The sequence below is a fragment of the Phocoena sinus genome, chromosome 6 (genome assembly GCF_008692025.1).
Source record: "Phocoena sinus isolate mPhoSin1 chromosome 6, mPhoSin1.pri, whole genome shotgun sequence".
In the NCBI taxonomy this organism is placed as follows: domain Eukaryota; kingdom Metazoa; phylum Chordata; class Mammalia; order Artiodactyla; family Phocoenidae; genus Phocoena; species Phocoena sinus.
The window spans coordinates 28146012-28434369 of NC_045768.1; the positions used below are offsets into that span (position 1 = coordinate 28146012).

Below are 288358 nucleotides of genomic sequence, written 5' to 3' on the forward strand. Positions count from 1 at the left end.
CTGGAAAAGTCTTATTCCAATAGTGCCTGCCTGCTGTCACAGAGTAGTGGGTCTATGACTCATATTCTTGTGGGAAACCAAAGATACCATTTGCACTGCACCGTTCTTAGCTCATGTGACAACAAGGTCTTTGCTTTCTTAGACTAATTCTGGGAGTAAACTTCCTAGATCTTATAAGGGCTGCATCTTTTGCACTCTCTTGTGGGATGCCTCTTGCATCTTTGGTTAAACCATAAAAAGGTTTATTGGTTTGAGTCGCTATTTCAGATTAATATAAGATCCTACTCATCAATGGCCAGGTAATGGATCCTTTGAATTGGCTATATTTTAAAGAAGAAAATAATGTTTTAGAGACCTCCCATCCTAAACAATTTTCTTATTGATATAACAGCTAGCCTTAGGGACATCCTTAATAAGGTAGAAGGACAGAAATTAGAACAAAAATAAATGTTTACTTAAACCCCTTCAGATTTGCCTTCAGATATTTGCAGATACTGTGAAAAATCAGAACATTGGAATTACAATTGTCCTGTACTTAAGAAAAAGGAGTAAAAAGAACAAGAGGAACTATTTGGAAATTTGGGCAAATAAAAATAATTTTAAACGTCTAAGAATTATGGTTTTAGAAGCTATAAATATCTACCAAAAGAAAAAAAAAAAAAGATGACCAGACAAAAATGTGTGTTCCACCCCATTTGCAGCTAGATATAGATGAAGATAAAATGTGGGTTAAACCCCAGTTGTAACTAGGGCCCTACCAAACTGCAGCCAGCCCTCAAGGAAATTACAACCTAGAATTATAATGGCCATTATGAGGAACATTCCAATTAGATAAGATTATTTAAAGGGTTCACTTAAAAGCAAGGGCTCCCAAATCAGACAAAGAGAATGGGATACATATTTTAATTGGTATGCAGGAAACTTCAAAAGGCTTCTAACTTCCAAAATAGCTTTGTTGAAAGATTTGTTATAACAGGCAGAAAATAAGCTAGAAGTCCACTGGTCTGACTGAACTCATGACAATAGCTGATATTCAGAGCTAATAAAAAAAATTTAGGCCTCATCCCCTGAGTTAAATGCACCCAGAGAGAAAGAAGAATATTCCAACATAAGTTGCTAGATATGTCAGTCCTTTGATAAGCAACTCACCTCACAGATTTGTCTCAAAAGACTTATAAGTATTCTGGTTTTAGGAAACCAAATTCTTTCTTGGAGGAACTTGCATTCCTTCCCTGTGCCTCTGAGATGTAAACATTCTACAAACTTCAGGGAGGTAATTCTTATGAGAAGAAAAACAAAAGGGGGGAAATTGTCATTTGAAAAATTAAATGAATGAAAATTCATATGTCTTCTTCACCAATATTAGTAGTAAAAAGTTTTAGCCATCTGAGCAGGTAAACTTAGCTTTTTCCAGTTGCCAAAACAAAATTTGCATCCAACTGTTCTTTTGTAAACCAGTAAGTTTTGTACTGTTGTGCCTGTCTCATGATTAAAATTCTTTTTAAACAAAATCTATAAGATCTATGTTTGTGTCTATCTATATGTTTATGTATGTGTCTATATATGTATGTTTTAGAGGTGTGATAGTTTTCTAACTCTGGATGGTATTACTAAAATTAATTTGTAAAAGAGCTCTTTTAATTTGTTTAAACAAACAAGTGCTCATAAAAAACTCTGAAAAATGTAATGAAAACTAACCCAAATGTTTTTCAAGTTCATGTGATCTAGGATTAATCTTTAGAAGATAAAAGTAAGTTTAAATTTATTGGTTTCATTAAAACAAGCATGTCTTTAGCATTATCAGCATTAAGTATGTTATTTTTATTCTACCTAGTTTTGCTAAAAGGCAAATAAGCTACGTTATCTCTATCACAAAATTTGTCAGCCAGGAAAAAAAAAAAAAAGAAGCTTGAGTTGATGGTTGACTTTGTTTTAATGTCTCATGAAGTTTTATTTTTCCATAGGTAATCTAAACATAATTGTTTAGAATAAATAAAATTAAATAGATGTAAGTAGGATCAATGTTTTTAGGTAAATTTTAAACAATAATCATGTGTTATGGTATATATACTTAAAAACAGCTTCCAGGGGCTTCCCTGGTGGCGCAGTGGTTGAGAGTCCACCTGCCAAGGCAGGGGACCCGGGTTCGTGCCCCAGTCCGGGAAGATCCCACATGCTGTGGAGCGGCTAGGCCCGTGAGCCATGGCCGCTGAGCCTGCGCGTCTGGAGCCTGTGCTCCACAATGGGAGAGGCCACAACAGTGAGAGGCCCACGTACCACACACACACAAAAAAGAAACAGCTTCCAAAATCTTTTTGGTTACTAGAAACCTTAGTGTTCTGCTAAGTTGAGTTAAATGATGAGTTAAGTTAAATTCCTTGAATATCTAAATCACTTCCAAATAAGATAAAATAATGAAACATTAATTGCTAAACAAGTCTAACTTTACCTACTTTTGACCTCTTATTAAAGAGGAACTAAAGATGTTTGTAAACCTGTTTTGTGCCAAATTGAAAAAATTGTGTTATGAGGAAGCATATGTTTCTAGAAACTATTAAATGTATTCATACATTTGTCAATCAAAAGAATGCTGGTATAACAGTTCACAGTTGCTTACTTCTTAGTTTTCACTAGAAACTAAAGTTTCTAAGGGTTAAGTATTCTAATTAATATACATGATTAAAGCTACTAGAAATAATAAGGGAAACAATTTTGCATGCAAGGAAAGTAGAATATATTTTGGGATAAGAAAAGGTGTGAGGTATGGAGATACTTTCTTTGTTGAGGGAAATGCAAGCGATTTTGTCCTAAAACGGATTATTTCCAAATTGGAAAGAAAACAAGGGACAAACTAAAATGGCCATGTAGAAAGTTGTAGAAGGTTTGTGGAAAAAGGAATATCTGGAAAGAAATTGTATGTGTGATCAGGTCTGGCTAAGATTGGAATGAATTTACTTAAGTAAATGAGATTTAATATCAAAAGTAATCTGTTACAAAATTAGAATTTGGTTTTTTCTGTTAAAAGAACAGTTTTATTGGACTATTGGTCTACTCTTGATAAGAAATTGTAAAAGGCTTTTCTTTATTTTTTAAAATAACCTGCCTAGAAAACAAGGATTCTATGTTTTGTCAAAATAATTTCCTGTGTTTTTTGTCTTCATCAGGTCTTTGATTACTTAAGTAAACCAAATCTTCCTAATATTAAAAGAGTGAAATTTTGCTCAGAACTATGTAACTTTCTATATTTGCCTATTAAATCTTTGTCACTATGGTTAAGTGGATAACTAACATTTTTCACAGTGATCTGTGATCCTATTTGACCAACTGTTTTAAAACCTTTTGATATTCTTTTTTTTTTTTTTTTTCTTTTGATATTCTTGACAAACTTTCCAAAACCAAATTCTAAATGAAGTCTTTTTGACCTCAAACTAACTTTGAAATTTTCCAGAGGGTCCCTGGAATATTTCAAAAGATGTGTTCTCTCTCCTTATAAAAAGGGACATGTTAAACTAATTAGTCTTATTTGGTATGTTAAACCATTGTCAAATAAGAAGCAGTACTAAGCCTTCTGTATGTTTTGTCTCTATGAGTATACGTTATGTGTTCCAGAAATTATGTGAAATTCCTAAAAATCTGATATGTCCTGGTATAATGTTGTCATCATAATTTCAGGTATCTTATAACGTTGTACATCACAAAAATAATGACACTTCCTTATCAAATGAACTCTAACAATAGGCATTTTAAGTCTTTTATTATTTATAGGCAGTTATTATTTTACTCTGTCTTGCAAATATGTTTCATCTTCAAAGAGATTCAAATATGTTTCATCTTCAAAGAGATTCATGGAAGGGACTCTTAACACATATTCCAGAATACAAGTTTCTGATGAACTTTCAGATTGTATCACTGAACTGGGTAAGAATTTACAGAACCCTAATGGAAAAACTGACAGCTTCATAAAACTGCTAACAAAAGATCAAGATCAACAAGAATTAATTACATGGGACTGAAGGAACTGATGAGGATGATTATAATTTTTTTTGTGATTTCTTTTTGTTTGAAATATTGCTGATTTTTTAAAATATTTTGTTTTCCAGATATAAGGAAGCCTTCCCTCTTAAGCTAACTATGACTTAGATCAGTTTGGTAAATTATATCTTTATAAGTAGAATTGAGACATTTATCTTTTTCTCCCTACCTGATTCCTCCAGAATTCAGAAATTCTCCATGAGTATTCTTATTTTCATGGCAATGTAGTTATTTGCATAAGTTCAGTAAGAATCTGTTCTTCTTGAAACAGGACACAGTTGGAAACATTGGTTATATTACCAGGACGTTGACTGGAATGTCATATTTGAGAGAGCATTCATAGACTCAGATATGACCACACAGCTTTAAGGAACTAAGGTTGACTTTATGGAGCTAATAAAGCCCCTTGAAAAAATAGCCTAGTACCTTGCTTAGGGTTCCCAGCAGTCTTACCAGGTGAGTAAGGAAGGTTACTCCCTGGCAGGTGAAGGAACCTCAAGCTATTTTGGGGACCTCAAGAAGAGAGTAATTCAGCCAAATCTATAGGTATTGCAGGCAAGTCTAGTGGTGAATTCTTGGTTTGGCTTCCTGGCCTCAAGAGGCATTTAAAAGTGCAAAGTGAAATTCCTTATGAAAAGTTCCAGCAAAGCAGATATAAAAGAGTCTATATGATCAATTACTATTCTTGCTGCACTTTTGTAAATGACCAGGTCAAGTTTACTGAAACTAGACCTATTTTTGCCAACAAATTAGTCTTAATTTGGCTGTCTTTGGTTAAAAATAAGGGTGATTTTAGAGAGAAAAATTAAGTTTCAGTGGTACGCTTGTAGATATTAGATTCTAATATTGTCTATCGTCTTTGAGGTTCGTTTTCTACACATAAGCTGTTCTAGATCCTGAATTCTTCTAGTTGCCTCATATCTGGCTACAGCCCTCTCAGCTAACATTTCCAATTTCTCCTGTCCTTTTAACTTGAAATCATTGAGAACTAAAGCTGCCCTTTTTTCTGAAGTCCTGCAAACTGAAGCTAGATGATGATAAAAACTTTGGAGAAATCATCCCAACACTTCATGTTTAGACAATCTTCTTCATGCCTGTCGCTGTGTGGGCCAGTCAGAAAGTTTACCAGTACACTTGATGACATCATCAGAGACACTCAATCTATAAACCAGGAAAATCTGATTGCCACTGCCTGCCCTCATTCCATCTAAAATGCTTCAAGCTGGACATTTAGAAATCTTCTCAACTGGCTTCCTTCAGAAGTCTGAAAATGGGATTATGGTCTGCTCCAATCACTAACCATTGTTTTTCTTTTGTTTCCATGGAAATGCCTCTAATTAACCTGATTGCTTCTACCATAGACCTAACTTGGGGAGCCTCACTACATCAATGTCTCCTGAAATGAGTTTAACTGAACTAATCTATTGTCAGAACTAAGAGACTGATTCAGTAAGATGAAACAATCTACCAATTCAACTTTTGGACTGTGAAACTTCTTGGGGAACTTTCAGTGGTGGGACTGTAGGGGAACAAAATATCCCCCCCGCCCCCAAGATGTGTCTCCTTGGCAGGAGGATTATTTTAGGCTGGTTGTTTTAAGAAACAGAAGACTTGAAAAGTCTTTCTCTTTTTTTTTTTTTTTGTGGTAGGCAGGCCTCTCACTGTTGTGGCCTCTCCCGTTGAGGAGCCCAGGCTCTGGACGCGCAGGCTCTGCAGCCATGGCTCACGGGCCCAGCCGCTCTGCGGCATGTGGAATCTTCCCGGACCGGGGCACGAACCCGTGTCCCCTGCATCGGCAGGCGGACTCCCAACCACTGCGCCACCAGGGAAGCCCGAAAAGTCTTTCTTTTTACCTCCCCCTTAACTGCCTAAAAGAATTTAGATAAAGGGCCTGGTCCAGGAAGGGCATTATCAATAGAGATATCTACAGAGAATATGGGCTCAGTATGGCAGGGGGACCTTGGCAGGGCCTGGAGATCAAAGTCCTCTCTGTGTCCTATTGTCTCTGCATGGCATAGCAAACATTTGTTCACCAAACATTTGTTTTTCCCATCTTCCTGTAAATCGTTTTCCTTCCCTTAGAAGCCCTAAACCCCGAACCCCTTCTCCTTCTCTCAGATGACATGTAAGTCCCAATTGCCTAACTTGTCCTTGGGCCTTATATTCTTAAGGAGTCCCTGTGCATACATAAATTCGGGTTTTCTCCTGTTAATTTGTCTTGTGTCAATTTAATTATTAGGTCAGCCAGAGGAACCTAGAAGGGTGGAGGGAAAATACTCCTCTTCAACAATAGTGAGTGCCCCCCTTAAATTTTGCACCCTGGCTGCCTTTTTCACTCCTCCCTGGTCCTGGCTCTGATTCTGAGGCAAGTTCCTTGCAGTTTCTGAGAGGATTTCCAGCAGAACTGAGCCCCAGTAGCTCACAGTTAATAACCTACTTATTAACATACCTTTTACTGATTTTTCTCTTTTCCTTGTCACAGTTTCCCTACTGTCTCACTGGTGCATCCTGGGATTGCCTTTCAAACCAGTACCTCCACCCATTTCCTTTTCAGCTCCCACTCCTGAAGGAACTTAAAGTAAGGCAGGCATTGCTTAGAAATGGTGTTTCCTCTCCCCACCCCCACCCCACATACGATTTATTTAAGCTTATGATCAGCTTATGATATGATTCCATTAGCTGTAAAGGTTTGTCTTCTCTGAGTCAGATCTGGGGCTCAGATGTCCTGGTGCTCAGGGTTAGACAGTTACATCCTTCCAAAGACTTCTTTGTACACGTTCAAACACATACACGTGGGCACTTTTTGTTTGGGGTGATTTGAGGAAAGAGGTGCTGGATGTTGTTGCTCCTGTTTTGTTGTGTTTTGTTTTGTTTTGTTTTTGGTGGAGAGGCATTTGGGGAGGTGTGAGGGAAGATACAAACCATGGAAGGATAGAAAGGCAAGAATTGGTTGGATAATTTTCTCAGACTTTCCCTTCACTTGGGCCTATGGCTAAGGGCCTGGCTGCGAGCCCCTGTGGGAATGGTGCCAGGGCAAGTAACAGAGTCTGTGTTCAGACAGACTGGGAAGGTTGGAGTACACACAGTCCTGCTTCAGGACAAAGGTGGCCAAAGGCAGCACACAATGAGCAACACATGCCCTGTGCCCTCCTTTCCCATCTCAGCCCCAGCCCTGGTCCCCAGACCACAGTACTTGTTCTGGCTCAGAGACCAGCCTGCAGAAATGCACAGAACTTGGTGGAGCATCAGGGAAGACCCAGGGCAGGACATGGCAGCTGGACTAACAGAGAGTCCGCATCTCCCATAAGGGGCTGGTGGGCTGCAGCCTGTCTCTGAGCAGGACAAAGCACAGGACCCTGGGTAGGGAAGCCTTTGGGAGGGGGATAAGTTCCTGAACGAGCAGGTAGAGGCACAAGACAGACAAAGTTTAGGAGACTTCAGCCATGAGACCTAGTTTGTACTCACAGGTAGGTGAAACCTGGGCTATTTAGCTAAGTGATGTTTGCTCTAAACTTGCTGGCATCCATGTGATTTAATCAAACTGTCCAGTAAAACGCCTGGGAGTCAATTATCCTGGGCTCTAGCTCTGTCACTAATAATAATCTTGGGCATGTCACTTGACTTCTCTGTGCTTCAGTTTCCTTCATCTTATAATGACCTCATTGGGCAAGATGAATGCTTAGGTTCTTTTTGAATATTAAGATAACCAGAGTTCTTTCTCCAGAAATTGCTGTTGGACACACGGAGTCCTAGAGAATGTCCCACCATGTGGCTCCTGCCTTGGAGTTCAGAAGTGGCCCGTGGGCTTGGGATCCTCTTTCTCTTACAGTGCTCTTGGGTAAAATGTCAGGTTATGGCCAGACACAGTGGAATTGAAAAGGAGTGTCAGCTGCAGCTTCTGTGAATGTCTACTTTGGAACTTTATCTTAAATGTTTGAGAGACAACTCTTTTTTTTTTTTTTAATTTTATTTTATTTATTGTTTTATACAGCAGGTTCTTATTAGTCATCAGTTTTATACACATCAGTGTATACATGTCAATCCCAATCACCCAATTCATCACACCACCATACCCACCCCACCACCGCTTTCCCCCCTTGGTGTCCATACGTTTGTTCTCTACGTCTGTGGAGAGACAACTCTTAAATCGATGTTTTATTGTCCTTGAGACACCATACCTTTGTTGAGTTCATTGTAAATCATAAATTTGAGCATGAAACATAGGTTACCAAACTGGCAACTAACTGTACCCATTTGTGTTTAGTTTGGAAAACTTGAAAATGCCATTATTGATACTATGTATCAATTGATACTATGTATCAATAATGTATAAAATAGATAACTAATGAGAACCTACTGTGTAGCACAGGGAACTCTACTCAATGCTCTGTGGTAACCTAAATGGGAAGGAAATCCAAAAAAGGGGATATATGTATACATATTGCTGATTCACTTTGCTGTACAGTAGAAACTAACATAATATTGTAAAGCAATATACTCCAACAAAAATAAATAAATAAATAGATAGATAGATAGGTAAATAAATAGAAAATGCCTCTTGCAGCTGTCTGCTTATTCCCTGTCCAGCCTCTAATGGATTTCTGCCCCATGCTTATGTGACACCTTTTTATTATGTTTACTCCGCACAGAGTTGGCCGGTTGTTGTTTCAGAAAGTTAAATGGCATGCCTCCAGGGGAGGTGTGACGTCATGGCGTCCCTGCTTCCGAGAGCGGAGAGTCCACCTCCACAGTGCCATTCTGGGGGCCCTAGGCTGAGACTTCTCCAGGTGAGCTGCCTCGCCTGGCCCAGGTTGTGATCTGGTGGCACGGCTGGACTGACTGTGAACTGTCCATTTATTTCTGATTGGCAGCCGGGCTGGACAGTGATCAAACAGGACCATTCTGACAATACAACATGCTGCTCTGTTTCAGAAGTATTTTTAAGGAAGGATGTTGTCCTGGGGGTGCCCTGCGGGGCCGTTGAAAGCAAACAGAAATCACACGTGGTCTAATCAGAGGGTCAGTGAGTGGGAAAGTATACTTTTAAAAGTATACTACTAATTTCTGAATATGCCAATACAATCTAATAACAATACTCTCTAATATTTATTGAATGCTGCGTATCAGCTATGTTCTGAGTATTTCTACATATATTAACTCACTGATCCTTACCACAAACCGGGGCAGGTCCTATTGTTATCCTCACTCTATAAATGACAAAACCAAGGCACAGAGATGTTAAATGACCACACAGCTACTGAAGAGTCAAGACCTGAATCTGAAACCAGACCATTTAGTTTCAGTGTTCACACTTAATTGCTCTACTTTTTTAAGAGTAAGGATGTTTTCATCTATGTGGCAAATATAGAAAGGAATGTTGTTAATTATATTTCAGGCCAAATTAGAAGTGGAGGAGACATAAGGAACAAAACATGTTTTTTCTTTTTTTGTATTTATATGAGATGATGGCAGTAAACTAAACTTATTGTGATAATCATTTCACAATACATGTAAGTCAAGTCTTTATGTTGTACACCTTAAACTTAATGCTATATGTCAATTATATTTCAGTAAGACTGAAAGAAAAAAGCAAAAAAAATAAGAGAAAGAGAGGCCACAGTGAATCGAAGCCCTCTGATATGGCTTCTCAGCCCTCATGAGCTAGCCTTGGCCAGCCTCTGCACCTTGTATGCTGCCACCCCAACTGGGTGACTTTCCTGGGCCCCAGCCACAATAGGACACTTTGCACCTATCTTGATTTGTTCAACTCCTTGTGCTTTTATGCTTTTACGCAACCTTCCTGGAAAGCTCTTCTTCCAAGTCTGGAGAAATCTTCAGCTTTTTAGACTCGACTCAAATGTTAACTCCTCCGTGAAACTTTCTCAGACTTTTCATGCTGGGTTTTTGCTTGTTTGTGCTTTCTCAACACCTGGCTTATCCCTTTGCCATAGCTTGTTAAAAAACAAAAATTCAACCAAGTAAATGTGAAAATCTAATTGGCTTTATTGGGCAATTCATGAGCGGGGCAACATCCTATCTAGCAAGTAGATGGATGCCCTGAGGGGTTGTACAAAACGGAAGGTTTTTATAAGAAGAAGGGTGGGATGAGGGAGCTATTAGCAAAAGAAAAGAAAGAATTGTTTTTAGGCCAGGACATCTTTTTGGGGGTGGGAGGGAACAGCAAGTGTTTTATCATGCAGACTGATTCTCCTTCCTCTTGGGTGTGGAGAGGGCCGAAGTGGTAGATTACTTCATTGGTGCTGAATAGAAAATTCCAGACCAGTTGATTACATTTCTGGTGTAACTTGAGACTGCAATTACGTTAGGTGTGAAATCTAGTTTTGGTATCATGGGCTTTAGCACAAGGGATGCCATTTTGGGCCTGAGTTTTTTGTTTTAATTTTTTCATTAACAGCTTGCTTCAGGTAATATTGAAACTGTTTTCTCTCTCCTCACTAAGCTGTGAGCTCCTTCAAAGCGTGGTAGCATCTAGCAGAGTGTGTGCTTCATAAATGCTTCTTGAAAAAACTGCGTAAAGCAAGTATTCCTGTAAACAGATAGAGTAGGGGATCCCTGGAGAAAGAGAATCAGCCATGGCTTTCTTTACATAAGAGAAGCCATTTTTGGCCTAAGCTATTTTGTGATCTAAGCCTGGCCACAGTGCTTGTCCTTGAACAGGTCTCAGTAATGAATGATAGTAAAGGAAGTGAGGGAAAGCAGGGACAAAGGAAAAACAGTAAAGAAACCAGAGTTCAGCAGTAAGACAGAGTCCTAGTTCCTCCTCAAGGTATACACATCATAATCTGATACAGATCTTTGAGTTCTGCAGGAACTAAGGCGCCCAAGGAGATGGAGAATGGTAACTACATGCTGAGATCCGACACTGGTCAGAACCTAAGGAATAATGATGTTGACCTTTTCTGACCCTCCTGACTTCAGTCAACTAAAGCTTGGACTCTGTCAACCTTTGCCCCAATTCTATGCTGAATTCTCCTCTGCTCCAGCCCCTTCATGAATGTGCATGTACCCTTAGTTTAAAACTTAGCCAATTTTGCTATTCAGAGACATACTGCTTTGGGAAAGATCCCTGGTGTTCTTACTTGCTGCAAGTAATAAATCCATCCTTCTCCCTATCTTTGGCTTGACACCCACCAAGAGGTGAACCCACTTTTTGGGTAACATTCCCATCATTAGGTAATAATGGGCACTCAGAGATTCTGTCTTCAGGCTTATGTAAAGAACTTTATTTTGGGCTCTAATTATCCTGATAATTTTTCAATCCTTTCACTTATTTTGCCTTGTTTGCATAAATTGTTGACTTTATAAACACTTAACTCTTTGATAATGAGAGTATACTAACGTATGAATTAAGCAACCACTCTGATGATGGTGATGATGATAAAGTATATATATATACATGTGTTTATATGTATATATATACACATAAGTAACACCCTTATTTTCAGGGCCAACTGTGACACCCTCCCTTTTCATTCTACCAGGTAGGCATGTAGTCAGGTAGAAACTGTTGGAAGATATGTTGTTCCTATCCTGGACATGACAGGAGTTTGGAATTTTTGACGCAACTAATGAGAACTGGAGGTTCTAAAACAGAGTCTTTCAAAGTGGGATTTGTTTGAGAATAATTTATAAAATATAGAGAAATCACTACTTGATTTTACTAAAGAGTGAAAATCACAACTGATTATAATTTCTGCCTTTGCTGAAAGTATAGCTCTGCTTCTTCCCTAAACGGTCGCTGACCTGGTCAAGGACGCCTGGATCCTTGTGGCTCAGGTCCCTCAACTTCTTTTATCTTTCCTCCTCCTTCATCATAGAGCTTACCATCTCCTGCTGCAACGCTTTCATATTCGGTCATTTGTTTTGCTGCAGATCCTTCCAGACTCCTTCCTTTTCCACTCGTAGTTTTTCTTTATTATGTTCTTTTCCCTTGTTCAGTTTACTCTCTTGCATATTAATTTTTTTCCCTTCTGTTGCTTGTTTCCTTGATTCTCCCCAACACTGGACCCCCAGCATTGGAGCCCTCTTCCTCTATGGTTATCCTTCAGATCATCTTTAAGGCCATCTCTGCTTAGCTCAGTGTAATCCTATTTACTCACTAAAACTGTTCTTTGGGATGTGCGGCATCTAAATCAGGACTTCTAGTAATTAACTCTTGATTTTTAGAAAGGTCATTTTCTTGCTCTCTGGGCTTGGGTGAGAAGGGGAAGAGATGGAATTTTTAGCAAAGTTTCACGAGGGAGAGCCTCTCTCCACACTCATGTCTATCCTTCCCCAATCAGAACAATCTCTTTAGCCATGAAATATCTTGGCCGTTTTATTTTAACTCTCAGCAGAACATTTTACATAATGTTTTGATGTGGTTGTAGAAAACTGATTCCTGTTGATAGAGAAACACTTTGAAAAAAAGTTTTAATTTTCAAACAATGAGTGTAAGCTGGCTGCTCTTACCCTTACCCCACTTCTGAGACTCTCCCCGTGGGCTGGGGTGAAGGCGACTGGTAAAAATAAAATTGAATGTTTACTAATGTATGCAAGTGTTTGAAGAAATTTTTTTGCACATTTCTATAATCTTGAAATGGAGAAGGAATCTGTAAACATCAAAGCCAGAAACCCTAAAGGAAAAGACTTATAGATTTAACAAAGTAAAAAAAAAAAAAATGATGGCAATCTGGGGAAAATATTTGCAACATATGTAACATTTGAGGAGTTAAAACACTTGGTTTACAAGAGTTTAACGAAGAAAAAGCTGAACACTTGGATTAAAAAGGTCAATAGACGTATGAAAAGATGTTCAATCCTACTAGTAATCAAAGAAAATATAAATGAAAACAATAGTAAGTTAGATTGGACATAATTTTAACACTGATAAGAATATTGATAGAAAGATGAAAAACTAGACATATTCATACCAATATACACCTATTAGAAAGGCTAAAGTAATGCTGACAATACCTAGTGCTGACAAAGATATGCAGCAGTTGGAATCCTCATACACTGATGGTGAGAATGCAGAATAGAACAGCCACCATGGAAAACAATTTGGAAGTTTCCTGTAAAGTTAAACATACACCTACCTTATGACCTAGTACTCTCACTCCTGGTTATTTATGCTAGAGAAATGAAAACTTATATTCAAACAAAAAAACTGTATAGCAGTTTTATCCACAACTGCCAAAACCTGGGAAGCAATGTCCTTCAGTGGCTGAATGAATGAGCAAACTGTGGTATATCCATGTAATGAAATACTACTTAGCAATAAACCACCACCACCCCCAGAACAATGAATGGAATCATCTTTGGATGAATCTCCAAAGCATTACACTGAGTGAAAGAAGCCAGTCTCAAGATGTTTTAGATGATTCCATCTGTATGACATTCTTGAAAAGACAAAAAATTGTAGGGACAGAGACTAGATCAGTGGTGCCAAGGGTTTAGATGTAGGGGAGGGGAGTGTGCCTATAAAGAAACAGGACAAGGGAGTTTTTGGGGAGATGAAACATTTTTGTGTCCTGATTATGGTGGTGGTAACACAAATCTGTATATGTGTTAAGATTTGTAGAACTGTGTACCAAAAGAAAGAAATGTAAATGTTACTCTATGATAATTGAAAAAAAAAAATGTAGGCATTCTCACACCCTGTTCATGAGAGTGCATTGTACCAACTTTATGGAGGATAATTTAGCTATATATATCAAAATATAAAATATGTCTATTCTATTACTTAGCAATCCCACTTTTGCTGAAATATTCTAAGGAAAAGTGCAGCCATGAACATTCTTGTCTTTGCACACAGGCATTTTTTATGACTGCAAAAAAGAGATACAAACTATAAGTCTATCTCTGGGGATTTGATTTCAAGTTATAATAATACATACGGTGGACTATCACACATTTAAAATGGTATAATCTATACTTGTTTACATGGGAAAACGTCTATAACATATCATGTAGTGAAAATAATTTACAAATTATTAGTGATATGCAAATATGTGTGTTTATGTAAAGTATGTTTATGCAAATATGTAAAAACGTAAAAATAGTTTACAAATAATGTGTATGGCATGAACTTGTTTGTTATCTTTTATTATTTTATTTTTTTGCGGTACGTGGGCCTCTCACTGTTGTGGCCTCTCCTGTTGCGGAGCACAGGCTCCGGACGCGCAGGCCCAGTGGTTATGGCTCACGGGCCCAGCCACTCGGGATCTTCGCGGACCGGGGCAGGAACCCGCGTCCCCTGCATCGGCAGGCGGACTCCCAACCACTGCGCCACCGGGGGAGCCCTGAACTTGTTTTTTAAAATGAAAAGTATATGTCCAAATTTATTCACTGAAAAAAAATCTGGAAGAATGTGCACCAGACACATTGACAGAAGTCATCTCTGGGTAGTGGGCTTATAGTGATTCTCACTTTCCTCTTTGTACCTTTTTCATAGTCTTTTTACCTTTATACTTTTGTTATAGTCTGAACGTTTGACTAGGAGCATGTATTACCTATGCATTTTTAACATTTATTTTGATTTTTACAAAAACCCATGTAAAGTTTGAAGGTTTGCGTTTCAGACCATGCTAAAAATTTCCCAAGTCAAAACAGATGTATTCAAACATTATGTACTCCACAAAAATATCCTGCCCAAATCTACTATAAAAGAGAGCATTTAGCTGTTTATTGCTAGGACTGAAGACACCAGCAATATTATTTCCACTGTTGAACTTTTCACCCGCCAATATGTGTGGGCTACTAACACACTTCCTCATTTTTTGGGATTTGTCTTTGATATTTAAAATGTAATTCTTGGACTCAAGGAACATAACCTCAAGGTATTTATATGGTTAAAAATCAAATAATGCACCTTGTTTAGTATAAAGTATGATCCTATGCATATGGTGATTGGGAGGATAAAATGGAAAGGTTATCTATTACTAAATTTAGAAATTATGTCCTGATTGATGGTTGATTTAAATATAACTTCTTTTCAACCATCTGTTTTTAGAATCAAATTACTATGACTCTACAGTTTCCTTGAAGTCTCAGAGTCTCAAATTTCTGTTTGCCTTTGTATGGTTTTAAGAAAATGAAGAGTGTGAAACTGCAAATTTAGTTTTCATTGTATCATATTTTATATGACACACTGGTCATTTCATAGAAATATAAGGTGGCAAACAAATTGTCTGCAGAAGAAATCATTGTCATTATCTCACTGAATCCCAAGTCATTCAAAACCATCTCCCACACACTGAAGATTCATTTGAGAATGCTTTTGTCTCCCCAGCTGCCCACATGTCTTTCTGATCCACCTCTTCTCCAACTTTGCCTTATTGACCACCCCCAGTGGAATGCTGACTGTTTTTTCATCTTGCTTCCTTTGTTTATCTCTAGGATTTAATTCAATAAACAAAGTGGCTTGGATCAAACTTTGGGCTCTTATGGGTTTGGATGTGTTCTTTGGTCTCAGTTTTAGTTACCAGAAGGGAGTGTTGCTTCTGACCTCTTTGACTCTTCCCTGCTGATTTTACTAGGCCTTTGATACTAGTAAAGGGTGAGATTTTTGAGGAAGTGGTCTTGCTTTTGTTAGAGGTGGTAATGCCTTTTGTTGCTTTGTGAATCAAGTTGCATTCAGTTACAATCACAAAGATGTGCCTTAAAAAAATCAAATTCGGGCTTCCCTGGTGGTGCAGTGGTTGAGAGTCCGCCTGCCGATGAAGGGGACACGGGTTCGTGCCCCGGTCCGGGAAGATCCCACATGCCGCGGAATGGCTGGGCCCGTGAGCCATGGCTGCTGAGCCTGCGCGTCCGGAGCCTGTGCTCCGCAACGGGAGAGGCCACAACAGTGACAGGCCCGCGTACCGCAAAAAAAAAAAAAAAAAAAATCAAATTCAAACTAGCAGAAGTAGAAACCCAGGGTTTTGATCTTGGAGGAACAATGTGACTCTTATTATTGATGCAAAAATAGCAAATAAGAACCCTCATCTAGGTTCAATTTCGCAAGATTTAGGTAATTCATTGCCTACTACACTCACACTCTCAGCCACTTCTCCCAGCACATTCTCAGGATGTATAATGGACTAGTGTGTCCACTCCCCCACACTCCTCCAAGAACTTCCAGGCCAAGGGCCCACAAACTCAGAAGTCTTTACAGGCAAGTGGAACAGAAGAGTAAATCAGGCTGTTTAAGAAAAACGGATTAGTGGGGACTTGGCCAAGGTAGAGACAGCATGTTCCACCAAGAGAGAGCCTCTTTCCAGCATCGGCCAATTGTTGCTCTGTGGGAATGGGCCTCGGGTGGTCAGAGCTTCCACCCTTCCAATAGAAGCAAGAAATAAAGATTTTTGTTGTGACATTTCCAATCTCATCAACTATTTCCAATGAAATACCAACACACTTTAGCCCAAACCACGTGTCAGAGAGCTGGATGTGGCTATGGGCCGCCAGTGTGCAACTTCTGATTAAAAACTAAAGTGCAGGGGCTTCCCTGGTGGCGCAGTGGTTGAGAGTCCGCCTGCCGATGCAGGGGACATGGGTTCGTGCCCCGGTCCGGGAGGATCCCACATGCCGCGGAGCGGCTGGGCCCGTGAGCCATGGCAGCTGAGCCTGCGCATCCCGAGCCTGTGCTCTGCAACGGAAGAGGCCACAACAGTGAGAGGCCCGCGTACCGCAAGAAAACAAAAACAAAAACAAAAAACTGAAGTGCATAAATTTTGGGAGTCCAAAAGCAGGGTGCTGATGGAGGCTGTTCCGGGGTCAGGACCAGCATGGACACAATCCCAGCAGTAAACAAGGGTATGTGGGACTTTGAGGCACCAATCAGTGGTACTGCTGTGTGCTAGTGACAGGGCAATTGGCTGCTGAAAATTAGAGGCTGACTGGCTTCTCTAGATCTCTGTGGAAGCCCCCAGGGCTCTTAGGCAGTTCAGGGAGAGGGAGGGGAGGAAGGAAATCTCAAGAAAGAGATATGGGATTTCCTGCTAATAGGTAGGCAAGTGGGGATTTGAGTAATTAAATAAAAGATGAAAAAGAGATATGACCGTATTTGAACTCTAGGCTGGCAAAGTAGTTTATACTGGTTAATCTAATTGAAAATATCAATTTAAAAATCCACAGATTGGAATTTTGGAAAAAAGTCATATTAATTCAGTTATTGGACATTGAGGAAAGGTTATATTGTTGTTTGGGATAATAGTATAGTAACATAATAAACGGCATTAATAATAACAACAGCAGTCTTTTATTTATTAATTTATTTTGGCCACGCCTCAGGGCATGCGGGATTGGACCCGTGTCCCCTACAGTGGAAGCACGGAGTCCTAACCACTGGACCGCCAGGGAATTCCCAACAACAGCTGTCTTTTTTTTTTTTTTTGCGGTACACGCGGACCTCTCACTGTTGTGGCTTCTCCCGTTGCGGAGCACAGGCTCCGGACGCACAGGCTCAGCGGCCATGGCTCACGGGCCCAGCCGCTCCGCGGCATGTGGGATCCTCCCGGACCGGGGCACGAACCCATGTCCCCTGCATCAGCAGGCAGACTCTCAACCACTGCGCCACCAGGGAAGCCCCAACAGCTGTCTTTTATTGAGCACTTACCACATGCCAGGCACAGTACAAGCACTTCACATGTACTAGCTCATTTAATACCCATAGATACCCTATAAGGTAGTTTCTACTATTACTTCCATTTGATAGATGAGTAAACTGAGGCACAGAGAGGTGAAGTAACATGCCCAAGGACCCACAGACATGTTGTACAAATAAGGAGTTTTCACTTAGCAATGGCCTCCTAGGATTGGTTTTAAATCCTCTCACTTTTTTAAAAAATTTATAAACCTACTCACCAAAAAGTTCTAGCTGTCTTAACAATTTCATCTCTCCATATTCTCTTCTGTTCTTTGTTACTGTGTATGCATTCTTCTAAAATATGTCAGGTTTTACTGTTTCCATGTGGTGATTTATGGTTTGCCTTTCTGCAGTTGTGAACTATCCCCTCTCACTACTAATCTACAAACTCTCTTCTTAATGCCATTTTTCTTAGGTAAAAAGTACCATATGCTTATCCTAGAAATTTTGTAAAATACAGACATGTATGAAAAAATTAATCCTAATCCCACCATCCACAGAAAATAGCTGTTAACTTTTAGGTGGCATTCTTTCCATTCTTTTCTATACACATATAGTCAATGAAAAAGACTACAAATACACGGCTAACTATTTTTACGGAATATAAATCATATATACACATAGCTATAGCTTTGCTTTTTTCAGTTAACATTTATCATGAGTTGTTTCCCATATCACCACCTTTGACAACATTATTTTTAATGACTATACATAGAATTCAATCATATGAGTTTACCAGAATTTATTTTAGAATCTTAGATGATTAATAACCATTAACCATTAGATGATTTACTATTTTAAAAATGTTCACTCCTGGAGATAACATAGTACAAACATTTTGAATATAAGTCTTTGACCATAGTTTTGGATATTTCCCTAGGGTAAATTCCTCCAAGTAAAATTAGTGGGTCAGTAGTTCTTAACACATGTTGCTACGTTGCCTGTCAGAATGTTGGGGCCATTCACACGCCACTAACACCCTCAGTTTTTTGTTTTTTTTTTTTTGCGGTACACGGGCCTCTCACTGTTGTGGCCTCTCCTGTTGCGGAGCACAGGCTCCGGACGCGCAGGCTCAGCGGCCATGGCTCACGGGCCCAGCCGCTCCACGGCACGCGGGATCCTCCCGGACCGGGGCACGAACCCGTCTCCCCTGCATCGGCAGGCGGACTCTCAACCACTGCGCCACCAGGGAAGCCCCACCCTCAGTATTTATGATCTTCACTTTTACATCACTCTCCGTTTTCCTTAACCTCTCAGTTTATTTCCTTATATGTCAGGACTGGGCCCTCCATTGAGCTGTCTTTTCTCATTCTAGTAGTGTGTTGAGGGCCTCCCATCCCCAGCAGTAAGCAGCCAGATGTGGGGACTTCCTGCTGAGCTTTGTTGGGTAACGGAGCTAATCCAGAGGAACCAGCTTTAGGGTCAGCTAAACTGACCTGTGGGAAGCCCCAGGCCTCTGGGAATGGTGCCCATCCCCACTAATTTACATACCGTGGATGATTCTTCACGGGTAGGTTTCCAGGACAAGTAACCAAGCTAAGAAATTGCTCAGATTTCACTGGACAGCATCAGTCACTGGAAGCATGGCAATGAAGAAGGGAAATGAAGGTCTGCTTCCATGGCCTGGTCACAGCACAACAGCTAGACAGTGTTGTCTTTGAGGGGGCACAAACATTCGTTCTAGAAGCTATGAAGGGCACTGGTGCAGGGACGAGTCAAACCAACATCAGAACACCAAGGGGACAACAACAAAGGGAAGACCATGCACTAGAGAAGGAATCATCTCCAAAATTCTGAAGAGGAAAAAGAAAGGCTTGCCTCTCTAGCGGCCCAAAAGAAAAGGGAAATCTGGAACATTTCCTAGGCTTTCTTTGTTTTTTAATGACTTATCCTCTTATTAATATGTCAGAGAGAAGGAAAGCTCCTGGCTAAGAAATAACAGTCCCTCATCCCAGAAATCACAGCCAGGAATATGGATTCTTAACAAGTGTCGAAAAAGCACTCTGAGTAAGGAGAGAAAAATGCAGATACATCACTTCTGTTATAATAAATGCTTGATTTCTTTTAATCCCGAGTCCAATTATTTTCTTTTCAAACTTAAGGGTACTGTCTGCCCTATTAATTAAGGGTATTTGCCTATTAATTTGAGTACTTAAAAAATATCTGCCTATAATATTTCTCTCTCTCTCATCTACCCTCTACCCCATTTCTTTTTATCTAATGAATTCTAATCCTCTCTCTTCTCTGTCCCTCCTGCTTCTTGAATAATAGCACAGCAGAGTTAGTCATTTAATCCCATCCCTCTCCTTCAATAATCTTACACAGGAGGACAGGGGTGGAGATGAGAAGGATTTCCAAGTAGGGAAACTACATGAGCAGAGATGCAGAAAGTTTGTGGAAGGGGGAGTGGGTAGATAGGGATGGGGGGATGGAAGAGGCTTCAAAGGCCTTTTGTGTCACGTTTGCAAAGGTCTTTGTAGGTTTTCTTAACGGACTTTGAGGGATTGTTTCTTTGCAAGCAATGGAGAACCATAGGAAGTTTTGAAGGGGAGAAAGATATGATTAGATACTTTTTGTTTTTGTGTTGGCTTGCTTAGCTTTTTTCCCTTCAAGCAAAAATCACTCCATTGTGGTAGGAAAGATAAATAGGAAGAGGAAGAAACTAAAGGCAGGAATAGCAATTTGGAGGTTTCCCAGTCCTTTGGCTTGGATTTAGACAAGTGGGGATGGAGAGTAAGGGACAGATTTAAGAGATATTTAGGAGATTCAATTGGCCTGACTTGGGTGCTTTTTAGGATGAGAAGAGAAAGATGAGGTCAGAGAGATGAAAAGTCAAACAAGTATGACTCTGATTTCCCACAATGTGTGGATGAGGATGTCATTAAATGAAATTGAATCATAAGATGCATATGGAGGATGGAGATTTAAAGGGAAGATAAAAAAAATAAGTATGGGGTTTAGTTGCAGAATGTCCTATTCAGTGTTGTGGTGGTAAATGTTAAAATTGGCTTTCCAAAAGAAGAGAAAGAAAGAGAGAGAGAGAGAGAGAGAGAGAGAGAGAGAGAGAAAGAGAAAGAAGAGAAAAGAAAGAGAGAGAAAGAAAAGAAAGGAAGAAAGAAAGGAAGGAAGAAAGGAAAGAAGGAAGGAAGAAAGGAAGAAAGAAAGAAAGAAAGTATAAAATAAAAGGAAGAAAAGAAAGCCCTGACTGTATCAGATTTCAATGGTGTTAATATTCCAAACCATGGGCTGATTTTAAGCTCACCCTGTGGAAGTCACTTGGTGCAGAATTGGGGAGAGATATACATACACAGTCAGCAGTTCTGAGCTGGAGCGAGCACACCACTGGTCCCACTGAATGCCCCACCATGTATGGGGGGGGCGTACCATCCCGGAGCCCAGCAAGGAGATGAGAGCTGGCGACACAGGGTTTATGTGAAGCCAAGGGGAGTGGATCATGTAAAAATAAAAAGAGAAAACCAGTATTAGGAGACATTATACAAGGACAGAGGAGTCAGGAAAAGTCGTTAAAGAGGCAGGAGGGTCAGAAGAGAACCAGATTCAGGAAATAAAAGAGATGAACTTGTTTCAGGAAGGAAGGTGTGGTGGGTAGTGTCAAATATCAGAGATCAGGTAGCCCAGGGACTTAAAGGAGGTCATCAGCGTTACCCATTCAGCAGTCTTTCTGCACTTGAGGTATTTTTCTGTTTTTCTACATGAAAATGTTTTATAATGATAAGAAAGAAAGCACATATACCCCTCTCTCTCTCTTTTTAAGGAGGTCATTAATGAATCTGGAGAGTGGTGGGGGCCAGAGTTTGCCTGAAATGGGCTGGAGAGCAAATAAAAGGGAGGGATAACAGATGAAATCTTTTCAGCAGTTTGGCAGTTAAAGGCAGGAGAGCTTGAAGGGAGGCAGGTTGGATGGCTGGCTTTTAAAAAGAATTATAGCTCATTGATCAACTAGTAATTCAGGGGAATATGTCTGTCTATAATCCAGACTAACTTGCTGATCCCAATGAGAAGCAGAACAAACATCCTACTCAAGTCCAGAAGCAGTAATGTTTTTGAATGTTGCTACATGTCAATAGGAGTCACATTAATAAAGAAGGGGATTGCATTGGTCCAATTATATTGAATTTGTAGGTACTGAAAGCCTATGCAATACATGGTTTACTCCACAAATAATGGTGATTCCTTGTATGTTTTGTTTGTTTGTTTGAATATCTATAGCTTGAGAATTTGTTTCTAACCATGAATTGGAATTAAACTGACTCAGATATGAACTGTAGGTCCTTTTATTCCATTTTACATGAAAGAAGGATTACCTATTTTTTTTTCTTTAATTTTGAGGTGGCTGTCATTCTCCAGGAATTCTCAAAAAGTCCAGCTATTAGGTCTTAATTGTAACAAATTCTGCTTGAGAAGTTATTTTTAGAATATTTTCTGTTTTATTCTTCATTGACTTCCTGTAATACTCTATTTTTTTCAGAGTTTCCAGGAATCAAACAGTATGCTATGCACGTGTGATGAAAATCACTTATATTTAAATAATGTGTGCATGTACATTTATGTAGACAAGTTAACAGATATTATATATCAAAGCAATTTCCAAGCAAAACCTTTTAGGTAATCCCTAATTTAAAAGTCTCAACAGAATGAAAATCTGTAGCTTCATGACCTCTAGCAGGGTCTCCGAGGCCACAGCTGCCTGAATTCTGTAGTTAAAAGATTCCAGGGTCATCTCAGAATAGAACTTCAAGACACCCAGGCTACATTGACAGAATCAGCTTCTCCGGAGCCACAGCAACAAAGAAGGGCCATTCCACTTGTTTGGAAAGGGTCACCTAGGGTGGGGACCTAGAGTGTTGGTGTTAGGAATTGAAGGACTTGGAGGAAAGCTCGCTGAAGCATACTCTGGAACAAATCGACCTGTGACATTCAAGGGAGAGAATTCATGCTTTTACGCTTTCTCAAGGGACACATTCTCTTAACCTCTAACTTTTGGAATTCAGTATTTTTGTCATGTGAACCTGTCGTACTTGCAAAGTTGTGGGCTTGGTGTCAGCAGACTCAGGTCCTTGTGTCCCTTGGCCAAATCACTTAGACTTTTTGGGGATTTGGGCTCTTTTACTGGTAGAAATCAACACGACTAATAAGCATATTTCAAACATTATGGTGTGTTCATGTATTCATTGCAGAGGTGAGCAGATTCTTGATACCATAGGTTGTTCTTAGTTAAAAATGATCACATTTGGCGTTGGGGCCATAGACCTGTGTATTCAGAATCAATGGCTGTCCTCTCTGGGGCTTTCATCTCCTTCTTGGCCTCATCTCCTTTCTCCAACAGTCTATCTTTGTCTCATTTGCACAGAAGTTACTGTCACCCATTCCCCAAGAGAACAATCTGAGGGATTACTTTAGTAGGGGGTGATCTTGGGAACTATAGCCTTCAGTTCCAGAAAGAATGCTTTTGGTGGTGGGATTTCAAGCACTGTGATAGGTGGATGGTGGGGTGGGTGGGCAGGGAGTGGAGAGTCAGATAGACATAAGCACTTCCATAAGTCACACTTGGAATGGTAACACCTCCTCCAGGAGCTTTCCTCTATATCCAGAGGGTCAGAACGATTACTTTGAGCTCTTGGCTAGATCTGGAGTTTTAAAATTTTGGCATGGGACAATCTTTATAGGCCATTTTCTGGTACCAGAAAATGACATCAATAGTCAGCTACCAACACCCTCTTTGTTTATATTGCCATTCTTCCCAGGAGCTCAAATGAACAAAATGCACTTTCGGAAAACCCCTGTGAGGCAGGGAGAGCATATATGTTCTGTTTTATGGACAAAGAAATGGAGGCAGAAAGTTGTGGATCATGTGGTTCAGTCAAATTTGACCCCAGAACCCATTCTCTTGACCAGGGTTGTCCTTTGACCCAGGCAAGAGGGACTCCTCTCGTGGGCCCTGGGCTGCAGAAGGCTTGGCTGTGGCCCGCCTCAAACCTCATCCCTTCCTAAGTGTGAAGAGTCCACAGGACCTAGGGGCCAGGCCACCACAGTTATGAGTTGCCTGGACCCCAGAATTCCTTGCAGTAAGGCCCCTAAGTGCACTTCCAGGGCTTGCATGGGCCCCCTCCCTGGATCTGTCCTGAGTGTTGACAGAACCACTGACATGTGGACCTGGGTTCAAATCATAGCCTGGACTGTATCATGGAGGGGCTTGTGCAGCTAGGGGCCCACATGCACACCTGGAGGTTCTTCTGGAATATGATGGAGCTGGGGGTGGGAAGAGAAGTTGGCTGGGGGCCAGCTCTCCCACTCCACCACTTTCTTGACAAAACTTAAGTCAAAGGGTGAGGAGTCTGAATGTGAATCCTCCCTTCCAGTTTGCGCCAAAGTTATCTTTGTCAGGTAGGAGAAACTTGTTTTACGTTGGTTGGCTTGATTTATGAGTTAAATATTTGCACTTAAAGTATGTGGGCCTCCATTTGTACTCTTGCTTCTGTTCCTCAAATGTTATGGGCCATCTTGCTCCTGATTGTCAAAGCCAAAGCCAGAGGAAGAAGGTGGAGAACTGGAATGGTTATGTAATTTTACAAGACTGTGATTCTCTAGCTGCACTTTGCGAATCTGTAGAAACCTAAATACAAGCCATGTGTATCTATCACTGGGACGCTGACTAATATGATGAAAATAAAAAGGGGGCTGGTCCACATTGCTCGGTTTTTTGTGGCCTTTCTCCTCCACCCAGTTTGCTAAGAGAAGGAGCAAGACGCTTTTCAGGGGTCCTCCCGGGGATCTGGGAGGCCCAGGCTGGGAACCCCAAAGGCAGTAAGTCGCCTCTTGAATTCCAAAGTCAGGGTTTGTCGTGGAAAACAACACCAGCCAATTGTCCAGAGGACTATCCACCCTCTCCCACACCCTGCGCACTTGAAAGGCAAAAAAAGACTAAAGGGTTGGCATCCCGAGGGGTTGCAGCCTCGCGGTCTCTTCCCCTTCCTCCTCCTCCCTCCGCCCCCTAAGTCCCTCTGACTGAGTAAATGAACAAAGGAAACAAAAATTGCTGAAAGCAAGAGTTTAGAGGAAGCGATGTCCACTTGTGCTGTTGGCTGCCCTGAACCTTGATAAGAGTCTCTGTTAGGCGCAGGCCCAAGCCCTGCGTTTGCCGCTGGTCCTGGGCTGGCCGTCCCGGAAGGGGCGAGGGACGCGGACCCCCACCAGCACCCTCCGCCCCCAACCCCGCGCGCTGCAGGACGTCGCCCGTTTAAGGGGCGGGGCGCGGCTCCACGTGCTTTCTGCTGAGTGACTGAACTACATAAACAGAGGCCGGGAAAGGGGGCGGGGAAGGAGGGAGAGAACAGGCTTTGACCGATAGTAACCCCTGCGCTCAGCGCAGCGGAATCTATAAAAGGAACTAGTCGCGGCAAAACCACGGTAATTCTGAGGAAGAGTGAGTGCGGCCGGGGCCGGAGGAGCGGCGCCGACACCTCTCTCCGCGGGCGCAGGTGGGCATAACAGGGGGCGCCGCGTGACCAGCGCCGCCACAGCCCATTTCTGGCGGCGCTTTGCTCCCTTTCCCCCACTTCTTTCCCAGAAGGGTTTTTCAAGGGGTGGGGGAAAGAGCCGGAAACAAAAAGTGGCAAACAGGTAAGAGGCTCTCCAGAAACTTGGGCTGGGGTTATTGTTTTGTTTCAGGGCCGAGGAGACTTTGGGAAGCGCTGGGTTTCGGGGACTTTAGTCCGAACCCCCCCACGTCCCCACCTCCTGCAGCGCAAATGGGGGGGGCGTAAATGGGGGGGGACGTCCTAGGACGAGCTCTGGCAACCTAAAGACGCGGCGCCGCTGTGCTCAGGGTTCGCCCGGCGGTGGAGCCCGGGGAGCATCTTTGAGCGCGGAGACCCGAGCGCAGTACCTGGGGCGCAGTGGAATCGGGGGTTCCTGGTGGTGCTGGGGGCGCTGCAGCCGGAGTGGGGAGAGTGGCAGGTCTGGCACTGAGCTCTTCCCTTTGTTTGGAAGCGCCTGAGCCGGCTGGAATCCTCTCTGGCTGCGGGTCGGCCGGCGCCCACCCGGACAAATGCTAGTCCTCAGTCTCCACTCCGTTCTTGCTAGTTGGACTCTGGTCTGAGGATCGGTCCCCTGCGCCCCCGGACTGGAGCGGCGCGTTCTTGTTCTCCAAGAACGCGACTGGGAGGTGCACCAAACCGGGTCCCTAGCGCTAGTGCTCATTTGAGGCCTCGGGGGCTTTGTTTGGGTCCTTTCTACGGTCTCCGTACGCTCCCCGGAGCTGTTTCCTGACGCAGCTGGGGCGACGAGAGTTCTGTTTCTTTAAAAAACGTTAGACTTAGAAGGAGGGCCTGAGGAAACCTGGAGCTGAGGTGCCCATTCCCCTGTCTCCCATCTTCCTGCCCTTTGCTGCTTGTCTCTTGGGGCAGCCTCAGGCCGGGCACGGATGGGGAAGCTGGGGCGAGATGGTGTAGCGGAATGACCGAGAGTAACCCCGGCGGGCGGTGCAGAGCTCGCAGCTCCGCTGGCGGGCTGCGCTCCGCGGTGGGGGGAGGGATGGCTGGGCGCCGGCTACGGGTGGCCACGGGGGGACTGATCCACAGCGCCTCCTGGCCGGGTGGCCTGGGAATCGGCTCCTTGGCCGGAGTGAGGCCGGGCTGTACGAGGCGTTGTCGATCGAGGGTTCCTGACCGAGATGCAGTGAAGACGGGTGTTTGCATACTGGGAGGAAACCTGGGGAACAGGCGAAAGCGCGTCTGGTTCTGTTTTGTTACAATGGTTCCCAACTCCCAGAGCGTTGCTAAATGGAAGGTTCTTGGGGTGTGGGCCAGTGCCAGGGTTGTGTGTAGGTGCCTCTTTTTCAACACTTATCAAAAAGAAGGGAATACACAAGATAAAAGAAAATAAGGAGAGAGAAAGAAAAAGGGAGAGAGAAAGAAATGCAGCACTACAAAAGCGATACCATCAGCTTTTGAAACCAACACTTTTCAGTGACACAACAAACTGAGCGAGTAGTATATACATTAATATAATAGAGGACAAATTTGATATTTAAAAAAATTCTTTGGTGATGAAAATCAGCAAGTCACTTTCTAAGGCCCGGTCCCCACCTCCCCACAGAGAACACCTCACAAAATTTTGCAAGTTCAAAAGCAGAGTTTTTCTGGTTCTTTTAACAATAGTTTGGGACTCAAACCCAAGTTTTGATCTGCTTTTCAGACAAAATTTAAATCCCAACTAAAAAAGTACTTAGTTTCTCATTTCCCCTTTTATTAATATTTCTGCCCATCTTCCTCATACCTACCACAAATTAACGGAGGCTTTCTTTTGTTCATATCCTTCTCTTGAGGCATTTCTCCCAAATGCAAGAAAGTGTGAAAGCATGGAGAAGTTTCTGGAGTAGAACCTCTTCTGATGGTATAATAATTTTCAAGTACAAAGTTTTCATTGTCAGCTTGTTCCCCAAGTGCTCCTTTTATAGGAGCTTTAATGCTTTATGCAGTAATTTATGATAGAGTTTTGGGAAAACACTGGATACACAGAACACATTAGTATTTACTTGAGAAAAAGCAGTAGAATCAGAGTGACCAGGCTTCGATGACCACAGTTCATTTAAGGGGTAAGAATTTCTACTGTACTCAGAGTAATTCATTAGCCGCCTTGCAGGGACCAGCCTAGTGTTCAGAATGACATATCTGATTGTGAAGGGAATACCTGTGATATGTGTCTCCCCTCCAGATGAGCATTTGAAATCTCAACCCTCAGTTTACATCTAAATAGAGGCCTGTAAGGGACCCTGGACACCTTTTGACTTAGAGAATATTTACAGTTCATGTGAGACAGTGTAAGACAGTAGCTTAGGATTGGAAAAGGGTGATTAAGGATTGGTTGTTTTCAACCTCTGCTCTAGGAAACCTTAATGCTTACGTTATTAAAAATGAATGAAACCGAATGAAACTCAGCAACACAGCTTTTTATTATCTTCTGTAGTATTTACCTTATATGGAGAGCAGTTGGAATATTTTTCCATCAAAAATTTTTTTAGGGGATCTTCCTTCCCATAAACCAAGTTGCTTATGCTGTATTCAGAGTGATTGTAAATATCTTTGCTATTTTAATTTTTAGCCCCTAAGATAAATGGACATTATCTTAGACTCCTTAATTATGAACTTTTTTTAGAATCTAGAAAACACCAATATATGTGATTTTTACATTTCTAAAATACTCTCGAATCCAAATACATTTTTATTTACTATCTGGATGTTAAAGGAATAATGAAAGTATAATGCTCCTTACGGTCAATTACCTCAGTATCAAATTTTAAAGATCTTGCTGAAAATTTGTTTTAATTTAACTATTCTGGGAGAGGGGCTTCACTGCCCCTCATATTTGCATGTGGAACTAATCATAAGTGCCAAAGTTATTGCAATATTTATTTAATAGACACTGTTAAATAGCACCAGGTGCCAAGTACTGATACAAATGTTTTTCAAATACTATTTTAATTTTTACAACAAATCCACTTATTATCCCTATTTTGCAGACTGAGAAACAGAGAGGGTAACTAACATGTCCCCAGCCACACAGCTTGCAAGTGGCAAAGCTAAGTTTTGAACCCAGCCAGTGAGCCCCAGATTTCTTTGACTCCCACACTAAGCAGTGAGGTGGTACAATTTCAGTTGCCATGGGCAGAGCACTTTGTGAGGATGCTTGCTGAGTTCCGGTATATTCATCTGCTCTAGCCTTTATCAGAATCTGCAGCCTGTGTTATATTTCCCTTGTTGCTATGAGTGGGCCAGACAAGTTCTTTTCAGCTTGTTGGGACATTGGTTGTGTAGGGATTGCAACACCATGGAAAGGATAGACAATAAAATTTGCTCAACTCTAATTCTTTACTTGGTTTAAAATGAAAAATTTACTCTCGTTTTAGTCAAGTATTTGTGAGTAGGTCTACGATGATCTCGAAATCTTTTCCTGTGTGATGCATAGAAAATGGATAGACAGAGGATTTGGCTGTAAAAGGATAAGGAACAAAAGAAAAAGGGAAGGGATTTCCCTGTGGCCCACTGGCTAAAACTCCGAGCTCCCAATGCAGGCGGCCCGGGTTTGATCCCCTGTCAGGGAACTAGATCCCATATGCCACAATTAAAGATCCCACATGCTGCAACTAAGACCCGGCACAGCCAAATAAATAAATAAAATAAATAAATAAATAAAAGGGGAGAAAAAGGGAAGAGAACTATTAGTTAGCTGTCAATCTTAATTTTGGTGAATTTTTAAAATTGGTTATTGTACAATATGACTTCTGCTTGTTTTACCCCTAATTATGTCTTGGACCTTCTGAAATAAACCGTTTTTCTGTTACTGCCATTACAGTCTAGGAATCAAATTTAGCCTTTTCTTAAGGCATCTTTCTCTGAAAGTACATACAGTTTCAAAGTCAGCTTAATAAAAGTGAAATAGGTTGGGAAACTCTTTTTTCTTATTAAGTTGGTGTAGCACCTTAGAAATAAACTCTTAGGAAAGATTTCTTCTTGATAAAAAGTTACATTATTGTTGATTTACCTTATGCTGGGTGTTGTTTCAAGCATTTCACATGTAATAATTTAGTTCATTCTCATGAGAACCACATGAGGTGGGTTCTGTTACTATCTTCATTTTACAGATGGGGAAACTGAAGTATAGACAGGGTAAGTAGCCTGATCATGGAGTTTGTAAGTAAGTAGTGGAGCTGAGGCTGCATCCCAGGCAGTCTGGTTTCCATGAATTTACTAATAGCAGGGTAAGGACTTCATTAAAATATCAGAGTTTTGACAAATGAAATACTAGCAAAAGGCAAATAATGAGTCTCACTTTTCGTATGGATATTTCCAGCTGCAAATAGTTCCCTGGGTAGGTAACCAGCATAGGTGCTGTTAAAGACGCACATTTTTGAAATATCTGAAGCCAGCGGAAGAAAATCTCACATGTAAAATTGCTTTCAGGTAGTGCCTTTGGTTGTTCTGCATTCTGTTGAGATGATAAGCTGTATTAAAGCAAAGATCATTTACTCTGAGGAGCATCAGACTTGGTTCCTAAAACAAAGGAAAATTTGAAATCCTGTCTTTTTCCATTTTGAAAATCTACTCTAAGACCTGATTTAAATGCCATCCTTCTCATAAGCTCTCCTGAATTCACACCTTCCTGCCAACACAGAGTTAAAATTAATTATCCCCTTCTTTTTTGCTCCCATAGGATTGGATCACAGCACTATTCATGTCATGGGTTTAATTGTGTTTTTGTTGTTGTTTTCGTTGTTGTTGTTATAGTTCACATTTATTTGTCGTCTTCTTGAGCGTATGCTTCTCCAGGAGGGCTTTGATTCATTCTCCTAGTCCTTAATTCACCCTCCTTGATATGGAAGGGGATTCAATAAATGCTGACTTAAACAAGTCAGAGAGAATGGGGAACTAATGTTGGTTTTCTATATTCTAAAGATGAATTGAAATGTTGGGATAATCACAGAAAAGCTAGGAGTTCATTCTTTCCTTAGTGGAGTAAAGTGGAATGAACCTGATGAAACATGGGACAGCAAAACTGTGGATTATTTTGCTTCAAGAGTAAGTAATAAAACAGTTTCTTGTGAGTTTTTGAAAAAGCATGAACAGAAATTGGAAGTAAATATAATTTGTGATGAAAAATGTGTCATTAATGAACTATTTAAATGGAGAGCATGTTCGAAACTACAGAAACAGTACTGCAAATGCCTAAGGTCTCTCAAAAGGTGAGCCCTATTGATAAAGAAATGAAGAAAGGACGACCAAATGGTATGAAAGTTCTATGCTCCTTCAACCATCCTACCAACAGCTGGTTAATAAATATTCCTTTTGAAGAGTTAAAACCTGGACAACTTGAAAAGGCTGAAATACTTTATGTTTCAAAATGTGGGACATTTTATGTGAAGTTATCTAAAACTAAAAAGATTTTATCAGATTTAACAGTATTAATTACTAAAGAAGTAAAAAAAACCTCTTTTTTGTCAATGGAAAATATTGAAAAAGGCTTAGAATGCTTGGTAAAATCTAAAAAACTTTGAAGTGGTATTGATCCAAAGTAGAAAAAAGTGTGTTGATGAGAAAGTGCTTGTTTTTTTAGTAGATCATAGTAGGTATGAAATAGTGCCTTTATGTAATACCAAGGTGCTTACTAAGGAAATCAGAAATATGCCAAGACAAGCTGTGCCTTGTAAATGGATTTGGTTTGAAAATTTTAGGAACATGCCATTTGAGTCCATTGTGTGTTTAGTTGCTCATTTGGAAATAAAGATTCTTTTTCTGAAAAAACAAAAAACATTTTATAAAATGTTTTAAATTCATGTAGTCTAGAAATAGAATTATATGAGGAAAAACTCTAGTTAAGTTTAGGTTTATGACAGACTGAGAAATATTAGTATGTACCTAGGCCAGTTTACTTGTAGAGCAAACAATTCTGACTCCATTCAGCTTCATTTCTCTTCTTGAGGCAGCTGTGATTTGAGAAAGTGCTGTAGTTTGTGACATTTCACATTAAACTACTTCTATTTGCACATTATTTTTTAAAAATAAGAATGAGATAATTCACTAAGTAGTTTAGAATTTAATTACTTAAAAATAGCATTTAGTTTAAAAAAAAAACCCAAAATAACCTTTTATGTATAGGATCTTTTCTTTTATTCTTTTTGTGTGTGTGTGTGTATTTGTTTAGAACTGCAACATTTTCTATGCCAAATCCAACTTCTAAGAAGCATTTGGAAGTCAGAACATTTTATTTGGCTAGTCTTGAAGTCAAGATGTTTTATGATAACTGGTGTTTAGTCCGGGACACTTCCTAGGAAGAATTTTGTATATAAAAAACTAATCAGGGGCTTCCCTGGTGGCACAGTGGTTGAGAGTCCGCCTGCTGATGCAGGGGACACGGGTTCGTGCCCCGGTCCGGGAAGATCCTACATACCGCGGAGCGGCTGGGCCTGTGAGCCATGGCCGCTGAGCCTGTGTGTCCGGAGCCTGTGCTCCGCAACGGGAGAGGCCACAACGGTGAGAGGCCCGCCTACTGAAAAAAAAAAAAAAAAAAAAAACTAATCAGTGGCTATCAATTATTGGGAGAGGATTTTTGACTACATAGAGAATATGATGAAAGCTGTGATTCTCTCCAAAGAAAAAATATACACAGGCATGTACACTCCAAATTTTACATATAATTACATACAATTTGACGTAATTATATTCCACATGTAATTTGAGAAACAGACTAAGGAGTCATGTGACCCTGGGCAAGTCATTTTACTTTTCTGAGATATAGTTTCTTGGTTGATGAGATGAAAGAGGCTGAGTACATGACTTTTAAAGAGCTATTCAAGTTTTTACGTCCTCTAACTCTATGTCTGTAGTCAGGAAAAAGGATGATTCTTTGATTGGAGCTGCCCAGAGAAATGTCCTGAGGGACAGGCTTAGCATTAGAGTAACAGATCGTGTGGGTTTTGAGAGGTGGAGTGGAAATACCCAGGGGAATGCCTAAAGAGTGTTTTTGTTTGTTTTGTTCTGTTTCTGGTTTTTTTTTTTATGAGTGTTTTGATGAGAGTGATGATGGAAGAAAAGAAGATGGTAGGAGGAGAGGAAGGTAGAAGCCTGAGGATGTTGGAATTGTCTATTTACCCTGCATTAGGTGGATGAAGACTTGAATCATGGAACCAAAAGGGGAGTTTCATCCAAAATGCAAGGGAAGGAGGGGTTGGTTGATCTCAATAAATTTCAGTGGAACAAACATGATGTAGTGAGACACAGTGAGACGTTTGTCTCATTTCTGACTCAGCATCTGGAGAATCTCTCTGAAAGAAAATGTTCATTTGGACTCTCCATTCTGGACATCTCCATTTTGAGTGTAGGTTTTGCTTCTTACATTGCAGTCTTGTTAAGCCAATACATGATAGGAAAAAAAAAAGCTGACTTTTAAGACTCATTCATCCTCCAAGAAAGGATGAGAATTGGACTAACCTTATGAAAATATTTCTAAATATCTCAGAAGATTTTCTGGGGGTAGATGGGCAAGACACAAAGTTTTCTAAAGCATTGCTCTGAATTAGTTGTTTCATAGATCATAGTAGATTAGGACTAGAAGGAAGAAGAAGGGGAAACAAAAGAAGCAAGAGTTTTCAGGATTGGGGCAGGCATGGGAGGAGGGAAGGAACTGCTAAGAAGTTGTTTGGGTTTCATATCCCTATTTACACTTGCTTTGCAAAATTTCTGTGGGATGCCAGGTTGGGAATAGTTTTTGCCAAGAGTCAAGCCAAGCTTGTTTTCTTGAAGAAGCAAGTCCCCAAGGGGATGACAGCTTGAATTCAGTTGGATCTGGTGTTTAGATGATCCAAGTTTGACATAAAAGGTAGCATTGATGGAAGCAGCAGCTTCCCTGGGAAAGGCAGAGAGAATGTAAAGGCCCAGACTGATGGCTTTATTTAAAAAAAAAAAAAAAAATCTCTTTATCTATCTCTATTTATTTATTTTGGCTGTGCCAGGTCTTAGTTGTGGCATGTGGGATCTTTTAGTTGCAGCATGTGGATTCAGTTGCAGCATGCACGCAGGATCTGCAGAGTCTTACCAACTGGACCACCGAGGAAGTCCCACAGACTGATGGCTTTAGATTGATCTGTAGACTCTTCTCCACTCCCAGATGCAGGGTCTTGGGATGGAAGTGGCAGTTTACCTTAGCTGGGGTGAGGTGTGATTTCTGGTACTGGACGAAGGAAGGAAGAGGACGACATAATATTTTAAAAATGTGTGTGTGTGTGTGTATCTGTCTATGGCTAATGTACAAAAAATACCATTAAACTGAAATTCATTTCTTCAGCAAATATTTTTCAAACACCATGTAAATACTAGGTGCCGAACAAATGTCAAAAGACTTTAAGGATCTGCCACCATGACAATCTTTAGCTTGGCGTTCAAGGTTCTTCGACATAAGACTGACCATTTTGACGGCTTTGTCCTGGACTTTAAGAGGCATCCACTGCTCTGGATTTTCTCACCAGTGATGAGCATGTAGTCTGACTCAGTAACTATCTGTTAACTGACTCTCCCTCTATGGGTTTTCCTCTTTTCTCTGATTTCTACTTTAAGAACCCCTTCCTGCTATTTTTTGGCTTCTCATCGTTCTGGAATCTCACAGCCATGTTTCGTGGTCGGCTTTTGTTTGCACTGTACCCTCTACTCTGATTCCTCACTGACAGAAATTTTGCCCCTCGACCGTGGGTAGATGAGCTCGGCGTGGGCTAGGCCTTGCCCCGCATTACCATATTTTCTCCTCACTGGATCCTGCGGTAGGCAGCGTGTAAGCCCTCAAATTATTTCAGTGGACTCACACTTTTGTAATCATCAATACATATATTTTTTAAAGTTAACTTTATATTGGTTCTCTAAATTGAAAACTGATATCAGTTGTCTCAAATAAAAGGTAATTTTTAAAATAATTAGAATGAAAGCAAATTATTTCTTAAACAGTCTGTCTATAAAATAAACTTGCTTTCTAAAGGCACTGACTCTGAGACTTGCTCTCACTTTGTTAAAAAAGGGAAATTAAGCACGTGTTAAAGAGACATTGAAGAGAAGATCAAACAGAAACTTTCTCCTTAATGTAATACAGTTTTTACAAAGGCTAAAGAAGTGCTGAAAAGAATGTTTTCTCATTGTGTGATTGAGTGTTTAATACTGTGCCTGTCCATCCCCTAAAATCCTCTACGTGGAATTTAAGTACTGCTTAAATTCATCTTGTGTAGCTTTCCTGCATTTGGGGAAATATTGAGGTTGCCCCACTTTTCACATGGTGCACCTGATACAGAGACTAGTTAAATAATTGGTTCCTGGTTCACATGCTTCGATCATGGCACAGCCGGGGGTTCAAACTCGTGTCTGAAACCCAAGCTCCAGGCAGTTTTCTTAGACTCAGAAGATCTTCTACTCCACTCTATTTATCATAAAAGCTTGTTTTCTGTTCTGTGGCTCAGAGTGGTAGAATGTCTTACCTAAATTGACTCCCCAGCAGTCAGTAACTGGAACTTAAAATCTTAGCTTCTTGCCTCTTTAATCCAGGCTTCTCGCTACTGTACCAGAATTTAGGGTAGTATTTACGGTGTCCTTTTAGGAGAGAAAAAAGAAATTGGGTCTATAAGTCTGTCCTTTCAGCTTACAATGGGCACTGAATCTTTGAATATTGAACTGACCTCATTTATTCTGTCTGTTGGTCCAATTTGAATCTTAATAGGTTTTTCAACTGGATTTTTTTTTCTCACTCTCTTAAATAAACATTGCTCTTTGCTTGTAATTTCCTTCTGATTTTCTTTCAAATCAGAAGGAAACTCCACAGAAGTCCTAAAGGTTGAGTCTTTCCTGGGGACCGTTTCCTTTATGCAAAAGTACAAAAACCCTATGCTAATTTTGGCCATTTAGGATTAATTGTGATTAAAGGCAGTTTATCAGGTCTTTTTTCTTTATTTTTAACTTTAATGATTGTGTTAATTATAGTAAGGACCTTGAGTTCACGGTAAAGAAAGCCTTTGGTCAAGTGGTGTTTATTCAGTTGTCAGTCCTGTTGCCGGATTTGCAAATTTAGTGGAATTAGTGCCATTTTCCAGTTTCCAACTCCAATCACATTTCACATGATCACAGTGTGGCTTTCTCCTTGGCTGTCTGATGCTAGGTTCCAGTGGCCTCCGTTGAGGGGAGTGGATATGCCCCTGGAGGCTGCAGAGACCAGCAAGGCACTCTGTCCTCAGGTGGAGCTCCACTGGGGACTCCGTGCTCACCTGATGTAGACACTTAGCACACGGTCGCTTGGGAGATGAGAATGTGTGCATTTTTAAATGCCAGTGTCAACCGCAGTTGAAAAAAGAGGCTAGCAGGAGTTCCACTCAATAGTTTAGTTTCATCTTTCCTTAAGCACTTTTTTATCTGGCACGTAAAATATTTGATTTGTGAAGATCTTAATGACAGTAGCACTTTCTAGAAGGAATACTCAAAATTATGATAATATTGGAATAATAGAGATCATTTTCCTCTGGGATCATCCTCCCGGACCTCAAATAATGGAGTTCATGTTGCCATTATTTGTTTTTAAAAGGATAACATCCCTCATTTTTTGTTTGTCAGAATCACAGGTAGGTGAGTTTAAACTTGTGATCTTATTCCTCTTTAATTCAGCGAGGCAGCCAGCAAAGTGGTTTGTTTTGGTTGTTATAGAGAAGAAGTTCATTTATGAAGCTGGAAGGGCAGGGCTTAGACCCTGTACCTCTGTGCCTGCCGTGGAGTCCTGACTACATCCTCACCTACCTGGTCAGCTGGTCCCCACTGGGCTGCAGGGACAGAGGCATCTCGGACACATGACCTGTGCCTGCACTGTCTCCAGAGCTGGCTGGTGAAAGAGGAGGTTCTGGAGAAGGTTGCTGGGTTTGGTCACATACTCTACGAGCTAGAACTGGAAAAGAGCCTGGAGATAAGATAACTTGTTTTGGCAAGAGTAAAAGGAATAAAGTGTTGAGGTGGAAAAATTATATCCAGGTGTTGATATGCTTCACTGAGTGAGTTCTTGACTTGAGCCTCTGGGTTTAGAGTTCAAGGCACCTGAACAATGCTGACAGTCCTGTATTAGTGGCTGAGCCCCTAGGGGAGGTACTCTTGTTAGCTGGCATGTTTACTTGTTTGCTGCCACGTTTACAGGGGTTCTAGCGCCTCAGTCTGGCAAATTACAGATTCTCCTTTGCTCACATGAAGTCCATGAAAATGAATGTCCTTCTCAACAAATTAGAGTGGCTTTGGGGAAAACCAAACTAAATGTACTCCTATTTAACCTGTGTTTCTTTGAACACAGCTGGAAATTTTGTCATGGTTTTGGGCTACCTGAACCTGTATTTCAATGACATTTCTGACATGTTAGTGTGGTGAACCTGCTTTAACTAATTTTTCTCATCCCTGAGGTCTGACTTCAGAGGCTTTCAAATTCCCCAAGTGTTTCCGAGCACCAAGTGGTCCTGGGCTCTGGGCTCAGTGTGGCAGAGGATGGTAAGATGTTGAGACACCGTAGCTTGCTGCACATGGCTTGCAGTTTAGCAGGGACCACCTGAGAAGTTGGTACACTGGAGGACGTGGTAGGGAGAGCTGAAGAGATGGAGGAATTAGAAGGCCCAGATTGCAAATAGGTAATTGACCTGGAGGCTGGAGGAAGTGGGCTGGAGAAGAAAACTGTGCTGGGTGCTAAAGATGTGGAGGACGGCGGCCTTCATGGAACAGAGGAGCTGACTGCCCCCAGAGTGGGAGAATAGTGTAACTGGGTGGTGGGGTCCCCAAACAGGGGTTTATGGTACAACAATGGCAGAAGTGGCATGAGGATACCAGCGTAACCCTTTCACATCTCCCACTGAGCTGGGCACTGCAGAGAGTTCCAGTGTGTTCTGGAAAAGCCCTTGGGGGAAATCGTGCCATCTGTGGACAAAGAAGGGAGAAGAGATTCCTTTAATAAACTGCCCGTTTTGTGCCCCATCCTTGATGAATGCTTTACGCTGTGAAGTCAGCAGCACTAATCATTGTAAATAGCTGCTGTTGGCTGGATACTTGCTTTGTTCCAGGAACTGGCTAAATATTTTATATACATTATTTGTTCTATTTAATGGAGAGGATACAGGGACTCAGAATCCCTAGGGTCCCAGAGCAGGTGAGGAGCAGAGTCAGGATTCAAAACCTGCTTTCTCTGACTCCAAAACCTCCCTTCTGTCTACCGGGCCAGTTAATTCAAGAAAATAAGAGTTAAGGACGTGTGGGGAAGTTTGCTGCACTGCAGGAAGTAGAAGGCGGTGAAGGGATTTGGGTTTGTCTGTCCCCAAGTCCTTTGAGCACTGTTACGGGAGATTGGGACTGACATATATATACCAATATGTATAAAATAGATATAACTAATAAGAACCTGCTGTATAAAAAAATAAATAAAATCAAATTCAAAAATTCAAAAAAAAAAAACTTTTTAGCCTGGGAGAAGGTTGAACATCTGAAGATGTTGACCCTTCCGAGATGTAAACCAAACAAAGTGGTTGTTTTGTTGATACAGTCACCAAGCCTTTTATCATAAAATTCTCTTGGAAAATCCTCCTCCAACAACAGGGAATATTATCCCGTCAAGTTTTTCCGCAAATAAAGGATTGCTCATGGAGGTGGGCTTGCTTGTGTTTCTGTATCACTCAGGGTGTTTGTGACTTTGACAGTTCCTTCCCTGCAGGGCCCTCTTGCTTTGGCATTATGATTATAGTTGAGAAAATTTTTCTTTCTATGACATGTAATGTAGACAGGTATTTCATTTCTAGGAGAAAGGTTCATTTTTCCTATATGCTACACATCCCCAACCAGGGAAAAAGCAAATAGTTGTATTGTTTGCTGAAGTCTTCCTTTGAAGGTTGCTCTGTGTTTGTTTAGTGGAAATCAGCAGGGGAAGAAGGGTTATCTCTAACATTTTGTCAGAATTCCTCCATAATTCTACAACAATGAAACAAGAACTTGGGGACAGGACAGATTTGCTTTCAGAAACCCTGGATCTTGTCAGTTTTAGAAGTCCTGAGATGGTTTAGCTGGTAACAACTGGACTGTTGAGAGTGATAAATAGGATCTTTGGTTGTCCAAATATCAGTGACATGATAGAAATAGATTTACCCTTATTTTCTTTTTGAATTGAAATTCAAAAAGAATCTCCTTTAAAATAGAATTGTTGACAGCATGAGGAATTATGCTTCTCAAAGGCTCGTTACAGATTTGTACAGTATTCATGTATCTCTTCTAGCTGTACGTTTTTATGTATTCATGTCATAACTCTCATTTTGAAAATTAGCTATTAGCAAATACTTTTGTCCAGGAAATTGAATATATATTTCAGGGTGAAACAAGAATGTACAGTTATCTATAAACTTATTGTTACTAATAATCAAGTAAGTATGATACATTTGGTACTTAAAAAAATATCCCCTTGAGTTACAGATTGTTAGAATTGATAAAATTCATTGGATCTGTATTTTTTAAACAGGTATTGTGATAGCAGAGCCTCTTCTAGAATGACAGGAATCTTCGAGAATGATAGAATGGCTTCCTTTTATCCTTGACTTTTATCTTGGAGGATTTCTTACATCTTTCTTTCTCCTTAAATTTGAGTATTAAAATGTTATGGTTTAAGTAGGAACACAGTTTCAGGGGTCACTGAGTACCAGCCCACGGCCTTTCTGCAGGCCTTTAAGGGTCTAGTGGCAACTAAGGACAGTTTCACTGAGTTTGTGGGTCTGCAATATGGTTGGGGAATGCGAGGGGGTAGAATTTCAGGATTAGCATGAACGACCTTACAGGTAGAGAGCTCACTGGCAACTGGAGACCAGGAAAGAAACTGAGGCAGTCAAATTAACTTCAGCCTTAATAAAACTGATGGCTCAGCCTGGGAGAGATCACGGGGGGACTCCATGGGGCGACTCCCCTCCTTCCACCACGGCAGCCATGTCCTGTCTTCAGTCATGGGTGCAATGAGCCTGTTCCAGCCTGGTTTTCTGACTGTCAGTAACCTCACTAGCCTTTTCCCTGAATGTGGCTACTGTTCCAGAGACATATACTCAGAGAGGCAATTAAAGAACAGACCTTTTCCAAGCAAGCATGCTCTGGTGGGCTTACAGATTTCATATCTTCATTCTTCAGGACCCTCTACATCTCTCTGGAGACGAGATGCAGCAACACCTGTGATCCTTGCATTTGCATCAGCATCTCATGAAGAGGCCATTCGTTGAGCTTTACCGCCAACACGTTTACTACAATTCATATGTGATATAGTTAAATCCTGCCGTAAATCCACCTCCTGCTTTTGTTAACGGCTAGTTATTTATTGAGATAAGACATCTAGAAACAGTTTTGTCAGGAGAGATGCTGATCGCTGTTGTCACAGATTTCAACTTCTATCTCACTTCTGGTGACTGTGGGGAAATTTGTCTAACAAAGAAGAACACACACACACATTTATTTATTTATTTATCTATCTATTTATTTATTTGCTTAAAATTTAGAGAAATAGCTGTCATAAAACCACTGGTTTTAGAAGACGAAAATTAGTTGCTGACTGCATATTTGCGGTGTATGAACTCTTTGGGTAGAACTGATAGGAAAAATGTGTTCAGAAGAAGAAGCAGAATTGTAGGAGGAATATAGTAGTGGGAAAGTGGGAACAGTTGTTGACAAGTTATTTCTTGAGAAACCTGGGGGCCAGCTCTAACTCTAGGGGGTGAACCTGGGCAGGCCACTTGCTTTTGGGGGCCTTGGCTTCTCTATAAGATTGGGGTGTGGTGGAAGCTGGTCTCCAAAGCCACAGTGAGCTCTTTCTATCAGCTGGGGGTTGGCCTTGCACAAGGTTGTCCTCTTCTGCCTTGTGGAGCCGACTTTTCTGCTCCAGTGAGAAACGGTGGCTGTGTGGTCCCCACTGGAGACCGTCCTGTCCTGGAGCAAGCAGGCTAGAGGGTGGTTCCCACCCTTTGACAGAAACTCAGTCTCACGTGCTCACAGCGTTCTTGCAGGGAGGAAAAAGACCAACCAACCCTTGGTAACTGCACAAACTAAGAGTTTCAGGTAGCAGCGTACGCACGTGCAGTTTTTTTTTCCTTACTACGTGTCTGTAGACAGATTTAATGCTCCAGGAGGGTAGAAGGCAGTCACGGGATGCAGTTCCTGTTTTCCATTTGATTTCACTAAGTGGGAAAAAACCCTCCCACCTTGTCTTTCTAGCATGTCTGCCTCTTCCTCTTTCCTCCTTTCTTCTTTATATTTCTCATGCTCTTTGAAACTTACATGTGAAGTTCAAAAGGGCCAAATGTTTTGGTGAGGAAGGGGGTTGGGGGAGCAGTACAGTAGGTGCTGACTGGGGTCATCATTTCCCCCATGGCACCAGGCAGGCTTCCTGTGAACCTATATTTTTTCTTTCGCCAGCATCACTGAGTCTGTCTGACATTTCAGGTTTTGGTTTAGGGAAAAGTTAAAAGATTCACGATCCCAGCTGTCACTTGGTGACCCTTTTGCCAGTAGCATATGGCATACTCTCATTTCACTAAAGAAAGGAGTTACCCACCCCTCGTTACTTTCTGCCTGCTTACTCTGCTTTATTTTTCTTCATTACTCCTATCACCCACTGCCTTAACAACACACTGTTATTTGTCTGTTTTATACGTCCTTGCTAGAATAGAAGGTCCATGAGAGCAGGAACTTTGCCACTTTTGTTCACTGCTGAATCTCCAGTGTCTGGAACAGCACCTGCACATATAGACATTCAGTAAATGTTTGCTGTGGCTAATGGCAGCCTTGCAGAGTTAAGGCTGCAGTTGTTTGTGGAATGAACAGGGGGTGAAGATTTTATTCACTATTTACCTTCCTAGGGAATCACACAATAGTCAGGCTTTACACTATGCAGTACTTAGGTCTTCCAAGGCATGATTTGACTTGTGGACTATGTTAATTATTGTCATAGAACACAAGTGTTTTGGGGGGAGGGAGATCAAATTATTGACATATAATTTACATACAGTTACATTTCGCCTTTTTGCACGTACAGTTAGATGAGTTTTGATAAATGTATATAGTATATGTATAACCACTACCACAGTCATGGTATAGAATATTTCCATCACTCAATATTCTTTGAGGTCTGTCCTCTCCCCCACCCCCTGGCAACCACTGATAGGATTTCTGTCCCCATTGTTTCACCTTTCCAGGAAGTCATACAGATAGACTCATACGGTATGTAGTCTGTTATGTCTGGCTTTTTTCTCTCAGCATAAGGCTTTTGAGATTCACCCATGCTGTCGCATGTATTCGTAATGTAGCCCTTTTTTATTGCTGAGTAGTACTCCATTTTAATTTATTCACTAATTGATGGACATTTGCATTGTTTCCAGTTCTGGCTATTCTATATAAGACTTCTGTGGATGTTCACATACAGGTCTTTGTGTGAACATATGCTCTCATTTCTTTTGGGTAAATACCTGGGATGGGATGGCCGGGTTATAAGTCTGTGTATGACTTTACAAGAAACTACCAGAGTATTTTATGAAGTGCCTGTTCCGTTTTTCTTTTCCACAAGCCATGTAGGCGAGCGCCAGTTGCTCCACATACTAACACTTTGCAATTTTAAAAATTGCAGTAGTTCTAGTGGGTATGCAGTGGTATCTCATTGTGGTTTTAGTTTGCATTTCTCTGCAACTAATGATCTTCGCTTATTTGAGAAGGTCATGGTTCAGCAGGCTGTGGTATTCTCTAGGTATTAATAATTTTAGAAGATTAGTGGCACTTGAAGTGAAATTTTTTTTTTAAAAATTGGCCAAAGATTTGAACAGTGGCTTCCTCAAGGTCGTGCTGTACAAAAAAGGTTAGAGTATGGAACTATGTTGAATTTTGGCAAAGCGTGATCCACCTGGGTGACTGATGCAAAGACCTAGAGAGGGAGCACCTAGGACTTGGCATGAAGGTGGGGAGAAAGCAGATTCATGGTTCCTCTGGCCTTGGGAGGGCCTTAGCTAAACCTGTTAGTGGGAAGCCTAGCTAGATTGAGTTACACTTTCCCAGATGTCCCAGGAGTCACCTGGGAAGCTCAGCAGTCCTTGTGGCCGTCACAAGTGTGTGGTGAACATAGAGCCCCCTCCCTGGGGACAATTTGCCTGAATCAGTTTATCAAGCTTGAGAAACCAGTTATCACGGGCCCAGGAATGCCACCACCCTTCCATCCTGAATCCCTATTTCTCATGCCCATCTTGTAGCTAATTAATTGAGCAAATATTCCCTGAGGGCTTACTCTATGCCTGATACTGTCTTGCATGCTGGGGAAAACTGCTATGAAGAAAGAGGTCCTGTGGACTCAGAAAGTGGCAGAAACGATGCAAGCGAAAACAGAGGCTGCCCTGGGTGCACCTAGGAGGGGCTCCTAACCGAGTGTGGTCAGGACAGGATCCTAAAGTTGAGGAGCTGGCCAGGCTGACAGTGCTGGGAGCAGCAGCTTCAGGACCGGGAGCGCACAGGAGTCCCCGTGGTAGGAGAGAGGGCCGTCCATTTGGTGCCGTGGGTAGTTTTGCGGGACCTGGTTTAGGAGGTGGGGAGTGGTGAGAGAGGAGGCTGGAGTCATCGGGGAGACCAGCTAAACCAAGGTGAGGACTGGACTTTATCCTCAGGGCGGTGGGGTGCTGGCAGAGGTTTTAAGTGGTCGAGTGGCATACCTGGAACTTGGGTTTAGTGGAATAACTTTGGTTGCTCTGTGATAAATGGATGGAGGGGGCAAGACCGGAGGCAGGGAACCCAGGGAAGTGGCTGTTTTGGTCACGCGGGAGCCAGAAGAGGGTGCCCTATTGACTGGCCGTGATTGTGAAGTAGGACCCTTTCCAGCCAGTAACTGGAAATGTGCATAAGGGCAGAAGCGAGTGTGCTACTAGCTTTGAAACATTGAGAAATCTAGTACATAGTACGGCCTTCTTTTTGGTTTTGGTTTGTTTGTTTGCTTCCTTGGAAAACTGATGTAGAAATGTCCCTTGGGCTTCAGTTACCTGAGCAGAGGAATTCAGGCATTGCCAAACCCTCCTCTTTGGGCAAAATCGCTCCCAGCAGTGGTCACCATGTCCTGAGGTGGGAGGAGGGGATTATGCAGGAGGCCGAGGGCTGTGTCAAGGTGGGCAGGGGAAGTGGGGCAAGAAGCCTGCCTGTTGGTACCCAGCGAAGCCAGAGCAGGACCTTCTACTGCTGCTCCAGGCTACTTCTCGCTGACTTCTCTGCGTGTCTCCTGGAGGGTCTCTGAGGCCGGAATCCATGTCTGGAGACCCAGAAACTCTGCTTTAGGAAAATATTCTCCAAAAAACCTCCTCCTGGCCGTTCTCTTCTCGTGAACATTCTATAGAGGCGTGTCTTCTTTTCCTCTGAGATTCTCCACTCAGATTGAGGGGATTCTGTGTCCTGGTTTGGGCCTGGGGGTCTCTAACACTAGGCCATTCTGATTTCATCCTTCCTACTTTGCCGGAAACCCACATTGGACTTGCTAGAAATAATGGAGTAGAAAAGGTTGTTTAGACAGGATATAACCATTTCTCTGTTAGAGGGTACTGATAGACCAGAGAAAGAAAAGTGGGGAGAAGGGAACTCATTTCTTTGGCACTTACAGTGTGCCATGTACTTTGTTGGGGACATACTTATATTGTCTCATTGAATCCACTGAATAGCATGCAAGGTAGGTGTTGTCATCCCCATTCTATAATGAGGAAATTGATGCTCAGAGAGCGTAAAGATTTGGCCAAGGGCACATAGTTGGGAAGCCGGACCTAATTCCTGTCTAGGCTCTCTTTCTGCTAAGTTAATTTTCCTTTTTAAATTACAAACGTGTGTTTCAACCTCCTCATTGTTACCTTGGGGATCTGAAAAGATTCTTGTAGCTTCTAAATTAACTAAGTGATTCCTGGAGAGCAGCTTTTGCATGAGAAAAATCTAGCTAATTATTTATTTCTGTGTTTCTGGAATGCAAGCCTTGTCCTAGGCCACTTTCAAAATAATTTGGGATTGCAAGCACGCAGCTCACAATCGAATTCTGGTTCTCAGCGCTTGGAGGCCAGTTGCCATCTTTAAACAACAAATTGTGGATGGACACAGTGCTGATTTAACTCTTCTTTTTGGAGTGAGAATTTTTTTCGGGGGGGGTGGCATCTGTGTCCATTTAGAGTTTTGCTGAGCAAACAATAAAGAAAAGAAATAGGGGGACTTCTCTGGTGGCGCAGTGGTTAAGACTCCGCGCTCCCAATGCAGGGGGCCCAGGTTTAATCCCTGGTCAGGGAACTAGATCCCACAGGCATGCCACAACTAAGAGTTCACATGCCACAACTAGGGAGCCGGTGAGTTGCGAGTAAGGAGCCTCCAAGCCGCAATGAAGGAGCCCGCCTGCTGCAACTAAGGAGCCCACGTGCCAAAACTAAGGAGCCCAAGAGCCACAACTAAGGAGCCCACCTGCTGCAACTAAGACCCAGTGCAACCAAACAAATAAATACATCAATAAATAAAAAGAAAAAAGAAGTAGGTCCTAAGACTTGACGATTTCAGAGGAATCCCTGATTCGTTGGCTTGTCAATGAATGAATTAAAATACGTAATAGTAGAGTCAATCCTTCTTCTCAGACACTGCAGACTCCTTCCATTCCCTCTTCTTTTGTAGAAGTTTTTAATCCAGGTCCTTGTGGGGTGGGGACCAAGACAGTAAAATCCTGCTGTAGATGACCCTTTGCATTGAGGTCTGTTTGGACCCACAGACGTTTAGTGCAATACTTGGTTTTGTATGCACAAGTGCACCACATTCTTAGCTGTTTTTGCTGTTTGTTCCTCAGGCCTAATATCCCACCTCTGCTCCACCAGAGGCCACAATGATTAAATGAGCCATTTTAGAGGTAAAGCTGGTTTCTGATTTCTGCTAAGGGTTCATGACTGTGAAGTAGCATCAGGGCCTAACTTTGACTTGTGCATCCCTCCCTTCTTCCAGTTTTCATTTTTCACCCTTTCCCCAACTTTAATTTTAGTGTGACTACCTGGGATTATTCCAGTATTAAATGAATACCATTGTTGAGGGGGCAGCAGGGACACACAGAAGGTTGTATCCCCTGTTTATGAGAACCACCCCCCACCCCAGGATGGCAAAACAGTCCTCCAAGGAGGCACTTGTGACAACTGACAAGGAGTAGGCGGGCCCTGTGTACAGGTGCAGGTGTAGCAAGGCCAGAAGTGTGCATATGTCCGGACAATGGGAGCTTGTCAGTTTCACAGGTGATGCTCTCCATCTGCCTTGGCTGCCTTGTTTTTCTCAATGAGATATTGTTGTCTTTCCACACACACACAGCACTGGCGTGGTCCTCATCACCTGGGAGCCAGGTGTCCGTGGCATTTCCTTGGTGTTTACTCACACCATCTAAGACATCGTCACATCTAAGACACGCTGTGACTTTTTCCAGATTAGGAAACTGCTTTATCGATGGTGCCATTTATCACCAGAAGGACTCAACTTTGGAACTAGATGAAAACGTAGTTTGCAGCAAATTTCAGGGAATAGCATAAGTCACTCCAGGTTCAAGGCAAAATTTATAAATGCTGCTGACATTTTCTGAGAGGGGAGGCATTTTCTTAGAGAAGGGAGGCAGGTCTCTGGGATTCCAATATGCCCTTTGCAATCTCAGGGTTTTGGCCACCTAAGGTTGCTCACATAGGTCTGCCTTCATAAGTGCATTTTTCATTCCCAAATGATCACACCCGTGGAGCTCAATTGATTGGGATAATAATGGCTCACTCCCAGGCTACTGCCAGAAAGCCTGCAGAATCCCTGTTTACCAGAGACCCCAAGGCTAGAAGTTGGGGACTCATGCCTTATGCAGAAGTAGTCATGAGGCAGAGCTGGGTTTGAGGGCTCAGGTGAGAGGGCTGGTGCAACAGCCCTCACTGGCGTATAGCTTTGCAGCAAAAACTGACGGCGCTCTCCCCTCTTGCTTTATCTTTCAGTTAATGACCAGCCACAGCGTCCCCACTGTGAGCTCCGGCCACTTCCTCCACGGGCTCCCGAGCCTCACGCAGGCTCTGTGGTGTCGGCTGAGGTAACATGGCTTGTTGGCCTCAGCTGAGGTTGCTGCTGTGGAAGAACCTCACTTTCAGAAGAAGACAAACAGTAAGCCTGGGTTTCTCTGGGGGTCCTTCCATGCTTTTCTTCCTGATTTTGAGTTGGGAGGGGAAGAGGGGGGAAAGGGAGTCTTCTTCGTTTTCTCAAAGTGATTGAATGGATCTGGCCCCGGTGGACACGGGACTGTGTGTAGGGTCCGGATCGAGCCCTGTCGCTTATCATAGGGGGCAGATTGGCAACCAGGCAGAAATGATAGCTTTGCTTTGTGCTAGTACCCAGGCCTGAGTTCTGACCTCCGGAATCTGGCACAGAATTGCCCCTTTGCCATCTTCCTCTTAACTTTTGCTGCAGCCCTGGGGGCCACCTGGCTCTCCAAGAGCATCTAATAGTTTCTGGGCAGTGGAAATGAAGTGAGTTCGTGGCCCAGCTCTTAGAGATCAAAGGCTGGATCTGTTAGTGTCAGTGTGGACTCTTTCCTGTCAGCTTTGACTGCAAGCCTGGAGGAATATAAAACTGAGATTTGTTTTATGTCTGTGGAGGGTTCTAAGCCATTCACTTCTGGATGGGACGGTGATCCTTTCAGTAATCCCGAGAAGGCCATCTTTAACTCTCAGGTGAATGGTGTTTTTCCGTGAGAAGATAAAGGCTATAAGGCCCAGTGATCTCTCTGAAGTTCCGACATCAGCTCTTGGCTTCTCCCTCTCTGAACACTCCTAGAGATCCCGTCCAGTCTCCTGGGTTTAGCTGCACCTCTCTGTAGTAGGCTTCTAAATGTCTGTTTCCTTCCCTGCCTTTTTTCCTGAATTCTAAACCTACATCCCCATTTGGCTGTCCTCATGAAGCTTAACACATCTGCAGCTGAAATGCTCATCTTTCTTAGACTCAAAGAGCTATGAGGGATCTTGGATATAACTTAATTCAGTGTTTCTGAAACTAGACTAATGCTTGGCCGGCCCTTCTTTAAAAGAACAAAAATGTCAAGGTCCTCCTCTGTTCACTAAATTTATTTTTTTATTATAATGTTACTTAAATATGAACGTATAATGTTACTTAAATATGAACTTAAATATGAATGTGAAACTAGATATAAACCCCTTATTCTTACAGGCCATAAGACCCATACAAACTTAAAAATTAAATGCAAACAAAATTGCAAAACCAGTACTGTTAATGTAGTAAGGCAGCTGACACTGTTTAGATGAAGCCGTATTATAGGTAACAATGTGACTATGGTAGTGAATGCTTATTTGTTTGAGTTTGGACAGTCTATATTACTATGTGCTAATGATTCAATTTTCCAATCATTTTTTCCAGTGACCTTCATTTGATATCATTTGGCTTTCATTTGGTCCAATCTCATCATTCACAAGTTGCGTTTGCATCTGTGCCTTTCTTATTGGTCTGCTACAAATATAGGTGCTAACACAGTCACAAACACAAATATAAACTTAGGCTTGAAATCTTGTGCCAGAACTTGGTTATAAAGTAGGCATTCAGAAAAATCCAGATATGTTTATTCACATTTGCTTAGATGAACATTGAAATGAAAACAAAAATTTTAAATCCTGACATAGAACTCATATATAATCCCTCATGGATATGTGTGTATATGTGTGACTCTAGAGTCGGTTCTCTAAACCACTATGTCAGATTGCTCTTCAGTGGTATTATTAGTTTTTCTATCTTCAGTCTTGAAGTTTCTAACCTCTTTCTTCCTTTGCCCCTGCCTCCCATGGCTCTGCCCAGGTCCTGGTGTTCCAAAGACCTATATGTTCACCTCCTAATCTCATTTCTTAGCTACTGGGTGGTCCAGGTCCCCTGCCTCTTCTCATCATGGTGGCAGCAGCCCACGTGATGGGCAACTGTCTCTGCTGTGCTGTGTCCATTAGCCGGTGAGTAGGGGAAAGAACTATATCATCTTACTGATGCAAGGTCTCGAGGGCAGTCCAACCCAAACCTGTCATTTTACAGATAAGAACACTGAGGCACAAAGCAGGGAAGGGATTTCCTCAAGGTCAACCAAGAATCCGGAGCACAGTGTCCTGGAACAGGATTTGGGATTGGGCCATCCAGGCGGGGCCAGTCTCTACTAGTCTTGCTGCTTCTTGCTCAATATTGCTTATCAGTTTAAAAAGCATTACGAGTAGAGAGATAGGCGGGCTTAGTCAAAGGCAATTTTTGGCCTTGCGGCGGAGTTCTTGTTGAAAGAGTAAGAAGGAGACAGTATCCTGACACAAAAGGGCTTTTCTAGGTGTTACACCTACTGCCTGTTAGCTTGTCCTCCCTTCCTGATTTCGACAGGAAATCTATTTTGCCAAACCAGAAACAAAGGGTGGTTTATTTCAGGTTGCACATGCTTAGGTTGTCACAGCTGGAAAGATCTGACCTGCTTCTTGTACAGCTGATGGGATTGGGGTTTGGGGTAGGGGACAGGGGTCCAGAGTGGGTGGGTCATGGAAGTAGCACCAGAACCAATTTCCTGGTGGCCCTACAGGCACAGGCCCCTTTTTTTTAGCAGGCTTTGACTTATCTGCATGAAAGATTTAATGCCCATGGATCTCAAGTGCTGGCTGTAGCCACTTCCCAATCCACCTGGCTTGGATCTCTAGATATATTGTTCTATAGACAGTGGAACCTGTTTAGGGTTTTGGTACCACTTTGTTAGCTCACATAGTTAGAACAAGCTCTGCCCAGTAGGCAGGGGAAGAAGTTAGCAGCTCCAAATTGTTCTTGCCCACAGTGTATGGAAAACCATTGCTTGATTTCCTCCTTCTGAGATCCTGGATGTATACACTTGGCCCCAGAACCTGGCACCGGGGATATGCTTAATAAGTATTTGCTGAACAGTGGGTAAATGCATTAAATGGGCCATTAGTTTACAGGTCTCAAAGAGGCTCCCCTGCTATAGGGGCCTTGTGTGCAGGGAGATGGGAAGAAAGATGTAAAAGCTGGGTGCTGAACAGTAAACCCCGAGCAACCTTCCTGAAAGACGGCCGTTTGCCCTTTCACTCTGTGTCCTTGTTTGCTAACGAATCCTGGGGACCTCTCTCTTGTGCTCCCATTATGCAGACTTATGGGGACCATCAGCCAGGGGTAGATTTCCGCTGTTCCTGTTGGGCAAAGAATACATTGAAATTGAGTTGCATAAGTTGGGTGCAAAGCTCAGTTTGGGTCCAAAGTAACGGTTAACTTGTGTGGGTGGCAGTCACTGAGCACAAACAGGGCTTGGGACAGGAAGGGCGAGGGGCTTCAGAGTTCTCCGGGTCCTCATCTGGTTTTAGGCTGAGCCAGAGGCCAAGGTCCCCATTGGAACAGATGGGACAGATTACGGCCATATGGCCTCTCCTTTTTGCCTTTGCCATTAATTTTCTCATTTAGATCTGTTTAGCTGTGTGTCTGGGAAAATAGATAATTCTAATTTCTGCATATATCAATATTAAGAGTATCAATATTTGGGGATTGTTTAATGACAAGGAATAAGCTATCAAATAAATAAAAATTAAGACTCCTCATTTAAGAGCCGCTAGAGAATTTTATAGCATAGACGCAAACTTTCTGCACCTCCTCCCGGCTTCCAATTTCACCTGATACATTTCTTTCCTGTCCTTAGTCCTGGCCTGGCGTTGCTGGTTCAAATCCAGATAAGAATTCTAATTATTATCTAATTCTAATTCAATTCTAATTCCAGCTTGGCCACTATATGTCTCAATGGCTCAGGGAAACTCATTTTTCCTGAGTTTTGGTTTCCACTTCTTTGGAATGAGGAAAGTTAGAACAAATAGCCATTTATTGTTTCCTTTGGATAGATATTTATTGAACATCTACTGCACGTAAGATAGTGTGCTGGGTATACAGGCAGGATCCCTGCCCTCATAGAGCTTACAGTTCAGTGAGGGAAGCAGATATGAAGCACATTATCACATAAGTAGAAATCTCATAACAAACTGTGATAAGTGCTATGAAGGAAAAAAACCAAACTGTCCTACTGTGTTAGGTACTACCAGGCTGAGGATAGGGAGTTAACTTAGAATAGAAGGTCATGACATTTAAGCTGAGAGCCTTGAAGTTCGAGCAGCAGTTAGCCAGGGGAAAATCGGGAGCTCAGCCGTCAGGCCACTGGATTCCAGGCAGAGAGACAGAGGGTGTGAAGGCCACGGGCCTAACGCACGTCCTGGAGTCAAAGAACAGGAAAGCCAGTGGCACTGAAGGAAGACTGGCTGGGGGTGAGTTGGGAGTCAGCAGGGGCAGATCATGCAGCCATGGAGCTGAGCAAGGGCAGCTGAATTTTATTTTATGTGCAGAAGGAGTCCCTGAGGTAGATAGCTCATGATGACGAGGGTCAGATGGTGTGGTCCTTGGCACTGAGGGGACTTGAAGGACGATAGCCCAAGGAGACAATTATAATCATTACATACATACATACCATTTTGTGCTCTGTTTTCCTCTTTCATTTAACATCATTTGGCATATATGTTTCCAAATAATTTACGTATTTATAATAATGATTCTTGATGTGTAGGCTGTGTTTTGTACTTTTGAAAGTTCTTTTGTATCCGTTATCTTCTTGATTTTCACAGCAATTCTGAGAGGTATGCATTACAATTTCTGTTGCACAGGTGAAGAAAGTGTTATAAGTTAGTAAATTAGTAAGAGGAGGGGCTGGATCTTTTGGGCCCAAATCTGCCATGGGATAATGCTGCTGACATTCCTGGTAGCGTTACAGTAATCCATCAATGCAGTTTTTATTTTGTAACTTCACACCCTATTGCCAACATTCAGATGTTTCCCGTGTTTGCTGTTATACATAAACTACTATAAAGACTTTATACATACAGCCTTTTCTTATTTTTATATTATTTCCTTAGGCCAAAATCTCAGAAGTACGATTCCTAGGTCCAAGGAAATGGCCCTTGACATATATGATCAGATGTCCTTCCGAAGGATCAAACCAATTTAAAAATCCACCATCACCACATGAGGCTTTACAGTTCTGGGAGGGCAGGCGTGGTTTTCAGATTTCTTTTTCCCTCCAGCATTTCTCTGATTTGATCTTTAAGATTTCACTTTAATTTTTCCAGATTTAATTGAGGTATATATCGATAAGTATTTTTCATCGTGATGCTGATATAGCCTAGAGTGTGCTATTGCTTTGATGAACATCCTGTTAACTGGGAAAATTCATTGTCTCCCATTTTACTTTTTTAACCTCTCAGACTAGTCTCTCATATTTTCGTCTATTTCTTTTCCCCATTGAATCGTATTACCTTATCAAGTTCTAAAAGTAGCCTAGCACTATTTTAATGTCCCAAGGACACTGGGTAATGTCTAGAGATATTGTTTGGCAGGTACAGTCCTGGCCAGGGGTGGTTGGTACTGTTGGTTCTGGCGGGCGGAGGCCAGGGATGGGGGAAACATTCTTCCATTCACAGGAGGGCTCCTTACAACGCTTATCTGGCCCCAAATGTCAATAGTGCTGTTGAGAGAAACCCTGCTCTAGAAACACTCGCTCATATGATCCCCATGTTGTTGCTGAGGAATAACGAGGTGGAAAGTCCCCAGAGCAGCTCAGTGTAGCAATTTACTGAAACATCAGAATTTTTGTTTTAATACCCAACCTAAAAGAAGGCTTCTGAGTTTCTAACTTTGGTAAGAAGCATCTTTTGAACACGGTGTTCCTCTCCATCTCCTCTGCCTCGTGGTGGGGGCAGGTGTGGAGGGAGGTGGGTAGGTATCCTCAGACTAAGATTTAGAAGAGTTTTCTAGTTTTCTATAGGAGTGTGTAGCAGTAAAGCATCAGTCTTATTTCCAAGCTATTGGGTTGGCCAAAAAGTTCGTTTGGGTTTTCCATCTGGTATGGAAGACCCAAACGAACTTTTTGGCCAACCCAAATATTTATGAGGGCCTATTCTGAACGAAAAGTGCTAAGCTGAGAGATGGGGGAGAAATCTGATTTTGACAATGAGTGGAGCCAGAATGGCATTCCTGGCAGAAGTCAAATTGGGTTTCTAGAGGGAGGCTATTAGGAAAAGAAGTACCTAGAACAGCCCCCTGAGTTTGGAAGGCAAATTCTATGTTCAATGACAGAAATAATTTTAGAGGTTCAGAGTAAAAGTGCACGGAGAGAATTGTGTGTCACGAGTTCTCTGGTTTGAGTGCTGGCTCTTGGAGATGGTCTCTTCATTCAGTCATACATGTTAGTATCTCAGCTCAGCATGGCTTATAAAGATCAAGATCTAGATACTCCGGTAATGGGGCAGGGGGTAAGGAGACTGGGGTGCATAGTGGCTAAGAACACACCCTTGAGTTGGACTGGCTTTGAATTCTGGCTCTGCCGTTTACCAGGCTTGTATCTTTGGGCAATTTATTTACTCTTTCAGCCTCAGTTCCCTCATCTGTGAACTGGGTATTATAATAGTGCTAATGGGGTTATTTGAAGATTAAATGAGTTCATCTATGTTAAGTACTTAGAACACTGATACATGGTAAGACCTATTTAAGTGTTAGCTGTCATTATGGTTGTCAATCTTTTCCTTACCTCTTTCCCTAATCTGCTTACACGCACTGGCTTCAGTTGCTAAAAATGAGTTGTAAGATTTTCTTCATGCTCTTTGCTATCAATGCCATGGGAAAGATCCATTCTTTTTTTTTTTTCAATCAATCAACATATTTCGAGCATCTGCTCCCCTATTGGATCCTAGATGTGGGGCTACAGAGATGTCCAGGAACGTAAACTTTGATTCATTGGGTCAGATCAGTGCCCTGGAGGGCTGGTGAGTGCCAGACTCCTCTTAAGTGGCCATCTTGTAAGGTATATATCTCAAACATGGCTCTGTGAGAGGCAGGATGATTGTTGCAAAAGCACGTCAGGGTCAGTAGATCTGGGTTCAAACGCTCGCGCACTCTTTTACCAGGCTATGTATGGCTCATAACCTGCCCCAATCTTACTTTCTTCACTATCTAATGATACCAGCTACCTCACAAAGTTCTTGTGAAAATATTAGAGGTGAGTTATATAAATCCCTGGTACACAGTAGGTGCTCAGGATTGGCTGTAACTATCATAAACCTATAGACCATGAGCTCATTTTACCTCTGTGGAACCTGTTGGTATTTTTTGACTGTGCCACCTAGTGGGGTCATTTCCTCCCTGGGCCACATGAGTTGGGCAAAACTAGCTGCTAATCTCAACCCTGCCACTGACTTTCTCTGTGACTTACCCTTCCTTGAGCTTTAGCCTTGCCACATATAAAATACAGACAATAATGGTTCCTACATCTTAGGGTTGTTTGCAGGCTTAAATGAAATAATCCATATATAATGTGCCTGCTACACACTTGACTCTAAAAAAGTAAATGGTAGCTACTATTTATCGCAAAAGTACACATAGTAGCTTCAGAGCTTCAAGGTTGATGGCTATCTTACTCATACTCTTCATTAATTTTGGTTTTGTTGGTTTTTTTTTTTTTACTTCATTATTCTTTTCTGAATTTATTCACAGTTAAACCGTTTTTTGGAAGTTTTACTCCCGTCTGTTAATATTTGTGAGTGATTTTATTTAGCTGTAAGCTTGGAATGCATACAATTTTGTGTTCCACTTTTTCCACTTAATATTATATGGTTAACAGTGTCTGTGTTTCATAAACCCTGTTGTAGTGACTGCATAATGTATTGTTGAGTAGATGTGCCATATTTCATTATTTCTCTATTGCTGTACAATTAAGTTGTTTGCAATATTTTGCAATTACAGTGTTTGAATGAATGAGTAACAGTGTATAGAGCTTTTTGACATTTTAAACTTAGTTCTGTGGGATGAATTTCTAGGAATATTGTTTGGTCAAGGGGAATAAACATATCTTTTGAATACATATGGCCAAGTTGCTTTCCCAAAGGGCTCAACTGACTTACGTTTCCATCTTTATTATTTTGTAAACTTCAGTTCATTCTCTCACTCAACACACATTCTTAAAGCCCTTATCATGCGGCAGGCTCAGTGAGAAGAAAGGGACACTGGAGGAGGAGCCCCTGCTATGCCCAGTGCTGGTAGAGGCTCAGGGTACTTGGGGAGCCCAAGGAGGGACTTGCAGCTCAGCTGGTAGAGGAGGCTGAATGTCATTTGAAAGCTTGGAGATTTCACTGTGTGTTGCCTCTTTGGGATTATTTACAGAAATATTTAGCAAGACCAGCCCCGTCTTTGGTCTCGGAGACCCCATTGACAGCATGCTTTCTTCCAAAGGACCCATTTGTCTTTTTTTTTTCCTGGTGTGCTATCTAGAGCAAACTGTTCTTCATAGTTATATGGTAACAGTGGTTTTTTGTTTGTTTGTTCTACTAGAGAAGTAATACATGCTCATTATGGAAAATTTAGAAAACACAGGAAGGTGTTTAAAAAAAATCACCCATGTTCTTATCATCCAAGGACATCCACTGTCCTCATCCATGTATTTCCTTCTAAAAAGAAGATTTAAAAAAGAGTTTAATGTGGAACCATATCAAAGGTCTTCGGAATGTAAAATACCAGAAATCCAATGACAAATAATAAACAAAAGCTAAAACCAATCTGAAGCAGGAAGGTTAAATTAATTATGATCTATTCACAGCATGGAGTATCAAGTGGCCATTACAATCCATATTTTAAGAGAGTATTTTGTCATGGAAAACACTCCCAGTATGATGTTCAATGAAAAAGCAAAATACAAAATTATATATGCTGTATAATCTCAATTTTGTAGAGAAAAATTTATTATTTATGTATGAATAGGAAAAAAAGACAAAAAATATTAATGGAGAACCATTGTTAGCTTAATTTACTAGGGATTATCTCCAGGAAGTAGGATTAATGGTGATTTATGTTTATTTTTTCTACTTTTCTGTATATATTTTTTAATTTCAAAATTTCTACAATAAAAATATATGGACTTGGGGATCAAAAAAAATTCTGTTTAAATAAAAGGAGGCATTTCATATCAGTGTTCTCTTGGCTCTGAAGCCACAGTTGTAGTTACTCTCAACCACAAGGGCCCGTGACTATTCAGAGCTCTTTGGTGTTCATCCTAATTAGAACATCTGAGTCCAGAACTGAAAGGAATGAAAGAGGTGAGGCTTCAGGCCGTGGAACTAGTTGTCCAAACACCATAGGTTCAGTTAGATTATGTCTCATGATTTCCATCCTGTCCTTGTGCTTATTTATCCCCTGGTAACTCACTGAGACAGGTTTTTCCTTTAGAGAAACCCCATTGCTTTAACTGGTGGATCACAGTTACATATGTTTAATGATCTTCTAACCCACTGGAGAAGATGGTGACCAGATCTTGATGGATGGGGAAGGACTTTGCACTCTTCCCAGATCTTTCCAGTCCTGGGGGCACACAGGTCACTATGGAACTGCATGTGAATTTCCATTGTCCTTTGGAGCCCTATTCTCAGCCCTGCAGAGGGCAACTTTGTGTGTTCCTTTAGAGCCAAGGTGGTGTGTATTTAGCACAGCAGGTTGCCCTGGCCCTCTTCTTTTAACAAATGGTCATAACATACCTGACACTATGCTAAGGCTGGAGATGCAAAGATGACTTGATCCAGTGCTTGCCTTCAGGGTACTCATATTGTAGTGAGGAAGCCAGTGATAAAAACATGATTTCAGGGGCTCAGGGAAACTGTTATGGGAGGAGGATGCATGGGTTACTCTGGGAGCACAGCAGAAGGGCTTCCAGCTCAGACTGAGATTTTAGTAAAGGAAATTGTGCCTGGTTGAATCTTGAAGGATGAGTGGAAGTGAGCCAGATGAAGCAGGGTGGGAAGCATCTTCCCTTTTGTAGGGAAAACACAGAGGTATGGAATAGTAAGTTAGAAGGTAAGAACTGCAAACAATTCAGTATTATCAAAGCTTAGAGAGTGGTAAGAGAGGCTGGAGAAGTTGATCAATTGTTTATTTATTTATTTGTTTATTTATTTTTATGGCTGCGTTGGGTCTTTGTTGCTGGGCGCGGGCTTTCTCCAGTTGTGGCGAGCGGGGGCTGCTGTTCGTTGCGGTGCACGGGCTTCTCATTGCGGTGGCTTCTCTTGTTGTGGAGCACGGGCTCTAGGTGCACGGGCTTCAGTAGTTGTGGGCTTCAGTAGTTGTGGCTCATGGGCTCTAGAGCACAGGATCAGTAGTTGTGGTGCATGGGCTTAGTTGCTCTGCGGCATGTGGGATCTCCCCGGACCAGGGCTCGAACCCATGCCCCCTGCATTGGCAGGTGGATTCTTAACCACTGTGCCACCAGGGAAGCTCTGATCAATTGTTTAATTAACTTTTTTTGTGGATTTCCCAAAGCTCAATAGCATTAGGCTTCCATGTTGTTTTGTTTGTTTAATTCACAGTGCTCTGTCTTATTTCCCACTCAGTGTCAGCTGTTGCTGGAAGTGGCCTGGCCTCTGTTTATCTTCCTGATCCTGATCTCCGTGAGGCTGAGCTACCCACCCTATGAACAACATGAATGTGAGTATATGAGCATCCCGCCTGAGACTTACTGCTGGCAAGTGGAATCCAGGCAATGGGCATGGGCTAAATGTGACCTCTCCCAAGATGCTATCTTTAGGAAACAGTGCAAATGGCTTGGAACAGAAAAGCTAGGCTTCCAATTGTTTGATAAGGCATGAGCTCAGGAAACCATTTTCAGTCCTAGTAGATGGTGATAATAGTAATTATAATAATAGCCAACATCTGTTTCATGCATTTTCAATCATGAAAGTAAAATAACCTTACTGATAGCTCAGAAAGGGGTAATTAAAAGAGCCCGCCTGCGCGTCTGGAGCCTGTGCTCTGCAACAAGAGAGGCCACGATAGTGAGAGGCCCACGCACCACGATGAAGAGTGGCCCCCGCTCGCCGCAACTAGAGAAAGCCCTCGCACAGAAACGAAGACCCAACACAGCCAAAAATAAATAATAAAAAAAAAAGCCCCCTAAGGCAATACCTTAATACCACTATCATCTGGTACCTGCCAGGCTTTTTCATATGCATTATGTCTTTATCACACAGTTGCAAATCATGGAACATACAATTTTAAGTAGCATTTGTGTAGAACATCTCAGATTGACTAATATTATTTCATTTGATTCTTATAACAACCTTGTATAATGGACTTTATAATTGCTATCATTTGCTTTAATTTCTTGATAAGTAAATTGGGGCTCAGAGAAGTGCAGGGAATTGCCCGAGGTCACATATGTATCAAGTGACAGTGATGAAATAAAGCTCAGGTCATCTGACTCCCAATCATGTGTTTGGATGACGGCCTTTTCAGTGAGCATAGAGAATACAGTAGTGGCTGAGAACACAAGCTCTAGGTGTCAGGTTACCTAGGTTTGAATCCCGGCTTCAACACAGGTATGTCACCTTGGGGCAAATGGCTTGGCTTCTCTGTACCTGGGTTTCCTCATCTCTATAAAAAGGGAATGATAAGACCTACCCCATATGGTTGTTGTGTTATCCCACAGTCACGGTCTTTCTCTCCTGGCTGGGCTTGCTGGATGGATTAATACTGCAAAAATGTCCCGGTCTAAAAGATCAGCATTTGTGGGGGAAGTTTGGCTGGGACCTCTTTTCCACGGCTCCAGTGACTTTTCCTGTCATTAACCAGCTCCACCCACATCCCACCAGCCCTATAGGTGCACAGGATACAGTTCTTCAGGGAAGAGGTAGGGCTGGGGTCACCTTTGAAAGGTGTTCTCGGTCTGGTTCCATGTCTCTCAGGGCACGTAGTGGCAGTTGTTTACCTGCTAATTTGCTAGTACACATTATGCATATTCAAGTTTTTAAAAACCCCACGAAACCTCAAAACATTCTACCAGATGTGATTTTCTGATTTCACCAAAAAGAAAAAGAGCTTACAATGAAATAATACACACTCAGTTTGTGGGCCTGGAAGGTAACACTGCTTTCTTGTTTGGAACCTCAAAGATCGATGAACAAGTGTGTGTTGGATTTTGTATAAGCATTACCCTAAGCCCCACTGAAGTACACATTTTAGGGAAAACTCAGCTTTTTCATCTGATAAGCTATTCTTTCTCAGGAATTATCACAAGCCGACGAGACAGTGTAAGGGAAGTAGTGCAGGCCTTGGTATCAGACAGACGGGTTTGTTTGGATCCTGGCTCTGCCACTTGCTGAGGTTGTGATCTTGTGCAAGTTGTTGAATTTTGACCCAAATCTCTCTGAATCCAGACCATCAATTCTCAGAAATGTTGTGAAATTCCTATACCTATGGAAGATAGATAAGACTATCTATGTACTTACTGCAACCTTACTTCCTGTTCTCACCGCCTTCTAGGGACCTAGCTAGAAGGGCAGAGAGTTAAGGTGAGGCCTACAGAGGTGTCTTGTCTCTAGGAACAAAGGATTGGTATATAATTCTTCCGCATAAATCTTTCCCAGTTTGACCCAGACCCATCAAGGTCCTAATCACTTCCCTGGGTCATGAGACTCCCTTAAGCTACTGGATTGTCATCCTGTGCACCAATGCCAAGTCCTTACCCTGCTTTTATTTGCAAATCAGGTGGGACACGACACACGAGAGAGGGTCTTTGCTTCACTCACCAAGGTTTAGACTGAAGCACGTTGTTGGTGTGCCGGACCAACATCACCCTGCCTTTGGTGCCAGTATTTCCTGGAGGTTAAAGGGGAGAATCCCTTGGTCCTTTGAGTATTTGGTTGGTTTACATAAATCTCCCCTGAATGAGGAGCAGCTGACTTAGGCAAGGGACCTTGTTTGGTTTTCCTTGAACTATTAACAGGGAGATAAGGGGATTAACTGAGTAAACGTTCAACAGGCCAGAGTCCCTGCAGAGGGTGGCCACAGGGTCCAGATCTTGGTTCATCCTTGCTTTGGATGTTGCCTCTCTGGTTGGAATGTGGATAGAAGAAAAAGAAAGATAGAAGGACCCCAATATTGAAATGCAAAGTGTAGCAAGTCCTGGCTGTGGGTGAACTTCTGGGGAGACTCTGTTAGCCCATTTGCATGAAAATAGTAAGCTGAATAAAACTGGGTTTCTGCCTGGGGGAGGGGGGGACTGTGTGATGGAAGGAGTGTTGCTGGCTGAGAGAGAGCCAAGGAAGTACTGTTGTAGGCTGGCCACCACAGCGCCTCAGTAACCCTAACGGGCCCATCTACTGAGCCTTAATCTCTGCCAGGCACTTTGCGGCATGCTTTGCTTGTAAAATCTCACTACAGCTCTGCGAAATCGATTGTACTGTTACCACCATTTTATAGATGAGGGAACTGAGGGTTAAGGGGTCCGTGACTTGGCCAAAGTCACTGCTTAGCAAGTTGCAGAGACTGGATGTAAATCCCAGTTGGTTTTGACCCTAAAGCCTGTGAAACTATATGGCTCTCCACTACTCAGAGCCATGGTTCTTAATGGTTGTTAACTCTTTTGGGGTCACAGATAACCCTGAGAATAGGATGAGCGTGGAGCCTCAGCCTTTCTGTCACAGGAATCCACACGTGCTTGGTCTCAGGTTAAGAGCCCCTGGTTCCAGGGCACATTTATCTTGATCCCCGTAAGCAGCCCCATGGCCTTTGACGCAGCACGCCAGCCCCTGTACACACAGTCCTGCTGTCTGCAAGACGGTCCTCTGTAATGAAGGGAAGGGGACAGAGAGGGGATGGCCTGTTGGATGGGGCTCGGTGCTCTGACGGGAGGAGAAGCAGCAACAGCAACTAGCATAGCTTCAGAGATGGCATCTGACCCCAAGTCAGCACGTTCATTAGGTGCCTTTGAGGAGCTTGGGAGCTAGTGGAGAAAGTGAACAGAGGTCACAGAGGACAGTACCAGGGGGACTGAGGAAAGCCAGCAGATAAAGGAGGCCACAGGTGGAAGGGAAGGAGCATGACTGGGATCACAGGAATGTGGGTTCTATCCCCGGTCCTGCCCACTGACTCCCTGAGTGTTCATCATCCACTTTATCTTGCTGTGGTTTCCTCCTTCAAGTGTGAAGGAATTGGATTAGGTCCTCGCCAGGGCCCCTCTGTGTCTCTGAAAGGCGAGGTGAATGGTAGAAGATGAAGGAATGAGGAGCCAGTACTTGCTGCCCTCCAGGCACCTTCTGTATATGGCCTAATTAACCCCTCTGGTCACTTCCCCAAGGCTGCTGTCATGAATCCCACTCAACAGACTATAGTAAGTAGATTAAGAACCGCTATCCGATGCCACATTTCCAGCTCAGGGTCAGATTAGTCCAGGGTGGCAGGTCTCAGGGATGTGGGGAATGGGACAGACAGATTTGGGATGGAGCAATGTTTGGTGGAACCAAAAGAGATAAAGGTTCCTATCAAGTCCCAAATCCTTCAAAGAATTAATGTTTCTCCTTCTGTTTTTCTCCTCCTCTATTTCAACAGGCCACTTTCCAAACAAAGCCATGCCCTCTGCAGGAACACTTCCTTGGGTTCAGGGGATTATCTGTAATGCCAATAACCCCTGTTTCCGTTATCCGACTCCTGGTGAGGCACCCGGGGTTGTTGGAAACTTTAACAAGTCCATGTAAGTACCGGATCAGGTTTTCATTCCCAAACTTGTCAGTTAATACTTTTCCTTTCCCTTCTCAATGTCCGGGGAATTTTGAATGGTTGGGTTTGAGTGAAGCTTCTTTTGTGACGGTTTGGGTGATAAAGTCCAAAGAATGAGACCAGAGAGAGCTGCCGTCAGGATTTAAGACTGTGTGACCTCACTTTGGTGCATTTTAGGAGTAACGTTATGTGGATGAAAGTCCTGTGGTTGGGGGGCTTTTCCTCCAAAAACTAGTTGGTAAGTAGAGAAGGGAGATATAGCACATCAGCTTCATCCGTTAATGAGCAAACATTCAGTTAGCAAACACTTATTGTGCGTGGGAAACGGCTGGTCCAGGAGCTGGGGATACAGAGCTGTGCAGAGGGAGGGACCTGTCCTCAAGGAGCTCACAGCCAAGGCTGGGAGAGTTTGGTCCTCTCTGCTCTCAGATCACCTCTCTGCCTCCAGTGCTGCCCTATCACACTGCATCGGTCTTTCATCTGCAAGTCTTTCTCAGCCCCGGGTGTGAGCTCCCTGAGGGCCAGGATACTGCTTTCTTCACTTTTGTATTCCTGGCTCCTGGCTTCAACAACAGACATTAGGGCTGAGTAAGTGTTTCCCAAATGAGCCGTTGAAGATTCTTGGAAGGCACAGAACCATGGCATGCGTTAGAAAGGACTAAGAACTGCAGGAGATGGAGCAGGACAGTTTAGAGGAAGCTGCCGCCAGACAGTCAGGGCCACGTTATAATGTTCATGGACCTTAGGCTTTGTGGCTTTCATGAACCCCTTCTTCCTTGCAACAATATTAAAATTTTTATTTTATAACTGTGTTGGTATAAAGATGAGTATAATCCAGGCTGGATTCATTATTATATGCATTCATTCTGAATTTCTGAATTTTTTTTTTCTGATTTTAAAAGAAATTTAAACATTTTGTGGACCCATAAGAGTATCCTGGGCCCTAGGCACTGTGTCTGCTGTGTCTTTTGGATAAATTGGTCCTGGGGACCTGTGTGCATGTGTGTGTGTGAGAGAGAGAGAGAGAGAGCTTCCTGGAGAGGCGGCAACATGGGCTGGCCCTTGATGGCTGGTAAGATTTGGTTGTATGGACACATGAGGACGAGCATTTGGGGCAGGGTTGCTGGCTGGGTGGCTGTGAGCATAGGGTCTCAGTGAAGTTGGAGGAGGGGGCAGCAGGAGTGGGTCAGGGTCGGCCCACGGAGGACCCTGCAGCCAGGCTGGGTCTTCCTGGCAGGTACTTTGTTCAAGCTGGAGAGACAGCTGGCCTAACCAGGGCTTTTCTACTTTTCTTGCACCCCCTGCAGTGTGTCTCGCCTGTTCTCAGATGCTCGGCGACTTCTTTTGTACAGCCACAGAGACACCAGCATGAAGAACATACGCCAAGTTCTAAGGACATTATACCAGATCGAGCGTTCCAGCTCAGGTAAGCAAAAGCCTTCTGTGAATTGGTTCGTAATTGGAAGTTAACCTGCACCAGGGAGAGACAGCAGCCCGGGCGGCCTGGCGCTTGTTCCTTTTAGCTCTTCCCTACGGGGTTTTCCTCCTCAGTGGCTGGGCTGTAAGGCCTCTCTGCAGGATGTATTTGAGAAGAAACTAGGGACTCAGTGAGTGTGCTGGCCTCTTCTGGGGACACAGAAGAAAACCTCCCAGAGAGGAATGGCACCAGCCTGGCGCTAGGACCGTTAGGGGGGCGGCAGGTTGCTGCCAACCTCATTTTTTTGGAGTTGGCCATATGGTTGCCATGAATAAGAAGATTTACAGACGGGATACTTCCGTGCATGTAAGAGCAGTTAAAGTTGCAACTTGATTTGGAGAAGTGAAAGTTAAGCATTCATTTCTAAAAGGAAAATGCAATTCATCTTCCTCCAGGTCATTTGATTTAGTCTGGTGGGTACTTGAACTCTGAGCTTTAAAAAGTGACACCTTTATCTCTGATCCGGGGTGTGCCCCGGGCAGTTTACTGCATGCCATCTAGGAAGCAGCTGAGAGCAGGCAGCTTGCTGGCTGAGGCACTGGTTGCAGAAGTCACCACGGAGCAGCCTCCCGGGCCGTGGCCTACCACGGGGGGCAGGGGGCGGTGGGAGCAGACCCCTGGGTGCAGGCCGTGATGACCTGCGTGGTCTGTAGAGACTTTAAAAGCAATAACGAAGCTGACTGAGAGTCAGTCTGCTTTTTATCATCTCCATGCACTGGCGGTTCTAAACAGCATGAGTGATAAATTGTAGCCATCAGGAGTTAGCTGCTGCCACTGCTCCAGGAAAGTACTTTTTTTCTCAGTTTGGTGTTTGGGAGGAATGGGGTGGGCCAGCGTTTGCTGAGAGGACTCCCAAGAGGACTCGCCATCCTCTTGGCGAAAGAAGAAATGGTGTAAAGTCCTGGAGTTTAAACCAGGCTTGGATTGGAGCTTTCTCTTGGGAAGCCAGACTGTGCTTTCCCTGGGCAGGAAAAGAGGCAGTGAGCAGGGTGGGATCTGCCAACAAAGGGAGGCCAAGCAGTGTGGGGTGGTACGGGGGAGGTGTCATTTCACATCAGAGACAGGTGTGACTGTGCTTGGGCTCCTGGGTCAGCTTCGAGGAGCTCCCAGCTGGACCACTCCTGGATGCACAGTCAGGCCGGATGCTGTTTTCTTGACCTATAGGCCCCCATCCTGCACACCTGTCTGTCTCAGCACAGGACACAGAGGGGTAGCAATCACCAATCAAGGCATTAGTCCTTCCTTATCGGCTGGGGGCCCCCTGCCTGGTGGACCAGAGACAGAGTCACGGTTATTTCTTCCACTGCAGAGACAGTGTGACCAAGAGGAAAGAGTGCTACGATGTATTACTTTGTAGCTTGGTGACTTTGTGAATAAGTCCTTTAGACCCCTCTGGGGCCACTCTTCTCATCTGTAAAATGGAGACAATAGGAGAACCTAGCTCATAGGATTGTTCTGAGGAGTAAAGGAGATGAACCATTTAATTGCTGAAAGACCACATCTGGCACATAGGAAGCACTTAGTGAACATGAGCTATGACTGTTTCGGAGTGGTGCCATCTTGGCCAAGCCATTTAACCTCTCTGAGCCTTAATTTCTTCAGCTGTAAATAATAAGTAACCTGCAATGTGAAATGTAAACCCTAACACAGTTTCTGGCACATAGTAGGTGGTCAGTAAATGGGAGCCAATATTACTCCTGTGTGTCAGTGATGCATTTCTGAGAACCTGGGCTTGCTCTTCTGCCTCTGCACTGCATGGCCAGAGAAACAGACTATGGATGGGGGCAGGTGTTGTTTCAGATCTCAGTGGGTGCTTCCTTAGACGCAGAGCAACTAGAGACATGAGTCAGGGTAGAGAAGAGAAAACAAACCTGCATTCAAACAACTTTCTCTGCACAGCTCTGAAGAGAGATCTCTGAGTATGATTGTCTCCCATCAAGGCTTATCTCTCCATTCACCCAGTATGGTCTCTTATCTGCCCTGCAGCTACTTCTTAAGTGCTTCCACCTTTCTTTGCCTGTCTTGCAGCACTGAGCCGGGCCTCAGTCCAGAGGGAAGTGCAGCAGAAATGGTGCTTCTTCCGAGGTGAAATCAGTAACTTTTTGCTGAATTTGAATAGCACTCTAGATTTCAGAGAGCATCTGAGGCTGGGGTATGTTGGTGTAGATCCTGACTTGGAGACCTCTGTTTCTCTGCCCTGACACCCCTACTTACAGCATGATGGGCTCAGCTCTCTTGCACTGTCACTCTGTGGATGGGAGGGATCCTTGGTTCAGAGTCCTGCCCTCATCAACCTTCTCTACCTAGCTGAGGAGGGAGCCTGCCTCTCCCACAGCAGCTCATTTCAGGTATTGGCAGGATACCCAATATTAGAATACTGGTATTCTAATTATCAGAATCTATTCACTGGTCTGCTTATCTCCCAGAGAAAGAGGCTAATCTATTTCTCTTGAAGTGTTAAAAGACAGCTCTTTTTTTCCCCCCCCCCTCTTCCTGAAATCTTTTGTTTTTTCTAGGCTAAATGGCCTCCATTCCTCTTCTGGAATGTCACCCCCCCCACCCCCAATTTCTGCCTCTTCTCTGGTAGGTTGTGTTTCAGTGTGTCTGCGTCTTTGTTGAAGTTTATCAGAAATTACAGCAGTCTTCCAACACAGAGTAGAAAGAGCTTTGTCTCCTTTGCTCTGAGCACCATATTTCTGTTAATGCAGTGAGCTTCTTGGCATCCACGTCACACTGCTGACTCATATTCCATGCGCAGTCGACCCAAACCACAGAGCCTTTTAAACATTCAGTATTGAAAGTCACTTGTTCTCCGTTTCTGAATTGTGCTGTTGGCTTCTTGAACCTAAAGGGAGAATATCTATCTCTTCTAGTTTACATTTTTAGATTCCCTGTGTCATCTCCTCCTACCCAAACCGTTTTAGATTTTGGTTTTGCCATATGTTCTATTTGCTGCTGCTGCTTGTTGCCTGTCATGTAGGAATTTGATAAATAGCTCTCTTTGTTCTCATCCAAGTCATTGGTGACTGTGGGACCAGGGCTGGAGGCTTGGATCAGTCCAAGGCTGGAGACTGACAGCCCCTTTGGACAGTGCCATTCAGGCTTTTATAGACCTACCAACCCATGTTGTCATCTGTGCTGGGCTACCGGGCTCCTGTGATCTGGTTAGAGGACTCACCTTGTTTTTTCCTTCCACTTCACCTGCTAAATCCATTGGCCTATCCACTGATAATCTCTGGATAGGGGAGTGTCTGCTCAAATACTCTTTTCTAGTCCCATGGTTTTCTGGGCTAGGGCATTGTTTTATTTCCACTTTTTGGATGAGACCTTAGAGGCCAGTTAGTTCATTTATAGACAAATGGGTTCATTGATTCAAACGTTCAGCCAGTATTTATTGAACATGTAATATGTCCCAACCACTGTTCTAGGTGCTGGGACACAGAGGTGTACAAAACAAATATGGCCTCTGTCCATACGGAACTTCTGTTCTAGAAAAGACTCTGATCCAGCAGCGGGGAGGGACTTTCCCAAGTTTGCACAGCCACCAGAGGGATATTCTGGGAACGGAACACAGCTAAACCTCTGCTGCCCCGTGCAGTGCTCTTTCTACAGAGGTCTCTTGTGCTGTTCTATTAATCTCCCAACTGGGAAGACCACCAGTTTTAAGAGTTAAGTCATAGACAAGTCTAATTATCCTTGAAGCCATCCTCATAAGAAATGCATGTAGGAAGCTTTACAGAGGGGCCCCTCACTCAGTTTTCTCATCACTGGAACTTTTTGGACACTTTATTATCTTCTTCCTAAACCGACAACCACCCAGTTGAGTAGGGGTTAAATTAATGTTTGGGAGTCCAGGTGAGGAGCGTTGCTTCTTCTTAAGTCCCTGTCATGACTACAGTCCAATGGAAGTGTACAAAAAGTTGCACAAATTCTCAAAAACTCCAGAAAAAGTGACAGGTCTAGATTCTGTCTCTGTGAGATGCAGTCTGGGAAGAAGGAGTGTTTCTCTGAGTGAGTCTTGTGTGGTATCTGAGATGATTTTGATCAGTACACAGATGAAAACTTTTCATTTTAACCCATCTCAAATTGCAGTTTCATGGGTATTATTGCTTAGGAGGCTGTTAAATAGGAAAAAATTACTTGGAGTTAATTTAAAGAAGGCATCGTTTATGTGGATGCGGTGAAACTTGTGCGAGTAGTTTGTAAATGCTGGAAGAGGGCTTCCCTGGTGGCGCAGTGGTTGAGAGTCCGCCTGCCGAGGCAGGGGACATGGGTTCCTGCCCCGGGTCCAGGAAGATCCCACATGCTGCGGAGCAGCTGGGCCCATGAGCCATGTCCGCTGAGCCTGCGCGACCGGAGCCTGTGCTCCGCAACGGGAGAGGCCACAACAGTGAGAGGCCCGCGTACCGAAAAGTGCTGGAAGATTGGAAAATGCTGCTGTAAGAGAAAGTGTTTGGGGCTTTGTATTAAGATTTGTTTTGGGGGAGTGATGTCACCAAGATGGTGAAATAGGTCTTTGCTGACTTTGCTCCCCCCTCACAAGAAGATTCCTTTGGAGAACAAGTTCAGGCTCTGTCCCTCGTTAAGTGTGAACCTTGGGCATGTTTTGATTCTTTCCGACCCTCAGTTTACCTGAAAAGTGGAGATTAGCTGCTCTGTGGGTTGTTGAGCATTAAATCAGATGACATTGTAGATGACTGATAGCGAGGTCACAGCACATAGTTGACACGCAGTTAATCTGAGTTAGTTTACCTCCCCGTCTGCTCCTGGCTGCCTTTTGGCTTTGCCAATTTGTTCAGCCTCTCTGGGCCTCAGCTTTCCTTGCCTCGAAATTGGGACTTTGGCAAAACAGCCTGAACAGTTTCGTCTTGGAAACTTGGTCGGTACTTGGGCGGAGGGATCACCTGGGACTGACTGGTGATGTGGGCCGTCCCCTGCCTGTAGCTCCTGGAGGGCAGGGCTGGGCCTTGCTTGTGGCTCTGTCACAAGCATCAGCATGATAGCAGTACAATCAGGCACATGGTAAGCAACCAGTGAATCTTTGTGGAATGAAGGTTAGAGATAATAACCTGCCCTTTCTCCTTCACAGTGTATTCTGAGGGCCAAATGAAAGCACCTTGAAAAGTATAAAATCCCAGCACATGTCATTTTCAAGTTGATCCACTGTGTGAACCCAAGTCACCAGGGGGTCTCAATTACTAATAATGACAAAAGTTCTTAAGCACAGCCTTGGCTTTCTTTCGTCTACAAGGTTTACCTTCCAGAACTTTACTGGAAGGGCTGCCATGAACCCAGAGGCTTGAAGTGGATTTACTGAGAAGCTAAAGAAGTTTCACTTTCATAGCCCCCTTCCAAGACGCTGGTAGGGATCTCAGCCATCAAAAAATTGCCAAAGTAGGATGTTAAAAAAAATATTCTTTTTCTTAAAGAGAGTCCTCCAAACTGTGTCAGCCTCAGGCCTCACACAGCTGCATCTGCCCCTGCCAGAGGCTTGGGGGGACAGGAAGGACTGCCTACTTGCTTGGCCTCCTCTTCCACCCGGGCCTCCAGGTTTGCTCACCACTCCAGCCCACTGCATCCTCTTTGGGGAATCTGGCATTTTCCAGTGGGGTGACCAGCAGGCTGGCCAGAGCTAAGGCCTTCCCAGGAGGGCTGGTGCTGCTCAGATCAGGACGGGGCTAGGGAAGGAGGTATCCCTTTGCTTTCTTACTGTTTATTTCCTGTAGAGCTACTTAAACGTGTTGTTTAGTGATACCTAATGGGCTCATTAGCCTGCTTCCTGCTGGACATTTCAGCTCAAACATCCTCTCTGCCCCAGTGCCTTGCTCCTTCCCCAAATCCTGGAATCCAGACTACAGCTCTCCTTCATCTCTAGGTGGCGTCATGGGCCCAGGCCCCTCTTGAGTTTGTATCATGTGTAGTGGTTGAAGACATCCCACATCACTGAGGTCACAGGTTGGAAGGGGAAGGACTGGAGGAGAGATCTGGGGCAGCGGTGCCTGCATCCTGACACCCTGACTTGGGTCTTGAGTTTTTCCATCCCTGTGACATTTTTGAGTGTCAGTGGAATGGCTGTCATTTTCTATATATTCATGGTACAAATCTGGCTCGTTTGACCTCTTTGATGTGGCTCTGACCAAGACTTTTATGAAATAAGTCCCAAGGGTTATGCTGGACTTTACTTAGGGAAAGGGATCATAACTTTCTGGCTGTTGGGTTTACTGGTAATACTGAGAACTCACTGCATGGACCTTTGATTCTGCTTTGATCTTTCAAAGTCAGAAAGACCTGATCCCCTCAGGGCAGGGCAGGCTTTGGAGACTGGCTGTGGCAGGGAGTTGAGGGAAAGGGTTGTAAAGTTAGCATCTTGTAAACATCCACTGGGGCAGTACAGTTTAGTATTAGGCATACCTGGCAGCCAGACTGCCTTGGTTCAGATCTTGGCTCTGCTGCTTACCGGCTGTGTGACCTTAGATAATTCTGGAGCATCTTTGTGTGTCAGTTTCCTCAAAATGGGGATAACAGTCCTCTCTTAGGGCTGTTGTGGGGAATCATGAGATAAGCATAAAGCATTTAGTACAGTATCTGGCACATCAGGAATACCAGGCTTAGACTTTACTTCATTGCAGGACCATCATGTGAGGTAGGGAATTTTGTTCCTTTTTGTGCACGCGAAGGAGCTGAAGTTCAGAGAGGTTAAGTAACTTGCCTAAGGAAGCACAGCTGGCAAAGGGGAGGAATAGGACTAGAACTTCAGACTTCCATACTCTGCTAGTATGTTATTATAGCCTCAAGAGAGCAGCCCAGGCTAGCCAGAAAAGTTCCCAGGTCACAAGATACTGGGCATGGTTGGACTGGCATCAGAGCAGAGACAAGAGGGCTTCTGAGGGAAATGCCAGGCTTCCTCCACGTCCCGGCTTTGTGGTAACAGACATGGGCGGAACATTCCCCAAAGCCCATGTACAAAGAACATCCTGTGACTCACAGCCACTTCTTCCCTGCCTAAACCCCTTCCTTCCATTTGCGCAGCTGCTGAAGTTGAGGCTGCAGCCTCGAAATTTGTTTTCTGTCCTTGTGGGGCCCCCGGAGGTCATCTTGGGCGATCAGTTGACCTATGTGTCAACATTATGTCATCAAACTGGAAATTCCTTGAAATCTTTGGATGATTACAATTCACGTCCGTATGCACTTATCAAAAGTTCTAATTTGAAGCCTTAGAGTTTCATAGTTTGAAAGTTTCCCAGACCTGTCAAAACCAGGCAGCGTCTCAGAGCCTAGGCTGTTGGTTTCCATCCAGGGTAGGGCTTGGCCACAGCTTGGTCTGCCATCAGGGGGATTCAGTGCTGCACTGCTGTGTTGAAGTATTGCTTGAACTAAAGCAAAATCAAAGGTCAGCTTTACCCAGACAAGAATAGAAAACACAGTTGTACTTGATTCCAGGAAGGCATGTGCCACATAATATCAGACTGCCTTTAAAGAGTTTGGGTTGTTAACCTCAACAGCAGTGTTTCATGTCTCTTGCTTTTCCAGTATGAGATTTATTTACCTTGTGGGTGGCAAAGAGCAGTTTGGAAGTCCAGTTTGTTTCTCCTTAAAATCTTCGCATCTCTAGCCCTCACATCGCTGTTGCATTGAGGCACAGAAAGGCAATCTTAGAGTGACACTTTGTCCAACAGACTAAGCTGTACCAGGTTATGACGCCGTTTTACATTTAAATATGTTGTGACATTCAATCTTAAAACAGCACCAGCGTGCTGTTATCATCCCCATTTTATTGATGAGGAAACTGAGGCTCACAGGGTTACATCTTTTGCCCACGGTCACAGAGTAAGGCTGTGAATTTAATCAGGGTCTGTCTGACCTCAAGGCTCAGCATCTTCGCACCATCCCATGCTGCCACTTTGCCTTATTCCAGTACCAGGACGCATGTGTGGAGTCAGCAGCTTTTGATGCCAAAATCATTATGAAGCATTTTAAAAGAATAAAATGATTCATTTAATTCCTATAGAGGGAAAAGAGCCAAAACTTTGTAAGCCAGAGCTCATTGGGTTCAGATTTACCACTTGCTTGCTCTGTGACCTTGAGCAGGATCTTAACATCTCTGGGTCTGTTTCCTCATTTGAAAAATGGGAAAAAGAATACCTTTCTCATAAGCTTGTTTTAAGGATTGTAGACAATAATAGTCCAGTGGTTAAGACTCCGGGCAACCAATGCAGGGGTCATGGGTTTGATCCCTGGTCACGCAACTAAGATCCCACATGCCGCACGGCACGGCCAAATAAAATACAATGGCTGTGTATTAAAAAAGAAAGAAAGAAAGAAAATAATACATATAATGTATCTGGTGCTCGGTACATGTTAATCCCCTTCCTCTGCTGACAAAGCACTACCATGTCCCTTAATATACATTTTATTAATTTTAAAAGTAAGAAAAACTGAAGTAATTTATACCTTATATATATGAACAATTCTTCCTTTCCAACCCTGGAAAGAACCCCTCCTCAGCCCCTAATTGATAAATTCATCTTCCCTTCCTTTCCCATGTTCCTGGGCTTCTCAGGGCCCTGCATGCTGATTCTAATCCCGAACTTGTTGTGTTAGGAGCCTCTGCCAATGCTACCTCCCCAGTGTTATCTTTCTTTTCCATCTGGGCTTCCCAAGCCAGCCCGACTGTGTCCACCACCTGCATTGTATTAGCAGAGCTCCTGGCCAGTGTGAACAGGTCACCTCACCCTCTGGGGCCACGGACTCCACTGGCTCTTTGGGGGCCTGGTTACCATTCAGCTTCTTATCAGCTGATGTCAGTCCTCATTCCAGGGGCTCCTGACCACCTCTCCCACCTTGCCCACTTCTCAGTAAGACACAGGTATGCTGTTGCCTTAGCAGATGGATCTGGGAAAGATGTGTCGTGTCTCTTCCCATCCCCCGATTTCAAGGTTGACTGATTCTGGAGTGGCAGAGTGGGCTGGAGGCTCACGGCTCTGCTCACCTGACCCTCTGTCCACCTTCTCTTGGAAGGCAAGGGCAGGGATCCTGTCTTTATACAGCATCTCTTTTATTACAGGCTCCTGCCTTCAAGGAGCGCCAAGAAATATTGCTACTTGGAACCATAGCTCTAGTGTTTTGGGTTCAGTAGCCATTTAGAAGTTTGTTGAACTTATGCAAGTTCCATTCTATGTAGAATAAGGAATATGTGGTTGCTGAAGTTGTGATACTCCCATTGGTCTCAGGGGAAGACTCTGGCTTTCCCGGGACTTGCCACAAAGGGTTCAGGAAGCGTGACCCTAAATATTCTGGTTTCTCTGTGGAACCCTTCACATAAGTGTCATCCAAGACTTTATCAACATTTGTTTTGAACTTGTTTAATTTTTCAGCTTGTATTTTCTCTTGCAGTGTGTGTGAGTCAGTATTCACTCAGTGTCGTTAGTGTTTACTTAACCCACCCCCTAGTATGGCCGATCTCCATTTATAGAAAAATGCAGGTTCAGAGAGTCTAAGTGACTTCTCCAAGGCCACATAACTGGAAAATTCTGGAACTGAGATATGAACCAGGTTAGCCAGACTCCAAAACCTGGGATCTTTCAGGGGTGTCTTGGTGTCCGTCAGCAAGCCCTCACTGTAGAGAAGGAAACTTCTCCTGGGTAGGGAACCCTGGGCCCAGATGACCAGCAGGGAGGTCCTGAGGCTGTGTGTACCCCCGGCTCTCGGCCTCCTCTCACGAGCCCTAAGGAGTCACCCTAGGAAGCAGCCAGGTTATCCTGCCTTACCCCCCTCTCCAGAGCCCTGAACTTCCCAGAGAAGCCCTGGTTTTCACGGGGAGGGTCCAGCCGTCTCAGTGAAGCAGGCGGGAGCTATCCCTGAAGAAGAAAGTAGAGCCCTAGCATCAGGAAAACAAACCAAAACAACAAAAAAATACCCCAGAAGACACCTGAGTATGTTTGTTCCCAGCCCTTTTCTGGCAGAGAAATGTTTCGCAGTTCTGTTTAGAAGGCCTGGCTTAGGCTGAGTCAAGCCAGGAGCGAGAATCTGGCCGTGGCCCCTCCAGGCCATTGACAGGGTCAGGGCTGGGAGACCCTCCTGGGGTCCTTTTAAGAAGAGTATTTGGGCCTGGGAAGCTGATGTGATCTCTTTCTCGACTTCTTTTTTTTTTTCATTTGCCTCCTCCACCCACTTCTCAAGCAGCTGATCCTGTGGTTTCTTTTCATGTTGAACAAAAGAGACTACAGCGATCTTGAAACCGGAGCTGGGGACTGGAGGGCACTGACCGGGAGTAACCCCGCCGCCAGCTCTGCTGAGGGCTTCCCTCCTCCGCCTTCCGGGCCGCTGCCCTCCCTCTTCCCTGCTCCCCTCCTTCTCCACGGCACGCAGGCAGGCTGGGAAGAAGCAGAAGGAACACTACGTGGCCGTGAAGGCATCCCCCCCACGCCCCACGGTGCAGTGCCCCTCCCCTCCACACCCCTCTCTCTCCTGCCGTGGAAGCGTTTCCTTAGCCTGCCTGGCCCAGAGGACTGGCAAGGAACTGAGGATTCTGTCCTGTTTGTCCTCAGCCCACAAACACACACTTCACTTGTTTTGTTCTTTGGACTCCAAGCTCCTGAATTGTTTTGTTTTGTTTTTCTCCTTTTCTTTGCCCTACCTCCCTGCACCCAAAGCAAAGCTCTCTGGAAAAGGACAGGCCTCCCTCCGCTGGCTCCTCAAGTATTTTGGTCCGTATCAGAGACACGGCAGCAGGAAGGCAGCAGGAAAGCTCTAGGCGCCTTTTGCTGGATGGGGACTTTTGGTCTTCTCTGCAGGCAGCAAGCACTCATGTTTAGTTTAGTGACCCATCCAGCTCCCTGATGACCATATTCTGTGACAGCATTTATATCCTCTCAGTTACCCTTGTAAACTCTTGAGGCCCTTTCCCTCCAAAGAGTACTTTCACTTTCTTGATCTTGGTGTTCACAGCAAGCTGTGAATATTATTAACCCTTCTTACGTCTAAGGAAACTGAGGCCCAGAGAGATTCAGAAAAGTGAGATTCACGATTACACAGTTAGGAAACAGCTGAACTGGGACCTGAATTCACATTTTCTGATGCCATGTCCAGTGCTGATTTAGTTTTACCCCAAGTGTACCTTTCAGTACCAACTTTAAGAAGACCTCTGAGATCATCTTCTACAACTTACACATTACAGATAAGAAAATCAAGGCCATGTCAGCTCACGTGGGCAAAGTTATATGGCCAAGTAAGTGACTGTCTCTTCCATTGTGTTTTCTGTCTTGTTTCCAATGACTGGTTTTTCTTACTGGTCATCTTCCATCTGTGCCCATCCTGGCAGTGATCCTGTAGAGGCGATCATCTCCATTGATTCTCTGCAAAATGCTAGATTTGTTTATTCTTTTCTAAAGCTTTGAATAGGCAAATTGGTTAGCTTCAACCTTTTCTTCACCTTATAGACAGTGTCAGCAGGAAGAATTCAATAGTTCTGTCTGACTCAGGAGCTCAGCCAGGCAAATACATAACACACACATACACACACACACGTGCATATACCTTAGATCATAAATTCAGTATTGACTTAGTTGGCAAGTCTTATCTATTCTGAATAGATAGTGTGTTCTTATCTATTCTGAAAGCATATGCTTTAGAATCAAACTAGTACTGAAGCTAATGAGGTGTCTTTCCTGAAAGTGATGATGGTATTAGCCGTCCTTGTTGAGAGCTTTTCTTGGTTTCAGGCATTATGCTGGGACTTCAGGTGCATTTTCTCATTTAACCCCCAGCTCAGTGCAGTGACGTAGATGCTGCTGTCATCCCCATTTATCCTGTTATTGACACTTCCAACACTCTGCTTCCAGCTCCCACTCACCTGACTGTCTTCCTGACCTGGGCTGACGCAGCTGAGGGGGCTTAGAGAAACTCTAACGCTATCTTGACCTGGTTTGTTTCGCACTCAGGTCCTGTTTCACCCTTCCCTATCTGCAGCAATCACCTCAGTTCATTACTTGATTCACTCATTTGTGTTCATCCGTTCCTCCATCATCCACCATTGCCAGGGTGCCTTCTCTGTGCCAGACACTGCTGTGCTTTCGAGTTCCAAAGTCCTGGCCCTCAGGCACTTCTGTTCTTCTGGGGAAAAAGATGTGGTCTCAGACAACTGCAGATTGGGGGAAGCACACTTAGGAGGCTGTTAGGGCACAGAGGATGGCCACCTGACCCAGCTTGAGGGCGGAACGTCAGGGCAGGCTTCCTGGAGGAGATGACTTATGGCCCAAGTCATAAAGAAGGGTAGGAGTTAGCTAGGCCAAGAGGAGAAGGGCCATTTCAGACATCAGGCTTTCTCGATATTCTTGGCCTCTCCACTCATTTTCCTGCCAACAACAAAATGGAGAAAACTGAGACCAGAGGTACGAAGCCACCCAACTCTGGCCTCATACTATACCTCGTCCTCTTCCTTCTCCCATTCTACTCCCCAAATCTTAGGTTTTGAGGAATCTCCTCTAATCTCCTTTATCTGCTTGTACATTTATTTATTCTTTCAGAAACATTGAGAACCTGGTGTACACAGCACTATGACTACAGGGTATCCTGGTCCCTGCTATCACGGGAGGCCTTCCTTACCCTCTCCTCACCAGCCACAGCCTCTGGAGACTTCTGGCTCTCTGTCCTTTTCCACAATTCAGCTTCAGCCTGTTCAGCCTGACTACCCCCTTGGAACACTTGCAGATAATAAGCCTCACCTGGGTCAAATGCTTCCATGAGCTGCCTTCCTCTGGCTCTCTCATCCCTTCTGCTTTCTCTGTTGATTTGCTTCTTCATCTCCCTTATCATCCTTGGAAGTTCCTTGAGGGCAGTGCCTGTGTCCTTACCTTTTCTCTACACTTCATGGTGGTACACTAGTAAAGGTGAGTGAAATAAACCCTTCTCAATAATCACAAAATTATCATCATTTTTTGAGCACCTACAATGAGCCTGTTGCTTACTATTCTTGCATTACACGTAAATATCTCTAATCCTCATACCTTCAAAAAGTGGGTACTGTTACCCTTACCTCTTAGGTAAGAAATCTTGGGCTCAGGAAGGCAAAATGAACTTCTCAAAGCCTCACAGTTCATAAACAGCAGAGTCCAGCATCCAAGCTAGGTTATTCTGGTCCCACACCCCTGATCTTTTCACTGCACTATTGTTTCCCAAACTTGGCTGGAATCACCCTGGGGAGTGTTAGAAAATTCTGATGCCTGGGTCTCAGCCGCAGAAGTTCTGATTGCGTCTCCCAGGAGCCAAGGTTGAGAACCAGTGCGCCCCACGGCGCTGCTTTCCTGCGCGCACACTGGCTGCAGCTTGCTGGTGGTGGTGTGTGGATCTGCGTCCACGTGTGTGGTATCCATGTGACCAGAATTCAAGTTCTCTGTAGCCAGGGATCTTTGGCCCGCCCTGCTGCCTTGCCGCATGGCGGCCTCGCCACCACGTGCGTGTGCACTGTCGACTGTTTTAATCAGCCTCTCGGTTCTTCTTTCTCATTTGGAGGATTCACTGAGAGGCAGTAGGAGTTTGACCACATCCAGCTGTTCTCATCCGCAGAGCCAGTTGACTTACCAGAAACGTCTTGTAAATGCACTGCGCATGCTCCCTGGTCTCAAGAGTGTTGCTCGTGACCTAGACCCATCGCAAGTGCAGCGGGGTCGGCCTCCCACGCTTCAGCAGCCCTGCTCCGGAGGGGGAGGCTCTTCTGGACTTGGCTCAGCCCAGTGTCGAGTGCTGTTCCGGCTTTTCACTCTCAGGAGGGGTGTGTGACCCGCCTGGTCACAGAGGCTCAGCTTGTGTGTATATTCTGTTCTGTCTGGAGCTCGGAGAGCTTTCTTCGTCCCTCACTTGACAGGTGAGGCAGTGGAGACGCAGCTAGGTGAAATAATCTGGCAAATAAATGGATACAGAGCCCAGGTTTTCTGACCCCCATTGTTCCACAGTGGTTAGTGTCAGGCTTTCCATGCCAGACCTCAGTTGAAGCCACCAGCTTTCCTACCTTCTTCCCACTTACATTAGGGATACCGGGACACTCAGGATGTCACTTTGCGTCTCTGGGAATATAGTTCTAGTGACTAGGAGTCCTGCTTACTGTTGGGGTGCAGCCTGGGGATCATCCTAATACCTCTGGGCCCTTCTCGGACCTGTAGAGCTGAAAGGAAATCTCCTGTGATGTTGCTCAGTTACTTCCGGAATCTTCCCAGCCCTGATCCCATCTCCTAGTATTTATTATCCAGCCATCATTCACTGATCAGTAATTCTTTGCTTGATCTGAATCACCCTGATACAAGGATAAAAGACACAGTCTGTGTCCCAGAGGCATAGTCTGGTGGACAGAATATGCAAATAAAACAACATTCCTAAAAGGATGGTCCCCAGACTCCCTGCATTAGAAATACGAGATGATTATTAAAATGTAGATTCTTAGGCCCCACTCTAGAGCCACTGTTTCAGAATCTCTGGGAATTGGGCCCAAGAAACTGCATTTTAGCATGTCCCTAAGTGAATCTTAGATGCTCTGAGGTTTGGCAGCTATAGCAGTGAACACGATGGTGAGAACGCAGTATCATATGTGTTAGGGAGAACCAGGCAGGTGGCAGCCTGCAGGAGCACCTGTTCTCACAAGGGGTGCTGACTGGGCCAGGACCAGCTTCTTGAATGTGTCCTGAGGAATAACTAGGAGTTAGTCAAATAAGGTGTAGCCAGAGAATCATTTCTCTAGAGATGCGAATCATGCTTAGTGTATCCCTTCTATAACTCTGTATTATTAAAGTTTGCTTTAGCAGAACATGGCTGGATCAGGAAGCACTGATGCGAGTCTGGTTGGATTCTGAGCCCTCCTTCTACTTTATCTCTGCACATCACCCCCATAGCTCCCAGGATTAATTCCTGTCCTCTTTAAGCCTCACCTCACAGCCCCATTTTCAGGTCAAACATCTGTTTCTCATCAGTTAAGTGATTTAAGTTTGCTAGGTTTGCCCCCCGAGAGGTGGGTTCGTTCCTGGACCTGTGGGCTAGTCTCTCAGTGATGTCTGCCTGGTCATGAGGTCATGATGAGCTGGTTTTCTCTTTATTGAAAGAAGTTGGGTTATTAAGAGGGAGGGGCAGAAGGAGAAGTGGACACTCAAATAAAATATGGCAGGGAAAATGAGAGCATTTCAGTAAGGGGGAGGGCCTGCCGAGCATCTGGCCAGAAACCTCATGTTTTGGGATGAAGAAGCTGAAATTCAGAAAGATGTGAAATACCCAAGCGATGCCACTAGGCACAGCCTCCAACTCTGGGGACTAAAATTGGATTTCTGGCTAGTGCTTTTTCTGCTTCACTGCACTGGATTGGAACCTTTTCTAAATGTACCTGAAGGGCTAATTATTTAAAGAGAGTCTGTATGACACCCTGCAGCAATCCAATCATTTGGTAGCGTTGATTTTTAAAAATATCTGCATATGTGTTTTCTTAAAGGACGGCAGACCTGGGTGTTGGAGGTCTGTATCACGTGTTCCACGTTTAGAACTGAAATGAAACCAAGTCTGTGAAAGCGCTTTGATATGCATAATGCTCTACCTCCTTGGTTCTCAAAGGGTGGGCCCCAGACCAGCCACATCAGCACCGCCTGGCAGCTTGTTAGAAATGCAGATTCTCCAGCCTCATCCCAGGCCGATGAATCAGAAACTCTGGGGGTAGGGGACCAGTCTGTTTTCACAAGTCCTGCAGGTGATTCTAATGCCTGCTCAAGTTTGAGAACCACTGCTCTGCATCAAGAGGAAACCAGCCCCCGAGGCTTGTGGGAATAAAGGCTTTAAATATCTCTGAGTTTAGCTGTCTGAGATGGCACTGGGGAGACGGGAGCTGTGGGGTCAGGGTCACAAATCTCAGGTGGGTTGATTTTTTTCTTTGAAAAGCAAGGAAAAGCTGTGTGTGTGTGTGTGTGTGTGTGTGTGTGTGTGTGTGTGTGTGTGTGTGTGTACAGCAGTGCCGCATTCCACGGCTTCAGAAAGCAGTCTTTTCTTGTCTCTGCTGTTAAGGCGAAGCTCCCTGAACTTTTGTTTCTCTGTGTGCTTAAGCCAGAGGCCTGTGGTTGTCAATTGGTTTACAACAAGGCAGTCAATATTATGGTAGTTTGCTCCGTCGTGCTTTTTATTTATTTATTTTTTGACTTACGTATGAAGTGAAAATAAAACGCTATTTCTCCAGCAGGCTTGAAGTTTCAGGACTTCCTGGTAGACAATGAAACCTTCTCTGGATTTCTGCATCACAACCTTTCTCTGCCAAGGCCAACTGTGGACAAGATACTGGGGGCTGGTGTCAGTCTCCGCAAGGTAAGCTGCGACCGTCACTTTCCCTGGTGGGGCTGATGGCAGTGACGTTGTTGGAGAGCGCCTGGAGGGAAGTGAATAAAATCCTGTCTGTAATGGCGCTGAAGGAGGTTGTTGGCTCCAATGCAGCTTCACCTGTCTTTACCTCCCTGCTCAGGCTGGCGTTGCCAAACCATCCAGAGAGTGGAATGTACAACCTGGCGTCACGGACCTGCAGGTTGAAATAAAACTGATTTCCTGCCCATCAGTTGGCATTTGTTGATAATGACTCCCTAAAGGGGAGATGAATTTAAGATGAATTAAACATTTTCTTTAAAATTTCACAGTTCTGAAACAATAACCAGGGTTGAGGATTATTACCTAGAGTATCTCTGTCTATAAAATCCAAGACAGGGGCTTCCCTGGTGGCGCAGTGGTTGGGAGTCCGCCTGTCGATGCAGGGGACACGGGTTCGCGCCCCGGTCTAGGAAGATCCCACATGCCGCGGAGCGACTGGGCCCGTGAGCCATGGCTGCTGAGCCTGCGCGTCTGGAGCCTGTGCTCCGCAACGGGAGAGGCCACAACAGTGAGAGGCCCGCGAACCGCAAAAAAAAAAAAAAAAAAAAGAAAATCCAAGACAGGAGATTTTCAAAATGTAATGCTTCCTTTAAAGATAGACGAGAAAGATATATAAGGAGAAAATGCTTAATTTTTTTCCTTAAAATTATAAAACCAGGAAGTAATGTTAGTGTTTATGTAGAATTTTAACCTTAGATTTTCAGAAACTTCCATGGGCATCATTAGATAATCACACTGCTCTTGTGCGGTGGACAGCAGGCCCAGATTGCACAGTTACTGTTTTTCAGAGAAGTGTCTCAAATTTATTCTCTGGCAGAAAGGGGAACTGCTTCCTTACTGTGTCTCATGTCTACATACCAGCTTGTCTTTGCAGTAAGCAGAAGTAGTGGAAATGTTTATGACTGAAAAGATCTTTGCTTCACATGATCTAGAATTTTAAAAATTCGAAAAATGTGCTTGCTGCTTGCCCTTATGAAACTGGGAAAATATGCCTTGAGTTTACCAATTGTGTGGTTGGGAGATGGGCCAAAGGCAGCAGGCTTATGAAAATCGTTAGCATGATTTCCATTGCCCTCTACCAATTTCTTATCTGTCACATCCGATCGGTTTAAAGTAAGGGACATCCTAAGTATGGAGGTGGTCCTTGCATGGTAATTAGTCTCTGTGTAGTCAGTGTTCTTAAACCAAATACTAAAGGTAGGCTGGCAGCAAGGGCTAGTTAGAGAAAGGAGGAAAAGTGAAGTGTACTTGAGTATCTGGCAGTAGGTGGAAACTTACTTAATGGAAGCCATGGCCAAGCAAGTGCTCTGCAGGGTTAGAAAGCTGCATGGGTCTTGAAAGGCTTTTGGTCCATCACTCCCACTAGGTTGTACTACAAGCAGGTCAGGTTGCACTAATTGAAACAGAGGAAATAGTAACAGAGTAATAAAGAGTCTGAATCATCCATTCATTCATTCAGCAAATATTTACTGTCCATATGTTCCAGCACTGTGGACACAAAGAGAGCAAGAAAAACAAAGATGCTCGTCTTACTGAACTTATTGTCTAATGGACAGTAAGGACCATATATGAAGAAGTGCAGTTTATTTAGGTCCAGTAAAACTAATTAAATAAGATATGGCCAAGGAAAGGTTCTTTGCTGAAATGAATAGATAAGAATGACTTAGGGAAAATTGGTTCAAGATGGCGGAGTAGACGGACATGCTCTCACTCCCTCTTTCGAGAATACCGGAATCACAACTAACTGCTGAACAATCATCTACAGGAAAACACTGGAACTCCTCAGAAAAGATACCCCACATCCAAAGACAAGGAGAAGCCGCAATGAGGTGGTAGGAGGGGCGCTATCATGATAAAATCAAACCCCATAACTGCTGGGTGGGTGACTCACAGACTGGAGAACACTTATACCACAGAAGTCCACCCACTGGAGTGAAGGTTCTGAGCCCCATATCAGGCTTCCCAACCTGGGGGTCTGGCAATGGGAGGAGGAATTCCTATACAATCAGACATTGAAGGTCAGCAGGATTTGGATTTGATTGCAGGACTTCAGCAGGACTGGGGGAAACAGAGACTCCACTCTTGGAGGGCACACACAAAGTAGTGTGTGCATTGGGACCCAGGGGAAGGAGCAGTGACGACATAGGAGACTGAACCAGACCTACCTGCTTGTGTTGGAGGGTCCCTGCAGAGGCGGGAGGCAGCTGTGGCTCACCAAGGGACAAGGGCACTGGCAGCAGAAGTTCTGGGAAGTACTCCTTGGCGTGAGCCCGCCCAGAGTCTGCCATTAGCCCCACCAAAGAGCCCAGGTAGGCTCCAGTATTGGGTTGCCTCAGGCCAAACAACCAACAGGGAGGGAACCCAGCCCCACCCATCAGCAGACAAGTGGGTTAAAGTTTTACTGACCTCTGCCCACCAGGGCAACAGCCAGCTCTACCCTCCACCAGTCCCTCCCATCAGGAAACTTCCACAAGCCTCTTAGATAGACTCATCCACCAGAGGGCAGACAGCAGAAGCAAGAAGAACTACAGTCCTGCAGCCTGTGGAACAAAAACCACATTCACAGAAATATAGACAAGGTGAAAAGGCAGAGGGCTATGTACCAGATGAAGGAACAAGATAAAACCCCAGAAAAACAACTAAATGAAATGGAGATAGGCAACCTTACAGAAAAAGAATTCAGAATAATGATAGTGAAGATGATCCAGGACCTTGGAAAAAGAATGGAGGCAAAGATTGAGAAGATGCAAGAAATGTTTAACAAAGATCTAGAAGAATTAAAGAACAAACAGAGATGAACAATACAATAACTGAAATGAAAACTACACTACAAGGAATCAATAGCAGAATAACTGAGGCAGAAGAATGGATAAGTGACCTGGAAGACAGAAGGGTGGAATTCACTGCTATGGAACAGAATAAAGAAAAAAGAATGAAAAGAAATGAAGACAGCCTAAGAGACCTCTGGGACAACATTAAATGCAACAACATTCACATTATAGGGGTCCCAGAAGGAGAAGAGAGAGAAAGGACCCCGGAAAATATTTTAAGAGATGATAGTCGAAAACTTCCCTAACATGGGAAAGGAAATAGCCACTCAAGTACAGGAAGTGCAGAGAGTCCCATACAGGATAAACCCAAGGAGAAACACACAGAGACACATAGTAATGAAATTGGCAAAAATTAAAGACAAAGAAAAATTATTGAAAGCAGCAAGGGAAAAATGACAAATAACATACAAGGGAACTCCCATGAGGTTAACAGCTGATTTCTCAGCAGAAACTCGACAAGCCAGAAGGGAGTGGCATGATATATTTAAACTGATGAAAGGGAAGAACCTACAATCAAGATTACTCTACCCAGCAAGGATCTCATTCAGATTTGATGGAGAAATCAAAAGCTTTACAGACAAGCAAAAGCTAAGAGAATTCAGCACCACCAAACCAGCTCTACAGCAAATGCTAAAGGAACTTCTCTAAGTGGGAAACACAAGAGAAGAAAAGGACCTACAAAAACAAACCCCCCAAAATTAAGAAAATGGTAATAGGAACATACATATCGATAATTCCCTTAAATATGAATGGATTAAATGCTCCAACCAAAAGACACAGGCTTGCTGAATGGGTACAAAAACAAGACCCATATATATGCTGTCTACAAGAGACCCACTTTAGACCTAGGGACACATACAGACTGAAAGTGAGGGGAAGGAAAAAGATATTCGATGCAAATGGAAATAAGAAGAAAGCTGGAGTAGCAATACTGATATCAGATAAAATGCACTTTAAAGTAAAGAATGTTACAAGAGATAAGGAAGGACACTGAAAAATGATCAAGGGATCAATCCAAGAAGAAGATAGAACAATTATAAATATATGTGCACCCAACACAGGAGCACCTTAATACATAAGGCAACTGCTAACAGCCATAAAAGAGGAAATTGACAGTAACACAATACTAGTGTTATTGTTATATGATAATAATAACACCTCACACCAATGGACAGATCATCCAGACAGAAAATTAATAAGGAAACACGAGCTTTAAATGACACAATAGACCAGATAGATTTAACTGATATTTATAGGACATTCCATCCAAAAACAGCAGATTACACTTTCTTCTCAAGTGCGCACAGAACATTCTCCAGGATAGATCACATCTTCGGTCACAAATCAAGCCTCAGTAAATTTAAGAAAATTGAAATCATATCAAGAATCTTTTCTGACCACAATGCTGTGAGATTAGAAATGAATTACAGGGAAAAAAAGCGTAAAAGACACAAACACATGGAGGCTAAACACGTTACTAAATAACAAAGAGATCACTAAAGAAATCAAAGAGGAAATCAAAAAATACCTAGAGACAAATGACAATGAAAACACGACGATCCAAAACCTATGGGATGCAGCAAAAGCAGTTCTAAGAGGGAAGTTTATAGCTATACAAACCTACCTCAAGAAACAAGAAAAATTTCAAAACAATCTAACCTTACACCTAAAGGAACTAGAGAAAGAAGAACAAACAAAACCCAAAGTTAGTAGAAGGAATGAAATCGTAAAGATCAGAGCAGAAATAAATGAAATAGAAACAAAGAAAACAATAACAAAGATCAATACAACTAAAAGCTGGTTCTTTGAGAAGATAAACAAAATTGATGAACCATTAGCCAGACTCTTCAAGAAAAAGAGGGAGAGGACTCAAATCAATAGAATTAGAAATGAAAAAGGAGAAGTTACAACAGACATCACAGAAATACAAAGCATCCTAAGAGACTACTACAAGCAACTCTATGCCAATAAAATGGACAAATTCTTAGAAAGGTATAATCTTCCAAGACTGAAACAAGAAGAAATAGAATATATGAACAGACCAATCACAAGTAATGAAATTGAAACTGTGATTAAAAATCTTCCAGTGAGGGCTTCCCTGGTTGCGCAGTGGTTGAGAGTCCGCCTGCTGATGGTCCGGGAAGATCCCACATGCCGCGGAGCAGCTAGGCCCGTGAGCCATGGCCGCTGAGCCTCTGTGTCCGGAGCCTGTGCTCCACAACGGGAGAGGCCAGAACAGTGAGAGGCCCGTGTTTCACAAAAAAACCCCCAAAAAACCCCAAAAAACTTGAAGCGAACAAAAGTCCAGGACCAGATGGCTTCACAGGTGAATTCTATCAAACATTTAGAGAAGAGCTAACACCCATCCTTCTCAAGCTCTTCCAAAAAATTGCAGAGGAAGAAAAACTCTGAAGCTCATTCTATGAGGCTGCCATCACCCTGATACCAAAACCAGACAAAGATACTACAAAAAAAGAAAATTACAGACCAATACCACTGATGAATATAGATGCAAAAATCCTCAACAAAATTCTAGCAAACAGAATCCAACAACACATTAAAAGGATCATACACCATGATCAAGTGGGATTTATCCCAGAGATGAAAGGATTCTTCAATATACTCAATCAGTGAGATACACCATATTAACAAATTGAAGAATAAAAACCATATGATCATCTCAATAGATGCAGAAAAAGCTTTTGACAAAATTCAACACCATTTATGATAAAAACTCTCCAGAAAGTGGGCATAGAGGGAACCTACTTCAACATAATAAAGGCCGTATATGACAAACCCACAGCAAACATCATTCTCAATGGTGAAAAACAGAAAGCTTTTCCTCTAAGATCAGGAATGAGACAAGTATGTCCACTCTCACTACTTTTATTCAACATATTTTTGGAAGTCCTAGCCATGGCAATCAGAGAAGAAAAAGAGATAAAAGGAATACAAACTGGAAAAGAAGTAAAACTGTCCCTGTTTGCAGATGACATGATACTATACATAGAATGCCACTAGAAAACTGCTGGAGCTAATCAATGAATTTGGTAAAGTTGCAGGATACAAAATGAATGCACAGAGGGGCTTCCCTGGTGGCGCAGTGATTGAGAGTCCGCCTGCCGATGCAGGGGACACGGGTTCGTGCCCCGGTCTGGGAAGATCCCACATGCTACGGAGCGGCTAGGCCCATGAGCCATGGCCGCTGAGCCTGCGCGTCTGGAGCCTGTGCTCCACAACGGGAGAGGACACAACAGTGAGGGGCCCGCGTACTGCCAAAAAAAAAAAAAAAAAGCAGCACAGAAATCTGCATTCTTATACACTAATGATGAAAAATCTGAAAGAGAAACTAAGGAAACACTCCCATTTACCATTGCAACCAAAAGAATTAAATACCTAGGAATAAATCTACCTAGGGAGACGAAAGACCTGTATGCAGAAAACTATAAGACACTGATGAAAGAAATTAAAGATGATACCAACAGATGGAGAGATATACCATGTTCTTGGATCGGAAGAATCAATATTGTGAAAATGATTATACTACCGAAAGCAATCTACAGGTTCAGTGCAATCCCTATCAAATTACCAATGGCATTTTTTACGGAACTAGAACAGAAAATCTTAAAATTTGTATGGAGACACAAAAGACCCCGAATAACCAAAGCAGTCTTGAAGGGAAAAAACGGAGCTGGAGGAATCAGACTCCCTGACTTCAGACTATACTATAAAGCTACAGTCATCAAGACAATATGGTACTGGCACAAAAACAGAAACATCGATCAATGGAACAAGATAGAAAGCCCAGAGATAAACCCATGCACATATGGTCAACTAATCTATGACAAAGGAGGCAAGGATATACAATGCAGAAAAGACAGTCTCTTCAAAAAGTGGTGCTGGGAAAACTGGACAGCTACATGTAAAAGAATGAAATTAGAACATTCCCTAACACCATACACAAAAATAAACTCAAAATGGATTAGAGACCAAATGTAAGGCCAGACACTATAAAACTCTTAGAGGAAAACATAGGAAGAACACTCTTTGTCATAAATCACAGCAAGATCTTTTTCGATCCACCTCCTAGAGTAATGGAAATAAAAAGAAAAATAAACAAATGGGATCTAATGAAACTCTAAAGCTTTTGCATAGTAAGGGAAACCATAAAGAAGAGGAAAAGACAGCCCTCAGAATGGGAGAAAATTTTTGCAAATGAATCATCGGACAAACGATTAATCTCCAAAATATATAAACAGCTCATGCAGCTCAATATGAAAAAAACAACCCAATCCAAAAATGGGCAGGAGACCTAAATAGACATTTCTTCAAAGAAGACATAAGAAGCATATGAAAAGCTGCTCAACATCACTAATTATTAGAGAAATGCAAATCAAAGATACAGTGATGTATCACCTCACACCAATTAGAATGGGCATCATCAGAAAATCTATAAACAACAAATGCTGGGAGGGTGTGGAGAAAAGGGAACCCTCTTGCACTGTTGGTGGGAATGTCAATTGATACAGCCACTATGGAGAACAGTATGGAGGTTCCTTAAAAAACTAAGGATAGAACTATCATATGACCCAGCAATCCCACTACTGGGCATATACCCTGAGAAAACCATAATTCAACAAGAGTATGTACCACAATGTTCATTGCAGCACTATTTACAATAGCCAAGACATGGAAGCAACCTAAATGCCCATCGACAGACGAATGGATAAAGAAGATGTGGTACATATATATATAATGGAATATTACTCAGCCATAAAAAGGAATGAAATTGGGTCATTTGTAGAGATGTGGATGCATCTAGAGACTGTCATATAGAGTGAAGTAAGTCAGAAAGAGAATAACAAATATCATATATTAATGCGTATATGTGGAACCTAGAAAATGGTACAGATGAATTGGTTTGCAGAGCAGAGATTGAGACACAGAGTAGAGAACAAACGTATGGACCCCAAGGGGGGAAAGCGGCATGGGGTGGTGGTTGTGGTGTGATGAACTGGCAGAGTGGGATTGACATGTATACACTGATGTGTATAAAATGGATGACTAATAAGAAAATAAATAAATAAAGATTTTAAAAAAACCAAAAAGAGTTAGAACTGGCCTATCAGTGAGGTAAGGGCCTTGACTTTCTAGTACTGTGCTCTGATACAAGTAAAAGGAAGAGTTCCACATTCTGAAATTGTTTGAACATAGTTCTTTGCATCAGCTAAATATCTGTATCTACAAATAAATAGTATAAATGCCTTTTTTCATAATTCAGCCCAACCCCAGGTTAAGATATCATGCATTCCAAAATAATGAGAATTTTCTATTTTCTTTAATAAAAGTGGTTTTAGGAGTTCAGACTCTAGATTCCTACTGGGTGAATCACGTGTCCCACTTTTGAGAAAAAGAGTTGGACTCAGGATTTCCCCTCACAAGGACAAGAGTGTGGAGGTGATAAGTCAAATGCCACATTCCGGTTTTAGTGTCCTGTAGGATCATGCCTTGACGCATCCTAAAGTTCAGTAGAGACCCTGTGCACTGGATAGAGTCCAGCAGTGTCCATTCTTCAAAGCTGTATTGATGTGAAGTCCCCCAAAAGGCTTCAAGGACTCTGCTTCCCATCTTTGTAATCCAGTTTTGCTTCTCTCTCTTTGCATAAATGCTTCCAGGTATTTTTGCAAGGCTACCAGTTACATTTGACCAATCTGTGCAATGGATCAAAATTAGGAGAGCTGATTCAACTTGGTGACCAAGAAGTCTCCATGCTTTGCAGCCTGCCAAAGGAGAAACTGGATGCAGCAGAGCAAATACTTCATTCCAACCTGGACATTCTGAAGCCGATCTTGGTGAGTAGGATTGCTGTGTGGAGAAGCTTCAAGCACTAATACTTTTGGAATGTGACATTTTTCCTTGGGCAACGTGACTTTGTTTTTGTAGAAATATAGTGCTGGCTGGGAGTTGGAGACATAATTTGGCTCAGTGGTATTCTAACTGTCCTTTCAAACTTTTGGGCCACTTCTCCAAGAGTAAATGGGGGAAGAGTAAGTAGGGTGTGGCTCTGAGTCCAAGTCTAAGGTCCCTTGTGCCTGTTTCAATCAGAGAAAACCTCCTTTTTTATGGTTTTTAATATTGAAAGGTTCATGTGAAGAAGGAACTCCACAGATTTTTTAAAAAAATTCTCAAAACCATTGATGGGAAGATGGATATCTATTCATTTTTAAAAGCCTATCAGAAAGGAGACATTGAGATGTCTCAGTGGGAAAACCCTGGAATTGGATGGGAGCACACTCAATAATTAGCTTACTCAATGACAAAATTGCATTCACAGAAAAAAATAATCCCAAGAAAGCCCAGTCCATCAGCTGGGAATCACTAGTTCAGAGAAGCAGTCCATGAGAATACATCCAACTATAGGGATGAGTCTGAGCATTCTGGTCGCCTATGTGTTATGTCTTGTTCCAGAACAGGTGTCTTTCTTTGGGTTTCCCTGGAGCTCTGGTGAAATGCCCCTTGAACAACATCCTTTAGCATTCAGTGTTCAGGTTTCCTACTCACCACAGAACTCTCTGATATGTCAGTAGTTTCTTTTAAAACCAGGGACAAAGCCCTGGAAGAAGGATGTGCCTGGAAAGAGATGTTCCTCATTATAATAGAAAGAAATTGGAATCCTCTGAGACTTTGCACACCATGATTTCTCTAGAGAAAGATGAGCCCTCCTGGGGAACTAAGAAGGTTCTGTTTCTGGACCCTGTACCTGGATGATACCCTAGAATATTCCTTAGAAACACATGCCAGGGTTTTACACTCTTGACTGACCATCAGGGAGTCCTTGTGTCCAGCTTGACGCTCTGATGCTGTAGCTTCTGCCTGAGGTGAAGGTCGTAGTCAGACTCTGACTTTTGGATGCTTCTGTGGCAGGGTTGATGGTAATCCCGTCAGTGTGAAGGGCTTAGGCCTAATGCTTAAGATCTGTTTTTGTTTTATTCCAGAAATAGTATTTTCTGTTTCAGTGGTTGAAAATGTACTGAGTTATTTTCATTGCTCTGTGATTCCACTGGTAATATTTCTAGAGTATAATTTTAGTAAGATATGTTTCTGTATGGAGATGTCTGCAGCCCCAGATAACTGGTTTAAATAACCAGATAAGCTCATCTGTGAAGACACTTGCAGCCTGTTGGCACTTTTTTCATCGCGAGACAGAGGGTCAAAGGTTGTTACAAATGGTAGACCATTTCCTTGGACTGTTTTGGCTGTTTTACTTTATTTCACAACAAGATCGAAATGTTCATCCTTTCAGCTGGGATGATTCAAGACTTTGGAAAGATGGGTGCTTTTAGAAGACATAGTAATTTATTCTGGTGCCCATTCATTGTTTCACTTCTGTTTACTCATTAAACACCTATTGTGTGCACAACCCAGTAAAATCCCTCTAATTATATAATGTCTGAATTATGCTCTAAGTAGAATGATAGTACAGCCTTCATAATCTGACAATCAGCAGCTTAGGGTTCAACTTGAAAATCTCTCCCTAGTTGGGAAAATTAGCGTGATCGAGGACATGGAAATGCACTGTCAAAACTGTCAGCTACATCACAGCCCATCCTGTCGTGCTGTGTTTGTGCCTTGTAGACCAGTTGGTTCGCGGCGGGTGTTGATTAGGGTAGCTGCCATATGCTTCCTGCCCATCTCTCGGGCATAGGAGCATCTCAGGTTCTGCTCCTGCCTGTCAGCTGTTGCTGTGAGATCTTCCTAAAATCAGAAAATGGGGCTCTCGAATTAGAGCATAATGAGTGGCCAGGATGGCTCTGTGTAAAGATGTTTTAGGGGATACCTCTGGGATGAAGTGACTTCCAAACATTTTGAAATGTGACTCTTACAGCGGTGCCTTAATTGGAGCACTGGGGTTGATACTTGATTGACATTAAGCAGCCTTTTGCTTCTGCCACTTGGGTGGAATTTTGACATGGGTGATGGTAGATGGATGTTCCGTGACACCTCGTTGCACATGGGCAGTTAATTGCGCCAAGATATACAACAGGAGCAGCAACCAGCATTGCGGGGGAGGGGAGAGAAACTGTTCTATCCGCACGTGTTTCTGTACTAAAAGTGGGTGTTGAGGAGAGACATGTTTTGAAACATTTCTCCTCTCTTTCTTTCTTTCTTTTTTTTTTTTTTGATGTGGCTATTTCTCCCTTTTTCAGCCAAAGTATTCTGACACTTTCTCCTGGGTCTCCTTCAGTTCCCTGATGACCACTTGGACCTCAGTATTTTGACAGAAGTGGGGAAGTGTGGCAGAGTAGAAAGGGTGTAGGCCTGGGGTCATCTGCATCTGGGTTTAAATTCTGCCTCAGCATTTTACCAGCTGTGGGACCTTGGATACATTAGATTCTGTAAGCCTCAGATAATGAGGCTTTTACCTACAGATAACATAGTTTACCCTTGGTTGTGACTATTGCTCAGGTATATGAAGAGCCTGGCATAAGGCCTGGCACACATTAGATGCTCAATAAATAGAAGTTAATAATTTAATTGATATGAGTAATATAAATTATATGCTGAAAGCAGTGGCTGGTAAGGTAGAAATTTTCTTTTATAACTCAGTGTTAGAAATCAGTCATACCAAGCAAAGTAATCCTGAAGAATATTTCAATGAAAAATTGCATTCTTTGCTTAGGTATTGCCAAGGCTTCTTATCCTGTAGATTATTTGTTTATGCCTTGGTTATACCTTGCATAAAATGAAGGTATGAATTTTGCATATCAAGGTGTTCACAGGGCTGTATTCCTTTTTGGAGGCTCTGAACATGAATCTGTTTCTGAGCTCATTCGGATTGGTAGCTGATTTCAGTTCCTTGAAGTTGTAGGACTGAGGTCCCTGTTTTCTTCCTGGATGTCAGCTGGGGGCTGGTCTTTACTCATAGAGGCTGCCAGCATTCCTTCTCGTGCTTTTCATATTGTCCCTCCCCAGCCACAGTGGTTTGAGCCCCTCTCATGCTTTAAATCTGATTTTTCCTTCTGCTACATCTCTCTGCTTCCAGCTTGAAAGTTTTTTGCTTTCAAGGGCTCATGTGATTAGACTGAACCCATCCAGATAATCTAGGATAATCTCTCTATTTTAACATTCATTACTTTTTACATCTGTAAAGTACTTTTTACCAGGTGAAGTAACTGATTGACAGGTTCCAGAGATTAGGGTGTGGACTGCTTTGGGGAGGGCATTCGCTCTGCCATAACTGCCTTTGGATTGGAACATATATTGGAACAATATTTCACTCTGTCTTTGAAGTGTTTCTCCAGTGCCCTTGGCTTTTTTTTATTAGTCCCGTTTCAGCCCTGTGTACTTTTTTGCTCATATTCTGAGAGTGATTCTAAAGTACAGTAGACACTACTCATTAACGTTTGTACTGCACAAACCAAAGAGCAATGACTTTGGGAAGCAGAACATCTCTGAACAAGGCATGAGACATTCATCAACAGAACCAATGCATATGTACTGTCTGTCTACTTTGTACCAGGTACTGTTCTAAGGCGCTGAAGGTTCAGCCATGAACAACGCAGACAAGGTCCATGTGGAGCTTTCATTCCATTGGGCACTGAGAACCAGCTTTAAGGCTGAGACTGGAAACTTGAGGAATTCTTCCTAAGTTCTGGGTTCTGTAAAGTGAGGGCTGCCCTTCCAGCAGCTGCCTGACAACAGTCTTGTCTCCTATGGGACACTGTGAGCCCTAGTGAAAGTCTGTGTGGTTAAGTAGGCTTGGGCTCTAGTCCTGTCTGTGATGTGAAGATGGTGTCTGGTTTTTTTTGTTTGTTTTGTTTTTTTGCGGTACGCGGGCCTCTCACCATTGTGGCCTCTCCCGTTGTGGAGCACAGGCTCCGGAAGCGCAGGCTCGGTGGCCATGGATCACGGGCCCAGCCGCTCTGTGGCATGTGGGATCTTCCTGGACTGGGGCATGAATCCATGTCCCCTGCATCGGCAGGTGGACTCTCAACCACTGCGCCACCAGGGAAACCCGGTGTCTGGTTTTTGAGGTGAGGAAAATGGTGTCTGATTCGAGTTAGCAAGGACAGGCATGCAGATTGACCTCCATCTTGCTAACATCTTAGACACTGCACGACTGTGTGGCTAGACTGCCTTGACTTATACTTTCATTCAAAAAGGAGAAGTTCTATCTCCATGGAGCAAAGTGTTCTGTTCCTGTGTCTTCCGATGTGTGTAACACATTCTTACAGAGGCGGAACTCAGTTCATAGGGCAAAGGAGTTAAGGTGAGTGGTGCTCTGAGGTGCCCAGAGGACTAGTGGGCTCACAGCTGGACTGCACAAAGATCGAAGGAGCAGGTGGAGGAGGAGGAGTGAAGAGTTATCCTTGTCTTGAAGGGTCTTTGACTTGATGAGGTGAATATGTAACAGAGTATATCTGAATTTGAATGACCTTTGAAGCAGCACTCACACCAGTCCATCCCCCACCCTCCTAATGTGCTCTTCTCTTTGCTTTTCATTTTTCTTCCATATTTATTGGACACCTAGTTATTATGTGCCAGGAACTGTGCTGGACACTGAGTTGAAATAAAACACCAGCTCAGAAATTAAAGTCAAATTGACTTTGCTAGGTTATTGCATTTTTTATTTTAAGTTTCAGTCTATGACAACTTAGTTAAACTAAGTTTTTGGTGCGGCAAATGCTGCAGCATATATAGAAATATAATGTGTATTATAGAATGTAGGAATATAATGTTGTACATATGAAATTTATATAATATTATAAACCATTGTTACCTCAATTTAAAAAAGAAAAAAATAAAATTCATGTGGAAGGAAAAACCTAGTGAGGATAGAAAGAATATAATGAAGTCATTTATTAGGCCCAGAAAAGATGGCACAGTAGACTTGATCATTCTCAGGCCAGTGCCCCAGACTGTCATGCTTTTAGGAAATGTTTCAATGTTGTGATTAACACATTTTGCAGAAATGGGTAGGAGCTTTTGAGTAATACTCATTTGTCTATTCTTCCCTTGATGATAGCACAGTATCTAGTTGTGATCTAAAAATATTGAATAATACATGAATTCCTGTTAGCTTAACACAGAACATACAGTCTTCACCAAAGGTTTTATTTTCCCTCTTTTTCTCCATTTGCCTTCATACAAGAAAATCTTGCCCCCTGTGGTCAATGGGGACCTGTATGAATTCATAGCCAAGGGAATGTTTTTGGTTAAGAAAAATAGTAGGAGGAATTCCAAACTGTGAATGGCTTACCAGAACTCTTTGGAAATACTATTGGCAAGTTTTTTCTGCCTTTGTCAAGTAAGTATGAGCCGGAGACCTCAGTTAACAGTAGGTGCAGGCCCATGGTTCTCAGACTTCATCGTGTGGCCTCATTTTAAGGCATATTGGCTGGGGTTAATTTTGTTCAAGGAAGTTAGACATCTTTCAGATCTGATAAGTACTCAAGCCAACTTATATTCTTACCCTTCCTTCATTCCTGCCAATCTCCTTTCCTCCTCCCTCTCTCTCTTATCTTTCATCGAATTAAAAAGAAAATTATGAAATAGTTCAAATATATAAAAAGGTACAGAAATAACATAAAGAACACTCATGTACCAACATGCATCATTTTATTATGCCTGCTTTAGATTCTTTTCAAGAAAGAAAACACTACAGATACAGTTTATGTCACCTGTGTATCCCCCTCTTTCCTCAAAGATAACCGTTATCCTGGAGTGGCATATTTTTATGCAACCATATATATATTTGCATTCTGTTAATAACAGTGTAGGGTATTGGTTTGCATGTGTTCATATTGTATAGGTGTGCATGTTGATTTGCAACTTGTCTTTTTCACTCAACGTTATGTTCTTGAGATTTATCAATGTTGATAAATGTGGCATCTGGTTCGTTTTAACTGCTGCATGGTATTCCATTTTTATTCTAAAAAAATTTTTTTTAATTTCTTCTTCCAGTCTTTGGCTTGTTTTTTCCCATTGCTGATGGTATCTTTTTGCGCATAGTTTTTACTTTCAGAAGTTGAAGTCGTTAGTTCCCATTTTTGGTTTGGACTTCTGTATTTTAAGAAGGCCTTCCCTACCTTAGGTTCATAAGTACATTTTCTCCTCTATATCTTTTAAACTTTCATTTTTAGTTTTAGCTTTTCAATATACCAAGAATTTAATTTTGTATAGTGGTATGAGATGAAAAAATTACTGTCTTTTTTTTTTAACATCTTTATTGGAGTATAATTACTTTACAGTGTTGTTAGTTTCTGCTCTATAACAAAGTGAATTAACTATATGTATATATATATCCCCATATCCCCTCCCTCTTGCATCTCCCTCCCCCCTTGCTATCCCAAGCTGATCTCCCTGTGCTATGTGGCTGCTTCCCACTAGCTCTCTGTTTTACATTTGGTAGTATATATATGTCAGTGCTACTCTCTCACTTCATCCCAGTTTACCCTTCCCCCTCCCCCTGTCCTCAAGTCCATTCTCTATGTCTGCATCTTTATTCCTGTACTGCCCCTAGGTTCATCAGAACCATTTTTTTTTTTTCAGATTCCATATATATGTGTTAGTATACGGTATTTGTTTTTCTCTTTCTGACTTACTTCACTCTGTATGACAGACTCTAGGTCCATCCGACTCACTACAAATAACTCAATTTTGTTTCTTTTTATGGCTAATATTCCATTGTATATATGTGCCACATCTTCTTTATCCATTCTTCTGTTGATGGACACTTAGGTTGCTTCCATTTCCTGGCTATTGTAAATAGTGCTACAGTGAACGTTGTGGTTCATATTTCTTTTTGAATTATGGTTTTCTCAGGGTATATGCCCTGTAGTGGGATTGCTGGGTCATATGGTAGTTCTATTTTTAGTTTTTGAAGGAAACAGCATACTGTTCTCCATAGTGGCTGATCTGATCTTTATGATTTCTTTCCTTCTGCTAACTTTGGGTTTTTTTGTTCTTCTTTCTCTAATTGCTTTAGGTGTAAGGTTAGGTTGTTTATTTGAGATTTTTCTTGTTTCTTGAGGTAGGATTGTATTGCTATAAAATTCCCTCTTAGAACTGCTTTTGCTGCATCCTATAGGTTTTGGGTCATCATGTTTTCATTGTCATTCATTTCTAGGTATTTTTTGATTTCCTTTTGATTTCTTCAGTAATCTCTTGGTTATTTAGTAGCATATTGTTTAGCCTCCATGTGTTTGTGTTTTTTACGGTTTTTTTCCTGTAATTGATATCTAGTCTCATAGCGTTGTTGTCAGAAAAGATACTTGATACGATTTCAATTTTCTTAAATTTACCGAGGCTTGATTTGTAATCCAAGATACGATCTATCCTGGAGAATGCTCCATGTGCACTTGAGAAGAAAGTGTATTCTGTTGTTTTTGGATGGAATGTCCTAAAAATATCAGTTAAGTCTATCTGGTCTCATGTGTCATTTAAAGCTTGTGTTTCCTTATTTATTTTCATTTTGGGTGATCTGTCCATTGGTGAAAGTGGGGTGTTAAAGTCCCCTACTATGATTGTGTTAGTGTTGATTTCCCCTTTTATGGCTGTTAGCATTTGCCTTATGTATTGAGGTGCTCCTATGTTGGGTGCATAAATGTTTACAATTGTTGTATCTTCTTCTTGGATTGATCCCTTGATCATTATGTAGTGTCCTTCTTTGTCTTTTGTAATAGTCTTTGTTTTAAAAATCTATTTTGTCTGATTTGAGAATTGCTACTGCAGCTTTCTTTTGATTTCCATTTGCATGGAATATCTTTTTCCATCCCCTCACTTTCAGTCTGTATGTGTCCCTAGGTCTGAAGTGGGTCTCTTGTAGACAGCATATATATGGGTCTTGTTTTTGTATCCAATCAGCCAGACTTTGTCTTTTGCTTGGAACATTTAATCCATTTACATTTAAGGTAGGTGATTATCGATATGTATGTTCCTACTACCGTTTTCTTAATTGTTTTGCATTTGTTTTTGTAGGTCTTTTCCTTCCCTTGTGTTTCCTGCCTAGAGAAGTTCCTTTAGCATTTGTTGTAAAGCTTGTTTGGTGGTGCTGAATTCTTAGCTTTTGCTTGTCTGTAAAGGTTTTGATTTCTCCATCAAATCTGAATGAGATCCTTGCTGTGTAGAGTAATCTTGGTTGTAGGTTTTCCCCTTTCATCACTTTAAATATGTCCTGCCACTCCCTTCTGGCTTGCAGAGTTTCTGCTGAAAGATCAGCTGTTAACCTTATGGGGATTCCCTTATATGTTATTTGTTGCTTTTCCCTTGCTGCTTTTAATATTTTTTCTTTGTATTTAATTTTTGATAGTTTGATTAATATGTGTCTTGGCATGTTTCCTCTTGGATTTATCCTGTATGGGACTCTTTGTGCTTCCTGGGCTTGATTGACTGTTTCCTTTCCCATGTTAGGGAAGTTTTCAACTATAATCTCTTCAAATATTTTCTCAGTCCTTTTTTTCTCTTCTTCTTCTGGGACCCCTATAATTCGAATGTTGGTGTGTTTAATGTTGTCTCAGAGGTCTCTGAGACTGTCCTCAATTCCTTTCATTCTTTATTCTGTTCTGTGGCAGTTATTTCCACTATTTTATCTTCCAGGTCACTTATCTGTTCTTCTGTCTCAGTTATTCTACTATTGATTCCTTCTAGAGAATTTTAAAATTTCATTTATTGTGTTTTTTATCATTGTTTGTTTGCTCTTCAGTTCTTCTAGGTCCTTGTTAAATGTTTCTTGTATTTTCTCCATTCTATTTCCAAGATTTTGGATCATCTTTACTATCATTACTCTGAATTCTTTTTCAGGTAGACTGCCTATTTCCTCTTCATTTGTTTGGTCTGGTGGGTTTTTACCTTGCTCCTTCATCTGTTGTGTATTTCTCTGTCCTCTCATTTTGTTTAACTTACTGTGTTTGGGGTCTCTTTTTTGCAGGCTGCAGGTTCATAGTTCCTGTTATTTTTGGTGTCTGCCTCCAGTGGGTGAGGTTGGTTCAGTGGCTTGTGGAGGGGACTGGTGCCTGTGCTCTGGTGGGTGGTGCTGGATCTTGTCTTTATGGTGGGCAGGGCCGCATTTGGTGGTGTGTTTTGGGGTGTCCGTGAACTTAGTATGACTTTAGGCAGCTTCTCTGCTAATGGGTGGAGTTGTGTTCCTGTCTTTCTAGTTGTTTGGCATGGGGCGTCTAGCACTGGAGTTTGCTGGCCATTGGGTGGAGCTGGGTCTTAGTGTTAAGATGGAGATCTCTGGGAGAGCGCTCATTGATTGATATTACATGGAGCTGGGAGGTCTCTGTTCCAGTGTCCTGGACTCAGCCCTCCCACCTCGGAGGCTCAGGCCCGACACCCGGCTGGAGCACCAAGACCCTGCCAGCCGCACGGCTAGGAAGAAAAGGAAGAAAAAAAAAAAAAAAAGAACAGCTAGAACCCCAAGCCAAATGGTAAAAGCAAAACTAAACAGAGAAAATCACACAAAGAAACATACATACTCACAAAAAGAGAAAAAAGGATAAAACAAAATAAAAAAATAATAAAAATAGAAAAAATAATAAAAAAGATAAAAAATTTTTAAAAGTAAAAAAAATGAAGAGAGCAATCAAACCAATAAACAAATCCACTAATGATAACAAGCACTAAAAAGTAAACTAAGATAAACATAAAACCAAAAACCAATCAGACAGAGAAAGCAAACCCCAAGTCTACAGTTGCTCCCAAACTCCGCTGCCTCTATTTTGGGAGCCTTCATTGTCTTTTCAGGTATTACAGAGATGCAGGTTTATCAAGTTGATTGGGGGGATTTAATCCGCTGCTCCTGAGGCTGCACGGAGAAATTCCCCTTTCTCTTTTTTGTTCGCGCAGCTCCTGGGGTTCAGCTTTGGTTTTGGCCCTGCCTTTGCGTATAGGCCACCCTCAGGCGTCTGTTCTCTGCCCAGACAGGAGGGGATTAAAGCAGCAGCTGATTAGGGTTCTCTTGCTCACTCAGGCCAGGGAAAGGGAGGGGTACGGTAGTCATAATTGGAATGGAGGGCAAGCCTGTGGCAGCAGAGGCCGACGTGATGTTGCAGCAGCCTGAGGTGCGCCATGTGTTCTCCCGGGGAGGTTGTCCCTGGGTCACGGGATCCTGGCAGTGGTGTGCTGCACAGGCTCCTGGGGGGGTGTGGGTAGTGACCTGCGCTTGCACACAGGATTCTGACTGGCAGTGGCGGCAGCGTTAGCGGTTCATGCCCATCTCTGGGGTCTGAGCTGATAGCCGTGGCTTGTGCCTGTCTCTGGAGCTCGCTTAGGTGGTGCCCTGCCTTCTGTGGGCACACGGAGCAGGAATCCCCTCTCCTCACACACCTGGAAACAATGCTGTGTTGCCTCTCCAGCAGGTCCAGACTTTTCCCCAGACTCCCTCCTGGCTATCTGTGGCACACTAGCCCCCTTCAGGCTGTCTTCACACAGCCAACCTCAGTCCTCTCCCTGGGGTCTGACCTCCAAAGCCTGAGCCTCAGCTCCCAGCCCCTACCCGCCCCAGGGGGTGAGCAAACCAAAAAATTACTATCTTATATGACTAACTACTTGTCTCAGCAGCACTGGTTGAATAGCCCATCCTTTTCCCATTAATTTGTAATATTAAATCTGATTTATGTCAGTCTCCTCTCTGTATTTTATAGTGTCCAAGCACAAAAAAGTGAAATGAAGTCTTGAGCAAAATACCTGGATAATGTAAGATTTAAACTTGATGTTGAATTTGAATTGTGTGTGTTTTTAACCCTGTGATGTCAACCCACACCTATATGTGTAACTCCAATCAGCACTCCTTTGAAAATGGAAATTAGTTTGTACTGATTACAGGTTGCCAATACTTATGTTAATGAATTCTGAGCGTTTAATCTCAAACAATGATTAGTATAAAAAGGATCCAAAAAAAATGGAATTGACTATTCTAGTTATGACTTATGGATGGGTTTGGCCAGTGTTTTTCTCTTTGAGACCAAAACCTGAATCAGTCAATTAAACAAACAAACCAAAGTTCAGTCTATTGACAACAAGTTCGTGTAGTAAGATACGGTATTGTGTGGAGTTTGAATATCTAAAGGTCTGAAATCCACAGTAAATGTAATGAGGTCTTTATGTTTATGTCCATGGTTAACTATATTCATGGGTGAGACAGCCATTGCAGTAAGGCCTGCTGTGTGTGTGGAGTTTTGCTGAATTGTGTAGCTTCTAAAACAAGAAGAATAAGCTTGCTCCAAAGTTAAGACGCTTAAATGGAAAAACCCGAAGGAAAAATCATTACCCAATGAAGATTTAAATTCATTCAGATGGGGAAGACATATTCTCAAAACAACATGAACTGCTCATTGATTTGTCTCCTTCAGGGGAATGCTTGCTAGTGGGGACAACCGGCCAGTGTTGGGTCTGGGGGTTTAGAGAGCTAGCCTTTTGCACTTGGTGACTTGTGTAAACAATTGGTGTGACGTACCTGGCCGCAGATGCGTTTGGCACTATCTTGGATCCCACGCAAGGCCAGGTAAACTGATTGGCTTCTTGTCACTGCTTCACAATCTGAAGTAGACAGCATCGTGTGGACCAGATATAGAATGCACAAACAGCCACACTCGTGCAAAGAGTACTGTGAAAAAGAGGTGTGAAAAAAAAATTGTCCAGGTGCTGTGCCTCAGTGGTTCTCAAACTTCAGCGTGCAAAAAATTTCCTAAGGATTTGTGGGTCTTACGTCTAGCTTTTCACTCAGGTCTCGGGGGCTGGGCATCAGCACACCTGACAAGCACCTGAGAGTTCCTGAAACAACACTGTGTTGGTGAAACCTGGTTATTCTCAATCCTCTGTCATGATTTAGGTTGTATTCAAGTGCAATTGGTTTTTAATTTAATATTTTCTTTTAATCAACTCATTTGTTTTGTATAAAGAAAAGGAAACTGAATTACTCCTATAAAAGTAAAATCGGTATCACTTACTGTACATAGAGGGTACACATGAATATACATTAAGATAAATGTGTGTGTATGTGTATATATATACATAATCATAGGTAATGATTTTGCTTTAGGTTTTTCCATTTAAATGTCAAGTTTGGGGAAAGTTTCTGTGTATATGGTATAAATATATACCAATATAAGTATATCTGTCATCCACTTAATATTATCTTTTGTTTCTCAGTTTGGCAAACACTAAGAAAAAGGGTTATAGGGGAGAGAGAAGCATTTGCCCCAGGCCGTCAGGAATTAAGGATGAGGATGTCTTGGTTTTGTGCTGAGGACCATTTATAATTTTAGAAATAGCACACTGGAGTGTGGCTGGTATTCTTGCCTTGAGCTGACAACTCTAGCTGTCTGCCCCGTGGAGAAGGGCACCTCGACAAGAGGAAAAGTTCACCCAGAGACAGACAGAAGGGAGGGTGCACGTCCCTTCAAGAACTGGAAGACCCTGTGTGCAGAGGACTAGCCCTTCTGTTTTGGTAGTGAACTTTGGAGGAAGGGAAGAGAAAGGCAAGGATGGAACTGTTGGTGTGCCAGGCACTGTGCAGGGGCTTGCACATGGCCTCTGGTTTAATGTTTTGAAGGCGCTGTGACACGTGCACATTACCGTTTATTCTGCTGTGGAGTTGAGGAAGTGGAGGCATGGGGAGTTGAAGCCACTTGCCCAGGGTTCTGTAGTCACTCCAGGTCACCCTAGAGTGATACGAATCTTATTTCAATGCAGACTTGAAAAAGAAATGCATTAACTACCACATTTTAAGTTTTAAATGTTTACATTAATGTAATTTAGCGTTTTTTGTTTTGCTGTGCAATCCTGAACACGTATCCTCTTGTGAGTCTCATGGTAAGCACAGAAACAGTTTTTACCCCCTATGTCTTCCAATTATGACCTCTCGTTATGTAAAAACTTTTCCTTATCAAGGTCTCTGTAAGTTCAACTTTTAGTGTGGTAGCCTTCAGGTGGTAATGTGAACCTGAAGAGAGAAAGAAAAAGCAAACAAAAAGCCCCCCACCTGTTTTCGCTCATAATTACTTCATGGAAGGAATGGTCATTAACACAGCCTGCGAGTTGTGTCACAGAGACCTACCTGAGTGTAGCATTTCAAGGAAAACATGGGCCCATCAGAGGACTGGGAGTCTGGGAAGGCTGGTCTCTGGGGAGTGAGCCATTCTAGAAGAGCTCATGAATCAGGCTGGATGAAATCTTCCAGAGAACCTTTAGACAGATTTTATCAGAAATGTACATTTGGGATTATGCTAGGATATTATGATGAGATCATGATACTAACTTAGCCTTCTGCATTTGGAGTTCTTTTTAAAGGGAAACATCCCAGGCTGCTGTTTCCCAGAGATAATGATGAGCTCCGTCTACTTTCAGCCATCTTCCATGCAGGCTGCCTTATGATTTCACAGCAATCTCTGATATATGACAATATCAAAATGGTTCAGCCTTCTCTAGATTTCTGAGGGTCTGATATTGAATAAAATGATGCCCGTAGAAGCAATAAGGAAAGATGGGTTTTCCCCTGGAGATTTTTTCCCCACTATTTCACAAATAGGAGTGATGAAACTGACCCTGTGTCTTTTTTTCTTTGGAAGCATGAAAACTCAGAAGCAGTTCTGGCCTCAGAGCCTGTGCATCATTGCTCTATTTCTTCTCTAGCTTAGGCTTTCTGCCCTAACCTAGCTTTTCCCTGGGCTTCAATTATTTGCTTAGATTTGCCATGCAGCTAGGCGGCATATTATGATTTGACTCAAACTAGACATAAAAACAAGTATTTTAAATTAATTTTAATATATTAAAAATAAGTAAATTTCCAGTGTTAGAAACAGTGCTGACTTGAGTGGAATGAAAGAGAATTCGTTCTTTCCATGCTTTTGGCAACTTTATACTGTCTTCGTTTTTTGTGAGCCATCACACAGTTGTTTCTCAAGGCCATTCCCATGTTGTCTTTCTTGCAGAATCATAGACAGAGTCGGGAATTTATGGTCAACTTTGCCTTGGTCACACACACACACACACACACACACACACACACACACACGAGATATTTTTATCTCTTGCATATCAACTAGTTTAAAATACCCTTTAAAAGCATCCATCAAAGAATTAGTAATTCTTATCTGAGATGAACAACCTGCAAACATACAGTTAGAATAATTTTAGTGTCTTATTTTGATTAGGAGTGGGTTTCTTGTGTTTTAAACTCAAGATTGTGAATAGTTTTAATTAACTAGATTTCAGGTTTACATTGAGTTTAGAAACAAATGATTTTTTTTTCTCATTGCAGACAGAACTAAACTCCACATCTCCCTTCCCCATCAAGGAGCTGGCTGAAGCCACAAAAGCTTTGCTGGATAGTCTTGGGATTGTGGCTCAAGAGGTAAGTCATTTCTTTTTCAGCCCCAGAAGGCAGATCATCCACTATCACTTTTTTCCACCCTGAGTTTGGCTCAGAGGGTCTTTCTGATTTGAAAATCATAGGAAATGTAAAATCAGCTTTATATCCGTGATCTTAAAATTACCTGATTTGATCTCCTTACTTTAGAGATGAAGAAACCAAGACTCATAGATGTCTCAAGGTTAATTAGCTAGGGGCTGAAGGCCTGATATCTAGCCTAGAACTTTCTCTCATAATTACTCTTGGCCCCTAGTTAATGACCCATTTGTAAAGAGGATGATTCCTCCTCATCTTCCGTGTACTGTATATGTCTTACCAGCAACTTCTCCGTATTTTTTAAAATAAATTTATGTATTTATTTGTGGCTGAGTTGGGTCTTCGTTGCTGTGTGTAGGCTTTCTCTAGTTGCGGCGAGCGGGGGCTACTCTCCATTGCAGCGCGTGGGCTTCTCATTGCACTGGCTTCTCTTGTTGCGGAGCACGGGCTCCCCATTGCGGTGGCTTCTCTTGTTGCGGAGCACAGACTCGGCATGCGGGCCTCAGCAATTGTGGTTTGCGGGCTCTAGAGTGCAGGCTCAGTAGTTGTGGCTCACGGGCTCAGTTGCTCTGTGGCATGTGGGATCTTCCCGGACCAGGGCTCAAACCTGTGACCCCTGCATTGGCAGGCGGACTCTCAACCACTGCACCATCAGGAAAGCCCATCCTTATTTCTTTTTCAGTAGCAAAGCAAGACAGTCTTTTTACCAAAACATTTGTTTGCTGTCTGAAGGGAAGAACATGGTACCCCTAATTCAGATCTTTCCCTTGTCAATATCTGGGCCCTGAGTTCAACTATGGGAAGGAATATAGTCTCCTGATAAAAGTTGAGCTTACCTTTCAGGTCCACGTGTTTACAAGCGTATTAGAATAACCTTTGTCACAGGATCAGGGGGCCTAACTTACAAAAAGCAATTAGCCATTCCTCTGCCTCCCAGTCAGCATGTGCTCACCTTTCTGACACCCAGCCTTGTTTCACATTAGACTTGGAAAGGGGGAACCATTTGGAGCCAGGTGTGTAAAGAGCTAAGCTTGGGGGATGGTGGTCAGAAGCCATGCAGGCCTTAGTATTTAAGACACTGGGTAGGAATAATTCATGGTGAAATTCTCTCAGACTTGGTCCAGTCTTATTATGAGTTGCTTCTCTAAGTCATTTTTTGGGGTTTGTATCATTTTTCTCAAATATCAAAGCTCACTTTATGTCTCCTAAGAATAAAGGCTTGCATGGTCACTATGGGAAATGCAAAACGTTTGGAGAATAGAGAAAACACCGAGATTCAATGCTGTTGATTTATTAGTGTTTTGCTTTGGGGTCTGTTCTGTTTTTCAATTCTGCTCATGTGCGTCTGACTGGAGAGGCGTGGCTTTTGGGTCACTTTCAGGAGGAGAAGCCCTGTTCCAGGCTGCCATCTGTTCTTCCGGTTATGAACGCTGGTGACCGCTCTGTAGGTGGAGAAGCTGGGTCTCCCAGGGTTCTTCCAGGAGGCAGAATGAGAAACAGAACCTGCCCTGCAAGTCATTTCTCCTGGGCCCCGTTAGCTGACACTGATATGCCCCGTACTGCTCTGCAGGTCCCTGCCAGCCTTAGGGAAAGCAAAGCAGGGACTCTAACGTGGGAGGCTGCCTCTAAGCTCACGGTCTGGTTGCAGCTGTTTCCTCTTACGTCACTGGCCTGCCTTTTGTCTGGGGTAAAAAGAAAAATGGAAAGCATGTGATGCTCATGTGGTAGAACCTCTCCAACTGAACAATATACATTTTTTCTGGCAGCTGCTTCCTTGTGCCCTGCTTGTTCCCTGGTCCTGGACGGCAAGGGCCACCCGCTCCTCTCAATGGAACACTAAGTCAAGTCACTTTTGCCACAAGTGACTCATTATCTAACTTGCCATTTCCCTGGGACAAATGGGAGGAGATAAATAAATAAGTGCACTTGTTGATCTGCTCCATGTTTGGAAAGAAAGTTGGTTGTTTGACCAAAGCACAACCCTTAAAAAAGGGAAGCTAAGGGAAAAGGGAGCTAAGCTGCCCTGGTTCATGCAGTTTCACCCAATTTCCCTGTGTAATCCACATGACAGATGTGAGTGGGTCCTACTGTGCCCATTTTACAGGTGACACTGAGGCTCAGAAGAGCTAGACAACTTGCCCACAGTCACCTAGTAAGTTAATTGGCAAAACTGGGATTCGAACCCAGGACCGTTGGCCTCGAAAGCCCATGTTCTTGCTACTTAAGCCCACTTTTTGTCTGAACCCTGATGGTAACTGGAATAAATAAAATAATAGATAAATAAATAGATAATAAATAAATAAATAAATAGAATAAAAAGGAGACTCTTCAAAGAAAGAAAATGTGGATTAACAGGGCCGGCAGTTGGCTGAGAACGGGGACTTTTGGAGCCAGATGAGTGAGAGCGGACATGAGCATCACATCTCAGTGACGGGAAGGTGAGCCTGGGGAGGCAGGGCAGGAAACAGTGTGTCCGTTATCTGCCCAGCACCCACCAGGTGCCTGCCACAGCCGGGTGCTGGGGACTCAGCAGCGAGTGCACTAACTTCCCTGTTCTCGTGGGACTGACATGGGGCGAGAGACAGGAATAAACAGGTCTGTATATCATGTGACAGCAGGGATGCCTGCCATGAAGAAAAATAAAGCCGGGTAAGAGGCTGGAGGGTGATGAGGTGGTGTCTTAAAGGGGGCTGATTGGTGAAGTCCTCTCTGGTCAGGTGACATCTGAGCCTGAGGGGAATGACACTAGGGCCTCCACTCCAAGCAGGAGGAACCGTAAATCCAAAGACACTGATGTAAGGCATGATGAAGAGATGTATGTAAAGACCAGGGAGAAGCTGGGACGAAGTGAGAGAGTGGCATGGACATATATACACTACCAAACGTAAAATAGATAGCTAGTGGGAAGCAGCTGCATAGCACAGGGAGATCAGCTCGGTGATTTGTGACCACCTAGAGGGGTGGGATAGGGAGGGGGGAGGGAGATGCAAGAGGGAAGAGATGCAAGGGGATATATGTCTATGTATAGCCGATTCACTTTGTTATAAAGCAGAAACTAACACACCATTGTAAAGCAATTATCCTCCAATAAAGATGTTAAAAAAATAAAATAAAGATCAGGGAGGAGCCCAGCCGTGGCCAGAGCAAAGAGAGCAAGTGAGAGGGGAGTCGGAGGTAAGGTCACAGCAGGAGGTGAGTGTGGTGCAGGGCTGCCAAGGCTGGGTTTACACTGAGTAAGATGGGAGGCCAGTGGAGGGTCTGGAGCAGGGGCGCCTGGTGTGACCTAGAGGATGAGGGTCGTTTATGGTTCGGCTGTTATGCTAGGAGACTGTGATGGGGCCGAGGGCAGGAGGAGGCCATCGCAGTGGATTGAGAAAGCGAGTCAGCGGTTCTTCACTCCAAGGATGTCGATCAAACGCCACCTTCCGTGGGCTGGAGGATGAGCGGCCCCCTTCCCTGTGAGGGGGAGGGCTTCACGGAGGAGGTGTGGAGCGGGATTTGAGGTGCAGAAGAACGAGTAGGAGTTTGCCCCTGAGACAGGTTCCGGGAAGAGCCCAGAGCTTGGAATAACTCAGTCATTTATGGTGCTTCTGTCCAAAGATGTGCTGGCTTTAGGTGGGGAGCAATTTGTCCTTTTGATTGGGGGATGGTGGTGGTGAGAAAGAGAAGTGAGTGGCTTTTGCTGTCGTTTAAAAATCTCTAGGGGGCTTCCCTGGTGGCGCGGTGGTTGGGAGTCCGCCTGCCGATGCAGGGGACATGGGTTCGTGCCCCGGTCCGGGAAGATCCCACATGCCGCGGAGCGGTTGGGCCCGTGAGCCATGGCCACTGAGCCTGCGTGTCCGGAGCCTGTACTCTGCAACGGGAGAGGCCACAAGAGTGAGAGGCCCGCGTACCACCGCAAAAAACAGAAAAAACAAACAAACAAAAAAATCCCTAGGGCTGTTGCACCCACCAAGGAAAGGAGAGGTGGTCTGACTACTTCTCCTCTCCCCGTCTGTATACCTCATACAGGCGATGAGAAGATAAAGTCAGGAAAAGCGGGCCGCCTAACTGTGTTCTCCCGATGTTAGATGCTCCCTCTGGAGGAAGGAATCTTTGTGACCTCTGACCGCCTCTGGGGCTCCTGGTTCCCCTTGCAGGCAGAAGGCAAATGTGGGCTCTGTGGCGCCCAGGACCTTATCACTCACCGGAGCCAGCAGGCTCTGTGAGATGGAAAACTGGGCCCGGGGGCAAGTGCAGGGTTCCACAGCCACTCCCCTCTGCTCACCACGCCTCAGGCCTCCAGGCGGTGAGGACAAGCAGTGACATGTCAAGGAATGTAGGGATTTTTTAATGATTTATTGTGAAATGTGTGGAAATACAAAGTGCTCTATAAATATTGAATTATAAGAGCCACTGGGCCAAGAAGTCCGCACAGTGCTGGAGTACGTTGGTGTGTGAGACAAAGAGCTGGTCACTTGTGAGTCCCAGACTCAGACCCCCCACTGCCTGGGGCATCTGGGTCTTCCGGCAGGGACTGTTCTGTGTTGGGCCCTCTCTGGGACGTCAGATATCGTGTGATTTTCTCCTCGCCACACTGTTTTAGCTTCATCATCTTGATGGGAAGTTGGGCCCTCAGAGAAGTGACTTTCTGAAAGCTGTGAGCTCATGAGAGACATAAGTGGGATTCAAACTCGGTCCCCGACCATGCACTCTTTCCATTGCCCGACACTCAGCCGAGACGAGGATGGGGACTTCACACACAGCACCTCTTCTGCCCGGGGGCAGAGGGCCCCTCAGTTTCCACACTGAAGTTTGAGGTGTTTTAGAAATGAGGCAGTGACCTAGGGTGTGAGCGGTTCCTGACGTATGCCTGTGAACACATAGTCATTCAAAGAAAGCATCCTCTTCTGTAAACTCAGTGATCATCCGAATGAGATAAAGCCCATCAGCAGGGGCTCCCCTAACTGCTAAGTGGTGCTTCTCAGTCTCTAATGTGTCTAGGAGTCACCTGGGCACCACGTGAAAATGCAGATTTGAACTGTAGATAGATAGACCAGAATCTGCACCTCAAACGGCCTCTCCGATGACGCCGATGCCCCTGGTGCCTGGACCACAGAGGAGTAGCAAGGCTCTGACAGTCCCATCACAGAGCGATGCCCCTCTGAGAGGTGATATCAGACAAGATATGTTCTGGGCTGTGGCTTTGGCGAGGTCAAGACATTAACCTGTTCATTCCTATTCTGTGTCTTCAACCTGCCTCGCGCTTCCCTCTGCTTTTCCTCCTGATCTGTCCACCAGCTCTTCAGCATGAGGAGCTGGACTGACATGCGGCAGGAGGTGATGTTTCTGACCAACGCGAACAGCTCCAGCTCCCCCACCCAGATCTACCAGGCCGTGTCCCGCATCGTCTGCGGCCATCCCGAGGGTGGGGGCCTGAAGATAAAGTCCCTTAACTGGTATGAGGACAACAACTACAAAGCCCTCTTTGGAGGCAACGGCACTGAGGACGACGCTGGCACCTTCTATGACAATTCTACCAGTGAGTGTCCGTGCAGACCCAAGCCCTGGGCCCAGCCCACCTCGGTCCCAGGCTCAGCCCCGCGGCCCCTGTGGCACCTGCTTCTTCGTGCTTATCCTCACCCTACGTAGCAGTGGTGGGTGTTTGTTTACCTGTCTGTTTGCCCCCCAGACTGAGCTCCTAGAGGAGGGAATCTTAATCAGTGAACTGTCCCCACTTGTGTGAACGGGGCCTGGCACATCCCAGGCGTACAGTGTGTTTATCAAGTGAATGGATGACTGAAAGCCAATCCCTCAGTTTTCTGGGGGATGTCGGAGGGTGGTTCCCAAAGTGATCGAGTATCTTCTCCTTCTTCTCCCCCTCTCCCTTGCCCCTCCCCTCTCCCCTCCCTCTCCTTGAGGTATGCTTTACAATAAAGACTTAACAATAACAACAGCAATAATAAAAGATAACATTTAGGGAACATTTCCTATGTACTATGCATTTTATTTAACTTATCTCATTTAACGCTTACAATAACCCTGCGAGGAAGGTTTTATAACCCCACATTTTATAGGCTCAGAGAGGTTCAGCGACTTGGTCAAAGCCACACCATAGCTAATTGGCAAGAGCCAGGATTAAGCCAGATCTGCCTGGCTCCATGCTTTTTTTTGGTAAACCACGTGGCCTCCAAAATACCTGTTCATGGTGGTGTGTGTGTGTCATCAGACTGGGACATGTGATCTGCTGTTTGTGGTTCTCAGCTGCAAGGTGACATTGAAGAACCTTGTAACTCCATATCTGTTCCCCACACTTGGGCAGTTTTGTGTGGGGATGTGTGTCCTGTGCCTGGTGGCAGCCAGGAGCCAGTGTTATAGTTTTAGACAATGGCATCGTTTTCATTGAAAATATGATGCAAGTGAGCCTTTCTCCATTTCTAACTGCAGGTGTGCCTTTCAGACACTGAGTGAGGTGGCTTTTTGTGCGTTATTGTGACGCAAGAACCTTTTATTCTTGTCTGGAGTGAAGCACTCCAGACATGGCAGGTTGCTTTGCGAGCCTGAAGGGAAGGGCACTGTAGGCGGTTTTCTGAAATGCCGTCCCCTACGCTCCCTCACTTTGTAAGTCAACCCAAGGGAACCTTCATTTTCACAACAGATATAACTGTGAGAAAATCCTCTTGGAAAAAAAAATTATCTTTTTAGCATGTAGAGGATACTTAGTATCTAAAAGAACCCAGAATGAAATTTTTTTAAAAATCAGGAATCCTTCTGGATAATCAAACCCTACTGTCTGTTATAAATTTGGATTTTTCAGTTTGGGATGTTTATTACATTTATTACATATACTTGTGATGAGACCTATTAATTAAAGGGAAATTTAAAATTTCTGCTTGAAAACTAAAGTCTGAATTCAGCTCTTTGTTTCCAATAAAAACAGAGTGGTGAGGACTGGTGCAAGCTATTTAGAGTTATAAAGGATTGTGCATAATAAAAAAGATTTTTCCATATTGTCTCAGTTGTGAGTTATCCATCGTCAGTGTTACAATAAGCTCTGATGATTTATCAAGCATCGTTCTAGGGGCTGCAGAGGTAGCATCTCAGTTAATCCTCTCCGCATCTCCGCCAAGTAGATGTCATTAACTTTATTTTTACAGAGGAGCCAACTGAGGCTCAGACAAGTGATGTTGTTACATAGCCATTAAGTGGCAGAGCTGAGATTTGAACCCATGACTGACCAGCTGGCTCCAAAGCTCTTGTTAGTTCCTACAAGTACATGAGCATGCATACAAATATCTGCCTTTCATCCTCTTCATAGCTCCTTATTGCAATGATTTGATGAAGAATCTGGAGTCCAGTCCTCTTTCCCGCATCATATGGAAAGCTCTCAAGCCCCTGCTTGTTGGGAAGATCCTGTATACACCTGACACTCCAGTCACAAAGCAGGTTATGGCTGAGGTAAGCTGCCTGGGCCCAAGAGGCCCTCTACAGTATCCTCCTAGAATTATGGACAAAAATATAAAGGTGGCTTCGGATGGCGTGTGTTGAGTATACTCATGGCTCTTCTGGGATTTCCAGAGTGAGAACCTCCAGTTTGACTCAGGCCCAAGCTGACTGTTGAGGGCCAGCTCTCCAGCCTTGGGTATTTGAATCACTGCTGCAGGCAGACACTTCTTGGGAATGGGAAGGACTGGAAAAGGGCTTCTGTGATGGAACATCTTTTCAGGGAGCAGCTGAGTTCTCATGTCTCTGCCTCCCTCTCTCTCTCTCTCTCTTTTTTTTTTTTTTGCTGCCCCTGGCTCCCCGTTTGACTCCAGGTGAATAAGACCTTCCAGGAACTGGCTGTGTTTCATGATATGGAAGGCATGTGGCAAGAGCTGAGCCCCAAGATCTGGACCTTCATGGAGAGCAGCCCAGAAATGGACCTTGTCCGGGTGAGTGTCCCTCTGATTACCGGGTACCTGATTGATGCTCCTTACTTTCCCAGAAGTGACTGAGATGAGGATTCTTTACGTTGAACCAGTGCAGACGTACTGAGCCTCGCTCAAGCCACAGGCCCATCACCTGGCAGAGCTACAGGTGACGGTGCACAAATCACACCATTTCATGCACATCAGCATCAATGCGTCTGATAGTCAAAATCAGATTTCCAAGAAACCTAGGGCTGGTATTTGGAGCAAGAGTTTGGTGATTACAGGACCTTGATTATTTTCCTTTCTGGCTCTAGAGCCACAGCATCTTACTTAGCCCTACTATGTCCTAGTGGGTCTTGGACAGAGGTGTGTGTGAGCAAAGGTCTGGTCTGACCTGAGATACCCATTCCCCGAGGCACCGTGTGAGTGTAGAGCTGCTGTTACTGCATGGAGGGGAATTGCACTGAGTGCTTCAGAACCACTTGAAAAGGGATAAATGCTCTAGAGACAATTGGATTCAAAAACGGAGGAGTCTGAGCATGGAATGTCTCCTTTGCTTGAGCCTGAGTGCCATTTAATCGCATCATCCTGCCTTGGGCTGAGTCAGAGAATCATTAGACTATTTCCTCTCTCCATGGTGAGAGAGGCCTCTTCCTTTTTTCCTGCTGCTCTTAAGAAGCACGAATGGATTTTGCCAGGTTTCTTTTCTTGACACCTCATTGATCGGAGGGGCAGCTGGGTGTTAGAGGAGGTATCTACCGTGGGAGGTGCTCTCCCAGGCTGAGGACTGTCCCTTGATGTCCCTGGGAGGGATGATATGCAGGTGGTCTTCCAATGAGGGGAAAGCTGGAGTCATCTTTATTGCACTAGTCTTGCAATTTAATTCTTAAATTGGGAGCCTTTAAAAACCAAGGGACTTCAGTCAGAAAAACATGAACAATAATTTGTATGGATTGACTGAATACTTCTGACTAATAATGATAACAACAACAACTTATGCCCTTCAAGGATGGATCTCTGTTGGACTCCAGTCTCTCCTCCAAAAGGGACTCAAGCGGTCCAGCCACAGACAGTGCCATAGACTTAGGTGTGGTCTCAGGTGTCTTCCTCCTGGTCCTCTCCTTAGAATGTACATTTCTACTTGTTGGACTTCTCTCCTTCTGCGTCTCAGAGGATGGTGAGGGTCCCTGTTGAAGGAACTCCATGAGTTTTAGTCTGTAGGCAGAACGATGCTTCCCCTTCTCTTAAATAGACGGTTTGGCTTGGATGCTCCAGCAGCTCACAGGCTCTCAGTTCTTCTGGGACAAGGCGCTTGCCAACATGGCCATGGCATTCATTAGCACTCCTGCTGGAGAACACAGGATGTGTGATGGGAAATGGAGGAGCTGTGGCTGGGGAGAAAAGCATGGCATGTGGTTTGGAGAGCCTTGGGCGTCAAGCCGAGGACCTTTACTTTAAGCTCTGGAGCACCATGAAAGGGTGCTAGGCAAGGGGAGCTATTACTCTGGTTTGACAGGTGGATTGAAGAGGGGAAAGGTGGAAGGCAGAGTCCAGGGCGGAGGCTATCCAAGTAGGTGGCCAAGGCATTGGCTGGAGGCAAAGCCTGGTGACTGCTTGATTGTGGAGGGGTGAAAGAGAGGGCAGCTTCAGGATGATTCTTGATTTCTAGCTGGTGGACGGTGGGGATGTCCAACAGGCCAGCGGGTATTGGGGCCTGGCGTGTAGGGGGCTGGTTAGGCTGAGACACCAAATGCTGACTCATCAGCCTGCGGGCGGAGGTCGAAGGAGCCTCCTCCAGCTGCTTTCTCTTCTCTACTGTTCACTCCACAAGCTTGGGCCACTCAGTCCTCTGTACCCACTGCGGCCTTGCGTCTGGTACACAAGGCAATGCTTGAGACTTCTGTGTCTGTTGGGGTAGCTCTTTCTTTTTTTTTTTTTTTTTAGCTTTATTGAGGTGTAATTGACAAATTAAAAGTGTATGTATTTAAGGTGTACAACTTGGTGTTTTGATATATGTATGCATTGTGAAATGATCTCCACAATGGAGCTAAGTAACATGTCCCTCACTTCACATAGTTACCTCTCAGCAAGTGTCAAGTATACAGGACAGTATCATTAACTATAGTTACCACACTGTACGTTAGGGCCTCAGAACTCTTTGTACTGCAAAACTGAAACTTCATACCCTTTGACCTCCCTGTTTCCCCCAGCCCACGACAGCTACCGTTCTACTCTGTGGTAGCTCTTATCTTCTGCTGTCTCTGGCTCTGTCTACACCCGTCGCGTCACCCCACATATCTGGAGGCGCTTCTCCGTTGAGTCACGTAACCCACTGATACTAAACTGTTCTCCTTTCTGAGCTGCTGTTTGTCTCCTTCATCTCAAGCCGACGCTTTCTCCCTGGCCACTGCTCCTGAGGGGGATCTTTGGTCTCCTGGCCCCTCTCGTGCTCTAGAACGGCCATGTGATCAGTGATCTCACTGGGCATGTCTCTCCAGCCTTGCTGCCCTCCTTGGCCATATTGCTGAGAAGCCACACTGGCCAGGGAGGGCCTCACCCCAAATGCCACGTGTCTTCACTCAGGTCTTATTTGCTCAGTTCAAGTCCCAAACAAGTCATTTCAGAATCACTAACCCATACCCCTGTGAACCTTTGTGAGGTACAATTTTGTACCTATTTTGTTAACAAAAACACATATCTTAACTGATGACAGTATAAATTGTTATTCCCTATAGGAAAACAATTTGGAATGAAAATTGTAAGAGCCATAAAAAATGTGCTATCCTGTGTATCTGCATTTCACACACCCTCAGGGATGTATCCCATACAGAAATAATTTTAAAGAAAAAAGTCACCATATGAGAGAGAATGTTATTGCTATAATAATTGTTATTGTGAGAAAATTAGACTAAATGCTGCGGTATGGGAATAGTTAATGAAATTATAGTTTATATACACTATAAAAACTATTATGCTCCCTTTATAATAAAAAATATGAAGCCACACGGGGAAAAAACTTATATGTTAGTAGAAATAAGACTGATTTAAAAAATAGCAGAGTTTGGCCCCTTAGGGATTCCATTTCAGTAGAGCCAGAGCTTCATGTATGTTCTCAAAGGTGTGAAAGGAGTTGCAGCTGATTCTCCTTTCCATGAGCTGAGGTTGAGACAGACCCATTTTTCTGGCAGCACATCTGTGCAGGCCTCTGCCCTGGTCCTCTGCACCTGCTGGTTGAGCACCAGATTGGTTTTCCTTCTCTTCCATGTTGACCCACATGGAGAGCCAGCCAGCTAGGGAATAAGAAACGGAAGACAGGCCTCCTTTGCATCATGACCCGTGCATCCCGCAACTGGAAAAGATCATATTGGTTTAACAGCAGAGTTCTTTTCCCAAACTAAACAGCAGAAGTAGGTGTGGCTTAATTCAATCTAGAGATTAGGGTCTTTATGAGGAATCATCAGCCTGGGTCTCAAAAGAGGAAGAAGATATAATGTAGTGGGAAGGTGCAGTAGAATCCGAGAGCCCAGTATTCTCACCTGTAAAATGGAAACATTGGGTTACCTATCTCACAGTTTTCTATGAAGATTTTAAAGAAAGACAATGTATGTGAAAGGGTTTTGTAAACCATACAGTGCTCATCAAGACTTAGTGGTGTTTACTACTTGTACTTTGTTATGGGAATGGCAGACGCTTTTGGACAGCAGAGGCAATGACCACTTTTGGGAACAGCGATTGGAAGGCTTAGATTGGACAGCCAAAGATATCGTGGCATTTCTGGCCAAGCACCCAGAAGAAGTGCAGTCCACTAATGGCTCTGTGTACACCTGGAGAGAAGCCTTCAATGAGACCAACCAGGCAATCCGGACCATCTCTCGCTTCATGGAGGTGAGAATCTATTCTGCGGACCACTTAGAAAAGGCTTTGGCTTCTTTCTCTGAGATGGTGCAATAAGGTTTGGATTGGAGTAAAGTTTAGAAATAATGTGTCATCTTATTTACAGTAGTATCCCTCCACCTAACACAGGGTGTAATGTACAAAAAGGTACTCAATGAATGTTAGTTAAATGACTGAATGAGTAAATCAACAGACCTAACTTCTAGCTTTTTTCTATCTGACTCAAGAATGTCTCTATCCATCGTTTTCTAGGTTTTCCTGTGTTTCGATATCCCAATACCTAATGGCAACAAAGCATTCCCTTAAAAAAGCATTACTTATGAAACTTATCTAAAATCTAATAGGACCGATTACACTTTAAAAATTGAGTCCTAAAAATGATGTGACTTAATAGGGACAAATGAAAGGTTTTTTTGTTCTGTTTGGTTAGTTGTTATGACTCAAAACTAACTAAGAAAACAGAAGCGAAAATGAGGTTTAAACCTCTTTCCCTCCACAAAAATCAGTATAGGTAACTTACCTCTAAATACTTCCAACATTTCCCTTAAAGTGCAGTCAAAAACCAAAACAAGCCATTTTCAGTTGAATGTTGGAGAATGTCTTGAGAGAGGAGTAGAGAGGGAGGATAAAAAAGGTCATGCACTTAGTGCTTCTCTCTTAGCACGGATTCTGCCTTGGCCACTGCTTGTTTTCCTGGCCATCGGCGTTCTCATGTCGGCTGTTCTTCCTTCAGTGTGTGAACCTGAACAAGCTGGAACCAGTGGCAACAGAGGTTCTGCTCATCAACAAGTCCATGGAGCTACTGGATGAGCGGAAGTTCTGGGCTGGGATCGTGTTCACTGGAATTGCTCCTGGCAGTGTTGAGCTGCCCCATCACGTCAAGTACAAGATCCGGATGGATATTGACAATGTGGAGAGGACGAATAAGATCAAGGATGGGTAAGCTGAATCCCCCCATCATACCAGCCAGTCTTGGGAAAGTCAAGAGCAGCTAATGTGAGTGGAGGTACTGTATTTTAACTAATAATTTGGTAAAAATTTCCAACAAAGTATAACTCAAATTGGTGGCATGGTTTTGGTGTAACTGGCTCATTCATTGTGGAGACAACTATTTCAAAGGTCTTAAAATATCATTATCTTTTGGTTCAGCATTTCCATTCAAGGGAATTAGTCCTGAGGAATTAAATCAACAGGAAAAAAAGACATTAGATTCTCTGTGCTAGCACTATCCCTTTCTATAAAAGGGAGCAAATAAGCAAGATAAAAGGGAATGGTTAAGTAAATTTTGGCCCGTGTACTTGTTGCAATGTTAGGGAACTAATGGAGCGGGGGGGGAACCCAGACCAACAAGTGGTTTGTTCCTTCTGATTATATTTATTTAAAAACGTGTGAAAAAAAAAAAAAAAAAAAAAACCAAACGTGTGTATGTGTCAGCTGAGACCAGAAAGTAAGATACAGAAATAAGAAAAGTGGCTCTGTAATGGTGGTAGGATTGTGGGTGACTGAATTTTTTTTATCGTATGGTTCTAAGGAATGTTTGGTCGCCTGTGGTTTGATTTAAGGTACTGGGACCCCGGTCCTCGGGCTGACCCCTTTGAGGATATGCGGTACGTCTGGGGGGGCTTCGCGTACTTGCAGGATGTGGTGGAGCAGGCAATCATCCGGGTGCTGACGGGCACAGAGAAGAAAACTGGCATCTACATGCAGCAGATGCCTTACCCCTGTTACGTTGATGACATGTAAGTTACCAGCGAGCCACCACCTTTGCTTAACTGGTTAACACTGTCCCCAGGTGGTGTGTACACACACACGCACACACACACACACGTCAAGGGAGGAAACAGAATGATTATATTTATTTTATATGTGTATTGACACGGGTCAAAAAATTGGTTAAAACAAGATTGCAGCTACTGCCAAAAAAAAAAAATTGTTTTTGGGATTCTGTGGGAATTTCAGGAAATAAGATGCCAGATGTAAGTAGCTGACAGTTTGAGCCACGTCACCAGTAATCCTCACTCCTTTCTAGTCCATGGTTACCAGAACTTTTATTTTTTTATACTCTATCCTTTCAGTCAAAATCAGCCTAATCTGCAAGTTTAAGATGTGTCATGACGAGCACATGCCAAACACATCCACACATCCTCACGTCCCCCAAACACAGAGGCACAGTGTTCTAGACCTATAAAAGCAGACTTTGTGTCAGTTTTTCTTCTTCCTCTCTATAAGTGGTAAACCACATTTTCAAACAATGCAAATAAAACCGAACAAGGCCTTTTTATCTTAGACATTTTAGATAATCTTTTAGTGCTTGGTCACTGCTGCCAGGTTCTCACTGTGGGGACTGTGCCTTTGGAGCCAGTGATTTCTTGTGAGAGAGAGAGAGAATAGGCAGAGGTGTAGTTATTGCAAGCATCTGAAATATGTCATGTCTCTTCTGAATTCTGGAAACTCCCTTATTCTCTGTTGTGTAAGGGAGAGTGTGTGTGTAGAGATCCAGAGTGCAGAAGGAGCAGGGTTCCTCTCCTTGTATTTCTCCCTGCTTTGCATTGAACAACCCATTTCCTTGCAGGGCTCACTCTAGCTTTTCTAGGTCACCTGGATTTATCTTGTTTTTCACCTTCAGAAAGATTAGCCAGTATTTTCCAAAGGAAGACTTTTCCAAAGACCCCCTAAGCCAAGATTTACTCTAGAAAGGATGTATTAAGATGGGAACACGACGAGAGGTCAGAGGCATTCAGAGCCTTTGCCTGTTGTCACGTAGCCAGTTAAGTGCGTAAGTGGTAAAGCTGGGACTTGAACCTTGAGTTTCAGAGCCCAGATTCTGTGTTCCTTTTACTTCACTGCATCTCCTGTTCTACTTTGGAAATCTGAAGTATTACTGACAAGAGCTGCCTGAAGTGTATTTCTGCACCACCTGTCGTTAACAGTTATGCAAGGCAAGCTGATAGTGAGATGACCTTGAAGATGTTGAACTTTCATGACAGAATGAGTTGGTGTTGTTTTGTTGGTTTTGTTCTAGTACTTTAAAGTCACCCCCATTTAGCTTAATGACATCTGAGAGCCATCTGGTTACTAAAGCAAGCCCTCAAAGAAGTTTTCTTTGTCATCACTTTGTTAGTAGTGTCATCACTGCGTTACCCCACTCACGAAGCGCAACTGTCAGGGTGCACAGGTCTGCCCATCTCGGGCTCAGTACTGGTGCTTTCTCTTGCATGCAGATCCAGAGGCGTTGGCCCAGGAGCCTGGCTTACGCTCACCTTTACTCCTCCCCCCGCCCTTCCAGCTTCCTGCGGGTCATGAGCCGGTCAATGCCCCTCTTCATGACGTTGGCCTGGATTTACTCTGTGGCTGTGATCATCAAGGGCATCGTGTACGAGAAGGAGGCGCGGCTGAAGGAGACCATGCGCATCATGGGCCTGGACAACAGCATCCTGTGGTTCAGCTGGTTCCTCAGCAGCCTCATCCCCCTGCTCGTGAGCGCCGGCCTGCTGGTGGTCATCCTGAAAGTAAGGCTGCCTCACCGGCCCCTCCCTGCCCCCCCGTGGGCCACGTGAGCAGAAGAAAGGCACGGATTCTTCGGAAGGGAAGGGGTCATATGTGCTGTTCCCTGCAATTCCCTCATTTTATGGTTGGGGAAGGGGAGACCGAGAGAAGGGCAGCAACTTGTCCAGAGTCAACCCAGCTGGTTAGCAGCTAAGCAGGACTGAACCCAGGGGTCTTGTGTCACAAGTGAGCACAAGCGTAACTACGCCATGCTGTTTGGCAATGGTTCACGGCAGCATCGGAGTTACTCATTTTCCTAGATGTATTGGGTGGTAATTCTGCCAGAATTTCTAAAAACCATACTCAGAAGCATAGATGGTGTTGCACGTTAGGATTTTCTGGAAGCAGAGGCTGAGGCAGAGTTTGGGTATGGGTATTTCTTAGGGATCCACACCTCTAGAGGGGATGGGGAGGATACAGGATTGAGCAGAGGGAGGAGTTGAACTGTGACGCACGGCCAACCCCCCGGGCACTCTTGCCGCGGAGCTGAAATGTCCAGCCCTTTAGGTTACCCCAAGGCCTCCCTCCCTGACACCCCATAGACCCAGGCCCTTCCATTAGTCATTGGAAGGGTGTGCCCCAGGGCCAGGCAGCTGTCTGCAGCTGGGACAAACTTAGAGGGGTTGACACCTGAGGCTGTCTGCTGACAGCCAGACAAGAAGTCCTTCCTTGAAGGGGACTCTGTACAGTGCAGTTCTGTGTCCACCCCTTACATTAATAGGTTTATATGCCATTTTTTTCACAATCATTTCATTTAAGGATGCATTGTTTAAAAAAATAAATGTTTTTAAAAGTGGAGGGGTGCAAAGGGAAAGGAAGTAACATTTAATACCAGCTACTATTCATTACAAATGAGCGCTTACTGATCGCCAAGCACTGTTTAAAGCACATACGTGTGCTGTCTTGTGATATCCTCACTAAATAACCCATTTAACATACAAGGAAATGAGGCCAAGGAAGGTTAAGGACTTCACTGGGGTCACCCGACACTGTGGCAGAGCAGTTCTTGCTAAAGTCAAGCCCCCCTCATGCTCTGATGTCTGACTGCCAGGGCTGAGCTATGTGGCCAGGGTGGAGGTCCTGTGGCTGGTGGGTGAGAGCTACTCTGTGACAGCTGAGTGCTGGTAGGTCCTGCTAAAATAGAACCAACTGCTAGAGAGACACTTGAAGAGTCCACAGAGTTTGGATAACTGCGGGGATCCAGAATCCATAGCACGTTCTCATGGGGGATGTTAAGATGGCCTGACCATTTTCCTTGGCTTTCAGAGGAAGAAGCCATGTGGGATACTGTCTCCCACAATTCTGTCTTGGTGCCAAGAGTCGTAGTCCTTATAGAAGAAGGAGAATCCAAGTGATACTATTTCTTGGAAAAACAAAGAACAAAATTGTCTGTTGAGATGAACCTTGGTGAATATCAAGCCTGGACTTTGTTTTGTTTCTGGCTGTACCATGACTTTGATGTGTGGTCTTGGGCTAGTCATTTCCCTTCAGTAGATTTCAGTTCACTCATCAGAAAAATGAACAGCACTGTTCCTCTGTATTGTCTTTAAGATGAGCAGGAATAAGCCTTGGCTGCTTCCCATAGATCATTGCTTATTGACAGTCTTATTGGGTCTCTTCCTTCCCAGTTAGGAAACCTGCTGCCCTACAGCGACCCCAGCGTGGTGTTTGTCTTTCTGTCCATGTTCGCCGTGGTGACCATACTGCAGTGCTTTCTGATCAGCACGCTCTTCTCCAGAGCCAACCTGGCGGCAGCCTGTGGAGGCATCATTTACTTCATGCTGTACCTGCCCTACGTCCTGTGCGTGGCGTGGCAAGACTACGTGGGCTTCACACTCAAGATCTTTGCGGTGAGTAACTCTGGCCCTTCTGCAGTAGCTGCAGTCAGAGCCGCACCTGGTATTTCACTTCTGCTTTATAGTCCAAGCTGAGAACAGAAGATAAGAGATTCTCTTTCCAACGGGACTTGAACCTCAGTTCTAGATTCTGTGCTCCTTGAAGGCAGGAACTGTGTCTTATTCAATTGCTTATTTTTAGTCCTCTGAGTGAACACGGGTTGAATTGAATCCAATGGTATTTTTTAGGGAGCCAGACTGCACTGCATGCGGTAAATGACACTGGGGAATGCCTTTAGACAATAGGGGCCAGCTCTACCTTTTGTCTCCCAGCTCTGTTGGCTGTGTTAAGCTCGCCACAGTCGTAGCCACAGATAGAACCGAAAGCTCTTGAGATCAGAAATGGCTCCTTCTGGACTCTTGTCTCCCTTGTGTCCAGTATGGGGTTTCATTTGAGTAATATTTTCTGAACTTCAAGACTGAGGAGCAGGTACTCCATCTCCCTGCAAATCCCGGACTTCACTCCCCTCCCTTGTACAGAGAAGGAGAGGCCTCCGAGGGGGTGCAAGTCCCTATAAGACTGAGTTGTCCTGAGTTTTTTGCAGGACGCTCCAGATGCCTCTGTCTGGACCCGTTAGACATCAGCAGCCCCAGACAGGCTCCTATGGCACTGAGCCATCACTGGCCGAGCAGGGAGCTTGAGAGGACCATGTGTGTGTGTAAGGGACAGGATTGCTGAGCCCTTGAGGCACCTTCGGAAGCATAGAATTCTAAAAGTTTTACATTCCATCATACATGCATTTCTGAAATGTGTGAGCATAATGAGTGCTTATAAATAGAATCATTTTGTATGCTGCCAGGGAGCCCACTCCCCTAAAGGGACTCTGTAGATAAATATTTCCATATCTTGCAATTGATCCATTTGGCAAATTCACCTTTCTCCAGGTAACATTTGCATTAGCAGTGTTAGGAGAATGAGAAACAAGGAGATGGATGAGTGACTTCTGCATCTTTCTCACAGAGCCTGCTGTCTCCTGTGGCTTTTGGGTTTGGCTGTGAGTACTTTGCCCTTTTTGAGGAGCAGGGCATTGGGGTGCAATGGGACAACCTTTTTGAGAGCCCCGTGGAGGAAGATGGCTTCAACCTCACCACCTCGGTCTCCATGATGCTGTTTGACGCCTTCCTCTACGGGGTGATGACGTGGTACACCGAGGCTGTGTTTCCAGGTACACTGAGCTTCCACACTGCTTTAGACATCAGCCAGGGAAATGAAATTTCTAGCTGTAATGCTTTCCTTCCTTTGTGCTGGAATTTCTGCAGGGCCTGGGTCTCCTTGGAAAGTGGTTAGGGCTTTGGACCTATGGCAAACAAATAGTCTCCAAGGAGAAGCAGCTGATGCTAAAAGTACAGCTCTTAGTACTGACATAGCTCTTGTTTCTTGAGCACTGTGTGCCAGGCACTGTGCAAAGTGTTTTACATACTTTGGTTCATTTAATCCTCATAAGACTACTCTGAGGGAGTTACCGTTCTAGCCAGTTTTTGCAAATGAGAGAACTATGGCCCGAAGAAGTTAAATAACTTGCCTGTGGCCACAAAGCTGGTAAGAGCGGGTGCTTGGAGGTGAACCCAGGTGGGTCACACTGGGTCGGCTGGCCCAGGAGAGTCCTCCCAATGCTGACCCAGGTCTCTAATTCTGTATCCCCTGAATTACCACCAGCAAATGTTCTGTTTCCTGAGTACAGCTTGTGAATAATAAGATACATTGGCTCTCAGCCCTTGCCTGTGCTTTAATCAAATTAGTATTCATAAAAATTCATTTTTATACTTCCCTTAATAAATCTCCTTGACCAAGACCTGCCTTGGATACATTTTCATAGAAGATCAAATTCTGAGAGAGGGAGGTTTAACTCTTTCTGGTTTCACCTACTGATTTTTCTCTAAGGGAGTGTATGTGAAGTGTTTTTTACGTACCCTACCTGAACTTCCCACATTGGATATGCAACTTTGTATCTTACAGATCTGGATTCAAATTCTGAGTCCTCCACTTTACTGGCTGAGTGATCTTGAGTAGGCTACTTAACCCTCAGTTTCCTCATCTCTAAAGTGGGGATGATACCTGCCTCATGGGGTTGCTGGAAAGATTCAGAGAAGTGCAAGATGTTTGTCATACACAGGAGATCTCAGCAAATGTTATTGCCTCTCCTCCCCCACCACCAGTCCATTTTGTCCTGTCTCCAAAGGCTGTGTCAAGGAGAGAGTCAAGGAGGCTGTGTCTGGCTGGGACACCTCGGGGATGCCGGGGCGTTGCTGAGCTTTGCTCACACCTGTGCTTTGCTTTCAGGCCAATATGGAATCCCCAGGCCCTGGTATTTCCCTTGTACTAAGTCCTACTGGTTTGGTGAGGAAGGCAATGAGAAGAGCCAGCCTGGTTTCAGCCAGAAGGGAACATCAGAAAGTAAGCTCTGCTGACCCACCCTCCCCTTAACTGCAGTGCAGCTGCCCCTACTGGCTGTGGGGGGCAAGGGGTGGCTCTCGGCCTGAAGAGCCTAAAACCACCTTAGGGGCGGAGAAATCCCCTGAAGTGACCCTTTCCACATCCTCCCATGCATTTGTGTCCAGTGCTGTTGACTTATCGGGGAGTCACTATCTGGGCTTCTAAGGGACATTTCCTTTGTTCTCTTGGCTTCTAAATAAAGTGACTCTTGATCTCTGCCTTCACCTCCGCCCACCCCATCCCCCCAAACACATATACACATACTTTTCATACTATCCTGACAACTAGAAAGAAGAGGTAAAGACAGCCGTGGTTATGGAGCCACAACCTCTCTGCCTGCCTTGTCCTGATGACAGACGCATGAGCCTGTGCAGGCTGAGGCCAGGTGGCTGCCACAGAGTTCGTTCTGTGCTTCGTAATGTTCTCAGCCTGCATCACCCAGAGCGCACGTCCCCTCCTGGCTTCTGACTGTAGGTGGTGATGCCCACAGTTCAGCAAAGGCGCTGCCTTCTGGGCTTTTTTGCTCAGGTTCTTGGAGGGGAGCTCTTTGGGTTCGGTATAGCTTCCTCAGTCGTTCATAAGTCGCTCCCCTGCTGATCTCTTCCGTGCCCTTCCCCCAGTCGCCAGTGGTGAAGTATGGTGTTCCTTAGCATGGCTCACGAGTTTCCTTACCACCCGCCATTGCCCGCCATGCCAGCTGCTTCACCTGCTCTTCCTTCTCTTCTTCCCCAGCCTCCTCTCTGCGCCTTTATCACTGTATTCCCATCACCAACACTAGTGCCCAGATAGGCCCTAGATAAATATTTGTTGACCGTCTGCCTGAGAAACCAGAACTAGCTGTGGAGACAGGACACTTGTAAAAGTGCAAGCACAGCCCCCTGCGTCTTGACGCTCCACTTGTCAGTGTCTTCTGTGGGCTCATTTCCATCCTGTGTCTTCTCACAGTCTGCATGGAGGAGGAACCCACCCACCTGAAGCTGGGCGTGTCCATTCAGAACCTGATGAAGGTTTACCGAGATGGCATGAAGGTGGCGGTTGACGGCCTGGCCTTGAATTTCTATGAGGGCCAGATCACCTCCTTCCTGGGCCACAATGGAGCTGGGAAGACCACCACCATGTAAGAAGAGGGTGTGGCTTTCTCAGAATCAGCCACAGGAACCTTCTGTCCTACAGTTAGAAATTCATACCTAAGAACATTGCCTTGGTTACCGGGCTGAGGGCAGAGCATATGAGGAATTGATGAATGTAAAAATATTATCTAATCACAAGAGTGCTTTCCAAATGCTGGTTTTTCTCTAGATATTATTTTTTCAGGTTAAAATAGGCTGGAGGCCTTTAGATGACCTTTCCCCTTCGGTTCTCAGAATTCTGCAGTATTTTTGGAACCTGAGACTGTGACAAGTCTGAGAAAGGGTCTCCTTTGGAGTTGGTTTGGTCAGAACTGTGAGGCAAGAATGTGGAAAGAGAGATTGGCTGTACTGGTGGGGGGAAGTAATTTCCAGGAACTCTGTCTCTAAGCAGATGTGAAAAACAGCTGGGCAGCTGGCTGGCTGTATGAGTGCCTTCTCTGGGACCTATAAGGACCTTAAAATGGACAGCTTCAGAAGGGAGCACAGGCTATAAACACACCAGAGTTACCTCAGTGGCTTTCAATGTAGTCCATCAGCCATTGCAGAGGGCATTTTGGTGGGGGAAGAGGTAATCTCTTCCTCCTGTTTTTCTTTTATATATTTTTAGCACGCAAAATCAATATATTATGAACATTGCAGAAACTCTTTAAAAGGTGTGCAAAAATCCTAACTGCCAAACACAAAAATTACTTTTATCTTTGAATCATTTGTTCTGCTTTGTCCCTTTTACTTGGACATGATTTTAAGCATAAAAAGAATATATGCTTTAAAGTGTACTTCCCACTGTAAATTGGAATCTTCATTTAAAAAATGCTTGTGCTGAAACTGCCATTTCCAACACATAGGCCCACTCCTAGCTGTTCACTGAAGCAGAGACTCCTTCGCTGTGTCGGGGTCTGTTGGAGTCCATTAGGAAGGAACGGGGCTGGAGGGTTGCTGCCTCTGCCGTCTGCCCGGACGCTGCCGCCTGGAGTGGAGCTTCAGGGCAGGAGGGCCAATGCTGACTCCTGTACTTTAACGTTTTTGTCCTTAGGTCAATCCTGACCGGGTTGTTCCCTCCCACCTCGGGCACTGCCTACATCCTGGGGAAAGACATTCGCTCCGAGATGAGCACCATCCGTCAGAACCTGGGGGTCTGTCCCCAGCATAACGTGCTGTTTGACATGTGAGTACCAGCACAGCCTCTTTGGAGGTGTGTCATGAGTCACGGGTAGAGTGAGACTTAAGTATTTTACCACCTTTGGGGGTAGCAGGCCTCACCTCCCTGGATGTGTTGAGGGCAGGTCGTCCTTTGACGTTGGAAAGTAACAGAATTGTGGGATGGGGTATGTTATATCAGTCCAGCTGGTGGAAGTAGGCCTAGGAAACGGTGCTCTCCGTTCCTGTCCTTCTGGAGTAAGGACATCCTCTCTCCCCGCACACCCTCCCTGAGACCACCACCGCTCTCACCTGACAGTAGCTCAGGGCCCTTGATACGTGGGTCCCGTGTTTCCTGCTCAGAACTTTTGCCCCCGTTCAGCCTGCCCATCACCAAGCAGGGAGCCGCCATGGTGAGCAGAGAGAGACCTGAGCTCTGTGACCTTGGGCGAGGGCATTCCCCCTTCTGGGCCCTGGTTTCCTCACATCTACAGTGAGCAGCCCGGGCTTGTGTCCTCCGCAGGGGCCCCCCTTCTCTCAGGGCTGAAGTCCTTCGAGGTTCAGGAGGGCTGCTCCAGGCTAAGGCTGAGGCAGCTGCTTGGTTGGTGGGGCCTTGGGGAGGGCCCTTTGAGGACCTGCCACTGCCGGATGCGCGGGGGCCAGGCCAGCGGGGAATCGGGTGGACGTGACCTGTCACCCTGCTGCTTTGGCTTCTCAAGTAGCTCATGTGACTGCTCACTGCTGTTCTACCTTGAATCCTTCCTGGAGATTATTTTTCAGAAATTGATAAAGTTAAAAAAAAAAAAGTGAGGAAAGAAAAATGTGCCTGTCGTGTTCTGGGGGAGGAGGCACTGTGTCCTGTGCGTCCTGGGGGCCCGGAGCCGACCTGCCCCTCTGTCCCCAGGCTGACTGTTGAAGAGCACATCTGGTTTTACGCCCGCCTGAAAGGGCTCTCGGAGAAGCACGTGAAAGCAGAGATGGAGCAGATGGCCCTGGATGTTGGTTTGCCGCCAAGCAAACTGAAAAGCAAAACAAGTCAGCTGTCAGGTGAGGCCCAGAGCTGCCTTCCTCATCCAGCACACCCCCCCCCCCCCGCCCCCGACTACACACACGCAGGAAATACAGCTGCCGTCGTGTCCCCGGCTTCCCCGGGGAGTGGGAGGGTGGGTCGGTCAGAAACGTGTTCTGGGCTTGTCCCCAGGTGGGCACCTCCATCCCTCTTTCGCCACCTCTGCTGTCACTCACTGGGGCTGGCCCTGGATCCTGTCTCCTCTGTCCCATAGGTGGAATGCAGCGAAAGCTGTCTGTGGCCTTGGCCTTTGTTGGGGGATCCAAGGTTGTCATTCTGGATGAGCCCACAGCCGGCGTGGACCCTTACTCCCGCAGGGGAATATGGGAACTGCTGCTGAAATATCGACACGGTAACTGATGTGTATTTACTCTGCCTTCTGGGCTGGGAGGCGGAGGGAGGGGGGGCGGGCCTCTGGAAGAGTATCTCATGGCTGTTCCTGCTAGAGCAACAGAATTGCTTTCAAGGAAAATGTGGAGCTGAGCTCTGAGCTCAGCCCTGGTGTGCAAGTGGGAGGCCTGGTTTCCAAGACCCTTCAAGTTTACACTTCATTCCCTAGGGGCCTGCAAGGAGAAGAGAAATGGGGATAAAGGGCATCCTCTGTGGGCCCCCAGGGCTCCCTCCAGCCTAGAACTTTCACATGTACAGTATAATTATGGTCTCCTATAGACTGAGGTTCCCAAGAGCCGAGGCTGTGTTGTCCTTCATCTCTGTCCCCACGTGGGGCACTAAACTTGTGTGCTGACAGAGTGGATGAATGGATGGGAGAGGTGCAGTCAGCTTAGAGGGGTAGAAGGTACACAAGGTGGTACAGTATGAGGGGCACGGCTTTGGAGTCAGCTTAAGCTGGCCCGAGACCTTGGAAAAGTCATTTAACTTGCCTAAGCTTCTTTATCTATAATGGTGGGAGTGCCCACCTTACAGAGGATTAAGTTAAATGAGAATGCACCTAGACCACGTAGCACACTGCTGGCATGTAGCAAGTTCCCAAATAAACATTCCCGTCCTTCATTCTGTGAGGGTGCAGCAGCCGTCCTCAGAGCACTGCCATCCTGGCAGTCATGAGCACACAGGTCTCGGGGTCTTTCTCCCAGGCTTTCCCCTGCTCGTATTTCTGTAGTTCTGGCCACTGCGATGAGTGAGGACAGCAGGCCTCACCTGTGCCTCGTCCTTGTGTTTGTTCCCGGCAGGCCGCACCATTATTCTCTCCACACACCACATGGATGAAGCGGACATCCTGGGGGACAGGATTGCCATCATTTCCCATGGGAAGCTGTGCTGCGTGGGCTCCTCCCTGTTCCTGAAGAACCAGCTGGGGACAGGTTACTACCTGACCCTGGTCAAGAAGGATGTGGAGTCCTCCCTCAGCTCGTGCAGAAATAGCAGTAGCACTGTGTCGTACCTGAAAAAGGTGAGTTGCAGCCTCAGTGCTGGGCTGGTGCCGGGTCCGGGGAGTCGGGACTCATTGGCTGTGAGTGGCTTGTCCACATCTGCCCCATTCTGCCACCTTGACACCACCATCTCCCTGCTCTGTGTCCCTTTGGAGTCATGTCGTACCTCCTGCATGGAAATCTCTGGAGACTTCTGTTCCCATCGTGCTAGCTCTGTTGAATCCCATTTCCTTTTTCCTATGGAGACACAATGAGTGATGGAGAAGGCCCTTAGAGGACTTAATTTTGTTGAAGAAGAAAGACTTACCAAGAGTTAAGAGCCTTAGCTGAAGAATGCCCTGCTGTGCCTGCTCATTACCTTTAAATCTTACTGACCTTAACTTTTAAACTACAAAACGGCAAATATATATTGAGCACCGATTTCACGCCAGACGCTCAGTCTGGCAGACTCTGGCCATAAAGGAAAATGATGATAATAGTTGCAGCATTGTTATCATTTGCAAACTTTTTTTTTTTTTAATCTGTCATCTCAAAGTACAGAGCAACCCTGGGAAGAAGGTATTGCAATTATTATCCCAGATGAGAGAAGTGAGGCTTGTAGGGATTTAGTTTATTCAAGGTCACCCAGCAAGTGAATAACAGAGGTGGGACCAGAGCCCAATAACCAGGTATATTTTCCCCTGTACTGCAGTACCTGCCTGAGATTTATTTGTGTGTGCAAACACTGGCACCCAAAACACTTACATCCCAACCTTGACCTCCCGTCCACTTATTTATCTTTTAACTAATGTCTTGTGAGTCAAAGTGCAGTCTGAGACAAGCAGCATCAGGATCACTTGGGAGCTCATTAGAAATGCGGAAACTTGGGCCCAACTCAGACTTACTAAATTAGAATCTGCATTTTAACAAGGTCCTCTGGTGAGGAAACACAAATTAAAGCTTGAGAAGCACTGAGCTAGATAACCAGGCAGGTAAATCCCACGCCCAAGACGGTCGATGAGGGCCTGGTTACGGCACTCACTGGCAGGCCACAGTTCTTTTGAGAGCGCTGCTTCCTGTGCACACAGCCCATGTGTCAGATCAGACAGTGGCCTCAGAAGCCAAGGCAGCCCAGTTGCATGCCTCCCAGGAGAAGCCCTTTGCTCCGTTTCTCACACGATAGAGCTTCTCGGAAGCCCCCAGGTGAAGGTGGTGGGGCTGCACCTTGCTCGGTCCCTGACCCATTCTTACCTCCTTCTTTGCCATCAGGAGGACAGTGTTTCTCAGAGCAGTTCTGATGCTGGCCTGGGCAGTGACCATGAAAGTGACACGCTGACCATCGGTAAGGACTCTGGGGTTTCTTATTCAGGTGGTGCCTGAGCTTCCCCCAGCTGGGCAGAGTGGAGGCAGAGGAGGAGAGGTGCAGAGGCTGGTGGCGCTGACTCAAGGTTTGCTGCTGGGCTGGGGCTGGGCGGCTGCGGGAGAGGGTGCAGCTTGGTGCGGATCGGCCTAACGCTTGCCGGGGAGCCTGGGGCTTGGTCTGGGAGCTGGCAGGGCAGTGTCCCAGAGCGCTGAGATGATTGGGCGTGGGGGATCCCTTAGGGGAGTGGGTCTGGCTGCACACTGGACACTGGAGACCAGGGATGTGGAGCTGAGTAGCCAAGCTGATAGTGGAGGGATTGGGGTTCAGTGCCTAGGGAGGGTGAGTGCCCAGGAGAGGAGCAGCCCGCTGGATTTCCCTCAGGAGGTGTGTATAGGAGGCCAGTGTCACCAATAACACATATGGAACAGAAGCCTTTACCCTGGCCATGTCTTCCCCATCCTAACAGCTGGCTGCTCTCAGGAACGCTCTGGCTCTCCTTCCATGCCCTGTTTGATTAACGCTCTATTGAGGGACATAGAAGGAGCCTCCTTTAAAAGGTTAGAGAAAGGTGAAGACTCTTTTACAGTTCCTTTAGTCAAGGTTTCCATTGAAGAATCCTAGCACTTAGGCAATAGCCACCAGGCTTTCCACCTCAGAAGGCCGGCCAGCCAGCCAGCCACCCACCATGCACTGAGGACCTACACTGTGCCTGGCTTTGGTGATACAAAGGTGAATAAGACCCAGCCCCCACCCCCAGGAACTCTCAGGCCAGAGATGAACACGTGGAATGACTTCAGTGTCTGGACCATGTGTGCTGTGTGGGCAAGCGGGCTCCTAAGGAGTAAGCAAGGGAGAAGGTGGAGAGCGGCCGGCCCCTAATGGGGGCCTCGGAGTTGGCTGAGCCACGTCTGTTCTTTGGTCCCTACAGATGTCTCCGCGATCTCCAACCTCATCAGGAAGCATGTGGCCGAGGCCCGGCTGGTGGAAGACATTGGCCATGAGCTGACCTACGTGCTGCCCTATGAAGCCGCCAAAGAGGGAGCCTTTGTGGAACTCTTCCATGAGATTGATGACCGGCTCTCAGACCTGGGCATCTCCAGTTATGGAATCTCAGAGACTACCCTGGAAGAAGTAAGTTCAGTGGCTGGCTGTCAGAATAAAGCAGGGCCAACGATCCTGGCGCCAGACAGGCAGCCTGCGTGCCCACTGGGAATAGGATCACCATGGACCTAGGCATTGAGTGCTTAGGTCGTTGGCATCTGGGTTGTGTTGGTTCCAGTTAACCCTTTAAGGTTGTAGTGGGAGATACAGGAAAGAAGTATTAGGATTGCTCCCTGGTATGACTGTGTCATGACCATGCATCGGAAATGGCCAACATTTATGGAAAATCTACTTGTGCCATGTGCTAACCTTGATGTGTTTTGTTTTTTTCAATCATTGTAACTTCATTTAATCCTCATAACAAGATGAGAAAGTTGACATTCAGGGACGCCAAGCAAGGATTCAGAATCAGGGGTTTTGGGCTTCAAAGCTCATACTCTATTACTGTGTAAGCAGTGCCTCTCTTTAGAGAGACCTCAAGGGCTGGAAGGGGTATAAGATTGTCTGGCCCAGTAGTCTCCAGGTTTGACTGGGCAGCAGAATCATATGAGAATATTATTGACAATAAAAATTCCAAGGCTCAGCTCCAGGGTCTTTGAATCAGAATTTCTGGAGGTAAGGCCTTAATGTCTGTGCTTTTATTGCATGCTTCCTGGGCAGCGTCTGGGCAGATCGGAGTTTGGGAATCATTGATCTAGTTCAGATTGTTTTCTGATGTTGGAATCCCTGCCATAACATTTCTAGTGATGGGAACCCCTCCCCTCTTGATATCCTGTCTCGGATAACCTATCACGGTGCTAGCCTACTCAAAGATTTGGGGCCATAGACTTGGAAGAAGCCACTTGGCTCATTCCCTGTAGGTTCAGAACAAATTCCTCCTTCCGCAGTGTCCTCATGTCATAGCTTTAATTTGAAAATGATTGTCTGGATTGACAGCTCTCACCATTGGGGAAATGTTCTCTGGTAAAAACGGCTTCTCTCCCAAGTGACTCTGACAAAGTGTTATCAATAAATGAGTCTTCTACGTTTTGTCTTTAGGGGCTAGCATACCATTCAGTCATGTAATAATCATGGCAGTTGCTCTCACAATGTGGTGCTTATGACACTCTCACTCACTCTTATTTTTCAGATATTTCTCAAAGTGGCTGAAGAGAGTGGGGTGGATGCTGAGACCTCAGGTAACGCTCCAGGGGGGCTGCACATTCTCTGGGCTGTGCCCCCTGTAGGCTGTCTTAGCTCACTAGGCTTGTGCCTTTCCCTTCAAATTGTTTTATGACATTCTTACTTTGAGTGTATAGATTTGTTACAGATTCAGAGTTTGTTTTGCTACAAATAAAGTGAAACATGGGGTTCCTTCCTTCTGCCTTCAGATGGCACCCTACCGGCAAGACGGAACAGACGGGTCTTCGGGGACAAGCAGAGCTGTCTTCGCCCATTTACTGAGGATGATGCTGTTGATCCAAATGATTCCGACATAGATCCAGGTCCGTTTGGGCAAGATCTTCATTCCGTTGCTAGAAAGTGAATTTCTCTCTTATGTTCTTCTCCGGTGTTATCTTTCGAGGTCCTTGAACCAGGATGACAGATGCCTGCAGGGTCCAAAGGGAAGAGAGAGAATGAGAAAAGCCACTTTCCCCTTTTCAGGGTTGTGTATACAGTCAAACCTGAAAGAGCCTGTCCTCACTACTTCCTTCACTGCACTGAGACCGCTCTTTCGAGATACACACACATCAAAAGATGGCCCCTCAATCCTCTGAATCCATTTCTTATCTTTTCTCGCGTTCATTAGGTGTTTAATTGTTGAATAAATGTTCTCTGAAAGGACGGAAGATTTTGAAAGAGCGAGGTGCATTTGCTTTTAGAGTTAAGTGGACCCTTAGACTTAGCTGTTTTGGATGAGTGTGTCCCTGCGTATTTGACTGGGATGGAGAAGCGGGAGGCAGGAAATGAAGCAACTATTTGTAAGAGGTCAAGCCATCGCAGTTAGAAATGGTTTGTTTAAGACAAGGATTTCTATAAAAATTTTTCGGAACAGAAACCTTCCTGACTCTCCCATGCCTGTGCCACGTGAGTGTGTGACTCTCATGTTCTCCCTAACTTCATACATCGTTAGCGCTTAGATCACTGGAATGTGTCCACCTTTTACCAAAAATATAATAAACGGGAGACAGATTGCTATTGTGTGTCCTCAAGTATGTCAGCCTACTTACATGGCCTGTTTTGTAGAATATTCTGTAAGAAATTGAGGATGACTTGATTCATCTGAATGGCTTGATGTAGCACCATTATGTGTGAACATCTCTCTTCAGGTGTCTCAAAGCACCTTCATTTTTCTGTGCTCATCAGATAAGAACCCAGGGACTGCTGCTGTCATACGTTTGGGGTCATCCCTTTTCCTTGGATGTGAATTTGTCACCAAGACCCTTTACTCCTTTACTTTTACCTTCAAACGCAAGCCTCCAAGGTGGTTGCTGAAGATGCTGGAGGGAGGAGCGTGGGGATGTCAAAAATGCCTGATATAATAGGTGACCTTCAGTTTTGGCTTTCTGCAGAATCCAGGGAAACAGACCTGCTCAGCGGGATGGACGGCAAAGGCTCCTACCAGGTGAAGGGCTGGAAACTCACACAGCAGCAGTTTGGGGCCCTTTTGTGGAAGAGGCTGCTGATTGCCAAACGGAGTCGGAAGGGATTCTTTGCTCAGGTGAGAAGTGCTGTTCCAGGCCAAGGATTCAGCCTTCCTTGATGGGCTGCAGGCTCCCTGACCAGTGAAGACAGGGTAGCATCATTGTTATAAGATGGACACTGGAGCCAGATGATCTGTATTTCAATCCCAGTTCTGCTTCTTGCACTCATGTATCTGTTGCAGGTTACTTTTCTGAGCCTCAGTGTCCTTATCTGTAAAATGGGGATAATAATAGTATCTATGACATAATTGTTATGAAGATTAAAATGAGTAAGTGATTAGAATGGACCTCACATTAGTAATTACCGTGTGTTAGTTTTATCGTAAAGGAGAGTATAACAAGGACAAAGTTTGGAAAAACTGGCTGGGCAAATTAAACTTTCATAACTTCAGAGATGATATGCCCAGATGCACTCAACATATGAACTTATTGGAAACTTTATTTTTCTCTAAGTTGATGTTTATCTGAAAACTGATAGAAAAGATAACCAGAGGTCAGACAAAAAAAAAAAGATAAACAGAGAAGACTCATTACACTCTTGCCTGCATGTCAGTGTTTGCACGCTAACTTGCTGGGTTAGGAGGGATGAAATTATTCTACTCTATAAAATCAAGAAGTATAAAGAAGTTACAGAGATTCTTCTCTACAGACTATGTGAGTAACGCACAGAATATGAGTTTGGAGCGCATAGACTTAGGTTTGAATTCTGGTTCTGCTACTTATTGTCTCTTTGGCCTTGGGCAAGTTACTTAGTCTCCCTGAGCCCCAGTTACCTTGTTTGTTGATTGGTGATAATGATATTACTACTTAGGGTTGTAATGCTAATTAAATGAGATAATGCTCATACAGTTTTTTCCCATGGAATTAATCACCTAGTGATTAATTTTCTGCATTGAAATACGAGAACATTAGAACCAGGGGCATCATTTGGATCTTTTTTTTTTTTTAACGGATAAATTTCTCAGGAATAAATGGAAGGAGCTTAGAGTTTGCTTATAAAGTATGTACAAGTCATTGTTTTCAGAGAAGGTACAGGTGTAAAGTTTAAAGTGGTTTAGTAAGGATTTAGATTAATCATGCTTTTTGAGGACATCGGGGGAAGAAATAGCTGCTGTTCCCTTTCCATGGAGACAGTGCTGTAGAGTGGTTTTATCAAAGTATGGGATCTGAATGGATCACCTAGTCTGTCTGCAGATTACGAATGAGAAGACTGAGGCCATAGAGGATGTGACTTTACATGGATACGCTTATAGTAGAGAGAGAACAAAACTGCAGGTCTTCTGGCTTCTGGTCCAGGCTTTAGCTCTCAGCTTTTGTCTGAGCTGAGCTCATGGCCAGTGTGGTCTTTCTCAGGTTTTCAGGGAGGAGAGGGACCTGGTGTTCTAAGTCACTCTGACATGTGACCACTGTTTACTCTGTGAAGTTCTCAGCTTGGTGCCCCTGTCAGGGGGCCACAGCCTCTGGCCTTGTGTTGCCAGCTTCCAGAAATGCCCCGGAGGGAAGAGGTTTAGATTTCAGTCTCCATTTCTTCCAACCTGCCAAGAATGCCTTGGTGGAGCTGCGCCCTGTGCACACTCAAGTGATGGCTGGTCGGAGAGGCTGGCTGGACTCACGGGGCCTTGCCCTGTGGCCTTCTTTCTAACCCTTGTCCTTCTCCTGCGATTTCTCTTCCCTCCTACCCCCTGGTTGTAGATTGTCCTGCCGGCTGTGTTTGTCTGCATCGCCCTGGTGTTCAGCTTGATCGTGCCACCCTTTGGCAAGTACCCCAGCCTGGAACTTCAGCCCTGGATGTACAACGAACAGTACACATTTGTCAGGTATGCGTTTGCCTTCTGCGCCCAAGGTGGGAGGAGACCTCAGGCCGACCAGGGTGTTTACTGTGCTGAGGGCCAAGGGGAGGGGGACTCAAGAGTTACACAGGGGCATGGATTTATCAGCTGTGGCTAGAGCCCTCACACAAACTCATGTTAGATGCAACAGACAGAGGTAAACAAAACCTGAACTAACAGGCCAGTCCTGTTACCGCATTTAAACTCCATTCCTCTTTATATGCTGTTGTGAGGAACATATGTGTTTTATGTAAGTAATCTCCCCTTGCAAAAAAATCTATGATTGAGCTATAATATATTTGGATTTTCATAGCTATGTCTTTATTCTGTAGTTGAACACATGGCTTCCATACACTCAGAGCATCGCACCTCCGGGTTCTTGTTTTCTGCATGATTCAATTCGTGTATTTATTATTTAGTCTTTTAGCTTATAGATAATAGCTAGCTAGTGTTTGTTTTTTAGACCAAAATGCCAGCTACTCTGTAACAATCCAACGCTTCAAACAAAAGGACAAAGGAATTTCTGCATCACGTTATACAGGAGTTTTCCTCAGTCCCATAGTATTTGTAGATCTTTTTTTTTTTTTTTTTTGCTGTACACAGGCCTCTCACTGCTGTGGCCTCTCCCGTTGCGGAGCACAGGCTCCGGACGCGCAGGCTCAGCAGCCATGGCTCACGGGCCCAGCCGCTCCGCGGCACGTGGGATCCTCCCGGACCGGGGCACGAACCCGTGTCCCCTGCATCGGCAGGCTGACTCTCAACCACTGCGCCACCAGGGAAGCCCTGTAGATCTTTTGATTGGGGAAGTGTGTCAGTGATGTCAAAGGGAAGCTTTAAAGAAGAAAAAAAAAAAAAAAAAAAAAAAAAATATATATATATATATATATATATATAATATAACATGTGACTCAGTCTCTTTTTGTCTAATCCCATGCTTCCTTCCTATTTAGTGAAGGTTTACTTTCTTCTTTCCTTTCCAAGCTGCTGACCTTGTATTGCCCGGGGCTGTGGAACACATGGGCTTGTTTTGTGTTTGTAACCTGTACTCATCATTGTTTGTGTTTTCCAGTTGTCCGTGCTAACATTCAGCCCATAAAATCAGCCTGCCCTTTCCTAGAAAATCCCTGTGGTCTATGCCTAATGGATAATTGTGAAAATACTTTTGAAATACTGATCTTTAATGAATTCATGTACTTCACATTAAAATATATACGTAAATGTGTGTATATATGTGGGTGGGTGTGTACACATGCGTGTGCACATCTCTATACATATAACTTACTTACACAAGCTCCACTTTGGTGTGCTGTATGTTACCTTGATACCAAATATATGGCCAGAGGCTGAGTTCCTTGTGGGTGGGTTCTGTGTTTTATTCATTTCTGTTTCAAGAGTTTGGCACACAGGAAGTACTTAATACAGTGTTTAATTAAAAAACAATTGCATTCCTCCTCCCGATTCACGGTTTTAATGAATGCTGAGCTGGCCGCCTCTCGTGTACCTACAGTAATGATGCCCCTGAGGATGTGAGCACGCAGGAACTCCTGAGCGCTCTTACCGGAGAGCCTGGCTTCGGGACCCGATGTATGGAAGGAAACCCAATCCCGTGAGTGCCACTTGAGCTGCGAGCCCCACCACGGCTGGCTTCTTGTGATTGTCACCTGCTTTGATCTCTACACTGCTTTTATCATTTGTATGCCACATGGTGACTACCATCATCTGCCCTTTGAAACATTTTTTATTTTAAAAAAGTTAATATAGAGATTTAATGAGACCACCTAGGAACAAACATAACAAGCTAGGAGAGTCTTCTAGCATCTTGCCAGGCAAATGACTATAGACATTTGTTTACTGCTTTAGAAATGAGTATTTAATTTAAATAGTACTTTATACTGATCCCTTTTCTCCAGCTCCTATACCTAAGTGCAGAGACAGGCTCCCATTATGTATAATTTGCAGTTTTGTTTATCAGCTTCTTCACTCTAAAAGCCTGAAAAGATGGCATCGTTTTTATAAAAATGGACATTTTCTTCTTTCAGAGTTGTGTATTTTTATCATATTCTCCTTCAAAGTCCTTTAAAAAAAAGTAGGCAGTGTATAAATAAATTCAGTGAAATACCCATACGACTCTAAGTGTATATGGGAGGAAGGCATGGCCAGAGATCTTTGTGAGTAAAGACAGTGAAGAGAGGTGAGGTGCTTCTGAGAGAACCCAGGGATGGTAGAGGCAGGTTCAAGTTTCCAGGCTCAGGTAGGTTGTTAACCACAGACTGAGGAATTATGGAGAGTGTGGGAAGGTGTGGAAAGATTGGAGAAGGCCTAACTTGAATTCCAGGTTTTGAAGGGAAGATAGTGAGCCTGCAGGAGACAGACCAGTGAGCACACCACCTGTGTGTGCAAGGTTTCAGAACAGATTGCTAAATGGATAGCCATTATGTACTTGTCAGCTCTTATCAATTGAGTACTTACTGAACATTTGTTAGTACTTAATACTTGCTAAGTGATCAATCCTGACAGTATCAGTTCCTAAAAAACAAGGTGACCAAGGTGGAGACGGTCAGAGATTTCACAGGACTCTTGATGAGATTCCACTTGGAAGTTCTCTGTAGGCAAGAGAGGAGAGTGAGATGCGGTAATAACACAGGTAGGTGGACTCATCATATGCCAGCTCAACAGTGTGGACTCATAGATGGACGCCAGCCAAGGAAGGATCTGTAGGAGCCAGGCCTGCATTGAGAGGTGCAGGCCTGACCTCACAGGCTCGCAGCCTGGGGGCAGAGCACCCACTGACGTGTACTGGGGTCCGTCTGATGTAAGGGGAGACTTCTAGGTTTTTCAGAAAGTAGTGGAACTGATCTCAGCCAGTGATCTTGTGAAGGTTTTAGAGCGTGAGCTTCAGGACGGCACCATCTTAGTCTGACTTTTCCATTTAGTCCAGGTGCTTTAAAGAGAGAACTAGAGGGCAATCCACAAAACTGTTCATTTGATAGAAGAATCATCTAAAGACTGTGGCTCTGCTTCAAACTGTAGAGTTTTGAAACGGAAGGGATGTTAGAAATGCCTTGTTGAAATGGAAGGGATGTTAGAAATGCCTTGTTGAAATGTGACTTATTGAGACAAGTCATTTCATACTTTTGTTTCACTAGTGGAGAAAATAGGCAAGTGACTTACTGATGGTATCACAGTAATTCAGAGCTCAAGTCAGACGTAAAGGCCTGTCTTTAGTTACCTGGGATGCTTGCAAACAGCCTAGCTCTTCATGTACCAACAACTCTGACCCCTACGAACTGTGCCCCTCCCAGTTCTCTACTCGTTTTGAAACATAAAGTGCGTCCTGACACTCTCCACCAGGTTTCAGCACGTTGAGCATAAAATGCAGACTCCTTGCAGGTCTGTGTCCTGTGGCTCCGCCTCCCTCTCCTCCTCAGCTCCCATCACTCTCCCTCGCAGGTCATCACATTCCAGCCCCACTGCCTTCCTGTTGTTCCTTAAACGTAGAACACTCAGGACCTTTTCGCCTGTGCTCTGTTGCTTCTGCTTGTAATATTTTTCCCCTGAATCCCTGCCTAGCTTGTTCGCTCCCAACATTTAGGTTTTGGCTGAAGTATATGACCTCTTCACATGGTCCTTTCTCACCAGTTACTCTGCCTCTATTTTGCTTCACTTCTGGCTATCTAAGATCATATGGTTTAATTGTTTGTTCTCGAACTCTTTCCTGGGAATACAACCTCCAGGAAGGTTGTATTTGTCTTTGTCTTCTCACCCCAAATTCTCAAATAGGCAGGACAGTGTCTGGCACATAAGAGATGCTCAGTGAATGTCTGTTGAGTGAACACATGGGTGAGTGATTGAATGCTGGTGATTGGATTGACTTGAGTTCAGTATATGAGCATTTAGGCCCTCTTTGTGTTCCATCATCCTACACTGTAAATGAGTCTGCAGCTTACAATCCTATGGCAGCAGGGAGGGGGGCATCAAATAACCAAAAGGTGAGGGGATACATGCATGTTTGCAGTTGTCATTGATTGGTCCTGTGCTCTGAGGCAACAGGAGAGGCCAGGCCCTCTTGGGTGATCCTACCTTTGACGTCCCTTTGCAGAGACATGCCCTGCTCGGTGGGGGAGGAGGAATGGACCACCAGCCCCGTCCCCCAGACCATCACGGAGCTCTTCCGAAACGGGAACTGGACGATGGAGAACCCCTCCCCTGCCTGCCAGTGTAGCAGCGACAGAATCAAGAAGATGCTGCCCGTGTGTCCCCTGGGGGCTGGGGGGCTGCCTCCTCCACAAGTGAGTCACTTTCAGGGTGTGACCGTTCAGGTGGGGTGCAGGGTGGGCTTGGGGAGAAGGAATCGGTGACCTGCCGTGTCAGGAGGGTCTCTTTCAGTCTTGATTCTTGTCATAGGGAAAAGCATGTGAGTTTTGAGAGGAGGGGCCTTGGAGCACATTGTTCCTGTATCTGAGGGAGCTTAGCCTGCTTCTCTCTTTTGAAGTCAGCCAGTTTCCTTACTGGTTCGAGGTCCAACCAGAATACAACACTCTGGATCAGTGAGCTGTGGAAGGCACACTGTGGACTCTCCCCCAGTGGTGGTGTCACGGGACAGGCTGTGACAAGCCCAGCTTCATCTCTGCCTCTGCCACAGATGAGCTGGTGACCTTGGACAGGTCACGCTGAGTCCCTGGGCCTGTTTCCTCACCGCTGAATTAGGGAGGCTCGCCCATAAAACTTCTGTGGGTCTTACAACTCTGACATCCTCTGAAACTCTGAGTGTGGGAAACAGTTCTGAGCCATTTTTTCTGAGAATGAGTTCAGGAAGAGGCTTGCTTTTGATGTCTCTCTGCTGGCTTATCAGCATCCAGGTTGCAGGGTGAGGAGAAGGAATTTCAGATGGTGTTGAAAACTTACAGCAGTCCTTCCTGATTGCGTTTCTTTAACATAAGAGCTCTTCTCTTCATCAGTATAACTCCAATGAACAAAAGAATTCGCTAGGCATAGTCAACGGTACTGCTCCCTGAAAACCTTTTGTAACCATAAAGAATGATACTTCACGGTTTATTCTGATACTTCATAGTTGTTCAGAATAATTTGCTGGGGCTCTCCTTGGCTTGCCATAATGGCCCTGCTGAGAGCAGAGTGGACCAGACCTTGGTGGCTGGCTGATGGCAGAGCCTGGGCCCTGTGGGCAGAGTCTGGTCACACTGTGGTACATGTTTGAGGGACATGTGTCATTGTTGTCCTTGATTTGTTTTCTATTCCAATTCTGGTCCATAAAGACACATGCACTTGGTTTTTCTGTGATAACAGAGAAAACAGAACACTGCGGACATCCTTCAGAACCTGACGGGAAGAAACATTTCGGATTATCTGGTGAAGACATATGTGCAGATCATAGCCAAAAGGTCATTATTTACTAAACTTGGCGCCTGCTTAATCATTACTGATCAGAGGAAGTAAAAGCCAAAAAAAATAGTAGATTGAGTAGTGGGGGGAACATCCCATTTTGACCTGATGTTGTCTTTTGGAAGTTTAGGATGTTCTTTCAAACTAGAAAAGATGATGGGAAGTATTATGAACATTCAGCTTCAAGACTGAGGTTGCATGGTTCCAGGATGAAAATAAATCTGGATTCAAATTCTAACTGCTGCTTATTAGCACTTTTGACCACGGGCAGCCAGTTATCCTATTAAAGCCTTAGGTTGTATAAAATGTGATAATAATGTTGCTCTTATTAGTTTGTCATGAGGATTCAATGAAACGATACATGTGAAGTACCTCTCATGGATGGAATGAAGGATAATACACGGCATTATAAGGAGAGCCCTGGCCCAACTTAACGGCCTGTCTTGGCTGTGGAGCCTTGCAAGAGCCATATAGCTTCCTGGGGCCTGGGATGGGAATCGCCCCTTTGTCCGACATATCCGTGCCACAAATGCTACCTGCACACGCCCTCTTGGTTATCAGATTGACTGTCACTGTATTACAGTACTTGTGTTCATGTAACCCTTATTTTACATAATAGTGGCCCTATTGACCTTCCGAGAAATTAACAGGAGACATAGGAAAAAACATAGTATATGTAGGGGTTGGTATTATCCATGGTTTCAGGCATCCGCTGGGGGTCTTGGACTGTACCCCCTCCAGATAGAGGGGGACTGCTGTATTTAGCTGATGCTCAGAAAATGTTTGTTCTAGCTTCCTTCCTATCAGCTTGGTTAGTTGGGCCCCTAAGTTAGGAGTTCTAGTGACTTTTAATGACAAGGGTATTCTTGAATGACAGTTACTGTGAGTTTTCAAGAAAGAGGCCTAACCTCTCCATCTGTCATCCATAATTGACCTATTATTTTGAATTTTAAAAAGTTTCTAGTTTGATCACCTCTGTTGGTTTTTAAGTTGTTTTAAATATAAGGCATGACCTTCATATAAATCATAAGGTTTTAATACGGGGAGAAGAAACGATGCTGATTAGGACTTCTTTCCATTGGCAAGACCCTACAGCAGCAGCCCGACCGCAGGGTTATTTCTGTCCCTTTGTTGTATCCTCCAGTAGATATTTACTCCTTTCGCATCATCAGGAATATGTTTCTTTGGACTGACTTCTGGTTTCTTTGTCTTTGGCCTTCTGCAGCTTAAAGAACAAGATTTGGGTGAATGAGTTTAGGTAAGTTGACCTCGCTCTGCCTTCTTTTCATTTTCCTTGACTCCTAAAGTTCAGGAGGATGAATTTGATGCAGTTTTCTTGGATCCCGGGAAGATATTAGTTTAGGGATTGTTTTTCCGTTAGCATTTCTGCTCAGTGCCCAGCTGCCACTTCAGAGGCCTTTGGAATATTTGGCACACTGATGTCCTTGAGGAGATTTTAGAAGTTCCTTGTGGGTCTCTAGGGACTGGACAGGAAGCACAGTGTTTTGAGGGAAAACCTATGCTAGTTAAACTTACCAAATCAAATTCCTAGGCGTCCTAGTGACTCAAGGACAATTTTTCAGGTCATTGGAAGAACCAAGGAGGTCTTAGATGAAATAAGAGGCATCAAAACCGTCTATATTCATTGTATTTCAACTCATTTATGCCTCTGAGTTTTTTTTTTGCGGTACGCGGGCCTCTCACTGTTGTGGCCACTCCCGTTGCGGAGCACGGGCTCCAGACGCGCAGGCTCACGGGCTTAGCCGCTCCGCGGCATGTGGGATCTTCCCGGACGGGGGCACGAACCCGCGTCCCCTGCATCGGCGGGCGGACTCTCAACCGCTGCACCACCAGGGAAGCCCCTTCTGAGTTTTTTTTTAAATAACAATGTTTCTATTAGAAAATAAAACCAGAGTCCCATCAGGATAGCAAGAATCATTCTCTCCTCTGCTGCAGTCAGGCTGTCTCCGACCCACCCTCCACCTCCACCTCCACCCCTGCCCATATCCCTCTAAGTTTTGGAGGAGCAGATGGGACTGGGGAAGAAAAGAAGGAAGGATCCTTGAAGTCCATCAGTTCTCATGAGAAATGAGACACCTTACATGGCTGCCTCAAAACTTGGCTTTGTCCCTGCCTCTCATCTTCCTTCTTTGCCTTTTCTCCAAGAGCCAGGACTTACTGAGTAACTGAGCAGGGCGGAATCAGGACCTTTTGTGGTCCTGCTATGGAAGAGCCATGGCCTGTCTCTAAACCCTTTCAGGCCTCTCTGGTCAGTGTCTTCACTGCTCATCCTGACTTCCCATCTGCTTGCCTGGAGACCCAAGTTCAGGCCTGAGCCACCAGGGTAGGAGGAGCATCTGTGAGATGAATGAGCATTCTTTCCTCAGCATCTCAGATGTCTCACGCTATGTATAATCAGACCCAGGTCCCTCCCGCTTGGGCAGGAGACAGAAGAGTTAAGAGATTACCAGAGTCCATTAGAGGAGGCCAAGGTGGAACTTTCTCTGAGTCTTACTTGGGTCCTACTTTGAACAGGCAGTTCATCTAAACGAAGCATCACATACTTCAGTGGCGTCTGCTGCTGAATGTTATTGGACCCCACACCGCCTGTGTTTTAATATCAGGCTGTTCTTTTAGGTACGGTGGATTTTCCCTGGGTGCCAGTAATTCTCACACACTTCCTCCGAGTGAAGCAGTTAATGATGCCATCAAGCAAATGAAGAAACACTTGAAGGTGGCCAAGGTACAGTATCCATCCCAAGACATGTCAGAGAGAAAATGAGTTGCTAGTACATGGGAGTAGTTGGCAGGTAGATGATCACCTTGCAGCTTATTGTGTGTGTGTGTGTGTGTGTGTGTGTGTGTGTGTGTGTGTGTGTGTGAGTGTGAAGTTAAAACCAGTATAATCTAGTTCAGAGTGTATATAGCCTTTGAAATTATAGAGATCTGGGTTTGAATCTGGTTTCTAAACTTTCCATTTAGTGATCTTGGGCCAGCCAAGACTGAGCTACTCAGTATGTTATTTACTACCTGAAAGTGCAGAGCAAAAACAAATGCAGAGATTTTAAATCGCTCAATAACTTAAGCATAGCCAGTGGATAAATAAACTGGGCATCAAACATACTTTTCTGAAACAATCTCTGGTTAGACAGGAAATGAATCATTTTCTTTAGCACCTAATAAGCATTCACTTCATTTATCTGTATCTCAAGTTCCCCATTTCTAAGTTTGAATTGGCGGGGGTGGGGTGGGGGGGTCAGGTGATATGGCCTTTAGGGTCACAGACGGCAGGGATTGTCTTAGAATCTGAATCTCTGCCCTTGAGGCACAGACCCCATGTCTGATACATCTGCATATTGAGTGTAGTTCTGGGTCTTAGGAGGATGTCAGGGGAGTGTGGTGAAGAATCCTCAGCCAGGCATCTACATCTTGGGACTTTGAGTCACAGGGTTTCCCTCTGGTTCCTTTAAGACCTGTGGCTCATGGCAACAGCGCTGCTTTAGAAATCTGGTCCCTTGTTTCTCAGGAGCCAGTTACTCAGTGGCTTCAAGGTTCATTTCAATGAACAACGCAGTGGCAGTGTTGCCCTTCCCAAGGTTGTCCCGTTGTGCACAGACCCCAGACTTCCTGTTGCCCTCCCCTGTGAACCATCCCACTGAGGCAGCTTTCTGTCATTCACAGGACAGTTCTGCAGATCGATTTCTCAGCAGCTTGGGAAGGTTCATGACAGGACTGGACACGAAAAATAACGTCAAGGTAAAGCCTTTGTTCCAATAGCTTTTTTTTTGTATTTTTTTGGCCGCTCATTGGTGCTTGAGGGATCTTAGTTACCCAGCCAGGGATTGACCCCGGCCCCAGGGCAGTGATAGCACCGAGTCCTAACCACCGGACCAGGGAATTCCCTCCAATAGCTTTTTGATCAACAATAATCCCTATGTTCCCCCGAAGTACTTTCAGTTCATGATAACATCGATTCATGACAGAAATATCTCTTAATTTTACAATATGATGATGAAGAGAACTTGCTTTGCCACCATTCACACCAGGGGAACCATTATGAACCTGACAGAGTTACTTAACCTATTTAAGCCTCAGTTTCCTAATCTATAAAATGCAGGCAGTAATCGTGGCTACCTCAAAGCTATGGTGAGGGTTAAATGAGTTAAAGATAGCACAGTGCCTGGCCACACGGTCAGTGCTGAGCACACCCTGGCTGCTGTTACCTCTTCGCCGTGTTCTTGATCATGTTTTGTCTCGTGGTATGACTGGAATTTCTGGAGTGCACATGCATGTTTTGTGTGTGTGCACCTACCTCTGGGAGCAGGGTTTGGGAGCAGTACCTTGCACCTGGTGTGTTTTATTTCAGGTGTGGTTCAACAACAAGGGCTGGCACGCCATCAGCTCTTTCTTGAATGTCATCAACAATGCTATTCTCCGGGCCAACCTGCAGAAGGGAGAGAACCCTAGCAAGTATGGGATTACTGCCTTCAATCACCCCCTGAACCTCACCAAGCAGCAGCTCTCGGAAGTGGCTCTGTAAGTATCACTGTGTCTGAATCGGGAGAGGGAGAGGGTGTTTGGGGGAATCATGGAGCAGGGGAAGGAAGTACGAAACTGGTTGTAGAGTAACAGCTGGGGAAACAGGTTCATTATGGTGTGTTTGGGTTGGTCCAGGATCTGAACAGAAAACGATCAGTTTGTGAATTGGCTGGGCAGGGATTAAATTGCCGAAGACACACGACTCTGAGATATTAAAGCCATTGTTACATTTAGTGAATTCACATAAAGTAAGTTAAATTGTTAATATAATCCTAAAATATTTTAACTCACCCTTAACACAGTGTTTAATAAAAAAATCAGTTTCGTTTGTTTTGAAATCACTATTTTTAAACTTGGCGAAACATGCTTTTGTCGGCTTGTGTTTAATTCCTTAAGTGTGTGTGTGTGTGTGTGTGTGTGTGTGTGTGTGTGTGCGTGTGTGTGAGTGTGAAGTTAAAACCAGTATAATCTAGTTCAGAGTGTATAGCCTTTGAAATCATAGAGATCTGGGTTTGAATCTGGTTTCTAAACTTTCCAGAGGTATGATATTAAGTGAGGCAATTCATGTAAATTGCCAAGTCCGGCCTTCAACACATGGTTGATATTCAACACACGTTAGGTTCCTTTTCTGTATGTGGAGCGTGGCACAGTTATGACTTCTGCTTCACTCATATAGAATATCAATATATGTCACTACGATCTTTATACCAAGCTTATATAACATTTATGCAGAGAAATAGTTGGTATTATACCCCATTTAATGGACTTATAAGACTATTCTTATAATAAGGATCTGATGGAATTTTTGTACGTGTTAGGTTGATATGCCACAAGCTTTTTTTGTCAAACTTATTTACAGCCAGAAATTGTTGTTTGAATAGTTGCACACTAATATTTCTCCTTTATTAAGTTTTCAAGCTACACTACTCCCTTATGTGTGAAAATTTACAACTTGTTGCTCATAGAAGGTCAAGAATAGTGGAACAAAGTGAATGCCGTTAGGCCACTCTTAGACTTCCTTTAATACTTTCATTTTGGCAGTAGACCCTTTTGACCTCAGTAGAATCAGTTTTGCATCTGAATTATCGAGTTTTGTTTTTTTTTTTTCTTGAAAATAATCATCTTTAACCCTGAATAAAATATATGTGGTGAAGAGATTTTTTTTCCCTGGGCTATGCTTCAAATATTTGTGTGTGTATGTGTCCCTGATTGAGTCCTCAGCTGCACTGTCTGTCTTTTTCAGGATGACCACATCAGTGGACGTCCTTGTGTCCATCTGTGTCATCTTTGCGATGTCCTTCGTCCCAGCCAGCTTTGTCGTGTTCCTGATCCAGGAGCGGGTCAGCAAAGCAAAGCACCTGCAGTTCATCAGTGGAGTGAAGCCTGTCATCTACTGGCTCTCCAATTTTGTCTGGGACATGGTAAGAATGCCGGTCTGCTGCTGCTATATAAACCTCCATGAGGGCTCTGGATTGGATGGATGAAAGAGCTCCTGGCCATCAGCAGGAGATGTTCTAGCTAGTCCAAAGATGAACAAAAGAGGAAAAGGCAGGCACAGTTGTACACTTTCATGTGACCAAACACAGCCTTAAGCCCAGGGCTGATCTCACACCAGAGGAAATCTGTCCACATGGACTGCAATTCATACCACCACCACCTCATTCCCTAAGTGACAACTTTTCAAAGAAACTGAGGTGGAAGACTCTTAGTCAAAACTCAAAGCCAGTGCCTCTAACTTGTCTGATAGAGCTTTAACCTCCAGAGTCAGGGTGTGCTTTGTCTTACTAGGAACTCAGTCTGTCATTTGAAAACTTTACATGTTTTACTGGAAGCTTATCCATCCATTGCAAATCTGTTTTCATGCCAGCTGTAATATATTGCTTCTATTTGGACCAATATGGAGGACTTCAAAGAACTCTGAAGTTCTAATTTTTATAAAGTAGAGTTGAAATGTATCTCCCTGTGAGGTCCATTAATTTGTAGGCCACACAGATGAAACTTAATTCTTCTCCCACTGGACAGCCCCTCAGATATTTGAAGACACCTGTCATTTATCCTAAGTCTTCCCCAGATAAGATGATATATGAGAACATACTTTGTAATCTCTAAATCCCTGTACAAATGTAAGTAATGATGATGATGTCTGTGTTGATTATAGCAAGCCTCTCAGACTTGTCATTGTTCTGACCTGATTGCCTCTTTGTGGCCACGCTCCATATTGTTAATGAGCCATTTGAAAAGCAAAGCCCAGAATTAACATTATATTCAGGCTGTGGTCTGAATGTTTATGAGTCTAGAGGGAGCTGATCTTTATCCCATATTCCTATTACTCAGCCCAAGGGTATTTCATCTTGGAAGCAACACTGTCTTGTTGGCAACTTGGCAGTGAACTGTTTCACAGGTATTTTTTATGGGGTCTCTTTCACTGTATACTAATGCAATTGACTTTTTTGAACCTTTATATTTATATATGAATCTAAAACTTGATATATATATATATCAAACTTTATATATAGCTTTGTATATAAATATAAAGGTTGTTAAAAACGTATATAAAATTTTATATTAATCCCTGTTAAACTGAATTTTATGTAGTGTCCATTTGTTTTCGTTTTATCTTGATCCAGTAATTGCTTTATTGAGTGAGCACATACATACTGACTGCTCACTACGTGTCTGACTCTGCCAGGCATTGCAGATTCAGAGATGAAAAGATCAAGTCCCTGACTCAGGAATACCCCTTATCTTCCTGTGTATTATCTGTTCCTCACTGCTTTAGAACCTCCGAAATTTGCTATAAGCATGTCTTCATCTAGGTTGTTTGAAAAGCACATTTGTGTAGGATGGGACTGAGATGGAGAGCCCTGTGGTCTGAAGCTACAAATACTTCTAACAGCTGACAAGCCCACTACCACCTCCCTGCCTCTGCTCTGCTCTGCCAGCTATGAATTCCCGTAACTCTCCTGTGGTCAAGTCTTTATTTCTGCATTTTAATGCTTGAGACACTGTCAGGACAGACTTTAAAATTAGTCTCAGTGTGATGAAACAGTTCTGACATTCATGTTATGAGTGCTTACCTCATAAATAGATCACAAGTGAGCTTGAACTTGGGCAGACTATAATACAGCATTAATGATGAAACAGACACAGTCGTCTTTGGGAAGAATAACGGCAGCTTACTTGCTACCTGGGAAATTGAAATTACTCTGACTGGGAACCCATCGTTCAGTAAGTTTACTGAGCGTGGCACCTTGGCTTATCTGTTGGAAAGACAGAAAGGACGTGTAGTTTATAAAATCAGCCGGGGGTAAAATGCTTGTCAACACGTATCGTCCAGTATTTTGATTAATAGTTCTTGTGGCTTCATTAATTCAAAGTTCTTCTTCAATACGTTTATCTGCCCTTTCTTGTCTGATGATGATGAAGACTTGAGACGTGTTGTATCTTTGACTTAGGGGTGACCTTGATTTCCTCGTTTCACTTTTAGTGCAACTATGTGGTCCCTGCCACGCTGGTCATCATCATCTTCATCTGCTTCCAGCAGAAGTCCTATGTGTCCTCCACCAACCTGCCTGTGCTAGCCCTTCTACTGTTGCTGTATGGGTAAGGCACCTCTGGATGGGGCATATGGTATCAGATGTCAGGGAGAAGGCAGGGGACACCCAGTGGACATGTGTTTTTGTGCCTCACCAGGTGGTCCATCACACCTCTCATGTACCCAGCCTCCTTCGTGTTCAAGATCCCCAGCACAGCCTACGTGGTCCTCACCAGCGTGAACCTCTTCATCGGCATCAATGGCAGCGTGGCCACTTTTGTGCTGGAGCTCTTCACCAACAATGTGAGTTCTGCAGAAAGAGATGCTGGGATGAGCATAGTGTTTAGTCATGATCTTATTCTGCCTGCCTGCGGTGTTGGCACCATGGACCACTCTGTCCTTTTGCAGAGTCTGTCTGTCTTTCCAGGGTTTGCATACCATCTCTCGCTTACCCTTTTCCTTATATGCCTCTGATCACATTTTTCTGTTTCCTTTGACAAGTTCTTGTATACTCCTTTCTGTTTAAATGTTGCTTTCCCCAGTATTCAGTTCTCTGGCATCTTGTTTCCCACTTCAGATGCCCTCTCTGGGTGATGGCATTCATGCTGGAAGATTTCACCACCACCGCTCAGTGCCTCGTGTTGTTCTCTCTCACATCCATGCGTACCTTTAGCCCCAACTCTCCTTTTGAACTCTATTCTCATGTTCTCTCTTGCCCAGTGGATGGCTCCATTTAGATTAACTGAAGGACACCCCAGACTGGCCATGTCCTAAATCATCTTCCCCTCAGAACCCAGTATTACTCTTGCCATTCCTGTCATGCTGGATGGCATTACCATCCACCCAGTCACCCCAGCTGGGGCAATATTAGAGCCATTTTATATGCTTTGCTTTTGCTTATTTCCCACATTCAGTTGGTTACCTTGCCAGTTCCTCCCATTACAGATCTCTTAAACAAGGTTCCTTGTCCATTCTTGTTGTCATTGCCTTCATCCAGACATCTTAACTTAGCCCACAAAGCCTTTCAGAGGTGTACACTTCCTTGACAGTTCCCACCACACTCTCTCCCAAGACATGGTAAGCTTTGGCTGAGTGGTCCCTTCAACCCTCCATACTCCTGTAGGCCTGGTTCAAGATCCCCAGCACAGCCGACATGGTCTTTATTCGCGTGAACCTCTTCATGGGCGTCCATGGCAGTGTGGCACTTTGGCGCTGGAGCTCTTCACCAACAATGTGAGATACTACCCGATTCTGTGACTCCTCTGTCACAGAATCGGGTAGTATCTCACTAACCCTTCATGACTGAGTTTGAATGTGAAGCTTTCCTTACCTACCTTATGGGAGGTGCTCTCTCTTCCTTGTGCTCCCAAAGCCCACACAGTTCATGCCTCTAGTACAACACATCCAAGTATGTAGTAATTTCCTGTTTCCATGTTTCTTTTCCTTGGAGTAGAGACTAGACTGTTTCTTATTAATCTCTGCGTCTCCTGTGCCCTGCCACAGTGCATCCAGCACATAGCAACTTACTCAGTTGTTGGGTATTTGGCCACTGCTGGATTGATGTATTCGAGAAGAATTTTTTAAACTCCAACAAAACCCTGAAACTGAAGTATTGACCCAGACATGAGCAATTTGCTTTCAAAATGCTAAGCAAATATTTTATGATGGATTAGCTTCTGATTAAATATAATCATGTTTCTAAACTTTGCTTATATTTCTCCCATACTCATAGCATTATTTCAGATTTTCTAAAGAGCAAAATTTTATTACATTATATATCATCCTCTATGGCTACTGCTATTTATTGGTATCTGAATTCAAAGATTCAGTTTGACCTCAGGGAATCAAATTTCTTTTTCACTTCCATATTTTAGACTTTGGTAAATTTTTAGCCTGAATCACGAAAGACAGTCTCTCTCTGTCTTATTTTTTTAGAAGCTGAATAACATCAATGATATCCTGAAGTCGGTGTTCTTGATCTTCCCACATTTTTGCCTGGGACGGGGGCTCATTGACATGGTGAAAAACCAGGCAATGGCTGATGCCTTGGAAAGGTTTGGTGAGTGACAGTAGTGGCTGTAGGATGTTTTAATAGAGATGGCAGTCTGCATGGGCCTTGGTACTTTGGCCTTTGTTTTGGAAAGAGGGTGGTGACTGGGCACAGGACTTCACTGATAGGGCTCATGTCAGTACAGCTGGTTGTGGCATGGGTCATGTGACACAACCATTTGTCTGAAAGATGAGACAGTAATTTTGGAGGTGAGGAAAATATTGGCTTAAGCTTGGACCCAGTGCCTGATACCACTGGTGGGGTTTGCCAGAGTCATTGGAAAAGTCAGACCACAGCTTTGAGAATTAGATACAGGCCAGAGAATGAGAAGGAAAGATGCAAACTTTGGCTCTGTTGGGAAAATCATGGACCTGCAGATGGGGTCATATATTACCTTTTACACAGTCTATAAAAAGGTAATTTACTGCAGCTCTTTCTACATTTAGAGTCTTTAAATTTATTTCTCCTGTGGCCTATTCTTTATTGACTGGCTCATATAGTTAGATGGGCCATGTTATTTAATGGGCATAGAAGAGGGACTTGTTTTAAACTTGGAGGTACAAGGAGATATATAAGGATTTTAAGGGATATTTACATAAAACCAGATGAGTTGAGTCACTAGGTTACATTATATGCTATTGAAAGGGGCATCTTTTAAACGTGCTTTCTAATCTTTCTTAGTGAAGCTTATAATTTGTTAAAATACTGACCCTAAAAATTACCCTGGATTGTTTGCCTTTTTACAAAGGATTTTTGGCATGTCTCATTAAAATGGAAACATTAGGGACTTCCCTGGTGGTGCAGTGGTTAAGAATCTGCCTGCCAGTGCAGGGGACACAGGTTCGATCCCTGGTCCAGGAAGATCCCACATGCTGTGGGGCAACTAAGCCTGGGCACCACAACTACTGAGCCTGCGCTCCAGAGCCCATGAGCCACAACTACTGAGCCTGCGTGCTGCAACTACTGAAGTCCACGCGCCTAGAGCACATGCTCCGCAACGAGAAGCCACCGCAATGAGAAGCCCGTGCACTGCAACAAAGAGTAGCCCCCGCTCGCCTCAACTAGAGATAGCCTGTGCACAGCAATGAAGACCCAACGCAGCCAAAAATAATAATAATAAATAAATCTTAAAAAAAAAATGGAAACATTAGATTTCTTAGATGAAGTTACAGTTCAAATACATGTTATCTCTGAAATTCTGATTGATACTGTTTCACAGTATGTTTCCCCAAAACCTTACCCTAAATCAGATTTGGAAAGTGGTGACTCCCTTATTTTTTCCTCCTGGCCACAGGCCATAAACATTGGTATTTCTAGGAATGTAGGCCTGAATTTGAGGAAGGGCCATGGTCTCTGGTGCCTCCATTCTGACTGGATCTCTGCATTGTGTCTACCAGGGGAGAATCGCTTTGTCTCGCCGCTGTCTTGGGACTTGGTGGGACGAAACCTCTTCGCCATGGCTGTGGAAGGGGTGGTGTTCTTCCTCATCACTGTGTTGATCCAGTACCGATTCTTCATCAGGCCCAGGTGAGCTTTCTCTCAGAACTCACAGAGCACCTGGTTGATGGTCACGGAGGAGGAACACAGGGAAACACTCGCCAGTGGTGGTTGGATTGACTTGAACTCAAAACAGATAATCAAACTGATTTTCCTAATGTGGGCATCTCCCGGCCCCCAACACTGCCGACAACTCTGGAGTATGGATTTTACAGGACTGCTTTAGAAACTGGGTCTTTGACTTAGAAAATAACTTGAAAAGTTGATTTGGTTTTTTTCTTAATTTTTTCCCCCTAAGACCTGTAAAGGCAAAGCTTCTTCCTCTGAATGATGAGGATGAAGATGTGAGGAGGGAGAGACAGAGAATTCTTGATGGTGGAGGACAGAATGACATCTTGGAAGTCAAGGAGCTGACTAAGGTGAGGCAATGAGGACAGGCTATAACAACTTGTCTTCAATTTTTTCAGCTTTATATGTTGGAAACTAGCATTTTGCTGACTCCATAAAAAGAGCATGCTTCCTAAAATGTGCATCTGTACCAAGTTTCTGTCAATTTAATTTTATTTAAAATACACCATGGGGACTTCTTAATTAAAGAAATCCTACTGAAAATAATTATACTTTGAATTCTCATTCTTGAGTATATTTGTTTTTCACACATTTATGCATTAGTTATTAAAACATCTAATGTTGTGTATCGAGGCAAAGCTGAAGTTGATAGAATAATGATTGATTTTGAGTTTCATGGTCCAAAAAGCTGGTAAATTTCCATTGCTTAAGAAGAGGGTCTGTTTCAGCCCTTTCTAGGTGCCAGAATCCCAACAAATTCACTTTTCTGTAATCTGTTCAATATTTGCAATGTTTTGATAACGAATTATTACCCTGTAAAATTTAGTTTTTAAAATATCTACAATGTCTTTACATATTAAATGAAAATTATATAAATATTAATGACCAATATATTTTTTAAAAGTCTGACGTTAGATTAAAAAATAAAAAGAAATTCACTTGTATTTTGAGCTTCAGGGTCATTCAGAAGCCAGTTGCCACAGAGACAGACCAAGGCTTTAGCACATCACATGTGCGACTTAGTCTTATCGACGAGTCTTATTTTGTGGTGTGTTTAGGTCATAATTCTCTCTTCCACAGTTGCCTGGGACAGCTGTGAGTCACTGCAGCTCATGAATTTTTGCATTTTGTTTGTTGCAGGTATATAGAAGGAAGAGGAAACCTGCCGTTGACAGGATTTGCATTGGCATTCCTCCTGGTGAGGTAAAGACACTTTGTCTACTTTGTGTTTGCCCCTATTAATTCAGACTGTCTCTACTGCAATCAAACAATAATGTCTGTAAGGGGTTAAAAGTGGTTTTAAAAGGCTTCTCCATTTATATCTGTGTGGAGCAATCAGTCATTGAAAGGATGGAGGCCCCATATATCAGCAATTTTGGATAATCTCAGACAATGTAAGAAAAGTATGCACATCCAAAATGTGATTTTGTGATCCATTCCAGGTGATAATGAAATTCAAATAGATTTTAAAAGATAGATTTTCTCCTTTCTCGTTTATGTGTGTATTCTTGTATGCCCTTTAGCCAGATTAGATGGTGAAATTTGACTTGTTGGCTTTCATTACTGTTTTTCACACATTAACTTTGGTCTTAACCTGACGACTCAAATGATATTTACAAATACACCCACACTTTCATTATAAAACATATGTTTAAATATCTATATGATTTCTTAAAACCAAGAAAATAGTTGACTCTTCATTAAGAATGATGTTTTAGGATCATGTTACATGAAAATGAAGCTGAGGTGACTATTTTATAAGGGTCATTTATATTCAGATTTTTAGTAGTTTACTTATACAACTTACCCAAACTTTTTCAGTGCTTTGGACTTCTAGGTGTCAATGGGGCTGGGAAATCATCAACTTTCAAGATGTTAACGGGAGATACCAGTGTTACCAGAGGAGATGCTTTTCTTAACAAAAACAGGTGAGAAAAGAAGTCTGTGTTTTGCCACGGACTTTTTTAAAACTTTATTTAAATGAATATGTTGTTATTTTTCTGATTATAGCAGTACTCTGTAGTTTCTAAAAATGTTGAAATATAGTAAAACTGTAAAGAAGAAAATACAAGTCATCCATAATCCCAGTACCTAGAGATAACTACTATTTACATTTCATTTTAGTCTCACTCTTTTTTTTTAGCAGCTTTATTCAGGGATGATTTACATGCCGTACAATTTACTTGTTTTAAGAGTACAACAAATGACTTTTAGGCAATTTACAGAATTGTGCAACCATTATCACAATACAATTTTAGAACATTCCCATCACCCCAAATCTCTCTACTTTATATACACATATAAATATATTATAAAATTGACATCATACTACATCTAGATTTTTAAATTAGTTCTTTTGTTGTTAATGACTGTATTATTGTATACGATACAATATATACTGGTTACGTATTCTAAGATGTAAAAATTTTGCTGTATAAAATGCATCTATGTACACGTACCTATAGTTTATTTCACCAATTCCTTATTGTTAGACACTTGTTTCTGTTTTTCATTAAATGTGTCCTTGTATTCATCTTGATTGTTTCCTCAGGGAAAATTCCTACAAGATAAAAGGTTATCTATATACTTGCCAAGTTGCCCTCGCTAAAGGGTGTGCCAACTGTTGGTGTCACCGTGGGCTATTATCCGAGAGTGCACAGATCACTAAGCAGTCTGATCGTAAGGGGTACAGTACACTTTAGAGTCCTGTTAGGCAATGTTACACTCGAGCACTCGAAATATATGGGACTTCTCTGGGCTTTTTATATTGGAGAGACCGTACAAGGCAGTGGCTTTTAAACTCTTTGATCATGACCCACAATACCAAAATCAATACATTTTACCTCTCAACCGAGTGAATACACAAAAACACACAAACAGGCATATAGCTTAAATAAAAGTTTTGTAAAACATTACCTACTCTTCCTGCTTGCAGCGCACTCTGATATTTCTTATTCTACTATCTACCACACCATTTAAAAAATACTGGCTGTGACCCGCTAAATTTATTTCACAACGTACTAATGGGTGGTGATTCACAATTTGGACAAGGGGCTGCTAGCCAATAAAATTGAAAAGAGCAAGGAACTTAATGTACTCATGGCTGTCTGCATCTTACACGTTTTTTCAGTAGCAGTGTAAAGGAGGTTTAAGAGAACAGAATTTCTAGAATAGTTGGCCTAAGGCTACACACCTGCTTTCCCCATCTTGTTCCTAGTACCAGGCTCCTGGGGCACACAGCAATGGCAGCAATAACTGGCCCAAACTAAGGTTCATCACAGTGCCTGGTTCTGAGAGGTGGTGTGGGCAGTGTAGCTGTGAGGTCCAGGCACAGGGTCTGTGAGCGCCTCAATCATAGTTCTGGAAAAGGCTGGATCTGGGAGTACCAATTTATATGCAGAGAGGAATGAATACTGCTGATGGGCCAAACTCGTGGTTGTCCAGAGGTGGCTAAAGTGCAGCTATCAGCCTGGATGTGACACTGAGCTTTCTCCTACATTAGGGATCCCTAACCCGAGAATGGCTTCATAGGGCCTAAAAACTGCCCCCACCAATATATGTCAAATTGTGTCTGTAGGTATATTTTTTGTTGTTATCAGATTCTCAGAGGGTCTGCGATCAAAAAAACCTTCAAAACCAGGAGGATTCCTGGGTTGAGTATTTAGTGGGACCAAGGGGTCTGGATCATGTTATGTGCGAGTCAATGTATGGGCAGCAAAAAGCAGAGGAAGTCACAGCGAGTTGCTGAGCCTCCTCTGATGTGAATGGAGCAACAGAGCCCGTGGTGCATATGACTGGGCCACAGAATCAAGTCAGGGATGGACACTTAGTGTTAAAGTCCCGGGATAGTGTGACTCAGGCTGTTGATAAAGATGGTGCCACAGCTGGGATGGACTTGGGAATTCTGAAATGGGACTGAGCCTGCAGACTGAGGTGCTGGGGGAGCCAGGTGTAAGGACTGGGCAGGGTGTAGGCCAGAACCCTGACTTCCAGGAGGGGCTGGCATCCTGGGGGCAGAAAGGCTTTTCCTTCAAGCTATAGCAGGTGTGCTCGCTGGTGTGTTGGTCATGCGCAAGCACTCTTCTTAGGAATATTAGGCAAGCTGATCTGATCAGAGTATCTAAATGCTTAAAAACCTGACCAGTTTGGTTTTCCTTTGCAGTATCTTATCAAACATCCACGAAGTACATCAGAACATGGGCTATTGCCCTCAGTTCGATGCCATCACAGAGCTGCTGACTGGAAGAGAGCACGTGGAGTTCTTTGCGCTCTTGAGAGGCGTCCCAGAGAGAGAAGTCGGCAAGGTACCGTGGGCACCGGAAAGCCAGCCTGTCTCCCTTGGCGTCCTAACAGTGTACCTTACGGCTGTGACCTTCACACATGACCATCGGCTTCAGGCTGTTCTTCCTTGTGGATGCAGCAATGTGAAGTGTTGGCTCTTCGCAGCTCCTTTCAGGGTGGGAAGCCGTGGTGGCGGTGGGACAGGGATAGGTGAACTGCCTCACACCGGCGGACAGAGAGGGAGTGCTGCTCCCACCCACGCGAGTCCCTGCCCCCCTGCTGCTGGTTCCTCCACACTTGCCAGGTCGTGATTGTATAGAACCTGGTCCTACTCAGTGAAAGAGTTTTCATACGCAAGTGTAAGAAAGCATGATAAAATTCCCAAACCCAACAAAGGTCAAGACGCTTTTTATCACCCTTAGGTTGGTGAGTGGGCAATTCGGAAACTGGGCCTCGTGAAGTATGGAGAAAAGTATGCTGGGGACTATAGCGGAGGCAACAAGCGCAAGCTCTCGACGGCCATGGCATTGATTGGCGGGCCTCCTGTGGTGTTTCTGGTGAGTGTGACTGTGAATGGGAAACTTTGTCCTGGCCTGAAAGGAAGACACCTCTTTTCTAAAGTCCTCGATGTCCAGGCCGTGCATGGCTGGCTTGGCAATGGCAAGCCCCCCTCCCCCGATGAGGAACAGCAGGGCAGCCTCAGAGAACCAGAGGGAAGCTCCCTCTCCCCTCTCCTTGACACACATTGGGGTGGCTCTGACATGCCCTCAGATGCTCCAAAGGAGGAGATACTCCAGGGACCTTGTTTCTCTAGCATGGAGAACCCCAACAGGTGCAGCTGAGGCTGGTGTGTGATTTGACCTTTCTCTGGACCATACTATATGCCATCTATGTGTTCATCCCCTGAAGACTGAGAGTGTGGATACAGCTTGAGGATCCCCAAGGTAGCACCTGGGTCATAGTTCCTTACATACAGATAAATGGAAAACAGAAGGTCAGACTGACAGTGGCCCTTGACCCTTTTTCTTCTGTAGAGGAGAAGAGCACTGAAGTTATTACAGGAAGAAGCCTTGGGCTGAGGCTTTAAAGTTATCCAGACTATTTGGATTTGGAATTTGTTTCTCTAAAACTAGCAAGTACAGTATAACAGGCTAAGCCAGAGTGAACTAGAATTTAAAAACAAGAAAAGGAATTTTACCCAAACCTTAAACTGACTTCAGTATCAGACAAAAATAATTTTTAGTATATACTTGTCAGTCATGAAAAGATGGTTGAAACTAAAAGACTTTTCCCCTTCCCTTTCTGTTTATTTGGAGAAATTTCATTTCATAAAAAATTAGAAAAAAAAAATTAGAGTTTTCTACTTCAGTGATGCATGTAAAAGTGAACTGGTTGCAAACAGTATGAAATATTCTTGTATGTAAGGTCTGGTTCTTTAGTCCATCAGGAAATAAATAGAATGGTAAGTTAAAACTTAGGCTATTTCAGAGATGCTTCTGAATTTAAAACCAAACCTATCTTTGATTTTTTTTTTTCCCAGCACATAATAGGGTTTATTTTATTCTAATTACAGGATGAACCGACCACAGGCATGGACCCCAAAGCCCGGAGATTCTTGTGGAATTGTGCCTTAAGTATCATCAAGGAAGGGAGATCAGTAGTGCTTACATCTCATAGGTCTGTAGTGAAGACTTAGCTTGGCTTTTTTGTTGCGTAACTTTTAAGTTTTCCAAGTACTGTATATGATCATTGTATAAAAAATAGAAAACACAGAAAGGCAAATGGAAAAAAAAATTATGATCACCTGACATTGCATCACTAGGAGACAGCTATTACTGTCATCAGGCCATATATCTTTGCAGAGTTTCCCTATGCAAATCTATACACAGTGTATATGTTTTTTTTTTTTTTTACTGATGGATTTTTTTTTTTTTTTTTTTTTTTTTTTACTGATGGATTTTTTTTTTTTTTTTAACATCTTTATTGGGGTATAATTGCTTTACAATGGTGTGTTAGTTTCTGATTTATAACAAAGTGAATCAGCTATACATATACATGTGCTCCCATGTGTCTTCCCTCTTGCGTCTCCCTCCCTCCCACTCTCCCCCTCCCACCCCTCCAGGCTGTCCCAAAGCCCCGAGCTTATATCCCTGTGCCTTGCGGCTGCTTCCCCCTAGCTATCTACCTTACTACGTTTGTTAGTGTGTATATGTCCATGACTCTCTCTCGCCCTGTCAAAACTCACCCTTCCCCCTCCCCATATCCTCAAGTCCGTTCTCCAGTAGGTCTGCGCCTCTATTCCTGTCTTATCCCTAGGTTCTTCATGACATTTTTTCCCCTTAAATTCCATATATATGTGTTAGCATACGGTATTTGTCTTTGTCTTTCTGACTTACTTCACTCTGTATGACAGACTCTAGGTCTATCCATCTCATTACAAATATCTCAATTTCATTTCTTTTTAAGGCTAATATTCCATTGTGTATATGTGCCACATCTTCTTTATCCATTCGTCCGATGATGGGCGCTTAGGTTCTTTCCATCTCCGGGCTATTGTAAATAGAGCTGCAATGAACATTTTGGTACATGACTCTTTTTGAATTTTGGTTTTCTCAGGGTATATGCCCAGTAGTGGGATTGCTGGGTCATATGGTAATTCTATTTGTAGTTTTTTAAGGAACCTCCATACTGTTCTCCATAGTGGCTGAACCAATTCACACTCCCACCAGCAGTGCAAGAGTGTCCCCTTTTCTCCACACCCTCTCCAGCATTTATTGTTTCTTGTATATGTTTTTTACAAACAAAAATGCAAGCTTTAGCATATATACTAAGTCCTTTTTCCCTTAACAATACTGAGAACATTATTCCAAGTCAGTTAATTTAGATGTGTCATCATTTCTTATAGCTATTAGTGAATAGTATTCCATTAGGATATACCCTAATTTATTTAACCATTCCTCTTTTGTGTAGACACTTGGATCATTTCCAACTTTCTTCACGATTATAAACGGCATGGCAGTGAACAGCGTTTTCCCTCCATCTTCATGTATTTGTAACAGGATGCAATTACGCCCTAGGAAGCTGGGGATCTGTTTCTTTGAAATGCCAAATGACATGGTGATGTTCTGATGGTTATAGGAGCATCTCTCTAAAACTAAGCCTCATTCTGTTTTCCCACAGCATGGAAGAATGCGAAGCTCTTTGCACTAGGATGGCAATTATGGTCAATGGGCGGTTCAGGTGTCTTGGCAGTGTCCAACATCTGAAAAATAGGTAACAAAGATAGTTTCTTTGGGATCCCACATACTGAGAAATCGTGTATTTATTCTTCTGTGAGTGTACACATGGTGGCTCTAAAATAAAGGGAAATAAACTGAACGAGATGGTATAGTGGAAAGAATGAGGACTTTGAAGTCAAACAGAGCTGCATGCAAATTCTGTCTTTACCTTTTATGGGTTGTATGCACTTCAGCAAGTTATTTAACCTCTCTGAGAGGCAGTGTTCTAGGAATATCTACTTTCTAGCTTTGTTATAGAGATGTAATGGGAAGATTTATATGTGCCAGTAAGGTTAGCGCATAGGCTTCAGAGTCAAGCACAAGTTGGGTCCACACCCTGGCCCTACCATTTCTGATCTACGTACCATGAGCAAGTGACTAACACTCTCAGTTTCGATTTCTCTGTAATATCTGACAGACCTCACGGGTCTAGGTGAGGATTAAATGAAGTCACGTCTAAAGCCCTCGGCGAGGCAGCTCACATAGAATAGGTATTCAGTACGTGACCACTGGTTCCTGCTCTCTGAAACTTATTTCTGGGTCTGGCAGGGACCTCTCTCTTTCATGGCCCAAGTGGGGTTCTCAGAGTTAAATATTCTTTGGAGAAGTTTCCCGAGGGTCTTCCATTTGGACTTTCTTTTTCCTGCTTTCAGGTTTGGAGATGGTTATACAATAGTCGTACGAATAGCAGGGTCCAACCCTGACCTGAAGCCTGTCCAGGAGTTCTTTGAACTCGCCTTCCCGGGAAGCGTGCTGAAGGAGAAGCACCGGAACATGCTGCAGTACCAGCTTCCCTCTTCACTGTCTTCCCTGGCCAGGATTTTCAGCATCCTTTCCCAGAGCAAAAAGCGACTCCACATAGAAGACTACTCTGTCTCTCAGACAACACTTGACCAAGTAAGCTTAGAGTGTCAAAAACAGGTTTCCTTTTCAGAGTGAGGCTTCCTGCCGCTTCTCCACCCACTGCCCATTGTGGGCCCTATAGCACAGTATAGATGAGCTGAGCATGAACTCCTGATCTACTACTACTAGTTATGCTTTTTACCTAACCTCCCTGAATCTGCAAAGGGAGATGATACTACCAACTTCATAGGGCTCATGTGAGAATAAATTGTCATAATAATCATAAAAACTGCAGTTTTTTATTGAGTATCTGCCATGGGCAGGTATTATGCCAGGTGCCTTATCCCATTTAAATTAGGTAACATCAGGTACCAAATAGATCCTGGCACTTAGTAGGTGTTCAGTAAATGTTAGTTTTCAACCCTCTTCCCTTTAATCAGGCCTGTATGAGTCAAAGTAAATAGATGATTGAGCAGTTGGTGATTTGGGGGGCAATAATAGAAGGTGAGTTTTTTAGGTTAATGCTTTGTCAAGTATTCCCCTCTCCCTCTCACACAAAATTTTCTAGTTAATCTATTTATTCAATCTCGTATTCTCTAATTTTCACGTGGGGAAAAATGCAACTAGAATCAAGAGAGCAAGTTAGAGCTATTTATAAAGTCCACCTTTATTTTGACAGGTATTTGTAAACTTTGCCAAGGACCAAAGTGATGATGACCACTTAAAGGACCTGTCATTACACAAAAACCAGACAGTAGTGGATGTTGCACTTCTCACATCTTTTCTGCAGGACGAGAAAGTGAAAGAAAGTTATGTATGAAGAATCCTGTTCATACAGGGTGGCTAGAAGAAAGGAGGAACTAGACCTTCCTTTGCACTATGTGAAGTGTTCCAGAGGGAAGAGCTGGAAGATTTTGTGGGAAGAGGTAAACTGGATACTGTACTGATACTATTCAATGCAATGCAATTCAATGCAATGAAAACAAAATTCCATTACAAGGGCAGTGCCTTTGTAGCCTATGTCTTGTATGGCTCTCGAGTGAGAAAGACTTGAATTTAGTTTATTACCTTATACTTATGTGAAACTCTAGTATGGAACCCAGTGGACATATGGGTTTGACATACTTTTTTGTTCCTTTGTATTCTAACTGGGGTTGCAACAATAATTCATCAAGTAATCATGGCCAGTGGTTGTTTATCAAAATCAAAAGGCATCCTCATTCATTAAGCCGTGCCAAGCCAGGAGACTGGTTTCCCGGTGACACAGCCAGTGTCGGCAGTGAGTGCGCCGGAATTACTAATGCCAAGTTGCTCAGAAAGCCCGAAGCACCATGGTGTGTCACGCACACTTTTGTGAAAGCTGCTCTGCTCAGAGTCTGTTGACATCATCAAATATCGGGTGACAAAATGGTTCCATGTGTGGGGAAAGTCCTGCTTTGATTCCCTCTTTGATGAGCTGCTCTGATGGTGGTGACGTGCAAATTGCAACATGCAAATTGCATGGTAACATGCAAGAGTGAGACTTGGTTTCGTTGTCGTCCTTGCCTGGAACCATGAGTCTCCGAGGCTATCTTTCTGGGACTCTTTAAGTATACTTAGATCCTGGTTAAGAAGCAAAGAATCAGCAACCGCATTGTTGGGGCCTCAGGCTGTGGAAGCCAGGGCACGGGATGAGGAGGATGATGCGTTCAAACCAAGGGAGGCCTGTGTCCATTTGTCCTGATCGTCTGCTAACACGGTACAGTGCATCTCAAGATCTTGTTGCTTGATACAAGCATAGTATTATTTCTGGCTTTTTGGATTAATCTAGAATATGAAAAGATGGAGTTGTATTTTGAGAAAAATCTTTGTACTTTTAATGTTACTTGGAATTGTAAGTTCTGTCAGTGACTTCTGAAACCTTAGAATGGCCTCTTTGTAGAACCCTGTGGCACAGAGGAGTATGGCCACACTGCCGCACTAGCTTTATTTTTTCATGTAAGTTTGCGAATGGATCATCTAATGCCTAGTGACTAGAAAACAGTGTGATGGCCAAGATCTCATGACAACATTGTATTTAAGTTTCTTTAAGATCGTTTAGAATACTTTTAGTATCAGTGCATTAATCAAGTATTTTTTGAGTGTATGTTATAACTGAGTATGGATGGACGCGGTGAGGAGATATTAAGTCTCAGTAGATTTCCTGTGCCATGTTTGTCAGCTAACTGGTTTACAAATACAGGTTTTGTTGTGGTTGTGGGAACCCACTGAAAGAATATTGGGCAGCCCACTTTTTGAAAATAGCAACAATGCAAAAGCCAAGAAAGTTTAAATGTCATAAGGATCACAAGACTATATAACGAATACTTTCACAGAGAAGACGGCTGGCTTCAAAGCTTCTTGAATAACATAAAACTGTGCTTATGGCATTTAGTACCTTCGAATAATTGACTTTGAAAATCTCAGATACCCCATTCTGACAATCTCAAATTTGTCATCTCTTCAATCACTAACCTATCATGAAAAAACCAAAAACACAAAAAACAGCAAATGCCCCCACGTGAAGATTATCTCAGACTTTTCTAACCCAGTTTAATTTTTTTAGTCAGTAAATACTTGTTAAAAATAATATTGCACTAATGTTTAATGTCATCTGTCTTTTTTTTTTTTTTTTTGCGGTATGCGGGCCTCTCACTGTTGTGGCTTCTCCAGTTGCGGAGCACAGGCTCCAGACGTGCGGGCTCAGCGGCCATGGCTCACGGGCCCAGCCGCTCCGCGGCATGTGGGATCTTCCCGGACCGGGGCACAAACCCGTGTCCCCTGCATCGGCAGGTGGACTCTCAACCACTGCGCCACCAGAGAAGCCCTAATGTCATCTGTCTTGAGGCAACAAAATTATGAGAGAAATACCGTTTGGTAAAGTCATCTTTCAATATCATTACTAATGTCTTCTTTAAAAAACATTCAGATATTAACTCTAAAGGTGCAAGATTTCAGATCTTTCCAAATCTGTATTTTCTCTTTTAAAATTTACTCTATGTTATCATGCAACTTGTTGCTTGGAAAAAGAAAATGACCTTTAGGGGACTTCCCTGGTGGTCCAGTGGTTAAGACTTTACCTTCTAATGCAGGGGGTGCAGGTTCGATCCCTGGTTGGGGAGCCAAGATCCCACATGCCTCACGGCCAAAAAACCAAAACATAAAACAGAAGCAGTATTGTAACAAATTCAATAAAGACTTTAAAAATGGCCCACATCAAAAAGTTTAAAAAAAAAAAAAAGGAAATGAATGCCGATATTTTCTAAAATGCTAAGCAAGCAATGGAGGCATTTTTCCAATAACTATTGGCACGAGCTCATATTTTATGCTATCTTTAATGATATAAAATGTATAGAATAATTGTTTCTCCTTGTTCAATACTTTTCAAAAGCAAGCTTCTGTTTTCCCATTTCACTAGAATCATGTTCTAATTCTGTATTATATTAAAACCATGAGTAGCTCCTTTATTTGATTACTTCAAGGCCATGTTTTAAAATATCAAAAGACACTGTGAACTACTTTTTAAAAAATGCAACATTTCAATATAGATTTAAAGGTTCTCTTAAGCTAGAAAAAGTCTACAGCTACCCATCTACTTCCATTAGTATTGTTACCTTTTAGACTATCCAAACAGCAGTCTTTTAAATTTTTCTGTGTAAGCCTAATTATAGTAGAAATTTTTACAACTCTCTGCTCAGTCAGGTAAAATTTCTATATAATCCCTGTGGAAATGTAACCATGTGAGTTTCAGAAATTTTCACAAGTGTTTAAAGATTTCGGCTTTTGCTTCTTTTGGACACCTTAAACCTTATTAACTGTGAATATGAAAAATACAAAAGAAAACAATAACAAAGCCCTCTATAGGTAAACGCCCAGCATAGGTCATTGTTAAAAAACAAATAACCAAACCTCAAACTACTGTATTTCAATATCTGTACTGAAGGCATACTCATTGTGACTATTAAATGTTGCACAGCATTCACTGTATACTAATCATTGACTAAAGGGATGTGTCTGTTTTCTTCTCGTGGTTGTATATATCAGGTAAACATTTTTTCCAAAGAGCCATGTGTCATATTATCTTGAACCACTTTGACGCTGAGATCTTAATTTCTACCCTTGTTACTATTTACTAGTAATAATATAGTGCTATAGTCATATTGTTCTTATTCTCTTCAGAATTGTTGCATCCCTTTTTATAGAATGTTTAACCTTCCATGAGGTTTAAGTATTCTGTTCTCCCGTCTTATACCCTACGATGAAGCTATGTTTCTGTGCTTTTTCTTTATCATTGGCCCTTCATTCCAAGCACTTTATGCTGTCTGTAATGGGATCTATTTTTGCACTGGAATATCTGAGAATTGCAAAACTAGACAAAAGTTTCACAATAGATTTCTAAGTTAAATCATTTTCATTAAAAGAAAAAAAAGAAAAAAATTTTGTATTGTCAATAACTTTATATGAAGTATTAAAAAGGCATATTTCTATGTTGTAATAAGTCACGAAATAAACCTGTGACGGTTCTGTTGTGTCTGTACTTATTTATTTTCGTGTATTCATAGCACCACCTACTGCTGGAGCCATTTAATAAAAACCTCATTACTTCATCTGGCACTGAGGAAGCTCAAAGGCAGCCTTCGGTGCTCTTTTTTTTATTCAACCAAAATACAAGGACACAGTGTGGCAGGTGTACCCGCAAGGTGCTGGCAAGGGTGAGCATGCAGGAAAAATAGGCAAACGTGGGAGGAGAGACGATACTAATGTTGGAGGGGCCTTCCCTTTCTTCTGTAAGAAGTGCTGTGCAGTCTGCGCCCAAGATTATGTAGTGCTATGATATGTGGGTGCATTTGTCGTAGCTCACAAGCATCGTTTCTGAGACTGACTGCTAATCTCGGTCCTTGAAGAACCCCTGTCAAACAGGCCCTCTTAGGCAGCACAGTGGAGTCGTGGCTCTGCTTGTGACCACTTGATGGCCGTGACGTGTAGAGAGCAGTCCTTTGCTAAGGTGTGGATCTGAACTTTGCGGGGCGGGAGGATTGTGGCTTTGCGACTGAGCCTGGTTGACTGCCCAGCATCAGCATCACAATTACGTCTCTCCCCCTTGAAGTTCACATTAGAGCCACTTTAAGGAAATGACAGAAAATTGTGTTTGTGAAAAACGACAATTGAGGGAGAGAAAAAAAAATACTGAAAAATAAAAGGCAGTTAGTTAAGATAATATGTTACTCATGAGTCTTGACCAAAACATTCTTCTCTCTAGGAAAAAAGCCTGTATAAACATTTACAGGTTCAAAAAAACTCTGGAAACTTTGGAATGCTAATGCATACATTGAATAAGAAAAAGCTTGAGAAGATTAGCTACCTTTTTCAAGGGTTTAACTGTGTTGTCAGGTATTTTATTTAATCCTCAGAACCTGCCATATGAGGTAAGTAGTACCATTTGACATATGAGTAAACTGACTCAGAGAATAAGGAACTGTTCAAAGAGACACAGCTAGTAACTGGCAGAGGGTTCTTTCGGTGAAGTTGGGTATCAGTTAAAATTGTCCTTATAAAATCAATTTGGCATCATTATGCAATAATGTAACAAATACTTCTTGAACTCTCTCATGCTCCAGATACTCTTCTAGGTTCTGGGGATACAGTGTTGAAGAAGGCCGAATTCCTGCTCTAATGAACTTGAATTTCAATGGAGAAGTTATATTCATAGTCACAACAGATGTGTGGGTAAAGAAATACAATAAATTCAGACAGCACTAAGTGCTAAGAAGAAAATACAACACAGTACCAATAACCACGGAGAGGTGTCAGGCCTCTGCGGAGTGACATATGAGCACAGATGTGAATAAAATGAACAGGAGCCAACATTTGAAGGTGGGTAGGAAGAATGTTCCTGGAAGAAAGAACACTCGGTGCAAAAGCCCCAAGTGGGAAAATCTTGGCAAGTTGGGGAGCAAGGAGAGAATTCCAGTGCCTCTGGAGTTGTAGGCAATGGAATCAGAGATGGCAGGAACCAGAACTTGTGGAGCCTTGTAGTCCAGCGTAAGGTACCTGGATTTTATTGTTAGTGCAATAAGGAGCTGCTGGAGAGTTTTAAACAAGGAAGTGGCTTGATGTATGTTTCAGAAAGAACTTTGCTGGTTATACGGGGAGAAAGGACAGTAGGGAGGCTAAGTAGGAGAGGACGGTAGATTGGGCCAGGATGGTGGCAACAGACATAGGAAGGAATTGTAACGCTGAGGATCTATTTTAGAGATACAGCCAACAGGACTTGCTGATGGGCTGCAAAGGGGATGAGGGAAAGGAGATACCAAGGTGACTTCTAATTTCTGACCCAAACTAGGTAGATGGTTGTGTTCAAAAGGCAGTTAGTATTTCAGTCTGCAGCTCAGAGGCAAGGATGGGAAAAAAGATAAAAATGGGTGAATCGGGGCTTCCCTGGTGGCGCAGTGGTTGGGAGTCCGCCTGCCGATGCAGGGGACACGGGTTCGTGCCCCGGTCTGGGAGGATCCCACATGCCGCGGAGCGGCTGGGCCCGTGAGCCATGGCCGCTGAGCCTGCGCGTCCGGAGCCTGTCCTCCGCAGCGGGAGAGGCCACAACAGTGAGAGGCCCGCGTAACGCATAAAAAAAAAAAAAAAAAAAAAAAAAAAAAAATGGGTGAATCATCGGCATATATATGGTACTTAAGCCTTTGGACTGAATGAGCTTACCTAGAGAGAGGGAAGAGAGAGAATATTCTTGAGGCTTGAGATGCTACCCACATTTAGAAGACACACCAGCAAAGAAAAAAAAGAGACTGGCCAGTTGGGAGGAGGGAAGTCTAAGAGTAAGATGCCATATATTAAAGCTCAGAATCAAGTGTATTTGGGAAGGTAAGAAGTGGTCGATTGTGTCCAACATGGCTGAAAAGATGAGCAAGGTAGAGGCGGCAGAAGACCATTGATTTTGGTAACAAAGATCCTTGGTGACCTTCAGAAGAATCATTTCAGCAGACTGGCAAAGCTGCAGGCCTTTCTGGATTGATTTCAGGGAAGAATAAGAGGTAAGGAAGGGAAGATGGTGAGTATACACAACTCTACAGAGAGTTTTGCTTTGAAGGGAAACAGAAAACACCACAATAGCTGGATTACAAAACTTCTATTTGGATTCTTTTCTTGCCTGTTGATAGTATAGGCTGCACCTGAGCACCATCTCACCTTTCCCTTCTGACTTTTTGCTTGTTTGTTTTTTAATCCTTTAGACACTTCTTCTATTAGGAGCCTAACACACTGTACCTTGTTTTCCAAATTCCCTTTAGACAACTAATTCATAATTTACTATATGTTCTAGAAATGTGAAATAATATAACTATAAATATAGACTACAGTATGTTTTAGAAATGTAAAATAATACAGCTATAAATTTATAATATGTCTTAGAAACGTAAAATATAGACTATCAAAAGAGCTTGGAAATACCAAACCTAGTTTTAGAAAGCAGAGGTATACAACTAAAATGGAAATTAAAGGTGTTTCAAGGAAAACCCTAGCGTATCTGTGGTGGTACTGAAGAAACCTTCCTTCTGGGATTACTATCATCCTATTTTCTTGATATAACATAACGTTTACAATAAAGTTGGTAAATTATTACTGTGTCACCATCCTATAGTAACACAGTAAAAGCTCCAGATACGATAATATAAATATAAAATGCAAATTAAGAAAAAACCAAAATGGCTATGTAGGCCTTTATTAGGGCAAGCATTTCCATAAACATAAAGATCTCCTTAAAACAAATAGATGTCCCAAGGATCTTCGTTAAATAGTGATCCAAAATGAACAAAAATTAATAAAACTGTAAACACATTTCAGCATATAAAACAAGTCTTCTGAAGTTTTTTTAAAATTATTTTCCAAGTGAAAGTTACAAGTAATTAATGTGAAAACCATAATTAAAACAGGTGACACAGGTTATACTGTACTTTCCCAAGGTAAAGAAATATATTTGATATAATATTCTCCTGAATTCCATTTGATATAACAAAATAAACTTTACTGGGCAAAAATGCTTTAAAAATCTCAGATAACACAGACATGATTAAAAGATATACACTGTGTATAAATAATTTAAAGATATTGTCAGTCACAGAAATGTAAAATCATTATATGAATATAAGAAATGCTATAGAGCAAAATATTGTTAAAATAGAGAAGAAGAGATATTCTGAAACAAATGAAAAGTCAAGATTAAGAAGTAGTGGCGACTACATATTTCTAAAGTATAATAGATACTGAAATGCCAAGGGGAAAATGAACAGAACTCTCCTGAGACGGTAGTGACAATGGACAGAGCTGGCTTTTAAACTGCTAACCATTAGCAGACACATCTTATGGCAGTTCATGAAATGCTTCATATTTCAGTGGAAAACTATTTCAATGGTGAAAATGACATAGGAATCAGAAGCATATTCTTCTGAGACACTAGGTAATTTACACTTTCTCGAACTGAAAAAATTCATAAGAAGGTATATAAAGTTATTGACTAAATCAGATTTGTTCTAAGAATAACTTGTGCTTAGTGAAATAGCTTACCAGCTGCCACAACTCTGGGATGCTCATGAGACTGATGTCTCCCAGCTGCTCGGCCATGTGCACTCTCGTTCCACCAAAGAACATGAACTACAGAAATAAACCAGAAATAGATTCTAAAAACTGTGGCATTACTACAAATAAGAAAGACAGAAACATTAATCAGAAACTGAAAGTCCTATTCTTTAACTCAAAATAGTGAGTACAAGGTAACACTAAGTATGTTAGTGATAAGATTTCAGAGGGATCAGAGATTTGGGAGAGAAAGTTATAAGATAATTAGCCAAACTGGTTTTATAGATGAAGAAACAGAAGGCTTTTATTTTAAAAAGCAAAACTATAAAAAAATTGTGTTTACTACTGAAAATTTGGCTGATACAAAGAATATAAAAAGTGCCATAATCTTAACCACCTAGAGAAAACCTCTTTTAATATTAATATTTAGTATATTTCCTTCAAAAACTATGAGTAAAATAAAATTAGGGTCTTGCTGTATATTATGCTTAGAAATAGATTTTTAAAAATCAACAATGAGTATTTTCTTTGGCAGTGATATTAATTTTTAATGGCTCTGTGAATTCCTCCTTATAGATATAGCAACTTTTTGTCCCAACACCTTATTGTTGTTATATTCAAAATACATATTGTTGTTATATTCAAAATAGTGTGGTATTCTACAAAATACTCAAATAAGTGTACTTGTACTTATTTAAATTTTTAAAAAATAATTATAAGTAATATGTGTTAGCTGTATAGATTTTGGAAAATGCAGATAAACAAAAACAGAAAACAATAATCATTTCTAATCCTACCAACCTGAAATAACTACTTTTCAATTTTGGTGTATCTTTTCCATATTTATGTATATATGTATTTATTTTTATATGTTTAAATATTTATATACACACAGAATATATGTTTATGCTTATATAACATACATGATGTATATGATTTATGTGTGTCTATTTGTGTATTACAAGTACATTATATACATAGGGTCATATCACATTGTCTCTAAAGTTTCCTTATCGTAAACAATGCTGACAAAAACCTCCTTAGAGCAGCACCTATCATGTATATTTATAAAGATAACAATGTCAAAGACAAATCACTACTTACATTTATTGGGTGCGTCCTATGTGCTAGGCCTGGCTCTAAGCGTTTTGCATGTATTAACTCATTTAGTCTTCACAAGAATCCTAGGCGGTAGGTTATGATTATCATTATTTTATCAATGAGCAATGTAAGGCACAGAAAGGTTAAATAACTCACTCCAAGTCACAAAGTTAGTAAGCGGTGGAGCTGGGATTCAAACCCAGGCAGTCTGGATCTCATTATTTCCTCAGTGTAAACTCCTAAAATTAAAATTGAGAGAACCAAAGGGAATATCTTATATATACTTACATATGTACAGTATACATATTATAAATTGTCATCCAGAAACGATGCACTGATTTATACTCCACATATTACTCTTCCTTTTCTCTTAAAATTAAAAAATGTGCCTACTCATTTTCAGTTTTTTCTTATAAAAGTTATATGTCAATTATAAAAATTAAAATACTACTTAATATTAATTTCATCATTCAAATGACCACTGTATGTTTTACATCCTTTCAAATTTCCTTCCTGTGTAACTGAACACATCTATACAACTATGCATATTTCCTAGAATACTGGCAAAAATAATTTAAAAATTAAGTCTTTTAATTTATATCGCCAAATTTTGTGGAGGGGAAAGGTTAAGCCAGTGTACCCTACACAGTAGGGGTACTTATTTTTTCCCAGCCTATTTAGTACTATATTTATAAAAGTGTGTCTTTATTAGGTGAAAATGGCTCTCATTATTGTCTTAATCTGCATCTTCTTTAATATATATTCAGTAGTCATCTGTACATCTACCTTTGCATAAGTTTTTATGTTTATCTTTGCTTTTGAATTTCATTTATGGTGTTTTGGGGCAGGCAGAAAGATTGAGCATTTTTATAATAAAATCATCAACTCATTGTTTTTCCTTCATTGTTTCTTCATTTGTTATTTTGGCTTAAGACATATACTTGTCATTCATATTATTAAATAAATTTATCTATATTTTATTTTAGTAATTCTATAACTTTTTTCTACATTGAAATCTATAACCCATTTGAATTTTATTTTTTAGCATACGGTATGAGATGGACATCTAATAATTTTCATAATTTTTCTCCTATTCATGTATTTTCCAATTTGAAAATAAATTTTTCTGTATATTCTGATAATTTTCTTAGGATGTATTATTAGAAGTTAAATTTCTTGGTAAAGATCAGAAGCTCAGCTTTGAATATGTTAGGTGTGAGATGTCCACTGGACATTCAAGTAGGGAAGTTGAGGAGGCAGATGGATATAATGTGTCTTTTAACTATTTTATTAGCTATTCTTAGTCACTTATCCTTCCAGGTAAACTTTACATACATTTTTTTAGTTTGCCACAAAAAATGCTCTGAAATTCTGACTGCAATCACTTTCAACTTTAAAAGTTAAATGGCCCAAATAAGTGTTTATTAAAAAAGTTAAGGTATGTATAATTATGTTTGCTGTGTATACTTGACTAGAGTGTTAGGAAGTAATTGTTAATCATGCACATGCATTATTTCTAATATACATATACACACATATATGTACATGTACATACATATACATAAATATATGACATTTTGGTCTTTTTCTCATGTCATTCATACACACACACACACACACACACACACACACACACACAAATGCAAGGTTGACGGAAATATCCTTTAAGAACCATTAGTTCTTTTTGTATTAGAGGTATGGTCACTATATAAATTTTTGCTGTGTTTAATCTTCTGAGTCTTAGTGAACTTAACTTTAGGTAGGAAATTACCTGCCAGAAATTATGCCCTGTGAATGCAAATGTGTGTGTATGTAAATATGTACATGCACACGTGTATACACACACTCATGGCATTTGTGTTTACGATTTCATGTTATTGTAGTTTTGGATATCATGTGCTAATTCCTGAAGCTGATTAATCAAAATTATCTAATACAAATGTTGGTACAAACAAAACTATGGACAAATTTTGGGCTCATGTTGACCAGCTGGTATGTCAAATGAAACCAGTAGGCTCCTTTCTCTGACATATTTTTGGTTATAACACACAATTGCCTATATATGTGATTTAATTGTGCATAATGTCATATTTATAATTAACTACTTGAGTTCATTCCACTCATTTCCCCTATGAGTTATATTCCGATTGCCCAAGTGTCTAAGCTTACAATGAAAGCAGGTATTCCCACCAAAAACAACTGTAGCTATGCCTACTTTTGGTGGACATGTTTTTTTGTGTCATTTTAACCAAATTCTAATAAGACAATATTACACAACTGCCTGGTATAATAGTTTAATAAGTATTGTAAATAATATATATCAGAAAATGAGCCAGTGGGTATTTGTAACAGTTGCTTTTTTAGTTGATTTTTCAGGAATTTGTATTGATACTTGGAAACAAGTATGTGGTCAAGGCACATAATTTTGTTATCTTTCACAAGAGAAAGAAACAGTAACAAAGGAAGCCCAGGGAAAGCTTAAACAGCAGTTCAGATAAGAATGTGTGTGCTGGGGGAAGTGATTTTTGTTGCAGGGCAGAAACTAGAACTGTGCTGGGAGAAGAAGAATCATGAGTGCTTCAAGCTCCCTTATATTCATGTCAGGGCTCATTTTCAGCAGCAATAACTTCCAAGTCACCTATAAGAGAGCATTTGATCGACATTTAGTAAAGTCAAAGTTCAGGATAAAGTTGTAAGGAATAATTTTGGCCCTGCCCCGCTAGAGAGACTCAGGATAAAGGCTGTATTGCTAATCTTGAGTGACGGGGCCATTATGGCTCCTCTTTAGTCTTTACAGAAAGTCAGTCTCTATGTAAATCCCCTTCTTGTCCTATTGCTTGAGAAAGGAGTACAAACCTAAACAACAAAAGGAGAAAAATCTTTGGTTAGATGCGCGTATTAGACCAATTCCCGTCAGTTAAAGCTATTTTGTACATTTCTCATTAAGTTTAAATGAGGTTGTCATCCTATGTACTGTGAGGTTCCTTACCCTACCTGCCTGACTTGGGCACTGACCTCAGGAGACAGTGGCAGCTGGGAGGATGCTTCACCACCGGCACCCTGGGCCCCTCTTTAAGGTTCTCTGTCTGCAAAATGCTGGGAGGTTGCGTATTTCGTTAAAAAGGGGGAGGCCAGTTCTGTTGCTAGCTGCTGGTTGACCTTTTACTCCCTCCCCCTTCAGCCTGAAAGGGTCTGTCAAAGGACAAATCAAAGAGAAACTGGACCACCGCCTGCCATAGGCCCCAATGCTGAGACAGCGATAGCGCGGGGCGGCAAGAACGCAGCAGCTGGGGCTTCGGGGGTGTCCTCACGGCTACCTGGCACCTAGGCTGCAAAAGCCCTCCCGTCCATGGCTGTTCGCGAGCCGGCCAGAGGCAACCCTGGCAGTGGGTCTTCCCCTAACGGCACCCTTCCTCCCCCAGCTTGTCCCTGCGTCCTTGCCCTGCGGGTTCTAGGACTTGCACTAGAACTCAGGCGGCTGCAGCGAGCTCTCAGACCTGGGCTCTTCGACCTGTAGGCGCATGCGCGGCCAGCGCGCTCCCAGCAGTCCCCTCCCCTCCCCTCCCCCAGGAGACATTTTGGGCACGTCCCGGCAGCAGGTACCCGAAGAGCCAGTGTACGAGCGGCCAGAGCCTAGTCAGGCTCCTTCGAATGGCCAGCGTGGCGCGGCTTCGAGCGCTGCGAAGGGCAGCGGCTGGTATTCTTCCTTAAATTCCTTCTGTGGCTTCTCTACTGGTAGGGAGCAGCTTCTGCGCAAGGGTGGCTACAGGCTCGGGGCGGCTCAGCTCCTCCTACTGCGGCGGGGCGGGGGGGAGGCGGGGAGAGGGGGCGGACAGCCCAGTCAGCGAGGCGTCCGCCACCAGCCAATGCCATGGCCCTGACCCTTCGGTGCACTTTTGTTCTCTCAAGAGATGTTACCCCCAGTGTCAGCTGTGACATTAGTTAATTTCACCTTATCTCCATGCACACCTGCGTACACTTCGTAAAAGTTCGTGTGTAGAATGCGAGTTTGTGTGACCATTGGGAAGGCAGTATGGATGCGTGCCTGTCATGCTTTGCATTTAACTCGTGGACGTGTTTGCCGGGGTTAATTTTTACTCGGGTGATTTACATGTAGCTAAAGACCAGTGAGCCTTCACTCTTCTTTATTAAGTGCATTCTCTCTCCCTGTCTCTCTTCTTTATTAATTTTTACCGGGGTTAATTTTTACTCGGGTGATTTACATGTAGCTAAAGACCAGTGAGCCTTCACTCTTCTTTATTAAGTGCATTCTCTCTCCCTGTCTCTCTTCTTTATTAATTTTTACCGGGGTTAATTTTTACTCGGGTGATTTACATGTAGCTAAAGACCAGTGAGCCTTCACTCTTCTTTATTAAGTGCATTCTCTCTTCCCTGTCACTCTTCTTTATTAAGTGCATTCTCTCACCTCTAGCATGGCCTTGTTAGAGTATTTCTTAGTTGCTCAGAGGAATGGGGGCACTGAACTAGATAATGGAAATTCAAATTTAAACGAACAAATCAGCAGACTTCTGATCTTGGCTTCTTATTCTTGATATTGGTCTCAGAGTAACCGCTTTCAACATTTTCAGCTGTTTCTTCTAATGCTTGTTTCCCTTTTTCTGAATTATATACACTTTCTGGTGCTTCTTGATATTTTCAGTTACAGATAGTATCTATTGCTTGGAAATTGAGGATATAGGTCTGTTAACATACCATTCACCCAAAATACACTTCCTTTCCCTCATCTGATAAATCACATTAAAATAGTTAAAATTTACACTGTATTGATCTTTATGCCTGTATCACTAATTACATTACCTTCTTACACACATAACTACACACACAACACATAACTAAACCCAGTTACACAGTAGTTACATTCATACACACACTGGAGTGATAGTGCTTATACTATTAAGGCTAGGGAATTAGTAGAGGGCTCTCATCTGTGGTTGTATTGGTTGTGCCTTTGCAAAGACTTTTGAATCATCTGTTCAGAGGAAGGGAGGCTTTTTAAAGTTAGTAATTCCAGAGGTAGTGAGTCAGTTTTTCAAGTTGATGGGCATCCATATCTAACCAAGCAAGACAAAAAACATCATCTGTGCCCGGACTGGATCTTTATGTTTATTTTCTTAGACTTTTTCTCCCTAGAATTCACAATTCATACCCTCATTCAACCCGTATTAATTAAACTCCTTTATGCTTCAGGCAGTTTTACAAAAACTGGGGTGCAGAGGTGAACAAAAGACAAAGTATGTGTCCTCTTGGAACTTCCAGGTTAGGGGAAACAGGTAAACAAATGAAGGAAAAATATGTTAGGGATTAATAAATACAATGAGGAAAAACAAGTAGGATATGGAGAATAGAAAGTGCTGGAGGGAGATAGCAGAGACTGCTAGCTATTTCCCAATAGCCATTCTTCTCCCACCCCACCTTTTTTGAAAATTAGCAATAGAACCCTTGCAGCTTAGTGCAGCCTTGTGACTAAGTCCTGGCCAGTGGGATGTGTTAATGCTTTTATGACCTACTCTGAGTGGTCTTAAAGCAGTTCAGGTTGTTGCCCTCTTTGTTTCTTTCTTATTTTCTGCCTGCTGGAATGTGGATGTAATGGCTTGAGTTCTTGGACTGTGAGGTAGAAACCACGTGCTGAAGATGGCAGAGCAAGAGGGAAGCAGCCAGGGTTCTGACACCATGGAGCACCATACTAAGAGCCCTGTATGACTCCTTTTTTACTTGAGAAATCATTTTCTAGTGGCTTAAACCTATGATCTTAATGAAAAGGAGAGTAACTATTTTATTTCTCTTTTTCATTTGTTTCTATTATTTTCATTATACCTATCACTTATTCATCACCAAATTCTTTGCCAAAAGAATAAATTTCCTCTCAGTATGATTAAACCCATTAATCAGCTTGTCAGTTTCATCTTCTGGCATTGTCTTTTGGGTGTCTTTTGTTTTCTTGCTCCAGTGTGGACTAATTGTTCTCTAAGATAGCATGGTAGTAATTCTGGGATCTCCTCTCACTGATATCCTGGGGGTCTTATTTACCTTGTGTTGGACCTCCTGTTGCCAGGATTTTATAGCTTTTTGTTTTGTTTTTTTTACTCCTACATTTTGGAGAGGGTGCATGGGAGTTAAACTTTTGAGACTTGCATCTCTAAAAATGTTTTGTCAACCCTCTTGATTCATATGTTGGTTGGGTATATAACCCAAATTCTACATTGGAAATAATTTTTCCTTATATTTTCAAAGGCAATTCTCCAGTGTATTATAGCTTCTAGTAAGAAATTCATAGCATTCTGATACCTGATTCTTTGTATGTGACTTGTTTTTCTCTTTTTGGAATCTTTTATGTTTTTTTCATTTTCCCTGGGGCTCTGGAATTTCACAATTACATGCCTTGGAGTAGACATTTTTTTCATCCATTGTTCCTCACTCAGTGACCCCTCTTAATCTGGACACTCTTCAATCCTGAAAAATGTTTGTGTTTCTTGGAGTTTTTTCCTTCTCTTGTCAATCTCTGGAACTTCTGTTGTTCAAACATTCTGCCTCCACTTGATCTTCTCACTTTCTTTTTCTACTATTTTACATCTCTACTTTTTTGGTATAGGTTTTTTTGGGGTTAAGTACCACAGTTTTATCTTCTAACTTATCTACTGAATTTTAAACTCCTACTTTCACAGTATTTATTTACAAGAGCTCTTTTTTTATCCCTTCCCCAGAATATTTTTATTTTTAAAAATAATATTCTCTTTTTCATGGGTTAAGTATTTCTATATCTGTGGACATTAATTACAGGTATTTATTTTAGGCATTGCTTTAGGTCTTTTTCCTGCATTATTTCTTTTTCTTTCAAGTTTTATTATAGTTTCTCTCGTTTGATTCCTTTTCTCTCTTGTTACTAGGGTTTTTCCTATAATATTTTGATGTTTGTGATCCTTGACTATCAGTTCATATTTTGGAGAGAGACAAAAAAAAAAAATTGAGAGCTCTCTGAGTACCTGGAGGGGCGGCTGTCAAACAGTGGGCTTCACTGTAGGGTTTTCTGACTGGGCTGTTTCATCACTGGGGAAATTGCCCCATTTGCTACCATGTGTAAGTCATTTCTCTTAGTTACCCCTCTGAGGAAACTTCCAGTGTTCCATCTGTGAGTTATAAGCCTTACTGCCAGTTTCCTATGACTGAGGAGGGTAGAATACTGAATATCTCAGTGTTTGGTTGGTAGTCATTCACATAATTTGTTTAAGACTAGTTTTGACACTTTCCTCTGTATCTGGTATTCCTGAATGTGGTTCAGCCTTTCAAGAATGTATTAAATAGGAAAGGCTAAAGTGCTGTAACAAATAGACACCAAAATGTATGTCTCAAACACAGTAGGATTTTATTTCTTGTTCTTTAAGATCTAAAATGGGTTTTCCTAATTGGCAAGCAGCTCTTCTGTATGTGGTGAATTAAGGACCCAGGCTTCTCGACCCTGTGGCTCTGCCATCCTTAGAGCCCCATCATCAACTGCATCTAGTCAGCAGAAAGGGAGAGAGAATTTACAAGGGGAAAGTACTTATCAGATAGTGAAGAGTAAAATGCATGACTGTAACTTAGAGAGAGAACACATTGCTAAGTGCTGAGACAATTTCCTACTCACTTTTCACAGGTTTTAATTATCTGCCAAATGCTGTGAGTTAAGCTTTATCTCCAAGTGAGAAAGGTGAATTTCTGAGAGAGAAGTAATTTTCTCAGGTTCACTGCTGCTCAGTGGCACATCCAGGGTTTAAAGCCAGATTTTAAAACCAGTTCAGTTTACCATTTATTTTAAATCAGTTGAGAAATCAATTCCCTTTTTAATCTCTTTTAGCTTTACTTGACCGTCATGGATTGCTTTTACAGCGTCTTTATAACTTTTTATGCTTTATTTATTCTCAACATTGTATTGAGGGCCAGAGCATTAATGCAAGGGGCTGATAGGCTGTGTCCAAACCCATGGGGCCTGTTGTCTCTTTTGCCCCTTGTTAGGTCCTTCAGGATATTGCCTAGGATTTTCCCATACACACTTTATGATTGAACCTCACATGTCCCTCTATCTATGAAGGTTGACAGACACATGGTTTATAGCAAATCAACACTACACAGATTAAAATTCCTTCAGAAAATCATTCTGTGTTGTCTTTGCAAGATAGCTTAACATTAGTTGAAGTAGTCTTCATATTCAAGATGATTTTCTTCTTATATAGACACTGGATATTAAAAAATACAGTTCCCAATTTTCCCACTCTCTTGGAGTCATTGGAAGTTCGCACTCAGCACAAAATAAACATTGAAAATAGTTAGAGAAAAGTCATAATTTTACAGGCTGCCTTAGTATAAATTCTATTTCAAAGTATATTTCATTGAATAAGGGTCCTGAGCCTGTGAGTGTTCTGGAATGAGACCTCTTGGTAGATTCATGTGACTAGAGTCTCGTTTGTGATTACCTCTTCAATGAGAGCTAGGCCCTCATTTGGTTGGTTAATTCTTTCCTCTTTCCTGTCTCGCTGACCTTCTCCTTCTTAAGAGGTTCTAATAAACATTGATTATTCTCAAATCATATATCCTATTCCTGTCTCTTTCAGAGAACATCAGTGATACCTATTTTGCAGACAAGAGAATATCAGATTCTAATGTGCCTGATATCATGTAGGAGCTGTCGTGTATATTAATGTCTTTTACTTAATATTTTCTTTCTTATTCTCTTTCATTTCACTTTGTGAGGTTCATATTTCCATTTTACAGATTAAAACAAAAACAGCAACCTAGAAGCTCGGAGAGACTAAGAGACAAAGGTAACAAAGTAAGTTGTTCAGATATGGTTCATTCATTTTAATACTCCCCAATAATCCAGTGTTTGAGTATACTGTTGGCCTGTATCTGCGGGTTCTGCTTTAGCGGATTCTGCACCTGCGGATCAAAAACATTAAAAAAAAATGCCAGACAGTTCAAAGAGGAAAAAACTTGAATTTGCTGCCCACAGGCTACTATTTACATGGCATTTACATTCTATGTACAGCTATTTCCATAGCATTTGCATTGTGGTAGGTATTATAAGTATTCTAGAGATGATGAAGTATAAGGAGGATGTGCATAGATTGTATGCAAATACTACACTGTTCTCTGTAAGGGGCTTGATCATGGCAGATTTTGGTATCTGCTGGGGTCTTGGAACCAATCCCCTGAAATACCAAGGGACATTTGTACTATAACTTTGTTATTTCTTCCCTATTGATTTTTAAGTGCTTCCATATGTTTATTTTATAAATAATGTTTCAGTGAGTGGTACATGGGAGTAGCTGGCAGGTAAACATGGTCACCTAACAGTTTATTGTTTAAGACTTTTAAATACAAAGCCATCACTGGCACTTAGTGAGCTTACATTAGTCAAGACCGAGCTCCAGTTAATACTTGAAAATGTAGATCCTATATGTGGAGCATGTCAATTATTGTTTCTCTTATCTCCTACAGCCTATCAGTGTAGGTCACTAGGAATTCTATATGGGTATAATGGGTGTATAAGACCGTTCTTATAACAAGACTGTTAGAATTTTTGTTTCTGTTAGATTAATATGCTGTACATTGTTGTTTTCCAGTTTACTTACAGCGAGAAGAATTTAACGTATTTGAGTAATTTCACACTAATATTTCTGCATTTATTAAGTTTTCAAACCAAAGCAGTCCCTTGTGTGCGTGAGAATTTACAAGCTGCTGCTCTTATAATGTCAAAAACTGAACCACAGTGAACCCCGTTAGGCTACTCTCAGACCTTTTTAAAATTAAATTAAATTGAATTAAATTAAATTAAATTCCATTTATTTATTTATTTCTGGGCTGGGCCTTCCCCGACCAGGGTTTGAACCGAGGCCCCCTGCAGCGGAAGTGCAGAGTCCTAACCACTGAACTGCCAGGAGATTCCTTCTCAGACCTCTTTCAATAGTTTCATTGTGGTACCAGACTTTTTCATGAACTCAGAGAAATCAGTTTTTCATTTGCACTGTCATTTTTTTTTTACCTCAATAATGTTTTAACTCTGAATAAAATAATTTTATTTATTGAACAGGTTTTTTCCCCTGGGCAATTCTTCAGATATTGCGTGTGTTCATGTGTGTGTCCGCCTTGATTGAGTCCTCAGTTGCATCAGTGAACTCTCAGATTCTCACTGACTTTCTCTTTGCAAGAAGAACACGTTAGTGTACATAATTATGTCCACCTGTGTCATCTCTGCGATGTCCTCTGTCCCGGCCAGCTTTGTCGTGTTCCTGATCCAGGGGTGTGTCAGCAAATAGAAGCACCTGTAGTTCATCAGTGGAGTGAAGCCCATCATTCTACTGGCTCTCCAATTCTGTCTAGGACATGGTAAGAATGCTGGTCTGCCGCTGCTTTATAAACCTCCAATAGGGCTCTGGATTGGATGGATGAAAGGGCCCCTGGCCATCACCAGGAAATGTTCTAGCTAGTCCAAAGATGAATGAAAGAGGAAAAGGCAGACCCAGTTGTACACTTTCATGTGACCAAACATGGCCTTAAGCACACGGCAGATTGTATATATAGGCTTTTATTAGGACAGACATTTCCATAATTATAAATCTCATTAAAACAAACAGATGACCTAACACAACACTGAAAATCAACTATACTTCAATTAAAAAAAAAACCAATTAGATGACCAAGTATCTTTATTAAACAGTGATCCAAAATGAAGTAAAAATTAGTAAAATTAACTGTAAATGAAGACACTGCAAGCACATAAACCAACGAGTTATCAATGTGCTTTAATACCAGGATCTAATAACATTATTTTCCAAGTAATTGATTAATTATTATTGTAAAAACCATTATTAACATAAATGACACAGATGATACTGTACTTTTCTGTAGTAAAGAAATATTTAATGGATTTTTTTATGGATCCCAATTGGTATTATATAGAAAACCTTACTGAACAAAAACTTCTATAATCTCAGAAAAGACATGATGAAAAGGTTGATAATTTATGCATATAATTTAACTATACTATCACAGGTATGGAAATGTAACAATCATTTGTATGTCAGAAAATGGTATAAAAGCAGAGGGTTGTCAAAATAGAGAACAAGAGATATTCTGAAACAAATGAAAAATCAAGATACTGTAGTAATGGCAACTATTTTTTTTTTTTTTTTTTTTTGGCAACTATTTTTAATGTGTGACAGATACTGAAATACCAAGGGGAAAATGAACAGACTGTTTCCTGAAGTGGTGGTGACAGTGGATACAGAGTAGCTTTTAAAAAATGCAAGGGATATAGCAAATTAGCTTACCACCTCCTTCAAATCAAAGTGAGAATCTCTTGGAAGAATTTAAGCACCATTAACAGACACATCTTATGGCAGTTCATGCAATGCTTTGTATTTCCATGGAAAACTATTTCAATGGTGAATATGACGTAGGAATCAGAAGCATATTTTGCTGAGACACTAGGTAATTGACACTTTCCCGAACTGAAAAAAAAATTCATAAGAAGGTATATAAAGTTGTTGACTAAATGAAATTTGTTCTAAGAATAACTCGTACCTAGTGAAATAGCTTACCAGCTGCCACAACTCTGGGATCCTCATGAGACTGGTGTCTCCCAGCTGCTCGGCTATCTGCACTCTCGTTCCACCAAAGAACATGAACTGCAGAAATAAATAAACCAGAAATAGATTGTAAAGACTGTGGCATTGCTCAAATAAGAAAGACAGAAACATTAATCAGAAGCTAAAAGTCCTATTCTTTAAATCAAAATAGTGATTATCAAAAAGGTAGCACTAAGTATGTTAGTGATAAGATTTCAGAGGAGTCAAAGATTTGGGAGAGAAACTCATAAATTAATTAGTCAAACTGGTTTAATAGAAGAAGAAACAGAAGGATTTTACTTTATTTTGAAAAAGCAAGATTATAAAAAAGTTATGCTCACTACTGAATATTTGGCTGATGCAAAGAAGAACATTGAAAGTAGCTGAAACTTAACCACCCAGAGAAAACCTTTATTAATATTTGTTGTATTTCTTTTAAAAGGTGAGAAATATAAAATTAGGGTCTTACTGTATATTATACTTTGTAAATGATTTTAAAAAGTCAACAATGAGAAGTTTCTATGACAATGCTGTTAATCTTTAACATGTGAATTCTGCCCCATAGATGTAACAACTTTTTATACCAGCCCCTTATTGTTGATTATTTATATCATTCAAAATAGTGTGGTATTCTACAAAATACTGAAATAAATGTTCTTAAATTATTTAAAAATTTAAAAATAATGACCATGTAATACGTGTTGGCTGTATAGATTTTGGAAAATGCAAATAAATAAAAAGAGAAAGCAGGAATAGTTTCTAATCCTACCACCCAGAATTCACCACTTTGCTATTTTGGTTTATCTTTTCCATATTTATGTATATATGTATGTATTTTTACATTTTCATGTATTTAAAGACACAGCATATATGTTTATGCTTATATGAGACACATGATGTATATGATGTATATGTGTGTCTGTGTATTACAAGTATATACATAGGGTCATACTACATTGTTTCTAAAGTTTCCTTATCATAAACAATGCTGACAAAAACCTCCTTAGAGCAGCACCTATCATGTATATTTATAAAGATAACAATGTCAAAGACAAATCACTACTTATATTTATTGGGTGCGTCCTATGTGCTAGGCCTGGCTCTAAGCGTTTTGCATGTATTAACTCATTTAGTCTTCACAAGAATCCTAGGCGGTAGGTTATGATTATCATTATTTTATCAATGAGCAATGTAAGGCACAGAAAGGTTAAGTAACTCACTCCAAGTCACAAAGTTAGTAAGCGGTGGAGCTGGGATTCAAACCCAGGCAGTCTGGATCTCATTATTTCCTCAGTGTAAACTCCTAAAATGAAAATTGAGAGAACCAAAGGGAATCTCTTACATAGGTACAGTGTACATACTATATGTTGTCCAGAAACGATGCACTGATTTATACTCGGCATATTACTATTCCCTTTTCTCCACTGAGAATGAATTTAAGATTAAAAAGTGTGCCTACTCATTTTCAGTTTTTTCTTATAGAAGTTATGTTCATTATAAAAATTAAAATACCACTTAAAAATTATTTTCATCATTCAAGTGACCACTATATATTTTATATTCTTTCAAATTTCCTTCCTGTGTAACTGAACACGCCTATACAGCTATGCATATTTCCTAGAATACTGGCAAAAATAATTTTAAAATTAAGGCTTTTCATTTATATTGCTGAATTTTGTGGTGGGGAATTATTAAGCCAGTATATGCTACACAGTAGGGGTACTTATTTTTTCCCAGCTTCTCTGGTACTATATCCATATAAGTATGTCTTTATTTGGTGAAAATGGCATCTCCTCATAGTCTTAATCTACATCTTCCTAAATATATATTTAGTAGTCATCTGTACATCTACCTTTGCATATGTTTTTACATTTCTTTTTGCTTTTGAATTTCATTTCTGGTGTCTTGCGGCATGCAGAAAGATTGAGCCTTTTTATAAAAAATTCATCACTTGATTTTTTTGCCTTCATTGTTTTCATTTGTTTTTTGGTTTAGAAATATAGTTCTCATCCATATTATTTTAAAAAAGCATCTAGGGGGACCTCCCTTGTGGTCCAGTGATAAAGAATTCACCTTCCAATGCAGGGGACGCAGGTTCGATCCCTAGTCGGGGAATTAAGATCCCACATGCCTTGGGGCAACTAAGCCCACGCACTGCAATGAAGAGCCCGTGTGCCGCAACTAAGACCTGATACAGCCAAAAAAAAAAAAAAGCATCTATATTTTATTTTAGTAATTTTATGACTTCTTTTCTTCTACATTAAAATCTATAATCCATTTGAATTTTATTTTAGCATGTGGTATGAGATAGACATCTAATAATTTTCATAATTTTTCTCCTCTTCGTATATTTTCCGGCTTGAAAATATTTTTTTCTGTATATTTGGATTCTTTTCTTAGGATGTATTACTAGAAGTTAAATTTCTGGGTAAAGATCAGATGCTCAGTTTTGAATATGTTAGGTTTGAGATGTCCACTGGACATTCAAGTAAGGAAGTTGAGGAGGCAGATGGAAATAATGAATTAGCTATTCTTGGTCATTCATCCTTCCAGATGAACTATACATGCATTTTCTAGAGTTTGCCACAAAAAACTCTGTGAAATTCAGATTGCAGTAACTTTAAAATTTAACGTTAAAAGCCTCAAATAGGTGTTTATTAAGTAAAGATATGCACTATCTATCTGTCTGCCATATGTTAGTCTCAGTGGAGTGTTAGGAAGTCATTAATCATGCGTATGCATTATTTCTAGCATATGTATGAATATGAATATATATGTATACACATATATACATTCACCTACATATATATGAATGACACAGGAATAGAAAGACCAAAATGTTAACAGTATTATCTCTAAGTAGTGGAAAATGGTTTTTTTCCACCTTTGGTCATGGCCATGATATTTAGTCTCTGTAAAAATATGTATTACTTTTTCATTCAGAGACAAACACTCTATCCCAAGTAATGTTATTTTTAAAAATCAATAAAAATATATTTAGAGGAAAAAAAAGATGAACAGATTTTTCTTAGGCTCCTTGCAGTTTTTAAATTTTATCATTTTGATATATCATGGAAAACAGCAGTTCAACATTTGGAAAAGCCTTCATAAGTGGTTAACATCCTAAATAAATATTACGTAAAACAGGTATTTTCAACCCTTAAAATGACAAAAAGCCCTAAATATTTGGCAATAAAAATGAAATACATGGCATAATCAAAAACAGTGACAAAATACTGAAGGAACTTAGTAGGTCACCAGTACACTTTAAATTTCATAGAAGAAATGGACCACTGTACCTCTGTTGAGTGCTCCATATTCTGTATGGAAAACTCCAATTAGTTTTGAGTAGCCTAGATCGACATGGGCATTAACTGCTCTTTTAAATGTGTCACCCCACAGAGCTGGCCCACCAGGTTTCATCTGAAAAGTTACCAGCTCGTAGACTCCTGGAATAGGGAGAAAATAAATTACAAAAGATATTCAAGAAATTTCTCATCAGGTTAGCATGGTTCCAGTGGAAGGCTAGTCTACATATACAGATTTGGAGGGTCAAACATAAAAATGTTTATGTACACATACTTATGATTTCTTTGCATTTCTTGCATTTTTCCTAGCTTTTATATTTAGAAAGTCTCCATGTTTAAGGGTGAGTTATTAAGCTTATCATAGAGAACAAAGAAAAAGAAAGCTATTATCAGAACGATTTTTAATCTATAAAATTAGTCATTTAAACAAATATTGACAATTTATGATAGGATTAGGATTTTTGAGCTGCCTGAGTCCAATTCTAGGTAAGAAATGAATAAGAAAAGTATTTTCTGATCTCATATATTTCCTTCTTTCCAATTCTGAGGAAACACTTTTTTGTTTGTATAATTTCCCTACACAGGTTTCCATTTCTAACAGGAACAGCCAGCAAACAAAGGACCCAAAGTGATATGTGAGATTTTGACGGGAAAAAAGATGAAGAAGGTGGTTTTATTGTTCCTAAATATCCAGGTAAACACTTGAAAATCAGTTTACCTTCTGGTCAGAAGTATGGAGCAGGTAGAAAAAAAGAAACTAGGGAACAAGTAGATTTCAGAAGTAAAAGGTAAAAAAGTACAAAGCAACTAAAGAATTATAAACAACATAGAGGCAGATAACCAAGATGTGACACTGTTCTAGGAGCCACTAAGTTCATGTAGCCAGTGCTGAAGGCTGAGGGGAGGTCCAGGTAGATAGGATCCAAATAAGACATTTCAAATCTCTTGTCATCTAAGATACACTACAAAGTTGGGATTATGGGGGAAAGAAAAATTAGTTTATGCTTTTAAAAAGTTTGCCTTTTGTTTAAAATTAGGTTGAGGTAAATATTTCCCTTAAGTCAGTAAGAAAGTGAAATCAGCAAGAAGATAAATCTTTAATAATTATTTTCAAACTGAGGAATAAGAGGAAAACAAGTTAAACCACAGTAATTCAGCTTAACAGTTTAAATTAATCCATCCCCCCCCAGTTTTACAAGCAAAGATACACTTGTTTTTAGATTAACTGTAATTTGTGTAAAAAAAATACTAAGTTATGAGAAAATATCATACATTTCCCTTTACCTACCTATACATGTGTTCTGTGTTCTAGATCCCCAACTTCTCAACCTTTCTTCCCACGTAAACTTTTCATATTCATACCTAAACTTTAACAGTTTTTCCAAATTGGAAAAAAATTCATTATTTAATGCTCATTGTTTTAATTGTAAGCAAAAAGTTCAAATTCATTTTTATCTCTATAATCACAATATATTCCGATATAAAAACAAAGGATTACTTTTTCCTACAGAACTTTAGTTTTTTTTTATAGCTTAAAATCTTCAGTATGTTCTTCATTAAAATTCAGTGTAATTTGGAGAGGCGAACTTACCTTCTTTGGGTGGTTTTTCTAATTTGCACCATGGCACCAGATAAGTAATTTCACTCTCTTGTTTATCAGTAAGACCCATAACTGGAATGAGTAATTGTTCTCGCCATTCCTTATCATTGGCCAAGGCTTTCCGAACTTCAGTTTGATGAGCAAAATTGTCTATGGGAATAACAGGAGTAAGAAAAATAAAACTTTTTGATTTAAAATCACCTGTACACCTTTAGTATATATAATATTGTATATCAACTATACATCAATAAAAAAATAAAATCACCTGTACTATTTCTGGGTTTCATTCAATTTAGCAAATGTTTATTGAGGCCACATAAGGACAATATGTTATATCACTAGAGATACCAACATAAGTCGTTAGTTGCTCATGGTCTAAAAGGGGAGTGGCAATGTAAACAACCAATGATGTCATATAGTAATGGGCTTCATAGGTGCTACCATTTAGTAGGTAGTTGTGAGACTTAGGTAAGTTATTGAATCATTCTGTGCCTGTCTCTTATTCTGTGAAATAGGGATAATGATATAGGATCTACCTCCAGGGCTGTTGTGAGGATTAAAAGAATTGGTACATGAAAGGAGCTTAGAACAATGTTTGACACCAAATGAGTACTCCATATATATTATTTATTCTTATTACTTGAGGCATTTAAGTTATAGTGTTAGAGAAAGACTGTTTCTTCAGTAGTGCTGGTGGTGGGTAGTCAGGTCAAGGTACAACTGAAATAAATTTAACATAAATGAAATTAAGATTTGCTTTTTCAGCCTCTTTGAACAAACAGCTTCCAAAGAAACAGTGCTAATTCTTACTTATTGACACCCATTCTTTTTACCCAGTACTGTTTCTCCTGTTTGTTACCCAAACAGGTATATACATTTAATAACATATAAGCCTAGTACTATATTTATTATTAGGGCCTAAGGTTAATGGTAAAAGAGTTTTCTATGGTTTATGCTAGAGATAAGGAATAACATCTATCTTAGAGCTTAAGTAAGTTATATCACGATCTTACTAGTAATTTTCTTAATGGGACATAATTCTCCTTGTTGCACATTAAAGCGTAAATTGTGTTTTAATGGGGTTTGTCCTATTACAACAGGGAAATCCTCTAAACTATGGCCATGTTAAATATAGAATGAGCACTTTTCACAATAAAGTATGTGATGAATATTAACTCTGGACACTATTATGACTCTTAACTTGATGACCAGACACCACATGAAATTATTAAAAGTTCTCTGGATATCATCAAGTCCTGTGTGGACTTCGGAAAGATTAGACACTGGTGTAACAATCTGGGGATTCCTGTAACCTGTTCTTCGTTGTCTACTAAACCAGCAGTAAGTCAACTTCAATATGGGGAGAATTCTAATTCCTTTGCCTTTACTTCCCTAGAGCAGCATAATGATAGTGAATTCCCTGAAACCTTGGGGTATACAAACAAAAGTAGTTCCCTAAATTTAACAAATTATTCATTCTGAGTTGGGTGAGGCCTGGAAGTTAACTATTATCCCCATGAACCTCAACTAACCTAAATTAGAAACATTGAATTATTTCTACTAAAATCCTGATATCCAGTTGCAGATTCAACAATAAGAAAAAATAACTCTCCCTTTTATGATCTCTACCCACTTGGGCTCTTGCAGTCAATGCTTAAAATTTTCATAAATGCTCTATACAGTAAACCATTCTACGTTCTTTCTGAGCATTAAAGGCTAGTTCACAATTTCATGATTTGAAATATGAGATGTCACACTTTCCCAATGATGATACATAGGAATTTGGGCAAAAGTTGTTAGAGGTACCAGTGGGAGGAGTAATCACTGAATTCATTTTTTGTTGTTGTATTTGTTGTTCCTTTCTTTAAAAGTTGAATTTAACCTGCGTGTATTTATAGTAACATAGACCCAAGAGGTAAGTGTCCTGTAACATTTTAAAAGAGTGAAAATCTATACTGAATACTTAAGCTGGAAAAATCATACCATACTTCCAAATATGAAACACTTTATCGATCCTGCCTCCAAGTTCTACAGTCCAGAATCCAACCAATTCAGAGTGAGCTGTCTGAAGATGTATGTTTTTCTTAACATTTTCCAGAAACTCATTCATCTTTGAAGGTTTAATGCAATAAGTACGAAACTCATAGAATGTTCCATCGTATTGTCTGGGGCCTGTAGCAAAAGATGAACACACCTGAAGAAACAAAGGCAAATTTAAGTATTTGGGGACCTTAAGGCTTATAATGTCATGTTACAACCAAATTTCAATCTGCAAAGAAGGGACACTCATTAGACTCATACTCCATGTTTGTACCTCTGTTGTCATCTCTCCTTAGAATTTGCTGAGAGATGTTAATAAAGATAAGTACTCTTAAGTGTGCTGAATATACAGCTAATGCTTCCTAGCAGGGGTCCCTTAGCCACCTTTTCATGAAGTTAATCATAAGAAGGCACTAGGGTCTTAATGAGAGTCCTTTATCCAAGAACTACAACTAGGGTTCTAATTAATTACAAATGGTTTACCTTATTTATCCAATAGTCTATCTTTAGTCAATATGTGTTACAGTTATATATTTAAATGAACTTTATAAAATATACAGGTGTTCTGGCAGTAATGATGGAAATACGTTTACTTGCAGAAAGATCTTTAGGTTTTTTTTTTTTTAAATGTAAGTTTCAATTCAGGTCAAAGTATTTTCCAAATTCAGTGACGTACATCACTGGTAAAAGAACTGGAATGTAACTAATGTTAAAGGGAATCCATAATCTATTAAATTACACATGCTGGTAGACTGTATTAATTCTATAAAGGAAAAATCAACAGGTCAGAACTGTCTGAATCATTATTGGGTTTAATTATAGATGCAGTGTGAAGGGCATTTAATCCATCCAGTTATACTAGGTTGATGGAAATATCCTTTAAGAACCATTAGTTCTTTTTGTATTAGAGGTATGGTCACTATATAAATTTTTGCTGTGTTTAATCTTCTGAGTCTTAGTGAACTTAACTTTAGGTAGGAAATTACCTGCCAGAAATTATCCCATGAATGTAAATGTGTGTGTATGTAAATATGTACATGCACACGTGTATACACACACTCATATGGCATTTGTGTTTACGATTTCATGTTATTGTAGTTTTGGATATCATGTGCCAGTTCCTGAAGCTGGTTAATCAGAATTATCTAATACAAATGTTGGTACAAACAAAGCTATGGACAAATTTTGGGCTCGGGCTTATGTTGACCAGCTGGTATGTCAAATGAAACCAGTAGGCTCCTTTCTCTGACATATTTTTGGTTATAACACAAAATTGCCTATGTATGTGATTTAATTGTGCATAATGTCATATTTATAATTAGCTACTTGAGTTCATTCCACTCATGTCCCCTATGAGTTATATTCCGATTGCCCAAGTGTCTAAGCTTACAATGAAAGCAGGTATTCCCACCAAAAACAACTGTAGCTATGCCTACTTTTGGTGGACATATTTTTTTGTGTCATTTTAACCAAATTCTAATAAGACAATATTACACAAATAAACAACTGCCTGGTATAATAGTTTAATAAGTATTGTAAATAATATATATCAGAAAATGAGCCAGTGGGTATTTGTAACAGTTGCTTTTTTAGTTGATTTTTCAGGAATTTGTATTGATACTTGGAAACAAGTATGTGGTCAAGGCACATAATTTTGTTATCTTTCACAAGAGAAAGAAGTAACAAAGGAAGCCCAGGGAAAGCTTAAACAGCAGTTCAGATAAGAATGTGTGTGCTCGGGGGAGGTGATTTTTGTTGCAGGGCAGAAACTAGAACTGTGCTGGGAGAAGAATCATGAGTACTTCAAGCTCCCTTATATTCATGTCAGGGCTCATTTTCAGCAGCAATAACTTCCAAGTCACCTATAAGAGAGCATTTGATCGACATTTAGTAAAGTCAAAGTTCAGGATAAAGTTGTAAGGAATAATTTTGGCCCTGCCCCGGTAGAGAGACTCAGTATAAAGGCTGTATTGCTAATCTTGAGTGATGGGGCCATTATGGCTCCTCTTTAGTCTTTACAGAAAGTCAGTCTCTATGTAAATCCCCTTCTTGTCCTATTGCTTGAGAAAGGAGTACAAACCTAAACATCAAAAGACAACAACAAAACATCTCTAGCTTAGACTCACAAAACAGGACAATCCACGAAAGTTAAGGCCGAATCACAAAAATCTATTTTGTACATTTCTCATTTAACTTTTAAAATTTATTTAATTCTTATTATTTTTTATATGTCAATGCCAATCTCCCAATTCATCATTTCTCACTTAACTTTAATGAGGTTGTCATCATCATATTTTCTAGGAAGTTCCCGACCCTGCGTGACTTGGGCACAGACTGCAGGAGACAGTGGCAGCTGGGCAGATGCTGCACCACCCGTACGTACCCTAGGCCCCTCTCTGAGGTTCTCTGCAAAATGCTCAGAAGTTTTATTTCATGTATAGTGGGGAGGCCCGTTCTCCTGCTAGCGTCAGGCTGACCTTTTTCTCCTTCACCCTTCAGTCTAGAGGGGCTTGTGGCTTGCCAAAAGTCAGTAGAAGAGGCTGGACCAGTGCCTGGCACAGGGACCAGCGCGGCGAGCCCAAAGGCGCGGGGCGGCAAGAACGCAGCAGCTGGCGCTTCAGGGGTGGGCTCAGGGCCGCCGGGCACCCAGGCTAGAAAACAACCCCATCCATGGTTGTTCCCGAGCCGGCCGTAGGCGACACAGGCAGCCGGTCTTCCCCTAAGGGCACCCTTTCTCCTGCGCGCTCCGGGGTCCTCGCTTCCAGGTGCTGGGACTTGCTCTACAAGTAGGCAGCAGCACAAGGCTCCCAGGTCAGGGAGCGCGAGCCGGGTGGTGCGCCTCCCGGGCGCTCCCCTCCCCTCCCCTCCCCTCCCCTCTCCCGGGATCATTTTGGGCGCGTCCCCGGGGCGGGTACCTGAGGCGCCAGGGTCCGAGCGGCCAGAGCCTTAGTCAGGCTCTTTCCGAGGGCAAGCATGGCGCGGCTTCGAACGCCGAGAAGGGCCGCGGCCGGGATTCTTCCTTAAACTCCTCCTCCTCTGGCTTCCCGACTAGCAGGGAGCGACACCTGCACAACGGCCGGACGCAGGCTCGGGGCGGGGATCCGCGGGTCAGCTCCGCCTCACGCCCGGGGTTGGGGCGCGGCCGGAGAACCCAGTGCGTAAGGCGTCCGCCTGGGGCCGGCTCCGACGCCTTTTGGTGTCACCTTTCGCCCTTCCTGGCTCCTTTGTTTCCCCAAAAGTTCTCGCCCCCATCGTCAAGAGTGATATTAGAATTAGCTGAATGCTGAGGTCGTTCCTGTACCACCTGTCTGGACACATCGCCTCATCTCCAAGAGCTCTTGCATACAATCAGTAAAAGTTCGTGTGTAGAATGAGAGTGTGTATGATCATTGGGAAGGCAGTATGGATGCGTGTGTGCGTCATGCTTTGCATTTTAAATCGCGGACGTGTTTGCAGCGGTCAGTTTTAGTCGGGTGATTCACGTGTAGCTAAAGACTAGTGATTCTTCCCTTTTGTTCATTAAGTGCATTTTCTCCCTATTGCCACCCCCAGTATGACCTTGTAAGGCTCCTAATAATGATATAGATTGTATTTCTCAGGAGCTCAGAGGAATGGGGGCCCGAACTAGATTCGAAAATTCAAATTTAAATATATATAGTTTGAATCAAATAGTTTTTAAACCTTAAAAGCAAAACAGCAGACCTCTGATCTTGTCCTTATTCCTGAAATTGGTCCCCAGAGTAGTTAACTTTCAACATTTTCAGCTGTTTCTTGTAGAGCTTGTTTATTATTATGTAAACGTCATTATATGCCTTTTCTGGTGTTTCTTGATATTTTCAGTTGTAGATAGTGTCTGTTGCTTGGAAAATGAGGATTTAGGTCTGTTACATACCACTACCCCAAAATACACTTTCTTTCCTGCATCTGATAATGCTTACATTAAGAATAGATAATTGTAACGTTATTAATTTGATTATATTGATGTTTACATAATTACTAATTACATTACCTTCTAAACATATAAATACACTAAATCCAATTACACAATCATTACATTCATGCACACATTGAAGTAATATTGCTTATACTGTTAAGACTAGGGAATTATTACAAGGCTATTGTCTGTGGTTGTATTGGTTGTGCCTTTGCAAAGACTTTTGAATCATCTGTTGACAGGAAGGGAGGCTTTTTCAAGTTAGTAATTCCAGAGGGTGATGAGTCAGTTTTTCTAGTGGATGAGCGTCCATTTCTAACGAAGCAAGACAAAAAAGCATCATCTGTGCCTGGACTGGATCCTTATGTTTAAATTTATTTTCTGAGGCTTTTCCCCCCTAGAATTAACAATTCATTCCGTCATTCAACCCATATTAATTAAACTCTTTTATGCTTCAGGCACTTTTCCAAAGACTGGGGTGCAGAGGTGAACAAAAGTCAAAGTTCGGGTTCTCTTGGAGCTTCTAGGTTAGTGGAAACAAAAACAAATGAAGGAAAAATATGTCAAGGCTTAATAAATATGATGAGTAAAAACAAGTAGGATATGGAGAATAGAAAGTGCTGGAGGGAGGTAGCAGAGACTGCTAGCTATTTCCCAATAACCATTCTTCTCCCACCCCACCTTTTTTGAAAATTAGCAATAGAACCCTTGCAGCTTGGTGCAGCCTTGTGACTAAGTCCTGGCTAGTGAGATGTGTTAATGCATTTATGACCTACTGTAAGTGGTCTTAAAGCAGTGCAGGAGCGGTTCTTGCCCTCTTTGTTTCTTTCTTATTTCTGCTTGCTGGAATTTGGAGTAATGGCTTGAGTTCTTGGACTATGAGGTAGAAACCACGTGCTGAAGATGGCAGAGCAAGAGAGAAGCAGTCTAGGTTCTGACACCATGGAGCACCATACTAGGAGCCCTGAACTGCCTATCTCTGGACTTCTTTTTTACAAGAGAACATTTTTCTAGTGTAAGCCACTGCTTTGTGGCTTAAACCTATGATCTTAATCAATAGGAGAGTGACTATTTCTTTTTCATTTGTTCTATTATTTTCATTATACCCATCACTTATTAATCACCAAATTCTTTGCCTAAATAAATTTCCTCTCAATATGCTTAAACCCATTAATCAGCTTGTTAGTTTCATCTTCTGGCATTATCTTCCGGGGGTCCTTTGTTCTCTTGCTCCAGTGTGGGCTAATTGTTTTTTAAGATAGAATGGTAGTGATTCTGGGATCTCCTCTCACTGATATCCTGGGGGATCTCGTTTGCCTTGTGTTGGACCTCCTGTTGCCAGGATTTGGTAGCTTTTTTATTCGAGACTTGAATTTCTAAAAATGTTTTATTCTACCAAATCTCTTGATTCATATGTTGGTTGGGCATAAAATTCTACATTGGAAATAATGTTTCCTTATAATTTCAAAGGCAATTCTCCATTGTAGTATAGCTTTTAGTAAGAAATTCATGGCATGCTGATTCCTGCTTCTTTGTATGTGACTTGTCTCTCTATAAAATCAAGGGAAGGAGTCTGCATAGATTCTTCTCAACAGACTGTGTGAGTGATATAAAGAATATGAGTTTGGAGCATACACACCTGGATTTGAATTCCGGTTCTGGTAGTTATTGGCTGTGTAACCTTGGGTAAGTTACTCAGTTTCTCTGAGCCTCTGTTACCTTGTTTGTTATTGGGGATAATTAAACTACTACCTAGGGTTGTAAGAATAATTAAATGAGAGAATCTCATTATAGTACTCTCCCATAGAATTAATCACTCAGATTAATTTCTGCACTGAACCCCCAGAATATTAGAACCAGGGGCATCATTGGAATCTTTCACTTTTTTAAGGATAAATTTCTCAGCAATAAATGCATTAAATTGTATAATTTTGAAACTGAAAGGGACACTAGAAATACTTTGTTGAAAGAAGTAATTTTACACTTTTATTTTGCTAGTGGTGAAAATAAGCTCCAAGAGGGCAAGTGACTTGTTGATGGTTACACAGTAATTTAGAACTCAAGTCAGACATAAAGGCCTTGTCGTTGGTCACCTGGGGTGCTTGCAAACAACCTAGCTCTTCATGTACCAACAACTCTGACCCCTACGAACTGTGCCCCTCCCAATTCTCTACTCGTTTTGAAACATAAGGTGCATCCTGACACTCTCCACCAGGTTTCAGCACGTTGAGTATAAAATGCAGACTCTTCGCAGGCCTGTGTCCTGTGGCTCCGCCTCCCTCTACTCCTCAGCTCCCATCACTCTGCCTCGCAGGTCATCACATTCCAGCCCCACTGCCTTCCTGTTGTTCCTTAAACGTAAAAGCTCATTTCTTTTGTGGGACTTTGTACCTACACTTTCTATTGCCTTTGCTCATAGTGTTCTTTCTCCCCAAATCTTTTCCTGGCTTGTTTTTCCTAATCGTTTATGCCTTGGAAGAAGTTATCACCTTCTCAGGGAGCGTAGTCACTCTTCTCATGCACTGCTTTATTTTTGGCTAAGTGATATAATTATTTGTTTACTGTCCAATTTCTCTATAGGATTGCAAACTCCTTGAAGGTAGGGACTTTTTCTTATTCACCCAGACTCTCAAACATGCAGAACAGTGTCTGGCATGTAGTAGCTGCTCAGTGAATGTTTGCTGAGTGAAGACATGGGCGGTAGATTGGATTGACTTGAGTTCAGTATACGAGTATTTAAGCCCTCTTTGTGTTCCATCACCCCAACCGTAAAATGAGTCTGCAGCTTACAAACCGATGGCAGCGGGGAGGGGGGCATAAAATAACCAAAAGGTGAGGGTATAGATGCACGTTTGCAGTTGTTATTGGTTGGTCCTGTGCTCTGAGGCAATAGGAGAGGCCAGGCCCTCTTGGGTGATCCTACCTTTGACGTCCCTTTGCAGAGACGTGCCCTGCTCAGTGGGGGAGGAGGAGTGGACCACCACCCCCGTCCCCCAGACCATCGCGGAGCTCTTCCGAAACAGGAACCGGACGATGGAGAACCCCTCCCCCGCCTGCCTGTGTAGCAGCGACAAAATCAAGAAGATGCTGCCTGTGTGTCCCCTGGGGGCTGGGGGGCTGCCTCCTCCACAAGTGAGTCACTTTCAGGGTGTGACCGTTCAGGTGGGGTGCAGGGTGGGCTTGGGGAGAAGGAATCGGTGATCTGCCGTGTCAGGAGGGTCTCTTTCAGTCTTGATTCTTGTCATAGGGAAAAGCATGTGAGTTTTGAGAGGAGGGGCCTTGGAGCACATTGTTCCTGTATCTGAGGGAGCTTAGCCTGCTTCTCTCTTTTGAAGTCAGCCAGTTTCCTTACTGGTTCGAGGTCCAACCAGAATACAACACTCTGGATCAGTGAGCTGTGGAAGGCACACTGTGGACTCTCCCCCAGTGGTGGTGTCACGGGACAGGCTGTGACAAGCCCAGCTTCATCTCTGCCTCTGCCACAGATGAGCTGGTGACCTTGGACAGGTCACGCTGAGTCCCTGGGCCTGTTTCCTCACCGCTGAATTAGGGAGGCTCGCCCATAAAACTTCTGTGGGTCTTACAACTCTGACATCCTCTGAAACTCTGAGTGTGGGAAACAGTTCTGAGCCATTTTTTCTGAGAATGAGTTCAGGAAGAGGCTTGCTTTTGATGTCTCTCTGCTGGCTTATCAGCATCCAGGTTGCAGGGTGAGGAGAAGGAATTTCAGATGGTGTTGAAAACTTACAGCAGTCCTTCCTGATTGCGTTTCTTTAACATAAGAGCTCTTCTCTTCATCAGTATAACTCCAATGAACAAAAGAATTCGCTAGGCATAGTCAACGGTACTGCTCCCTGAAAACCTTTTGTAACCATAAAGAATGATACTTCACGGTTTATTCTGATACTTCATAGTTGTTCAGAATAATTTGCTGGGGCTCTCCTTGGCTTGCCATAATGGCCCTGCTGAGAGCAGAGTGGACCAGACCTTGGTGGCTGGCTGATGGCAGAGCCTGGGCCCTGTGGGCAGAGTCTGGTCACACTGTGGTACATGTTTGAGGGACATGTGTCATTGTTGTCCTTGATTTGTTTTCTGTCCCAATTCTGCCCCATAAAGACACATGTGCTCAGTTTACTTTGAATTTAAAAAGCTTCTAGCTCAGTCATATCTCAGTAAATAAGGTTGTTTTTAATTAGTTTAATCCAAAGTGTGAGTCTCATATCTTAGTTACACTTTTCTCCCAAATCAGATTCATAAAGGGTGCTACGGATTTAAGGACAGTTTCTCAGGCTTTTTACATGGACCCACGAAGGAGTTGGATGGAAGAAGTGGTATTAAAAGCATTTACTTTCACTGCTTTTCAACTCATTTGTCCCTCTGAGTTTTGAAGGAATAGGTGGTACTCAGAAGAAAAGAAGGAAGAATCGTTGAAATCTTCATACCTTCAGGAAAATGAGATAACTTACATGGCTGCCTCACAACATAGCTCTCTGAGCAGCATAGTCTGGGACATCTACAGTGGCTCTCATGCTGGGAGAGAGCCAAGGCCTGTGTGTAAGTCCTTCAGGTCTTTCTGGTCAGTGTCCCTCACTGCTCGTACTGATTCCCCATTCGTTTACCCTACGATCCAGGTTCAGGCCTGAGCCACCATAGTTGGAGGAGCATCTGTGAGATGAATGAGTATTCTTTCTTCAACATCTCAGATGTCTAACTTTGTCTATAATCAAGCCCAGCCTCCTCCCCTTCCCCATTTAGCTTCTGTTAGCGCCCTGGGCAGAAATAATAGGAGTTAAGAGGTTGCCAGAATCCAACAGAGGAGACTGAGCTGTAACTTTCACCAAATCTAACTTTAGATTTCCTTTAAAGAGGGAATTCATCTAAATGAAGCATGTACAGACTCATGCTGTTATCTGCTACAAAGCGATACTGTGTTCATATTCTCAGTGTTCTAATGTCAGGCTGTACTTTTAGGTATGGTAGGTTTCTCTGGGTGCCAGTACTTCTCAATCATGTCCTCCAAGTCAAAGTTAAGGATGCCATCAAGCAAGCGAAGGAACACTTGTAGCTTGGCAAGTAACAGTATTCATCCCAAAACATGTCAGAAAAAGGGGCCCAGAGTAGTTGGTACATGGGAGTAGACGGCAGGTAAACATGGTCACCTAACAGTTTATTGTTTAAGACTTTTTAAAATACGAAGCCATCACTGGCATCTAGTGATCTTATGCCACTCAAGACTGAGCTCCAGTTAAGACTTGAAAGTGTAGATCCTATACGTGGAGCATGGCAATTATTGTTTCTGCTTATCTCCTACAGAATAATTATATAGGTCAATGGAAGTTTTATATGACCCCTGTATAAAGGGTGTATAAGACCGTTCTTACAACAAGACTCTGTTAGAATTTTTGTTTCTGTTAGATTAATATGCTATACATTGTTTTTTTCCAATTTATTTAGAGCCAGAAGAATTTAACTTATTTGAGTAATTTCACACTAATATTTCTGCATTTATTAAGTTTTCAAACCAAAGCAGTCCTTTGTGTGTGTGAGAATTTACAAGCTGCTGCTCTAATAATGTCAAAAACTGAACCAAAGTGAACCCTGTTAGGCTACTCTCAGACCTTTTTAAAATTAAATTAAATTGAATTAAATTCCATTTATTTATTTAATTTTGGGCCAGACCTTCCCTGACCAGGGATTGAACCCAGGCCCCCAGAAGTGGAAGCATAGAGTCCTAACCACTGGACTACCAGGAAATTCCCTCTCCGACCTCTTTTAATAGTTTCATTTTGGTACTGGACTCTTTCATGAACTCAGAGAAATCAGTTCCGCATTTGAAGTGTCAGGTTATTGACCTGAAAATGATGGTTTAACTCTGAATAAAATCATTTTATTTTATTTATTGAGCCGGTGTTTTTCCCTGGGCTATACTTCAGATATTGCGTGTGTTCATGTGTGTGTCCGCCTTGATTGAGTCCTCAGTTGCATCAATGAACTCTCAGATTCTCACTGACTTTCTCTTTGCAAGAAGAACATGTTAGTGGACATAATTACGTCCGTCTGTGTCATATCTGTGATGTCCTCTGTCCCGGCCAGCTTTGTCATGTTCCTGATCCAGGGGTGTGTCAGCAAATAGAAGCACCTGTAGTTCATTAGCGGAGTGAAGCCCATCATTCTACTGGCTCTCCAATTCTGTCTAGGACATGGTAAGAATGCTGGTCTGCCGCTGCTTTATAAACCTCCAATAGGGCTCTGGATTGGATGGATGAAAGGGCCCCTGGCCATCACCAGGAAATGTTCTAGCTAGTCCAAAGATGAATGAAAGAGGAAAAGGCAGACCCAGTTGTACACTTTCATGTGACCAAACATGGCCTTAAGCACACGGCTGATCTCACGCCAGAGGAAATCCGTCCACACAGACTGCAATTCATACCACCACCACCTCATTCCCTAAGTGACAGCTTTTCAAAAAACTGAGGTGGAAGACTCTTAGTCAAAACTTAAAGCCAATGCCTCTAACATGTCTGATAGATTTTAGCCTTCAGAGTCAGGGTGTTCTTTGCCTTACTAGGAACTCATCTGTCCTTCAGATTCCTGAGGACCAGGTAAGTGAGAGGTGACCGTGCTTCCTGTTTTTCAGTTTTCCCATAGATAGCTGATTCGTAATTTATTGTTTTTGCAGTATGTTAGAAACATAAAATAACATAGCTGTAAGTACAAGCTACCAGAAGGGCCTAGAAGTGCCAAATCTAGTTTAAGAAGGCTGAGGCACTCAACTAAAATAAAAACTAAAGTTGTTAGTAAGAAAATCCTATATGTCTGTGATGGTACTGAAGAAATCCTTGTAAGGTTACTAGCAGGCTATTTACTTGAGGTGACAATATTTACAATAAAGACAGTACATTATTACTGTCTCATTACCTTATGGCAACACAACAGTAGCTCCAGAGCTGAGGATTAAAAATATAAAACACAATAAAAAGGATCAGATTGTATATGTAGGCTTTTATTAGGGCAAACATTTCCATAACCATAAATATCTCATTAAAACAAACAGATGACCAAGTACCTTTGTTAAACAGTGATTTAAAATGAAGTAAAAATTAGTAAAGTTAACTGTAAATGAAGATACTGCAGCATATAAACCAATGAGTCATCAATAACTTTTAATACCAGGACCTAATAACATTATTTTCCATGTAAGTAATTATTAATGTGAAAACCATAATTAATACAGATGACACAGGTAACATTGAACTCTTCCATAGTAAAGAAATATGTTTAATATTTTTATGAATCCTATCTGGTAGTATAAAATAAACTTTAATGGACAAAAACTTTTAAAATCTCAGAAAAAGACATGATGAAAAGGTTAATAATGTATACAAATGTTTTAAAGATATTATCACAGGTATGGAAATGAAAGAATCATTGGAATGTAAGAAAATGCTATAAAAGCAGAGGGTTGTCAAAATAGAGAAAAAGAGATATTTGGAAACATGAAAAGTCAAGATCCTATAGTAATAGCAACTATTTTTAATGTATGACAGATACTGAAATGCCTAGGCAAAAAGGAACAGACTGTTTACTGACGTGGTGGTGATAGTGGACAGAGGTAGCTTTTAAATATGCAAAGGACATAGCAAATTAACTTACCACCTCCATCAAATAAAAGTGAGAATCTCTTGGGAGAATTTAAGCACCTTTAGTAGACACATCTTATGGCAGTTAATGAAATGCTTCATTTATCAGTGGAAGACTATTTCAATGGTGAAAATGACATAGGAATCAGAAGCATATTCTGCTGAGACCCAAGGAAGTTAACACTTTCCCGAACTGGAAAAAAATTCATAAGAAGGTATATAAAGTTATTGACTAAATCAGATTTGGTCTAAGAATAACCTGTGCTTAGTGAAATAGCTTACCAGCTGCCACAACTCTGGGATCCTCATGAGACTGGTGTCTCCCAGCTGCTCGGCTATCCGCACTCTCGTTCCACCAAAGAACATGAACTGCAGAAATAAATAAACCAGAAATAGATTCTAAAGACTGTGGCATTACTCAAATAAGAAAGACAGAAACATTAATCAGAAACTGTAACTCCTATTCTTTAAATAAAAATAGTGATTATCAACAGGGTAAGTATTGATACACTAAGTATATTAGTGATAAGATTTCAGAGGGGTGAGCGATTTGGGAGAGAAATTTATAAACATTGTTCCCAAAGTTTCCTTACTATAAATAATGCTGACATAAATTTCATTAGAGCAGCAGTACATGTACATAATAAGAGCAATGTTGATGACAACTTCTACTAACATTTATTGGGTGCCTACTATGTGCTGAGACTGGTTTTACATTTTGTGTGTATTAACTCATTTAGTTTTCATAATAACCTTCAGTGGTAGGTTATTATTATCATCATTTTATGGATGAGGAAACTAAGGCACAGTAAGGTTAAGTAACTCACCCAAGGTGACAGAGTTTTAAGTGGTGGAGCTGGGATTCAAACCCAGGCAGTCTGGATCTGATTATTTTCTTAACATAAACTCCTAAAATTTAAATTGAGAGAACCAAAGAGTATCTTACATATATACACTTACAAATGTACAGTGTATATATTATACACTATCCTCCAGAAGTGAAGTACTGATTTATACTCAGCATATTATCATATTCCTAGTACACTGAGAATGAATTTAAGATTAAAAAGTGTGTGTACACACATTTCAGTAGTTTTTTTAAATAAAAATTCTACACATCTATTATAGTAAATTAGAGATTTAAAAAACCTTTAATGTCATCATTCAAATGTGATTATATATTTTATATCCTTTCAAATTTCCTTCTTGTATAACTAAAAACATTCATATTTCCTAGAATGTTGGCAAAAACTGTTGAAAAAATTAAGCTTTTTATTTTATTGCCAAATTATTAAGGGGGGCAAGATTAAGCCAATACAACCCTACATAGTACAACAGTACTTGTTTGTCCCCAACCCCTCCAATACTATATCTATATAATATGTTTTTATTAGGTAAAAAATGACATCCAATTATTGTTTTAATTTGCAACTTCTTTAATATATATTAGTCATCTGTGTCGTCTTTGCATAAGCTTTTATTTTTCTTTTTGCTTTTGGATTTCATTTGTTTTTGGTATGCACAGAAATTTGAGCCTTTGTACAATAAAATCATCAGTTCTTTTCTCTCCTTCATAGTTTCTTCATTTGCTTTTGGCTTAGAAATGTTGTTCTCACATATTATTAAATAACTTTATCTATATTTTGTTTCAGTAATTCTATGAATTCAGTTTTTTAATTGATATTTATAATCCATCTTGATTTTATTTTAGTGTATGGTGTGAGAAAGGCATCTAATAATTGTCATAATTTTTCTCCTCTTCATGTACTTTCCAACTTAAACAAACATCTATTTTTGCACAGTCCAACTTTTTTTTTTACAATATATTATTAAAAGTTGAATTTCTGGGCAACGATCAGCTCAACTCTGGATATGTTAGGTTTGAGATGTCCATTAGACATGAAGTGGAGAATATGAGGAGGCAACTGGATATTACGAGTTTTCAAATATTAAAAGTCTTAGCTATCCTCTCAGATAAACTTTAATATCCCAAATAGGTGTTTTATTAAATAAATCAATGTGGTATACATACTATGTGTATATAAGTAGTGAGAAATGGGTAATTTTTTTCTTTGGGCTTGTCCATGTCCATTTAATATTTACAATAACTATATATTTTCACCCACAAACAACCCAAGTAATATTATTAAAAAAATCACAAATGGTACAACAGTACAAACTTTCACATATAAAATAAATAAGTTGCTGAGAAGCTTAAAAGTTCCCATCACAAGGAAAAAAAAATTGTAACTATGTGAGGTAATGCATGTTAACTAAAGTTACTGTGGTAATCATTTCACACAATATATACATAGATCATTATGTTGTACACTTTAAACTTACACAATGTTATATGTCAATTATATTACAATAAAAGTGGAAAAAAAATCAATAAAACTCCATTCAGAGATTATGTAGATTATGAAAAAAAGATTATGAAAGGAATAGGTGATTTCTTGAGGTCCTTTCCAGTTTTAAAAATTTTATCATTTTGATGTATCAGAGAAAAAAGCAGTTCAATATTTGCAAAAGTCTTCATAAGGTATTAATATTCTAAATAAATAAGATTTAAAACAGGTTTACTCAACCCTTAAAATCACAAAAAACTAAAAATTTGGCAATAAAAGGTAAAATACACTCAATAATGAGAAGAGAGACAAACTGACCCAAGGAACTTAACAGTAAATCACCAATATACTTTGCAATGTCATAGAAGAGATGGACAACTGTACCTCTGTTGAGTATTCCATATTCTGCATGGAACACTCCAACTAATTTTGTGTAGCCTTGATTGACATGAGTATGAACTGCCCTTTTAAATGGGTCACCCCACAGAGCTGGCCCACCAGGTTTCATCTGAAAAGTAGCCAGTTCATAGACTCCTGGAATAGGGAGAAAAATAAGTATTTTACTGAACACATTCAAGCAATTTGTAATCCTGTCTAGTTTGGTTCCAGTGGAAAGCTAATCTATATATAGATTTGGAGGATGATATACATATACATGTTTATGTAGACATATTTATTAATAATTTGCACTGTGCTTTTATGTGTAGAAAGTCCTTGACCTACTTTAAGGATGAGTTGTTAAGCTTATAGAGAACAAAGAAAAAAGGGACTGGAAGATATAGGTAAGTTATTATCTAAAATATTTTTAATTTATAAAATTTATCAATAAAATAGAAAATAATGGAATAGGACTTTTTAGCTGCCTGCATTTACACTTTTATAATAGAAATGAATAAAGTATTTTCCAATCTCTTACAGTTCTGTTCTTCTTTCCAACTTCTACTACTTTTTTGCTTTATATAATTTCCCCCTATAGGTTTCCATTTCTACCAGGAACAGCAAGCAAACAATGGACCTGAAGGGACTGTCTCAGAGTTTTTGAGGCAAAACAAACCCTAAAGGAGGTGGTTTTATTATTCCAGGTATATAATATCCAGGTAAATACTTGAAAAGTATTTTACCTTCTGGGTGGAAGTATAGGGTGGGTGGACAGAAAGAAACTAGGGGACCAGTAGATTTGAGAAGTAAAGGAAAAACAGGCAAAAGTTACTGAAGAATCATGAATAACATAGAGGAAGAGAACCAAGATTTGACATTCTCTTTGAAGCCCACTAGTTCATTTAGGTGGTGCCTAAAACTGAGGGGATCTAGGTGGATAAGGATCTAAATAAGACTTTTCAAATCTCTTGTAATCCAAAATGCACTACAGAGTTGGGAATAATGGGGGAAATAAAATAAAATTTAAATTAGTTTATGCTTTTTCTAATCTGACCTTTGTTTAAAACTGGATTGAGGTAATAATTTCTTTAAGTCAGCAAGAAGTGAAATCAGGAAGAAGACAAATCTTTAGGAATTATTTTCAAACTGAGAAATAAGAAAGAGGAAGACATAAAAGTTAGACTACAGTAATACAGCTTGGCAGTTCCAGTTAATTCATTCCCCCCAAACAGTCAAATTTTATAAGTAAATTTGTATTTCATGATTTGAGATTATTAGTAATTTATGGAAAAATACTTTTATATCTAAAAGTTTGTAATATTTAAAAATTATGACAAAATATCATACACTATCCCTCATCTACCCACATGTGCTCCCTGCTCCCAAGGCCCAACTTCTCAACCTTTAGTGACCATGTCAACTTTTTCTATAATATAGCTAAACTTTAAGTATCAGTATGATGCCAGTTTGGAAAACAACTCCATTATTTAATGCTCAATTTTTAAGAATAAGCTAAGAGCTCCAAATTATTTTTATCTCAACAATCAACATATGTTCCTATATTATGCAAAAGATTAACTTCATTTTTTTTCCAGTAGAACTTTAGTTTTTATAGCTTAAAATCTTTAATATTTTCTCCATCAAAATTCATTGACTAAGATGGAAGGACTTACCTTCTTTTGGAGGTTTTTCTAATTTGCACCATGGCACCAGATAAGTAATTTCACTCTCTTGTTTATCAATAAGAGCCAAATTTGGAATGAGAAATTGTTCTTGCCATTCCTTATCTTTGGTCAAGGCTTTCTGAACTTCAGTTCGATGAGCAAAATTGTCTATGGGATGAAAAGGAGTAAGAAAAATAAAAATGTTTGATTTAAAACCACCTGTACTTTTTCTGGGTTTCATTCAGTTTAGTAAATGTTCATCGAGGCCACATAAGGACTGTGTTATATCACTGGAGATACCAACATAAGTAAATGTGACACCTGTCCCCAAGTTGTTCATGGTCTAAAAGGGGAGTAGGAACGTAAACAACTGATAATATCATATAGTAATGGGCTTTATATGCTCTACCACTTAGTAGGTAGTTGTGAGGCTTAGGTAAGTTATTGAATCTTTGTGTCTGTTTAACTCCAGTGCTGAAGTGAGGATTAAATAAATTAGCACATGAAAGGAGCTCAGAACAGTGTTTGGCACCTAGTGAGTACTCAATATCTGTTAACTATGCTTATTAATTTTATTGAGGCATTTAAATTATGGCGCCAGTTTAGAAAAAGACTATTTTTCTTTGTCAGTGGTGATGGTGATGAGTGGTCAGGTCAAGGTATAACTGAATTAAATTGAACATCAATGAAATTAAGATTTGCTTTTTCAGCCTCTTCTTTGAACAAACAGCTTCCAAAGAAATAGTGCTCATTCTCTTACTTACTGTCATCCATTCTTTTTACCCAGTACTATTTCTCTTCTGTTTGTTACCCATATGTTACTAACATATGGGCCTAGTACTAATATTTACTAATAGGGCCTTATGAGACTAATGGTCAAAGAGTTTTCTATGGTTTACGTCGCAGATAAGGAATAACAGCCTTCTTAGAGCATTAGTAAGTTATATCAGGACCTTACGAGTAATTTCTTAATGGGACATGATTCAGCTGGTGGTACATTAAAGCATAAATTGTGTTTTTTTAAATAAATTTATTTATTTTTGGTTGCGTTGGGTCTTCGTTGCTGCGTGAGGGCTTTCTCTAGTTGTGGCGAGCGGGGGCTACTCTTCGTTGTGGAGCTTGGGCCTCTCATTGCGGTGGCTTCTCTTGTTGCGGTGCATGGGCTCTAGACGTGTGGGCTTCAGTAGTTGTGGTTCGCGGGCTCTACAGCGCAGGCTCAGTAGTTGTGGTACATGGGCTTATGTGCTCCGCTGCATGTGGGATCTTCCCAGACCAGGGCTTGAACCTGTGTCCCCTGCATTGGCAGGCAGATTCTTAACCACTGCACCACCAGCGAAGTCCCGTAAATTGTGTTTTAATGGGGTTTGTTTTATTACAACAGGGAGAACCCCTAAACTATGGCCACGTTAAATACAGAATGAGTACTTTTCATATTAAAGTACTATTATGACTATTAACTTTGGACACTGATGACCAAACACTAAATGAAATTATTAAAAGTTCTTTAGATATCATCAATTCCTGATGTGACTTCACAAAAATTTAATATTGGAATTAAACATTCTAGGGATTCCTGTAACCGTTCTTCTTGTAAACCAGGGGTTGGTCAACTTCAATACTGAAAGAACTCACTTACTTCCTTTCCTTTACCTCCCTAGCCTAGTATAATGACAGTGAATTCCTTGAAACTCTGGGGGCAGGAAAAAACCCAAAGTGGTCCTGAAATATAACAAAATTATTAAATCTTAAGGATGGGTGAGGGCTTCAAGGTTAACTATCATCCTCTATCAACTTCTATTTCCCTGAAGTCCCTAGATGTTCGAATGATTTCTGCTAAAACACTGATATCCAGCTATAGCTTCAATATAAGGAAAAAATAATTCTACTTTCTTTTATGATCCTAACTCACTCTGGTTCTTGCATTAACTGCTTTAAATTTTTCATAAAAAATCTGTACAATAAGCCATTCTAAACTTTTTTTTCTAGAATTAAAGTCTAGCTTAGAATTTTATGACTTGAAATTGGAGATGCCACATTTTCCCAATATTGCTTCCCATATGATAATATAAAGGTTTCCAGCAATGGGCTGTTAAGAGGTATACTGTTGGGAAGAATAATCACTGAATTAATTTTTTTGGTATTGCTGTTTTAGTTTTACTTAACCTGTATGTATTTATAGTAACATAGATCCAAGAACTAAGTCTCATGTAATATCTAACTGAATGAAAATCTGTACTGAATACTTAAGCTGATGACTCATACCATACTTCCAAACATGAAACACTTTATTCATTCTGCCTCCAAATTCTACAGTCCAGAATCCAACCAATTCAGAGTGAGCTGTCCGAAGATGAATGTTTTTCTTAACATTTTCCAGGAACTCATTCATCTTTGAGGGCTTAACATAACAGGTACGAAATTCATAGAATGTTCCATCGTATTGTCTGGGGCCTGTAGCAAAAGATGAGCACACCTGAAGAAAGATAAGGCAACTTGAAATATTTGGGGAAGGTAGGGTTTATAATATTATGTTACAAACAAATCTGAGTCTGGAAACAAGGGACACTCATTAAACTCATAATCTGTTTTGACTTCTGTTGTCCTCTCTCCACTGAATTTGTTTAGAGATATGTCAATAAAGATGCCTGCTTTAAACATTCTAAATGTATAGCTACTGTTTCCTAGCAGGGGCTCCACCGTTAGTCACTTTTCCATGAGACACTCCTAAGAAGGCACTGGGTCAGTCTCTTTACCAAAGGACAATTAGGATCCTAATAAATTTTACAAATAGTTAGGATCCTAATAAATTCTACAAATAGTTTATTATCCCTTATTTAGCTAATATTCCATCTATATTGAATAGCATATGTATTAGAGTTAAGCATTTAAAACAATTTTTTAACATATACAGGTATTTTGGCTGGCACAATGACAATGTGTTTACTGGCAGAAAACTAATTTTTTTTTTAGGTTCTTAAAACAATGGAAATTGCTGGTCAGATAGAAGTATTTTCTAAATCCAGTGAAGTGGACCACTAGTCAAAAATAGAACAGGAGTGTAACTAGTGTAATAGGAAACTATGACTTAGCCAGTTGCATTGTACTATGGTGATAGCCTGTGTAAATGCTAGAAAAAGGAAACATCAGTAAGTCAGAATTGTCTGAATAATTATTAGGGTTTAATTACATATGCAACCTGAAGAAGGGCATTTAATCCACCCAATTATAGCAGGTTGATGGAAATATCCCTTAAGAACCATTCATTACTTTTGTAATAGTCATATGCTCACAATGTAAATTTCTAATTGGGTTCTCTGAGTAAACTTAACTTTCAGTAGATGCTTTGTGTATGTATATGTGTTTGTGTATATATATATATATATATATATGTATATACAAATATATGTATATACACACATGCATATACATTCATATAGCATTCTAGTTTACATATCCATCGTACATAAGTTTGGTTAGCATGTTTACATTTCCTGAAGCTGATTATACCAGAATTATCTATTAAAGTAGTTTTGGTACTTATAAGGCTATTGATGAATTTTGGGCTTATACTGACTACCTGATATGTCAAAGGAAAGCAGTAGGCTTCTTCCTCTGACATATATTTTGTTTAAAAAACACAGTAATGCATATATTTTACTTAATTGTGTATAAAGCTTAATTATAATAATCTCTCTTGAGGTCATTCCATGTCTATGATGAGTTATACTCTTATTGCCCAACTGACTTAAGCTTGCCATCAAAAACAATTGCAGCTGCCCCTGTATTTGACAGATATTCTTTTTGTGCCATCTTACTAAACTTTACTAACAGAATGTTAAGCAAATAAAAACTGCCTAGTATTTATAGTTTAAAAATATTATAAATAAAATATATCAGATATCAGAAAATGGGCCAATAGAGTACTTGTAACAACTGCTTTTTAAGTTGCTTTTCAGGGAATTTGTATTTGGAGATCAAAATATGTGATCAAAGGCATACATTTTATTATCGTTGGCAGAAGAACGTGTCCTCCCTGTATCCTCAAGTCCATTCTCTACGTCTGCATCTTTATTCCTGTCCTTCCCCTAGGTTTGTCAGAACCATTTTTGTTTTCATTTTTTTGGTTGACATTTAATAACATCAAAGTTCAGAGTAAAATTCTAAGGAATAATTCTTGGTCCTGCCCCAATAGAGAGACTCAGAATAAAGGCTGTATTGCTAATCTTGGGTGAAGGGGCCATTTAGTCTTCACCAGAAAGTCAGTCTCTAGAGTGGATTATAATCCCCTTCTTACTGCTCTTTGAGAGAGAAGTAAAAGCCTAAACACCAAAACGAAAAAACCTCTAGGTTAGATTCACAGAATAGGCCAATTCCTGACAGTTAAGGCTGAATCACAATAATCTATTTTGTACATTTTTTATCCAGATTAAATAAGTTGTCATCATCATATTTGCAACGAGGTTCCTGACACTGCCTGACTAGGGCACCAACCTCAGGAGACAGTGGGCAGGATGCTTCACCACCTGCACCCTGGGCCCCCTCTTAAAGGTTCTCTGCCTGCAAAATGCTGGACGGTTGTGTATTTCGCTTAATAGGGGGAGGCCTGTCCTATTGCCCCTTCAGTCTGGAGGGGCTTGTCAAAACACAAATCAGTAAGAGAGGCCGGACCAGTGTCTAGCACAGGCCCCAATGCGGCGACAGCAACCTCGCAGAGCCGCAAAAACGCAGCAGCTGGCGCTTCAGGGGTGACCTCAGGGCTTCCGGGTACCTAGGCTAGAAACGGCCCCTGTCCACGACTGTTTGCGAGCCGGCCGGAGGCGACCCTGGCATTGGGTCTTCCTCTAACGGAACCCTTCCTCTTGCCGCGCAGCGCGGGGTCCGCCGCCACGGGATTCCGAGACTTGTACTAGAAGTCAGCTCTGCGGCAGCAGAACCACGTTGGCAGGTCTGGGCCCGTAGGCGCATGCGCGGCCCGCGCTCTCCCCGCAGACGCCCCTCCCCGCCCCTCCCCCAGGGAACGATTTGGGCGCGTTTCGGACGGCCAGTACCTGAGGCGCCTGCGTCCGAGCGGCCAGAGCCTTAGTCAGGCTCCTTCGGAGGGCAAGCATGGCACGGCTTCGATCGCTGAGAAGGGCAGCGGCCGGTATTCTTCCTTAAATTCCTCCTCCTGTGGCTTCCCGACTAGCAGAGAGCAGCGCCTGCACAACTCCCGGACGCAGGCTCGGGGCGGGTCGGCTCCTCCTCCTGCGTTGGGGCCGGGGCGGGGGCGGGTTGGGGGGCGGCCGGACCGCCCAGTCTGCCAGGCGTCCTCCGCAGCCTGAGCCCCAGACGCGTTTGGTGTTAGCTCTGACCCTTCCTTCCACGTTGGTTCCCTCGAACGTTCTTACCCCCAGCGTCAGAAATGACATTAGAATTAGCTGAGTGCTGATGTCGCTCCTGTACCACCTGTCTGGGCCCGTCGCCTCATCTCCTTGCGCACGTGCGTACAGTTCCTAAAAGTTCGTGTGTAGGATGCGAGCATGTACGACCAAGGAGCCTTCACTTTTCTGTTCTAAGTGCATTCTCCTTCCCCATCACTGCCCACAGCGCGAAGTTGCAAGGCTCCTAATAACTTACACTCCTAATAACTTATTTTCCGGGAGCTCAGAGGAATGGGGGCACCGAGCTAGATATGAAAAATTCAAATATAAACATACGTTGTTAAAATTCTGTGATCCTTAAAAGCAAAACCTCTGGTCTAGTCTCCCCTATCCCTGATTATTGCTCACCAGAATAATCACCTTTCAACATTTCGAGCTATTTCTTCTGACGCCTCTTTCTGTATTTTTAAATAATAGGCATATTTTGCTATTTCTTGTGTTTTTTTTTTTTGTTTGTTTTTCGGTCTAGATAGTATCTATTGACTCCTATGGAAGAAGAGGATTTATATGTCTAGTATAACACTCCCCCCAAATAATTTCCCTTCCTGCGGCTAATAATATTTACATGAAAAATAATCAGTTAATTGATTACATCATTAATTTACATTATTTACATCATGTTAATGTTTATGTTATTCTTGCTAATAGTTACATTATTGCAAACATTAATGCAATATTGCTTATATTATTAGGGCTAGGGGGTTAGTTGTACCTTGTACAATGACTTGAATCATCTGTTCAGAGGAAAGGAGGCTTTTTAAAATTAGTAATTCCAGAAGGGCGAGTCATTTTTTCCAGATGATGGGCATCCATTTCTAACTAATGAAGACAAAACAAAGCATCATCTGTGCCCAGACTGGATCTTTATGTTTAAATTTATTTTCTTAGACTCCCCCCCCTCAACCCCGGAATTAACAATTTATTCCCTCATTCAACCCATATTAAATTTCTTCTATGCTTCAGTCACTTTTCCAGAAACTGGGGTGCAGAGGTGAACAAAAGACAAAGTCTGTGTCCCCTTGGAAGTTCCAGGTTAGGGGAAACAGATAGACAAATGAAGGAAAAATATATCAGGGCTTAATAAATACGTCGAGGAAAGACAAAGTAGGATATGGAGAATAGAAAGTGCTGGAGGGAGGTAGCAGAGACTGCTAGCTCTTTCCCAATGACATTCTTGTCCCAACCCCTCTTAAAAAAATACTAATAGAACCCAGGCAGCTTGGTGCATCCACGTGACTTAAGTCCTGGCCAGTGGGATGTTTTAGCGCATTTATGACCTACTGTAAGTGATCTTAAAGTTGTGTAGGAGGGGTTGTTTTCCTCTTTGCCTTTTTCTTATTTCTGCCTGCTAGAATGTGGATGTAATGGTTTGAGTTCTTGGTCTTTGAGGTAGAAGCCACATGCTGGGGATGGCAGAACAACAAGAGAGAAGCAGCCTAGGTTCTGACACCAAGGAACACCATACTAGGAGCCTTGGACTGCCTGTCTCTAGACTTCTTCTACAAGAGAATTCATCTTCTAGTTTAAGCCACTGCTATGTGGCTTACGTCTATGATCTTAATCATAGGAAGGTGACTATTTTTTTATTTCTCTTTTTCATTTGTTTCTCTTCTTTTCCTTACACTTATTAATCACCAAATTCTTTGCCAAAACTCAAAATGATTAAACCTGTTAATCAGTTTATCAGTTTCATCTTCTAGAGATATCTTTCAGGAGTCTTTTCTCTTGGTCCAGTGTGGACTAAGCGTTCTCTAAGGTGGCCCTGTAGTAATTCTTGGATCTCCTTTCACTGATCTCCTGGGGAATCTCGTTTGCCTTGTGTTGGACCTCATTTTTCCAGGATCTTGCATCTTGTTTTTTCCTCCTAATTTTAGGAGACAGCACATGGGACTTAAACTTTTGAGACTTGCATCTCTAAAAATGTCTTTATCAACCTCCTTAATTTATAGTTTGGGTGGATGTAAAATTCTACATTGGAAATAATTTTTCCTCATATTTTTAAAGGCACTGCTCCATTGCATTATAGTTTCTAATGAGACATTCATCCCGTTCTGATTCCTGATCCTTTGTATGTGACTTATTTCTCTCTGGAAGCTTTTATGGTTTTCTTGTTTTCCCTAATTTTCTGAAATTTCACAATAATGTTCCTTGGGATAGATATTTTTTTATACATTGTGTCTCACTCAGTTGACCCCCCTCAATCTGGAAACTCTTAAATTATGAAAAATTTGTTATGTTTCTTGGATTTTTTTCCTTCCTCCTCACTCTCTGGAACTTCTTTTGTTCAAATGTTATGCCTCCATTTGATCCTCTAATTTTCTTTTTCCTCCTAATTTTTTAATCTTTCTTTTTTGCTTTTTTTTGGAGGGGGTCATGAAATGTTCCAATTTTATTTTCTAACTCATGTAGTAAAATTTTAATGTTCTAATTTCCATTGTTTCTGTCCAAGAGCTCCTTTTTACCCCTTTTTCCAGAATGTTTTTTTTCCCCACTCTCTTCAGAAATATTATCCTCTTTTTGTTAGGTGGATTCAATATTTCTGTCTCTCTGGGGACATTGATTATAGGTGTTTTCTTTTTAAATATTATTGTTTTAAGTCTTCATTTGAGTTTTATTTTGTTTTCTATCTATTTATTTTTTCTGTCTCTGGTACTGGAGTTTTTCCTGAAATGTTTTTGTATTTGTCTCTCAGCTCATATTTTGAAGTTGGACTATAAAAAAGCTCTGTGAGTATGGGTGGGTCTTGCCAAGTAATGGGCTTTAGTGTAGGGTGATCTGACTGGGCAGTTTCCTTCAGTAGATGCCCATCACCCCACTGTTATTATCTATAAGTTATTTCTCTTGTCTAGTCAGTTTTCTCGGCAAGTAAACTATTGGTGTCCTGCCTGTGAGGTCTAATCTTTGTTGCCAGGTTCTTGAGGCCAAAGAGAGAAGGATGCCAGAGATCTCAATATTTGGTAGTATCTTTCAAGAATATATATAATATATATATACATACATATATATATATATATATACACACATACATATATATATATATATACGTATATACATACATATATATATATATGTATATATATATATATCGTTTAGGCTAATTTGCTGTTACAGATTGACACCAAAAGCGTATTATGACTCAAACACTAATGAATTTTATTTTTTATGAGAAACCAGAGTGCATTTACCTACTTGGCAGGCAGCTCTTCTATACATGATAAGGAGCAGACTTCTTCCACACTGTGGCTTGGCCACCCCCTAGAGCCTGCATCCAACCAAGAGAAAGACAGAGGAAACTTCCAAGAATGTTTCCAAAAGGAGAATGCTTACAAGATAGGAGTAAAATTTATGGCTACAACTTAGAATTAGGTAACCATTGTTAAGTACTGTTAGGTGCCTAAGGCAATCTCCTATTTATTTTCTCACAGGTTTTAATTATCCTCAAAATGCTATAAGTTACATTTTATCTCCATTTTATAAGTGAAAAAGGTGAGATTTTGAGAGATTAATTTCCTCAGGTTCACTGCTGCTATGTGGCCCAGCCAGGACTACTTTTTAATTATTGCCATCTGGTCCAATGAGTGTGAAAGTGCATTTTACACTGTACGTAACAAATAGGTATCAGTTAAAGGGTGGAGGAAATTATATGAGGTGGGGAAAGGCAACGATCCACTTGATGATGTCTCTGCTTGGTTTTGTCCAAAGGTCAGCCTCATCAAATCTGCAGAAGGAAGTGGGAGAGATGGATCCAACGCTGGCCCAGCTGCATAGGAGGGCAGTAGCTCTACGTGTAAACTCCAGATGCTTGTACTTTGGTGACAGCCCTGGTAAGTACTTTCTTTGTGCTGCATCATTGTGTGGCCACTAGGTGGTGGTATAAACTAGTTTCCTTCATTAGGCCTCCAGTAGTGTGTGCTATTTTTGTTAAGTTCCTGTAAGTTAACCTGTAGGTATTTAGAGTGGAGCTGTCTTACAGTTCTTCTTTTTTTGTTACATGGTATTATGTATTAAAGAGAAAAATTTCAGTAAAGATGAATTACTTTCAAAACTTTTATGAGTTGCTTTATTATTAATATAAATAAATGGTAATAAAGTAACAAATTTTCATTCAGTGTTTCTTAGCAAGTATCCTACTCGTATCAGTGAATATGTATTAAGCACCTGTTGTGTGTTGAGTATTGAATTAAATGCTGTGGGGAAGGAAAAAGACTGGATACCTCTTCTTGAGATTGTCAATGTCTTGATATTTCTGTATCAGCCTCTTTGCTGCTAGCCTTCTTAGAATTAGTAGGAAAGACTTGTGAGCAGCCCGGTATTACATATAATATGAATTTATTTAACGCTGTTTCTATTAATAAAATAAATTGTTTTTTATTACTAAAACACATAAACATATGAGTTTAATATATATCCATTATATACCTTTTTAGATATCCTCTGTTAATTGGCTTTATGTTTTGCATTTGAAAGTGAATTCTAGTGCCAATGACATTTAAAAACCTGTCAATAATAAAAGCAATTATTTCCTGAAATAGACTTGGCAAGTCTATTCCTTTGAATAATCCTTGTGCCTCACAATTGGAGTTGGGGGAAAACGTTTGGGGGAGGTATTTCTGGACCTTTTGCTAATTGTTTTGGATTTTTATTATGAAATATGGCTGATTTCTTTCCTAGGTGTAAGTTTAAACACCTTTTACCTTTAGGCACTAGTGCGCTTAGTCTGTGACATGTTTTTCCATGAAGTTCCTCTTTCAAATGAACACACATTATCTGATGCTCTCCAATGGAATTCTCTTCCTCTCTGCAAGTTGTCATAGACACCTACTAGCTGAGTAATCAACTCACTTTTTAATCTGTGTTAGCTTTACCTGACCATCTTTAATTGCTTTTGCAGCATCTTTATAATTTGTTATTTTAAAATTTATTCTCCATATTGTATTGCGGGCCAGAGCATTAATGTAAGGGGCTTGTAGGATGTATCCAAACCCAGGGGGCCTATTGGCTCTTCTGTCCCTTGTTAGGTCCTTCAGGATATAGTTTAGGATTTCCCCAAATATACTTTATGATTGAAGCTCAGATGTCCCTCTATCTCTTATGAAGGTTGACAGACACATAGCTTATGGGAAATCAGCATTATTCAGATTAAAATTTCTTCTGAAAAATGTAAGTTGACTTCTCAAGATAGCTTAATAGTGTAAGGTAGAAGTGGGTTTACTAGAAGTGGGGTTACTAGTTCCATTACTAGAAGTGGGCTTCATATTCAAGGTGATTTTCTTCTTATATAGACACTGAATATTAAGAAATATGGTTCCCAGTTTTCCTACTACCTTGGTGTCATCAGAAGTTCTCACTCAGCACAAAATAAAACTAAAACTATTTAGTGAAAAGTCATAACTTTACAGGCTGCTTCAGTATAATTCCTGTTTCATAGTGTTTTTCATTGAATAATGGTCCTGAGCCTGTAAGTGTTTTGGAATGGAGCCTGTTGGTAGATTTATGTGACTAGAGTCTCATTTGTGATTACCTCAATGAGAGCTAGGCCCTCATTTGGTTGGTTAATTCTTTCCTCTTTCCTATCTAGCTGCCTTTCTCATTTTTAAATGGGTTTTAATAAATATTGATTATTCTCAAATCATATATCCTATTCCTGTCCACCTCTCTTTCAGAGAATGTTGGTGATACCTATTTCACAGACAAGAGAACATCAGATTCTAATGTACCTGATATTTCATAGGAGCTGTTATATATATTATGTCATTTACTTATCTCTTTCTTACTTATTGTCTTTCATTTCACCTTGTGAGGTTGATTTTCCATTTCATAAATTAAAACAAAAACAGCAAATAAGAAGCTCAAAGAAGCTAAGTGACTGACAAAGGGTAACAAAATGAGTAGTTTAGAGCTGGTTCACTCATTTTAATTACTCTCCTATAATCCAGTGTTACAGGATACCATAACTTAGTTATTGATATTTAAGTGTTCCCATATGTTTATTTTATAAATAATGCTTCAGTGAATAACTCTGTGTGGATCTCCTTGGTCATATACCTGTAAGTGGAATTAATGAGTCAACTTCATACTTTTTGGTAGATTTTTAAATTGATTTATATTCCTACTGTCAGTGAATGAGATTTCCTCTTTCTCCATATTCTTGACAGTTCTTGTAACGGTTTAGTATTTTCGTATCTCTTGGCTGAGAAATATCTCATTGATTTAATATACATTTCTCTGATTTCATGTAAATTGAGCCTCTTTTCATAATTTTATAGTCCATGCTGTTTTCCTTTTCTTTGAGGTCCTGTTTATATCCTTTGCCCAATTTTCTGTTATGTTGTTTATCTTAGTAATCTGATAGCTTAAAAAAAAAAATCTAGATACTAATCCTCTTTTGTTGTATTTGTTACTGATGTAATCTTTCATTTGTGTTAATATTTAAACCTTCCTAATGATGCACTTTTGCCATATAGATGTTTCTAAATTTGAATTAGTAGTTTTGTATGTTTTATGGGCTCATTTGAGATAACGCTTTTCCTATCCCTGTGTATGAAGACATTTTCCTGTAGATATTTTACAGTTTTGCTTTTGGCATTTGATTTGTCTCAAATTTATTTTGGTCACAGTGTGAGGTGGAGGTTTAATTTGATCTTTATTTTTCCCTTTAATATTAGTAGTCCATTACCAAAGCACAATTTATTAAATATTTCATCCATTCCCTACTGATTTGCGATGCCATATTAAGTATCATTTATTTAGGATATAAACTTCCACATATGCCCAGGCTATTTCTGAATACTCTATTTCTTTGACATAGTTTATGTTTACTCGTACCAATGCTATGCTATCTGAATTATTGTAGTTTTATCATCCATCTTGACATTTAGTACAGTAAATTTGTAGCTCTTATTCTTACATTTTCTTGGCTATTCTTGGTCTTTACTATTCAAGTTGAATTTTGGGGTAAACTTAAGAAATTTAAAAAAAAAATCCTAATTTCATTTTGATTGAAATTACACTAACTTTATAGAGAAATTTGGGATGAATTGATATAGTTATTCTTGAATTTCTTAACATGAACAAAATAAAGCTCCACAATTTGTGGGGGGTTTTCTTCTATGTGTTTTAAAGAAGAGTTATACTTTTCTTCAAAAATTCCTTACACAGATTTTATAGATTTATTTGTGAGCACTTTATACTTTTGTTGGTGTTGTGAGATGCTTTTTAAAGTACATTTTCTAACCAATTATAACTGCTGCACAAAATACTATTGAATTTTGTATATTGATCATGTATTTAGAAGTCTTGCTAGATCCTCTTATTCATTTCAATTTTAAGATTTTCCTTTTATAGATTTTTTTATTACTTCTATGTAGACAACCTTATTTTCAGTAAATAATGATAATTTTGTTTCTCCCTTTCCAATCTTCATACCTCCTCTCCTTCCCTTCCTCCTTCTCTCCCTCCTGCCCTTTCTTCTCCCCTTCCTTCCTATTTTTCTCTTTCTTTTCTTTCTTTGCTTTCTCCCTTCCTTTCTCCTTCTCTTCTCTGTCTTTCTCTCTCTCTCTCTTTCACTGGGTAGGATTTCTGTGCAATGTTGAATTTGTTTGTAACTTTAAGGGAACTTGTTAGTTATAAGTTTTTTGATAAATACTCTTTATCAGGTTAAAGGAGTTTTTTTTCTGTTTTTAGTTTGCTAAGTTTTTAATTTTTAAAAAATTGTGAATGCCTGTTGAATTCAAAACTTTTCCTGAATTTGCTAAAAACATATTTGTTTTTATTCTTTAATTAATATTGTGGTAAGTTACATTAACATATTTTTATAATGTTAAGACTTCCTTACATCCCTGGTATAAACCCTGCCTAGATGTTAGGTATTATTATTTTGTACATTGTTAGATTCTGCTTGCTATTATTTTATATAGAAATTCTCTATGTTTGTAAGTGTGATTGGCTCATAATTTTTCCTTTCTCATATTGTCGTTCAGTTTTCATTTCAGTGTTTTTTCAGGCTTATAAAAAAGAGTTGGGCAAGGTTCCCACTCACTTTTTATATTTTATGAAACAATTTGCATATGATAATGGCTACCTGTTTTTGGAAAGTGTATTAAAAGTCTCCAGGGAAATGGGATGGGCCTGGTAAAATTTCCTAAACTACTGGTTTGGTCTTTACCTGTCTTTGGATTTTTTCATTTCTTCTTTTTATAAATCTTTGGGTGGGATTCTTAGTATATTAATTTTTCTTTTTTCTGAATTTTATTTTATTTTTTATACAGAAGTTTCTTATTAGTCATCCATTTTATACACATCAGTGTATACATGTCAATCCCAATCTCCCAATTCATCACACCACAACCACCACCCCCTGCTGCTTTCCCCCCTTGGTGTCCATACGTTTGTTTTCTACATCTGTGTCTCTATTACTGCCCTGCAAACCAGTTCATCTGTACCATTTCTCTAGGTTCCACATATATGTGTTAATATACAATATTTGTTTTCCTCTTTCTGAGTTACTTCACTCTGTATGACAGTGTCTAGATCCATCCATGTCTCAACAAATGACCCAATTTCGTTCCTTTTACAGCTGAATAATATTCCATTGTATATATGTACCACATCTTCTTTATCCATTCGTCTGTCGATGAGCATTTAGGATGCTTCCCTGACCTGGCTATTGTAAATAGTGCTGCAATGAACATTGGGGTGCATGTGTATTTTTGAATTATGGTTTTCTCTGGGTATATGCCCCATAGTGGGATTGCTGTGTCATATGGTAGTTCTATTTTTAGTTTTTTAAGGAACCTCCATACTGTTCTCCATAGTGGCTGTATTAATTTACATTCCCACCCACAGTGGAAAAGCGTTCCCTTTTCTCCACACCCTCTCGAGCATTTGTTGTTTGTAGATTTTCTTATGATGCCCATTCTAACTGGTGTGAGGTGATACCTCATTGTAGTTTTCATTTGCATTTCTCTAATAATTAGTGATGTTGAGCAGCTTTTCATGTGCTTCTTGGCCATCTGTATGTCTTCTTTGGAGAAATGTCTGTTTAGGTCTTCTGCCAATTTTTGGATTGGGTTGTTTGTTTTTTTAATATTGAGCTGCAAGAGCTTATATATATTTTGGAGATTAATCCTTTGTCCATTGATTCGTTTGCAAATATTTTCTCCCATTCTGAGGGTTGTCTTTTTGTCTTGTTTATGGTTTCCTTTGCTGTTCAAAAGCTTTTCAGTTTCATTAGGTCCCATTTGTTTATTTTTGTTTTTATTTCCATTACTCTAGGAGGTGGATCAAAAAAGATCTTGCTGTGATTTATGTCAAAGAGTGTTCTTCCTATGTTTTCCTCTAAGAGTTTTATAGTGTCTGGTCTTACATTTAGGTTGCAAATCCATTTTGAGTTTATTTTTGTGTATGGTGTTAGGGAGTGTTCTAATTTCATTTTTTTATATGTAGCTGTCTAGTCTTCCCAGCACCACTTATTGAAGAGACTGTCTTTTCTCCATTGTATATCCTTGCCTCATTTGTCATAGAGTAGTTGACTATAGGTGCATGGGTTTATCTCTGGGCTTTCTATCTTGTTCCATTGATCTATATTTCTTTTTTTGTGTCAGCAGCATATTGTCTTGATGACTGTAGCTTTGTAGTATAGTCTGAAGATAGGGAGTCTGATACCTCTCACTCTGCTTTTTTCCCTCAAGACTGTTTTGGCTATTCGGGGTCTTTTGTGTCTCCATGCAAATTTTAAGATTTTTTGTTCTAGTTCTGTGAAAAATGCCATTGGTAATTTGATAGGGATTGCATTGAATCTGTAGATTGCTTTGGGGAGTATAGTCATTTTCACAATATTGATTCTTTCAATCCAAGAACATGGTATATCTCTCCATCTGTTGGTATCATCTTTAATTTCTTTCATCAGTGTCTTATAATTTTCTGCATACAGGACTTTTGTCTCCCTAGGTAGGTTTATTCCGAGGTATTTTATTCTTTTTGTTGTAGTGGTAAATGGGAGTGTTTCCTTAATTTCTCTTTCAGATTTTTCAACATTAGTGTATAGGAACACAAGAGGTTTCTGTGCATTAATTTTGTATCCTGCAACTTTACCAAATTCATTGATTAGCTCTGGTAGTTTTCTGGTGGCATCTTTAGGATTCTCTATGTATAGTATGTCATCTGCGAACAGTGACAGTTTTACTTCTTTTCCAGTTTGTATTCCTTTTATCTCTATTTCTTCTCTGACTGCCATGGCTAGGCCTTCCAAAACTATGTTGAATAATAGTGGCGAGAGTGGACATCCTTATCTTGTTCCTGATCTTAGAGGAAATGCTTTCAGTTTTTCACCATTGAGAATGATGTTTGCTGTGGGTTTGTCGTATATGGCCTTTATCATGTTGAGATAGGTTCCCTCTATGCCCACTTTCTGGAGAGTTTTTATCATAAATGGGTGTTGAATTTTGTCAAAAGCTTTTTCTGGGGCTTCCCTGGTGGCGCAGTGGTTGAGAGTCCGCCTGCCTATGCAGGGGACACGGGTTCGTGCCCTGGTCCGGGAAGATCCCACATGCCGTGCAGTGGCTGGGCCCGTGAGCCATGGCCGCTGAGCCTGTGCGTCCGGAGCCTGTGCTCCGCAACGGGAGAGGCCACAACAGTGAGAGACCCATGTACCACAAAAAAAAAAAAAAGCTTTTTCTGCATCTCTTGAGATGATCATATGGTTTTCATTCTTCAATTTGTTGATATGGTGTATCACATTGATTGATTTGCATATATTGAAGAATCATTGCGTCTCTGGGATAAATCCCACTTGATCATGGTGTATGATCCTTTTAATGTGTTGTTGGTTTCTGTTTGCTAGTATTTTGTTGAGGATTTTTGCATCTATATTCATTAGTGATATTTGTCTGTAATTTTCTTTTTTTGTAGTGTTTTCGTCTGGTTTTGGTAACATGGTGATGGTAGCCTCATAGAATGAGTTTGGGAGTGTGCCTTCCTCTGCAATTTTTTGAAAGAGTTTGAGAAGGATGGGTGTTAACTCTTCTCTAAATGTTTGATAGAATTCACCTGTGAAGCCATCTGGTCCTGGACTTTTGTTTGTTGGAAGATTTTTAATCACAGTTTCAATTTCATTACTTGTGAGTGGTCTGTTCAAATTTTCTATTTCTTCCTGGTTCAGTCTTGGAAGGTTATACCTTTCTAAGAATTTGTTCATTTCTTCCAGGTTGTCCATTTTATTGGCATAGAGTTGCTTGTAGTAATCTCTTAGGATACTTTGTATTTCTGCGGTGTCTGTTGTAACTTCTCCTTTTTCATTTCTAATTTTATTGACTTGAGTCCTCTCCCTCTTTTTCTTGATGAGTCTGGCTAATTGTTTATCAATTTTGTTTATCTTCTCAAAGAATCAGCTTTTAGTTTTATTGATATTTGCTATTGTTTTCTTTGTTTCTATTTCATTTATTTCTGCTCTGATCTTTATGATTTCTTTCCTTCTGCTAACTTTGGGTTTTGTTTTTTCTTTCTCTAGTTCCTTTAGGTGTAAGGTTAGATTGTTTGAGATTTTTCTTGTTTCTTGAGGTAGGCTTATATAGCTATAAACTTCACTCTTAGAACTGCTTTGCTGCATCCCATAGGTTTTGGATTGTCGTGTTTTCATTGTCATTTGTCTCTAGGTATTTTTTGATTTCCTCTTTGATTTATTTAGTGATCTCTTGGTTATTTAGTAACGTATTGTTTAGCCTCCATGTGTTTGTGTTTTTTACGTTTTTTTCCATATACTTCATTTCTAATCTCATAACGTTGTGATCAGAAAAGATGTTTGATATGATTTCAATTTTCTTAAATTTACTGAGGCTTGATTTGTGACCCAAGATGTGATCTATCCTGGAGAATGTTCCATGCACACTTGAGAAGAAAGTGTAATCTGCTGTTTCGGATGGAATGTCCTATAAATATCAATTAAATCTATCTGGTCTGTTGTGTCATTTAAAGCTTCTGTTTCCTTATTTATTTTCATTTCGGATGATCTGTCTATTAGTGTAAGTGAGGTGTTAAAGTCCCCCACTATTATTGTGTTACTGTCGATTTCCCCTTTTATAGCTGTTAGTAGTTGCCTTATGTATTGAGGTGCTCCTATGTTGGGTGCATAAATATTTGCAATTGTTATATCTTCTTCTTGGATTGATCCCTTGATCATTATATAGTGTCCTTCCTTGCCTCTTGTAACATTCTTTATTTTAAAGTCTATTTTATCTGATACGAGTATTGCTACTGCAGCTTTCTTTTGATTTCCATTTGCATGGAATATCTTTTTCCATCCCCTCACTTTCAGTCTGTATGTGTCCCTAGGTCTGAAGTGGGTTTCTTGTAGACAGCATATATATGGGTATTGTTTTTGTATCCATTCAGCAAGCCTGTGTCTTTTGGTTGGAGCATTTAATCCATTCACGTTTAAGGTAGTTATCGATATGTATGTTCCTATTACCATTTTCTTAATTGTTTTGGGTTTGTTTGTGTAGGTCCTTTTCTTCTCTTGTGTTTCCCACTTAGAGAAGTTCCTTTAGCATGTGTTGTAGAGCTGGTTTGGTGGTGCTGAATTCTCTTAGTTTTTGCTTGTCTGTAAAGCTTTTGATTTCTCCATCAAATGTGAATGAGATCCTTGTCTGGTAGAGTCATCTTGGTTGTAGGTTCTTCCCTTTCATCACTTTAAGTATATCATGCCATTGTCTTCTGGCTTGTAAAGTTTCTGCTGAGAAATCAGCTGTTAACCTCATGGGAGTTCCCTTGTATGGTATTTTTCGTTTTTCCCTTGCTGCTTTCAATAATTTTTCTTTGTCTTTAATTTTTGCCAATTTCATTACTATGTGTCTCGGCATGTTTCTCTTTGGGTTTATCCTGTATTGGACTGTCTGCACTTCCTGGACTTAGGTGACTATTTCCTTTCCCATGTTAGGGAAGTTTTCGACTATAATCTCTTAAAATATTTTCTTGGGTTCTTTCTCTCTCTCTACTCCTTCTGGGACCCCTCTAATGTGAATATTGTTGCGTTTAATGTTGTCCCAGAGGTCTCTTAGGCTGTCTTCATTTCTTTTCATTCTTTTTTCTTTATTCTGTTCCACAGCAGTGAGTTCCACTGTTTTGTTTTCCAGGTCACTTACCCGTTCTTCTGCCTCAGTTATTCTGCTATTGATTCCTTCTAGTGTATTTTTTATTTCCGTTTTTGTATTGTTCATCTCTGTTTGTTTGTTCTTTAATTCTTCTAGGTCTTTGCTAAACATTTCCTGCATCTTCTTGATTTTTGCCTCCATTCTTTTTCCGAAGTCCTGGATCATCTTCACTATTATTATTCTGAATTCTTTTTCTGGAAGGTTGCCTATCTCCATTTCATTTAGTTGTTTTTCTGGGGTTTTATCTTGTTCCTTCATCTGGTACATAGCCCTCTGCCTTTTCATCTTGTCTATCTTTCTGTGAATGTGGTTTTTGTTCCACAGGCTACAGGATTGTAGTTCTTCTTGTGAATGTGGTTTTTGTTCCACAGGCTACAGGATTGTAGTTCTTCTTGCATCTGCTTTCTGCCCTCTGGTGGATGAGGCTATCTAAGCGGCTTGTGCAAGTTCCCTGATGGGACAGACTGGTGGTGGGTAGAGCTGGTTATTGCTCTGGTGGGCAGAGCTCAGTAAAACTTTAATCCACTTGACTGCTGATGGGTGGGGCTGGGTTCCCTCCCTGTTGGTTGTTTGGCGTGAGGTGACCCAACACTGGAGCCTACCCGGGCTCTTTGGTGAGGCTAATGGCGGACTCTGGGAGGGCTCATGCCAAGGAGTACTTACGAGAACTTCTGCTGACAGTGTCCTTGTCCTCACTGTGGGACACAGCCACCCCCTGCCTCAGCAGGAGACCCTCCAACACTAGCAGGTAGGTCTGGTTCAGTCTCCTATGTGGTCACTACTCCTTCCCCTGGGTCCCGATGCACACACTACTTTGTGTGTGCCCTCCAAGAGTGGAGTCTCTGTTTCCCCCAGTCCTGTCAAAGTCCTGCAGTCAAATCCAAATCCTGCTAACCTTCAAAGTCTGATTGTGTAGGAATTCCTCCTCCCATTGCTGGACCCCCAGGTTGGGAAGCCTGACGTGGGGCTCAGAACCTTCACGCCAGTGGGTGGACTTCTGTGGTATAAGTGTTCTCCAGTCTGTGAGTCACCCACCCAGCAGTTATGGGGTTTGGTTTTATTGTGATTGTGCCCCTCCTGCCTTCTCATTGAAGCTTCTCCTTTGTCTTTGGTGAGTTCCAGTGTCTTCCTGTCTGATGCTTGTTCAGCAGTTAGTTGTGATTCTGGTGTTCTTGCAGGAGGAAGTGAGAGCATGTCCTTCTACTCTGCCATCTTGAACCAATCTGAATCTTTCTTATTTTTTAATATATTTTTTTAAGATTGTAAAATTGCTTTATCCCACCAATTTTGATAGTCCTATTAAGTTATAAGTATGTTTAAATTTTCATCATTTTTTTAAACATATGAATTATTTAAAAGTATGTTTTAAAATTTCCACATTTAAAAGACATTTTGGGGGTTTCTCTTTTCAATATTGATTTCTAATGTTTCATTATGGTTATAGATTGTGGTTTGAATGACATTAATTGTTAGATATTCATTGAGACTTACTTCCTTTACTAATGTTTACATTTTATGAACATTTTATTGGATTTAAAAACATTCTTTGCAGTTTGAGTGCAAAGTCACACACACAGGCATATACATACATGTGTGATTGCTGTAACTTTTTAAGATGCTTGTCTGACTTAACATAGTCCCTATTCAATAACTCTGCAATCCTCCTGAGTAGTACCAAGGACCTTAAAATGTTTATGTATTATTTCTAACCCCTCCCATTATCTTCCATATTATTTGTATCTAAGGTTGCATTTATACCTTGTTTTTTTTTTTTTTTTTTTTGCGGTACATGGGCCTCTCACTGTTGTGGCCTCTCCTGTTGCGGAGCACAGGCTCCAGACGCCCAGGCTCAGCGGCCATGGCTCACAGGCCCAGCCACTCCGTGGCATGTGGGATCCTCCTGGACTGGGGCATGAGCCCATGTCCCCTGCATTGGCAGGCGGACTCTCAACCACTGTGCCACCAGGGAATCCCTATACCTTGTTTTTAGGTTCCCTAATTGTGAGCATTCTCTCTCTCTCTTTTTGTTACAGTAACAGTTTGGATCCACTCACATATTAACCAATTTCTTTGTTTAGTATTATTTTTTCATTCATTTCCTTTCATCCAGGGACAGTTTCTTTCTAGGGTTGCTTTATGGAAAAATCTTTTAGTTGTTTTTTTTTTTTTACTAAAAATGTCTTTATTTTGTCTTCTCTCTTGAAAGATAGTTCAGTTTGGTATAGAATTCTAGGTTTTCGGTTATTTTGCTTGAAAAATTTGAAGATATTATTCCATTGGCTTTGGGCCTCTGTTTTCACTGATGTCATTTTAAAAATTCTTTTTAAATATGGTTTACTACAGGTTATTGAATATAGTTCCCTGTAGTATACAGTAAGACCTGTTGTTTATCCATTATGATTCTATGTATAATAGTTTGCATCTGCTAATCCCAAACTCCCGATCCTTCCCTCCCCCACCCCCCTCCCCCTTGGCAACCACAAATCTGTTCTCTATGTCTGTGAATCTGTTTCTGTTTCGTAGATATGTTCATTTGTGTTGTATTTTAGATTCCACATATAAGTGATATCATATGGTATTTATCTTTCTCTTTCTGACTTACTTCGCTTAGTATGATAATCTTTAGGTCCATCCATGTTGCTGCAAATGGCATTATTTCATTCTTCTTTATGGCTGAGTAATAGTCCATTGTATATATATGTACCACATCTTCTTTATCCATTCATCTGTTGATGAACATTTAGGTTGCTTCCACGTCTTGGCTGTTGTAAATAGTGCTGCTGTGAACATTGGGGTGCATATACACTGGTGTCATTTTTACTTTCTTAATTTTGAAGTATTTGAGAAAAATAAATACTATATGATATTATATGATATTAAAATATAATGAGATCATTCATTATTAAGAACAGACTGTGCTTCATTCAAAAAAATAAACTGCTATAAATAATCTATGTGGAAAGCATCATGACATTCTTAGATGAATGTCCTAAAAGGAACGGTTCCTTTTAGGCACTCATTTTGCCTGTATATTATGCTTAATTATAAACATGCATATATTTTTATATTATGTTAATTAAAAAAGTAAAAGTTAACAATATATTGATGGTAACAATATATTGATGGTAAAAATTAACAATATATTGTGTTTTTTCTCATGTTATTAAGTAATTTTAATAAATGTCATAATATTTTTACATGGTAAAGAGGTATGGGGGAAACACGTAACAAGGAAATGAAACAGTTTACTGTTGGATTCTTAGCAGCTTTCTATTTTTTCTGACTTTTTGAAGGTAATGACAGTGTTGGAGGACTGGAAATAAAGCTTCCCTTTCTATCTATTCCTGATGACTAAAAGCCAGGCTTTAGTATTTTAATTGCCTCCACATTTATGTTTTTCCAGTACCTCCACAATAGTGCCGACTTTAGTTAGGACATTCATGTTGGAAAGGAGACTTAACTCATCTATAAAAATAACACCATGAAATAAGGGGATGGAACACATAATTTTAAAAGAGGAGCAATCAATTACACTTCAAATATATAGCATGTGTTTCATTTTTCTCTAGATGTTTTATAGTTCTGTGGGTGGTTTTTTTTTTTTTTTGCACTTACATATTTTTCTTAAACTTATTTGGGGCATAGTATGGGGTAAAGTTTTAGTCTTTTTTCAACACAATTAGTCCAATATGCAGGCACCATTTATTAAATAGTTTATTTTCTCTTGATTAGTAATGCTGATTTATATCAAATACCAGTTCATTTAGGATATAAATAAACTTCTATATGCACCTACAATATTTCTGCATTCTCTGCTGTCTTCCTTTGGTATCTTTGTCTTTACCTGCACCAATACCACACTATCTGAAGTACTGTAGCTCCATGATCATTCTTGATATCTTGATATAGTGAGTATGTATTTCTTATCCTACAGCATCGTCTTGGGTATTCTTTTTTTTTTTGCGGTACGTGGGCCTCTCACTGTTGTGACCTCGGCTCCGGGCTCAGCGGCCATGGCTTACGGGCCCAGCCACTCCGCGGCATGTGGGATCATCGTGGACCGGGGCATGAACCCGTGTCCCCTGCATCGGCAGGCAGACTCCCAACTGTTGCGCCACCAGGGAAGCCCTGTCTTGGGAATGCTTGACTCTTTACTGTTCCATAATCTTTAGTATTAACTTGACAAGTATAAAAAAATCCAATTTCATTTTGTTTGGAATTATATTGAATTTTTAAAAATTGGGGCAAATTAATATATTTATTTAAAAATTCCCTAACATGAACAAAATAGAACTTCACAATTTACTGTCTTTTTTTAATGTCCTTTAATAATTTGATGTTTAATAGTCATTAAGTTTTAAATATTTTGGAATTTTTATCACAACCTGTTTCTAACCTATTAATTATTTAATAGTATCTTTTAAAATTTCCAGATGTAAAAGATACTTTGGAAAGTTATAATTTCAACATTTATTTTTAATATTTTTGCACTGTGGCTAGAGTTGAAGTTTAAATGATATTAATTCAAACTTTTTGAGACTTGGTTACTTTCCTAACATTGCATCAGTTTTTACAGATATTTCATTTGGGTTTCTAAAAAACCTCTAAAATATCTACAGATATTTCATTTGGGTTTCTAAAAAACCACTAGAGGTTTTTTATTGTAGATTTGTCTTTTTCTTGCCGTTCTGTCAATACTGAATCTGTGGTGTAAGATTCATAAAGTTCAGGACTACTTTTTCTTTCTGATAATTTCCCTGGTAATGCTTTTTGCCTCAGGGTCCTTTTAGCCTGATGTAATCAAAGCAGTGGCTTTCTTTTGGTTGGTATTTGTGTGATTTATGTTTTTCCAACATTACTTCCAACTTTTGTCACACTTTAGGAATTTGAATTTCTCTTGTAAATAGAATATAACTGGATTGGTTGAAGTTACTGCTGGGATGAAAGATAATTTCAGTATTAGAAAATGTGTTAATGTAATTCTTCACAGTATCAATCAACTTCTAACTGGTGCCTTTAACTATTTACATTCACTGTGAATATTTATGCTTCTGATTCTTTGATCCTCATTTGGTGTTTTTTTTAATGCTTTTTAAATTTTCTTTCTTTTTAAATTAATTAGTTAATTAATTTTTGGCTGCGTTGGGTCTTCGTTGCTGTGAGCAGGCTTTCTTTAGTTGTGGTGAGCGGGGGCTACTTTTCATTGCAGTGCGCAAGCTTCTCACTGTGGTGGCTTCTCTTGTTGCAGTGCACGGGCTTCAGTAGTTGTGGCACACAGGCTCAGTAGTTGTGGCTTGTGAACTCTAGAGTGCAAACTCAGTAGTTGTGGCTCACAGGCTTAGTTGCTCCACGGCATGTGGGATCTTCCCGGACCAGGGCTCGAACCTGTGTCCCCTGCACTGACAGGCAGATTCTTAACCACTGAGCCCCCAGGGAAGTCCTTTTCTTTCGTTCTTGTGTAGGATATTTATGCCTTCTATTGAATTAACAAAAAAATTTTTGCTCTCTTTTATTCCCTTAGTAGGTTTAGAAGTTCTGTATCTCATTCCTATTGATTTTGTGAGTTCCCTTAATTTTTTAACGATGCTTGTTTAACTTAACATAGTCTCTACTTACTATCTCTGCAGTCCTTCTGAATAGTACAAGGACTTTAAAATATTTATCTCTGATTTCTAACTCCTCACATTATCTTTCATGTTGTTTATTTTTTAAATTTCATTTTTACCTCATACTTAAGTCCTCCAAATTATTGCTGGTTGTTTGTTTGTTTTAACAAGTTAGGGAAAATTTGGATTTATCCACATACCAGTTTCTTTGTTTACTATGATGTATTTTTTTCATTTGAGTACAACTTCTTTCTTTCTGGAGTTTGATGTGGGGTAAAATTGCTCATCTTTGTCTAAAAGTGTCTTCATTTTGTTTTCTTTCTTGGAAGTTAGTTTAGTTTGGTGCAGAATTCTAGATTTTTAGTTATTTTCCATGAACAATGTGAAGATATTATTCCACTGATTTTGGGCCTCTGTTCTCATTTATGACATTTCTAATCTATTCTTTATTTTTAAACATTTGACAAAATAAATATTATAGGTATAACATGATATCAAAATTTAATGGGATTTTTCATCATTAAGAGAAGTCTATTCTTCATTATTTCTAAATAACAATAAATAGTCTCATAGAAATAGCATCAAGACATTCTTGACTAACTTCCATGATTCCCTATTGGACACTAACTTTATCATTATAATTTGTTTAATATAAACATGCATATCAAGTATTGGTTTTAGAAAGTGATTTGCTTTGTTTTATAAGTCATTACAGTTAAACATTGATTTAAAAACACTTTAAATGTCTTAGACTTCGATATATTTGGATTAAAAAATATAATTTTTATGGCTCTAGTACAAAGGTTTAAATATCAAAGCATTATTTGTTCTTAGAGTATGTCATAAGTCTAGAATTATATAATGCACAATTAAAATTTACTTACTTTTGACAAATGCATACACTTGTGTAATCTAACCCCATATCAAGATATAGAATATTAGTATAACCTTAGAAGAGTACCCTTATGCCTCTTCCCAGTCTTTCCCTGCCCCAACTCTCCCAAAGCAACTACTTTGTGATTTTTTTAAATACCATTGATTACTCTTACCTGTATTAGAACTTTAGTATATATTCTTTATTCTTTTTTTTCTTGGATTTTCTTTTCTTTTTTTTTTAAGACATACAAACAAATGTACATAATTCATGTATACAACTTCATGAGTTTGGAGGTAAATATACACCAGTTGAAACTGTCATCACAATCCATGACACAAACCTATCCATCACTTCCAAAAATTTCCTCCCACCCTCTTATTTATTACTATTATTATTATTTGGTGATAAGAACTCTTAACATAAGATCTATCCTTAGAAAAACTCAAAGTATACAATACAGCATTGCTAACTATTGGCACTATTGTCAGTGTATCTCTAGGACTTTCTCATCTTGTATAGCCAAAACTTCGTACCCTTTGATTAATATCTCCTGTTTTTCCTTCCCTCTAGCTCCTGGCAACCCCTCTTCTACCCTCTACTTCTATAAGTTTGACTATTTTAGGTTCCTCATATACATTGTATCATGTAGCATATATTTATCCTTTCTGACTGGCCTATTTTACATAGCATAATGTCCTCAGGTTTAATCCATGTTGTTGCAAATGGAAGGATTTCCTTCTTTTTAAAGGCTGAATAATATTACATTTAATTATATAGCACCACATTTTATTTATCGATTTATCCATCAATGGGCATTTTGGTTTCTAAGTCTTGGCTATTGTGAAATCGTTGCAATGAACATGGGAGTGTAGATATCTCTTTGAGATCCAGACTTCAATTCCTTTGGATATATACCCAGATGTGGGATTGCTGGATCATATGTTACTTCTATTTTTAGTGTTTTGAGGAACCTCCATACTTTTTTCATAGTGGATGCATAAATTTACATACCCACCAACAATGTACAATGTTTCCCTTTTCTCCACATCCTTCCCAACAGGTTATCTTTTTTTTCTCCTGATAATAGCCATTGTCACATGTGTGAGGTGATATCTTGTAGTTTTAATATGCATTTCCCTGTTGATTAGTGTTGTTGAGCACTTTTTCATCTGTTGTATATCTTCTTTGGAGAAATGCTATTCAGTTCCTTTGCCCAGTTTTTAATTAGATTATTGTTATTTTTTGCTATTGAGTTGCAATTAATCCTTTATCAAATATGTGGTTTGCAAAGATTTTCTACCATTCCACAGGTGGCCTTTTCATTTTGTTGATTGTTTCCTTTGCTATGCGGAAGGTTTTTAGTTTGATATAATACCTCTTGTCTATTTTTTGCTTTGGTTGCCTGTGCTTTTGTAGTCATATCCAAAAAATCATTGCCAAGGCTGATATCTGCAAGATTTTTCCCTGTGTTTTCTTCTAGGAGTTTTATGGTTTCAGGATTCTTTAATCCATTTTGAGTTGAATTTTATATATGGTATGTGGTATAAGATAAGCATTCAATTTGATTCTTCTGCATGTGGATATCCAATCACTTGTTGAAGAGACTATCCTTTCCCCATTGTGTATGTTGACACCCTTGTCAATCAGTTGACTGTACATGTGCATATAAGTATGTGTATTTCTGGGCTCTTTATTCTGTTCACTTGGTCCATATGTTTGTTTTTATGTCAGCACCATAAAGTTTTTTTTTTTTTTTTTTTAAAGTTTTGATTATATAGCTTTGAAATATAATTCGAAATCAGGAAGTATGATATCTTCTGCTTTGTTCTTCTTGCTCAAGATTGCTTTGGCTATTTGGGTTCTTCTGTGGTTCCATATTAATTTTAGAATTGTTTTTCTATTTCTGTAAAAACTCTGTTGGAATTTAGATAGAGATTGCATTGAATATGTAGGAACTTTGGGTAGTATGGACATTTTAACAATATTAATTCTTCCCATCCATGAATATGGAATGTCTTTCCATTTATTCCTGTCTGCTTTAATTTCTTTCATCAGCATTTTATAGTTTTCAGTATACAAGTTTTTCACCACTTTGATTAAGTTTATTCCTAAGTATTTTATTTTTTGTTGCTATTGTGAGTGGGATTGTTTTTTAAATTTATTTTTAGATAATTAGTGTATAGAAACATACTGATTTTTTTTTACATTGATTTTGTATCCTGCAACTTCGCTGAGTTTGCTTATTATGTTCTAACAGTTTGTTTTGGTGTGTGGAGTCTAGAGTGTTCGCCACATAAGGTCATTTCATTTGCAAACAGAGATAATTTTAATTCTTCCTTTCTTATTTGGATGCTTGTTATTCCTTTTCCTTGCTCTGGCTAGGACTTCAAATACTATATTGAATAGAAGTGATGAGAGTGGGCATCTTTGTCAGGTTCCAGTTCTCAGAGGAAAAGCTTTTAGTTGTTTACCACTGAGTGTTATTTTTGCTGTCCTCTTGCCAGTTTAAATTGGTTGTGCCTGCCTCAAACTTTGTGCTCTACTTCTTCATACCAGAAATTTACTTATTTTTACTTTTACTTTACTTTTATTTACTTATTTTTAGCCTCAAAAATGTGAGTAGATAGAGGGAGATGTGAGATAAGGGGATATATTAATTAGGATTTATATGGTTGTAAGTGGTAAAACCCAACTAAAATTAGTTTTGCATAAAATACTGATTTGATTCAAATAAAATGAACACAGGCGACTCTGATTTTAGCCATAGCTGGGTTCAGGAGTTAAAATGACATCATCAGGCACATTCTCTGTCTCAGCTCTAATCTCCTCGGTTAGATTCTGCCACATATTGGCAAAGATGACCATCAGGAGCTCTGGGTTTACATTCTTCCAGTTTAGAGATCATTGCACAAAGAGCACCCTTTTTGCTGACACTGGGGTAGCACTTCTGGGATTGAGTCTGATTACCTTGACTCAGGTCAGTTGCTATACTATACCAGTCACCATGACTAAAGGAATAGAAGTCTTTTTTATGAGAGTTATTTTATACTTTTAAGAAATAATTTCTCTGCCGTATAGCATGTTTTAATATGAAAATATTATGGAATATTTTACAAAAACATTGTATCCGTTATTCTCAATTGTTAAGGGTAGAATAAAACTATGGAATCATTATTACTTATGCATATATATGCAAGAATCATAAATAAGTATATCCAAACTATATACTAAAGTGATATGATTTATTTCATGGATTCATGAAATTCCAAATTAATATTTGAAAATCTATCAATGTAATATACTAAACAACTAGGCAAAAAACAAAACAAAACAAAGCACATGGTCAGCTAACAAGATGCTAAAAAGCACTTGATAAAATACAATACTCATTCTTGGAAAATATTAAAATCTCAGTAATACAGATATAGGAGGATACATAATTTAGATAATAAAGATTGTCTTTTTAAAAAATTATTTGGCCACATATTCAAAATGATGAAACTCTGGAGTATATCCCTAATAGTAGCCAAAGATTGGTATTAGCACTATTATTATTACTTAACATTTTTTCCCCTTAATGATCCACCCAATTGACTAGAATAAGAAAAGAATAATGACATTGCATGCCCTTTCATGTTTCAGGTTCAATCATGGTTTAAACAGTTACAACAGTTTTTTCCTCTAGGCTGCTGGAATTCTGGTTTGTGTTGGTTGAGGGTCAAGCAACACATGTGAGAAGACATACCCTTACATGTTATACAACCAGTGAAAATTGTAATCTTGGTATAGATTGGCCATGGTATAGTATTAAATTAAAATAGGAAATTTCGTAACTATAAAAACGAGCACAATTTGTATACATGTGGCTGGAAAAAGCCACAGCAAAATGTTAACTTGTTTTCTGTAGAATGTGGGACTTGGCTGAATTATTTTTATTCTTAACTTTTCCTCATTCTCCAGATTTTCTTTAAGGAATGTATATTTTATGGCTGTAAACATCAGAAATATTAAAAAAGTTTTTCTTTGAAGGAAACAGTGGCAAGGATTCGCAGAATTTTGTCCTCAGTTTTCGTTAACACCCAAGAAAGGGTTAAGAACAGTTAATGGAAAGGAAATTGGAGAGATTTTTTGTTGTTTTATTACATAGGCTGACTTAATGCCATTTAATGTTTCAATTTAGCAATCACTTCACAAAAATATCCACCCTGAGCAGACACACTGACATAGTCTCAATTCTTGGAACAGGATTCTAGAGTCCACCATTTAGAATGGCCCAGGTGGGCAGTATAGGTAGGATGCACTTTATGAGGCATTCAATCATATTACACAGTAAAAAGATAAGGCAGAGGAGATACCCATGGTGAGGAGTGTGGGGGACATTAGTGATAACTGTTACCTTGGCTTCTTTATTTCTGCCAAAAGGAGGTAAAATTTCAGCTTCTTGGCTCTCTGTTTTTTGTCCATCTCTCTCCAAAGGATCAGACCTTAGATTGATGTTCATCTTTGGGCATCACCTATAGAAGGGAAGCAAACTCTGCTTGAGGACTTGGATCATGAAGCATTCACCCTTCTCGCTATGTTTACCAATAGAAGAGAGTAGTAGTTGTTTGTAAAGCACATGTACTCACCCAGACTCCCTGATTTTAACCCAAGGAACCTCTTGAAACAGGCTGTGCCTCACTCCCCTCAGAAGGAAATCAAATGCACTAAGTATTGCATCCTGTCTCCCACGTCAGTTATTTTTTTCGTCCTGTTGATGAAACAGTGTATTCTTCGTGATATCAGACGTCGCTGGTGCTAGATCTCCAGTGAGTGTCCAAATTTCCGAACCCTGAAATTGCTAATAATGAGCAATAGTGCTCTAGTTAAAAACTCTTCTCATTTTCCTACATGGTTTTGAGAATTTTCTTGGGTTTTCTCATTCACATTTCTGTGTGGAAACCAAGAACACTTCTCTGTTGCTTGGAACTTCAGTGAGCTAGGCTACTGCTGGGATTGATTAACCTAGCTCGTGTTCTTCATGCTCTGACCGTCTCTAGGGCTGTGCTAGAGTGTGGTAGTCCTGTGTCTCTGGAAGCCTACTGTGCCTCAGTTCTCTTATTCCATTGTCGCCTTAACTGCTGATAAAGAGAAGCACTACATATTATTGGAAATCACTTGGCTTGGAGGACCTAAACTTCAGTCTTAGCTTCTTGGCGTATTGGCTGTACAGACTTGGGCAAAACACTATCTCTCAGCGTGATGTGTCATTTAAAATGTGGGTAATGTACCTATGTCTAGGGTTATTTTGAGGATTGGTGTAACATACCTGAAAGTTTGTGGCATATATTGTATGCACTATACATGTTAGTTTAATCTGTACCCCTAGGCTGGTGTTCTTTCATTTTCCATGACAAAAGACAGCGACTCATCTAAATTATGTTCATGTATATCCATGGTATTTTCTTTTATTCATGGTAGTTTTTTTGTTGTTGTATTCAGCACTTTAAAAATAAAATAAATTATTCATAATTCCCAGTTCCCATTCATCTTTTCCTTTCTGGAAATATCTCTTCTCAACTTTGTCCTTATGTTCCCTACTAAATCTTCAGTATAGGATCCTCAACTTCACCAGTTGCAGTAGATAGCATGGTTAATTGGGATTTCAGTTTTCAAAACAAGGAAAACATTCTTTTTCATCAGTGTTTCCCTAACTTCTTGTGACAGTTGCTGCTCCTCCTCAGTGAATGACTTCTTAGTTTTCCTTCTAGAGCTATAGCCATGCTCTAGGGCTCACAGTCAAGTATCCCACAATCACAGACAACTATTAGTAATGGTGAAGGAGAGGAAGAAATAAAGCTTTCTGCACAACAGAATGTCATGTTATAAATTTGTATGCAATAGTAAACTAACATGTCACATAAATACTTTCCTACCTCTGAGCCCTAAATATTTCCAGAGGCCCCACAGTGGTTCTGATAGCCAATTTAAATCCTCCTTTGTTTTCTTCTAAGAGACTCTATAATCCCAGAAATAATTTCAAGTTGAATCTTTAAATAATATACAAGGTAGTAACTTTTAGATACATTAGGGTTGATGTCTCAAAGAACTGATTGTACCTAACTTACTAACATTAATTTCCCTTCTCCTCTGAATTATTATTTCCCTGGTTATACCAATAATACATATTCAGTATAGAAAATTTGAGAAGCTCAGGAAAACCCAAAGGAAGAAATGAAAGTCATTCATAATTATAGAATAAATATTAATATTTTTATATATATCTATTTTTATACTATATTTACACACCCGAGAGCACACTGTATTTCTTGATTTACTACCTGCTTTTTTATAATTAACAGTATAGTGTATTTTCCCATATCATTTTACTAGGTAATTTAAATTAATTTCATAATAATCTTTAAATGGTAAATAGGAAAAAGCATGTAAGAATGGAAAAGAAACAGTTTTTTGCTGGATTCTCAGCAACTTTTCACTTTTTCTTTTTTTGCTTTTTGAAGGCTGGAGGACTGAGATCAGAGATTCCCTTCATTTTATTCCCTGTGAGTAAAAGCCAGTTCTCATTGTCAGAATGTATCACAAAGCACATTTTATAGAATGGAAGATCAGTGTGATGCAGTTTTTCTTTTTCAGGTGAAGCAGATATAAGGGTGTGGTAACCAAAGCTGTCGATGCACAGCCTCAAGCAATGTCCAACACCCTCCTGCCATTTCTGCTCAACTGCTGTGTACTTCCATATCTTAGTGTTTTATCTCCATCCACACTTATATTCTTCCAGCACTCCAGAATTATGTTGGCCTTAGTTAGAAGATCACAGTTCTATTTGTATTTTAAGATCCAAATATATGCCAGGCCCTCTGCTCATTTTTGATGCCAGATGTATTTACTCAGTGTTGCGGGATGCACAAAGGTGAAAAAGACTCTGCCTCTTGATCAGGGGACTAGCAAGGTTTCAGAAGAGCCTGTTGGAGTAAAAATATTTCTGTGACTATTTGCGGAAACGGAATTTTCCACAAGTATTGATGTTTTGCTTTAGCAGGCAGTACTTTGACAGGACTCAGATTTCAAAGTTGTCTTCTCTGAGGTGGGCAGCAACTGAAATCTCTGTTCAGGTCTTTTAGCCTTAACTCTTCTTATGTGTAGTTTAGGGATCAGCCAGTATTTGGGCAGAGTTTATATAGAAATTTGGGGCTCCCACTCTCTGGCTGTATTTGGCTGTGGTTTTCTTTTCTAGATTTTCAGCTGCTGTGGTCTTCCTGAACTCTGTCCTCTGTTTCTTCAAGTCAGTAAGATTGAAGTTTTCCATCTGAATTTTAGGCACCTTGTAGTGGTGGTGACTGTCCTTCCCTTATCTTAAAATCCCTAAAAGGGAAACTCTCCCAATGCCATTGCTTCTTATAAATGTTGACTGCCCCCATTTCATTTTCTGGATGCTTTTGGCCACTTCAGGAAGGTTTTGTTTTATTTTTTTATTGCGGTAAAAACTAACAAGATATAACCCCGCTTAACAAGACTTGAAGTGTACACTACAGTATTGTTAACTATAGCACAATTTGTACAGCTGATCTCAGGAACTTATCCATTTTCAATATATGAAACTTTTAGATTCTTAGATGTCCTTTGGGGTTAAGAACCATGATTAGAGAATGTATCCAGGAGAGGAATTTTTGTGTCATAGTTTATACACATATTTATCTTTTTTGTAATTTTTTTGTTTAATAAAAAAAATATTGGTTTGATTTTGGGATATATATTCATCTTTGCTAGTTTTCCGAATTTGTACCTTAACAGAAGTGTATGAGGGCCCCTTTTGCACCATATTCTTGTCAACGCAGTCTAATCTGGTTAGTTTGGAGAAGCATTCTTTCAACCTCACATAACAATGCATGTCACTTGAAGGGTGTTGGAAATTATATAAGATAGACATGAGAAACACTCTGCCTGAAGATATTTCTACTTGGTTTTGTCACAAGGTTAGTTAGGTTCATGCAAATATGCAAAAGGAAGAAGGATAGATGGAGTCAAATACTGGCCCAAAAGGGCAGTGAGGGAAGTTACTGCATATATAAACTCTGCACATTTATAAGTTGTTGCTGCACCCCCGTGCAGGTACTTTGAGAAGTCCTTTGTAAACACTGCTGAAGGTATTGTATTTTCTATTATATTCTGAGGCCACTAGATGGTGGCATAGACTAGCTTTTTCTTCATCCTTTCATTGAGTCCATACCTGGAAGTGGAATTAAGGGGTTAACTTTACCTGATCTTGCTTATTTGCTCTTCAAAGTGTTAATTCATATTCCCCGTGGCAATTAGATTTTGTGTTTCTCCATATTACTGTCATAATTTACTGATTGACTATTTTTGGGGTATGCAATGTCTCATTAAAATGTTTTTTGTTTCTCTGATAACTTGTGATTTGATTATTTTTATTGGTATTGGGATTCCTTTACATTGTAGAAATTGCAGTTTTTTATTGGATTGTTTGTATTTTTAGAAACATACTCTGGACTAATCCTTTTTTTGTTTTTGTGTACTACAGATAATTTCTCCCATTTATGTCTAGTATTTAAACTTTCTTAATGGTGTCTTTTGTCATATAAAACTTTTAATTTTAAGGAGGCTGAGTCTTAAATTACCTATTTTTTGGTTGCATAATATTTCATTGAGTTAATGAAGGATACTTGGCTCATTCTCCTCCTATCTTTCTCATATTTTGATATTTTAAATAATGAAAATTTCTGTATGCTTTAATTTGTTTTTTTCTTTCTTATGGCTATATCCCTTGGATAAAATTCTAGCTGACTCTCAGGAATGAATAGATTGCTGAGATTTTAAATAGGTAGTGTCATATTATTTTTCTGAAGGGTTGAACCAATTTTTATCATTTAAAATAAAATTTTACTGTTTTGTTAAGTGTGTTTCTTTGAGTAAATAGTTTTTAAACCTGAAAACACATCTGAAAAAAATTTTTTTTAAGGAGGCTGATTTTGTCATTCTTTTCATTTACTTTTTGTTTTGTGTCTTATTTAACAAATGTTAATACTATTCCTGCCCATATGCCATAGAGATATTTTTCCACAATTTTCTATAGAAGTTTTAGAATTTCACTTTTTAGAATTTGGCTATTTACTCTTTATTAAATTTATATGTGGTGTAGTATGAGGTAGACATCTATTGTTATCTTTTTTTGTCAGTATTTGGTCTGTACTGATTTACAATGCCATATTAGCTATCAAGCTCTCTATAATATCTGTTTTCAAACTCTTTTAGATGCCTGGGATGTTCCTAGACTTTCTGTCCTATTCTGTTGATCCATTTGTCTGTTTATCTTCACCAACACTACATTATCTACATATCTACAACTTATAGTCAGCCTTGATATTTGGTATAGTGATTACCATATCCTCATTCTTATTCTGCAGTATTTTCTTGGTGACTCTTAGTCTTTTATTCTTTCTGTAAATTTTAGGATCAACTTAATAATATCCAAAGAGGGGAAAGAAAACCTCACTTTGTTTGACTTTTAATAGAAATTACATTAAATTTAGGTTGTTGGGGATAAATATTTTTGAATTTCTTAACTGTATTCAAAATATAGCTCCCTGTTTACTCAGGTTTCCTTATCTGTTTTTTTAAAATAAAGATTTATAATTTTTTTCTGATAAAGTACTTGTGCTTTTTTTATTAGATTTATTCATAGCCATTTCACATATATGTTGCTATTGTGAATGAGATTCTTTTTAAGATACTTTTTTAACCAGTTGTGATTGATACAAGGAACACAATTGATTTTTTAATATTAATCTTTGACTTGCAACCATTATTAACTCAGATGATTTGTTTATAACTTCTCTTCATTTTCTTTGTAGAAAATTGTATTGTCTGGGATAACGATAATTTCATTTCTGCCTTTGTAATCTTTAAATGTCTTATTTCTTCTTCTTTATACAATTGGATTCTAGTCCAGTGTTATGGAAGAGGCAAACCCAGGCATTTAAAAAAATCTCATTTTGAACATTACAATGAATATATTTAATATTTCATCATTAACTATGATATTTGCTGTGGGTTTTGGATAGGTATCTTGTCAGGTTGAAAAAGTTTCTTTCTGTTCTAATTTGCCAATATTAAAAATATTATAATTGCCTGTTGAATTTATCAAATGATTTTCCTGCATTTATTAAAATGGTCATTATTTCCTCCTGAAATTGATACTGTGAATTATTGATATTGTGTGAAAATGAACACATTTTCTAATGTTAAAATTTCCTTGGTTGCCTGGGATAACTCCTACTTGGACACTAGGTATTATTATTTTGTACATTGCTGGATTATGTTAGATAATATTTTATTTAGGTTTTTTTTTTTACATCTTTATTGGAGTATAATTGCTTTACAATGGTGTGTTAGTTTCTGGTTTATAACAAAGTGAATCAGGTATACATATACATATGTTCCCATATCTCTTCCCTCTTGCATCTCCCTCCCTCCCACCCTCCCTATCCCACCCCTCTAGGTGGTCACAAAGCACCGAGCTGATCTCCCTGAGCTATGTGGCTGCTTCCCACTAGCTATCTATTTTACATTTGGTAGTGTATATATGTAAATGCCACTCTCTCGCTTTGTCACAGCTTACCCTTCCCCCTCCCCATATCCTCAAGTCCATTCTCTAGTAGGTCTATGTCTTTATTCCTGTCTTACCCCTAGGTTCTTCATGACATTTCTTTTTCTTAAATTCCATATATATGTGTTAGCATACTGTATTTGTCTTTCTCTTTCTGACTTACTTCACTCTTTATGACAGACTCTAGGTCCATCCACCTCACTACAAATAGCTCAATTTCATTTCTTTTTATGGCTGAGTAATATTCCATTGTATATATGTGCCACATCTTCTTTATCCATTCATCCCATGATGGACACGTAGGTTGTTTCCATCTCCGGGCTATTGTAAATAGAGCTGCAATGAACATTTTGGTACATGACTCTTTTTGAATTATGGTTTTCTCTGGGTATATGCCCAGTAGTGGGATTGCTGGGTCATATGGTAGTTCTATTTGTAGTTTTTTAAGGAACCTCCATACTGTTCTCCATAGTGGCTGTATCAATTTACATTCCCACCCACAGTGGAAAAGCGTTCCCTTTTCTCCACACCCTCTCGAGCATTTGTTGTTTTGTAGATTTTCTGATGATGCTCATTCTAACTGGTGTGAGGTGATACCTCATTGTAGTTTTGATTTGCATTTCTCTAATAATTAGTGATGTTGAGCAGCTTTTCATGTGCTTCTTGGCCATCTGTATGTCTTCTTTGGAGAAATGTCTATTTAGGTCTTCTGCCCGTTTTTGGATTGGGTTAGTTGTTTTTGTAATATTGAGCTGCATGAGTTATTTATATATTTTGGAGATTAATCCTTTGTCCATTGATTCGTTTGCAAATATTTTCTCCCATTTTGAGGGTTGTCTTTTTGTCTTGTTTACGGTTTCCTTTGCTGTTCAAAAGCTTTTCAGTTTCATTAGGTCCCATTTATTTATTTTTGTTTTTATTTCCATTACTCTAGGAGGTGGATCAAAAAAGATCTTGCTGTGATTTATGTCAAAGAGTGTTCTTCCTATGTTTTCCTCTAAGAGTTTTATAGTGTCTGGTCTTACCTTTAGGTCTCTAATCCATTTTGAGTTTATTTTTGTGTATGGTGTTAGGGAGTGTTCTAATTTCATTGTTCTACATGTAGCTATCTAGTTTTCCCAGCACCACTTATTGAAGAGACTGTCTTTTCTCTATTGTATATCCTTGCCTCCTTTGTCATAGATTAGTTGACGGTACGTGCGTGGGTTTATCTCTGGGCTTTCTATCTTGTTCCATTGATCTATATTTCTGTTTTTGTGCGTGTACCATATTGTCTTGATTACTGTAGCTTTATAGTATAGTCTGAAGTCAGGGAGTCTGATTCCTCCAGCTCCGTTTTTTTCCCTCAAGTTTGCTTTGGCTATTCGGGGTCTTTAGTGTCTCCATACAAATTTTAAGATTTTTTGTTCTAGTTCTGTAAAAAATGCCATTGGTAATTTGATGGGGATTGCATTGAATCTGTAGATTGCTTTGGGTAGTATAGTCATTTTCACAATATTGATTCTTCCAATCCAAGAACATGGTCTGTCTCTCCATCTGTTAGTACCTTTAATTTCTTTCATCAGTGTCTTATAGTTTTCTGCATACAGGACTTTTGTCTCCCTAGGTAGGTTTATTCCGAGGTATTTTATTCTTTTTGTTGTAGTGGTAAATGGGAGTGTTTCCTTAATTTCTCTTTCAGATTTTTCATCATTAGTGTATAGGAATGCCAGAGATTTCTGTGCATTAATTTTGTATTCTGCAACTTTACCAAATTCATTGATTAGCTCTGGTAGTTTTCTGGTGGCATCTTTAGCATTTTCTATGTATAGTATCATGTCATCTGCAAACAGTGACAGTTTTACTTCTTCTTTTCCAATTTGGATTCCTTTTATTTCTTTTGCTTCTCTGATTGCCATGGCTAGGACTTCCAAAGCTATATTGAATAATAGTGGTGAGAGTGGACATCCTTGTCTTGTTCCTGATCGTAGAGGAAATGCTTTCATTTTTTCACCATTGAGAATGATGTGTGCTGTGGGTTTGTCATATATGGCCTTTATTTTGTTGAGGTAGGTTCCCTCTATGCCCAGTTTCTGGGGAGTTTTTATCATAAATGGGTGTTGAATTTTCTCAAAAGCTTTTTCTGCATCTATTGAGATGATCATATGGTTTTTCTTTTTCAGTTTGTTAATATGGTGTATCACATTGATTGATTTGAGTATATTGAAGAATCCTTGCATCCCTGGGATAAAACCCACTTGATCATGGTATATGATCCTTTTAATATGTTGGATTCTGTTTGCTAGTAATTTGTTGAGTATTTTTGCATCTATATTCATCAGTGATATTGGTCTGTAATTTTCCTTTTTTGTAGTATCTTTGTCTGGTTTTGGTATCAGGGTGATGGTGGCCTCATAGAATGAGTTTGGGAGTGTTCCTTCCTCTGCAATTTTTTGGAAGAGTTTGGGAAGGATGGGTGTTAGCTGTTCTCTAAAGGTTTGGTAGAATTCATCTGTGAAGCCATCTGGTCCTGGACTTTTGTTTGTTGGATAATTTTTAATCACAGTTTCAATTTCATTACTTGTGATTGGTCTGTTCATATTTTCTATTTCTTCCTGGTTCAGTCTTGAAAGGTTATACCTTTCTAAGAATTTGTCCATTTCTTCCAGGTTGTCCATTTTCTTATGCAGTTTTTGTTTCACTTTATTCTAGGCTCAAAATATTAGTTTGAGAAGCTCTTCATATTTTCTATTTTCTGAAATAAATGCATGCGATAGAGTTTTTCTATTCTTTAAAGTTTATTAGACTTTTCAAGGGGAATTGTTTTGGCCTCGCAATTTTTTAAGCAACTTATTCACTACTTCCTTGTCTTTGTTTCTTTGTTTTCTCTTAGTGTTTGAATTGAATGCTTAGTGTTTTAATTTTACATTTTTCATATTTTCATATATGTATATATGTATCACATGTATATATGTCATATACAAAGATTGAAATATTTATTTATTTATACCTATAAATTTCCTTGTAGAGTTAACCTACATCAACTGGTTTTGTTGGAATTCTGTTGTGTTGTAACTAGAAATTGTGGTCGAGTGATTTTAACTGTTCAATATTTATTAATACTTGCTTTGTATTTTAAACATATATTCTCTAGTGTTTGAATATACAATTTTATAGACCTTACATATTATGTATTTCATATATTATTGTCTATATCTTACATTTTTATGTATTTTAGTTAATCTTATTTACTGTAGAACTCAAATCTTTTATTTACACATTTCTATAGCAAACAGTTTTAGAGAACTTTGTATTAAAATCACCTACTCTTGGGCTTCCCTGGTGGCGCAGTGGTTGAGAGTCCGCCTGCCAATGCAGGGGACACGGGTTCGTGTCCCGGTTTGGGAAGATCCCACATGCCGCGGCTTCCCACATGCCGCGGAGCGGCTGGGCCTGTGAGCCATGGCCGCTGAGCCGGCACGTTCGGAGCCTGTGCTCCACAACGGGAGAGGCCACAGCAGTGAGAGTCCCGTGTACCGCAAAAAAAAAAAAAAAAAATCACCTACTCTTATTTAGTGTCTTCACAAAACTTGAGTCTTTTTGTAATTCTGAAGATTTTTGTTTTCTTTATTTTTCTATAAAGGCTATTTTATAGATCTCTTCATATATTTATTAATTTTTTGTTAACTATTGCTTTCTTTCTTTTCTTTTCCATTCTGTTCTTCCATTTAGGTTGAATTTAGTTCTTCCTTAGTTACATTCTTTAATAGTTAATTCAGTACATTCTTTGAAAGATAAAAATCCCTTAGTCTTTATCTGAAAAGTAATTTATCTTCAGTCTTGAAAGATAATTTAGCTACTTTACAGTTTACAGTTATTTTGTTCCAGTAAGTTGAAGATATGATTCCATTATCATCTACATTCTATTTTGTTGATGCCATTTATATTTTATTCTTTCATGCATATAACAAGGTACTCTTAACATTTAATAAGATTATTTATTAAAAGCTGATTGTGCTTCATTTTTAAAATCTAAATAAATAAATGCTGTGTGTAAATCATTATGACTTCTTTTAGACCAACTTCCATGTTTCATTATTGGCACTAGCTTTGCTAACATACTTTGTATTATTATAAATATTAGTGCTCACTTATTTAGTATCCATTAAAAACTCTGTATGTTTTAAAATGCGAAATGTAAATGTTCCTGACAAACCACAAAGTGTCAACTATATGATACACACACAAAAAAGCAGAAGGAGGTCTTCTATAGCAACTATGTATAGAAACATAGTCTAGTCTAGGGTTTGTTACTTTGCTCTCTATCTTATAAAAGGCAAATAAAAAAAATTATTTTGTTTTGAAAAATGAGAATATATGTTAAGGGAAAATACTAACAGGTTATAATAAACTTATTGAATGATAGTATTAATTCCACATACACTATACTGTTACATCATTGTACTTAGAATTTATTATGATTTCATCATTGTAGTTAACATAGCTTGTCAAATTTCCTACCTTAGGCAATGTACATACTTAATTAAAAAATGCTAACCATCAATTGAGCTTTCAGTGACTCATAATCTCTTTGCTGGCAGAGAGTCTTGCCTCAGTGTTGATGGCTGCTGACTGATCAGGGTGGTGTTGCTGAAGGTTGGGTGGCCATGGCAATTTCTTAACATAAGACAACAGTGAAGTTTGCCTCATTGATGGACTCTTCCTTTCATGAATGATTTCTCTGTAGCATGCAATGCTGTTTGATAGCATTTTACCCACAGTAGGACTTCTTTCAAAATTGGAGTCAAATCTCTCAAACCCTCCCACTGCTTTAGCAACTAATTTTATGTAATATTTTAAATCCTTTGCTGTCATTTTAACAATCTTCATAGCATCTTCACCAGGAGTAGTTTCCATCTCAAGAAACTACTTTCTTTGCTCATGTTTAAAAAGCAACTCCTTATCCACTAAAGTTTTATCATGAGAATGCAGCAATTCAGTCACATCTTCAAGCTCCACCTCTAATTCTAGTTCTCTTGCTATTTCCACCACATCTGCAGTTACTTCCTCTGCTGAAGTCTTGAATCCCTCTAAGTCATCCATGAGGGTTGGAATTAACACCTTCCAAACTCCTTTTAATGTTGATGTTTTGAATTCTTCCCATGAATCAGGAATGTTCTTAATGGTATCCAGAATGGTGAATCCTTTCCAGAAGGTTTTCAATTGGCTTTGCCTAGATCCATCAGAGGAATCACTATCTATGACAGCTATAGACTTATGAAATGTATTTCTTAAATAACAAGACTTGAAGGTCAAAATTATTCCTTGACCCATGGACTGCAGAATGGATGTGTAAGCAAGCGTGAAAACAACATTAATCTCATTGGGTATCTTTAATATTTTGAAAGGAATCTCTTTTTCTGAGCAATAGGTCTCAACAGTGGTCTTCAGGTATTCAGTAAACCATGTTGTAAACAGTGTGTTGTCATCCAGCCTTTGTTGTTCCATTTATACAGCACAGGCAGAGTTGATTTAGTATAATTATTAAGGGCACTAGGATTTTTGGAAGGGTAAATGAGTATTGGCTTAAACCACCAGTTGCATTAGCCCCTGGCAAGAGTGTCAGCTTGTCCTTTGAAGCTTTGAAGACAGGCCTCGACTTCTCTCTACCTGTGAAAATCCTAGATGGCATCTTCTTCCAGTATAAGAGTGTTTTGTCTGCATTGAAAATCTGTTGTTTAGTGTAGCCACCTTCATTCGTTATCTTAGTTAGATCTTCTAGGTAACTTGCTGTATCTACATCAGCACTTGCAGCTTCACTTTGCACTTTTTAATTATGGATGTGGATTCCTTTCTTAAACCTCATGAAACAACGTCAGCTAGCTTCAAACTTTTCTTCTGCATCTTCCTCACTTCTCCCAGGCTTCATAGAATTGAGGAGAGTTAGGACCTTTCTCTGGCTTAGGCTTTGGTTTAGGGGAATGTTGTGGGTTTGATCTGTTCAGACCACTAAACCTTTCTTCATGTCAGCAGTAAGGCGGTCTGGCTTTCTTATCGTTCATGTGCTCACTAGAATAGCATTTTTTTTTTTTTATTGGCTGCTTTGAGTCTTCTTTGCTGCACGTGGGCTTTCTCTAGGTGTGGAGAGTGGGGGCTACTCTTTGTTGCGGTGTGCAGGCTTCTCATTGTGGTGGCTTCTCTTGTTGCAGAGCATGCGCTCTAGGCACACAGGCTTCAGTAGTTGTGGCATGCAGGCTCAGTAGTTGTGGCTCGCGGGCTCTAGAGCTCAGGCTCAGTAGTTGTGGTGCACAGGCTTAGTTGCTCCGCGGCATGTGGGATCTTCCCGGACCAGGGCTTGAACCCATGTCTCCTGCACTGGCAGGCAGATTCTTAACCACTGCACCACCAGGGAAGCCCTGGCCCAAAGATTTTATGAATACTGGCAAGTATTAGTATGGCTGGACCAGTGATAGCTACCTAATATTTATTGAGAACTAACTCTGTCCAGGTGCTGTGATAAGCACTTTATTCAGTCATTTAATATTCAGTGCGAGCCTATCAGTGTTACATATAATAATAGTATGAGAAACAATTATTACCCCCATTTTACAAGGCAAGCAGGTAAAGGGAAGTTAAAGTAGCTTGCCCAAGATAATATAGCTAGAACCAGGATTTAATAACTGGCAATCTGGATCCAGAGTCAGTCCTCTTAACACAATACCATAGTACCTATCACAGATTCTCTTCTGATCCTCTGAAAAGACTACACAGTGTTTAGGTGTGTTGAAACTAACATTCCTGCCTTACTTGCTTTTTCTAGCCCACGGTGTATATCATGAGTTCCTATGATATACAGTGTTAGTTAGTACATTATGAAAACTCAGCTGTTGCCCTAATTGTTTCATATTTGTCCAATATGATGCCCAGGAAAGACTGTGGATTTTGGATGTAAGCACTGTGCCTTATACTATGCTGTATTCCTGTGATAGATTGTTTTCATTGGGACCAGGGCAGCAGAGTGAGAAAACGTCTCCTTTTTTTTCTGCCCTCCAGCCTGCAACCAACCATTTGCCTTGTTCTCTCTTTCTGGAGCACAGAAGGGCATGATTCCTTGGCTTATTCCTTGGCTGGTCACATAGGGCAGCCTTCCTGACTTCCCCATTAAGTTTCTATATTTTTTCTCTTCCTCCTAGTGAGTTACCACCTAGATAATGGTTTGGGAGAGATTTAAAAAGAGATCATGGTACAATAGTTTATTAACAGAAGAAATTCCCTTTTTCCTGCTCTTCCTTGCCTGTCTCTGTTCACGGCACATGGATCTAACTTCAAAAGTGTGAGTTGAGGCAGTTTTGATTTGTTTGAGCACAGCTGCTCTAAGTAGAAGGAGGAGGAGAAGTAAGAGAAGAGGTTGGAGGAGGATAGAAGGAGCTTATTATTCTGTTACAAATGAGCACTAAACTAAGCACTTATATCTTGAGAGAGTGGGTGTTGAGAAAGAAATGAGAAGAGAGTGGCTCCTTTTCTGTGCTCAAAGAAAAAGGCCCAGATGAAGGAGACCATTTAAATACTTATGACAAATAAGAGAAAGTGGAAAAAGTCATCTCATTAACACTGAATTAGCCCATCATAAAAGGCCCAGTTTAATCTCTCCACCTTCTTTTATGTCATTTCCATATTTCCCCACACCACGAATGTGCCAAGGGAAAAGATACTGGGGGAGGATTTGCTTACCCATAATCTTCATCAGTCTTGCCCGCAACGTCAATCCAATATAACAGTAGTAGAATTTGAGATAAAACAGTGTAGTTGTTATATAACACGGCTTCAAGAAAAATTTCCCACAGTCAGATCGTCACCCCTAAATGCTAATGTATAAATTTTGGAGCCACTACTGATCCTTCTTCTTTACGCTCTGCAATAGCCATGCTGAAATCCTCGCTTAAACTGGAAAGGCCCCTCCTAGTTAGTTACTACCTTTTCCTAGGAAACTTCCCTGAATTTCTAGTTTGGGTAGTATGCCCATTTAAGTGCTTCCATAGAACTGTGCTTACCTCTCTCCTAGCATCTTTCATTTATTCATTTAGTAAACACTTAGCATAATAGATTCTGTAGTATTACCAGAGATTCAACTGGGAGAAGGATAGACACTGATCCTCAAAATGAACATTGGACACAGATTACTTAGTAAAGCGTTAATTTATACTTTCAAGAAACAATCTCTGTGGTACATAAATAGTTTAATGTCCAAAAAATTATGGAACACTTCATAAATCATTTTATCAGACTAAAATAACTTTTATACCCCAAATTGTCAAAGATAGAACAAAACTATGGTTCAGTCTCATTTGAACATACATGTAAAATTTGTAAATATATTCAAAACAATTCCAACTGTATATTAAAATAATTTCATGAATGCAAGACATTCCGAATATTATTTAGATATCTATCAACATAATACACCAAACAAGTAATAGCAGAAACCCTTATATGATCATCTAGATAGATATAAAAAAATCATTTGCTAGAATTTAACATTCTTGATTAAAACTCGGTAATTTAGACATGGGCCAACTTGATTTTAAATGATGAAACTCTGGAGGTGTTTCCCTAAAAGTCAGTTAAGAATTACTGTTATTGTCATCATTATTATTACTTAATATTATTTTTCTGAAATAATCAATAGACAGTTGTAATTTGTTTTTCTTTAGGATGCTGAAAATCTGGTATGTAGTGGTGGAGCATGTTATGATATGTGAGAAAACATACCTTCATATGTTGTAACACTGAAAATTGTATTCTTCCAGAGGAGTTAAGGATAAGGAAAAATGCTCATGATATATTATTATGTGATAAAAGCAAGTTACTTGGCAATATAAATAATCACAATTTTGTATATGTGTAGCTGGAAGAAACAAAAATATTAACTGTGGTTTTCTTTGTCAGATTGGGTTTGAAGCATTTAACTTTTCATAATCTTTTTCATATTTTCAAATTTTTCTATGTTAAACCTATATATTTTAATTGTAAAAGTAAGAAAAACAAATTTTCTTAATAGGGAACTGCCCTGGGGCAAAGGTTAGCATATCTGCGTTCTTTCTAATGATTAGGAGAAGCCAAAGAGGCCAGAAGGTCCAGGCATTTGTTGGCTCCAGCTGTCTCTAAAACCCAAGAAGGAAAAAGAACAGTCAATGGATTGGAATTGACTTGAGATTTTTCTGTTGCTTTTTTCAGAGACTAATTCAGGCCATTTAATGTTCCAGTTTCAACCAGTCAATCTCACAAATATATCCACTCTGAGAAGACGTACTGATACAGCCCAGTTCTTGCAAAAAAAGATTATAGAACCCACCATTTAGAATGTGACCAAGGTTAGCGGGACAGATAGGATTCATTAAAAAAGCAACAACAGTATCATATAGTAAAGAGAAAGAGGAGATACCTGGTAGAAAGGCAAGACCTTGGGGAAGCAGTTGGGAGCTTCCGTTACTTTTGCTTCTTTCTCTTTCTTCAAAATATGTAAAGTTTCAATTTCTTGGCTCCCTGAGCTTTATCCATCTCCCGAAAGGCCCTGTCCTTAGATTATTTTTCACCATTGGGCACCACCTGTGCAAGGAAAGAAAACATCGAGACTCACAGATCATGTGCATCTATCGTCTACCTGTATTTGCCAACGGAAGTTTGTCTGTAAATCATATAAATTCAACCAGTGTTTCCTATTTTGCCCCAGGAGCCTCTTAAATCGGGCTCTACCTCAGCCATCCTGGAAGGCTTCCTCAGGAGTAAGTATCCAGCACTAAGTATTGAATTCTAATTTCAGAGTTATCAGGTTTCCCCTTTTGTTGGTAAAACGACTTTGTTCTTCACAATATGAAACATCCGTCACAAGAGATCCCCAGTGCTTGTGTGAATAAATAAGCTCCTATGAGCCCCCAAAGGAAACATTAATGAATAAGATGGAGTGAGCAAAGGCAAAGGTAAAAAAGAAAGGCCTTTTCTCCTTTTTCTACGTGGTATTGAGAATTATTCTGGGTTTTTCACTAACATTTCTGTGTGGAAACCAAGTGCAATTTTTTTGTTGTTGGAAACACAGCAACAGCATTTTAACTCTTATCTAGTGGGAACGTCTATCTGAGCAACAGGCTCACTCCTGGGATTGATTCACCTTGCTTATCCTGAATGCTCTCACCATCTCCAAGGCTGTGCCCTGGAAGCCTGCTGTGCCCTGGAAGCCTTCTGTGCCCTAATCCTTTTATCCCTTTGTCCGAAATGCTGATAAGATTTATTTATGAAAAAGTACCATGTCTTAATGAAAACAGCAGTTGGCTAGGAGTCAGAGAACTTAGAGTTTAGTCTCCACTCTGTGGTTTCTTAACTGTACAGACCTTGCGCAAGACACAAACTATGCCATCTGTAATATTAGCATAATAGCACCTATTTTATAGAATTGTTGTGAAGTAAGTATGTGTGACGTGATAGTCCTTGATACAGAGTAATTGCACAACCCGTGTTAATTTAATCTGGACTTTCAGGTTCACATTTTTTCCCCTTTTTTCATCGTAAGAAGAAATGATAATTTAAAATGATGTTTATAGATATTCAAGATATTTCCTTAATTTAATAATTCGTTTTGTGTATATTTCCTTTTTAATTTTTTATTTAGAGCTTTTCAAATTGATGAAAGAGAAAAGACTGAGGAACTGTCACAAACTGGAAGAGACAAAGGACAAATAACAATTATATAGAGTGTGGGACCTTGAAAAGAATCCTAGAACAGAAAAAGACACTAGTGAAAAATTGGTGAAATCTGAATAAAGTCCACAGTAATATAATGTACCAACCTTAATATCTTATTCTTGATACTTGTACTATGGTTGTGTAAGATATTGACATTGGATGTTAGTTGAGAGATGTCAGGGAACTCTTTGCACTAATTTAGTAAATTTTCTGAAAGTTTAAAATCAGTTCAAAGTAAAAAGTTAAAAAATATATAAAAAGTAAATTATTGAGAACTTATTATTTCCATTTCTCTTTCTTTTTCTGAAACAAATCTTTAAAATACTGCCCCAGTACTTCCTATTTAATTTTTTATGTAGGATTCTTACCTTCTCCACACCCAATAGGTAGCATGTCCTGTTGGGACTTCAGTTTCTAAAAAAGGATGTAGTGTTAGACACAAGCACACTCATCACTATATATCATTCCTTATTCTATTCCAGTATTTTACCAACTTCTTGGTAATAAATTTGTAATAAATTCATGTGGTTGCACTTCCTCAAGCTAGTTGACATCTTAGCTCTCTTCTTTTTTTGAGCTGTTTGGTAAGGCTGTCATTCTTACCTGAATGTTCTGTCTTGAGTTCGTATCGATAGTAAATCTTACAAATATTCCCCAGTCTCTGAGCCTTAAAAATTTCCTTAGGACCCATCAGTGGCTCTGATAGCAATTTAAATCCTTCTTTGTTTTCTTCTAAGAGACTCTATAATCTCAGAAGGAATTTAAATAGTATCTCTAGACTACTATGTGGAGAGTAGTAGTGGTTCTTAAAGCTTTAGGGATATTGCCTCAAAGATCTAATTAAATCTAACTTATTAAATGATTATTTTTTAATAAATTAAAAATGTATTAACATATATACACTACTATATATAAAATAGATAATCAACAAGGACCTACTGTATAGCACAGGGGACTCTACTGAATACTCTGTAATAACCTATATGGGAAAAGAATCTGGAAAAGATTAGATATATGTATATGTATAACTAAATCACTTTACTGTACACCTGAAACTAACACAACATTGTAAATCATATATTCTCCAATATAAAAAAAGATAAAAATAAAAATTTCCTGATTAAGTAAATAATACATACTTATTGGAAAAGATCTGGGAAATTTGGAAAAATTCAAATGAAGAAATTAAATTCATCCACCATTTCAGTTATAGTAACTATTAATATTTTAATATAGTCATATGCATATACTAGATATAATAAACTCAAGAGCATAGTGCATTTCTAACTTTCTAACCTACTTTAAAAAATGTATATTTTGAATTGTTCTGTGTTTTTTTTTTCAGGCAATTTTAACTGATTTCAAAATATCTAAATGGAAAATAGGGAACAAAAAATAAATGGAGAGTGAAACAGTAATTTTCTACTTTTGACAATAATGACAATGGTGAAAGACTAGAATCAGTGATTCTCTTTATTCCCTATTCCTAATGAGTAAAAGCCCATTCCCAGCATTAAATGTTACGATTTCTGTAGAATGGAAAATCCAGTGCAATATGGTTCATTTTTCCTTGGTGGAGTAGGGAGATATAAGGCTGTAAGAGCTGAAGGTGTAGATGCCCAGCTTCAAGAGAATGGGCAACACATTACTGCCATTGCTTCCCAACTGCTTCCTCTAACTCCTCTTATCCTGTTGGTTGGCTCTCTGACCGTGTTGTGATAGCTCTTATTTTAATTCCATTCACATTTATATCATACCAGCACCTCTAGAGTATATATATTAGTAAGAGGGATGTGACTTTAACATGGAGACCCAAGATCATTTGTAAAAGATAAACCATGAAAGAAACAAAAACAAAAAAAGCAAAAAACCACAACCACAAAAACAAAAAAGATAAACCATGAGGCAAGAAGTTAGTGTGAATAATTTGGAAAAAGTAATGGGCAACAGTACTTTAATAACATTAAAAACATTTGTTATATTTCTTTTATTCCTATTTGAGATCTGATTATGTGAAAGATCTTTCACTAAATTTTGATGTCAAAATTGTGAGGATGTACAGAGATGAAAAAACAAGGTTCTTGCTTTCAGATAGCTAAATACATAAACATAAGACAAGGCAAAATGAAACTTGTTCCATAAGGTTGAAAACAAAAAACAATAATTTTACAATAGTTTTCTGCCTCCATGAATGTTATTATGTGATATTTCTTTTTAATAATCTTACTGTAATTTTACTGTTTGATTTTTGAATGTTAAACCACTCTTACATTTCTAGAATTAACTCCACTTAATTGTAAGCTATTGTTCCTTTTATATAACACTTCATTCAATGTACTAATTGTTTTTTGAGGATTTTTTCCAACTGTGTTCATGAGAGCTAGGCTCTTAATTTTCCTTTTAAACATAATCCTGTTAGATTTTGGTATGAAGTTTATGCTAGCCTCATAAAATGAATTGGGAAACTTTCCTGCATTTTCTATCTGTGAATAGATTGTATAAAACTGAATTTATTTCTTTCTTAAAAGAAAGAAATTTCAACTTCAATTTCAATCTTTCTTAAAAGATTGAAATAATTCATGGTGGAGTTATTTGAGCTAAATATTTTTTAGGGAAGATTATAATAATGAATTCACTTTTTAAATAGATATAGGACTTCTGACTCCAAAGAAGTTGGAGCAGACGCTTCTCCCTATTCTGTTAAATACAGCTAAAACTCTGGATATTATATATTAAAAAGCCTAAGAAGACTGGGAAAGGTAGAGAGAAAAAAGACTAGCTAGTGCCTTTGGGACCCAAGCAACCAAAAGGCAGTGGGTTTCCAGGATTTCCTTTTTGCCTTCTATATAACTCAGACTGAATTCTAGATAAGGCTACAACTTGGAAACACCAATGGGAACAAACAAAAAAGCACCAAGGAAATCTTACTCTCCGTAGCCAGAGGACCGAGAGGAGAGTAGCTTAGCAGGATAGAAAACATTTCGGCAATGCTTGCCATATTGCAGGCGAACACCAGAGAAAAATACTGCAGCCCTTCCCCCTCTTCTTCAGCTAATATCAAGTAGGAAGCCTAGACTTCCACCCTCTTCCAGCTGTAGCAGGTGCCCTTCCCCTCCAGACAAGATTTCAGAAGAGTACTAGTGGGAAGTCAGGGCTTTCCCTACATCCCATTGGCAATGGATTTTCCTATCCCCATTGTGTCATGAAGGCCATGCGGTGAACCTATACTTCCACCCCATCTGGTATGAATGAGGTAGTGACTCCCTTCCCGAAAGGGCATGGTTTTAGAAGAGGGCTGCTAAAACAGAAGATTTGAGTAAGATCCAGATTCTCAGTGCATAAAATATCCAGGATAAAAATGAATATCACTCTTCAAACAAAGAATCAGGTATCTCAGTGTAAATGATAAAAGACAATCTCCAGATGCAATGACAAGATGAACATGTTGGAATTATTTTACAAGCAGTTTAAAGCAGCATTATAAAATACTTCAGTGAGCAATTATGCATGCATTTGAAACAAATGAAAAAAATAGAAGGCCTAAGCAGAGAAATAGAAAGTCTTGGAAAAGAGATGGGAAATACAAATAAGAACCAAAAGGAGATTCTGGAACTGAAAAATACAGTAATGTAAATAAAAAATTCCATTGGTAACCTCAATAGCAGAATAGATGGGGTAGTATGGAACATGTTGGTATGATTTTCAGTTCTTTTTTTAAACTTGGAGATAGAATCTAAGATTATTTTCTAATAAATATATTTGGGGCTATAAATTTTCTTCTGATCACTGGCTTTAGCTGGATTCCATAAGTTTTTAGTAGTATCTTCATTACCATTTGATTCAAAACAGCTTTATTTTTTGTTATGATTTCTTCCTCATACTATACGTTATTAGGAGTCCATGTGTAAGTTCCTAACATTTGGGATATTTTTAGTTATATTTTCTTTTTAAAAATTTTTCTAGCTTAAATCTACATGGTCAATCATTCTATGAATGATTTAAATTACTTGAAAGTATTTGAAGCTTATTTTAATGCCTCATATAGTTATAGTTTTCATTCTGCTATATATCCCATTTATTGAGTTTCTTATTTCAACTGTTAAATGTTTAATACCCAGTATTACCGTATGATTCTTTTCTTGGTGACTGCTTATTTCTGCTTTATGCCAGGAATATACTTCCTTATCTCATCAAGGATATTTATTTGGCTCTTTCAAAATTTTTGCGCTCTCTTGTTCAGTGAATTCTGTCTCATGTGATCTTGGGTTGCACATTTTATTATCTTTCTTTTATAAAAGTTGTGTTCACCATTTATCACATTATTCTTCTCTATAGAATTTGTTTTGGTTTCCTCTGAGGAACCTTGGTCAGTAATGTGTACCTTATACGGAAAAGGCAAAAGTCCAGGCCCTAACTTGTGCTACTTCAGGTGAGTACAAAAGTAGAGAGCCCATTGTACTGCACTTGGGGTATGTGCAAATATGGTTGCTCATCTGGAAACCCTAACTCTTAGGGTACTTATCCTTCACCTCTTCCTGGATGCTGTTCTTCTAAGTCCTTTTCTTCATTGGTAAAAATATTTCATCTTGTGTAGTGAGATGAGACAGAAAGAGGGAACTCCCTAGGTTGGTAGGCTGCTTTGTGTGCGCTTGTAGTGAGTTATTCACTCTTCAACTCTTCTTAGCTCTGGACCACTCTCATGTTGCCTTATGTACCTTTGCTTGTAAGGGTTACAGAAGGATCAAGCATAATTTCCTCATGGCAATGCAACAGAGAAGGAAGAACTCTACTCAGAACTACTCCCACAATCTATTTCTTGTCAGTGGCTACGTTCTGTTTCCTTGGGTTTCTCCCAGTTTCATTCTATTCTTCAGGTTGATATATTTTTAATCTTATTTCTATGTCATTTCCATGTTTGAGTGGGGAAGAAGTCAAAAGATTACGCTAGTTTGCTCTCTGCAAAAACTGGAAATACATTACTTTCATAATAAGTTGTTTATTGATGATTAATTAGATTAAAAATTTATTAAGAAACAGTCCTCATACAGAGACCTATATTGGAACTGAGTTAAGTTAGATTGATCTGTGCTATATTTGTTTTCCCCTTGCCTCCATCTCTTGCTATCTCAACCAAATTTATTGATTGATAGTGTTTTTTCTGTTTTGTTTTGTTTTAACCACAGCTCGGATCCTTCCACTGTTTAGTGTTGGAGATATTCCATTCAAATTCTAGATAACTGACCCCATATGGTGTCCCTGTTCTGTTTCTTATATAATGGGCTAATTGGTATTTACTTGTTGCCTTCTACTATTCCATCAGTCTGTCACTCTTCTGCCTTGATAGATTCTTTTCTGCCATGTACAAAACCAACCTGTTAGAGAAACAGGCAAGAAAGAAAATGATAATGAGGCTGTGAGAGATTCTCATGATTAAATGAGTTAACATACTGATCACAGTGTAGCTGTATTATGGCTAATGTTAACAATTTAGATAAATTTTAGCCTGAGGATCTAGATGAGGTTCTGTGCCCATTCAACAAAAATGTACGAAAACATTGCCTTTATCTGACTTTAAGGTGATGAAGGCCTATCATGAAATCAAAATTTTGTTCCCAATTCATATAAAATATAGCTGTATTTAAATAGAGTACATTATTTTAGGGAACAGAAGAGGCGTGAGCCAGATTAAGTGACTGATACCTAATTACATGGTTAGTTTGTCTTTAGATGGATTGAAATGGATAGGTGTACCAGCTTCCTGGTAAAGGGACAAGAAGATGGTATTTGAATGCCAACCATAACTAAGAGATACAGAGGGACCTGGGAGTTAGGGAACTCGAGCAGTGCTCGAGACCCTCCAGGGGGCTCCATCCCCTCCAGGGAGAAGCATGGAATGATGTGTGGCCTAGCCTGAGGGAGAGCAGCATGAATGGAGAATCCAGGGCAATCTCTGGAGGATAGATGGGCAGTTGACATTAGGGGATTCGACCCCAGATATTAAAACCCTAGGCATCAACTTGCCATTTTTGTAATGGGCTATAGTACTTAGCAGAGGACTAAAGTAATTTCATGGGATCTAGGGAAGAAGCAGACTTGGTTCCTAGAACAAGGAGGCCTCAATGAGTACACACTGAATTGAATGAAACCAGGAAGGGAGATGACAAGATGATAGTCTAGGACTTAGAAATGTTGAAGAGTGGTACTTGATCATGAGTTTCGTATTAGTCCGTCTTAAATGTTTCTTCTTACAATATGTATCCTGGAAGGGACAACCATATATATATGTATCATAGCTGTAGGTGATATTTATGTGGTGGCTGATTACACTTGAGACAACAGATATACAAGCTGTATTTATCAGAGTGGTTCAGGGAAATACACTGAATACTGTCTTTCTGTTTCTCATTTGAAAATAATATTGCTTCACAGTATTATTGTGAGTAGTACTGCTCAGATACCTGGTGGGAGTGCAGGACTCCCTCCATTGCCTGGGAATGGCCAAAACTGGCCGTGGTGCTGGGTGGGACAACCCAGGCTTGGACTGGATTCCATGTGAATCCTAGCCACATGAAGTTAGGGTTGCTAGGCTTGCAAATAATAATAGATGGTGCCCAGTTAAGTTTGAATTATTTCTAATTGCCTTCCCATATGTACACTGGGAAAGAAGAAAAGTATTGTATAGGAAATATTTGTACTAAAAATTACTTGTTTATCTGGAATGAATTATAAGTATCTATACTACATACCTCTTTAATTATATTTCTATAAATATATGGCTCTACTTAACATTTCTTTGTCTTGCATAATCTGCTTATAAAACTCCTTGCAGTTACAGACTGTCTTCCATTTGCATTGTAATATGGCTTTTACTGTGGTCACATCAAAACTATTTAATTCCTTTGTTCCTACTCAACATTCATTAATGAGAAAACATGTCCAACATTTGCATTATGAGCCAGTATACTGAAAAAGTAGTTAAATAAAGTTCACAACTCTGAGAACTGCTCTTCAAATTTGATTTTTTGAAGCATGTAATACCATCTTTTGTGACATAAGTTGCTTTCCCATTGTTTAGGATTATGTTGCTCAATGACTTTTTGAAACTGTTGTCCACTGACAAAAAAGCATTGTTCTCAAATTTTATTCCCTTCTTTTAAAAATTACACATGATGTTTTCACTTGTTTCCATGCTGGAAGAGTATTTTACAACATCTGAGTAAAATGATTGAAGTCTTCAAGGGTTGATATTGATTTCAAAAGATAGTCATGGCAAGTGTCATAATAATTATCCACTTCAAGTCGGAACATCTTTTCCTGTTCATAAGTAAAGTGTGGTTTGTTCACATCATGGAAATTGTTGATGTGGTCTACTCTGTATTGTGTCATGCCAGTGTGGGCATGCCTGAAGGACAGGTTGGATAAATTTGGGGGTATTGTGAGTGTATTTGAGCAGAGGGCCTGAATGAGCAAATTAAAATGACTGTGTACATGATTCTGGCTGTTTAGAGAGGCCAGTGAGACCAGAATGAAGCTTATGGGTTCTGAGCCTCCAGGATTTAGAGGTCAAAATAAAGGTGATTAGCAGATACTTTATTAAGAACAAGTATCATTTTGACCTAAGTGTCACAGATTACTGCTACATCTTTCCATCAGATATAGTTAATTCTAATTTCTATGTCTTGACTATTTTACCTGGAGAGCAGTTCTAAATTTGGTCTTCCCAGAGGGTGTAAGGTCAGAAGATTTATTTGTTTTGTGAGTTCCACCGTAATTAAATTGTATTAACAACTTTGTTTTAATTACTTCTAAGGGACTTCATCCCAAACGTACTAGAAATTTTCTAAATTCTATCCAAACTACATTGTGAACTTTAAATTGCTTTTGGGATTAGAAATATCCTTAAAGCAGCAATGACTTTTAAGTTGTTTGGTGCTCCACTGGGCTAATGCTTTAAGGGATCCTCTATTAGTGAAATGACTGTAAAAAGCCCCAACTTTCATTTTACTGGAAGTCAGTTCTATTTTGCTAGTGGTTAATTGCTTTTTTTTTCCTTTTTACAATGTAGCAATGGCAGCTACTTGATATTAATGAAAAGTGAGAAGCAGATAGTTCTTCTTATAGTTATCTTACTGAATTTACTGGGATGGAATTTATGAGACCTGCAATCTCATTAAAAAGTAAGGCTACTTCAGTTTCTGGCATTTTAATATAGAAATACTCTATATTCCAGTAAGTGGGGATACAGATACTTATAATGTACTGCTAATGCTTAAGAATATTTTTGAATGACTCACCCCTCTCTTCTGTGGGTTTTCTGAATATGCAGTGAGAGGAAGATCAGCAGAGCATCTGTTAGAGCAGAAGCAGCTGATTTCTATGCAGGGAGAAGATAATATGTATTTTCTCATACCTGGAGGTAAAAGAGTAAATCCCCTGTCACTTAAATTTCTTAGTTTATACATTTATTTTTGTTTTGACTGTAGATTGAGACATGTGCACTAGAGTTTTCTGAGATCAACGTGTCATTCATTATCAGGACAGTAGGGTTACCTACATGTCTCAATTTGTACTGAAAAAGACTAAGAAGAGTAATTTTATCTAACTATATTTTCTTTTATAACCATTACTAATGCCTTTGATTAATATTCTTAGGATATCGCAGGTATATATTTCCCCCCAAATTAGAAATAACCAAACATCATTTCTCTAATAATGTGTCTCTTCAGTTTGTTCTTCTAGCCACAAAACAATGCTGCCACTGAGGTTAAATTACTGTTGAATCAGGATTTACATCTAACTATTATGTTTTAGTAACTGTAGAACAGTTATTTTTGCTAAGGCTAACATTAGTTGTGTTTTGGATTGTTTGGTCAAAATGTTACGGTGACATTGCATTCACAATAATTTCAAATTCATAATGTAAGTGAGATACACAGTTCTAACCCAGTTGTATGTGTTCTGAATCTGTTTTCTGACAAGGGCATATTTTTTTGGAGTTAAAGCCTCCTTCATGTGTTCTAAAAGTCTAACTGATCTTAGCTTAGAGGATTGTAATATGTTCTTATGCTATATCTGTGTATCCAATTATAGGTCCACATTACCCATAATGGAAGCCACTTAAGGGTGCAAATAACTCTTACAAACACTGCAGTAACAGATGCACATGTATTCTGGCTGCTGCAGAATTCCTTTTGGTGAAAGAAAATATTAACATGGGAAAGACCAATCAGTCTTCTGTTACAGAGTTTGTCCTACTGGGGCTTTCTGGCTACCCAGAGCTTGAGGCCATTTATTTCTTGCTGGTGCTATTTATGTACCTGGTGATCCTGCTGGGAAATGGAGTCATCATCATTGTGTCTGTGACTCTCACCTGCACACCCCCATGTACTTTTTCCTCAGTAACTTATCATTCTTGGATATTTGCTACACCAGTTCTTCTATTCCCTTATTTCTCAGCAGGTTCTTAGCTTCAAAGAAAACCATTTCCTTCTCTGGGTGTGGAGTGCAAATGTTTCTCTCCTTTGCTATGGGAGCCACAGAGTGTGTCCTTCTAAGCATGATGGCATTTGACTGCTATGTGGCCATCTGTAACCCTCTGAGATACCCTGTCATTATGAGCAAGAATTTGTATGTGCCTGTGGCTGCTGGGTCCTGGATTGCAGGGGGTGTCAATTCTGTGTTGCAGATATCTCTTGCCATGCAGCTTCCTTTCTGTGGGGATAATGTCATTAATCATTTTACTTGTGAAATCTTGTCTGTCTTAAAATTGGCCTGTGCTGATATCTCCATAAATGTTATTAGCATGGTTGTTGCTAATACGATTTTTCTTCTGGTTCCATTACTTTTCATTTTTGTTTCCTATGTTTTCATTCTCCCCACCATCCTGAGGATTCCTTCTGCAGAGGGAAGGCACAAAGCCTTTTCCACCTGCTCTGCCCACCTCACAGTGGTGATTATATTCTATGGAACCATCCTCTTCACGTATGCAAAACTCAAAGCTAAAGACTTCTCTGGTGCAGACAAAGTACAAGTCACAGGCAAAATCATCTCTCTCTTCTATGGTGTCGTGACTCCTATGCTGAACCCCCTCATCTATAGTTTGAGGAACAAAGATGTGAAGGCAGCTCTGAAGAATGTACTCTGTCGGAAATGCTCCTCAGAGGAAATGTGAATGTTGTTTTTTTTGTAAAAAATTCATTTACTCTGAATGCAGGACTAGTTCTCACCTGGAGTTCCAAAGTAAATGTAAGGGTTGGTAGTATCGTTAATTCTTGAAATACTTATTTTTCTGTTCCTAGCATCTAAATGTGAGAGAAATCTGGGGCCTATATTCTTCATGACTGGCTTAAAGAAAAAAAGGGCAAGAAATCTATGGGTAGAATGATTCTCATCCAAACCACCCACATTCACAGAATTTATTATAGTTTAACCCTGGAATGATGAGTTCTGTAATCTTATGTGAACAGAAGTACCTTGTAACTAGTTTAACTTATTATCCTCTATTTGCATCAGTTTTCTAGTCTCATATCTTTCTTAGGAAGCTAAAGTAGAAAGTGCCTTGTTAAGTGTCAGAGTGCTATATAAACTCACCATTAAATAATTCATAACAGGGTAGTGTTTGACCTTAGAGAGGGATGACCACTTTTGGCTATGTATACATTATAGGCAAGAGTAAAAAATGATGCGATTTTCCTAGGGCTGATATCCTTTTGGCTGCAATCTGGCAAGCATACTTCTGTGCAGAGGTATCTGAGGCAATGTGAGGCTTAGTGCAGACGCCCCATCTGATGGGGAAATTTGGTCTGTCTTGTGTTTCAACAGATGAGCAGTGACATCTTTGAATGAAAATGATGATTACTGTTAAGTGACATAAAAATTACTCAGTTTCTAGAGAATGTGGTTGTCCACTTCTCTGTGAACATTGTGATAATGGGTTTAGAGTGTCACAGATTAAGTTACGTGAAAGGAAAATGGAGTTCTCACACCATAAAAACAGCACATAATGGATTGGAAGAAAAACATGAAGGCACTTAAAAGAAAAAAAATAGGTTAGAGCTTAGTTAGACAAGGCATTTTTAAAAAAATAGAGTTTTTAATCTAGTTAAAGAAATAAAAGCAGTTATTAAGTGGTTGCTTAGCACGGAGAATGAAAGGGACCCTGGGAACTTCCTTTCATTCAGTGCTCATCCAACAGATTTTTAAGTCAAGTATAACCTTGGAGAGGTTATACTTAATGTAGAGAATGATGAATCTGGCGTTCCTTTTAGCCTGATTCCAGTAAATATGCTATTCGTATAAGTAATCCCCTTGATTTGACCTAGTTTTCCCCTTCTGATGAGAAGCAGACATCCAGGTCACCTGTATAGAAGGAAAGAATGGACTGAGCAAAGGAATGAAGTGGTTCTTCCACTTTGGCCTCGGTTTCGCATTGTGAAGGATGGCACTCTGCTTCATAGTAGTATCTGTGAGCTAGTGTGAATCAACCCCTGTGAACGAGATCTAGCTTCTTGTTTTTTTTTTTTTTTTTTTTATGTGGGCCTCTCCGTGTTGTGGCCTCTCCCGTTGTGGAGCACAGGCTCCGGACGCGCAGCCTCAGCGGCCATGGCTCACGGGCCCAGCCGCTCCGCGGCACGTGGGATCCTCCCGGACCGGGGCACGAACCCGTGTACCCTGCATCGGCAGGCGGACTCCCAACCGCTGCGCCACCAGGGAAGCCCTAGCTTCTTGTTTTAACAAATCAACTTTGAGACTTGTAGGGCTAAGGAACAGAATGTGGACCTTAGTTAAAAAAACAGCAGCAACAACAACAACAAAACACACAGTACTGCTGTCTGGTGAGGTCTGTTGGCAGGAAGCCCGACAGCTTCTCTTGCGGGAAGCTTCTGAATCACTGCACATGTTTTATTCAAACTCTAAGAGTAAGTACAATCAGATTTCAAAGAAGGGGAGATCCTGTGAGAGAGGGCTAAGGCAATATTTCATTGCATCAATTGAGTTTGACCTTGATCAGCTGAGGAGGAATAGTCTTAGGTAATGGGCTGAAACCAGAATGCATCAGTGGGGCTTCTAGACAAGAAAACAATGTACATGGGTGCAACAGACAGAAAAAGAAAGAAAAAGAGGAACAAAGATTTGCCAGTTTGTGAGGTATATTAAATGGAGTATTCAGGAATTATAATTTATTCGCCAGGCAATTTGGAACCTTTCGAATTTTGACCGAGGGAGTATAGAAGATTAAAACTCAGAAAAAAGGTTAATATAGAGGCATTCTTCAGGGTCATGTGCTTTTCTCACCAATATGGAACTGTGACCTGTGCTTGGTGGGTCTGTAAACATTGTTTTTCAGGACAGTCATTGGCTCCTCCTCTAGCTTGTAGAGAACCTGAATCAAAATTCATCTTTGTATGGAACTAGACAAATAGTAGTTCATTTTAGGTCAAATTTGGTATCAAAAAGTTTTAATTCCCTGGGCAAAAACACAGTCCTTCCATTTCCTGTGGGTTCTCAGCTCAGTCCTGTAACAGTCTGAAAATTAAAGTGAATCCAGCATCAGTCTGAAGTGAGACTAAAGCTCTGTTGGGTCCTTTGCAGCTAAGTCTTAACTGATTGCTTTAGTTATTAAAGTAACCAAAGTAATAATAACTGCTTCATTCTGCCTGGGTTTTTCAGTTTTTTTGTTTGTTTGTTTGTTTTTTCACTTCCAAGAACAGATGGAACTTCAATAGATATCCAAAGAAAAAGAAAAACATCTCCATTTATAAGTTGAAAAATTGATGCCCTGGGGGCCATAGGAACCTAACCCTTCTACTATTCCTGCTTTTTTTGTTTGTTTTTTTTTAATAGCTTTTACCCCCTACCCCTAGAAAACTTCTCTTCTAGAAGTAGTGAGTTTATGGAGGTATTACTCACTGGGTGAAAAAGAACATGTTCATTTTGTGGTCAGTTTTCCTCCATATGCCCTAGGATATGTTGAACATTATAAGCAATAGTAGTCAAATGTACATGAGCTTAAAAACATCTGGCTACATCTCTTAAGAGCTCTGTGACATTATGCTCACATTTTTAAGCTTTTCTCAGCAGCTGTGGGCTCACCTATATAGTGGAGCAGCCTGTTCTGAATTTAACTGTTATCACATATACTAAGTTTATGGCTTAGATTAGGAACTTAAAACACATTTGACTCTTACTGGGGTCATAATTAGTTGGAATTAAAAGAGTATGAGGGGGGTTTCCCTGGTGGCCCAGTGGTCGAGAGTCCGCCTGCCGATGCAGGGGACACGGGTTCGTGTCCTGGTCCGGGAAGATCCCACATGCCGTGGTGCGGCTAGGCCCGTGAGCCATGGCCGTTGGGCCTGCATGTCTGGAGCCTATGCTCCACAGTGAGAGAGGCCACAACAGTGAGAGGCCCACGTACTGCAAAAAAAAAAAAAAAGTATGAGGCCCAAAATTACATTCTTAGGAAACCTAATTTCAAATTCTAGATCTTTCTCATGCTAGGGAAGTGAGGGCTGCACTACTTTTCAGAGTCTAGGTTTACTCATCTGTAAACTTACCAATAGCTTCTTCATAGATTACATGAGTGAATCCAATGATATCGTACGATGAAAGCGCTTTGCAAGTGAAATGCAATATCCAAATGCTTGTTCATTAATTCATTCAACATATATATGGCAATGGCTTAGTGTGTGCCAGGCAATATAATTAAGGATGTTGGTGAGCAAATGAAGTCATTACAACATTTATTTTTCTCAAGACCAAAGGATATTTCTCTATACAAATATTTTAGTATATTTGTTAAACAACTTTCATATGACTTTACAATTTGAAGCTTACAAGGAATTTTCCCAAGCTACTGCCTTATCATTTTAGAAACAAGGAAAGCAATTCTGAGAGAAGGTAAATTACGTGCTCAGTGTTCTGTGCCTAATTAATTGTGTGTAGGAAGCAAGTGTTGACTGGCTCTAAAGCTCACACTCTTTCCAAAACACTGTGTTATCTCAGACAGGAAAAGTTGTGCTGTGTTAATCTTACTGGTTTTAATGGCAATTGGAGAGAGGCTAAATTAAGTAAACTTGGAATCCAAACAGAATGACAGATGTATGGAGAACGGGACAACCACGAATTTGTTCCACTAAGCTGAATTTCTCCTACAAATTATATCACTTGGCACAATGTAGGAATAGATGGAATGGATGCTCTTTTTTTCCTGGAACATTTCTGTCATACAAAGTTAGTAGATTAATCCAGGTCATAAATAATCAAAACAAGAGATAAAGGGCCTGTGGTGGATTTTTGCTTCTACATAATTTATTCTCTGGAGTCAAAGCTTACTCTGGAACTCAGGGGCACTAGGATAAAGAGGTACTGATTACAGTGATCCTGGACCAAGGAGCTTCCCGAAAGGGTTCATGGAAGAGGTGGTTTGTGTTTATTCGTATTTAGAGGGTTAGATATAGGAATCATATTTTTGTCTTAATTAATTTGAATTCAACAGTTATTTTGAGCATAATCATTTAGGTGATATGGTATCTCAGCTACGTTTAAAAACGTTTTAAAAAATATTTTTTTATTACAGTGGTCATAGCAACTGCTGATGATGGTCCAATGATTGCATTGCAGTTCCACACATTTGGGACAGAATTAATTTTTTCAGCAGATTATAGGTCCAATAATAGCATTCAAATTGTTTAGATGCTAAAGAAAATAACAGATAACACATCTGTTTTGCAATAATTTCTCTAAGATCACCAATTAAAGGAATCTAATGCTCTCGTTCTATCTGCTCTGGGGAGGGGAGGAGAGGCAGAATAAATGTTTCTGAAGAGGCAGATGTAGCAAAGAGCACTGAATTTTATTTTAGAGTACCTAGATTTGAAACTGAAAGATTTGGAACTTCTTTTTTTCTCTTCTTTAAATGAAGCCAATTCCTACCTAAGATCTTTATTGTGAAAATTACCCAGTAAGGGTCTAAAATATAACATGAAGCTTTATGACACTAAATAATGAAAACTTGACAAATGAGAAAATAAATATATCCAGTTAAAACATTTAAAATTGATATCTTACCCTTAATTTGAAAAACCACATTTACAACAGAAGAATATGGAACATTATGACATTTATGTAACTCTGAGCCTGAGGAATGGTTTCCTTTCCTTGATTTGAGATCAATATTCTTTTGCTTTACAGCCTCAAGAAATGCTTTCCATTTTATGTAATAATTTTCAGGATAAAGAGAGGGGATATTAGTGAGCATTGGATAAAAAGTAAGGTGCTGTAATTATTTCCTTCAAGTTTTGACTTATCATTAGTTTATTCCTCAGGTAAAACTGATAGATGAATCTATTTAAAATATTCTGACTCTCAGGTCCAGAGTTTCTAGTTCAATCTCAGAAAAGAAATATGTAAGATAATCCAGAGATTCTTGGGGCCTTTGGGGTTATCTAACTGCTCCTCTACATTTTGAGCTCCAGAAATGTCCTCCAAAAGACCAACCATTAGCATAGCAAGGCAGTTTAAATGCATTTTGGGGCAAGCCAGGGAGGGGTCCAGTATTTGCAACAAAGTAAAATTAGGAATGTAAGCATGGAGGATTATAAACTTCCCAACACCCCAGGGGGAATGTAGTTAGACCCAATTATATAATTGGTATGTTCCTTTTGTAATACGACTCAAACATATATCACTGTCTACCTTCTCACAACATTTGAAGATTTAAGACCCAAACAGAAAAAAGTCTTTAATAAGTATTGCTGTTTTTTGGGGGAAATTATCTGAAAACTTTCCACAATTAATTGTGTAAATTGCCTTCATTTGCATAGTGCTTTCAAATATCTAATGTGTTTCTCAGAATACTACCATGAGTTAGTACAGTTATTCCTATTACACAAATTTAGAGCCTCAGACTTTGAAAGTTGAAATATTTTGCTGAAGTTTGTCCAGCCAGTATATGAGAAGGTAAAAAAGATCTCAAATTCAGCTTTTGTGACTCTTGCCCCTGCAATCTATTTGCAGCACTGACCCATCTTGCATTGATAAGAGCCTGAAATGAGCTGTTAGAATTTTGCATCCCCACCCTGTATTAGATGCAGGAAAGTTAGGTTAGAACGATGTAAACAATTGAAAATGACAAATGTCAATAAAAAATTAAAACTGAACTTTATTTTCCCTCCAGGTCCAAGTCAGAGTTGAAGCATATGGAACAGAATGTAACCTTTTATGAAAAACAATTCCTCTTTGACTTTAATGACAAAGATTTGCATTCAAACTCAACCTTTGCTCCCGAAATGAATCCTCCTTTCTCAATAACTTTCTGTTAAAGCTTTTTCAGATAAGCCTACTTTTTCAAATTGGTAATTTCTTCTTAACCTACGTATTTTTTCTAAATTTAGTTCACTCTAAATGCTATAATTTATGCTGCACAGGCATCTGACATTTAATACCAGAGAATAATAAATAATACTAATTGAGTTGGGGGCAAGGAGCATTTTTCTATGCACTTTTCATATATTTCACTTATCTGATCATTATTACAATCTTATGAGATATATGCTATTATTATCTTCATTTTAACGGTTGAGTGAGGAACAAAAAGATATTATCATGACTGTGAGGTGTGTGTATACATATATTATATATATATATCTATATATATATCTATATATCTATATATCTCACATATATATCTATGCAACAAGTTTCCCTAAAGGGACTGAAAAATACTTAGGGCAGAAAACTTTCTATTTTACTTTTCTGTATCACAGAACTATCTGAAGATGTGCCTTGAAAATGGTGGACACTCAGAGTATATACCTGTAAGCAGGTGGACAATTTTTCATTTAGTTCCTCAAATGGTGTCTGTAGTTTGTATATTATGAAGTTATATGTTGCTTTACTATTTATAGTTATTGCTTGCAGTAGTAATTTCTACTAAAAGACCACCACAGGAATAAAGGATGTTGAAAGGAGGCAGGACTTGAGTCCTCTTTCCCAAACATCCTTCTCTCTGTTCAACCTGAAAAACTCAAAATCTGTATATTTTATGTGCTCTTCTGCATTTTTATTGACATATAATTGACATGTAACATTGTGTAAGCTTGAGTATGTTGATTTGATACACTTATATATTGTAATAGCAATACCACTTAGCATTATCTAACGCCTTCATCACATCACATAATTTTTTTTTTGGTGGTAAGACATTTAAGATATAGTCTTTTAGAAACTTTCAAGTATATAAGAAAATATTGTTAACTATAATCACAATGCTGTGTATTAGATTCCCAAAATATATTCATCTTCTAACTATAAGTTTATATGCTTTGACCAACATCTCCCCAGTTCCCTCATTCCATAGCCTCTGGTAACCACCTTTCTACTTTCTGTTTCTGTGAGTTCAGAATTTTTAGATTCCACATGTAAATGATATCAGACAGTATTTGTTTTTCTCTGCCTGATATCTCACTTACCATAATGCTCTCAAGGTCTATCCATGTTGTCCCAAATGGCAGGACTTCCTTCTTTCTCGTGGCTGGATATTATTCCATTTTCTATATGTACCACATCTTCTTTATCCATTCACCCCTTGACAGACACTTAGGTTGTTACCATATCTCGGCTATTGTGAATAATGCTGTAATAAACATACAGGTACAGATATCTTTTAAATATCTTGCTTACATTTTCTTTGGAGGTGTACCAAGGAGTGGGATTGCTGGATCATATGGTAGTTTTATTTTTAATTTTTTGAGGGATCTTCATACTGCTTTCCTGGCGGCTGAAGCAATTTATATTTCCACCAGCAGTGCACAGGCCTTTCTTTTTCTCCACATCTAACACTTTTCTCTCTGTCTTTTTGATGGCAGCCATTCTGACCGGTGTGAGGTGCTATCTGATCTTGGTTTTGATTTGCATTTCCCTGATGATTAATGATGCTGAGCATCTTTTCATGTACCTGTTGTCCAGTTGTATGTCTTCTTTGGAAAATATCAATTCAGTTCTTCTGCCCATTTTTTAATTGGACTGTTTACTTTTTGTTATTGAGTTGTATGATTTCGCTATATATTTTGGATAATAACCACTTATCTGATATTGTTTGCATGTATTTTCTCCCATTACGTAGGTTGTATTTTATTTTGTTGTTATTTCTTTTGCTGTGGGGAAGCTTTTTTGTTTGATGTAGTCCCACTTGTTCATTTTTGTTGTTGTTGCTTTTGGTGTCATATGCAAAATATCATTGCCAAGACCAATGTCACAGAAATTTTTCCCTATGTTTTCTTCTAGGAGTTTTATAATTTCAGGCATTATCTTTAAGTCTTTAATCTATTTCAAGTTAAGTTTGTGAGTGGTGTAAGATTGGGGTACAATTTCATTTTACTGCATATGGTTATCCAGTTTTCCCAGCACAATTTATTGAATAGAGTATACTTTCCTTATTGAGTATTCTTGGCTCCCTTGTCAAATTTTTGTGTGTGTGTGTGTGTGTGTGTGTGTGTGTGTGTTATGTGGGCCTCTCACTGTTGTGGCCTCGCCCATTGCGGAGCACAGGCTCCAGACGCGCAGGCTCAGCGGCCATGGCTCACGGGCTTAGCCGCTCTGTGGCATGCGGGATCTTCCCGGACCGGAGCACGAACCCGTGTCCCCTGCATCGGCAGGCGGACTCTCAACCACTGCGCCACCAGGGAGGCCCATCCCTTGTCAAATATTTTTTGACTGTATATGTTGGGGTTTATTTCTGGGCTCTCTATTCTATACTATTGGTCTATGTGTCTATATTTATGCCAGTACCATACTCTTTTGATTACTATAGTTTTATAGTATAGTTTGAAATTGGGAAGTGTGATGCCTTCAGCTTTGTTCTTTTTTCTCAGGATTCGTCTGTGTTTGGTCTTTTGCAGTTTCAAACAAATTTCATGATTTTTTTCTATTTCTGTGAAAAATGCAATTAGAATTTTTATAGGGATTGCATTGAATCTATAAATGACTTGGGTAGTATGGATATTTTAACAATGTTAATTCTTCTGATACATGAACTTGGAGTATATTTCCAATTGTATCTTCTTCAGTTTCTTTGATTTCATCAAGGTCTTGTAGTTTCACTTTCTTGGTTAAATTAATTCCTAAGTATCAATATTTTATTGTTTTTGATGATACTGTAAATGGGATTGTTTCACTTAGTTCTTTTTCAGATATTTTATTGTTAGTGTATAGAAATGCAACTGATTTCTGAATGTTGATTTTATATCATACAATCTTACTGAATTCATTGCTTAGTTCAGTTTTTTGGTTGAGTCTTTAAGATATTTTTGTATATAGGATGATATCATCTGCAAATAGAGATAATTTTACTTCTTCCTTTTCAATTTGGATCTATTTCTTTACTTGCCTGATTGATCTAGATAGGACTTCCAGTACTGTGTTGAATAAGAGTGGCAAGAGTGGGTACCCTTGACTTGTTCCTGATCCTAGTTGAAACACTTTCCACCTTTAACCATTGAATATGATGTCAGTTATGGTTCTGTCATATATGGCCTTTATTAAGTTGAGATATGTTCCTCTATACCCAATTTATTGATGAATTTTTTATCATGAGAAGATGTTGTATCTTGTCAAATTCTCTTTTCTGCTTCTATTGAGATTATCATGTGATTTTGATCTTTTATTCTGTTAATGTGGTGTATTGCATTTATTGATTTGTATATGTTGAACCATCTTTGCATCCCAGTGATAAATCCCACTTGATCATGGCATATGATCCTAATGTGCTGTTGAACTTGGTTTGCTAATATTTGGTTGAGAATTTTTGCACTATATTCACCAGGGATATTGGTTGGTAGTTTGTTTTTTTTTTTCTTATAGTGTCCTTATCTGGCTTTGGTGTGAGGGTAAATGTTGGCCTTCTAAAATAAGTTTGGGAATTCTCCTTCCCCTTTAATTTTTTGGATGAATTTGAGAAGGATTGATATTAATTCTTTAAATGTTTGGTAGAATTTACCAGTAAAACCATCTGGTCCTGGGTCTGTCTTTGTTGTGAGGTTTATAATTTTGATTTAATTTTCTTACTCATTACTGGTCTGTTCAGATTTCCCATCCTTCATGATTCAGTCTTGGTAAGATATTTATTTCTAGGAATTCATCAATTACTTCTATGTATTTCTTTGCTATCATTTGTAATGTCTCTTATTTCTGATTTTATGTATTTGAGTCTTCTCTCTTTTTTTCTTGGTTAGCCTAGCTAAAGGTTTTATAAATTTTATCTTTTCAAAAATCCATCTCTTAGTTTGTCAATCTTTTCTCTTGTTTTTCTGGTCTTTATTTCATTTATTTACACTCTGTTCTATGTGTTCCTTCCTACTGCTAACTTTGGGCTTAATTTGTTCTTTTTCTAGTTCCTTGTAGTTAAAGTTAGGTTATTTGAGAACTCTTTTTTCCCTTAATATATGCATTTATCACTATATACTTCTCTTTAAGAACTGCTTCTGCAGTACTTTTCTTTTTTTTTTTTTTTGCTTCTGCAGTACTTTATAGGTTTTGGTACATTGTGTTTCTATTTTCATTTATTTCAATATATTTTTACTTCCCTTTTGATTTTTTTCTTTGATACTTTGCTTACTCATGAGTGTGTTGTTTTGTTTCCACATGTTTGTAAATTACCCAGGTTTCCCCTTGTTGATTTCTAATTTCATACCATTGGGGTATGAAAAAAAGATACTTGGTACCTTGGTATCTTTAAATATGCCAATACTTGTGTTGTAGCCTGTGATCGAGATGTTTTGTGATCTATCCTGGAGAATGTTCCATGTGCGCTTGAGAAGAATGCATAGTCTGCTGCTCTTGGATAGAATGTTCTCTATATGTCTGTTAAGTCCATTTAGTTGAAAGTATGATTTAAATCCAACCTTTCCGTATTAATTTTCCATGTGTATGATCCATGCATTGCTGAAAGTGGGATATTGAAGCCCCCTACTATTTTTGTGTTACTCTCTATTTCTCCCATCAGATCTGTTAGAATTTACTTAATATATTTAGGTTTTTTGATGTAGGGTGCATATATATAATTGTTATATTTTCTTGATGAGTCCACTCCTTTCTCATTATATAATGACCTTCTTTGTCTCCCATGATAGTTTCTGTCCAAAGTCTATTTTATCTGATATAAGAATAGATGCCCCTAACCTTTTTTGGTTTGTATTTGCATGGAACATATTTTGCCATCCCTTTAGTTTCAGTTCATATGTGTCCTTAAAGCTGAAGTGAGTCTCTTGTGGGCAACATATTGTTGGGTGTTGTTGTTTTTTTTTTAATTCATCCAGCCATTCTGGCCTTTTGATTGGAGATTTCAATCCATTTATCTAGAGTAATCTTTGATATGTAAGGACTTACTAATAACCATCTTATTAATTACATTATGGCTGTTATGTATTTCCACTCTTCTTTTTTCCCTCTTTCTGCCTACTTAAATGGATGCTGATTTTCCCTATGATATGCTCTGATTACCTTCTCTTTATTTTTTGTGAATGATGATAGGTTTTTATTTTGTAGTTACCATGCAGGTCACATAAAACATATAACAGTCTGTTTTATGCTAATAGCAAATTAACTTCAGTCACATACAAAACTCTACCCTTTAATTCCCCCCCTCTATGTTTTTAACATGACAATTTACCTATTTTTATATTGTGTATTCGTTAACAAATTATAGTAGCTGTAGTTATTTTTAATGGTCTTTTCCTTTAGTCTTTATACTGTAGTTAAGTGGCTAACTACCATCTTATTATGGAATTAGAATTTTATGACTGACTATATATTTCCCTTACCGATGTGTTGTCTGTTTTTATATGTTTTCATGTTACTAATTATCATCCTTTCATTTCATCTTGAAGAACACCTTTCAACATTTCTTGTAAGGTGAGTCTAGTGGTGGTGAACTACTTCAGCTTTGTTTGACTGGGAGAGTCTTTATTTCTTTTTCATTTCTGAAGAATAACTTTGCCAAAGTTCAGTGTTACTATCTACAATATAACTCAATAGACTTTCCTAAAACACTTTAATTCGGTGATGAATTATTACCTATCTGAATTCACGCCTCCTTCCCCTCCCCCTCTTCCTCTCCTTCGCTTCTATCCCTCCTCCTCCTCCTCTTCTTCTTTATTTTTGTGGCCTTAAACATATGAATTCCCTTTTGTCCTGTGAATTTATTTATTTTATTGCTTATTGGTATCTCTCTTCATTCCAAAAAAAGGTGATGCCTTCCTGAACCAAATTAACTCATATAAAAGGATGAATATAAAAATAGCAAAAATGTTAAATGAATGCATTTAATTCACAGCAAATATCTGTTTTATTTCATTTATAATATCTAGATTACTTTCAATTCAAACATTTCATTTTGGTAATTATCATTTGAATAGTAATTCCTGACTTTGAATTAACTTTATTTTGGTAATCATAATTTGAACTAAGAAAGCTCTCACATTTCATAGTTACTTTGATGAACATTTGCCCCTGTTTTCATATGTTACATGAGTAGGAGAATGTCATTTCATTTTGGAGCTTCAGTTCGGCCACAATTTGTTCCCATCACCATTCTTAATTGTATCTGTGGGACACTGTCCCTAATGTACCAGAAGTTTCTCCATTCCACAGGTCTCTCATTGCAAGTTTAAATTGCTTTGGGAACTGGGGAACAATTAAAACTGTTGCATAACAAATATTTATTCTTCCACATCTGTGGGATCTGGCATTGTTCGTTGAACCTGACCTTAATTCATAATGCTGACATAAGTACGAAAAAGGAAGTAATGGGTTCTTTTAGGAGGTGGAAATAATTTATCTGTGTAATGGTAAGTGTTGAATATCATGAAACTGTACCTTTTCAGTCTATAGTTAAAGCTATTATTCAGTATTAATTTGTAATGTGAATAACCTGATGCAATATAGGTATCAATTTATTATCACCAAAATACAGCTGAGAATCATTATAATTATTTCATTATTATTTGTACAATGTCTGTTAATCCTTAAAGTAATTTCCATATGGTATCACATTGTTTCTTTCTTGTTTTTTTTTTTTTGCGGTACGCAGGCCTCTCACTGCTGTGGCCTCTCCTGTTGCGGAGCACAGGCTCCGGACGCGCAGGCTCAGCGGCCATGGCTCACGGGCCCAGCTGCTCCACGGCATGTGGGATCCTCCCGTACCGGGGCGCGAACCCGCGTCCCCTGCATTAGCAGGTGGCCTCCCAACCACTGTGCCACCAGGGAAGCCCCACATTGTTTCTTTAAAATCTCCCTGCAAGGAAAGTAAGGCAAGTATCTTTATCACTATCTTACAAATGAGAAGACTGAGGCTATAAATTAGAAGCATAGAACCTCAAACAAAAGACTTTGATTCTAGTCTGAGATACTTTTCCACTATGCTAAACCCGTGTCAATAAATGTTAGATGATCCTCTGTACTTATAATGCATAAACTGGTAATTATTTGTATAAGATGGCAGCTTGTTAATACTAACTGAAAGATATTTTAAAAAATTAAAGCCTGCTACAGATGAACAAATGTGACATATTAAAGTTTTACTGATAATTAATCAACAAATGCTGCACAGAGAAAATGCTTCAGAGTTTAGAAAATAAGCCTTCATCTATTCAGTCAGAACCCATCTATTATGTGCTACCACTGTATTAGGCTTAGGTGTAGAGGGATGAGCAAGACAGGCAAGCTCCTTCCCCTAGGTGTCTTGTTACCTCACAGTATAACAACATAAACAGTTTAAAGCACTGGGAGCAGAAGTAAACCAAAGGTAGCAAGACAAGCCTGGGTCAAGGTGGGTTTGACCTAGTGAGGGGATTCCTGCCTAGGAGGGAAAGGCTTGGAGCAGACGGCAGGGAGAAGCAATTCAGGTAGCCTCAGATGCATTGTCATTGCAATTGTCTGGAAGAGGAAGCCAACAGGCTTTGTAGTCCTGGACCCAAAGGGCCTGGCTAGAACATCTTCATGTGTCCTGGTAAATCTTGCTGTCTTCTTCCATTTGCATTACTGACTGGTCTGATCAAGGGTGCTTATGTCCTTTATTCAGTACATCCTCTGACCAATTTCTGAGCCCTCTTGGGGAGAATTTTGATTTGTCATAAGAAGTAGTGTAGAGTAAGTATTGAATCATTGCCTCCTTTCTCTGGGCACTGTTGAATAAACGTAGTCCTTGTGACCCTTACTTCTCTAAGGTTCTCACTAACCATTCCCTGCTGTTGACACATGATTTCTATACAAATTTTAATGCTACCAGTTAGGCAGGGTAGTAATGTAAAGACAATGGACTTTGGATACTTCCTCTTCCTGTTATTAGTCATGTGACACCAACCAAGTGAGCTAATTTCAAGCCTAAAATATGGCACATAAGATCCTAAAGTAAGATTTGGGAACAAAAACGAAGATTCCTCCTCCCTCTTTTCTTCTTTAAAGAAAGTTCTGGTCTTAAGATGAATAAGTAAAAATTTACAATCTCATTTGGGCTAAAGTTTTCATCTCCAAAATTGTGATTTTATATTCCCTTACTGTCTTTCTCTTCAAAGTTGTGATATTTCCCTTGTGTATTCTTAATTAAATTATTCCTGTAGTGCAAATCCCTCCTTTGAGTTGGACTTTAGACTCTAAGTAATATTTGCTTACAGTAATTTCCCCAACTTCCATCACATGGCAAACTAAGTGGCAGAGTGGGGGAAAATTGGCTGTAATGAAATTCTTAACACTGTTAGCCCACGTGAGGGCTAAACTTGTGATTTTGACCAATGTCAAATGTGGTGGTGATTATGGAAAGGTCAGTTTTCACATACAATCAGTAATGTGACAAACCATTAATCTAAATATCTTAATTCCTTGTATTATGTTTCTGCTAAAAATCTCATAAAATCCTACAGTGTGATGTCAAATTTGGCGGGTACTAACATCACAGGATCCAAGCGTTCAACCCACGTTCTGTGCTTTCTAATGATAGACTCCTTCCGCACCAAAAGACGTGCCAACATAGCATAGAGAGATCAGCTTGGTGCTTTGCAATGACCTAGAGGGGTGGGATAGGGGGGATGGGAGGGAGGCTCCAGAGGGAGGGGATATGGGGACATGTGTATGCATATGGCTGATTCGCTTTGTTGTGCAACAGAAACTAACACAGTATTGTGAAGCAATTGTATTCCAATAAAGATCTATTAAAAAAAAAGAAAAAGACGTGCCAAATTCTCTGACTTCAGAGCCTCTCGGTGCACCTGCCATACTTTCCTTCTGAGATGCGCTTGCCACCACTCCACCACGGAAACTCTTGTCTAAAAAGGATGTGCTGCCAATCCATTTACTCCTAACTTTTGCTCACCTTCTCACTTTTTGAATACTCCCCTTCTTTGCTTCCAAACTTGTCTAATTCTTTCCCTGCTTCCAGATCCAGCCCATTTCTGAAACTCTTCCTGAATTCTCCCTGGCGTGAGTTATTTCTCATAAACTTTTTCCTTATGGGAAAATCTATAAATTTTACTCAAGCTACATAATGTCATTATATTCATAATATATTTTATATGTACTTTTCCTATATCCCTAACTGAATTGTGAGCTCTGTAGTGGGAGGCACTTTATTCTTTTATTTATCCTTACTGTGCTTGGAGTATGACTGGGTTCAAGATAGGCTGTCAGTAATATTCAAAAGCTATTGTAGTCGTCTGGCACACATTTAACCTGCTTTAAAAAATGCTTCCAGTAATATTTTTTCCTTAAGACTATTTAACTCTTTCAATAATATATTTTTCTTAAGAGTATATGAATATTGAATTTTCTCTAAAACACAAAAGGAATATGTTCTTGTCATTTTCCAGTTTGGTATGCCAATCCACATAATAAGGCAAAAGAAAATCCATTTGTATCAGAAATATCTGGATAATCTGCCAGCTCAGTGTAGATTAAAAACTTGCTACTCAAGTGCTTTCAAGACCTGTTGCATAAGTGTAACCCTGGGCTGTTACGAGAAATGAAGCCTCTCAGGAGCTGCCCCCAAAACCAAAACAGAATCTAAAGCTTTTCAAGATACCCAGGTGATTCATGTGTATATAAAAATGAGTGATGCTGTGAACTACACTTGATCTGAGCTTTGAGCTCTACTTCACTGTTTACTATGAGGTTAAATAACCTTGGAAAAATTTCATGTTTTAATATTTGAAAAAATGGGAGTAATATAAACAATGATTGTATTTTGTTAAGCATAAAGTAGTAGTACATATACACATGTGTATACCTATTTATATAAAATATTTAAACCTTCTTGCTGTTTTCTTAGGTTGACTTAAGTGAGTAAATTATGAACATACACTCTGAAGCCACAGAATGAAAATAAGTTAAGAGACTATGTAATACTCCCCAAAGACTGTGTTTGACATTCATGTGGATCTGATCTATGCAATGGTCTTGTCACAGGAATAGTCACACAAGATACTAAGAGGAGCTGGAATGAGAACAACTATCTACATTTAAACAGATGTTAAATTTCAGTTTATGCTATTCAGTTTATTATTATTGTCTATTAAAAAATTAAAGTGCCTAATATAAAGTACGCAGTGTCAGGCATAGAAAGAAAATATGCACCAAAAACATCAAAGTTGCTGTGAAGTTTTGACCCATCATGAATTGCAGAATCATATTTCCAGTCCTTGTTGAGTAGTCTCTTGCCATCTCCACTGCTTACTTTCTGGGGCAGATGAAGTCAGGCTTATAGTTGCTAATTAGTCAGGAGTTTTAGAAACCTCAACCAAGGAACAAGGCTTCAACGGCAAGAAAGGTTACTTCTGTATGTTTGCTTGATCATAGGTAGATCTTCACATATTGGCAATGGGCATAGGTACTTCCATCCTTCCCAGTTTTATTGTATTCTAGTCATACACATTGTTGAAGATAGCTGGATGTCAGAGTTTCAAGCAAACACTCCTTATAATTCATTCTTAAAAAATCAGTTGTTCAGGTAATATGTAACATGTAACATGTGTTTCTTGGCAGTGAATATATTTTATATTAGATCTTCCTTTGACATACTGAAAGTGGATGACATGGATAAAATTAACCAGACATTTGTGCTAGAATTTCTTCTTCTGGGTCTTTCTGGATACCCAAAGATTGATATAGTTAAGTTTGTTCTAATTCTAATTATGTATCTAGTGATTCTAATTGGCAGCGGTGTTCTGATAATAGCAAGCATCTTTGTTTCCCATCTTCACACCCCAGTGTACTTCTTCCTGGGAAACCTCTCTTTTCTGGATGAGCTTAATCTCAAAAAAAGGAACATTTCCTTCTCTGGATGTGCAGTGCAAATGTTCTTAGGATTTGCAATGGGGTCAACAGAATGTTGCTCCTTGGCATGATGGCTTTTGACTGCTACGTGGCCGTCTGTAACCCTCTGAGATACCCTGTCGTCATGAGCAAGGTGGTGTATGTACTGGTGGCTTCTGTGTCATGGCTGTCTGGTGGAATCAACTCAGTTGTACAAACATCTCTTGCCATGTGATTGCCTTTCTGTGAGAATAATGTTATCAATAATTTCCCATGTGAAATATTAGCTGTTCTCAAGCTTGCTTGTGCTGATATATCCCTCAGTATTATCACCATGACAATGTCAAATATGGCATTTCTAATTCTTCCATTGCTGGTCATTTTTTTCTCCTACATGTTCAGCCTCTACACCATCTTGAGAATGAACTCAGCCACAGGAAGATGCAAGGCTTTTTCCACCTGTTCAGCATATCTGACTGTGGTAATTATATTTTATGATACCATCTTCTTTATGTATGCCAAACCCACGTCTCAAGAACTGCCTGGAGAAAACAAGTTGCAAACTTCTGACAAGCTCATTTCCCTGTTGTACGGTGTAGTGACACCTATGCTAAATCCTATGATCTATAGCTTGAGGAATAAGGATGTAAAAGCAGCTGTAAAATACTTGCTAAACCGAAAACCTATCCAATAAGTATTTCAGAAAATGCAGATCTTTGTGTAATAGGCACAAAGATGGACTTATAGCTAAATCACTAAGAAGCTTTGAGGAAACCATGGTTAAGCAGAGATATTTTTATTTTTCCCTTCACTACCTTACTCAGCTAGAATTACTGAGAACTGTAGTTTGCTATAAACTCAGCTTCCTGTGTTTTCAGATCTCACAAGTACAATGAATTTCATTAAAGTCTCATCCCAGGTGGTATCTGAAATGAGTGTTTCTGGTGTACTGTACAGAAATGTAGTAGAAAACAGTTACACATAACTTTGGAGATAGAGTGGCAAGAGTACAAAATCTTCAATTCCACAAACTACCTAAATGACATTGGATAATCTATTCTTTGTAAATCATAGACTTGTAATAAAGAAAGAGATAAAACCAGGTACCAGTGTCATTATAATTTCAATAAGTTGGAGAAAGCACCTAGCATAGCACCAACTTCATAGTGTCCTAAAATTTCAGAATTAAAGCTGGCTCCAAATTGAGGACTAAAAGTTACTACTGAGTACCTCTTTTACCCCAAGCTAATATTTATGAGAGCTAGATATCTCCCTCTAAAGGTCACTCTGTTAATATAAGTCACACCCTCCTTGCCCCTCCCCCCATATCTACATAAAGAGAAGTTCTGGCCAGGGGAAGAAATAATCAAGGGAGTGTTCTGCCTTATGTGGAGTGTACAGTGCTTGGTGGGAGGTGTTGCACTGCAGTCCCTGGGGAAGAATGGGAACGTGTATTGTTCTAATCCAAGTCAAGTGAGATGGTGCTGCAAAAGAGCTCTTAAGGTTTTGGGTGCTTGCAAAGAAAGAGAGTCTGGCTTCTGGCTTGAGTGGCTTGATGAGTGGAGGCCTGCTGAGCTCTTGAGGCTGCAGACCAGAAGAGGAGCTAGTGTAGAGGAGGAAGGAAGGTGGGTATTCTAAACCAAAAAATAAACAAAACCATTTCAAATCTGCTTGAGATGTTCTTACAGGCTCAGAAGGAGTGATAAAATCCATGACTGGGGAAATTAAATCAGTTCTTGTCATTCTCTAATGAGTTGAAACTCCTTAGTAAATCTGTTTTTTTTTCTTTTTCTGTAGAGTCCTTGTCTAGAAGGCCAGTGCCTAGCATAGGGTGTCTTTGGGCCACACCATCCAGCTTCCCCATGGTCTCTTAGCTCATTATGATAGCTGGGTTTTGACTTCATTTTCCTACCCAGTCTTCCTTTTTCCTACTTGTTTTAGAGCCACACGATACCATATCTCCTACTCAGAGGCTTCATTCTTTGCCAGTCCACTTCCTTCAGGTTGACCCAGGTTTCTGCCTAGATGATCTGGTCACTAAATTCTGCTCTTCTGCCACTGTCCCACCAGAATGAGTGCTGTCACTGCAAAAAACCTCCAGATGCTGTTCTCTCTGCTCTGGGTTGGATCACGTTGGTGTTGCTTTTGGTTCAGAAAGGCATGTACCGGACCCTGTGGCTGACAGCTTTTGAACTTCTAGTGCTTCTCCTCTACCCTCTCACTAGAGGCCCTGCATTTGTATCTGATCCATGCTTAGTTCTCTTTAACTTTTGTTCTATGACAATGTTTTAGGCATATAAAAATATTATTTATATTGTTTTAACCAACTCCTTAGCACCTTAATTTTTAATTTCTTCCCGCAATACCAAGAGTGTCAGCATCTAATATGCAGGCTTATATCAAGTTGAACTCTTCACCTGCTAAAATATTCCATAGGTATATAAAAGTGGATGCTATAGGGCTTTGATATAAACAAGCGTACTCATGTTAATCAATGATCAGAAAATTCACAGATTTGATAATAAATGTCTTTCCCTGGAAAAATCAGGAAATCTCCAATAGATTATTAGGTGTATTATTTTCTTATTAATAAATAAATTTTTAATTAAAAATATCAAAAAATATTAAAAAATTGTCACTATGGTCATCTCCTAAAGCTACCATTTAAAATATTTCTTCTAGTAACTAGGAGTCATACATTCAACATGTTTGTATTTTGATTTATCACCTAATATGCTATGAACCCTTGAGGTTAAAGGGGTTTTTTTTGTGTGTGTGTACGACACCTATGGTTTCAGAGGATAAATATTAAGAAGTGAAGTTAATAGAGAAGGTGGTATGAACATTTTCAATTTCTAGGTAAATTACCCTCTACCCACCCTTAATACCATCATAGGAGTTTTCCCAAATATGTTTACAGCTCTATTTACATACATACATACGTACATACATTTATATTTCTATTTATCTATATATACACACACACTTATGTAGTTTTTCTTTAAAACCTACTTTTAGAAATACTTATTTTCAAATACTTAACAGAAGAGCAAGAGTGATTTAACAGAGTTCCATATACCATTCACATGGCTTAAAAAATTACCAACACATGGTCAGACTTCTTTCATCATTATGTATCTTCCTCATCCAGATTATTTTATTTTTATTTTTACTTTTTTTGTGGTACGCGGGCCTTTCACTGTTGTGGCCTCTCCCGTTGCGGAGCACAGGCTCCGGACGTGCAGGCTCAGTGGCCATGGCTCTGCGACACGCGGGATCCTCCCGGACCGGGGCACGAACCCGTGTCCCCTACATCAGCAGGCGGACTCTCAACCCCTGCGCCACGAGGGAAGCCCTCATCCAGATTATTTTGAAACAAATCCTAGGCATAACTACATCACTTTATCTGTCTATCTATAAATATCTATATATCTAGTATATATTTATAGATATATATGTGTAATGTGTAGACATACACTAAGTGGCAAAAATCCAAGTTCCACTATTCACATGGTAGTCTACAAGAATGCACCTCCTGGAGTGCATAAACTATAAGGTAAATGGTGCTCTCTCCAGTTTAGCAATAGGATGGTGCTGGTGATGACTGTAAGCCACTAAAAGGGTGCATGAGCCATGTAAAATACATTATTTCTCGATCCAGTGGATTGTTGCCATGAGATAATACAGGCTGTATACTACCTGACTTTCTAAATTTCAAGGGAGCCCAGTTTTTAAAATTAAACACTGCAGCACTTACCCAGGGTTGGACATTTTACAGAACACACGAGGATTCGGTGTACACTCATGTAAGGCTAATGCTTCCTATAACAGTATAGGCTATGGTCCTGCAGGAGGAATGAATTTCAGACCAAAAAGGAGAGTTCTGAAATTTCAGTTGTACCTGCTAGGCCAATTTTGAGGAACTGTCTCTTAGAATATTTCAGTCAATGTTGGTTTATATACCCAACATATTGCCATTAACTGCTTATTGAGTTTGAGTACATATTTTGAACCCAAAATGTTTTATTTCTCCAGGATGCTATCATATAGATAGTAGTAATCTCCAAATATACGTTAGCTATAGCATGCCAAAGAGCTTCCCATAGGCTCACTTTATATCAGCAATCACTTTCCCTTCTTTCCACCTTTCATTAATTTTTACCCAGATTATCCTCTTTGGGGTAGAACTGTTAGCTTCAGCAAGAGGACTGATCCATAAAGCTAGCAGCAATTTAAATATGGTCAATGATTTCCCCCTTTATCTTGTGTATTATATAGAACAGGGTTGGATAAATACAAGCATATTGGCTTGCCTCATTAACCAGGTAAGAGAGAAACGGAACCTATTAATCCCATTTTAAAAAGGGTAAATAAAGAATGATCTGTATTATTTTAGCAGTGTGGGCAGTAGTACCTAGATGTGTTGTCATGGTGTCATGTTCAGCAACTGATCCATGTCCCATTAAAACAGGATCAGGCAAAGAAAAAGAAAATTTTTAGAAATATAGAAGTTTCTATAAAGTGCCTGTATCATTCCCACAATTTTCCCCCCAACACATCTCAACAATATGGCCAATAGTGATCTTCCTTTAAGTCCACATATATCATGTTTTAACACACATTGATTCAGCCTTGAAAACCATCTTTTTAGTCTCCTATCACCCTCCAGTTTTGTAAAAGCAGGGTTTAAATTATCCATTTCAGTTTTCATTAGTCCACATTTTGTGGATGAGGATGTAGATGATGCCTAATGGTCTGTAACTTGTTGGATTTCACTTTGACTTCCTTAATTAGATGACCAACATCCAAATTCCTATTGCTGTAGGCCTTAAGTAGTGGTTGAGGTATTTGCATCATTTGCCAGGTATGCAAATCCAAGAACAAACAAGAAGAAAATGTGTGTCTCTCTTAGTCAAGACTCATTGTTATTTACCCAGAAGGAAGGGTAATGGGCCAATGTAATCCACTTGCAACTGAGACTAAAAGCAACCTTTTCTGCTGACAAGCATAAAAATTGTTAGGTACATATCCAGCTCCCGAGGGAATCAATGAGATGCATATTTTTTGCACGCATTACTGCATTGCTTGAATGCCTCCATGCCCTCTTATCTCCTGTTCCCCAAAAGGCCACTTCCTAAAAGAGAATAAAGCCTTCCATTTGTTATTTCTAGTCCTTTTATGAATTCGTAAGGAAAATTCATATCTATGTCTATGTGATAGACATAGATATGCCCTGCTTTGATTATCCCTCAAGTCTGTAAAGTCCGTAAAGTAGGAGAGCTTTATCTTCCAGTCATGTAAGGCCTATATTTTCAGACCATATTGCTAGTCCATTAGCTTCTGTCTGAAAATAGGTAAAAATTCATATTATGTCATTGTCACTATCTGGGTCCTCTGATGAATAAGGAAGACTATTTTTAATTCTTCCTAATTAAATACTAACAGTGACTTTGGAATATTATTTCATCACTTTTACCTCAGTTTACTCATTCATAGAAAGGGAATTCTTACTAAACAGCACTGTACAGAGTTTTCCAGCTCTAAACTTCTGTGACCTTATTAAAAAACCCTAACATATTTCCATTTGAATTTAATGTACACATAGTATGGTTTGTGGTGTGAGTGTGTGTGAGTGGAGAGTTGTGTGTGTTTGTGTCTGTACATGTGCATAAATACTGCTCTTTTTTCTTAAGTACATTTTTATTGCTCATAATCCAAATACTTTATTAAATTTTTTTCAGCTTTATTGAAATATGATCGACAAGTAAAAATGTATATATATATTTAGGTTGTGCAATATGATTTTTATGGTGTGTAACATGAAGTTAATATATATATACACTGTGAATGATTACCACAGTCAAGCAAATTTAAACATCCACCACCTCACATAGTTACTTTTTGTGTATATGTGGTAAGAACACTTAAGATCTACTCTCTTAGAAAAGTTCAAGTATACAATAGAGTATTCCTAACTGTAATCAGCATTCTGTAAAAGACCCCCATAACTTATTCACTTAGTACCTGAAAGTTTGTACCCTTCGACCAACATCTCCCTATTTACCCTACTGCCCAAACTTTGGCAAGCAACATTCTACTCCCTGATCTTATCAGTTCTATTTTTTTTTTTAGATTCCTATCAGTTCTATTTTTTTTTTTTAAGATTCCACATGTAGGTGAAATCATACAGTGTTTATCTTTCTGTGACTGATTTATTTCACTTAATGTCTCCAGATTCATCCATGCTATCGTAAATGGCATGATTTCCTTCTTTTACATGGATGCATAATATTCCATTGTATATGTGTTTTTATATATACATATGTATATATATGTACATATATATCATATTTCTTCATCCATTCATCAATCAATAGACACTTAGATTGTTTTCCATATCTTTCCAATGGTGAATAATGCTGTAATAAATATGGGAGTGCAGATATCTCTTCAAAATACTGATTTCATTTCCTTTGTGTAAATACCCAGAAGTGGGATTGCCAAATCATGAGGTAGTCCTAATTTTAATTTTTTGAGGAACATACGTATCATTTACCTTAACAGCTGTACCAATTTACATTCCTACTAGCAGTGTACAAGGGTTCCCGTTTCTCCACATCCTCTCCAATGCTTGTTATCACTTGTCTTTTTGGTAATAGCATTATAACAGATATGAGGAGCTATTGTGGTTTTGATTTGTATTTCCCTGATGATTAGTCATGTTGAGCACCTTTTCATGTATTTGTTGGCCACTTGCATATCTTCCTTGGAATAATGTCTATTCAGTTCCTTTTCCCATTTTTTAAATTATTTTTTTTTGCTATTCAGTTGTATGCATTTCTTATACACTTTAGATATTAACCCCTTACCAGATATATGGCTTGAAAGTATTTTCTCCCTTTCCATAGGTTACCTTTTCATTTTATTGATAGTTTTCTTTGCTCTGAAGAGATTTTTAGTTTGATTTAGTTCCATTTATTTATTTTTTGCTTTTGTTGCTTGTGCTTTTGGTCCACATACAAAAACTCATTGCAAAGACCATTGTCAAGAAGATTTTTTCCTAAGTTTTCCTTTAGGAGTTTTATGGTTTCAGATCTTAAATATAAGTCTCTAATCCAGTTCAAGTTATTTTTTATGTATGGGGTAAGATAATGGCTCAGTTTTATTATTTGCATGTGGATATCCAGTTTTCCCAACACCATTTATTGAAGAGACTATCCTTTCCTCAAGCAGTATTCTTGTTGTCCTTGTCAAATATTAATTGACTGTATATACTTGGGTTTATTTCTGGACTTATTCTGTTTCGTTGTCTGTGTGTCTGTTTTTATGCCAGTACAATACTGTTTTGATTACTAAAGCTTTATTATATAGTTTGAAATCAGGAAGTATGATGCCTCCAGCTTTGTTCTTCCTTCTCAAGATTGCTTTGGCTATTCAGTGTCCTTTGAGGTTTCTATGAATTTTGGATTGATTTTTCTGTTCCTGTGAGAAAACCATTGGAACTTTCATAGAGGTTACATTGAATCTGTAAATTGCTATGGGTAGTATGGACATTTTTAACAATATTAATTCTTCCAGTCCATGAATATGGGATATTTTCCCATTTATTTTTCCAATTCCTTTCATCAATGTCTCATAGTTTCCAGGGTACAGATCTTTCACCTCCTTGGTTAAATTTATTCCGAAGTATTTTATTGTTTTTGATGCTATTATAAATGAGACTGTACTCTTAATTTCTGTTTCTGATAGTTCCTTGTAAGTGTACAGATATTCAATTGATTTATCCTGAAACATGGCTGAATTAATATATTAATTATAACAGTTTTTGGTGGAGTCTTTAGGGTTTTCTATATATAAGAACATGTTATCTGCAAACAGGGATAATTTAACTTCTTCCTCTCCCCTGGAGAAGAAGCATTTTATTTCTTTTTCTTGCCTAATTGGTCTGGCTAGGACTTCTGGTACTATGTTGAATACGAGTGACAAGAGTGGGCACCCTTGTCTTATTCCTGATCTTAGAGGAAAAGCTTTTAGTTTTTCAATGTTGAGTATAATGTTAGCTATGGGTTTATCATATATTCCTTTATTACATTGAGTTTCCTTCTTTTTATACCTCATTAATTGGGAAATTTTTTAATCATGAAAGGGTACTGAATTTTTCAAATGCTTTTTATGCATCTGTTAAGTTGACAGTAGAGTTTTTATCCTTCATTCTGTTAATGTGGAGTTTCACATTTATTGATTTGTGTGTGTTGAACCATCCTTGCAGCCCAGGGATAAATCCCACTTGATCGTGGTGTATGAGTCTTTTAATGTGCTGTTGAATTCAGTTTGCTAATATTTTGTTGAGAACTTTTGCATCTATATTCATCAGGGGTATTGGTCTGTAGTTTTCTTTTTTCTTTTTTTCTTTTTTTTTTTCTGCAGTACGCGGGCCTCTCACTGTTGTGGCTTCTCCTGTTGCAGAGCACAGGCTCCGGACGCGCAGGCTCATGGGCCATGGCTCACGGGCCTAGCCGCTCCGCGGCATGTGGGATCTTTCCCGGACCAGGGCACAAACCCGTGTCCCCTGCATCGGCAGGTGGACTCTCAACCACTGCGCCACCAGGGAAGCCCCTGTAGTTTTCTTATAGTGTCCTTATCTGGTTTTGGTATCAGGGTCATGCTATCCTTTATGAGCTTGGAAATGTTTCCTCCTCTTCAATTTTTCGGAAGAGTTTGAGAGGGACTGGCATTAATTCTTTTTTAAAATTTTGGTAGAATTCACTACTGAAGCCATCTGGTCTAGAGTCTTCTTTGTTGGGAGGTTTTTTGTTTTTGTTTTTTTGTGGTACGCGGGCCTCCCACTGCTGTGGCCCCTCCCGCCATGGAGCACAGGCTCCAGACGCGCAGGCCCAGCGGCCACGGCCCACGGGCCCAGCTGCTCCGCGGCACGCGGGATCCTCCCGGACCGGGGCATGAACCCGCGCTCCCTGCATCGGCAGGCGGACTGTTGGGAGGTTTTTGATTATTGCTTTACTCTCCTTACTCATTGTTGGTCTGTTCAGATTAATTTACCACAATCAAATACAGAAATTTTACACTTTACCCTCCCTTCCTCCACTTTATGTAATTGATGTCAGGTTTTACTTGTTTCTATTAGCAAATTTCTGTGGTATTACTTATTCTTACTAGTTCTGTCTTTTAATTTATATACTAGTATTAAAAATGATTTACATGCCACCATTACAGTATACAATATTCTTTGTTAGTATTTATATTTAACTTTAGCTCTGAGAGTTATATTTCATATACTTTTATGTCTCTGGGTGGTTGTAATTGCCTCCAGGACCTTTGTCAATATTTCTGGTGCTAGGTCAAGGGTTAGCTTCATTGTTTGAAGACAGCTGGCCTATTACAGGGTGCATGGATGCGTGTAGTTCTCTGTAGGTCCTTGGGGGTCTCCCATTAGATCACTGGGCTAGTCCCTGGATGGGGGACTGCTTCCAGACCATAGCTGTGAGAAGTGGAAGCCAGTTTATAAGTACCCTTTCAACATCTGCAGTTGGATCAATGTCAAGTGCCTACCTCCAGAGACACAGATATATGTGTCCCTTGGCAGGTACCTGGGTGAGCAGGAATACTCTTTGATTATGACTGTGAAGGGTTGGAGCTGGGTTACAGGACTGCTTCAGGACCTGTAGTCAGACTGAGGTTGGCAGGTACCTCCAGGAGCTCAGATGAGCATGTCTTCAGGTAGGTTCCTGGGTGGGCAGGGAGTTCCCCGCCTGAAGCTGCAAGAGACTGGAACAGAATTACAGGGCTGGTTAAGGATCTGCAGTCAGACGGAAGTTGGAGGGCTTGCAGTGGGGTACAAATGGGCATGCCTCCTACCTGGTCCCTGGATGTCCAGGACTATTGGCCAAGAGCATCTGGAGTCAGGTCATGGGTCACCTAAGGGTCCACAGCCGGGATTAAGGTGGGCGAGCCCTGTTACCTGGGGCTTGGAGTGGTGTGATTCCTTCTGGGTCCCTTGGCAGATGGTGCTGGTGGCTAGTTCAAGACCAATAAGGCTATAGCCAAGTCCAAAAGGGCACAGGGTTGTTTCTGGGTCAGTAGCTGGCACCACAGCCCACCAGCAGCAAGTCTCCTACTTGAGCATGGGCCTGCCTTCTAAAAACAATCCTCCAGAATCCAAATATTTTACAGTGAAATGTAACATCTATTGGAAAGTTAAAGTCAGAATCTAAGTGTTAATATCTATAATGTAGCTTAATAGACTTTCTGAAACACTTTAATACAACAATGTGCTATCTGTGTATCTGAATTTGTGCCCCAAACTATCCACTCAGGACTTTTAAAACTTCTTGCTGGCCTCGCACATATGAATTCACTTTTATCCTATAAATTTATTTATTTTATTTCTTATCTGTCTGTCTTTTCCTTTAAAAAAATGTTGGTATTAATATCCTGTATGAAATTAGCTTATCTAAAAGAATGAAGATAAGTAAAAAAAATTAAATGACAATGCAATTAATTCACAGAAAATGTCTATTTTATTTCATTCATAATATCTAGATCATTTTTAAGTCTAGCATTTCATTTTGGTAATTATCATTTCAATTAAGAACTTACTTTGAATTAACTTCACTTTGTAAATATATTTTAAACTAAAAAGGTCTCACATTTCATAAAGTTAGTTTGGTGAATATTTGCCCCTGTTTCCAAAAGTTGCATGGGTGGGATAATGTTATTTCATTTTTGAGCTTTAGTTCAGTCACATTATATTCCCAACACCACTCTTAATTGTGTATGTGGGACACTGTCCCTGATGCATAAAAAGTTTTTCCATTCCACAGATCTCTCATTCCAACTTTAAATTGCTTTGGGAACGGGGGAACAATTACAACTGTTGCATAACAAATATTTACTCTTTCACGTCTACGGAATCTGACATTGTTGAACCTGACCTTAATTCAGAATGCTGGCATAAATACTAAGAAGAAATTAACAGGTTCTTCTAGAAGGTGGAAATAATTTATCAGTATAATGTAAGCCTTGAATATCATGACACTATACCTTTTCATTCCATAATTAAAACTATTATTAAATATGGATTTAAAATATGAACAGCATGAGGCAGTGCAGTTACTAATTTTTTATTACCAAATACAGCTGTGATATGTTATTCAGCATACTTTGGGAGTTTATTAGAAATGCAGAGTCACAGGGCCTGCACCAGACTTAGTAAAAGAAAATCTACATTTTAACAAGATACCCAGGAAATTTATATACATATGAAGAATTTGAAAGACTGAAATAATGGATTCTTCATAAATCCACCAAGGCCAAAAATTCTGGGTAGTTCTTGGTGGGAAAACATGGTATAATAACTTTTGGTGTTGTAGCCCAAAATGCCCTAGACTTCATTGGCAAAGATCTGAGCTTCAAGCTCCACTGTTTACTTATAGGCTGGATTACTTTGGCCATATTCTGTCTTTCACATTTGAAAAAAAAATAGAGATAAAGAGAAGATCCATTTTTTTTGTAAAGTATAAAGTGCTACACATGCATACACAGATATATATTTAAGCATTATTACTGTTTTCTCAGGTTCACTTAAATAAATAAATTACGAAGAATAACTTTGAA

General features: G+C 40.5%; 4 protein-coding genes, 1 long non-coding RNA gene and 1 pseudogene across 8 annotated transcripts; 3 read left to right on the forward strand and 3 right to left on the reverse strand.

The window, feature by feature from the left end:
- The first annotated feature begins 25101 nt into the window (after nt 1–25101).
- Nucleotides 25102–163352, forward strand: ABCA1 (ATP binding cassette subfamily A member 1). Of its 3 annotated transcripts, none has more exons than XM_032634674.1 (50): nt 25102–25164; nt 46227–46389; nt 56718–56811; nt 60712–60853; nt 62187–62305; nt 78555–78679; nt 87240–87416; nt 101828–101920; nt 107255–107495; nt 109272–109411; nt 109771–109887; nt 113554–113751; nt 114494–114699; nt 115323–115499; nt 117047–117269; nt 118935–119156; nt 120163–120367; nt 121483–121596; nt 122581–122752; nt 123799–123930; nt 124807–124949; nt 125186–125323; nt 126162–126382; nt 127611–127683; nt 128633–128835; nt 129935–129983; nt 130176–130289; nt 131358–131506; nt 133182–133306; nt 134826–134924; nt 137418–137607; nt 138623–138717; nt 139944–139976; nt 141356–141461; nt 142400–142474; nt 143085–143254; nt 144501–144678; nt 146745–146860; nt 146951–147095; nt 148728–148851; nt 150240–150369; nt 150638–150758; nt 151549–151611; nt 152230–152336; nt 154571–154712; nt 155112–155246; nt 156263–156366; nt 157870–157962; nt 158621–158864; nt 159490–163352. In XM_032634674.1, exons 2-50 carry the CDS (start codon nt 46324–46326, stop codon nt 159628–159630), a joined length of 6789 nt encoding a protein of 2262 aa, XP_032490565.1. In that variant the 5' UTR covers nt 25102–25164; nt 46227–46323; the 3' UTR covers nt 159631–163352. The 3 variants fall into 3 exon arrangements, with proteins under 3 accessions (XP_032490565.1, XP_032490567.1, XP_032490566.1); XM_032634676.1 differs by having other exon boundaries at nt 78558–78679; XM_032634675.1 differs by lacking the exon at nt 25102–25164 and adding an exon at nt 25177–25306.
- A 7438-nt stretch (nt 163353–170790) lies between these two features.
- Nucleotides 170791–172191, reverse strand: LOC116755529. Its single transcript, XR_004350392.1, has 2 exons — nt 172116–172191; nt 170791–171368 (listed from the first exon to the last, which is right to left on the reverse strand). It is a non-coding gene; the product is annotated as an uncharacterized LOC116755529 (long non-coding RNA).
- Nucleotides 172192–179071: 6880 nt separating this feature from the next.
- On the reverse strand, nt 179072–190867 carry LOC116755527 (protein NipSnap homolog 3A-like). 2 transcript variants are annotated; one of them, XR_004350391.1, is made up of 7 exons: nt 189997–190867; nt 187025–187235; nt 185033–185191; nt 183433–183582; nt 181354–181436; nt 180107–180193; nt 179072–180016 (listed from the first exon to the last, which is right to left on the reverse strand). XR_004350391.1 is itself a non-coding variant. In XM_032635121.1 (6 exons), exons 1-6 carry the CDS (start codon nt 190054–190056, stop codon nt 179940–179942), a joined length of 744 nt encoding a protein of 247 aa, XP_032491012.1. In that variant the 5' UTR covers nt 190057–190183; the 3' UTR covers nt 179072–179939. The 2 variants fall into 2 exon arrangements, 1 of the variants encoding a protein (XP_032491012.1); XM_032635121.1 differs by lacking the exon at nt 181354–181436 and having other exon boundaries at nt 189997–190183.
- Nucleotides 190868–197997: 7130 nt separating this feature from the next.
- NIPSNAP3A (nipsnap homolog 3A) lies at nt 197998–208286 on the reverse strand. The gene is made up of 6 exons (XM_032635122.1): nt 208094–208286; nt 205308–205518; nt 203055–203213; nt 201388–201537; nt 198938–199024; nt 197998–198848 (listed from the first exon to the last, which is right to left on the reverse strand). Exons 1-6 carry the CDS (start codon nt 208151–208153, stop codon nt 198772–198774), a joined length of 744 nt encoding a protein of 247 aa, XP_032491013.1. The 5' UTR covers nt 208154–208286; the 3' UTR covers nt 197998–198771.
- Nucleotides 208287–258645: 50359 nt separating this feature from the next.
- On the forward strand, nt 258646–259604 carry LOC116755526 (annotated as a pseudogene).
- A 16837-nt stretch (nt 259605–276441) lies between these two features.
- LOC116754970 (olfactory receptor 13C3-like) lies at nt 276442–277421 on the forward strand. Its single transcript, XM_032633858.1, is given in 2 exon segments — nt 276442–276802; nt 276805–277421. Coding segments are annotated over 2 exon segments (978 nt in total).
- The last annotated feature ends 10937 nt before the right edge of the window (nt 277422–288358 follow it).

Coding starts and splice junctions, on each gene's coding strand:
- NIPSNAP3A (XM_032635122.1), bottom strand. CDS start 208,153: ATGCTTGCCCTCCGAAGGAGCCTGACTAAGGCTCTGGCCGCTCGGACG. Junction 201,538..203,054: donor AGAAAAACCTCCAAAAGAAG/GTAAGTCCTTCC, acceptor TCCCTATTCCAG/GAGTCTATGAACTGGCTACT. Junction 198,849..198,937: donor TCCCAGAGTTGTGGCAGCTG/GTAAGCTATTTC, acceptor ATTTTTTTCCAG/TTCGGGAAAGTGTTAACTTC.
- LOC116755527 (XM_032635121.1), bottom strand. CDS start 190,056: ATGCTTGCCCTCGGAAAGAGCCTGACTAAGGCTCTGGCCGCTCGGACC. Junction 183,583..185,032: donor AGAAAAACCACCCAAAGAAG/GTAAGTTCGCCT, acceptor TCCCTATTCCAG/GAGTCTACGAGCTGGTAACT. Junction 180,194..183,432: donor ATATGGAGCACTCAACAGAG/GTACAGTGGTCC, acceptor TTATTTCTGCAG/TTCATGTTCTTTGGTGGAAC.
- ABCA1 (XM_032634674.1), top strand. CDS start 46,324: ATGGCTTGTTGGCCTCAGCTGAGGTTGCTGCTGTGGAAGAACCTCACT. Junction 107,496..109,271: donor CTTCTATGACAATTCTACCA/GTGAGTGTCCGT, acceptor TCCTCTTCATAG/CTCCTTATTGCAATGATTTG. Junction 141,462..142,399: donor AACACTTGAAGGTGGCCAAG/GTACAGTATCCA, acceptor TGTCATTCACAG/GACAGTTCTGCAGATCGATT.